The sequence below is a fragment of the Drosophila biarmipes genome, chromosome 2R (genome assembly GCF_025231255.1).
Source record: "Drosophila biarmipes strain raj3 chromosome 2R, RU_DBia_V1.1, whole genome shotgun sequence".
Classification (NCBI taxonomy): domain Eukaryota; kingdom Metazoa; phylum Arthropoda; class Insecta; order Diptera; family Drosophilidae; genus Drosophila; species Drosophila biarmipes.
The window spans coordinates 13,441,921-13,718,647 of record NC_066615.1 but is presented as its reverse complement, the minus strand read 5'-3'; the positions used below and the strand labels follow the sequence as shown (position 1 = coordinate 13,718,647).

Sequence of the window (276,727 nt, the reverse complement as noted above, 5' to 3'; positions counted from 1 at the left end):
AGAAACATTCCAACTACAGTGTAAAACCTCCGCAGCATCCATACAGGAGTTACGCGCCAAACGTTTGACAGAGGAAACTTTGAACACAAATGCCGCCAATGTGGAGAAGTTGCGACTCAGTAGTCCTGTGCTCGAACGCAACCTGTCCCCCTCGCTGCAGCCCAAGACCTAGACCACCATGACTTGTTATCAAAATTAGAAAGTTATCAATAAAAAAAAAAAGATACCGCAAAAAATCTACTTGAACGCAATGTTACATCCCTTGCGGGGATCGAACCCGCGACCTTTGGATTAGAAGTCCAACGCGCTATCCTCTGCGCCAAAGGGACAGGTGGTGGACGGCTTTCCAATGACTCATACGAGCCAAGGGGAGTTTCTGCTCTTGCAAAATGGATAAAAAATCTCTCACTCATCTTTAATTACTCAATAAGTACATAAAATAAGCCATTCGTAACAAATTTAAGAGTTTAGAACAGCTTTGTTCTCGATCTAGAACGTTTGAGGATTCAAGTGCTCGTTAGCCGAACGTCCGTCATGGCCTCGGTGGCGCAGTTGGCAGCGCGTAAGTCTCATAATCTTAAGGTCGTGAGTTCGAGCCTCACCCGGGGCATGTAAACTTTTTTTCATTTTTGACATTATTTTTTATTCTTTTTACAGCATAACGTAATTTCAGGTGGAGAGATTTATTTTCCCATGCGCTGGATGGACCACTCCTGCTGGCACAAGGGGCATCGGTTGTTCTGCTTGACCCACAAGGACATGCAGCAGTGGTGGAAGGAGTGGTTGCACTCGCCCCAAACCACCACGCAGTCCTGCCGACCCATCACATCGCGCTTATTGTCCGCTTGGCAACGAAGGCAGGAGTCTGGAAAAATAATAAGATAAAATCGATTGAACAAATAAAGTTAAATAAATTAAATATTATATTTTACCGATGTTACACGAATTTTATTTTAAACGTAGGTTTTAAGCCGAAAAAGCGTTCTGTAGTTCTCACTTAACGAGCTTTTATAGGAATATGCAACCTTTTTTATACTAGTTTTATTTTTATTTTAATTTAGGTAAAGTTATTACAAAACTTAAACACCATTTATGCAAAATATACATAAAGGGAATTTGGGATCTATAAGTTATTATCTATAAGTATGTTAGCCTAAAACCAAAAATTTACTAAAACCATAAGATAAATTTAAGACAAGTATCTTGGATACCTTAAAAAATTGCCTTTCTACTTTCTCAAAAATCTCACAATGTTTTTGGTTGTAAAATTCTTAAAGGAACAACTCTAACTCAATGTAACCAGTAAATCTATTATATTTTTTTTGGTGAATCATCAGGTAAAACCTCATACTACCCCGTTCTGCAGGAATTATGGAAATCGACTAATTGAATCAACGAGTTGGGGTGAAAAGGCCAAGTGACTTGAAAGATGCTTTAAAAACAGATCTATTCAAAAGTGCAATAAGTGATCCGCAAGTGCGCTTGACAAAACGCGTCACTAACAACTTTGAGACACAATTAGCTGCAAATGGCAACTGTTTCGAATCTCTGCGGCTGTGACGCAAAGGCATCTTTGACACCAGCCCGGTTTCCTGTGAATTGATTATGCCCAAAAGCTATTGGAAGTGTCCTCCGATTGCAGTTATTCGATATGAATGTTCTTGACCAGCGGAAATGCCTTCATTCAGAAAATATTCACACCAAAATCGGCAAAAACGTTCATTCAACAAAAGGTGAGCACATAAAAAATAAGTGCAAAGTAAATCACAATTTAGCGAGCCTGTGCTCCCCCCGCTTTTGATTTCAGTTATTTCGGTTGTTGTTCGTGGGAGAGGTCACTGTACTGGGCGGCCCGAATTGGGAACGCATCGGTTTTCACTGGCGATAAAAAATTTTCTCAGAACGACCGCCGAAATTCGACAAGTCAATGCAAAAATGGTTCAATCAGTGGCTCATTATACGTACAGAGGGAAAATAGAAGGATTGATAATAGAATTGGGATCTGGTTTGGATCTATAGGGATTAAAAACAGGGAAAGTCCCTTAAATAATCTTATCTTTTCGATAAAAGTAAGGGCTATCTCTTCTTTCTTAATGCCATTTTTGAAACATTATGTCCATAGGCATATTTTTAATCCATATATAAATTGTATTTTAAAAATTGTATGTTATTAAGATAGAACTCGATCTTAGAATATTAATTACACTGGCAAAATCATTTAATTTATCATAAGCGAAGCCCATTGTGACCCATTTTCTCGCCGTGCAGCGGGCATCACCTGAGCCGCTTGGGATACCTGGTGCAGGTGTTGGTGTTGACATTTCGAAATACGATCGCGTCGGCAGAAATTTACAATACACCTTCGAAAATGACAATCAACAGAACAAGCAGGTAGGGTAAATGCGTCGTCGCCGGACGGCTGGTGAGGCATCACGTATACGCCGCTCTGGCTGCCGTTGCATCGGAGAATTCTGCTGACCCGTAGAAAAATAATAACAACGATAAATATAGCTGCAGAAGAACCAAAAAAAAAAAAAAGAACAAGCGAATCGTACACCCCGCGTGAGTCAAGGAATTATGTTTTTTTTTTGGTGTGAAAACCGCCTCACCATTTCTCCCTTTTTAGCACTTTTGGGTAAGCGAAAAACGATCACAACAACAGGAAATTGTTAACATACTTCCAAGAATTTCATGATTTTGTGTAATTGAAGTAGAAGTCAATAGCCATTGGTCACGAACTATGGCTCTAATCGGGGGCTTAAATGCGTTCTACACCCGAAAACTGCTTCACTGTTCTCTTCCTGGGTCTTTGAACCACTGAGGGGTGAACTCTAGCCAAGAGAAACTACGCTGCTTTATTGTAAATGATTTTTTAATTGTTTTTAAATTGGAATAAATATCATCTCTTCATTTTTCGGGGTTAATCACTTTATGATTATTTTTGCTCTGATTAAAGAGCAATGTTTCATTGTCTAAAATGTTTTCAAATGTGCTTGTATGGTTGGCTTTGTTGACTCTTTTGCTGGAGGATTCTATGGTAGTTTCTATTGTGTTATTACAATATTAGCATGTTTGTATGTATATCTTGTAGGCCACGCGTCTTCTGAAGTTCACCAATGTCAAGTGCATGGATTTACCCACTTCACGAGGATTTACCAAGTACGAGTACTGTCGTTTGAAAGTGGTACGCAGGAATCACGTGGAACTTTCGCTGAAGGTCAGCCTCTTGCAGCTTCCTATACGTAACTTGACCGCCAGATTACAATGCTTTCAAAGGCGGGATGGCTATCGACCCTTCATGTACAATGTGCTCTTTGATTTCTGCAAACTAATGGCCAGTAGCAGTTACAAGTTGTCCTTTGAAAGATTTATTTTTGATGCCATCCGGAAGCAGAGCAACTTTAATCAAACTTGTCCGTGGAAAGAGGTGAGTATAATATAGTTATGATGATGAAATACATTTGATTTTCTTATAATAAATAAAAATGATCATAGATAGGTGAAGTATTATTAAGTTGATAAAAGGTTACATTTGATTTTCATTCATTCTATTAAGGTATCATAGATACATCTAGTATTTATGCCCTAGTCCTAATTTTTAAAAGAAAAATTTTAAAACATTTTATCTGGATTAATCAAGTTGATAAAAGGTTAATGTTCTGGTTTGATAAAACTCTTAAAGCATAAGTATAATACTTTTTTATTCGAGATCTGAAACTTTCTATAACGCTCTCTAGGGTTGTTGTTTTTAAAGACCTATTTATAGTTTTGAAATAAACCTATTTACCTTTTGACTTCCTGCCCCATATCAACCCATATTGTTTCAGAACCACATGACGGTTGAGAAGTTCGCCCTGGATCTCAGCAAGATCAACATGCCGGTGCCCGGCGGAACGTACCGCCTGGATTTCACCTTTTATGCGTACGGCGTCGCTCGTACATTGACACAGGTGTTTTTCGAGAAAATCGAGTGAGACTTCGGGCGTCACCGCCAGCTTGTTCTAAGTTCTGTTCAAAACGGCCTAGATTGCGCAAGTCAAGAGCTCCAAATACACTCAATGGAATGGCATCACTGGTTCTCAATTTGCATAGAGCAACGATTTGATTTCCTTGCCGTAATAAAAAGTCTGTGTGGCAAGTTGAAGTCAATCAAGTCAATAAACAATTACGGGCAGTGGAAAATTTTTTAGAGGGCTCGGCCTAGGCACAGTGGGAGAAAAAAAGTCTGCCCGTTGGGGAAATGACACTTCATTTTCCCCAGCTCATACATAATCAATCAAAGCACCGTCCGCAGGCAGTTTTCATTTAAATAAATACCAGTTTGGCGAATTGATTCATTTAGGTAGATCGATATGAAATACCCACGGTACAGTTAGTGGAAAAAATGCGCACCAAGCGAACTGCGTCATTGCAAATCTGCGAAGTTCTCGCTCTACAAGTTCGCAGTATTCCTCGGGTTCAATTGCGATCGTTTGGCAGGGCTGCCCAAAGGGTGTGTGGGGTGTGTCTGGGAATCTAGGAATCAAGTCGGCCGGATCGGTATTTGACTCCGTTCAACAGGCCCACATGCATATGCATAAGGCAAAGCGACAGTTGAGCCCGCGACCAGCTAATTGCACAATATGTATTTGCTGTCAGATCGCAGACAAACGAAACGTGACAATGACGCGCCCACCTCAGCCGATTTGAGCCCAGCTCACCTGACTTTGCGAGCCGGAAGCTGGCGTCTGGCTACTTGGAGAGTTCCCAAGTCGGGTGGTCTAAGGGCGCTCGATAATGTTTGCCCAATAACGTAACTTGTATTTTAAGATCGCCAGACTTACGTGTTTTTTTAATGGAAATGAAAATCATCGGGGTTTTAGTTCTCTTATAAGACGACCTAAAAGTATGCAATAAAAATTAGATCTTGTTTTCCATTTGATATTATAATTTTGATATTGCTGCATTCTTTTAGACATCCTTAAAGTAGTTTCCAACCAATTTCCGGCCTTTTGAAATCCCAGATTTGCTAAATAAATCACAAGTTCAATGTATTGTTATTAGTAATTTAGTGCTGTTTGCATAAGAATGTAAGAATTGTTATTGAAAGTGAAAAAATGTAGAGTTTTGGGCGCGCTATAAAAAAACCAAAAAGCTGTGTTATGCTTCTTTTTTACCTTTAAGCCCGAAACTTCGATGGAATGTAGTTAAAAATTGTAAAGGTTTTGTTCCATAAGTATATCTAGTTTTAAAAATAATAATATTAATATTAAGTAATATCTTCAGGACTTTAACTTTTTGGTGCCGAGTTAGACGGTGATTTGACTATTGAAAGTGCGACTGTATGTCAATTTTTGGGTGTTTTACAGATTTGTTATCTTTGGCCGAGTAACCCATACACCCCATTACCTACAGAGTGTGGCAGTGGATCGGCCGGCCAACCTGTCCGACAAACCCGACAAAGTCGTAACTGCTTTGACTTCAGGTCTGCCGATACAAGTCGACAGCCGACTCGGATTAAAAATCCAGTTTGCTGCACCTGACCAGACCAGACGCTCCCCGCCGTATAGATAGGTGAATCGGACCGGATCAGAATGGGCATCGGAATTGGAACTAATCGAGTGCACGGCGGCATGCAAATGCGAAGCGTCTGGGGCCGTTATGCAAGTATAAGTTCAAGGTTGGCGGTTGCACTAGCGAATCCGTCTGGGATCGGGCCTAAATATAGCCCTTTAAATTGTGGCACATAGCGTGTGAGCGAGAATTTTAGCACTTGCGACCCACGTTTTCCTCACCTCGATGGCTATTTTATCGGGGCCTCAATATCTGCGCCTTATCGGCGCAGTCGATTCACCGACAAATTGGTCACATGCTCCACATTACTATTAATATTTTATTATTTATCTGTGCTTCGTGTCGCGTGTCACGTTGCAGCTGCTTCCGTCTCCTTCGTTTCACTCGCTCTGTCTCTTTCCCTAGCGCTCAACTCGACTCGCATTTGCTGTAACGGTTTCGCTGACGTGACGTCATGCACGGGGGCTTGTCGCCCAGCAGCCAGCAAACAAAACCCCAACAACAAAAAAATACGAAAAAAAAACATATGAAAATCAACCAGCGAACGTGCCCCCAAAACCTGCTCTTCGTTCTCCGCTCTTTGGATTTTCCGCTCTTTGCTCGCAGCGAGAAAGGCTCTCTTAAGTGCATCGCCATCGACGCAGTCGCTTTATGGGATTTTCCATGCCCTATCCCAAAAAATCAGATCATTGCACTTGGAATGAGTTTGGGTAGTTCCGATTCCATTGGATAAATAACAGAAAGATGATCAACAATTTGTACAATAATTTATCAAAAAGCAATTATAAAATATATAAAAATATTTGATATATGATATATTTTTATATATATGAAAATCACAACGCTTTGTAATTTATTATTATAGATATAGGTTTTATGACATACTTTTAAATTGTCATTAAACCTGTGACTCGTTATCTGCATATTATTATATTTAAATATTAGTTCTGATGAATATAATGTTTGGTTGTTAATTTTTTCAATTCCCTAGGGAATGTAAAGATGAAGATTAAGATAAATATTTTTATTTATACTTTTAAAACGTCAAAATGGTTTATGACATAAATAAATAATGGAAATCTCCGCTTGGCTCGTGGAAACTTTAAGGTGAGGGTGATGTTTTCTGTCGTATCTTCAGCAAAATCACATTGCCATATCGTTTCGTGGAAAGTCGCACATGTGACCGAATTGAAGGTGTGAATGTTAGTAGATTAATGTTAATTTTTGCAGAGCGGTTGGGTGGTGAGTAAAATAATTCAGGCATTTAGTAGAAATTAACAGGCTAAGAGCAAAGGGATAATGCCTTGGGAGCGTACTACAAAAGTGAAGATAAATATTTTGTTATAGTTCTAAGATCAGGCAATTAGTGGGTGATCTTTGATTGGGTAAACCAATAGATACAACGATTTAGTCTCAATCACTGGCTTACAAATCATTTATTTATAAACTTAGCAAGTTACTCATGGTAGGTCACTTCCTTAAAATAGAATACTCCATGATTTTTAGAATTGGGTTTAGATCGTTGCCTTTAATATAATATATCCTTGTGTTTTCAAGTAGAGGACTTCAAAACCAACTGGCCGCAACCCCAGAGAAAAATCTCGAGAACCGTAAATGCATCGCATATAGCCTACGAATTTGCACAGATACCACATGAAAAGACACAGCGTGGCATTTTCTGGCTCGTTCCACTTACGCGTGGGCAATATCTGGCACATTCAGATACTTTATACATACAGATACCATATGTACATGACCGATCACATGTGCAGAGATCGGAGAACGAGCCGCACACGGTGCAAACTTGAAATTTATGGCGATCACCGAAGAACCGAAGAATCGATGGATGGTTAGGGGCTTCTCCGAGGGGTAAAACAAGAGAAGTGTTCCGCTGAGAGGCAGAGGCACTTTCTCACTCGCTCACACATTGAAAGATCACTTGCAATGAGTGGAAAATTTTGATTTTCGTTTTTGTTTCAGAGGAATTTTTTCGAATCTCTGCACTCCTGCATTTGGACTTGCCGATGCGAGTGAATGCCCCTGGTAATTTTCCATAAAATTTTCCGTTAGCCCTAAAATTGGTACTCGCACTCCAGCTGTTTTGTTTTTTACAGATCTGTAGATCATTGTCCCCTGGCTTGGGCATGAGTTATTATCTGTATTTGTTTTTTATAAGCCAGAAACGGGATCCTGCTGACCTTGCTTCGATTTTTTTTGGCACGCTTTACATAAGCCATGCGATTCGGGCAGGTGCAAAAAGGTGGCATATGGAAGGAACAGGGGTTTGAAACCTAATCGTACACATGTAGCTGTTCCGCGAAATTAGGAGCTGCAGTCGGGAAAATTCGAGAAATACAAAGCATTTGAACAAGATTTTTTTAGAATAATGTATATTCCAAGCGGTACTAAAAATTTAGTCCAGAAAACTTATTTATTTTACTTGGTATATTATTATTTATTATATTATTTTTTTCTCATAAAAGTTTAATGAACTTTACCGCTTCAGGAGTTAGGGCCATTCAAATAAAGACAATTCTCCGACCTATGGCAAAAATTTGGTTGAAACAGCCTTAACCCACTGACGGCCGCGTGACTTTCAGACGGCGTGGGTGTGGGTTCATGGCAAATATTGACATCTCCCACATCCCGGGTCCGTCCGGGTCTGTGGGCTCTGATCTGATCATTGCACCGCCTGTTGACGCTTTTTATTAGCTTTGTCCCGATCTCGTTGCTAGCTGGAAGAAGCTAATGTCAGCCGTAATGGCCGTGTAATTACCGAGTTTACGTTAACTGTAACTGAATTAGGGGACCGCCTTGCAATCGTAATAATCCCGGCCACACGCCAACGTAATTTTATGACAGATTTAGTTGGTACTTTCGCAATTTACGGAGGGACTCTCGGGTGCTGCACGCATTCAAAATATTTGAGTAAAATAAACTAGTATTAGATAAATAGAAAATAAATTAAGCTGCATTTAGTCGGGGAAAATATATTCTACAAACAAAAAAAGGGGGTTACAAATAAGACCAAAATGGTAATTCAGATAGGTAATTCAGAAAAGCTAAAAAATATTTATTAAAAGTCATTACCTAAACTAAAGGTAAATAAACATTTTAATTAATAAAAATTATTAAAGATAAAAAAATAAATACAAAATAAAACGTATAAAATAGTATAGTAGTAGTAAAAGGCAAAGGATCCACAAAGAATTTATTCTAACTAAGAAAAAGTTCATAAATGTTTGTCTAAATATTTATTTGACCTTAAATAAGTTGAAAATACAGATAAAAAGTTTTAAACACGAAAAAAAGGAAAAAAAAAATTACATGCCCCGGGTGAGGCTCGAACTCACGACCTTAAGATTATGAGACTTACGCGCTGCCAACTGCGCCACCGAGGCTATGTTCTTGCCTCCGGCGGAGCGCAACTTGAAACTGGCCACGTGGCGAGAATACATGGATTTGAAATTGTCTCGTCCCCAGACTTCTGCTTTTGTACTTATTTTGAAAACAAAACGATATCGAAATTATTTACAGAGCGTTGAACATTTTTGCACGTAAGTCAAGGCTATTATTTATTAGTACTTAGCACATAATGTGCCCTTATTGTGCTTCACTTTGTGCAATCAAAGGTTCCATTGACATTTTTGCGCTTTAATTATTGACTTTTATGAGCAATAGATGTGCTTTGGAATGTTTGGTGTTTAATAGATGGAAGTAGGTAAACTTCGAGAAACTTTTCAAAACCCTTTTGCATCAGCCAGTCAATTAACACGTTGAAAACAGTTTGATTAGTGCCAGTAGACTGTCGTACGATAGTCGATGTACCCTCTACCCCTTTTTAGTTCCTCGCCAAACGGAACCCACAGATATGGTTTTACCCTCGAAAGAATGTGCATATATTCATGAGATGATTTATAAATAAACGGCATCAATTAAAGCCGCCAAAACCAGACTCTGCTAAGTATTTTAATCTTTGCATACTGGCTGGGCAGACTAAAACTGTATGACTAACTAGTCAAGCCAGACGCCGACGATCGTTGTTTTTATATGTGGGTTTATTCCTATGTGTATCTCGTGGATATCGCATATGAATGTGTGCATATGTGGTGTTAGGGTTTCTATTAACGCTCTGACGCAACTTCGCAACTTTGAACTGGTCACTGGCGGCTGGTGACAGAAATTCAGATGGACGGAAGGACAGTACGACTTTGACCTTGGCTGAAGGGCACTGGTCTTGCCATTTAGCTCGCCTTAATTACCTGGATGTCTGAGAACCTCTCGCTTTCTCACTTTTTCTCAGTCAGTACACAGAGAAAATATATTTAGCTTAGCACCTGATAATGCCAAACATTGAACTTCAGTGAGACATTTGAACATTATTAAAATATGTAATAATTTTCAGATCATAAACTTGTCGTTATCATATTTTACAAAAAAAAAAACCATATAAAAAACAATTAAGGTTTCATAAATCAGTAAAATAACTTGGATTTTGAAAATAAAAATTCTGAATAATTTCTTAAAAGAACTTAAGCTTATATACTATGATCTTTTTATTGCATCTAATTTTTTTCCGTATACCACTAAAACAGGTCTCATGTGCACACGTGTTAGCTGTTGTACTAGGTAAGCACTTCCCATTGAAAATTAGCCGCGTATAAATAGAAAACAAAAGTCAAATTCTAATGATTAGCTGGCGGAATGAAGCTTTTTTTGGGAGAGCGCGAGAGCTTTTGGCTAGAGGGCAGCGATCGCCGATCGATCGGTGGCATTATATGGGTGCATCAGTGACTTGGACTAAGTTTAAAGTACGTTCGAGGGGATTATAAACATTTTTGCCGTGCGAATTGCTCGTCATAATCGGATCTAATCAGCAAATCAAATGGGGAAGTGCCAGCAGGCAAAGTCTGATTGGAGAATCTTGAAGTAGAGCAAGTCACCATGTGGAGCTTAATGTGTATGGGTGTGTGTTGGGGGCTCTCTTCGTACGAGTTGGAGGCTCGTCTGGTTTGCCAAAAGCAGCAACGTCACCACACACACACGCGCAATTGAATATTCAGCAAACATACATATACAGTTGATATATGCACAGAAAAATTAGGTCGTTATAAAAGCGGAAAACATACATAGACTATATGTTTATATCGTATAAAATTGGAAACAAAAAACAATCCACATTTTTCTAAAAAATAAAATACACAGCGCGCAGAAATATTCCTTGGTAAGAAAGAATCGGGTTTGATGCAATATTTTATTTTGAAAATTTTGAACACCCTGCTTAAATGATATAATAACATCAAGACAGTTCTTGGAACCATTAAGCAATAACTGATTTATTATTCAATGCGAATGATATATCTAAAACCACAGATTTGATCATCATATGAACCAATTTTTTCTTTGTGTGTATAAAAACCAAATTCTTTTGATTTGGGTGGGCGCGTGACGGAGAAAATAGGGCTAAAGAGCGAGGGGGCGATCATCACATGCTTAACTTAACTTATTGGTCTCTTTTTGCTTTACATATATTGCATATATATACTTTGATATCTTAGCGCTAATTTTAGCTGCCAAAAAAAGATAAGAGCAAGAAGAGATCACGTGTGTGTGAGGGCACGGGCTCTCTTTTCTTAACCACTCTCTCTTATTCGCTGAAAATGCTATGACTCGACTCCAAAACCAATTAGATAAATAAGCTTTTAATGATTTTTGCCATTTGTTTCAATTTGACTTTGTCGAAGTTCTTTAATTAGCGCCTGGAAAATTTCCGCTCACGTACAAGAATTTGAGTTATATTTATTTTTACAGTGGAGCCTCGTTTGGCGAGTCTGATGCAATAAATGCGCAATTGCATCAGCTTTTAATTCGCGCGCCTGCGCCACCTCGCAAATTTCATAGGTTGATGCACTCTTAGGGTTTCTCTTTCCTTTTTCTGCTGTTGCCAAGTACTCCATCTCTCTACCCCTCCTTTTCCTTCTATATAGTTCCCTCTCTTTCTTTTACATATAGCCCTCTCTCTCTCTAGTGAGTACGTGCAGCTGGGGGGCTCGTCTCTTTTGGCATTTTCAGCGCTTGTTTCGGCATTTCTGTTGTGGTTTTTGCTTATTTTTTAGACTGGTGGAGCTACTAAAAATATACAAAATAGGAAGTGGGTCTGTGATTTGCGGGTACAGTTCGGTAATTACGAGAAAGCTCTGTGTCAATTACGTCATGTGCTGGCAAAGAACTGATTAGCCTATCTGCCAAGAGATAAGTTAGGAGCCTTGAAAGCTAAAAAACCTTTTAGTGCGAGCACCCACCTCATTATGCCATAATGAATCATCTCAGTAAAGTGGTTTCCTCATAGGTAACACCCCCACAAAATAATTATCATTGTTACATTTCAAAAGAGTATCAATGAACAGTATAAATTGATGGTTACAACTTTATTTGAGGACCACATTTCTTTGCCTATAACATGAAGTTCATTTTTTCTACAGGGCTGTTCTAAATACAGACCTTTTGTACTTCGTACATGTGCAATTATTTCAAAGTTCATTGCACTTTCGCTTTTTCACCACTTTAAATTCCTATTTCGCCAGCGCTTTTCTCTCTTTTTTCGCTCCCTCTCGCGATTCCTGTCAATCAAGTCTTGTATTCAAACATTTTTTGCTTGCCGCCTTTTTGACCTTCCCTCAGATCGAAAAACGAAAACATTCATTAAAAGTTTAAGAGCTCAACTATTGTTCGGTGTGTGTGTGTATTACTTCTGCTCGACTTCGACTGAGCCTTGAGTCATGCCAAAAAAAAAACACCAGATACAATCCGATGCGAACCGATAGTAACTTTGCGTCGAGGGCAAATGACGGTCGCTGTGGTGGAAATGGAAACGCCGAAATATCATACGCGTGCTGCGAAGAATCGTGATTAAAAACTTTCCGTTAATTGTTCAAAATATTCGATCAGGGGCGCAGATCAGTAGGGGGTCCGACTCCCAAAAGAGGGGCTTGTTCCAAAGTTTAAAGTTAGTAAGCACCTTACATCTGATAGTAACGTTATCAATGGTCGAAACGTGAATGCTTGGTACCTGTTTTGATTTAAAATACAATCTGGTCCTTGACTAATAGTGGGGAAGGTGATAATGCTAAGCGGCTAAAATCCGAGTTATAAAATCTTTACTCTAATTTATTTATTTATTATTTTTATAAATTCTATGCTTTTCTCAGCATTGAGAATAAATGGATATTGTCTAAACATTACATTGAGACCCTTGAAACTTTTCGACAATAGTTTATATCAAATATAATTCAATCTCGAAGAACTCACAAGCTAACTTTAACTATTTTTTTTTGTATTTCATTATTGAAAAAATAATAATATAACTTAAGACGTATGTCTTAATTGGGATTACTTAGAGACCCTTGGAACTTTTCGACAAAAGATTAAAATAAATATAGAACTCACTGAAAGTGTGATTGATAATACTGTTGAAATAAAGTTCTGGGTAATTCTTTTAGTCAGGGTGACCCCATATGACCAGCCAGTTTTTCGAGCAATGCCCGGTATCCGTATCTGTTGCTGTTTAGTCGTATCTGTATCTGCAAATAAAACGAAACCGGCTGGTTGTGGGCCTAGTACTTGGAAATTGTGTCGTCTCATTGCGCGTAATGTTTGTGCCACGTTATGAAATAGAGACACGAGACGAGCCCCCTGCGTCTTCTTTTTTTTGGGGGCCCGTTTGGTACTTTAAACCGAAATCGAAATAAATAAACAGTAAATAAAACAATCACAAACCATCGAGAGTGCCGCAGAAACACGACGCACTTGTCCAGCGTTAAATTATTTGCCCAATGCTTATTTTCCCCCATATCATCGCATCATCCATCATCGTTTGTTTTGGTTGCACTTGCGTCAGGCCCCCGAAAAAACTAAAGCGGGTGAATTGGTATTGACAGCGACTGGCGGACACAAGGAGTCGCACGCAAAATGTTCCCCAAGGCTTCCAGAAATTTGCACGCGCCTCAAAGTCAATTTAATAACAATCAATTGAAAATATGTGTGTAAATAAAAATCAATTGGCGGCACTCACACAGCGCCGTCGAGGAACTCTCAGCATCCAGCCCACAGCAATTGGTATAACTATATAACTATAACCACGTAGCGGCCAAAACAAATCAATAAAACTATAAACTAAAAGGACACACCGACTGCGAACTTATCCTAAAGCTAATCCAAATTACATTTTTATTATGAATTGTGGATTTAAACAAATTAAAACAATTACTTCTTATTCGAAATTTTGTAATTTGTCATTTCAAGACAATTATAAAATCGAGCTTATTTTGTTGACTTCATTAAATGTTTTTTTTTGAATCAACATTTTAAAATGTGTTAAACAATTTTCTTATTTTTTATTGACAAATAAAAAAATTGACTAAATTTTAGTATGTTGACTAAGGCAAAAAATTATAATTAATATGCATTTAAAAAATATGCATACTGGTGCCCTTTGGTCTTTTTTGTGACAAATCGGAAATAGGCTTTCAAAATGTTGACTTTAGTAAAAACAATTTTTGAATCAACAATGTAAAATTATTGAAAAGCAATTTTTTTTATGTTTGACTTCAATGACTTTATTTATGTCAACGTAGATACAATTTCTTTGACATCTGGTTTTTGTGTGAGCAATAGGAAGTTAGAGGCTAGAATGTTGACTTTAATAAAAGATATTTTTAAGAGATGCTGTCTTTAGTTTCGCCTATTTTGAGTCGGAATATTTAAACTAAAAAATAACTAATAAATAATGCTTTTTGTGAGCAAATAAACAAAAAATATGGCTTTAACTATTATTATTTTTTTATTTCTTATTATTTTGTGAACAACAGGAAATTGTCGTTTTCTATGTTGACTTTAGTAATTGTAATTTTTAACGACATATAAAAAATGTTGAATAATATATATGTTATTACATAAACATCCATCTGTAGGTATAATTGATTGCATACCCCCTGGCGTCTGACTGTGCAGAATTCCATGGTTACATAGGTAGATGCATAGGTGGATCATCTTGTGACTCAAAATTGTGTTCGATTGATATAAAATTTTGGATGCGGATGGTGGTGCAAAAACAAAGGCATTTTGCCTGCCAAGCCGCGAAACCCCTTTTGCAGAAAGTGTATCCAAATGGGTTTTGCATGGTGCCACTGGGTCGCGAGTCGCGACTTCTCTTCAAGAACACGCGTCACGCTCTCTCGCAGCCTCCAAGTGGCAGGAGCAACAACAACTGCAGCGATGGAGACACCTACGGCTAGGAGGCGACCCACACACACAAGCGCCGCATTCATTCATGCCTTCTTTTCGACCTTCGTGCTCTCTCGCCAGAAAGCCGAAAAAACCAACTCTCTCCAATCGCAGGGCACCCATACAGGCAAGAAATGAGCGAGAGCGGGCGAAGAGAGTGCCTGTTTTACCGTTGGGGAACAACAAAAAGCTCGAGCGAATAACTCTTCTTCTTCCGCGACGAAATCGGTGTGCGCTATATAAGCGTTGCGCATTCGAATCTCGAACTTCAGTGCCACAATAGTGGATATCACATTTAGTAGTTTGTTGCAAAGGTAAAGAGACCTCAAGCATCGCCGCAAAAATTGTATCTCAAACTAAAAGCGAAACATGGACAAAAAGAGTTTAACCAAACACAGTGCTACATTCCAGTTGGTTATTTATTTATAGTTTTTAGTTTCTGAGCAGTTCCGGTCGCCACCTTATCGCGTTTCTCAAGAAATGTTAAAGAAACTACTTAAGTAAATAAAAAAAAATCAACAGTCTCTGGGCTGTCTGGGCGTATGAAAAGAAACAACAAAAAACTTGCCAATTTATGCGCATTTTTGCGTACTACGTCAAACCCAAGAAATATTTATGAGACCAAATTTTAATGAAACCGCTGCGGACTGCAAACTATTTTACGTAATGTGCGAAAAAATGTTGTAAAGCCAAAGGAAACAAACGTAAAAGAGATGACAAAAACTATTTGCCAAGGGTAAAATGCAGTTTTCGAGGAAATAAAGAAAAGTCGAGAAACTGTTGGGAGAGTGGCGACCGTGAAAATTCGTAAATTTAGACAAGAACACTTGGTTTTTATCTCTTACAAAATTATTCGCGTGTAGTGTGTAGCGTGAATTTCGGTGAGTGGCGCGCAAAAAGTGAAAACAAAGTCAAAAATAAGAGGAAAAAAATATATTTCAATTTCCAAATTCGAGTGTGGGCGTTTCGTTTTGCGCTGCGCTAATTGAAGCGAATTTACTTATAATACTCGTCTGGCGGCTGCCTTTTGTTAATTTTAGTTTCGATTACGGTTTTGTTAATCTGCTGTCAGCATGAAAAACGTTTTTTAAAAATAAAATGCCCGCAAGATCATGACGAATACGAATACAAATACGAGTACAAGATACAAAATCGCAACGTTGCACTGTTGACGTAGGCTGCGCACCTGTGTGGGTTTTGGCTGTCAAGGTGTGTGTCTGTGTGCCCTGTAAGAGCGAGGTTCACTCGGCACGTGAGTTGGTTTGTTAAGAGAGCGCGCGACAGCTGGTTAAAGAGCGGTTCTGAACTAACCCAACCAGGGCTTAAGAGAGCGCCAGAGAAACGTGCTGCGATCTCTTCGCCTCGCAGGCCCCCAAAAATATGTGTCATTTGCCCGGCCGCCCACACACACACACACACACAAGCACACACAGGCGGCGGCCTTCAAGGTCAATGGCAACTTTAGCGCCTTTAGCCAAAGAATTTGCATATAAACACTGGCGTTGCAATTGCGTTTCAGGCTGGCGAAAAGCGCAACACGTTCACTAATTAATGGCTAACTAAAAAGGGCGTCACGCGGAGAAATAACTAAATTAAATATTTAAGAGGAACACTCTGAAAATATGCCAACATTCCATAACGAATTAATCATCTTCTTTCAAGTTTGAAATATTTGTTGATAGTACTTCTTGGAAAACCCAAACATTAAAGAAAAAATATTTATTCTTAAAGTAAATATTTTATCTTAAAAGTAAAAAAATTGCTATATTGATGCTACATAATACAGGTGTCTATTTTTCTTTAACAATTTAAATTATTACAAATGCTATTACTATTTAAAAATAAATACTTCTCAAGTACGCAATTAAATTTCGGGGGGTGGCCACGCCCCCTCACTCATGAGTTAGACCTAGAGTTATGTCACGCCCGCTGATGTTTGCAGGGAATGCCAAATAAAGAAAGGAATCGCAAAAAAAAGACACCCACTTGCCCGGTAATAGAACGAAAGCGGAAAAGCAGGGGAAATGGGCGGAAAAGCGGTGGCCAAAAAAGAGCAGAGACAAATCGTCGACGTCATGGCGCCCACACAATTTCCCAGGCCGCACATCACATGACGCAAAGTGAAAAGTCTAAGCAAATACAAATGAGCAGAACGAAATTTGACAAAACCAAACAAATGAAAATATTTCCATTTTTTCCGCGATGCGGTCATTAATCAGCTAACATATGTACAAAGGAAAGTGGGTGGAAAATTTTTGAAATATACCTATATTTATAATTTTTTACCCAACTGCCGCATGCCAAATTTAAAAGATCATAAATAATTTCCAAGTTGCCGGGAAAAAAAACGGCAGAAAGTAAATAAAAACAACTATTCGTGGAGGAAAACACCTCTATAAAGTGGCTCACATGTGGAAATCAAGGACACCGCACATCAGAAAGTGGGTGTGTTGGGTGCTAAGGGGGCTCGAGCGTTATCTAAAACCCAACCCATAAATTCTTGGCGATATCAGCACCAGACATCAGACGATTCTAAGTCGACAAGCAACTACTGCTGATAAAGTGCATTTATCGCTTATCTTTTCGAGTGACCAACTATTTTTACATCAGACCATTCCAATTACTGCATTATAAGTAGGTATAGGTAGGGACAGTTCAATTTTTATCAAAAAAGTTGTATAAAACCAATCAAATTCGGCTAGACATCAGACTAATTAAGTGAACTTTGTTAAGAAGTGAAAAGCTATTATTTAAGCATATTATCATACCTACAAGACTAGTGATATATCACTTTAATTTCCCCTTTTCCTACTTTCAGCAAAGACAAAATAAATTCAATTAATCCGGAGAAGAACACATTGTTTACTTGGCCAAGTGGAAGAAAAATCTGTGACGAAAACTCTCCAAGGAAAACCCACTAGTTCAAGTTCACCTACAGAGCTATTGAGCTGATAAGATGAGTGGACGCGACAGCAGAGGAGCCGGCGGCGGAGGCGTCGGTCATCAACCGCTGAGCAGCGCCATGGGCAAGCTCAAGGAGAAACTAACCCGAGTAGGTGTAAGTATCTCAAAGACAATAATATTGGGGTAGTCAGCAAGCCTGGAAGCCAAATCCACAGCAATCGGTAGCTAAAAGATACTATGTATCTCCTCTAATCTTCGATTTTTATGGCTTTTTATAATATTTGCATTCTAGATATATACCTTAAACATAATAACATTCTATGTTTATTAGGACTTTGCATAATATTTTCATCTCGATTTAAAAATGTAAAAATTTCTTCTATTACTATTGACAAGCCTCCTTTCATTAAACTTTTAAATAGGAGCCTAAAACTTATTAATTACCTAAAGACAGTTTATTGAAAGCCCCTTAAAATTATTTTTTATGTCAGACTAATAATAAATAACACCTCATCACCCGAGTTTGCTACTTGACGATTACCATAAAACGTAAATGTCGAAATGCTTGAAATGACTTAAGGATGTGTTAAGTGTTGAGCTATTAAACTTGCCAATAAAAATATTTATATGAGAGCCAAAAACAAAACGCTAAGGAGCAGCACCAAGTGCGCACATGGCCGATAATGCTGGACCTCTTGCAACCTTTGAGATTGGTGTTCAAGAACAGATCTCGCGACTTAATCGCAATGTTTTCGGGGCGGTTCCAAGCGGTTTGATGACTGGGATGACTGGGGAGGCTTCATATTTATGCCATGCTTATGATTCGATTTAATTAATTCGCGACTGTCTGTCGATCCGAATCGATTTGCAGGACGAGCTGGGCTATCACCGCGTGGAGAGCAATCTATCCACCTCGAATACAGCCACCAGTTTGGACACAATTCTCCCCGAGGATCCGTTCCTGTTTCCCCAAGTGTCGCCGCAAAGGCATCCACAGACGACAGTGAGGACACAGCGTTTGCTGGAAGACGAGCCGCCGCTATCGTTTCGCCCGCTCTTGGAGGACGACGACATCAACGAACCACCCACACAACAGCAAAAGCAGAGGACTCCGCTGCGAGCCAGTGGCAGTTTGGAACTAACCGCTTTGCCACCACCGCCCACCTCCTTGGAGATCCGAGAGCATCGCGATCGCCAGCAGAGAAGTGCCCAGGGTGACGATCTGCAGCGCAGCAAGCAGAGTCTGAAGGGATCGCGAGTGTCCTTCGAGCGCAGGGATACGGGAAACAGCAATAGCAACAATAGCAACAGCAATACCAAAGCCGCTGAGAGCAGCGACGAGGACAGTTTCGAGGAGAAGAGATCTGGCTTCCAGCAACAGAAGGCCACGAGTGTCGATCACAAGGGCATCTTAAAGGACCTCAAGCACATTTTGGCCAACGACAATCGCCGCCAGTTTCAGGCCAAGAAGCACGTCTCCTTGGATGTGAAGGGCACACGTTTCCTCCAGGATCTTCTGAAGGAATCATCCTCCGAAGAGGAGTTCCACAAGACACGAAGGGAGTTTCAGGGACGCAAGCACCAGAGTTTGGATCCACGAGTAACCTTCAAACTCGACAAGGTTCTGCAGGGCTCGAGTACCGACAGTGACGAGGAGGGCGAGGACGCCGAGCACAAACGCCTGATCCATCGGCCCAAGGACATCACCAAGCCGGTGATCATCGATCTCAAGGATCTGGAGAGCGAGAGCGACGAGGACTTCCTCTCTTCGCGCCAGCACTTCCAGCAGCAGCGCTCCATCAGCACAGATTCCCGCAAGAGGTGAGTGTCGTCTGGATGGTAATTCAAGATAATCGTATTTAGATCAAAAATCCCAAGAATTCGCGCTCACAGTAGATCGAAAGCAGTGAGTTGGAAACCCCCCAGAAGGTCAAAGCCAGGGGTTATCTTTAACATTCTTTCGCCTTCCGCTGGTCTTTGTTTTATAGCTAAAATTAAATGAAATTAACATTAATGAAATGCGGTCTATTTGGGGCCATGGCAACGAAAGGGCTCAGGTATATGAATATAGTTCTTGATTGATATAAGCCCTGGATATAAACTTATCAGTTAACGATTTGCAGTATCACATGAGATACAGAAAGCTGTCATTAATCAAATATTTCCAGGAACTGATAGGTTCTGTGAAGTTTAGTCATTAGATTTCAAAGAAAGATCATCTAGAGCGATTTGCCGATCACTGCTTATGAAACTAATTCATTTCACTAAATATTTTTGAAAACATCAGACAAAGATGAGAACGAGACTTAAACAAAAGTAAGCCAAACTTTAACTTGACTAATAATTGCACATCTAATAAGGTCACACGTGATAACGTAGAAAGTGGGCTACTCTGAATAAAATCATAGTAAATAGTCTTTGTAATTGAATAGTTAGCTCCTTTGCATGCCCAAGATTGCTTTCAAGCTATTTGCGCACTTTCGTTGATTAATTTAATCCAAGTGGCATACAAATTGGGATCCCCTGACGCTGCTTTGACTATTTTGAGCGATCTCATAGTATCTCCGGCTCGGGCTAATCCGCCGTACACGCGCCTACGCAATGAGCCGGACAATAAATGACTGTTAGCCGTGGGCAACCTTCCAATCCAACACTGACACGCAATTTTGCAACCTTCTCCACCCGCAGCCGCCGACTGTACGAGATGGACGAGATGGGCAACAAACGTGGCGAGAACATCCGTCATGCGGTGCCCTTCGTGCGCCAGATAACCGAGGATGGAAAGCCCAAGCTGGAGGTCTACCGCCCCACCACGAATCCCATCTTCATATGGACACAGGTGGGTCACAAGCAACATGCACTCGAAAAAAGAACTCATTACTTTTCGCGTCATCTAAATTGTTAAGAAGATTTAAAAACAAATTATTTAGAGACCAGTTTTTTAATATTGAACTTTTCATCGCCATAATATTAAAATACTCAAACTAGAATTAAAAAAAACTTTTTTTTTTCAAATTTTGTATAATAATACAAGGAATATTGAAAAACAAAATATGATCATATGAGGAATATATTTTGATAAATATTTAAATCATTACAGGGTTCAAACTCTGCCCTTTCAAGAAATTTTGTTTCAAATTTTTTCAAAGTAATTTGAAAAATATTTATATCATCACAGGATACGAACTCGGTCCTTTCAATGCGTTTTTTTTTTAATCATCATAGGGTTTGAACCTGGTCCTCTTAAGAACATTAGATTCAAATTCCCCAAGTGTATCCTCCCAGTCGGTATATTGCGAAGTCCAGGGGCGGTGGAGGACGCGTATTGTCAGCTCGTTAAGCTTGTTGGCGCCTCCCGGGTCCCGAGATTATGAATGGCACTAATGCGACCATAAAGCACTCGTTGAGCAATTTAAGGGGCCTCCAGATTGAGCTACGAGCGTGTGGGCCATTTGAGCTATTTTCGCACGATGCCGCCGCCGCCGCGTTTGAGTCGCTCTTGCCTTAATTGAAATTAACGCATTTACTTATGGCCGGACTAAAAATATCGCTAGCTGTCTGATGGATGGATCGTATCGGATCCGAATAGATTGTGTGCGATGAGAGGTAAACTCTGACAGTTGAACCTGCAATGTTCTTAGCAGTTGCAGTTTGCACTCGAGCTGGCGAAGTTCGCTGAGGAAACAGCCTCAAACCGCTTTTCGTAGATCCGGCGTAGCGCCTTTGTCTTTGTCGCAGGAAAAACAAACTGATAAGCCAGGTCTTGATCAAACGCTTGGGAACAGAATCTCTCTCGCACTCCAAGCGATATCGATCAGCGCGATCAGCACTCGGTGGCTTCGTGTACATACGTGCCTGAGCCTCATAGAATCACGGCAGAAACTGTTCTCGAAAATTGAAAACTAGCGAAAATGCAACTGCCGTTGCACCCGGGCAAAATGACAAGTTTCAGTTGAGTTTTGACGAGCGTACGCGCCGAAAGCATTCCATTCCAAGGAGCAAAGTGAAAGGCAGCCAGCTAAGGCTACATCCGCCATACCAGCAACCTTGTTGCCAGCCAAAAACGGTTCCCAGTTCGTGATTCAGTTAGCTTCACAGCCGCGCGATGAAGATCCTAATGCGAGCGGACACCCATGTGTCCTTCTCCGTGCCCGTGGAGGAGCCCAAGGCGATTTGTACCTTCTCCCAGGTGCCCTACATCATCACATAAAAACCCTCATTTAATTGACGCCTACAAAACTGTAGCTTATACTAATCTCTATCGTTATCCTTGATATTTTCAGGTCCTGGCCGCCTTGAGCGTTTCGTTGGGCTCCCTAGTGGTCGGATTTTGCAGCGCCTACACTTCCCCTGCTCTAGTGTCGATGACCGATAGGAATATCACCTCGTTCGAGGTCACCAAAGATGCTGTAAGTACGATGATAATGATTGAGCTCTTTGTTTGAATTTCCTACGAAAATTCGTATTCAAAGACTCTCAACTGTTCAAAAATATTACAGTGCCTTTGTTTTTAAAAGTAACTCTTTAAATTCCTAAAGAACATATAAAAAGGATTCCAAAATCATTTTGTAAAAGTGAAGAAGAATTTAAAGGAAATGCAATAAATGAACAATGTAAAAATTGGCATTAAAAGTCTACATATAGAAAACGCACTTTCTTTAACTCTCAGAATATTTTCCTTAAAAAATTAAACACTACCACTATTCTATCTCGTTTTAAGATGATATTAATCAAATGAAAATGAGAAAATGTAACCCATCTAATCACTTGAAATCCTTATCGTTTTGCAGGCTTCCTGGGTTGGTGGCATCATGCCGCTGGCTGGACTGGCAGGTGGCATTGCCGGCGGACCCCTGATCGAATATCTGGGCAGGCGCAACACGATCCTGGCCACCGCGGTGCCGTTCATCGTCTCCTCGCTGCTCATCGCATGTGCGGTGAATGTGGCCATGGTGCTGTGTGGACGATTCCTGGCTGGTTTCTGCGTGGGCATTGCCTCCTTGTCTCTGCCTGTGTATCTGGGTGAAACTGTGCAGCCGGAGGTGCGAGGCACTTTGGGTCTGTTGCCCACGGCGTTTGGTAACATCGGAATCCTGCTCTGCTTCGTGGCGGGCACCTTTATGGACTGGTCCATGCTGGCCTTCTTGGGAGCAGCTCTCCCTGTGCCCTTCCTGATACTGATGTTCCTGATCCCGGAGACGCCACGCTGGTTTGTGAGCCGCGGTCGGGAGGAGCGCGCCCGCAAGGCCTTGACCTGGCTGCGTGGCAAGGAGGCGGATGTTGAGCCCGAGCTGAAGGGTCTAATGCGATCCCAGGCCGATGCCGATCGTCAGGCCACCCAGAACACCATGTTGGAGCTGCTGAAGCGCAACAACCTGAAGCCTCTGTCCATCTCCTTGGGTCTGATGTTCTTCCAGCAGTTGAGCGGTATCAACGCGGTCATCTTCTACACGGTGCAGATCTTCAAGGACGCTGGTTCCACCATCGATGGCAATGTGTGCACGATCATTGTTGGTGTGGTTAACTTTGTGGCCACGTTTATAGGCATCGTTCTGATTGATCGGGCGGGCAGGAAGGTGGGTTGGCTATCTCATGAAAGTATAAGGCAGTGCTAACAAATCTTTCTTTTTTTTAGATTCTCCTGTATGTGTCCAACATTGCCATGATCCTGACCCTGTTCGTCCTGGGCGGCTTCTTCTACTGCAAGGCCCATGGTCCGGATGTGACCAACTTGGGTTGGTTGCCCCTGACCTGTTTCGTCATTTACATCCTGGGCTTCTCTCTGGGTTTCGGACCCATCCCTTGGTTGATGATGGGCGAGATTCTGCCGGCCAAGATTCGCGGCTCAGCTGCCTCAGTGGCCACGGCCTTCAACTGGTCCTGCACATTTGTGGTGACCAAGACCTTCAAGGACCTCACTGGTGAGTTAGGCCTTTGGCTAACTAAAAAAAAAGAGTGGTTTAATAACTTATTTTCATTTTTTCCTGTGCAGTTATTTTGGGCGCCCATGGAGCCTTCTGGCTATTCGGGGCCATCTGCTTCGTCGGTCTCTTCTTTGTGATAATCTATGTGCCCGAGACGCAGGGCAAGACGCTGGAGGACATCGAGCGGAAGATGATGGGCCGTGTGCGCCGCATGTCCTCGGTGGCCAACATCAAGCCATTGTCCTTCAACATGTAAACGGCGTGTTGCAATGGATCTGAATATGCGATCAAACCAAATACTAGACTAGTGCCTTTAGTGCTTAAGAGACGTGTGCAAGACGCAGTGGGTGATCCTGGCCAGAAATGCTGAGCTGAATGCTACAAGGTCCCCACATCCAGGCGCTCTGATATTGTTAGTCCTAGCTAACGTGTAATGCTTAGCAAAAGAATTTCCTTTCTACACGCATAATTGTTATTATTATTTATAACTACTAAGCGCATAGTTTTATTGTGTAAATTATGATTTGTAGCACTAACTTGTTAACATTTTGATAAATGTTGCGTGAATTTATCGGTGTAAAAAAATGACATGAATCGTAGTTGTAGCTGTAGTTAAAAATAAACCTCCCGAAAACAACAAAATCTCCCTGAAAAATACACCAATTGGCTATATATCGAATATATATATTGTACTATACCTAAGTTGTAAGTGTATCTATATGTAGTCTAATTTAAAAGAAAAATACAAAACAAACCAAATTCAAGTTACGTTTACTTTCAACGAGAAATCGGTTCAAATGAGTGGGGAAAATCGCTTTGCATACGACCTTCAGAATGCGGTTTGCAGTTCGAACAATGTCAGCGCCTCAGATACGTGAGTTTCATTCCGAATATGTCCCCGCATTCGGTTCTAAATAAATAAATGTGTGGGTATATGAATGTCTAGATGACCAATCGGCTAGATGGCCATTCCAGAGACACATGAAATGCAAAAATAGAAACGCATTTGCTCGATTTTGCACCGACAATCGTAGCAAAAATCAAGCTTCTGCTGCTGCTGCTGACACTCGATCGAATCGCCTCGATAAGAAAGCGCGTTACATGGTCCTCGCAGCGGATCGGATCGATTGGAATCGGTTCAGGTTCGAGTCTTATCGGCGGGCAATTAAGCGGGTGCAATATGGAATAAACAATTGCGAAAGAAGCATCCGTGCAACGGCTGGTCGATTATGAGATAGTCATTCTAGAAATTGTTTACTTCTGGCGAATTTCTATATTATTTATGCTTCAGTCCCTTTCATTGATGGGGTTGGTTTGAACTGGTAAAGCAATAAGGTGTTTAACAAATTCGCTTACTATCTGATTAGGCAGAATTTAGAAGGGTTTAAAAATAATTGTTAGGGCGATGTCATCTGTTTAATATGTCCCTTCAAATGACGCAAATGTGACGGAATAGATTTCGAGTAGTTTGTACAATACTTAAATCGTCAGTACTGTGGTTAAAGTATATATTGTGCCCAGTTTTGCAATTAGTGGTATTAACTGCCAGCCACCTTGATAATGGTTCCTAACAAAGATTTACTACTAACGAATTTTTAAAGTTTTAGCTAAAAGGTTTTTGTTATTATTACTTTTTTAACGAATGGTGTGATTTAGGTATCTCTCATAAATCAAATAACTATCCGCAAACGATTTTAAAATTACAATTAGCAATAAATATTTTCAAGGTGTTTTTTATAAGACTCTCTACTTGGAGTACATTAATTCAAGATCACTTTTTTCAATTAAAATTTGTCTCATTTATTAAAATGCATTTCAACCATAGAATTTAATATATGATTATACTATATTATATAAATTCAGAAACAAAAATCCTTTAAAAGGGATTAATAAATTATAATATACTTGAGGTAAATAAATAGTAATAATAGTATTTGTTTAATTCAATCAATCAAACGTCCCCGCTTAGATTGTGTATTATGGTTGAAAATGTATTTCAAAAGTTCATTCAACTTTTCCAAAATAAAATACAAAATAATCCTCACATTTTGATTTATGGAATTAATCTTGAAAAAATTGTAGATAATTGACTAAAGTGAACACTTTTTAAAGATCCATAAATAAGAGTAGTAATACTATAACTATTGAAAATTAAAAAAATATATATTTTTCAATACAACACATTAAATCCTTACTTTTGACTATAGTTAATGGTGAAATATATGGAGTTGAACGACCTGAAGTAACATAAAATTGTCGTAGAACGCTTAAATCAAACATTTGGTCCCGGAATTCATAAAGTTATAATAATCTTTTGCGGAACAGTGGCAAACCTGTTGGTAAATCGGTAATACATTTTGGAAAGGGTATAAAGCGCTGATTGTTATGGTTTGCCTTTCTCTTTCCCTTTGTCTTTATGGATTTTGCAAATGCTTGAATTGCAAGAAGTTTCTGGCTGGCGGAAACTTTGACTTGCTACATATGTAGGGCTATATTCAGCATTATTAAAAGTGATTAAGGCTCAAGATATAGTAAATCCTAACTTACCCATAACTTGAACGCGGCAAATGGCACAAATATCGCACTCGACATCCCAGCTCCACATTGCAACAACGCTCCATTTCTTCAGGGTGAACATCTTCTCCGGCTTGCTGGCATCTCCCTCGTCCGTGGGCCTGTCCACCGAGTTCTCCGGATCGTCGGCCATGTCAAATAATCTCGGGAATTCGCAGATATACGAAAAAAATAAATGTAAACAATTGCGAGCCAAAAATCAATGTAGCCACACCAAAACACGGAAAAATAATGACCAGTAAGGCCACACCTTTTCACAATGAAAAACCCCAATTGAGATAGCAGGTCACACTAAGCGATGACACTGATTCGATAACTGTCTATCGATAAGGCGGCAAGTTCGTTTTTGATTTCGGGCTTCAGTTTTTTCAACTTCAATTCATGCCTAGCCTTCGGCGAGTTCGGAACGTTTGCGGCAGCGTTTCTCGGCCACGCTTCTCAAATTTCTGCAATCGGTGAAAAATAAACGGTTAGTGTTCTGTTCATAGCAAAGAGAGGTGAACAATAAAAATTATTTGTGGTTTCCGGTGATTATTAAAAAGAAAACCTTCAACTAACAAACGCTGACCGTGAATACTCAGCAACCTGATTTCGATTCCATTTCCAAGCAGAACGCGCCCCGCATAAATAATTGAGTAATTTCCATGCCGCTCAGACGGCATTTAACAGTTCTCCCTTATTATTCGCTCATCGTAAACTGGAATTGAACAAAGATAGCAACAAACGACCCATTATCACTATCAGCTTAAATTGCGCATCCGACAATCAAAGATAAACATCCGTATCAATGCGAACCATTGCCAAATATGTGATAAGCCGGTTAAAGGAGCGGCATTACTAAATATCAGTTAAAAAGTAATGGTTACGAGAGCGTTTATTTAATAAATTAAATAGAGGTTTTAAAAGTATTCTTTTGAATTTTTTTAACACATCGAAAAGAATAATCCAATTCCTAATGAAAAACATTTTTTATCATTTAGCTCATGGTAAAATATTAGAAAAATGAAAAAAAAATCAATTTTAATAAAGTGATAATGAAAATTAAAAATAATGGATTCTATAGGTTTCGATATTTGAAAGTGATACAACTTAAATAAAAAAAAACAGACACAAAAAACATTTTAAAGGTCTTTCAATAGGCCGAGAAAGCATTCAAAAGATAATGGCAATTTTGTGTTTATATTGTTATAAGTACGGGATAAATATCAATAATTGTAAAATAAAAACCCTACGGTTGAACGCCCTTTTTAACTGGAGTTAAGCCGCAACCGCTGAAGGGGAAAAAGGCCCACAGCAATTTTAATTTAATTAAATTTTGTTGTTTTGTGAGCTTGTCGGTTAATGTGTATGTATGCTGTTGCTTTTTTTGTTGATTTTGCTGGATATTCAACGTAATGCTTCCACCCACATCGACGAAAGAGACAGCACTAGCGCAATTGACTTTGCCATAAATGATTTTTGTTTTTTATTCGTTTTTTTCTCTTCGTTTTTTAAGTGTGTTTGTTTGTTTGTTTGTCGAGTGGCGAAAAACGTTGGCAATTAGCGGAACGACAAATGTTTATTGACAAAGGCGTTGGACACTTTGATTTGCTTGGTCTATTCAGTGAAAATTGTTTGCGATCTTAAGCGAAAAATAATTCCATTGCATGGGGGTGCTGTATTTCAAAGTCTGGATGGGAAATTTAAGACTTATTGGGTGTATCGTTTTAATATGATACATATATGTTTTGTAAACTGTGTGTCGAATCATTTAATGGTGCATTCTGACATTTAATACTTATTTTCACTTACTTACTTACTTAATCAGACATTTTTCTGATTATTATTTGTACATTTTTATATTTTCGCAATTAAATGTAAATTTGCAAGTAATTTAATGAGCAAGTAATTTAATTTAATAGAGGTCTAGCTCTTCTTTATTATACTAGGATTAAATATGACAAACATTCGTAAGCCATTAACAAATTATATTTTATCAAAAAATTTTAATAAAAATGTTTAAAATGTAAACCATTTTTTTTACAAAAACTTATAATAAGAAAAACCTTTCTGAAAAAATCAGGGATAATTATTATTACGAGTTTTAAAAGAAAAAAATTAAAAAAAATAATTTTTTTCGTAAAAAAAAGTATTTTTTTAATTTTTTATTATCGACAAATAAGTATAATAAAATGTACTTTTTAAAAATCAAATATTATGCCCTTCTCTCCTAAAGATATGCTTGAGAACCCATAGCAAATGGAAAACCCATTTACGATCCATGTCAGCACAAGTGTTTTCAGGATGTGAAACAAGATCACATAATACCCAATACCACAAGGTCCGCAAAAATAATGCAATTAACTGGCGAAATGCACCTGTAACACCCTGCACCCCCACCCCTTTAACCCCACAAAGCACCGAGTTTTAACGCTGTTCACGTTCGATTTGAATGACGCAAATTGTTGGCTGAAAAAGTGCAAAATCAACACTTAATGATCTGAACATTGTTTGCCACCTGTAACGTCTGAGGGTGGTGTAAATTTCCAATTGCCAACGATGTCAAACAGAGGCGTTTTTATGTCTGCTAATTTCCCATTTTCATTCTCGCTCGAGCTGAGTAAGCCGCAAAACAAAATAAATTAAAAAATTATAGAAAAACAGCCAAAACCGTAAAACCGCAAGAGTGTGGCTAAAATAAATGGCAGTATTTTCCAGCATTTTATGTGTCGTTTAAGATATAATATTACTCCGAGCTGTCAATTCTGTCCGGCGATCGAATTTGCAATTAAATGTAAAATGGCAATTTAATGAACTCTGATTTGATTAACCAATCAGCGATCGAAAGTCAAATTGCTCCAAATCGTTTCGAATGCGAGGCAAAAGGAGAAATACGAAAAATTAACGAAATTCCAATCTGAGTCTGCGTAACTGTCAAATGTTGTAAAAAATCAATAACACAAATGTTAACATGCTCACAATGCTAAAAGCGCAGCCCACAAAAACGAGTCGAACAACCAATAAAATGGGCAAAACAAAAAGCACAAAAAATGAAATGCCTAACGACGCTTTAAGGCAACGCGGTTTGGGCCAATCCAAGCCCGAGATAAAGCATTTGACACTTTTGGCTAATAAAAGTTGCTAATGAGTGCGAGCAACTCGCTGATTCCGAGATGTTGATTTACTTATTTTTTATAGAGCCCGGCCAATCGCAGAGCATTATTAAATGGGTGCTGGGAAGGGGTGGGGAGCTCCTCTAAGTGTGCATAAATCGGTCAGAGTTCGTGAAATCCAATTAAAGTTAAAAACAATTATTTAGAATTGATTGAAAAGGTTTATTAAGTTGGTAAGACCACTTCAAAATTGTAATCTTTTTAAAAATAAGAGATGTTGTTTGTTTTTCTCCAATAAAAATTGGTTTAGAGAGATAAGAGTTATTTTAACAAGGAGAAAACCCTCTTATAAAGATTTTTACACAATAATTTTTCCTTTAAAAAATCGCTAATTTTAAAGAAAAAATGTAAAATGAAAACATCATTATTAAAACAAGCTTAAAGTGAACAATAAAATGTAAGATATACCTATATTATATTAAATAGGTACACTGTACATAACAGATACCATGGTTTTCAAACACTTTGTTGATTATGACTATCTAAAAATGGAAAATATTATACGTTATAAGCAGCATAAAGGTTTAAAAACAAATTTCTAATTTGGTGGATGAATATTTAGTCTTTACTCGTACCAACATTAAAAGTAAGGAAAGTAAAGGGCCTTATACTGCTTTAGTTCCTTAAATTATCATAAAATCTTCGGATAAAATACCCATTTCTGCTTTACTTTATAATCAATTAACTATTGATTGATCGAATAGGAGAAACTTAATGTCTTGATTAGGCTGCAGCTCTCCCAGTCTTCCCTTTTGGAACCTTTTGAGTGGTCAGCCTCCTTTAATGATCGGCGAAATCATCGATTTCAGTCATGAACAACGATCCATTCATAGAACTGCGTTTTGCTTGTCCATTGAAAATTGACTAAACTGAAGTGCGCTCATAAATATTTATTAGGCATTGCTAAACCGGGCACTAAGTAGTCGATAATTTAAGCAGACATGAAAATTGTTTAGGCCATGTCCACACTGCGCTGGTCCATTCGGCCGATTTGGCTGCCGAATGAAGAGTGTAAATTGGCGCGGCAAGTGTACTTTTTCGCAAGAAACCGGGGGGAACGGGGGGATTGGGGCTTCGACTCAACTTCAACATTATTTTATAGAGTGCAGTACACGGATTGCGGCTAAGGCGAACACGAACTTAAGCGCCAGTTGGTGGGGACGACATTAATTTATGTTCGGCAAACATTTTGCCTGCCATTTAGGCGACAAAGACAAAGTAGCCTCGCCTGCTGCTGGCCAAGATTTCCCCGATTCTGTTTGTGTTCGAGCCGGAGCGTGTCGGGATTATTAATTAGCCAACATCTCAGGTGAAGCCGGCGAAACATCGGGCCACATTCCCCATCCGGAGATGGGGATGCATTTGGGGGTATCTCGACAAGCTCTTGCTGATCTCAGCTGTGGGAATGCATTTTGCGCCTGGGTTAGGATAGGTCAGCGTTAAATGCTAAAATATCACCTTGTTTTATGGAAATAGAAAGTAATTTAAAACAACTTTAAGCAGTTTCATAAGGTTTTTAAGTTTTTTCTTTTTTCTTACGTTATATTATGAACATTAATGTTTTGGTACATTTTTGATTTAAATTTGATATTTAATATATTGAAGAGTAGTCCAATGATACAATTTTTGCTGTCACTCTAAGAATTAAATACAATTAACACTTCTAATTTATTTTTCTTAGAACATTTTAGAGATATATATCCTATATATGCCAATAATGAAAGAAAATGTATCTAAGTTTTTAACAGTATCTTATTTGTTATTACTTTTTGTTCGAGGTTTTTAAAATGTTTAAAAAGGTTAAAGTTACTTCAAAGCCCGTTAAAATTAATTAGCCTTTAAATACAATATTTTCAAAAGTTTCTTTAACGGCTCCAAATATTTTTACGATGAGTCCTATAAATATACTATATGAGCTTCGTAAACAAGTAATTTTAAATGAATAACTAATAAGAAAGCGAAGCGATTTTTCCACGAAACGAGCACCCAAATACCAAAATATCCACGTATCTTTTCAAGCCCCCGAGAGTAATTAAATTGTAACTCTAGACTTTTGACCACCCATTGAGCCAAAGCGGCTGAAATCAACGGCTAATTGGCTGCGATTTTCATGCCCATTAAGCGTTAACTGTCAGCCACCAGATGGATGGATTATCATATACGAAAACCGACAACAAATTGCACCAAATAACAAAGCCAAAAATCGCCTGTGAGCGAGGTTTCATTAGCCGCGCTCGAAGCGTGAAAACGTGATAAAATTTCGGTTTCAACTATCTGGCCATAAGTAAGAAAACTAAATCGCAATTTGCGAATTGCGCGCGCAGTTTGGAAATCAGTCAGTAACTTGGTTTGCCTACTGGCTTTTTGAGGTTTTTTACATTTATTTTTGGGGCTTCTATTTTCAGGCAAGTTCAATTACAAGCGACATGAACATAAATTACATTTTATTAAGTGCTAATTTCTGTTTTAAGCCCGAAATGGGCAAACATCGGCTCGTTACTGATTCCACAGAGGCGATAAGTCAATTTCCTTGGCAGACAGATAGGCAAAAGACAGGTCCAGGCTGGCGCCTTAGATAGCATTGATAGGTTGGCGTTTCCAGAGACTCGGTTAACAGAAAAATGGATCTGAATTCAAGGAAAAGCCAGTAGAAAAATTTAAATAATAAAATCCAAAATTGTAAAAACGAATATTTTTTAACATAAACTTCCTCATTGCTTTTTATTTGGGTTTCTATATTTAATAATTAAATTTCTTCATAAACAAAAAAAAAATTTTAAAAATTTTGAAAATTTTTATTTTTTTTACACAAAAATTATTTTTTTTTGCAATTTGGGTTTCTATATTTAATAATAACATTTATTTATTAATAAGATTTATTTTCGTATGATTTTCAGAAATCTTTCATATTTTCTGCTTCAAAAAACATACATAAAAATAAAACTGGACACAATTTTCTAGTTTTGACTACCTGCCGAATTTATATAAAGCTACTATGGCTACTCCTAAAAGCATTACCACAAATCCCAAGCTACCAAAGAGGGCTAAAGACTTGGAAACCTCTTTGACGCCCAAATTGTCATTCTCCATGTCTCCTTCTTTTGGAGCCATATCCCCTTCACCGGGCATTACCACCCGGAAGGTTAGATGCGAGAGTTCCGAAACTTCCGTACTGTTTCCGTGTGAAACATTCCGTCTTCTCCGTTGGCCCACTGAAGGCAAACAATCTTGAGGTGTAACCTGGCAATCTTCGCGTTCCAAACAGCCGGTGATTCGCATAGATATAACCAAAACGTCTCCACTTCGCATTCCCGGAAACATGACCGCCTTGAAGTGGAGCCTCTGACCAAGAGGGGGTTCCACAACGGGCGCATGGGCACAGATTGCCTGCATGGCGGGATTAAGACAGCCCCGGGAGCTGACCAACTGAGCCGTGTTGAGGACTTCTCCTCCGCCTCCAATCCTCTGCAATTGGACATCACTCAGCTTGGTGTAGTTCCAGCCTAAGAAATTCAAAGAGTAAGGTTAAACATATGCTCTATAACATAAAATTATTTGACATCATACCATCTCCGGCTAGAACATGGGCTCTAAGGAGGAGCTCCTCGCCCAACTGGACAGCCTCATTGCCCTCCAAGTGTCGTGTATATCCAGTGTTTCCCTTTCTCAACAGTTCCACGTGCGTCCGAAATTGGTTTCCTCCATGGGCGTAGCTACCCCCACTGCGAGCTTGCCTAAACAACAGAAAAATCCTTTAATTATCCATAGATCTCTACAAAGGAAATCATATCCTACACATCGTTGGCCACGCCCATTTTCAAGGCATGCGTTTTGACTGCCACTCGCTCTTGGGTCTTGCAATGCAGGGTCAAGATTGAATCCCCACTGGTTCTTAACCCCCTGATGGCGGGAAAACGCAAGCGCAGACACAGATCCTGGCCACATGATCGCACGCCACATCTCTCGAAATTCTCTCCAGAAATATCCAAGAGCAGAAAACCTCGGGATAGTTTCATTTCACAGCGTTTGTCCAGCTGATCATCGTTGTCCTGATCCACAGTGGGCACGGCTCCCAAGAAGCTGTCCAACTTGAGGACAGCTCGAAAATAAGCCCCCGAAAGGCAGCGCATGTCCTTTAGACGGAGTCTCAGTTGATTTTGTTCCTGGTTTCCATCGCTGGGGGGCAGGTAAAGTGGAGCTGGTGTGGAGGGCTTAAGCGGGAGTACGGGCACAGCCACTGGAGCATGGTAATCGTAGCCAGGAGAATGGATAGTCTCAATATCCTCGCCAGGATCTTGAACAATGATGGGTCTTGCGGTAGTGGTAGTTGTGGGTGTGGAGGTGGTAATAATGCTGCCCGTTGGTTGGGGATAGTAGTAAGCTGGATAGGTCTCCTCGCTGTAAGGGTGGAATATGGAAAATATTTTATGAAGAATGATTTTTTGCCTATAAAGTAATGATTTCATTCATTTTTTTCTTTTTCTAGGAAGTAAGAAATAGTATTAAAGACCCACCTAGGCTTAGGACTTTCGTAGTTGGGCCTTTCCTCCACACCAGGCGGTAAATAATGCTGACTTAGTGGTATAAAGTTGCCATGTCCGGAGCCCTGAAACTTCACACTGCGATTCTCTATGATCTCCGGCAGGCTAAACTCAGTGGTGGCCGCTGGAGCCACTGGGGCAGGAGTCACGGGAGCTGCAGGCGGAGGTCCATATAAGTTCGAGGGCAGACCCACTTGAAAGGGCACTTGACCGTGCAGATAGTTTCCGTAGTGTTCCAATGGAGAGGCAAAAAAATGAGACACATCCGCGTGGGTTTTGTGGATAGTTAACCATCCCAGAAGCGCCACGATCCGCTTGGTTGACATTTTGACCAATAACTGACTGATTGGGCTCCAAGTGATAGTGTTTTTATAAGCTTCCTGTGGGTATGCTTGGGCGTGACTCCTATGACCTGGATTGATTCGAAACCAAATTATTCTGGGTGCTCGCACTTTCGCAGCTGTCACTTTTAATGGCCTAGTCCCCGAAAAAAGTGCCACACGACTTTGCTGTAGCAACTGACTTTCCTTGATCACGAAGTGCATTGAGTGGGTCAGGTTATGTAAAGCTAATTGCGAAGTGCGCTCCGGGGAATTGGTGGCCAGTGACCATTGATCCAAGTTCGGTTCCATCTTCGCGACTCACTTGCCGCGCCAGCTAGATTGTCCCACAAATCATTTGCCATTTGACATCTCGCTTGTGGACAACTAATGACAACAGCTGCGACACAGCAGCATTTTGGCCATATTGCGAATTTCTGACCGCTGTTAGCCAGAAGCCAATCAAACCTAACGAGCCGACAATCTGTCCGTTAATGTGACCATTTTAGGCAGCCCCGAGCAACAGTCATCGTGGAGCGTCATAATGGAAACTAAGCAGAGGAAAAGATACGTAGATCATTTTTGAGTACCTGGATAATTAAAATATATAAATATAATTTATTTTTTATGTTAACCTCTTTCAAGATAAAAAACAACCTTAAAAATGCTTATTCAAGCAAAACGGATAATGTTAATTATAATTTGATAAATACGCTATACGCATTTATAATATTTATTATTTTATAACAATTTTCTGCTGTGCACCTTCGATCTTTAAGCACTTGCACACGTGGGAAGAGTTCTCTTTGCTGGTAATCGGATTTCAGAGTTCATTTACTTGTTTTTGGGCTACATTTATGGGGTTTCAATCAGTTAAACATGACATTTATGTATTGAGCCAATTATTTTCGATGTAACTGGTTTCTGCAGCTGGTTATTATTCCCAGCGGAAGATTTGCCAAATTGAATGCAATTAATTGAATTAACAAGCCACTCTATTCCGCACTTCGTGGGGGATCGCTAGAAACCATAACTGGATGGTTGAACTAGTTTTAAGTTGATCTATGAGCTAAGTCTTTGCCACCTCTTGCCATACTTATGAGCGATTTCCCTCAGGATATCGAACGATCTCCGCGCCCGCCAAACATGCCCGGCACCTCGTATCCCACGAATAATGATAATTTCAGCAACGGATTTCCGATGGCCACCACACAAAGTGAGCGTCTCTTACAGGCCCAGAATCGAAGAAAATTTAGTTTTCCCGCCACACTCCATTCCGCCTCTCTGCTGGAAGTGGGCGGTGGACCAAAAGACACCACTCGGCGGAGGTTGAGCAATGTCAGCGATGCGGTCACCAGAAAACTCTCCTATACCATTGGTTGGAAGGCGGCCCAGATTCCTGCGCAGGATATCATCACCCAGGTTGGTGCCAGTTTTTTCAACAAACTTATAGTAAATTGTAATTTCATATATATATATTCACTCCAGGGTCGTTGCCTCTGTGGCCACTATATCAAGCGGCGTCTGAGAAGATCAGGATTGTTTAATAAAAAGCTAGGACTGCAGCGTATACGTAGCATTCTTGGTTCCACCTCCATGGGCATTGTAAGAGATGTTTTTCCAGCGGTTCAAGTGGTAATTACCCTAAAAATACATAAAGTCTTTATTTTAAAACTGATAAGAAAACAATGTACCCTTCCTTAGTTGGGTGACGAACTGGAGCGCATGCATCCGCGTGTCTACAACGGAGTGGCTCGTCAGATTTGCCGTAATCCTGGCGGTGAGTTCCATACTCCAGATGCTGTGAGCTTGCTTCTGGGAGCTGTGGGTCGCGAGCTTTTCCGGGTGGAGATTACCTGGAGCAAGGTGATCTCGCTGTTTGCCATTGCCGGCGGGCTTTCAGTGGATTGTGTGCGCCAAGGTCATCCAGAATACCTGCCCAAGCTTATGGAGAGTGTGTCCGAGGTGATTGAGGATGAGCTGGTTCCATGGATTAATGAGAATGGTGGTTGGGTAAGGTTTTTCCAATTATTTGTTGTTTACATACTTAATGATTTATTTTTCCTTTCCAGAGCGGCATCAACACTCATGTTTTACCCACCACCAATAGCCTGAATCCTTTGGAATGGACCACTTTGATTATAGGCGTAGTTTTTGGCTTAATTTTAGTTTTTATGGTTTTGCGGTTCATAATTAACATGATTATACCGAAAATATACCAACGATTTACGAGCTGAACTCAAAACTTTTCAATACTTAACAATTTTAAAGCCACAACAGCATTTTAGACTGGGTTGTTTGATCTAAAAAGCTTTATATAAAAGCTTTTTTAAAAAGTAAACATACGATTAGATTGTAATAACGAGATAACAAAAACAAAAGTAGGTGAAATTTGCAATGATTATACCGGATAAACCTACAATAATTGTACTTTGATTAAGATCTAATCTCTCAAGGTTGATAATTTCACCTCAAACAGTTGCACAATCCCTTTCAACTGATAAGACTATACAGTATTCACATAGAACAGGGCTTCGGCTCGTTTTATTACAAAATTTAAGAGGAGAATCTTCCGTGGACTTAGGTAAAAATTCAAATAAATGCAACAGTTATCAATGGTACACAATCGTATCTTTATACTACAACACGTGACAATATCGCCTTACAACTTTCCAGTTAGCTCGGGCACAGCCTTGAAAAGATCAGCCACGATGCCGATATCGGCGACCTGGAAGATGGGAGCCTCGGGGTCCTTGTTGATGGCCACAATCGTCTTGGAGTCCTTCATGCCAGCCAAGTGCTGGATGGCGCCAGAGATGCCCACAGCGATGTACAGCTCGGGAGCCACAATCTTTCCAGTCTGACCGATCTGCAGATCGTTGGGCACAAAGCCAGCATCCACGGCAGCACGAGAGGCGCCCACAGCAGCTCCAAATTTATCGGCCAGATCGTACAGCAGCTTGAAGTTATCTCCGGACTTCAGGCCCCTTCCTCCGGAAACGATAACCTTGGCTCCGGCCAGCTCTGGGCGATCGGATTTGGTCAGCTCCTGCGACACAAATTCCGACAGGCTACTGGCATAATCCCCTGCTGGGGCTTGCTCGACAGCTCCACTGCCTCCGCTGGTGGCTGCTGGCGGGAAGTTAGTGCTCCTCACAGTGATCACCTTCACGGCGTCCTTGGATTTCAGCGTGAGTACGGCATTACCGGCGTAGATGGTGCGTACAAAGGTGTCTTCCGACTTGACATCGATGATCTCCGAAATGGGAGATACATCCAGTTTGGCAGCCACGCGGGGCAGCACGTTCTTTCCAAAGGCCGAGGCTCCGGCTAGGATGTGAGTGAACTTGAATTGAGACTGGGCGGCCAGGACCAAGGGAGTCAACGATTCCGCGGTGAAACCCTTGAAGGCGGCGTTCTCGGCCACCAGAACTTTGGATACGCCTTCTACTTTGGAAAGAGCCTCGGAAGCCTGAAATATACGAGAGTTGTTAATATTAGAACATTTACTACCAAGGCATTTTGACGCATTAGGGTGGTTCAACGCTTTTTCGATTTTTATTTATTTTTCAAATATCTCAATGTTAATTAAGTCAAATAAATGTATATACGTAAACTTCTGAAACCTAAAAGGCACTAAATAAATTTAAATATTGGGGTTTATTATTAAATCAATTAATTTAAAATATGTCTTAAAGCTTCCACAGGAGAAACTTTGAAAACCTATATGTTACTTAGAGATTTTTAAGTAATGTGCCAAACATGGCCATCAAGTTATTTAAGGCTTGTTCGTAGCTCCCAATATTCCTAACAAAACAATGGCATTTATATAACTTTTTGCCGGCATATGTTTGCTGTTCGATCATTGAAAGCTTGGGATGGCTCTCAAAAAAATTTTTAGTATCGAACCAGATATTTGAGCTATAGATATCAATCTTTGACATCTTTCCGTATGGAACCACCCTAATGTGAGACTTTTTGGGACTTACGGGTCCGCATTTTGTGCCTGCCACCAGAACTGTGACGTCACCACCGATCTTCTTGGCCGCAGATATGGTGTTCAGTGTAATCGGGTTGAGAGCCTCGTTATTGTGCTCGGCCACCACCAAAGTGCTCTTGCATCGCTGCAGCTGCAAGTCGAAAAGTTTGTCAATTGTTATTTAATTTTCAGCCATCAGCGCCTGCGCCTTTTTATCTTTTCAGTAGTAATTCCAACTTACGAGGCTGCTGCGCATCAGATTCCGCGTGTTGCTGGCAAACATGTTGAGTACTGTAAAAAGCTGCCCACGGTACACACAATTGTTGTTTGAATAATTAAGGTTTATTAATGTTTTATTAAAACCTCTTACCTTGGCAACAAAATCACAGAAAAGTCCAAAGGTTTCCTGAAGATTGAAGCGTTTGTCGTTTTTTGGCACCTTTTGCCTCAAACACAACAGCTGCTAGTTAACAGACGTTCGCTGTTATCACTTGCTGATTTTAGCAGTAGAAACTGAAAAGAAAAATGTGACTTTTAAATTTAATATTTCCAAAATATCGGGATTAAAAGCTCCCGATATTTTTGAATTTCTATAATTTAATTTATTTTACAATTTCTTGTTTTAAATACTTAAATTTTAAGTTGCCTTTGGCTGGAGTATAATGGGTCAAGGCGATGCAATGCCGTATTGTCCGGCTGCTCACTGTTTATGGAGGCGCTAAGATGATAAGAATGCAAAGTTCTTAGTTCAAAGTTATAAACTTCTGATATGGTGCTTGCAGCGCGATCAAGAGGTGTATAGCAGACAGAATTCGAATTCAGTGTCCAGTTCGAAAATATAAATCAACATGAATTTACTGGTGAGTAGGTTTTCCGTGGCTTGTATTGCAAACTTAAGTCATTTATTTTTAGATCGTCCTGTTTGCCTTGGTGGCCGTAGTTACTGCCCGTTATTATTATAGGTTTGAACCTGAAAGTGATTGTTGTCCAGGATACCGATACGAAAGGGATTTATCTCAAAAGCCGTGCTCAACAAGCAATTGCAATCCCTGGGGGTAGGGGGCATAAAACGTAAAAGATATTGCTTTCAAAAAAATGTGCTAATTATAAAATAAACTCTTGTGCACAAATGATAGCATTATATAAATATTTTTGTTAATTAATTGTTAAATTTTAAGTTGGATCTGGCCAGAGAACGATGCAAATCAACAAGTGAGTGAGGGTCAAGGCAATTCACTTTATAGAGGCAATAAGATGATAAGGCGGTTGAATCTCTTCCAAGTGTTTGCTCTTTCGAGGGTGCAATTGTTGAACAAGTTTGTGAAAATCTATAATAAATATGTTGTGACCTAATTCCCTAACAGAACCTTAAAAATAACTGAGACCAGTCACGGGTTGGCTAACAGTGTCATCTCTACAGCATATGTTATTTTGCAAGATCTGGCAACTCTGAGAGCAAGCATTGTTTTATTACAACACATTTTCCAAAATTCTAAACGAAATTTCAAAATTTCCGTTTTTAATTGACGTCAAACTCTTTAAAAAACAGACTGTACAATGGCCAAGGCCATACCAGATCGGTGAGTACAGCTCGGAGATACAAAGCAAGACATATTCCGGGTCAACCACAATATTTGTTTCTGGTTTAATTATGTTGTGTTTCCCCTATTACAGATGGTTGAATTACAAACCCATTGGCAAGCGTATTCCTGGTACTCGCTTTATAGCATTCAAGGTGCCGCTGCGTCAGGTGAGTTCATGATGTCCCCCACCCATCAGTTCCGAGTTGGGAGACCCAAGAAACCGGTTGACAGGAGGGCCAGGGCCCATTGATGGATGTTGAAAGCCCAGGCCAGGACCACCGACTTTGCGAGGCCCTCTAAAAATATATAAATAACAACGGACGACGACGAAATTTGTGCATTGTAATTATGCATAAAAGTGGCAACTGGAACATGGACCCCACATGAATATTAAATTAAATTGTTTTTGCTTAATTAAATAACGCCACGGATCCGTCGGTCCTTATTAATTGCCTGCCCTCTGGGCACTTTGCATAAATTGAGCAATTTTCAGCCGCCCTTTGTAATGCTCTGTGTGTCCCTTGTGTATTTACTCTGTTCCCTCTTTTTTTTGTGCAGCATGTCAACGCCAGAGTGGAGGAGCATCTGCGCCTGGCGCCCGAATCCCTGCTGGAATCCGTCCCCGATCTGGGCCTCATCATCGATCTGACCAACACGAACCGATACTACCACCCAAGTGCCCTGACCGAGCACGATGTGCGTCACCAGAAGCTGATGATCCCCGGGAAAAAGACACCGCCACGTAAACTAGCCGAAAAGTAATTAAAGATATGACCTATTTAATTAATACAATACATCAATATATCAACCGCCACAAATTGTATAGATTTCCTAAAATATTTTTTTAGATACTTTAAATGATTAATATTTTTTTCGTATCATTGTAGATTCTGTGGCTTTGTGGCCGACTTCCTTGAGAGCAATGCGGATAATGGTGAGTGCTGACTGAATCATCCCACACCGTAGATCTCTAAGCCACGCTGCCGTGGGAAACGCTTTCCCGCCAACAATGCAGATCCAGATGCATATCTGTCCACACAATTAGAGATGCAAAATATGCTAACAAATCGTATCAAAGGGGGGAGACACACGCAATTACCACGTATCCTAAACCCAGGCTGCACTGCCTCCAGAGATTCCTATCAGCCGGCAAGCGCACAGCAAACATGGGCTCAAAGCGGTGAAATGTGCTCGCTACCAAGTGCCTGGCAAGAGAAATACTCTATTTAACCCTTTAACAGCCAACTGGCGCACAGATGTGGGCGCGCACACACTCAATCAGTCAGTTAGTCAGTCAGCCAGTCAGTTTTTTGGCCTTTGAGGAGAGCCCGAGGCCGGAGCTGTCTGACAGTCGGGAGCCGGGCAAACAAATCACTTACGGAGCACGGAGCTTAGTCATGCGCGAGTTGGGAAAAGGCATTTCCAATTATGCTCAAAGGCATGCGAAGCCATCCACAGGCCGCTTTTCATTTATATTTTCTAAAAATTGAAAGACGAAGCATGCAGACAGTTCAAAAGATTCAAGACGTCAGGTCAAGTTTGAAACAATCCAATAGAGAATTTATCATAAAATTAAATTATTTCTTTTTATTTTGGCTTAATTTTAAATTTGAAATATTTTATTACATGCCTGAAAAAACGTGATATCCATAGCTTAACATAAGGAAATTAATGTTTTTAGGGTATCCAAAATGCAATATGCAGGTTGACTTTTATGTAAAGTGGGCGTAGGTACGCCTAATGCTTCGCAGGCACTTTCATCTGCCGCTAATGTATGTGCGAACCGATTTGGATTACAATATGCAAGAATGCCAGCAAGAATGCCTTAGGCGGTTCTGATGTCTCCTTAGGGCTTAATTAAAACACCATCTGGCGCCGCTGAAAGTCGCGTAGAGCAAGCAAACAATAAATAAATACACGAAGGCCTCCAACATATTTACAACGAAACAAATCAGGAAAATAAGTCAAATCCGAGGTGGTCGCAACTTGTCAACGGCCAATGAGGCTGTAGAGGCTCGAAAACAAGGCAAAGTCGTTGGCTCAGCACAGTGGAAACATGAGAAGAATTAAAATCCGTTTTGATTTGCGTCTTGATCAAAAGACTTAAGCAACAAACTTATGTTTTATATATGTGTTCATTAATATTGCTTAAACTATTTAAAAATTGTATTTAAATTCAACATTATAAGATTTAAATATTGTTCAATATTAATCTTAAAGGCTGTCTGAATTTATTTCGGTACCACAGCTTAATTTATTCTTTAATTTTCAGCGTTATAAGTGCTTCAAAAAAAATTTATTAAACTAAACCCACTGTTCCTGGCATATTGACAAGGATTCGCGGCGCGTTCTCGTAATTTAATTTCGGTATTCGTTTTGCCTGTAAGTTGGCTTAAATGCAATCCAAACATGACGTACTGACTGACTGGCAGCTTCGCCCGCTGCCAATGACCAGGGAACCCAACAACCAGGCCAAAGCCAAGCCGAAGCCCAAAGCACCCGCATAGTGCACAAAGGCAGGCCACCGCGACCTGGTGGGTTGTCCCCATGCCCCTGCCCCTCTGGAAACCCCTCACAAATCCCTCCTGCTGACATGTTTTTGTGAAATTTATAGCCAATGTTATTATTGGCAGAGCGCGCTGTTTTCTAGATTTAGCTCAGGTCGCTTCTGCTTTTATGCCAAATTGCCAGGCCGGTTTTTCTGTTGCGGTCTCGCCGCGTGGGTGTTACCAAATGGGCGTGGAGCGGGATTTGGAGGGTTCGGAGCTGGGGAGAGAGACATTCCTGTGGCCTGTTTCGCAATGAAATTTGTAGCAATTTGCAGCAACATGCGGCATTGCAAAGAGTCTGTGGCACTGCTTCTAAACGGGAAAGAAATATCACCAAAATTGGCTAGCAGACTGCGAGACTGGAGGATTCATTAAGAACAACTTAGGAAAAATTTAAGTTATAGTTTTATAATATTTTGATTGGAAAATATGCAAGCTGAGTTTATTAAAATATAATTTAATAAAAAAGTTGTCAAAAGACAATTTTTAATTTCAAAATTCTGTTTTTTCTTACCATACAGACAAACTAATTGGAGTACACTGCACGCATGGAGTAAATCGAACTGGATACCTGATCTGCTACTTTATGATCACTGTTTTGAACAAGTCCCCCGAGGAGGCGATAAAGAGTGCGTACTCTACCGGGGTTTATCCATTTCCGACCATATACTTCAATCATTCAATCGTTACATTTGATCCGCAGACTTTGCTGCAGCCCGTGGACATGACATCGAGCGCACCAATTACTTGAGCGCTTTGAATACGCTTTCGGCTAATGATCCTCCTGTTCCCAAAGAACCAAGTATAGAGGAAGATCACAATGGGTATGGGTATACCAGCAGACACCACGCCAACACGGAATATAACGATTACCGTCAGCAAGATAGACACTACCAAAGAGGTGGAGGTTTTTATCGAAAACCTAACTACAGTACGTATTACTCATTTCGTTTAATCTAATTACAGAACGTATCTTTAATGGGGTATTAAAGTTAAGAATAACCTTATTCATTTATTCAATTTAATGTAATATTTAAGCTTAACATAATTTAAATTTAAAACCTTTAAAATGTTTTCGCAGATATTATAAGGTTTTAAATGGAGTATAATTTATTTTTAGAGAAAAAATTTAAAATGAAGATGTACGTTAATATACTTTCAGGAGACAAGGACTATGGGAGTTTTGACAACAGTAACTGGCGGAGCGGAAATTCAAGAAATTATTCCAATTATTCAAGAGACAACGAGTGGAGCAATCGGGATCAACAAAGCTATTATAAAAACAGCAGAGATTGGCAAAAGTCGAGAAAAATATATTCCAGAGCGGACGATGATCACAAAAATGGCTGGCCTTATTCCCGCAACCATCGACAGGATCGAGAGTATCGCCAAGAAACATCATATCAAAACAACAAATCAGCAGGTACCTATCATCAACACAACTGGAGAGGCTATCAGAATCATTATCAAAATTCTGAACGGGTCGATTCGAGAAGATACAGCACACGCAACTACAACGACGAGGAGTAGCTTCATAGTTCAAATTTAACAATTTAACTTTGTAGAAAATTCCTGATCTAGATTGTAATAAATTTGCAATGGCTCCTTGGGCAACTTGTAAATTATTGCTAATTACCTGCAACACCAAGTACAACAATTAAAATTCATTTGCAACACGGCCAAGTGAAGACCACACTATGGTAGTTAACAAGCAGTCGGCTCAGATCTTGTGAAGATACAATAAGAGTCGACAAAAATTTGCATATCGATAAACGAGGAGAGCTCGGGAAATTCCAGGAAATTAGTGATCATCATGGCAAGCGGTGCCGGAGGCCCTGCTCCTGTGTCAAAACAAATGTCAGGATTGCCCGGCAAAACGCTTTATATGCACAGTGGGTGTAAACAGTTTCTGAAATTAAAATGTTCCTAACAAGGTGAAAGCTCGATTGCTTTGTTATAATACGTTAGCTTTGTATAATACGCACAGTGGGTGTAATCAGTGGTCGGTATAAACAAGTGCTTAACAAGCTAAACCAGGCAATACTTATTTGTTGTATTTTTAGATAGCAATTCTTATATTACTTTGTTGACGCTTAAAAAATAGTGGTTATTCAAACAAATATTTTCATTTAAATTTGAATGCAATAGTTTGCCTACACTTAAATGAAACCAAATTTAGCTATGTATAACATTTTGCTTAGGTTGGCCCCACGGTAACGCTTTTTTTAAGTACCTGTCACGTTGACGGCTTCTGATCGTTTCATTATTTCGTCATGGTGGTCAAATGTCAACTTATTAGCATAAATGCTGCTGCTGTCGCCTCCGCCCATCGCCTCTTTTTTTTCTGAAACCCGCGGGTTCCGATATCGGCGCTTTATCTTTGTGCAATCTTATCGGGGCCGCACGATCAACGATTGTCATTATGGTCGAGGGTCTGGTCCTCGGACAGCGACAAATCGTTGGCCATTACAATGGCATGGGTGGTGGAACTGGACGAGAAGGCTCGGGATGTGGTTGAGGAACCCAGGATCGTATCGATCGCTTGGGATCTGATCAGACTGCCCGATAAACGCCTGTTGTGTGGCATGTGGCGTAAAGTTGTTTGTTGCGCTTAATTGGACAGCGTTTCATTTCGCGGCTGTTCGGTGGTTGGCTGGGTTTGCTTCCTTTATGCACTCGTTATTTTTAGCCTCTGACTGACCCAAAGACACGGCCAAATGGCATCCAGCGAAAGTGCCATCAAATGCTCCAGGGGATGTCCAAAGATCTTCATTCGATTAGTTGCAAGATGCTTTTCCTGGAAATATAATGGGTTGATTGGGGATAAAAAGAAGCAGGATGATGAAGCTTTCAAGCGGTCGAATTAAAATAATTGTCAAAGGGATTTCAGTATAACGACAACCGTTCCTTATATAGGAACACAAATCGAAAATTTATAATCTATTTAGTATTTAGATTTTATTCGAATTTTTATTTTGCAAAAGAAAATTATGTCGAAATAAGACTAAGACAAGGCCAAATTTGGCATCCACTTTTTCTTTTAGTCAAATTTTTTTAAAAACACTCAATCGTAAGTTATAAAATTAAAAAAAGAGACTAAATTATAACTTTTTTAGTCTGTAAAATGTTTGAAGTTTAAATTCAAGATTTAATAAATAATAATAATAAAATAATAATTTAATTGATAATTATCATTGAAAAAAGTGGTTTTTAAATTTTAGTGGGCATCCAGAAATTAAAGATTAACAAATTAGGTTCCTTTCCAACAAGTCCCTCTTAAAATCCCTGATTTTTATGTGGGTCTTTTGGTCATGCCGACGACATGGAGGTACCTCCGCCCCCTTTGCTGCCATAAATTGCTGAATCAACCAAAAATTGCCAATTGTCAGTTGCGTGTGCGGTTTACTTCTGTGCCTCCAACGAGCACACAAATTTTTTCATATTTTTCTCGTTCGTTTTGTTTAGTTTACGACCGCGAAAGGAAAGAAGGCTGGAAAGTGTTGCCAATTTCCACCGACTGTGCCGGACTTGGGGCCATTTATCTTAGCATAACTTGGAGTGCGATAATTGCATTCCACGGACTTGGCCAAGATCGAGGAGCGAGGCCACTTTGAAGTTCGGCACGGACAATTAGGCATGGCCCATAAATTGCCATCGCATATGTGGCGATGCGGCGAAAAAAAGGGAAGCGCGGCATTGATTTAAATAATAGTGTTTAACTTACAAGAGCAACCCCTGAGAATGGCAGGGGCTTGAAACGCCAGCGATGCCGCGACAATTACCTGGCCATTTCAATTAGCCGGCTTTCGAGAAAGAAACAATAGGCGGGGCAGAATCCATCGAGTCAATCAGATATCGATATCAAAGCCGGACCAGTCCAAGCCCTCAATTGTTGACGAGGCCTTTTGTCTGCTCGTCGCAGGTGATTTACGGAGTCGCCCTGTCTGGCTGATAAAAAAGTTGACGGAACAGGGGCAGACGCATCGCAATGGACGTTCGGAAATGTGTGGTAACAGGTGAAAGGAGGCGATACAGTGCCACTGGGGCTTAAGCCGTATATAAGATACTGGAGGGAAGTAATGCCAAAAGGTTCCCTTAAAAATTGGTACTGTCCTTAAATCTAAATTTAAATTATTTTTATTTATTATATACATGTTCTATGAATGTCAATATTTTTACATAGTTAGTATAGGAATTTGCAGAAATTGCGAAGAAGTCCTGGCTTATAAAAGTTTAAAATTTTTAAAAATCAAAGTTATTTTTTAAAATGTAATTTTTATAACTCAACTTAACTTTCACTACCTAATTTATTTAGTGTAAGCACTTTGAAATTTGTTCTTACTATTTTCTTTTTTTTAAAAAAGCTTTATAAATACAATATATAAATTTAACGACGTGAGGGAACGCAAAAAAAAAAATAAAAGTAAGTGATGGCAAAACCGTGAACTTCCCTCACTCACCCCAATCGAAAGGCGATTTCAGGGGACTCCTGCAACACTTGCCATTTATCGCCCTACGCAATCTTAATTAAAAGCCGCCCCCAGATTAAAACAAATGTTTACTTTAAAGACGATACGGATCGAGCAATCACGAAATCGATTCAGTTCGATTCGATTCGATTCGAAGCGCGTTGAAAACACACGAATTGGGCAATTAAAGCGGCTGAAGGGCGAGACTTTATCGTTGATTTTTGCGATATGGATGCGAGGCACGCACATGACCCTCCCACTCATTAAGAGGAGTCCCACAAACCGGGACACAAACTGGTTGGCAGCTCCATTGTCTGGAAACTGTGCCACACACAGCAAACAATGATGTACAAATAATATTTATACTCCCAAGTAACCTTTTTAAATGACTATCATTATGTTTTGAATTTATTTTCAATATTCTATAATGTAATTTTTGTTTTATAAATTATATTAAACAAATTACTATCTTGGACATAAGTATTTTGACATAAATAAATATACTCGTGAAATATACTCGTAACTTGAACTTGCTTCGTTTAACTTTTGGCATCAATGGAAAGGTAATTTAAATGCCCTTTGAACGATGCACTACTTTTCTTAGCCCATTCAGTACCTATTGAAAAGTCCGTATTGTAGCTTTTTTATCATATGTTTCAAGCCTTTTCTTGCAGTGCACAGATAGCCCATCATTTGGCTGAACTGAGAATGGTGTCCCAAATCAGCCGACTTATCCTCCGCTGAAACTCCCACTGAGTGCATTCCAGGCCATCCATACTTATCCTTGGCTATTGCAACTCCTTTCTATTTTTTATTTGCCCATGGCGCCGTGGCATAAACTTTATTGTCGCCACACTGCTGCTGCATACTTAATGGCGCCACAGCGACAAAACACACGAAAAATGTGCCATGTTAGTGTCAACGAACTTTAAAATGCCCTGCTCCGAGGAAAATCCACCCACTCAAGGGGCGGGATTCTCTACGTCCAGAAAATTCCATTTTCGGCAAATATTTGTGCAAGTCAGCTCCGTTTTGGGACAAGTCACCCCTTACTTCTCGGCCTGATTCTTATTTTTCTGTTATCATTCGGACTGCATACAATGGGCTGGGCAAATTGCTTAGAGACTTGGCTGGCAAATGTTTTGGAAATATCTCAAGTGCTATTTGTTTTGAAGGGTTCCACGCCAGGGTGGTTTCCACTTGGTGGTTTAATGGGGTGCCTGTGGGTGTGTTTTGGTTACTGCCCGAAGCTGCGAGGCCAATTGCTAGATAAGCATTGTCATAAAATGTTGATCTTATAGCTTACCTGTTCTTCTTTGTTAAGATGCTTTTCGGTCCTATAAATGGTCCCTGGGAGTTTATTTCTTATAAAACCCACCATATTTAGTTCATATATCGATATTGGTGTTGTTTATTTTTCATCAAGTTTGTTAACATATTTAAGCAACAAAAAGCACAACATCAAGATATTAAAACAACATACAGATTATTAAAAAGATAAGAAACAAATTGTTTTTTTTAGCATTTCATGTTCCTATTCCTTATCTTCCAGGTCAGAACTTCAATCCCAAAGCTCAACAATGCCAAAGAGTAACCGAGAGCCAACGAAATCGTTGGTATTATAAAATAATTCAGGTCCAATGGTTTCGCCTCCAAGTGCTCTGTGATGGGAAGGTTTAGGTATCCCTGAAAAACTGCTTCACGATATGTATCCTCAGCCATTTTATCTAACATGCCGCTCTCGAATCCATACATCCAGGCCCTACTGAGATGATGCTTCAGGAACCACTTTCTGCTCATGGGAAACCCGGCAAACAAAAAACAAAAGTCAATGGGTATGCGTCGAAATTTAGGATGTCTTAAGTATTGCTGGGCATAATTAAACATATCCAAGCGATCTGAAAACAACACATAGGCGTAATCCTGGTCAAAGTTATTCCGATGATTCAGTAATGTCTCTGAAGATACGGTTCTAACAACGGACCAAAGAGTTTTTGGAACATGGTACTTCATAAAGAGCTGGCGATCATAGGAATCGATTAGCAGTGGTATATTCCTTTCGGCCAGTTCCTCGAAGGTTTCAATTTGCTTTTCGAACACCTCTGATATAAGCATGCTTTTCAGCAGCCCCAAATACATGGTGGAGTAAACGAAGCCTGATATGAACAAAACTCCAAAGAGAATGTATCGCTCCCTTCCATGAATGGCCTTCAGATGAAAGCCACTGTACAAAAGTGAGCTAAAAACTTCGAGTAGAGCATGACTGAAGTCCCATCTTCCGCCTTTTATCCAGAGTATTAGACTCATAAATGCTGCGATTAGTAGAACATACAGGGCTAAAATAAACCATACTTTGGTTTTAAACGGAGCTGTTAAGTAACGATATGAACGTAAAGGCCTAGCATGGGGCACAATTACATTGGCGGTGGAAAGCCTAACCTCTTTGGTTACCGTAAAAACTTCCGAATTTTGAACCAGAGCATCTGCGCATATGTCCACGGTGTTATTCAAAATAAACTGAGTGCAGCTTTCGGGCGAATCATTGGGCGTGTAAACTGGTTGAAAAGTAGCATTTCTAGATTCCAAAAAGGCTCGTGCAAACCGCATATAGTAACCAGCATGTACTTCCTTTCCGCTGGCATCTAAATATATAAAACTCCTCGGCACACTGTTGTAAGCAGCCACTCGAACTTTGTAGCCATCCACGTTTTGAAATGTGTCTCGAACCTTTGCGTAGTCTCTAACATTAGTTTCCCTAATTCTTAATTTGGGAAATATTATTTTATCATAAGAAATTCCGTCATACATGGAGTGAATTAGGAATTTTGCATATCCAAGACGCCAAGCAAAGTTTATGAAGGGCTTCCATTTTTCTTCATTGATTTTTTTGTCGATCACTAGAAGGAAATCAGCCAGTTGAAAGCGTAATTGGAGTTTTTTAAAGAGATCGTAAGGTGGCTCATTCCCCATTATAATAAAGAGCTTATTATCACCTCCTAAATGGTTTTTGAAATTGGTTATGTTAAAAGCTTCCAAAGAGGTGTACAAAAACCTGGAGATGGGTGTTTCTAAGGGTATAAATTTGTCCACATGTTTACAGAAAATAAAATTCGTAGAGATGATAAGGCGTTCGTTGAGCTCGTTTATAATGCTGGGCAAACTATGTCCCATTACTAAAACCATTTTGACGATAACAAGAAGCATCCATCTGGCAAATTTTGCAGATAAAATCATCTGAAATAAAGAAAATATAATAATTTTTATGAATAATAAGATAAAGAAAATATTTATAAAATATAAAAAAACAGTTAAGAAAATATAAAAGTTCGTTTATATTCTCATAATATATATTCAAGCAAAATACTTTTTTTTGGGACTTCAAATTTTAAATTTTTAACATTAAAAAACACGAACTTTAATTTTAATGTAGAATATTTTAATCTATAATATATATCTAAAAATAATTATATTTTTTTTGCTAACCTCTTTAATTTTTATAACAAGCGTATTTTTCTAAAGTTCTTTATGATGTAATATATAAATAATTTTTTTGAACATGAAGTTATTTACTTGAAGGATCTTCTGTTGACCTTTTTACGATTCAAAGCAAGCGTACAAGGACAGGTAAATTAATTTTAGCAGCGGCTTCACAACATCAAGAATGTTAAGAATACGCAAAGCAGACATCACAACATCAATCCATCACTCAATCAACATCAACATAGCCGCCTTCTGGGCAACCGGTACTCGTCCCCATCTTGCATCCCAGGACTCCTCTCATGCGCCAGGCCGTCATCTCGATGACAAAACTGAAAAAGGCCAGGATGTAGCCGAGGGCCAGAGCAATTGCCGGCATGACGAAATAATCCACGTCCAGCGGCTGGGCCTCCACATGTTCCGTGATGAGAAAGTTTAGGTAGCCCACGCGGACCGCCTCGTAGTCGGCATCCAAGGCCAGTTTCCTCGTAAGACCGCTCTCGAAGGCCCAGTACCAGGCGTGGCCCAAATGGTGCTTCAGGAACCATCTCTTCCGCATCGGGATGCCGGTGTAAAGGAACGAGAAGTCAATGGGAATCCTCAAGAGCTTCGGGTGCTTCAGGAACTGCTGGGCGTAGTCGTATAAGGCCATTCGATCCGAGAACAGTATATAGGCATAATCCTGGTCAAAGCGATTTCTATGCTCCAAGAGAGTCTCAAAACTGACTGGCTCCATTAGTGGAGCAAGTATCTTGGGCATGTTGTATTTGGCGAACAGAGTCTGATCGTACGGATCCACCATCAGCGTTATATTGCTCTCAACCAATGCCTCAAAGGTATCGATTTGCTTTTCGAAAACCTCCGAGATCAACATACTCTTCAGCAATCCCAGATACTCGGTGGAGTAGACAAATCCAGCTATGAACAGCACTCCGAAGAGTATGTATCTCTCCCTTCCGTGAATCTCTTTCAAGTAGAATCCACTGAATAAAAGTGAGCTGAAGACCTCGAGGAGATGTTTGCTGAAATCCCATTTTCCACTTCTTAGCCAGTGTATCAGGCTCAGGAAGTTTACTACCACGATTACGTAGCCAGCCAAGCAGAGCCATACACTCCACTGAAATGGAGCGGTAAGATATCGATAGGAATGTAGGGGCTTGGCATGGGTCACGAAAACATTCGCCGAGGCTATCCTGAATCCATGGGTCAGACTGAAAGCCGCGGGATTCGCTGCCAGGGCATCGGCACACACATCCACCGTTTCATTGCGCAAATGCAGTGTACAATTTCCGGGCGAATCACTCGGCGTGAGAACTGGCACAAAGCTGCCATTCCTGGAGCCAATAAAAGCCCTTATAAACCTCATGTAGAACCCAGCAAATACCTTCTCACCCCAGCGATTCTCGTAGATCATAGAGCGCGGGACGTTATTGTAGGCTGCAACCCGAACCGGATAACCATATAGGTTCCTGAACGATCCGCGAACGGATATATAGTGCTTTATAGAAGCCTCCTCTATCAGCACCTCGGGAAATACCATTTTGTGATATAGTTTTTCATCGTAAGAGGTATAAAATAGCAAATTCACGTACCCTTGCTGCCACAAGTGCCTTACAAAATCCAACCACTTGGTTTCCCTCCTTAGATGTAAGGGGTTATCTATAACTAATATGTATTCAGCTTCTTGAAAATGCAGGTTCAAGGCGTGAAAGAAATCATAGGGCGGTTCTTCATTACCCAAGATCAAAAAGAGTTTGTTGTCAGCTCCCAAATTGTATTCAATTCGAGTAGCATTAAAGGATTTAGCTGAGCTAAATATCATCAGGTTTATAAGTGGCATTTGTCGGAGGTACTTGATCTCGTATTCACGTAGTACATCGGTTCGGTTGCAGTACAAAATGTTTGTGGAGATGAGCAGACGTTTGTTTAGCTCGTTTATAATACTGTTAAGGCCTCGCGTTCTTATAAAAGAGATAGCAAGAAGTAGCAGAAGTATCAGAAGCTTTGAAGATTTTTGAAGGATCATCTGAAAGATATATAGAGAGTATAGACGTTTGAAAGTTTGAGCTCAGGTTAGAGAGATGATTTGACAGACAGAGATGTGAAATGGGAAGATGTAGGTGAAGATCTGATCAACTTAAGTGACAGGTTAAGGATAGATTTAATATAAGGTAGTTATTAGAAGAAAAGATTTAGTTGGGATTTCATAACACATTCAATTTCTTTTTGGGCTTGGAAGAGTTAAGCATACCGATATAAAAACATCAAAGCATCAAGTCTCAAGTTACTTAGGGCGTTTTGTGTATCTTTCAAATAAATTTACACCTGCAAAGATACGATTACATCTGTTCATACTCCATTTTTCGGCAGTCACGATCACTTCCGCCTTTGTCCAGTTCTTTTCGCAGTCTCGAACTCAATTAGCGCCGACGATTGATATGAATATACATGCGCGGAATTTGTCTAATCGATTGCCCAACCTTATAAATATTCCATTCCACCTGATTGAGTCTGGGGCAATTAGCACTCCAACACGATCCCACCCACGCATCCTCGGCGGCAATTGGGGCACTTTAGTGGCACAAAATGATTTACTGGTATTTACGAGTGTATTTAGCTTATCCATTCTCATGCGCGTGCAAAATCGGGCTGATCGTGTCAATATTTTCGCGCAGAGACAAAGGAGCAGTCATGGGAAGCGGCTGCCATCACGAAACCGGCGAGTGAATGGAAAATCACAAACTCTGCATCGCCATTTTCTCTACGTATCTATATATAGCAGATCCATTCTGGCGCCCATCCAATCAGCGATCGGGGGGGAATCCCACTCTATATGCATGCGCTTTCTGATTTGTGGCGCCTGATTAACGGTTGTCAGACATTGTAGTGGCTAACTACTGTGTCTTTTGGGATCCGCATGACCGACGTGGTTAAGGCTTGTGAGTAGGGTTGGCCAACTGACGCGCTGAGATGCGTGCTGAATGACCATGCCCCACGGACATCTGGTGGGAATCGAATTTGAATGAGCCGGCCTTCCGCGATCTTGGGCCCGTTCAGTGGGTCAATGCTCGGGTGGTCTTCGCGAAAGTGGTAATTAGCGATGGCTAATTATAACGGAACAAGGTGAAGGATCTCTGAGAATAACAAGCTGTCAGAAGGCTTATTTTGGCGTTGATTTCTGGCGTTCTGGTTCCGCTTAAATACACGTCAAAAGAAAACACCTCAGATAAAGTAGGGCAAAGTGTTACAAAAATGAAAAAAAATATGTCTAAATATTTTTGTTTCTTTTGAAAATTTACCAAGATGGTTTGAAATATTTGGTTTTGAATTTTAATTTGTATCCATTATTAGAATTATCATCAACTAAGGATAAACCTTTGTAAAACAATCGTATTACTTATGAACTAAATAGCATTTGAATTTTTACTGTGGTAAAGTTCAGTTATTTCTCTTATTTAGACATATATTTGCAAGTATTCCATTCGTTTTTTCGATTCTGATCCCATTCAAGGTCTAAAGTTAAACCTCTCTTTATTTTCCCACTCCCCGCATCAGGCTTTCTCAGATGACTCATACGCACAGTAGTCCACCGACCCCTTCCACTGGCAATAAAGAGCAAATAATTAATTAGATAAGAAGACCACTTGCACGAGCTTAAACCCAGCCCGGGGCTGAAGGTCAAACTAATAATGATTTAGATAATCAAAGAGGGGCAGAAACCAAGGAGCTGGGCCCCGGAGCAGCAGACCAACTGCAATGCGAAGCACTTGAACCTGTTGCTACCATTGCTACCACCGAAGGACCCCAAAGGCATCTGAGATTCTGCTGATGAAAACCAAACAAAACGATCGGGGAGCGCCGTCGCGGATGCTTCACTGTGCTCCAGTGCAGACCGTAGAGACGGCGGAGTCTGTAAAGTCGGCTCATCCAGATGGGCAGACCATAAATACCAAAGGGTTACGCCTATTTTTACACGCAGCCGAGTGCATTTCCTCGTACTTGGGCCATGAGCGCACAAATATTAAAACGATGCGACGTGACAGATTACAAAACGTTTGACACCAGCGCCAAAGCCGCCAAGATGATGCCCCCAAAAAGACGAGTAAGACGGAGAAGGGGTCCAGAAGTCGGGGGCCCTGAAGAGGGAGCTGTAGAAGCTCCGCCAGATGAAGCTCGAGCGGAGGCCAAAACTGCAACTGCAGTCAAGCAGCAGCCACTTGCCACACGACGATGACGAAGACGAGCATGCTCATCCACAGTGGTTGAAGATCACACAGAAATCGGATGAAAGTTTGTATCCTGATATGGGCATACAGTAAAAACTACGATATTTATAAATTAAAGTTAATCTAGCAATTCAAAATGTTATATTAAGCAATGATATTAAGTTCCATCCACCGTTTCTTGGAAGCTTAAAAAATACACGGTGTATTTAGAGAAGATAAATAAATTTAAACTGAGTAGGCTAAATATGCAATATAACTAGTTTTCTTAATTATTTGGGATTCTTAAAAGCGAAAAATGTTACTAGCTTAAGTTCTACATTATTATTTTTTCATAGGGGAAATTACATTACATTATTAAGACCTGTTCTTCGTTAATAATATAGTATAGCATGATAGTGTGACCATCTCCTTTTTATAGCTAAGAGAGGCTGTAGTTTTATAGAAAGCAAGTGAGTATGAGTAAACGGTCTACTTGTATTTCTTTATTAAATATCACATTCAACCAAATCTTATTGACCCCAAACCACAGTGCATTGTTGCAGTCACGAGCTTGGTTACCACTGCGTGCACCACCGAGCGAAAAGAGTAAATTGCCTCCAGGCCATGGCTCCTCGACTGCAACTGGGAACCGGGAACTGGACTGGGATGGCTGAAGATGAAGATGGGTATGGGGTAAGGGTCCCTGGGTATTTTGGACAAGAAGGGAGTATCGGCGGAGCTCCGTGGAGAGCGCGCGTCACAAATTAATTCGCTGATGGCGAGCCTGTGTTGGGCTGCGCTGGTCTTGTTCGGTTCTGGCCAGATCGGCATGATTCCCACAGTAGTCCCTTTTATTTGTGGAGTGCTCTTGAGGATCTGCTCCTGCTTGTCTAGTTCACCTGCAACGGAGCAGCGGTTAAATGCGGAGGCCGTATCTGTGTTTGTTTGCATCAGTATCTGCTGCGTCTGCTGCTGCGTCTGCCACTCGTGAGTTATGTCAGTCAGTCAGACAGAACAGAACGGACTGGACCAAAACCAGACCAGAGGTCCTCTCTTCCACTTGAGCTCGCAATTTTTCTAATTCACATCCCAGGAATCCGAGAATCCAGAACCCAGCTCCGAGAGTCTCGCAGCGGGCGCATCGCGTAATTGACTTGGAAGTTATGAACCTTTAAATGTGGGATCCCAGGATCCTCAGTCGAAACCATGGTCATGTAATTTTAATTTTCTCACTTGATTGCCCCGCAAAGACGGCCAGCCGATTGCCATTCATATGGCCATTGGCTCCTGAACTTGGTTAACTTGGCTAACTGGATGGCCAGATGCTATATGCAGTTGCACTTCAAGCTGAGTTGATTAGTTGGCCAGGTGGGGGCGTTTTCCGATGCTGAAAGACCATCGTTATCATTGGGAAAGGAAAGGGAAAAAGGTACTATTCATTATTTGGGTCCAATATGGTTATTTTTTTCTTAAACTTATGCGTCAAAGTATCTTAATTATAAATGAAAAAGTAAAACTCATTTATTTTAAAGATATTCTGGACTTGTTTCATAAATAAAATACTTATTTTTAAAATTATTGTTATTTGTGTCAGTGTCATTTCATACTTTATACTCCTAATTTCAAAGCTTGACTCCGATCATTTAGAGAATGTGTAAATTGAAATAAACGAATTCTGCGAAACCGGAACTAGATCTCTATAATTGGTTGGTTTTTTATCAGATCCGGATAGATCTTAACTTTCGCAGCACTTCGCACCTAATCTCTCTTATCTCTTCCCATCCTCATAAGAAGAATGCAAAAATCTCGTTAGATTTGGTGACGATCACTAAACCGTTGCACACCTGTTCTCCATATTTGCTTTCGGTGCTAATTACTTTTACTGCCAATAAGTTAGAAGCGAACTTCCCATGTCAGTGATCAGAGTCCACTAATTATGAGGGGAATGCAGGTCTGACTGTTTTGTGCGGGGACAAGTGCAAATTTGAGTTAAATATCAGGAGGAGTCACAGCGCGAGATTCGACAGCTCGGGATTTATGCGGTTTTCGAGCTTTGGGCTTTCGGTTAGTGGGGTATTTATAAGCGCGAAGAGATTTTATAATCCGGTGTCGTTGGCTGTGGCACTTCGCACTTGTGCGAAAATTGCTAATGCAAAGCCCCGAATATTTCATTCAGCGTTTTCAGGCATTTTTGGGCATCTTGGCCGACAACAGCTGCCAGTGCTTTTGGAGCTATTGGCTCAATGAATTATGAGCCCGCTTCTTATGAGCATGCAAACAGCATCGAAGTTGTGGGTGTCATGCGTTGTCCGGATAATGAAAATGTTTGGCTCTAACTCGGCTTTTGTTATTTTCGGTCTACTCGGAGTGTGTGTATTTTCACCCGCCTCTGTTTCTATTTGTAGGTGGGAAACGCCGATTTATTGCGCATCAAATTACAAGAGGCGATCAAAATATTTGCCTGGCGCATCAGCATTGCCAGCAGCATGATCATCACGGTCTGGTGGCCTCTTTGCCTTAATGGCCTTGTAATGAAGCGACTACTAAGCTAATGGCCAGTGTTGGAGGTGTATATTACCACATATTTAGATGCAAACTAGGAAGTGTGTTTTTTTTAGACAAGCGGAGATATCGCCGAGCTATGTTTGGAAATAACTTTCTTGTGTCTTGTGGAAGGCATAAATAGATAGTAAGCATGCCAGAAATCAAAGGTCTTATGGATACCCCCATGCATTTGATAAAAAAAGGCATACAAAATGATTAATCATTTACAGAAATTTTAAATTTAATTTTGCTTAGTAAAGAGTGCAGTACTACTCTAATCAAATATTGAATCAATTCACTTTTATGTCAGACTTTACACTTTTAATTTGTACTTTTTAAATATTTGTAATTTGTTCAGTCACCACATTTGTATATTTAAGTACATAGCCTGCAAGCTGTTAATTAATAAGTTGATGACCCCTTGGCTTTATTTATAATTTTTAAATTAATACTTCACATCTTGACACAAATTATAATATTGTGGTATTACGCAATAACCAACATTTGAGTCACCCTTTGAGCTGACCTACTTCAGTTAAATATACTTTAATAGGTTTCTAATAAAATCATTTTACCTAAGCGTTTCGACGGAGGAGAATCCCTTTGTTAGTGCGAAAACCGCACGCCAATTAGCATGGCATTTAGAAACACATTAACCTCTTCGCCTTGGCCTTAACCTTTCGCCGAAAGAGCGTTAATTCGCAGCGAAAATATTAAAAACGCAAATCTCGATTTGATGATGCTGATTCACAGAAGTCGTAAAATGTCATAAATATAACGTATATAGACTGGCGCCAGTCCGACAGCTCCAAATTAAAGTGGCTATATGATTTTTACCAATTTTGGGGCACACGCGCCTCCTCTATAATAATCCCGGAATTTATTTAAATACTTTTGGGAAATGACAAAAAGAGTCCATTTATTTAATCATTATTTTATAATTCCAAGTTGTCCACTTGAAGCTATTTTTATCTTGTGATTTCTACGCATATATCCGTTATTGACACTCATAATTGTGTATATTTATGGAAATCTGTTCATGTCCCAAAACACCATTGTTTTCGCATTGGGAGTTCTCACTTTGAAGCTGGGGGAATGTTAATTATTTGCCCAAATACACGTGTTTCAGGTGCGGAACTCCGGCTCTGACAAATTCCGAAATTTGTCAGCCTGTTTGATTAGAAATTGTTGAAAAAGTGAAAGGAACCCTCCCTTGCAACTTAGGAGTTTTACATATTATAGGGGTAACTCGTTTGTTATCTCAAGGGATCAACAATTGCCCGAGGTCTTCACTGTGTACACTTCATTTGTTAACAATCGCCAAGCTGCTTTGATCGGAATTAAGGATCTAGGAACCACCACAGACCTTGGGTTGCCATTCAACCCCCCTGACAGCATCGATCAGAAGTCAGCCACGCGTTAATGTTAACAGAAGTTCCGATCACTTTCACTTTAAATAAAAACTCAATGAGGCCCAACGCATAAATTAAGGGAAAATGATCTCTGTGAGGTGAGTGAAAATTGTGGGAAAAGGGGGTTGTCTACATTTTCATTAACGAAACTCTTGTTAGTGACCAATTCCATACGACAGTTGGCCAGTTCCGAAGAAGACGAAATACGGGTGCCCCTTTTCGGTAATTAAAAACGGGTTCCCATACCAACGAAAACCGAAAACAAATGTATTGCACTTTGTGGGGTTTAATTGAATTTGCTGCACACGAAAGCAAACAAAACTGGAGACAATAAAGGAGATATTTCATACGATATGCGAAGCGGTAAATTGGGGGACTGGACTCGGGACCCTCGGGGCCTCGAAAGACAGTTCCGTCGATTGATCACGTGTTATCCTGCGGAGCTGCACTGTCCGGCAACCTTAACCCATCAGCAACACCATCGGCGTTGAAAGGTTAACTCTGCACCACTTCACGTCCAGAGACAATCGCTTACAGTTCCCTGGAACGCAGAGATTGCTACGCTTTTAATACCCTATAATTTAAGGGTATTAGACATATTGTTATTTTTATGAATAAATTGTATATGTCTTGGAAATGTTTAAATTATTGAAAAGACTATTTGAACTATACAAATATGTTTTAAATATAATATTTTAGAAATCTTTATGTATATACAAATTAATTAGTTGCTGTGATAAGATTTCAATTAATTAAATATTTAATAAAAAAAAAATTTAATAAAACTATTACATCATATTACATATTACATAAATTACATCAAAACTTATATTGGGTTCATTAAAAAACGATAGCCTTTACTCTAATATAATACTACTATACTACCCGCTCAAAAGTGGTCAATCACAAATTTGTTATTAATTTTACAACATTTTTACGGGATTAAATGTCAATATATTTTCTATAAACCTTTGGCAAAAGAGCATCCAATCATGTCATTCCTCAGCCCCACATGTTTCACATTTGCCTCCTTTTGTGCTTTACTTATTCTTTTTGCAGATCGTTTTTTACCAACGCCCACCGTTGGCTTTATTTTACCTTTGAGCCGCTCTTGTTGTTGGTTTTTTCGCGTTTATCAGTTGAGATCAGGCGGCGGTGGTTCGGCTTTGGGTTTAAGTTTATCCTGTCTGCCTGTGGTTTTGGTAGTTTCGTTTCTTCTCTTTTTTGGGGCAGTGAATTTTAATTAAAATATTTCTCAGGGTTTTATTTTCACCCAGCTTGGAGGGGCTAAACCTCCGCCTGGGCAAACAAAAAAAAAAGGGGAATTATCTCTCGGTCGTGAGTGTGACACATTTGCATCAGATATGACAAGCTCGGCTCGGAAGGACACCCACAGACTCATAAATCAGAGTAACGCGTTTTGCTTGGAAAAACAAGTTGAGTAGAAAAAAACACAAAATTGACTTGTCAGGACACCTGACATCCCCATAAATATTTGAATTCCTTTTCTTTGTTTTCCGCAGTCGTGAAGATTTCACACATTTTTCTCGTTTTGCCATTTTTTCACTGTGACGCGACGTGGCGCCACTGTCTTTCATGCCCCGCTGTGTTGGCCAAAAAAATAAACTAAGGACCGCATTGGCACTATGAGAATCCTATCTATGATTATGCAGTTATGGCTACGTGGAATTCTCGGTGCGGTTGCATTTATTTCTATTCTATAATCACAATTTGGGTGGGATGACTAAAGTACCTTGACCAGCCGCAAAGGTGACCTGCAAAAAAAGACATTTTATATAGTTAATTAGTTCCAGGGTTTTTTAGAACACTATTTCTTATCTTATAATTGGACTTCTTTTTGAGTTCCCTAACCACTTGAGACTGACGCCTGTTATTTCTCATCCAACTTATTGATTTAATTAATTTATCATTGTCGTTATCAGTTACTAATTTTCTTTTTGTGTTCTTTTTTGTGTTTCGCAAATCACCAAACTGTCTCATAAATCTTCATTAAAATTTTGCAGTTGGGTCAAGTGGGTAGTGCACTGTAGTCCATGCTTTGACAACAATTAAAAAAAATATATATATTTTTATGAATTTTTACAGAAAAAAGAAGAGGATGATTAAATATTTATTTGTAATGAAATCGAAGAAGCCAGAAAAGTAGCCTGAATTTTTTATATAAATTAAAAATTTTTTATCGCAAACATTTTAAGGTAAAAAAACCTTAAAAAGAATTGTATTAAACACTTTTTAAATTTATGAATTTTACATTGAATTTTGAAATAAACCTTTTAACAATGTTCCACAGCATGTTTGAGATCATACCAAAATGTTATTAACATCCGCTTAGACGCACACTGCTTGTCGCACTGCTTGACAGATAACAGAGCTCTCTGTTACTTAACAGCAGCTCATAAACAGAGGGGAATTCAAAATTCCCGAAGAATTCAACGACTTTATCGGATGTAAAAGCAGGGCTAACTTCCCTTATCAATTTCATCAGATTTATTGGGCGCCATAAGTCAAAAATAATACGTGATAAACAAACAGAGTGTGCCAGTCGATTACTTTGCCATTTCATCATTGGTCTCACATATCATCGGAATTCTAGAGCATTCAAATGTCGCCCCAAATGCTGCGTCATAAGGCATAATTTGAAAAACGTAAGCAAAATAGATGACACCACCGAATATTCGTGATCACATTGGCATTTTTGATAACCGGGAGCAATGCTACTGAATTTTTTGAAGAAGTCCCACTTCATTCATGGCCAGATATTTTCTCAAGAGTCGAGTGCTCTAATTGAACCTATCACAAAACTTGTGCAGCTATCTAGGTAACGAGTTAATTGGAAATTGAAACATGAGCAAAGTCCACATGGGCTGTTGTTCTCGATTTCGGGGGAAGTTCCCCTTTGATACGATCGGGGGTCTCATGGGTTATTCTGCGCCAGATCATTCGGATGCTGACGTATTTATAACTAGACATTTCTGAAAACTAATAGAATGGATTATCATAAATATTATGGTTCAGTGAATCATCTCTAAAGAACTGAAAAATATTTGAAAGAGTTATTTTCTTTAGGATCATTATGAAAAAAAATGAATTACCCAAATAAGTAAAATGAATAATAATACCTCCTTACTTAGGCCTTTTTAATTTCTACTCTCAGTGACCGAAATAAATGTTGCTTAACGTACGATTTGTGCTTTGTTTTTGGGTCGTTGGCAACATACACAATTTGATTTACAACATGATCAATAAAAGTGCCCCATACAACTGGCTGGCTAATCGATCAATATCAAAATGCAGGGGCAACTTCGCTAATGGCTCGCCAACTGGACCTTGCCCAATATCGTCTGGCCTGGCATTTTCCAGGCGCATTGGGAATTCGGTATTCGGAATTCGGAACTGGGTGGGTGACTAGTTTCATTTTTTTTTATGAAGTGGAGCAGGTGCACGCCACCTAGAGATCATTATCTGGCCGGCAAACCTAGTTCTTCTAAATGGAGCACACATTTCAAGGAATGACAAACGCAAGCATGTCGGTCTCCTTATTTATGATCACTGAAGTTAGGTGGGCTAAGCTTGTGGCCAACAAGGATTATGTACAGCAAAAAAACGACTGCTCATATGAAATAAAAATAAAAACTGTTTAAACTTAATTGCTTAATAAAAATTATTCCTTGGTTATTATTTTCAGCAAACCACAATTGTTAAAATTGTTAATAATGGTAAATGATTTATTTAGTACAATTTAAAAATTATTTATTAGGAAAATATGTTTATACAACGTGCAAACACTTGTGACCTCGAAAAACGTTAACTTTTTTAAAGTTTAAAATTTTTAATTTTTGTACCCAAAAAAAGCGCCAAATAAAAACTGTCCATTTGGGATATTTAGCGCGGAATTTAAATCCGATTCCGGCCAGCCTTTCCACCAAACCATCTATCACCCACATGGACATGTCTGCGGCTCCATTTTGAAATATTGATTATGGAAATAATTTAGACAGATTATATCTATAGACAATTTTTTTTTATTCTTATACATATATTAATATTATTAAATATTATATTACTTTTTTAAAACATTATAATATTTATTTATTATAATTTTGTAATATTATTATCAATTATGTTCGAGCCCAAAAAACGCCAGGAAAAAATGTTTAGCAACACGCTCGACGCAACATGTTCATGTTCGAACGAACCACTGCTTCGAATGTATCTGAAAGATACGTTTAGTATTTCAGTTCAGTTTCTTTTCACCTTTCGTCGGTTAAAGATCGCTGCCAGCGCAACCAACGGATAACCAAAGCCGATACCGAGCAACAAATGCCTTGGAAAATATTTTTGAAAAATTCCAAGTCACATTCCAAGCCAACAAATTCAAGCGAGCCTGATTAATTCGATTCGATTAATTAGCCAGAGGTGAAAAGTGCATTGCGCGGCTACAGATACTGATTTTGTTTTAAAAATCGCACATCGAAAACCAGTTAAAAAAATAAACACAGTTGAAATATATATTTTCGAGTGCCCCGGTGCCAGTGCAAAAAGTTTCCGCAAAGTAAATCAAATTTTGTGCAACGCGAAAACACACAAGAGATATATTCGAATAAAACACAAATAAATATCGTGTCATTGTTGCGCCGCTGCTGACAAAAGTGCAATACAAGTATATATACATCCCATAATAATATATTTATTACAACCAATTACATATTGTTAATCAAAGTAAAAAATACGCAAATCAAGGCGAAATATTGCATGCAGATAACACAAAGTGCGGTTGACAAAATACAAATTGCAAGAATAACAAATAAGAAAAAACAAAACTGAAAGTAAAGCTACACGCCCGGATTGCATTTTTTTGCGGTGTAGTTGTAAATTTGTTGACGCTGCTCCTCTGCCCGAAGTATCAGATTTATATTCGCCGTTCATATTCGAGTTTATACGAATTCTGATTTCTGTATTTCCGCTCGGACTCCAAACTCAGCAGAAAACTAAAACTCTTTCGTCAGTCAAATGATAGACTCGCGACGATACTACGCACAAACCCATGTTGGATTATAATTTATACCCTTAAATTTGGGGGCTACAATGCGGCCAGAAGTATACGATGTAAGTCTAGAATTCAACTTTAAGAGAGACTCAATTTTTTGGGTTTCTCATCCTAGTGATAATACTTTAGTTCCTAAAAAATACAATATTTCGATAATCACGTGCTAAATTCGGGGAACTCTTTTGTACGTTTTTTATGAGCATTCGCCAGAATATTTTATAGGAACGATAAATTAATAAAAATACCCGAGCTGAAAAAGAAATCGCTTCATGGAAATAAGGCCCATGGGTTTTAGATGCAAATTCAAACGGGCATGTCATTATTAACTTGCGTTTTTAAACCTTGTAAATGAGATTGCCTTGGATTTATTCCTCAGAGTATTAAAAAAAGGAAAGTGCTAAGAAATTATTTTAAAACACAATTTTAATAAAGGGTTTGTGTTTTAAGGAATTTCAGAGAAGTATTTAAAGTTTTTTAAATCCTTTATTTTTCGTCGAACTGAAAATGGCAAATCCTTAAACCACGTGCAAGGGAACACGCCATGGCCGAACCGAAAACCAAAGGCAAACCATACGCAATCACGGGAGTAATCCGCAAATACCATGACCTGTGTCCCTCCGCTCCCTTTGCTTTTCGCACAATCCTCACACAAACACAGACGCAACTATAAAAATAATTCATATAATAAATGGAGGGCTGTTTATCAGGCGCAACGCAATTTCACTTAAAAAACAATTTCCAAACACACATCAAAAGCACAATTATATGTTCGAGACAAGAAATATGTACGAAATGTGCCAAAGACCAAGGCTCGGTTGCATTTTCAGCTTCAGTTTCGATTTCGGTTTGTTTCTGTTTCAGGTTCAGGCTCGGTTTCAGGTCCATAATTGCCGTTTATAACTTGTTATGGCACCAACACATGCGAACTGTCAGGATAAATCAGCTTGTGTGTATTCGTCCTCGGCTCCCGTGTGTGTACAACCCCTTTTTCGAAAAACTTTCGAGGGTTTGTGGCGTGTTCTGATCTCAGGACATTTACCTGAGTTATAAATCAATTGCGAACGCGCCAACCCTCGGTTAAAATCGCTCGCAAAACTCGCCAGGAAAACTAAACCAAGCTAAAACCTTTAAATCCGACTAATTCAGAATAATTGTTCCCCAACTCCAATGCAGTCTACACACCTTTTTCCGAATAATAAACAAGTTCAACACTTCTTATGGGGCAAACATTGCCACGCCCCATCGAAAAATACTTTCGGAGAGACGATAAGAAACGCGTTTTCCTGTAAAAATAGACAGTATTTGATTTGATAATTCGAATTTGTTCGCTTCTTTTATTAATTAAACGGAAATACTTCGAGATAACACCCGAGAGCAGAACCTATGGGCTTGGTCTAAAATCGATTGATAAGCACGAACCGCAGCGGTATTTTCCAGGCCCAATTGAAGATCCATTGGCAGGAGATCATCGCATGGAGCCACGCGAAATGTACACACTAATCTATACCTTCGAGTGTTTTATTGAGATTTATGAATTTTCGGCGCGAGGCACGAGCTCAACAGTCCAAAACATCGTAAATACATCTGTGACTTGGCACATATTTTTGTGCAGCTTTGATTAATGCAATCGAGGAACCCAGAAACCGAATCTCGCCTCATTTGCTACCGTTAATGGAGGCCAGACAACCTTGGCCAAGTAAACTGCACTCTTTGCCAGAATGACTTTTGAGAATAAGCATACTGTAAACCCAAAATATATATTTCCTAGAACGTAGCCAAGCTGACTATGTTAATTAGTATTAAAAATATTGAGTTATCATTAAACGTGTCAGGTTCAGGGTACGTTCATGCAAAGTGTACTAAAGTCTGTGGGCATTAACAGACCAACGAAAGTTTGCTGGCGCCCAAAGCCGCTAAATGAAATGAATGTCACATCCAGGTTTATAATTAGGTTACGCGCCGATGGCAAAAAGCTGTGCCCGGAGAGCGGGCTGGCGAAAAAAGTGGCTTAAATAATTGGGTCCCCAAACATATGACGCCACGGCGAGAAATCGGAAATCAGTATTAGGAAACGACCCCGAAAGGCACGTCCCTCGGTGCCCTGCATTTCTATATGGGGAGATAACCAGCATGATGTATGGCATATAGGGTATATCTCACGATTAGTCACATTGGCAGCTGGGATCAGGGGCTTATAAATACAATCGCCGTCGGCAAAGCCGCGTCACAAAGTCGCCTCTGAATCGCTGTTTATTTATTATCACTTTACAGCGTAAAGAATTCGGTTAAGGCATTCCGGACACACTTCTACCACCTGTTCGATTCAAATTCTGTCTGGTTCGCGGCAGGTTGAACCCGAGAGGAGTGGTGCTCTCCAAGCGATAAGCAACCAGATATCTCGATTGGCTTTTTGGCGATCTTCGATTTGCAATCGCGATTTTCGGTCTAGAAAGCCGCCGAATGCCTCTATGCCTTTATGGCCGGCTCAATGCCAGTGACTAAGTTACTAAGTGGCCAAGATCTGGTCAAGTCAACCCCAATAAACCCCCGATCTGAGCCGACGGGCTAGGGCTCCCCGGTGGAAAATAAAAGAAACGAGTTCCCCAGTTATCTTATCAGCAAAGAACACGTTCAAAATATACGCCTCGGCGTACTACGCGTACTACTATATAGACTGGGGCTATATCTGCATAGTTGTAGGTATGTGTACAAAATAATAACAATACGCCAAAAAGAACCACGCGGCCGTCAAGTGTTTACTGTTTGTTTTGCTTTTTCGCATAGTACTAAAAGACCCTATCAGAAACGGCCCACCCCCAAAGCTCGGCCCCTCGAAGGGCTCTATGAAATTTTACTACGCTTTGCCCACGCTTTTACAACTCGATGAAGTTTTCCACGTTGATAGGTTCGCTTTCTACGCCAGTATATGGAGGGCAATTTGAAATATTTACCCAGTGCGACCGAAAGGGCTGATTAATTGTTCGATTTATGCCAAATATTTGCATTGGGCATTACGGCTGCACACCGATTGTCGTTGCACCTGACCCACAATGCTGGGCTTTGGTTGTTTTATTGCTGTTGTCATTGTGGGCATAGTGTTTCGTAAAGGGAAAAACAACACTGCCACTCAAACACACCCACTTTTCGGGGTCCCACGACACAATCATCAGAGATCAAACGCATCGATGGGAGATTTTGATGAATTAGAAAGTTAGTTTCTTCGAATGCCCCCCCAAAAAAGGCTAATCAGCTTAGCGATTGATTTATCTTTTCGGTTTATTGTCTAGGTGATTTATTGGCAAGTCGACTATCGACTGTTATCAGATATTTACAGTAATGTAAAACTGGCTTTTATAGAACCATAACGCTAGATAAGGGGCCCGATTTCGATATGTATAGCTGTATTCAGCGATTCACTGTGAAACCATATCAAATGTATTTGCCTAGCCATTTAAGCCGGCAATTTAGCCGGAATGGAAACCGAAACACGCGTTTTCCCCGCAGTTCAGGTGCAAGGCAATTGCTATTTACTTCCAGAAAAAGGTGTCATATTTGAGTAGCCCGCGCACAAGTCCCTAGACAAACTCAATGGATGCACTTGCCGTGTTTGCCTTAAACCCGCCATCGTCTCATCGATTTCGTCGCCATCGCCCCGTCTCTTTCCTCCGCCCTGCGCCCGTCTCTTTCGCATCGTCTGCGAGCGGTGTTGACACTTTGGGAAAGTTGCTGAATGCTTAACAAAATATATTCGCTGCCACTTAAGTAGCCCGGACTTATCAAAAGGGCTGAGAGCAGCGCCGAAAGCCGCTTATCACCTCCGTCGGTGCAGCTGTCCCGGCGGCGAAAATCGCATTAGATACAACCCCTCTGTGTATTAAGTTGTTATATAGTGGTTATGGGACCAAAAGGGGGTGGTCACACAGCGCAAAAAACATGCTGCAACAAAACACCCAATACAATACAGTTAACAGTTAAGGATCCTATCTCAAACAGAATTTGGATTGAGATCTATTTAAAAGTAGTTAAGAGTAGTTTTTGATAGATCAATCATTTTTATTATGTGTTTAAACTTTTTATTTCTGAACTCTGACATATTTTCCGCCAGTGCATCTAAAGGTGAGAAGGGCGGCTTGCTAATGAGGCGAGATTTGTGTGGCGGCACGTCGACTTTTTCAGCATTCCGGCCTTTTTGCTGCCATCTCCCCCGCAGCCTTGACATCAAATGATTCGTTCTCCTATATTGTATCTACTGAACAGTCTGAAAAACAACATTAGCTTATCGCTGGGGTACACTGAACTCTCACGGATACCCGTTCCCACTCGCAGCACTGTGGTGGTGTGGTGCTCCCTGTTCTATTTTATTTGGGGCGTTGCTTTGGCGGCTGCAAGTTCAAGGGGTTTTGGGTCCCAGGGAGGGAAAGTAAGGGAGAGACGGATGGGAAAGAGGCCTCTTGGTGCCAAAAGTATGCAAAGCTTTTCGGCTTGGTTGGACAAGACTTAGGTCTTAACTTTTAATTAAAGTAGTCTGGATTTTGGCCAAGAACGTTTGCATAACTTAACTTAAATTAAGAAATATCTGGGAAGCAGTATAAGATGACTTAGGAACTTTAAAACTTAAATGTAGTTCTTTCAAGATGTGTATTTAAGCATTTATCAGTTATAATCTTGGTTGGTTAAATACCTAAATTATTTTTTTGAGGTGACATTTTCTGCCTCTTGATCACATTTGCATATTGTTCCAAATCTCAAGTCGCATTGAAATGCATACTTCACATTCCCAATCCGAAACTGAATTTGAATCCGAGTCCCATTCCAACTCCCACTGCCTGTTGCAGTTGCAAATGCACATTGCACATATAAATATTTTCTCATAATGCCCACCAGCTCGGCGCCCTGCTGCAAAAACAATGGCAACACAAAACTGGCAACTGTCAAAGTCAGTTGAGTACTTGTGCACACACAGGGTATGTGTGTATCCATCCCTTTCGGTTGGAACTTCATTAAGTCGGGACCGAGTGAATACGTAAATACGTAAAAAGTTGCAGTTGCAGCCAGAGAATATCGGGGGGTTTCGAGGGATTTCCGGGGGTTCCGAGGGATGAGGCTTAGGGTTGCTCGGCGAAAAGCGCAAGGTGGATGATGTAAGAGTATTAAGTAACAGTCAGTTCCCTGCGAGCCACCCCTTAAAACAAAAGGAAAAAATTGCATTAAGTGCAGCCGGGCAGGCCAAAAAAAATGAAGCGGTAAAAAAATGTTTAATATGGGGTGGCCATCATCATCATCATCATCATGGTCATTACAATCACAATCAGAATTATACGCACAATTGACAGCATACAATTTCACACCCGAACACGTGGCAGTTGACAGGGAAACCGGGCAGTTACAGGACCTCAATTACATGATGGATTACCCACAACACGTGCCCGCAATCAGAGTTCAATGCTATCACCTTCCTGGCCGGCTATCTGGCTAGATCTTTCTGCCAATTCATTTTTCTGTCCAAATACTCTAAGGCCTAATCTAATCGGGCGCACATTCCCCAGATGCCGTATTTATTTTGTTTAAATACATCTATATTACCAACAAAGTACTGAGCACAATTATGCGGCTATAAAGTGTGAGTTGGAAGCAACAAGTGTTAAAGTCCAGATGCCAACACGTGCCCCGTTCTCGAGGGAGACGGAGATTTGAGGCCCAAACTAGTTTGCATTCGATTCCAATCGAATCGTATGGAAAAGACCTGGTGCTTAGCATATTATCGATCGATGCGATTGGGGCGAAACACTTGGAGTTTAATTTTAATATTAATTTCCAGATTTATATGTAGTCGGCCGCAGCACAATCGAGTGGACAAACTAATTAAAGACCTGAAAATGTCGCCAGCGATTAGATTGCACATTTCAAATGTGGTCGCTGTGACGTACGGGTGGATGATATTACGAAAGGAGGTTCCACCGAGGTTTTCTCAGACTTTGTGAATGAAAGCTTCCTCGTTCGGGTGGTCCCGGTCCCCTCCCCCCCGAAAAAAGAAATGTGAGCACGTAGCCAAAGGAATCGCTGCTCAAAACTATATACATATCCATATCTATTCAGTATTCAGGGCACACTTGAGGTGCAGGGCCCGGGCCCTACGATATTGCGTAAGCCAGACCAACGAAACTGGGGACTCGGCAGAGACCCTTCTTCTGGCTCCGTTCTGGGCTCCTGTCTGCATACCAAATAAGGTAATTATGAGTCGCAGAAGCGAACAAAAGTAAAGCACAGACGGAGGCGACTGGCCATAGAAGCGATATCGAGTTACATACATGGGAACCGCTCGTGCACGGCGAAAAAAACATATTTATAGGGAAATGTTTTCATCACAATAAAAAAAGATATTTAAAAAAAAATTTAATCGTTAATGGGCTAAAAATATTTATTAAAATGGGAAAATATTTTTCAGCACAGAAAGTATTTTTGAAAATATAAAAATCGTATTTAAAAACCTTTAAGTCGTGTTAAAACTTGGGTTGATCATTAACAATGTTTTTGAATTTGTCGTAATGATATAACAAAATTATGACAACAAAGTACTATCATTTTTCATACATTATAATACCACATACATATCAGATTTCCAACTTAGATCTAAAGACATTTTTTATAATTTCGAAATTTTTCTGTCTGTGTCGGAGGTTTGGGCCTTTTGTCTGGTCGTAGAGAACTCCTGAACTTTGGAAGTTTCGGTTTCAATTTTATTTTTTTGGTGTGGTCTGCCCCCAAAAAGGGGGTATCTTTTTGTCTAACTACCTAAGCTAACTGAAATTTCGTAAGCCAATCCATTGATCTGGCAGCAGTAGCTTCACCATTCGCTGGAAGAGCTCTACCATAATTTGCAGAGAGTGCAAGCTAAGCATAAATTGGAAAGCTTCAAGTCGATTTAATTGCATGCCAAGCTGGTAAAAATAATAAAAAAAAAATAATAATGTGTTTGCACATTTCAAATGAACTTTATTGTCTGCTGTGAAATTGAAAAATGATAAAAATCGCACGCCACCAGGCATTTGAATTGGCAGAATTTTTGTTCGTTCGCTTTTTCGGGACTGCCCACTGAGAGGGTTAGGGATTGGGATTTGAGACCGAAGGCTCTGCAAAATCGCCTCCTCCTGGGGCTGTTTTAACTTTTGACTCTCGGTCGCCGCATATTGATTTCTCGAGCTTGATTCTTTGCGTTTTCACTTTTCAAGCGCAGAACAGAGAGACCTTCGTCTCAAGAAACTACCCTTCTGGGTCTTGAGTTCTGCTCTTGTACGCTGGCTTTCTTTTATTTTTTGCTGTAGTTCAGTTCAGTTCAGTGCTAAGCTGAAATCAATGACCTTTTGGGCCCGGGGATTAGTTGGTCGTGAAACAGAATATGCAGTGCGGAAAGTACAACAAAATATGGCAAGACTTGTTCGCCTGAATCGATAAAATAAAAGAAAGGCAAAAATACACATATGAAGCACATTTTTCTCTGGCGTTTTCCGAGTGGCCACTTGTGGTCACTTGTGATGGGGTGACATTGAGCCAGAGGCACTGGAAGGGCTCTCCATGGAAATCCGATGGATACGTGTCGTATTTTTTGTTTAAGTATATTTTTAGAGATCTCACGATCGGCCGTAAAATGACTTAATTGTTGTTTAAGACGGAAGTTCGTCTCGGAAAGCAGAAAAAACAAAACGAATAAAGTTGAAAACAAATCAATAAAACCAATAATAATCATTAATAATAATCTGTAAGATTTATGCAAATGTTTCTCCATTGAATCACACTCAACTCTTTATTTATAGTGGCTAGCGTAATTTTGTTGTTAATACAATCATATTTTCGAAAACTGAATACTCATCTCGTTTACTTTTCGCCTACTTGCAGGTTACTACAGTTCACGCTGCCCAATGTCAGGACTATTTTTACACTGATGGTGAGTTCTTGTCCCACTGTAACTAAAGGGATGCTTATCTTAGGAGACAATTTACATTTTAACGACCTACGTAATTGAAAAACTTGACGCATTTATGGACTTTAGATAGTTTAGATGGGGAAATCCCATTTCCCAAGAATATATAGGCCAGAGCCTTGCTCCAGTTTTGGCTTTTGGATGGCCAAAAACATCTGGAAATCTTCAATCTCGATCGAAAGCTGCCTTGTTTTCAACACACACTCTGAATAATTATCTCGAGAAATGTCAAAATATTTTTATACGTTCGAGAGATCAAGTGTGTGTAATCGAAATTGGAGTGGGGGGCGAAGCAATTCGGAGTTTTGATATGGGGAGCGTGTGTACATTGGAGTGGCTCTCGGCTTTGTGGGGTCTCTCCACTTGAGGCGGTCCATAAAAAAATAATAATAATTATTATTATGATTATGACTGTTACACATACAGGCTGGGGAACGTCATTGAACTATGGAAAAGGTCGCACGGCATTCTCTATATTTTTTTTTGGTCTGGGAGAAGTGCAAACAGAAGGCCTTAGCCTCCGTCCATCCATCTTTCATTTTCGGAAAACTGACATTGTGTCAACGTCAAGTTGAAGTTGGAAAATATGAAGAATGTCAACAACTTGGGGAACTCGAATACATTGGTTGAGCCCCGATAAATCGATCGGCACGCGTCGATCGCCGTGCTTAGGTCAATTTGTTTTGGCTTGTGGATACCAGTCCATCGGTTACCCGTCCGAAAGCCCTGTTGAGCCCACTGCTAAAGGCCAGCGTTATTTTCGACGATTCCCCCATAAATAGCTAATAATGCTTACTGGCCGTCGTTGGTGCCGTGCGGTGAATAGGCCTCATGAACATTATTGGCCGTTATGATGTATGAGGCTGGTCGGATCTAAGCCCCGATAAACACTCGATTTGCACTCGCCACGCCTATCATATGTCATATGTCTGGGCCCTCTCGCTTGTTTTGCTGATTTGCATATTTTCTTTATCATTGAATAATTGCGATATCAATTGAGTAGTGGGTCGAAATTTGATTGTTCAAAGGTCGAAAACGTGCCTTTGATGGTGGGCATGAGACTTACACGTGTCAGGTGGTGAAATATGTTGGTGGAAGCTTATTTTCGGTCAGGTGGTCTCCAGAAAAAATGATTTTTTAGGCTCCTAGACTTATCAAGTCCGGAATCATCCTTGCAAATTCCCAAGCAATTAAATCTCGTAATAGGACATTTACGGGCAACTTGCTCTTCCAATTTAAATGCATGGGAACCTGCTTGCTAGCGCAGTTATCCCACTATCTGCAGAATGTCAAAGCTTAGGACAACATATCCCATTGAGAAACCAATTACCTGGACTACCATAACACGGCTAATGGCCAGTTGGCCAGTGGGCTCAACTTTGACCATAAAAATCCCGTGTCGCATGTGCGGGGCGGTGTAATAAAAAGCTCATCGTATTAATGGAAATTTATGGGGCAAAAAAGGGTTGCGTTTGGGGCAGGATTAGTGGCCAGATGTGGCTGTAATGCAGATGAATCGACCATTAATTCAACGTTCTCTTCCCTTTTTTTCCAGATTCTTGTGTTTGCCTGTGCGGGGCAAGCATCCGCCGCGAAAAATGTTTTAACACTCAGCAAACACAGCGAACTTGCGCTGCACATCAATTCGCACGGCAAAGTGACCGCCGAGAACATATTGCGAACATATCGTAAGTATTTCCTGTACTATATCATCTATGTACCATATATCACGAACAAAAAATAAAATATACCGAACTGGAACCCACTGAGACAGCTCTTACTCACGCAACTCGCGTTCATCAATTAGCATTTAAATTAAATTGGCATTTATATAAGTACTTCTATAGATGCGTATGTCCGCGGATAAAGCCAGGTTCCCTTAAAGTAAAAATAAATATATTTAATAATATTTTCGTTATATACTTTGTGTAATTTAAATTAAAAAAATAGTGCACTTAAAAAAATATGATATTTATATATATTATATACCCATTTAAACAAGACGCTGCTAGCCAGTTTGCCCTGTACCAATATTTTGAACTCTGTCTGGGTCTGGGTCTTCGTCTGTGGCCGTGCATATTGTGTGCTTAATTAAATTATTGGTAATTTAATATTTGATTGATGTTATGAACCGCGCCGAGCGGCGCCCATTGCGGTTTCGCCTTGTTTTGTTTGTCCGGCCGCTCTTAATTTATTCGGAATTTATTTGCTGCGGTTTCCAAGCCTCGGCTCGGGAGTTCTGAAGTTCAGGAGCAGCCCTCGTTTCATTGTGGGTTGATGGCTGAGCGAAAGTGACAAGATCAGGCGCCGCCTGGCGTCACTGATAAGTAGCAAGGGATTTTCAACGATCAACCGCCTTTATGCTTAAATTAAAGCCCAATCCAGGGGAAACGGAAATAGAATTGTCAGCTGGGCTTTTTATCTTATCGGTACTCGCAGGTGCTACTGGGGCAATTTGATCGATTTGCTGCCTCTTCGAAGGTCTTCCCCCAAGACCCAAATCCCAAAGTGTATAACCCCAGCCAAATCGATCGGAAATCATCAGGCTTGGGAGCATTTCAGGGTTAAAGCCTTTCGCTATGAATGAAAAGCAGAGAGAGTTCAACGACTCAGCGCCGGTAATTGACTGGGTTGATTTACTGATTTCATCGAATGCTCCACTGAAAGGCTCATAGTTTCAGAGGTTCTAATCAAAAGCCCCCTCAAAACTTTATCAAAAACCTTTCAATTAATTGGGTTATCTGAGTGCTCCTCAAGTGGTTCCAGTTCCAGTTCCATTAAATATTTACACAATAGCCGTCGTTTGTTTGTTTGCCAATAATTAATTAAATTTTGGATTTGCCATGTCTCTGTGTTTTTTTTTTAGAATACTTCACGATGGAAGCTGTCAACGATGTGTTCAGCCTGGATTTCAAAATCACCATCTATTCGGCGGATGTAGACTACTATCTATGCTTCCATCAAGGCAGACTGGTTGGAAAGGTGAGTTTTCTTAGATATTATAAGGGGAAATAATTATATTTCGTGGGTTTCCTTTAATTTGTAATGAGTAATACAACTTAAGTAAATTTAAATACGAAGGCTTAAAAATATTATTACAAAATATTTCTTAAGATCCCTACTAAGTTCCTTCTCCCTTTTCGTTTTTGGTTTTTATAGAGAAACGCCACAAAGGACTGCCACTTTAAAGAGGGCATTTTTATGGGCAATCATCACTTTACCAGCGCCTACAATCCAGTGCTGCGAGTGGGCTTCAAGGGAAACTTCAAGCCAATTGGCTTGAACGATTTCGCCAAGCCGAAAGTGATGAAGAAGGCCATCTTGTACTTCTTTCCTGTTAGTGAGGAGAGATTTAACTCACACTTGGCTGAAGTCTTGAGAAGCACTACCACTACCACTACCACAACAACAACAACAACTACATCAACCACAACAACCACAACCACAACACCACCCAGTACTAAGAAAATCAGCTCCACAACAACAACAACAGCAAGCCCAGTGGCGGTCACAAAACGAACGCGTTCCAAGTCGCGTCGCCCAACAAGTATTAATAGCGATAGTAGCAACATCAATATCCCCGAAAAGATCAGCAACAGTAATAGCCTTAAGAGCCACAACCAAGCCAATAGCAACAACCGTAATGAGCTAGACCTGCAGCAACAGCAGGTGATCCTGCAGAGGAATCGCAAGCAACACCGCCGCCAGAGGTTGCAACACAAGAGGCAGCAGCAGCTGCAGCATCGCCGTCGCCATCGGCAACACGGCACAGTGGGTGTGATGGCCCAGCCGCAGCCCAAAAACCTTGTGGTCCGCCATCATCACAACAATGCCACTTTAATGGAGCGACGGCGGCGACGCCGCTTGGAGCGGCAGCAACACAAGTTGCAGCGCGAGTTGTGGGAGCAGGAGCAGCGGGAGGCGGGCGAAAAGGAGCGGGAACGCGAGCGGGTGGAGCACCTGCCCAAGGCCACCTCCTCGGCCTCGTCCTCCTCCTCCTCCTCGTCGACGGCCACCTCCACGGCCTTGACCGCCACGGCCGCCTCGTTGGCACCCAGTGCCTTCAACCTGGTGGCCATTATGGCGGCCAGTCGTCGCAAGCGGGACAGGCGAAAACGCTCGACCGGTGCAACAGGTGGAGGTGCCACAGGTGGCGCGGGCGCAGCGAGGGGGGGCAACGGCAGCAGTCCACCCGACGCTGATATGCAACTGGTGGAGCTACCCTCGCAGCGACTGCAGCAGCAGCAGCAGCAGGATGACCACCAGCCACACAATGAATACTCAAAACCCTATGTTAATAGTAACTTAAACTTAAACTTAAATGTAAACCAACTAATTGATAGTAGTAGTAGCGCTAGTGTTAATCATGCAATACCTGCCTTGCCAAAAAACTACAACTACTTGTACAGTAACGAGCATTATAATTTGAATACTAAAAGTAGCACGACTGATTCTAGTAGTTTAGACGATAGCACTAAGTTCGATAGTCCAAATAGCCATAGCCATAGCCATAGCCCTAGCCATAGCGATAGCCATAGCCACAGCGCATTCAATCAGAATATTGACAATAATCTTAAGCAATTAAACGATCGAATTGACCTTGTTTCAACCGAAAATGAAGTTGAGACATCAGTGACCGCAGAAGGTGAGACAGAGACAGTTACTACCGCAACTGTAGAGGAGAATCGCAATCATATTGATGCTAATAATATAATCGACGATAGCTATCCGAACGACGAGGAGCCCGAAGAGCTGATTCTAAAGAAACTTCTTCGCGGCCTCCAGAAGCTGCAACAGCAACACGTGCAGCAGCAACACCAGCAGCAGCAACAGCACCAGCAACAACCTAATATTGATAACCCTAACGAGAATATTAATGTTGTTAACGATAATCACAATCACAATGATGATAATGGGCTGCTGACAAATAATAACCATAATAGTAATTACAATGAGCAATTTGCGAATGACGATGAAACGATACGAATTCAAAATAATAAATATGAAACACATATAGTACAATACAAACATGCGGTAGTTATTTGGAAAATAGTGGGGGGTTTTCGGGAACTTATTTTCAGCATTTATAGATACGATTTTGGCTGGAGAACCGTTTAAAAGAACGCTGGCAATACTCACTATAAAGATATTATATCTATTATTTGTGCACCAAACGCTGTTCTACACTGTTTATGTGGCGGCAGATACTGTGGCCAGTTCTGAATTCAAAAGATGGGATGCCAAATATCTTCACTACCTCCAAATACTGAAAGTCCTTAAATTATGGGTTCCATGATAAATTTTTTAAGGTACTAGAACTACAAACTAAAATGACTGTTTCCCCAAGTAAGTAATTTAAATATTTGTATTACTCAATTTATAAAATATTCAACGGCTTTTCTTTATAACCACAATCATGATTAACGACCTCTGGGCTGGGAAAATATTTACCCAAGATCATCTCGCAATCCGGAAATATCCACGGCAACATTTATACATTTTTGTGATCAGATCACCCAATTTGTGTATTCAAAATGCGCATTCCAGCAAATCGTAAAAAAAAACCGACTGAAAAATATAAAAACATAATTTGAAAATCGTGTAACAATTGATAAGAATCAACAACAATGTGACAATGTGTAAATCTCCTGACTGCCTGACCTCAATCTGTGCGGATAACAATAAATTATCTGGCGGCCAAAGTCGCCACAAAGTCGCGTGCAAAACGCGTGGGCGATTTTCGAATATTTCCATCACATCTTCTTTTGTACTGTGATCTCCAGCGATCGGTGGAAACTATTTGATAGATGTTCGGGTCCATGTTGACACCGCATAAATCATAAATAAAGATTTCATATTAATTTATGCAAAGTACCCGAGATGTATGGCGTGTCTGAAATTAATTAACCAGCGTTTTCTGTGTCGCAGCGACACATGCAAATTCGGCTAGCTTTTCATTCCCCGCACCGGATTTATCAGCCGACCTGCGCTTGAAGTGTCCACCCAGAGCCAGCCAATCTCTGTCCCGTCCGACAGCTGTGGCCAAAACAAAGATCTCTCTTGGCCAACTGGCGCCTTGTGTCTGTGATCGCGCCCCTAAGCGAAAAATTTAGTAAAAAACGAAAAAAAATGAAAAAAGCTCGCCACGAAACGCGCCACGCCAACGCCTTAGACCGATATTCACATATTTGGAGTCGGCGAATGCCGCTAATGAAATTTTATTATACTCTCGCGGCAATAATTTATAAATTTGTTTAACAAAAATAAATTTGTTAAGCAATAAATTTAAATACGCAAAGCACTTGCCACTTTTGTAAGGCGCTCTGCGACCTGTCTACGAGGCTGTCGAGATGCTCTCACGGTTTGGGTTTATGTTTGGACTTGAAGATAGAATCTTTTGTTTATTAGCGGGCGAATTTGACATTGGTTATATGGGTTTTCGAACCGAGGACAGTGATCAGAGTCCAGCATTTTCGTTTCTAGACTAACACATTTTTAAATTTCATCTGAAAAACTGATCTTCTAAAAAAAGGTGGTATATTTTTTATATTTTAAAAGATATCTTTAGGAAAGCTTAATGTTAAAACAAAATATCTTTAAGAAACACAATGTTATATACTCAAATTTATAATATTTAGATAACTTTGATTTTAAAAAATTTCAAAAATTTGTTTGTGCTTTTTATAGTCAATAGTTGGTTATCAAAAAAGGTTTCCTTCGTCATAATGTGATTTAAAAATAAAAAAGCATTTCCTTTATTTACACTTGTCCCGGAACTTTTTCGTGAGTTACTATACACGCAACACGTTTTTCCATAGTATTTTTTAGAATTCTAAAAAACTGACTAGTCCCACCCATCGCATAAGTTTAACGCTTTGTCCGGCACTTAAATGTTACACCTTCCCTGGGTGGATGAGCAGGTTTTTATTTTTTGGTTGGGGGGAAAGGAAGTGGGAAATATCAAAAACCCAAAACAAATAAAGTTCGAAATTTGCATTAGAATACGTCTCGGTTTGGCGTCAAAATAACTCAACGGCAAATAGCTCACTGGTTTTGAGTTAAATTTATTACCCAAACCCAAGTGCAAGAACAACGTGAACAAAGTCGGTTAGGAATGTCGGTGGATACATTTCGATGCATTGTACTTAATTTTATTACTTTCTTGTATAAACATTTTTTGTTGATTTTCGGCTTGGCGCCTTCGAAATTTCATTTGAATTTTGTGGTTACATTTTTTTTTTCTCTCAGCTCAACTTTTTGTTGTCGAATGTTTATTAGCCAAATTAGCGTGTCAGGTGAAATTTAAGCAGATTTTAGTTGAGCATCGCCGGCTGTTTATGGGAAAATGATTAGATCCGCTTATGGCCGGGTATCGGTGGGATGTTTTTATGCGTTTATTTTTATGACACTTATTCTAATGAAGAAACATTTTAAGCCTTGGCTTAAGTGGCGGAAATGCCTGCGCAGTCTTAGCGGCGGCCTACCCTTCCCCACTTTCAGAGACATTCATATTCATGTTGATTTTTTAACCATTTTTCAAGCGCAGCTTAAGCGGGGCTAAAGCCAACTTTGACGACAGGCGGCAATTACGCGGGATTAGTTTGCCTCTTAATTTAATTGTTGCAAATTAAATAAATTTGCATAAAGGAAAAGTTGCGTTCACGGCAGCTGATTGAGATGGGTGAAAATTATTTGCTTGTTGATTTGCTAGATGATGGGATGAGGTACAAAAATGATATGATTGCTATCTTGCTACGTTTTTTGAAGTTAACATTTTGTATAATTTTTGTACGGGCTTTTACTCATATATAAATCGTTGTGGAACGCCCTAAAATCGCCCCTTTGTTTCAGATGACAAAAGCCTATATATTTGCAAAAACGTAAACACTTCGACCATAAAATCAGTTTCGATTTATGGCCATTATAATGATATTTATAGCAAACCACTAAAGTCACAAAAACCGCGTTAATGATGACCAAAAGAAATACGCGACGCTTATTAACAATTTGGCGCCATTTAAACGGCGTCGAAATCTTAACACGATTTTTTATAATGCAATAACTAAATCCCAAAAAACGAATCTGTCTTCTATATATCGACAACAATGTCGGAGATTTTAATGGCATCGTTAAAGCGAATATCGAAAGGGAACCATGACGGCATCAGAAAACGTTTTACGACTTCGCGCCTTAGAACCAGCCCGTTCTTTTGGCTTATTCCGAGGCACCAGATACGAGATACGGTTGTAGACATTTTCTGTGCATTCTATATACGATCCGATGTGTGGGAATTCCGATGATTGCGATGGAGGGGTTCGATCCGGTTTCGGTTCGGGGGTACGGGTTAAAATTAAAATCTGACGCGCACTCAATTAAGTTTATTGCATTGCAAATCATGTTCGTAACCCATTTTTATGACAGTCTGAAGGTGTCAAGATGATTTGTCAATGTTTGGCCACGCCCTCGGCCCCCCGATCGCCCGGACTCCCCCTCATCAGCGGCACTTGACCATCGTAAAAACGCCGGTAAACAGTTAGCCCAGACACTCGGACACTTGTTGCTGTGCCACTTGCACTGACGGAATGCTAACTGTTGCTCCCACCTCGGCATTAACTTTAACTTCGACGGAGCCTTCAACTTCGACTTGGGCTTAGAATCAGTAGGGACACTGAGAAAAACGTTAGTCTGGTGAATATTCCTTAGAATTTTAAGTTTATTAAACTATTATTTATTTTTACCATATACAAATTATGGTATTTTTTAAGCATAGGAGGGGATTTAATTCCAATTCGATAAGATCCATATATTATGGTATCATATTTTGCCGATTTTTGATCGTCCCACCGACCATGTAATTAGGTTGTAAATGTAATTATCTCAAATTCCCTATATGGACAAGCCGTTGGATATCAATAGCACTGAAAAAGGTTAAAACTAGATGACTTAGCTAGATTGACTGTTATATTTCATTGAGTAAAATGTTCTTTGAAACATAATGTAAGAAAGGAACTTTTTGCACCCTGGTTGAAAAAAAAAAAAATTAACAAAGTCTAAAATAAGTGTAACCTTTTAATTTATAAATGAAAAATCGTAAAAGGGCTACGTATGTATATGTAGCCCATAGTTTTAGAGTTTTAGAATTCAATACACATATATAACTAAAACATTCGGGGTCAGCTTTAATTGTGCCTATATTGATGTATGGCTTAAAAAAACCAAATGTGGTAGAAATATATTTTATTTTCTCATTGGAAAAATACTGATTCGGGTAAATTCCAGAATCTTTAGAAATTTCAATGTCAGATCGCTGGTGTTTCGCAGTGCCATTCGTTTTCGGTTTTGAGCTCAGTTCGGTTCGGTAATTAACCGCACACTGACCTTCCTCATTGCAGTTGGTAGTTGGCAGTACTTGGGTTTTGGCACCTTTTGCCAAGCCAGTTTCCGCCGACAGTCCACTTAGTATGTGCCTTGTGCAAACAATCCTAACTGTTCAGCTCGTCAGTAGCTCATTGTGTTCTAAGATAAGTTTTCGGTTTTTTCCTTTTTCTTTTCTATTTTCTATTACTTTTCTTTTTTCTCTTTTTCGTTCAGGTATTTAACGCCCCGTTAAAAGTAGGTTAAAGTCTTTAAATATTTTAATGGCCCAGTTTTTCTCAATTTTAAATGGGTTCTACTTGAACAGATCCAGTTAAACGGGGCTTATGTAAAAGGTATAGGTAAAAACGGGGGATATTTCATACCACTTAGGAAATGTTGATAATGATGTAGAGCTTGGCTGATTCAGGAACAACAAAATCTTTATAGATGGCTATCGTAGATGAAGTTATACTCCAGTTTGCAAGCACTCAGACCTATCTTGCCATAAACAATATTTTATTTTGCCTTTGCCCATCGTATTTTATGTTTTACACAATCTTTGGATTGGCAATTTGCCTGTACTTAGCCAAAATATTTCAAATATTTGCCACCACCTGGAAAAAGGTGGCTGCAATTGCAGAAACTGCGAAACTAAGCGGCTTGTTTACGTGGCAGCCACGTCACAGACATAAAATATTCACACAATATCACAGAGTCTCGCTTTGAGTCGGGCTTTTTGCAGCCCCGGCAAGGTGGAAGCCAAATTGAAACGGAGGCTAGCCGGCTAGATAGTTAGCCCGCCTGTCAATCCCTCATGGACTAAAGACTTAACTACTTGACAAATAGCCCAGGTGGCAGCGAAAAAATCTACATAAATTCTCACCTATTGCAGCAGGCCGATCGAAGGCGATGGGAAAAGCCTTGCCCGCGCACACATATTTGTATTTAATTTTATTTTTATTTTTTGAAAGTGCCAACTACTTGACATTTGCTTTCCAACTGCCAGACTTTCAAATGTCCGAAACTCCCGTCCCCAGCGGTTTGGGCCATCTTTTGTTGGCTTTTTGTCGAAAAGCTTGGGCTTTTAATGATTCTTCGCGGGGCCTCTTTCTTTTGTCGAACCCCTTTTTTGTGTCCAACTTTTCATTTTCAATCAGGCCTGTCAAATTTGTCAAGCTCGACGAGTTTTCAAGTGGTAGGAAATGAAATGGGGGAAAAGCCGCGGAGAAAAATTACAAAAATGCATTCGAAGATGCGCATTCCCCTCGGACTCCTAATCAATGGCATCTAATTAAATGGCGTTGATTGTTGTTGCCACTTTGACAAATTGTTGTTGGTTATTTGTCGGCCCTTTGGTTTTAATGCGTTTTTGATTGGGTCGAGTCGGCTTAGGGGCCGCGGCCACAGCCCCTCCTCGGGTAGGTGTGAGGCATTTTGATTTATTCGCCCCCTAATCAGATAAAGTAAAAAGCTTTCAGTTTGAGTTATATGCTGCCTGGTGGACCGTTAGGGAGTGTTTTTTGGGGGCTTAGAGTGTTACGAACAATATTTTGTTTGGCTTGCTAAAACGGAAATCCAGTTTAATCTCCGCGGAGGCTTGAAAAACAATAAGCCAATCCATATTGTACGCAGAGAAGAGTACGACGAGATAATCTTGGGTTGGAAAATTTGGAGTAGAAAGTGCTTGAGGTCGAATTATGCTAGACATATTGTAATGAAATTATATGAAAATATATTATATGAAATGAAACTATAGCCTTATATCCAGGATTTTTATGATAACGCTGGAATTACCATATAAATATTAAATGTTTCTAGGAATGTCGTCTTAAAATTCATAAAAATTCAGAATTTGGTGACTCTTAAGTGGCTTAACTTTTACGCATAGTTATAGATTAGAAACAATCTACGTCAGCAAAATAAATTATTTCTGGAACTTATAACTCGTAAAAGAACTCATCCATTTAAACATACCAGTTTCTCTGAACTAAGCCATTTTTAATGCATTCTAATATCATGTGTGGTATAATTAAGCCGTTTTGAATATGAATTGATAATTACATCAGCAAATATACCATAAAACCGCGTCTTTCCCTGATCAGCCAGTGAACTGAGAGCATCTCGAATATGATATTCTCGTCCCCCTTCCTGCTGTCCCACCTGAGGTGTCAATACTCCGTTCTATTGACGCCCTCGAACAATAACCCGCCACAAACTTCAAAAACTTGTCCCCGGCACTCGACTGTGTGTCACGGGTTCGAGATCCAATCGATCGGGGTTTTGTTGTTCGCCGCCCCGCCTGAGAACTTGATTGGACCGATCAATTTGATGATCGTGATCATGATGCCGACCCGCCGATGCTGATGACTTCATGGCAGTCAATCAGGGGCCAGGCGCATTTGAATAAGCAAAGAATATTTTTAAATAATTTCTCGCGCCAATATTATTTAAAATTTTGATGACTTTTCCAATAAAAACGAGCTCATGTGACTCAACGGGACAGGAATCTTTGGGGAGGTGCCAGTCTGGGAAAATGTCAAAATGTTTTGTCGCCTCCTGTCAGCCTGTCGCCCAGCCTCTCCAAATTCGCCGACTATTTCCCACCCACATAAAGTATCTGAATTATGTAGCCGTAAATTATGGTTGGGAAATGCTCGAAATTAGCATAAACCTTGACTCACCCACGACCAACTGCTGAGCGGACTTTGTTTTCCCGCGATCCAGTTAGAAAGTAGTAAAAGTTCGTTAGCCAGAATTTTCTCGGCATTTTTTTGGTGGCTACACACTTGAAAATGTAAATTTCCCAAATGCATTTCTGTTGTTGTCATGGGCTTTACGTGTTGGACATGATTTTGATGATTTGTAAGCTGTGATTCGGTGATCTGCGATCTAATGAGACCTAATGGGGCTTTCTGAGAGGGGAGCGGGACTTGGAAATGATCATTTTAAATAGTAATAGTAATAGTTCCTATCTTTTTCTTCATTAAGAAGGTCAGTGATTTGAAAAATCATTTTAAATAACTCTATATTTTATCAAATATATAATGCGAAGCGTTAATATTTCAGCAGGTATTATTTGTTTTTACTCGACAAGAAGATTAAGTATCAATTATTTTCGTTACCTTAAACTAAAATTAAGAAAATATTTTTTAAAAAGAGACCATTTTTTAATGTGTTCCTCAAAGGTTTTCGCACATTTAAAGCTGCATGTGGACTGATTTGTAACCTTTTTGGTCGCATGCCACCCAAGATTCAAGCGAACCCTATCCCGAATCCCTTATCGGCGTGGCCAATTTCACGTAAAAAGGTAAAGTGCCAGATAAAACACTTCTGCCCCCAGATAGTACACACCTATCGGTGCTCAGTAGTTAGTCCGGAAAACTGTTGCAAAAAGTCGAGAAGAAAGGAGCCGGACAAAGGGAGCGACAGGGGACGACGTGGGCTGAGACGATAACGGGAACAAACCAGGTAGAAACCGGCCTGCAACTTGGCCCAAATGTCCAACGAATTGACAATTTATGTGACGGGCCGTGCATAATTGAGGCCTTTGGCATTTTGCAACTGCTGTTGGCCAGGTAAATAGCCCGCCGGGTAATAGGTATGTAATTTTTCCTGCTAAAACTTAATTTCATTGATGTCCTTGCCCAGGACCAAGATCATCGTGTGCCTTTGGCCGGCGGTGAAATATCAAAGGATGGCTGCCATATAATTGGAGTGATTTATATGACCATTGATAGACTGATTTTTATAGACTACAGCCAATTAACAGCTGCCTCCGACTTCCGTTTCGCCGTTGACGGGCCTCCTGATCTATCGGCTCTAATTGCGGATAATTGTGGCTAGCGCCAAGGTCGGGAGATTGATATGTCCGGGCCGTAAACTTCGTAAGAGAGGGATGTGCACCCATAAAGACATAATCCCTGGCAAACGGAACAGACCTCTCCACGTGAACCCAACTCGAGTGTTATTGCCGCCGGGCACTAAACCGACTTAGTGGACAATTTGGTATTGTTAAGCTCTTAGTACAGCGATAAGACGGCAATTAGCCGGAGTTACCAGTTTTAACCGGCTCTACACTATCTATACTGTTCAGTTCCCATTCCCGTTAGATCCCCACTCTATAATCAATTTTTAAAGAATTTTACACGGACGCACCTATGATCTCCCTGACTCACCTTAAGTGATAACTTTATTTTTAGTGTGCTAATTCTCGGAATCAAATAGCTATGGTCAGGGCTAAAAGGAATTTGTGATTGGGAACGAATTTAACACGCAATTGCGGAAGCCCTCTAATGGAACTTTTATATTTGAATTGGAACTTGGACTTTATCAAGTACACTCAAATATAACAACACGAGGGGCTTCCCCACTTCTCAGAGATATATTTGTACTATCTATTTTATCAATGCACCTAAATAGATTACGAGTCTTATTATAATACTTTAATGATATATTTTAAATATTAATTACTAATCAATTTCTAAAGCGGGCTAAAAAGAAACACTTTATGCATTGTTTCTTAACAAGGGGAATTCCCAATTGGAATACCTTGGCTGTGATAAGCCCTTTTGTTATCCATTTTGTTTTGGCGCCAGATACAAAAATTGGGTGAGCGATTGGGAATTTATGGGCTATCAAAAGAGCCGAGTAACGTTGACAAACGCATTTGCACTTATAGTACATATCTGGATATGCGATATCTTGGCCTTGACCTAGCACCACAAAATCCAATCTGAAGCCGAGGGGATTGACCACGGCAACAGGAGAGCCTTTCGATTTGATTGGGCTCCTCTATAAACAAACAACAGCTAACGGCAAAATTATTTACGATTCGAACGATAAACCAAAAAAAACATAGAATAAGCTGGCCAAGAGGAGGCCTGTAGGCCAATAAAGTGGACGAGTTCTGTTTGCGTAACGAGCCCCCCTTAATGGTAATAAACCAGCGTTTCCAATCGATAATTGATAGTCAGACGAAGGTATTTATTCTAGCCAAATTGCGACTTAATGACCGCCCAAGAGGTTGTAGAAAGTGATGTCACCAGCTTGCGCTGATAAAACAAATTAGCCACTCTAATGTACGCTAGCGCCATGCCATGGAAAAATTACCAGATCCTTCTGCAAATCTTGTTGCCAATAGGTAAGCTCTAAAAATTCTCCAAAATGTTTAGTGGAAAAATTACCACATACCTCTTGACCACAGCGATTGCCCAAGGTCTTTTAGGTGAGAGAATCGAGGCTAATTTGGCCCGGTACTTAAGTATAAAGAAAGTACATGACGCCATTCTGAGATTACCTCTAAGAGAGCTATAAAACATGGTATTTTCGATTTTTGTCAGCAGAAATATGATATGCTCAAAATGTCGTGTGACTTGGTCGAGTGTCATTCCATTAAAACGTGACTGATCACTGTAACAATAACCACAATTGGTCGTATAAAGATTGCACTTAAGTTCAACCAGGAACCCATAAAATGTGTTGCGTATAATTGTAAACAAACGCGAAGCAAACGTGAGCATTATGGGGTTTATTTTTATGGGAGTGGTTAGACAACTTATGTACCTTTCATTAAAGTTCAATGTAATTTGGGTAGCATATGGTTTAAAAAATATTTTGTACCAGTGCCAGTACCAGCCGCGTGATAAATAGTATTTTTGGACTTGCCCGGGAAACAAAACGAGCCGAACTTTTATCTTATTCAGGGTTTATTTCGTTTTGGAGAACGCCTAAGACCCGGCTGTAATACCCAGTTGACAACCTCGAGTCCGACGGTATGCCTTGAGATCATGCCGGCTTTCCCGATCTCACTCGATATATGATATACTCTATACTGTAGGCGAGGCAGAGCTCCCTGCACTTCGATATGTAAACCTGTGCGGAGGTTTACAGGTTGTTTACGCCCAGCAAAGGGGCTTAAATGGGACCTCCAGCGATTGTTGGCTTTTAATGCCCCTGGTAAATGCCACAAACGGACCGCTTTTGACCAATTGCACCATACGCCACCGATTGCCGGGACTTGTGTAGTAGGTCACGGTTCTCTAGTGGCTACCAACTTCTGGTTATCGCCGCCGATAATTGGTTGTGCCAAGTGCGAAATATCGGAGCGGTACTGGCATGGAGCGTACTATAAGTTCTTCTCGCGGCGATAACCAGAAACAAAGTGTAAACATCCGCCCTCGACGCGTGATCACCGATCACAGATCACTAGTACTTGATGGTGGGTAATTTCCTTTAAAATTCCACGTAATCTTCCTTGACCGAATGCGAAATACCTTCGGCGATAAGCTTTGGCCCAAAATAAGTCACAAATATGTTGCCGCAGAAAGGAAATTCCGCAGAGGTTGCAGGCCTTTTGACTGATTAGCTTTGCCTTTGTAATGTGATTTCATTACCGTACTCTCCTTTTCCGAGAACGATAAGGATCGGATGGAATTTATTGGGGAATGCTAGATAGCACCGGGAAATAGATTCGACTTATTGGAAATTCCAGATGCGTAAGAACGGATGTGACTTGACATTGATCGAAGTGTTAATTGGGGAGAGTTTTATGTTAAAATTTAGCTAAAGTTCTAAAATAAAATGTGATTCATTTTAGTTAAACACTAATACATTCGAAAAAGCGATAATTACCCTCCCTTTATCAATAAATAATACTGCATCTTTTTTTTGGGACTCACTCGGAATTTATGATATTTTTCCTTCCGAAAATTGTAAAATCTAATTTTGATTACTGGCTAATTTCCGAATAATTTTTTCGCAAGCCCCAATCTTTATGATCCCTTCCTCTGTTTTTGTGGGTTTAGGGACCTAAATAATTGGCTAAGCCTTTTTTTAAAGTATGATTCAAACCAAATCGCTTCTTAAATTGCCAATTTCCTTCCCTTTCGATTGTAGACGTTTTTGGTTCATTTCCTTTGATTTTAAGGCAACGTCGAGCCCCTAATGAGGCAGAAATCTTCATGCAAAATGTCACAAAGGGGAGGGAAAGGAAAATCGCAGAGTCATGGGGACGAATGCTGTCCCAGAATTTCGCCAGCGGCCAAAAAAGGTGAAAGGTGATGGAGAGGGGTGACTCGGTGGCAGACGTCGACAGGACATTTGTGGCCTTTCTCCCGTCCATTCTGTTGCGTCATGTTAAATAAAAGCCCGCCGACGGAGAACAGGACATTGGACATGGACTTGGCTTCCGGTTAGCGGGGACAAAGGATCGCCCTGCAGCAGTTGCGGTTTTTCAATTGAAATCAGCCAGGACGAGGACGAAACGAGGCAGGACAGGAACTCAACCCTGACCGCAACGTGCTTGGAAATGAATACACGGCCAAAGAAAATAAACCCAAACGCGGGGAGTTGCCCCGGGCCAGTTGCAATCCTCGAAACGCGGCTATATATCCCAGTATTTCCGACAATCCGGCTGTGAGGAAGTCTCGTGGCCTTCCTGTCCACCCGAGTGACACCAATATTTAGAAGAAGTCAACGACTAACTGGCCGCTGAGTATTGGACAGTGAAACCTCTTTATGAGGGAAATATTATGACTAAATTAATAAGTATTTTGAAAAAAATGCTGAAAAAAGGTATGATGAAAAATTGCATAAGCCAAATATATATTTTTAAATAATAATTAAATTTAATTGTAATGTATTTATTAAATTTACTAGTTAAAGAAATTTGAATTTTTAAAATTACCTACGGTAAATGTGTTTGTATATATAAGTATTTGTAAACAAATTTATAATATGCATTGCAAAAATATGTTTTTTGTATTTTATGTATTTGTTTTTTAATACTTAACAATGTGTTTTTAATTCTTAGTTAAATTTTTTTAAAATGTTGAAAAACCGTAGAGTTTCTTATAATACAAACATGTATTAACGTTGAAAAAGTGCTTAAGGATGTTCATGTTACAATTTATTAGAATGTTTCTTCATAGTTTGAAATTAGTATCTGGCAGATGCGCTATCGGTTAGGGGAAGTTGTCCCGTCTTTATGACGACCGCTGTTCGCATTCCGAGCGAGCAACGCACACCCATGAGGGGCCAAAGTTTGGACTGTCCTAAATTAACATCTGTGTGCTAATTGACTGCTCAAATAGTTGACTCGATTCATTAGCTCTTGGCTCTCGGTGCGACTTGGGGTTTGGGCAGAGTCGGTTCTGTCAAGGGCTCCCACATGGCATGGATCGGAGTTTAATTGCCGCACCTGCATCGCGTGTCCATAAACAAAAACAAAAGGCCACAAAAGCAAATAAGTGTCAGGCCCATTGTCAGATGTGTGTCAATGATATATGCCGTGTACATTCGTTTATGGCCAACGGACAGCCTTGAACACATTTATCCTTAAAGTCAAGTTGTCCCTGATTCAGATAGTGAACGTGCTACATGCCACGGAATCGGTTTATTTTTGAAACCGTAAATTAACCTGAGGTCCTGAAATGTCAAAAAATATTTCAGTTTTCACTAAAAAGCATCTATGTTGATCTATTAAAATTTAAAAACCCTCATAAGGGCATTATTGCTATATTATTTTATGTAACATTTATTGTATATGTTATTTACTTAGTTATTTAGCAAACATTTTGGATTTAGATTTTTAACAAAAGGGTCAGACATTTTTTTAGCCGTTACTATTATTATTATAGGCAATTATACAGTACTTGCCATAGCTATATCGATACTCAATCCTCACTTAACCTCCAGCCAATGACAATTATCAACCGATTTCATTGATCAGTCCCACCATATATCTCCCTGAACCCCTGACCCTGTGGCATCTCTCTGCTATCCACTCCGCTACTAATTTGAAACGTTTAAAAAAAATCTGCATAAATTAGTTGGGTAAATAATTTTGCAGTTGATGACGCGCCGCAACAATTTGAAATAAATTAAGTCGAGTTTGGGCAGAGGGAATGGGGATTCCGGGGGCCTATAGACCCGATCAAGTGACGCTAATGGCCACAACAAACAAACCAAACGATGCAACTTGATGGTCGCTGATGATAGTCGTAGTTGCAGGGCCAAACAGCAGCGGCAGCAACAAATTGATCAATTCATAAATAATGAAAACGTTTAGCCGAAGAAAGTGTTGACGTGGGGTGGCGGGGTCTCAGGGGGTTTCAGGGGCTGATGTGTAAGCAGCGACGCGTTCACAACTCCACTAACGTCAATTTTAATCGTCTATGATAGGCAGGCCAAGTGCACTGAAAAAACGTGGTAAAAATGTGAAAAACACTCCTGAAAATCTATATGGTGTAATGAACTTTACACAGTTTTTATTGTGAATGAGCATTTTATTTTAGTTTTATAAATGTTCATAAGAACGTTTAACAAAACATATTATTTTTAAGATATAGTTAAATAATTTATAGATTCATAATAACATTTTTGGGAATGTTGTTTATTAAAGTTTATTATACACCTCACCCTTAGATGTAAATAGTTATTGCAATCAGTTAAAGAAATTTGACAGTGCAGAGACATAGTTAGGTTTTGATTAAAGGATTTTTTCTTTAGGGTAAACCCTAAAGGAACCCATTTTTTCCCTAAAAGACGCCCCTCCCTTCATGTATGCTTTCCAAAAACTCCGACAGGTGGCGCAAAAGACATTAGGTCTTAAGTATTTCCAAATGGGTTTGGATCAGGTTAACTAGTAGTGAATAAACACATTTACTTTAAATAAGGTATTTCAAAGTTGTTTTGAAAATTCAAAAAAATCTTAAATAATATTTTCTCCTAGTGCAACAGGCGATTGGCTAACTGTAGCACGCCATATCTCGATGCAGACCCCCCCGATGTAGATCGACACATGAAGTGAAGAGTTTTGCACTTGCGTTGGCGATTGTCACGATCGATGGCGACGCCAAAGACAACGTCTCTGCCGCCAGAAATAAATATTCAAATAAGAAATCAAGTTCAGGTTCCCCCGACTGCCGGCTCTTCAAAAACCAATACCCAATACCCAATAGCCCCTACGATGGCCACTTGCATCCGCAATCGCTTGAGTTTGCTGATGTTGCTGTTGCGCCGATGATGTTGCTGTTGTGCCCCTGATGTTGCTGCTGGGACATTGTCGCCGCTGTCAGCGTTTGTCAAATGAATGCACCGCAGAAGCCAATGGACAGCGGCATCATCATGGGTGGGCACCGCAACTTGGACTTGGACTTGGACTCGAACTCTCGGCGTTGACAGTTACCGCACCCGCTCCCCTGACCAACAGACTCCCCCTCTTCGATAACGAAGAAAAGGAGGAAAAAATCGACCGGATAAGGCGTTTTCTGCATTACTTTGTTCATTGGAATTTTTCTGATGCCTCAACGGCGACGGCTGCTGGTAGAAATTAGAAAAACGCCCATGAAATGGAATTCTTTTGCGGCCACGGGCGCACACAGCATGTGGCATTTTAGCCAACGGGCTGCCTGTTGGCCTCCAATTTGAACATTTTAACCGATTTGGCGCCTAATTTGGTGCAAAATTTGATTTCCAAGGCGGCATCGTTCGGCTTTTAGAAAGTAATTGTCGCGTGGGTGGCTCTTTCACCACTGCAACCGAATGTGGCTGGAATAAATGGTCATTTGATTGCCAAACCAGTTTGGAGGCACTGGGGGAAAATAGTATGGAGAGGTATTCATTTGTAATTTTTATTATTATTATTATTATCTAATGCTATTCTATACTAGTAGTTAACTAAATGGTAGCATATAGTTATGTATTTAAGAACTTTATTAGCAGAAGGACTTCAAATAGCTTTCGGTTGTAAGTATTTTATAATCTTTAAGACTTATAAATGTAAGTAAATAGGGTCATAAAATTAATTAATCAGAACATGTAACATTTATACATCTTTTTTTTTCATTTTAATAAAAATGTTGTATTATTTGATATTAATTAAAGCAACTCTTAATTCAATTATTAAATTCGCTCCCCAGTGCAAGAGTTACCCACCTGGCACTCGAGATATATTTTTTTAATTTTCCCCAAATAGTTTAGTCCAAATTTGATCGAGTCTCGCCTTTCCTCGCAGCGACCCAAAGTGGGTCAAGATTCTGCGGCTAGTTCGACGCACTAACGATCCTTTGGGCTGGTAAATCAAGTGCGTGCCCGCCATAAATCAAAATCTGAGTAAAGGACCTGCCCGAGGGCCCTGCGCTGGCATGTCCGACTACTAATAAGTAAAATGAAAAATGCACCACGCCCCCGGGCCACTTAATTGTTGGCAAACAAAATGAATGCATAATTAGTTTGCTCCCCAAGATGGCCACGATGGCATGAGGTTAGTTATTTATGTCGGCCGGACCCGTTCGCCCCCGACCCCCTATGCATATTATGAATATTTCTGGCCGGGGCTCCGAGTTAAATGCATTTTTAATAATTTCATTAGGGCCAGGTTGGGGAATTGGTCGTCGGTCAACTGATATGCCATAATTTTAATGATCGCTTTATAGAGACATTGGCCATCATCGAACGAGCGCAGAGAGAGAACCCTAGATACTTTCCCATCCGATAAGAACGTGGAAAATTTATACGTTCGTTTGGCATTGTCAGTGCCGTTTACCGTTGGATCTATCTCACTGGGTCTTCCCCGCTTTTTGATAGCTTAATTGGAATTTATTCTATCATCGCCTTGATCAATGTCTGGTGGATTCTTCTCCGAGTTGACCGATAGAAATCTTGGGTAACCAGAACTTGAACAGCATAAATTTTCCCTCCCTAATTTATGCATCTCTGCCAAGGTGAGCTTTTTAATTTTATTTTAGAATGCCAGTTCTTGAGATATTTTCCACTTATTAATTGTGAGAGTCCGAACTATAAGTTCTTTCACTTTCCAATTATTAATAGTTGCAATTAGCACGGCCTAATAATCCTAATGACTTGGCAACTTCTTAGATCGTCTTGTCCTGCGCCAGAACATGGAATGGGCCCATCTTATACACATATCATGCCATCTATATTAAGCTGGGCCGAGGGTGGGGGCAGACCTTATCGCTGGCATCGCATCTCTTAGAGATCCCACCTTTGCGATAAGCAAACTCTGGAAATCAATTTTGCTGCGTTGTTGTACTTAATTAAAAACGAAGTGGCCCCGAAGGAGGCATGGCCGGGAATTCCTTTGCATACAGTTTGTTACCTTTGCCTTCGTGGCTGAAAACTTAATTTGCCAGATGGGCATGTGTGTGTGCTAGCCGATAAAGGAGCTCAATTAGCAGCCGAGGGCACCTGTTGGATCCTCCGAACCCATCCCCACATTTCTACCTGTGCGGTGCCGGGAATTCCTTAACTAATTTCCCTCTATTTCTCTATTCGAGTGGCCGCCGCCTCTGATACATCAAAATGCCTTTCCACGTTGTGTGCGGTCCAGCCAATCAATGAAATTCGTTTCTCTCCTTTTGTTTCACTTTTTTATTTGCTTTTTATTCTTTGGGAAGGACTCGTTTGGCCGGCTATTAATCAAATCGTTCTATATATGTATTATTTATTTCTTGACTTGTTTGGGGGCCGTATATCAAAACACTCACCTAAATCATAATTTCAATTGTTGCCATGGGCGATGGGAAAAACCAGTGGGGAAAACCGTAAAGAAATTATTGTTTTGCTTAAGCTAATGAGTCGTGCACCTACGGGTTTTCTGGGAAAACCGTGCTTGTCCTGAGTACGACAGCATTTAATAATTTATTTTAATTGTTTGTGGTACCAAGGAAAATCCATATTTGATTTATTAGGGCACTCTTTAAATGTTCTAAAGTAGAAATGTTCAGAAGTAAAAATGGTATCCCAATTATTTGGTAAGCATTAAGGATATAATTCTAATATTTTGAATTTTAAAATTTAATTGTTGACATAGAAGTTTAGTAAAAAAATGTAATTCAGGTTGAGAATATTAGTTTAATATTATGAAAATATCACAAGCGACCTCTCCCATAATTTTATAGCTCCTACAACGACCTCACCTTCACCTGAATGAAAAACGCAATTCTAATGAGACCCATTTAGCGTATTTGCAGATCCTTATTTCCAAGGTTGACGTTGGGAAATTGCCACTAAATCACAACTGTACATGCAAAGTGCCCCGTAAGTATGCAACTCTTAATGGCTGCAGCTTGGAAAATTCCAGCAAAAATGTGCAAAAAATAAAAGTGGAAAATGTGAAAGAGATTTATGGCCGGGCCCCATTAGCAAAAATATTCGCCATTCAGAGCCTAAGGCCAAGGCGAATTTAAATCAATTTTAAATAGCAACCGAAATTGGGGGCGTAGCGAAATGGATTTTCCGCCTCCATATGGTCGGCAATAATTTGGCATGAAATTTTGGCCCATAATTTATTGTCAACCGCAGTGTGTGCGTGTGTTTGCGTTCGTCCTTTGGGCCAACTCTTACCTGAAAGGCACACGCACCCTGGCACACTTTCACCTTTCCCCGGGCTTCCCTACATTTCCCTCTTCGGTCACCGCAATTTACCGCCTTAATGCAGTTTCCTCCTCCATTGTCTCTGGCTCTAATTTGTGCGGCATTGTTGCAGGAAAGCCAGCTGGTGCTGCATAGTATGTTATATTCTACGTATCCTTGGCACGGGTCCAAAATAGCACGCTTTCCCCATTGATCGGCATTTTTAAGGAGGCGTGGGCGGCGCTTTTAATTGCTGTGCAGCTGCTCTTTATTTTCCTCGTTAATTCCAGTGATTCAACGTTGGTGACTCACCCCCAATCGATGGACCAATCTCATCGAAGACCCGCATTTCCAACTAAAATCATCAATGAACTATATTTACATATCTTAAAGAACCCAGAGAGATGGAGAGGCAACGAATGAAAGGGGAAAACGTTGCTTATCTCAAGGCGCCGTTTGAAGTTCATTTTAGACGCATTACCTGGCAATCGACTGAGAAAATGTGCCCCGCTACACAGAAAATATATTCTAGATCTTAAGTAATAAAAAAATTATAAAAAAATGTAGTTTTTTATTGGTTATGTTTTACCTTTTTAAAATATTTTATTTAGATTTTAAAGCCCGATTTTCTGTTTAATAGTATGTTTGACTTTTCTTCTTCTTATATCATATTTTTCTCAGTGGGCTCAACTTTGTATTGGGCATCTTATACTTCCACATCTTGCACTAACGGACGCCAAAAACATTTAGTCAGCAACTGGTTCTGGTTTTGTTTTTGGACCCTGGATGCACGGCCTTATCGCGGGCACTGTGAACCACTTGAAGCCCATGGATAATAAGAATGGGGATGGGGAAAAACTTTGACAGATGTCTGGGTCTCAATATTCCTAGCACGGGCTACATTTTCGTAGTATTTATGGTGATTTTCATTCAGATAAATGGTTCGATATGCCATTTATACAATTGGTTGCTTAGATGTGCATTTACAAAATATTGGTAGCGTCAGTCTCATTTATTTTCCATAGAAGGTCGGAAAGGTGGATTCAAAGATCATTAAAAGAATAGTTCGAAAGGTAGCCTTAATGGTAATGGTATTATTTCAGGAAAACATTTACAAAATTATAAGCAATATATAATTTTAAAGAAATTTTAATCTTTATGAACAATTGATGCTTAATAACAGGAATACATGAGATAATAGGAAACAATTTAATTTAATCAACTACTTATGATTTCTTAAGAACAATACGATGCAATATAGATTATAATATCTTTTAAGAATTTATCTACAAATTTTCCAAACAAAACGCTGCCTTACTTGTTGACACTTTGAAACCATGCCCATTAAGCCGGAGTATTTACGGCCTAAAGCACGCCCTTGGGAGAAGTATCTCGCGTTGCTGGCCAAACGCCTATTGATTTCCCGGCCCATTCAACTAATTGGATCCTTAGCGCTGACACGTTTTGGCCATTGACAAGTGCGCGCTTCAGTTTGGCACGAAAGTAAATGACTGGCAATTAGACAATTGGCGAGTGCCGAATGCCGAACGCAATGGCACTTTCAATTTGTCTGTCAATCGCACGTGACTTTTGCCTGGCAGCATATTTCATATTTATGGAGCCGTCATGTTGCCCAAACGGAATTGGGAATTCGGAAATCACAATCACGTGCTGCAGTTGCCGGTGTTTGGTTTTCGTTTTCATTTGTCACAAAGGATATATCCTTTTTTTGTGTCGCTGTGTGGCATTGGCATTATGGTTCCAAGTGTCATAATTCATATGAAATTTATGTCAGCTTTGTTTCTTTGTTTTCTTCGTTTTTTCGTGAAAAGGTGTCCTGGCTTATTGGCTGCGCCAGGATTAAGTGACATTTGTGATTCTGACATGTGGACACAAAATAGAGGTGAAAAGGTGGAAATGAATCGATGTTCTGCCTCATGTGTCCTTACTGCTCCATCTCGTGATTTTGTTATCAGGTAAAAGTTTTCATTGTTCAACTTTCAAGCTATCAGAACTTCCTGTCCCAACTTTCACTATCTGTCAGATAACAATGAGGTGAATCGGGGGACTCGACCTCAAACTCCCTTGAAAACTTTGCTCTTACGGAAAAGGTGCCTGATAAATGATTTATCTACTTGTAAGCTACAAACTTTCACAAAGTGCCTGGTATCTATAGTCGAAGACAAACTTAAACAGCAATCTAAAATCCTCTTACCCGCTTTTAAGATAAGTCAATGAAAAGCAATGGAGATGCCAGGGAAAAGTTGAGTTTATCAAATCACACACACATGACTGTCAAGTGCAGAAAATTCCCCCATTTTAATGGCAGCCCCAGCCTCAAATTGAATCGTATGGCTTGCGCTGAGTGAAATTTATTCACCCTTGTTAAATTTTCACACACAATGATTTTCTTTTCGCGGCCATTACCGTTTTAACTTTAAGAAGGGAAAAGCTCCTGGAGCTGGAAAATGTCTCTACTGGCGGTGGCGAATGAATTGCAATTTCCCTTTCTTTTGGGCGAGAGTGAGCTCCGCTCCCGACTTTTGCCAGCTCCTCCGGGTGCGATAATTCAATGAAGTTTCAACAGCTTTTTGCACCACATGCACCTTCAGTTTTCCCCAGTTGTTGCATGCTAAAATGTTTTCCCTTCCCATTTGCAGACACTTTGGCTGCGCATCTTTGGCTTTTCCTCCGTTTTTCCTCAGGCAAATGCGTCGCCATGAAATTTTAATCAACTTTTTGCTTCCGTTTTTGACTATTTGGTCTTTTTATTTTTGCATACAAAGTAGCAGACATGTCTGCCGCGTCGCATTTCCGCTTTCTAGAGGGGAGAAGGGGATGGAAGTTGTGGGCGGTGCTGGGCTGAAATAAGGTGCAAAGAACACACATAGCTTTGTGGTTTTTCGGGAGAGTTCACTGAACTTTTTATTACATTTGAAAGGACTCAAAAACGTTAATGTTCTAGGAATGTCAGAAGAAAACTTTGTCTGAAAGATTTACCTCTTCCAGAGGTTTTCTATGCTTCAACTGATTTCAAAATTACAAAATTCTTTAATTAAAGTAGAAATCTTTAATGAGGCTTCGTACTTTGCAATACCAAAAACAGTTCCCAAGTTCATTGAACGAAAATAATATTATTTAATCAAAATTCCGCGCCCTTTTACTTTGTAATAGCAATAAAAGATTAATTGCCATTGCCTAATAAGTAAGTTTGATGTGCGCTAACAAATAAACAAACGGCAAGTATCAGTAATGTAACGTAATTCCCAACTAATCTATTGAGCAATTCCCAACAATGTTGCGCTATAACTACTCAAAGCTGCTAAACGGAAACACTCTGCAAACACTCGTGCCCACTCGTTACCTTCGGATGATATAAGGCCATTACCAAATAAATCATCGCAGCCCCCAATAAAACCAGTCATTCGCCAATCAATAGGCTGGGGCATTCCAGGCACAATGCCCAGAAATCATATAATACCCATGCCAACGTCATAAGAAAGGTCCTTCCTCTTCAGATCATTCAATTTGGGTCTCGAATCTCGACAAAAGCTGATGTTCAAACTTTTCGGCAGCAAGTTGGCTGCGGGTACCAGTAATTGAAAGCGAATCCAGGACCCAAATCACGGACTCATAAATAATACAATGCCAAAGGGATAAGCGACAAATTCGAGGCCCCGCCGATGCCAGCGGCCAGATAATTGCCGGCAATCAAAGTTTATTGAAACGTGACACAGAGAGCCCTGAGGCTCCTGTTCTATCCAGCTGCATCATCATCTGGCATGCGGGAGGAGGAGGCGCGTCCCCGGCCCAATCCTTAATGCCATCCACCCACCCGAACGACCTCAATTCCTCCGTCTGCCAGACACCAAGTCGCCTACGCAAAAACTTTTCACAATCGTGCGGGCAACAAAAAAGTTGCCGAAATTCTCTGAATGAATGTGGCAGAACAGAAATAAGTTTGTCCTGGTCCCAAGTTGTATTTTTAGTAGCCAGACTTTCGGTCGGGGGCTGGTCAGAGAAATAAATCTGTCGAGGGAAGCCAAAGTTCTGTCATGACTATACTCTTTATGAGGGGTATAGGGGTTTTTGAATAGATCTCTAAAAAATGTTGTGAGAAATAACGAATCAGGAGAATCAGAAGGCTAAAATTATATCAATTTTTTTTAATGTTCATCCACATTTTCTTACAACAAATATTTTAAAGTTTAACTTCAAGGGTCGTACATACCATTCCAATAATGGCATAAAGACATATTTTAAAGAGGGCAAATGTCAAGTCCCTGGTTTTCAAGTTTCAGATGCCTCCTTAACCTTCTTTTGTTTAACAAACTAAGGGCCTTTTCAAGTTCAGCTGGCCCACGCAATATGGTAGGCCCGATTATGGATGCCCCGCGTTTAGGCCTTGACTAAAAATAGCCTGAAAGCCATCGAGGGTGCTGCTAGGCTAAAACTAATAAAACGACGCGAGCAATATTGAATATTTTATGGAAAAATGAGGTGGAGAAGGGAGGTGGCATTGCCTCAAGTTGACCTCAAACATTTTGAGTAACGTGACGCCAGCTTTTGGCTCCGTCAGGACTTTTGAATACGACATCGCGACTATGACTATATCTATGACGTCGTTCTGGCTTGTTGGCGTCAATGAGATTGCCGCCCATTGTTGGCTCGGTTGTTTGCTGGCAAGTGCATTGCGTAAGACTTTGCCTCACGGAACCGCTGACGCCACTGAAAAACCAGGCAATCCCGAACCCACCTACCAAATGCCTGAAATTCGAATTGATGTTGCGTCCTTGCTGTGGCTTTCTTGATGGACAGGGACAGACCAATTGGCGCTGGTTGGATAGAAGCCAATTGGTGTGTTGCTGAGTGGATTGTGCCAAGTGGAGTGCTCAGTGGGTCATTGGGTTGAAGTAGGGTTAAATACTTTACGTTAATGGCCGAACATAAACAATAAGATTTTAATTAAGATGTTTATTTGCTCAAACAAATGACTCATTCAATAAGAACTTTTTTATGATGTTTTTAAGACCTGTGGTATAAATAAATGTAATGTTTTACGATCGAATTTTAGTACGAAATTAAGAAGTTTATTAAGTCAAATATAAATAGTTTAAAGTTTTTTATAAGGTGTTCTTAAAAAATACATTCTTATAAAAAGGGAAGTTTAAAACAATAGTACTTAAAGATGTGTCTTGTAGACAAAGAGCAGAGCGGTTCTATCGCATATTTAAATCTAACAAAAGAATTTCCGGTTAATTGGTTTCAACTAGGCCAGCTAGCGGCTCATTCGGGCCATAATTGAAGGTTGCCAGCGCGGGCCGGAAAACCCTTTTGATCCATGATCAGGGCCCCGTAGCCGAAACTCCCATTCATTGCCCAATCCGAACTCGAAGTGCAGCCACCTAACTACCAGTGCAATTAGAGTCTAATAAGACGCAAAACACTAACGCCATGCGATGCATAAAATACAAGTAGTAATAGCCACGAAAAGAGCCAGAGAGTCCGCAGGGAAGTCCAGTGGAGTCGAGTCGGGCCGAGAACAACTACCACAAACTGGGCAGAGATAGCCATCTAGTTAGCCAACAAATTGCATGGACAGTAAAGTGGAAATCTAACACACCCCACACCGCCTCACCCCCCAGGATCGGCCATGAAAATGGTGAGAAATTTTCACAAATTGCGCCGGGCGATTCATTTCGCATTGCTCGAGGATGGGGATGGGTTTCTGGTTGGTTCGAGGCTGGGGATAGGGATGAGGATGAGGATAAAGACGGGCCCGAATGGCCGGCTAATCCAGACGCAGGCGGCGGCCGCTTTGCTGGATATGATTAGGAATTTAAATGCTTTTGAATTATTAAATTAGTAAATATGCAACGCCCGGCGAGAGGCGAGATCCGAGATCCCAGATCCCAGATCTCGAACCAGCCCGCAGTTGTTGCAGGTGCAGCTGGATCCAAAGCCCCTGTCAGGCTTCTGACTCAGGCAGGCTCCAAAACCAGTTAAAAGTCCATTAAAACGCCAGGGAGAAAAAGAGTTTGCCCGCAGCCAAATCTGAAACAGTGGCCTCAAACGTATGGTAATAAAAGGAAAATTTAAAATAAATATTAAATTATTTAAAGAGATAATTACGATATGATTAAGATTACCATCATAAGCAAACAAATAGGTTTAGATTGGGAATAATAAGGTTGCCTAGCATAATAAATGGGAAGCCGTTAAATAAATCGATATGTAAGTATGGCATATTATTATTATAACAGCTGTACATCGAGATACAAATGCGTTCTAACTATTTACTAATTAATGTTAGTCAATTCTTGACATGGCAATTTACGTATAAAAAACATAAAATTCGATCTTAAGTGGCTGCCAATTGCATACGCTGTTGGGTCATTAAATTTAATATTATTATTTTTAATTAAAGCACTTGAGTGGTGATTTATTTTTATCGAATGTTGATTTCATTTATTGGTTACCATTTAAATATAAGAGGCGTTCTTAGCAAACACATACACTATATAAAAAATTTAAAGATAGATCCCTGATCCCATAGTTATATTGATTTAGACTGTGCTAATTATAAAAGATAGTTTTATATTTATAGGATTATTAATAACAAGTTAGACAGAAATTACTCCTAATATTTATATATTAGTATACAACTACTACTAACTGTGAGCTTTGTCTAACAACTTACAGCTAAACTTTTTTCCTAAACTTCTTTAATTTATTTTTATTGGAATCTTCTTATCTAGGTTCCACTGTGCGACGCTCGTGGTCTGCGGCTGGCGGCTGGTGGCTCAGCTCGTTTTGTTCTTGCCTGCTCTGCTCGCTGTTCGACTGTTGCTTTTGTTGTAATTACACGCCCGCCCCAGTCGCCGCTACGCTGCGTGTAATCGAATCTATCAATCTATGAGATAAATCTTATTTTCTAATCTTGTTATCGTGCGCGCGCCGCGATCGACGGATCGCTCTGGACTTGGGAAACTTGCACTGGGGGACTGGTACTAGGTCTTGCCTCACTTTCAGTCTGTTGCTGGGGGATTTCTTCTCCAGTGGTTTTCTTTTTATTTTGGCTGGTCAGTAAATTTTGCACAGCATTTCCGCCCAGGCACAATGAGCCGAACCACAAAACACTTGTGCATAAATTGACCAAAGTGGACAGCACTTCGTGGTTGGGGAACTTGGCGCTTTTGGTTATGCTCTGGCTAACTGTTAATCTTCTGTGGAACCTTAGTTTTGTACTGCCAATTTTTACTCATCTTAGTGCTCATTTTTCACCATTTTAGCCGCCCTAAATAAGCAATCACAAGTCAGTGGCTAACTACTTAAAAGACCCTCAGGCGGTGCTCTCAACAATGACAGTTTAAACTAACTGCAACTAAAAATAGTCCAACAATATTTATAACCACTGAAGGGAAGCGACTAAGGCGGCATGCAAAGCAAAACAAAATATGAAAAGCAATTAACTTCGAGATTAATTTAAGCGCGCTTGAAACATTCAACAAAAATATTGAGCAACTAAAATAAACGGTAGGAAGGGAAGCCAAACAAAACACACACGGCTTAAATGAGAAATAATGCGTGCACTGAGAGAAACAGGAAAGAGAAATAAGCATTAAATATATTTGATCTGTAAAATATTGCATTGCTGTGTGAAGCTTGAAAACACTTTATTATTATTTAACCTTGAATAAAACAAAGTCTTTAAAAGATATTTTTAAAAAGGAAGGGGAAATTAACATTTAATATGATTAAGCATTTAAAAATATAACTTTTCGGTACTCTATCAAAACTGTTGAAAAGTTTCCTGAAAGTATGCTTTAAAAAAGTCAATGAAGATAAATCGGAGCATATCATCAGACACCTTTCAAAAAGAGCTTTTATTTCAGTAAAGCTTTTAAAAGAGGGTTTTAAGACCCTGTGTGTTCGTGTAGTATTGATGAAATATTAAAGTCAAATTTTTATCCACTGTGTGGCAAAGTCCGGGAGCCGGGGTAAGCCACAACTAGCGCCCTCAAAAGGCGAAATACTCTGTTTATCGCAGGGAAGCCGGCTCCTTCGGTGGCTGAGTCCGCTGTCCAGTTCGGGCCAACTCCCTTGCCCAGATCCCGATGCAGAAGTGGCCGTGGAGTGGAGTGCACACGGGCACATTGATTGAAAAAGATGAAAAGTGCATGAAATGCTATGCACTATTGGCAGCTGGGACTCGACTCAACTCGACTCGCATCGAATCGACTCTCCTTGGACGGACACACAGACCGGTGGACGGGGCTCACCGAGTGGAGGTAGGCAATATTTAAACTAAAATGAACAAAAGATGCAAAGCGAAGCCGACACAATCTGTCGATGCTGATGACCAACAACGTTGGCGATGATGAAGATCGTAATGAGCCGCGGGAGTCGGGGGCCCAAGGAAAGGAATGGGAATGGAAATGGGTCCACCGATCGGCCAGGTTTTTAGGAACGCGTCGTAGCGTGGCATGTTTACTTAACGAAACCAACCCATTCCATTCCGAGTTCCCAGTTCTCAGTTCCCAGTCCAGTTCGCATCTCCCATCGCCCAGTCTCGGTCCCATGTAAAAAGCCACTTGAGCATTGGTCAGCCTCCGCAGTGGAAGTGACGGACCCATGGACCAATGGACCAGTGGACCCATGGACCCATGGACGCACAGACAGACAGATTCGACTGCTGAGGTCAAGTGTAGTTTTTAATTTTTGTTTCAATATGCACATTCCCCCAGCGATTGTTCGCGCTGCTGTTCTTGTCCGTTGATGAATTATGTGAGGAAGTCCCGGCCCCCACTCCCCGATTCTTCGATTCTGTTGTCTTTAGCTTGAGGGGGCGAAGCGATCGTCGAGCTTAAGTGGAGCTTAAGACCGAGATTCACTTGATTCAAGGACAACAACAAAGGATCTTTTTCAATGACTTTTCAGTATTTACATATTCTATAAAATTTATGGGGAACCAAGAGGGTAGTTTATTAAAGGACCAATAAATAAGAAATCCAATTTCTTAAAGGAACTTTTGAACTAGAAAAGTTGTTTCTTCAAAGCAGATTGTATCTACAAAGAAATAGCCAGTAAAATATTATTTTACTTTTTGTTTTCCTTTCAAAATATTCTCTAAGGTCCAAGCCGTCTATAAATTATCCATAGCTCAAAAAGGCTTCGCTTTCGCGCCACTCCTAGAACCTCTTTGCCACGAAAAGTTTCTAGCCAAAAACCAAACAAATCCACCTCTAAGACATGCACTAAAATATGGAAAACTCAGACAAAATGCGTCGGTCAAACTGTAACATAAATCAAATGTCGCCCATTTGCGAAGGGCCAGAGCGCCGTGTGCTGTCAGTCATTTTGGAGGAGTCAAGAGTCGCGGAGTCGGGGAGTCAAGGAGTCGTCGGGCGATAAAAATCGCTTCCTCATAAAAATTCCGCTAAAAATATTTGTGGGCTGGCAGGGGAGAGGACCTAAAACCGACACCTTGCAACGGCTGCGAAATGTTGTTAAACAATGAAAATGCCCCGACTGCAGTGGAGCAAAGAGTTACGAGAGTTACGTGGGGAGTGGGAAGTGGGTTCTTGAAAGGGGGCCCAGAACCCGCAGCCCCGGAGAGGGCGGACTGGCCATGCCAATAAACTGTTGTTTATTTTCACTAGCGTCGGCGTCGGCGTCGCTGCAGCAGCGCATAAGTACAAAAAAAAAAGGGGGGAAAAAAATCAAAATACATCCATCACGATGGCTCCAAGTCCAAGTGCAAGTCCCCAGTCATCGTCGTTGTCGTCGGCAATTTATCTTTGAAATCAGCGCCTGACTTCGCTTATATCTCTGTTTCCATCCTGTTTTCTTGTGGCATTTTTCCTTTGCTTGTAATTAGATACGCGCTAAAGCAACCCACACAAAGCCGAACAGGTGAGCAAAATCTACACGGAGGTGAAAATCTAGGAACAACAGTGTTGGACAGTGTTCTATGTCATGCCTAAAAGTACAAAAAGGAATTAAAAATGCAGCAACATATGCTTTTGAGTAGTATCAAATTCCTACATTTCTTATATTTACAATATATTTTTGGTAGTTGGGTTTTAAGGATAATCATAATTTCAAGAAAATAATCAAGTGGTTTTTAATAGCTTTTAATCATAATATTGTATACAAATTTTGAAAAATATTTCATAAATTTGTTTGAAGGCAATCCCACTTATTCTTAACTTAAGAAAGTAATATCTATTTGTTATAGTGTGATATTTTGGGTGATATTTTCCTCTCTGTAGGCAATCGCGTTTGTTCTGCTGTGGGCGTGGTCGAGAATTAAGCTATATGGAAAGCCCAGCGACTTGAAGTCGATTGTTGGCTCAGCCAGGCTAGGTCCCAGTCCCACTTTCCCGCTTTCCAGCAGACAAAGTCTGAGCCCGGTCCGAATCTGTGACTCTGCATATGCGCAATCAGTGCAAACAGCCACCTCGAGCCCCCAACAACATGCCTCCCCTTCTGGGTCGGACCTTGTTGAAGTGCTAAAATGCAAATGCAAATAGTTAGCCCCGCCAATGCGCCTGCATTTGCATCTCTTCATCTCCATCTGCATCTGCATCTGGCAGTCAAATCATTTGACTTGTGGTTCTCGACTGGCTGTTGCACTTGTTGTTATGACTTTGTAATGTGGTGTTACCCGGGGTTGGGTGTGTTCGGTTTGGTTTGGTTTCGGCCAGGTCTTGTGTGCTGCTCCCATTGTTCAGTAGGTCAGTCCTTGAGCTAAAGTTGCAACAAGTTATTTCGAATGATTTGAGGCATATAAACTTAACTCTTCATCTTACATCCATAAAATAAGTATCATCTATAGCTAGTAAATTAACAGTTTGTGGAATTTATTTGTGCAATAAATTATTTCGGGTTTATATATGGCATAATAATATTCAAATTGTAATTAGATTCAGCTTACCTTGGGCTTGGAAGAGACTTCTGTAATCTGGAATCTTTAGATAGGATTAGTGTTATTCCCTTTTAGCCTTATTATATTTGCTAATAAAGGTAGAGAAATATATGACATAACTTAAAAAAAGTGTTATAGCTTCCTTTTAGGCGTGAATTATGCTAATTGTAACCCTCCCATTTTTCAGAACAGATAGAATAGAGGCATCCTTCTTTGAAATATTTTCTTATGGCGTTCGGGATTATATGCTAGGTGTTAGTAGTGAAGATACATCCCAATATTTTCCAAATAATTCTTTAAACTGAGAAACAATTTGCTTACCAAATTTGCTGGCTGGTTTTAAGTGGAAAAAATGATTCTTTAAAATTTACTTTTACTTCAAAGGTTGTTTATCCGACGTGTCCCAGACACAGACGTATTACACTTACCTGCCAATCGGTGAATGGAGTAAGATTTGTTCAGTTATCGAACGGACTATGCAAATCCTATTATATATGTGAGAAAGCCAGACTGTCGATGTTTAGTTACTGTCTAGTTCCCACCAAATTAATGGAATTTTTTCGCATGGCCATGTGGAATTCTCTAACGACTCTCTTAGGGTTTTGTAACGCACTTTAGAGCATTCGATTTTTATGGATTCGCAGACGCATCGCAGACACTTTTCCTATCCTTTGGTGGCTTTAGTGGATGAGTGCAACCTCCATTGACCCCGAAGCACGGAGTTTACACATAAAAGTAAAAGCTTTGCCAGCGGCCAACGAAACCATGTTGGTTGGGTCAAGAAAACCCAATACACGGCACACTGAAATCTATGCAAATGAAGAGACCCCCGGTAGGAAAATATTTACCTAATTACCAGGCAAACGGATGGAAACATATTTGCACGCCGGGCAAAAGCGTTGACATCCAGCCGGGCCAAGCTCAGAGCTACGAAACTCCGGCACTCAGACGGTAGACATATGCGAAAATTGACAGCTAACAGCGGAAAAACAACAAAAGACAACGACGACGAGTGTTAAAAACAAAAAGTTTCCACTAAAAAGACGCAACAGTAGTGACTGCCAATTGAAGGTGTAATGGAAATGGAACTCTGGTAATTGCTTATTGGTACTGCCCGCCCAAAGCCCCTCGTAATACGCCTATCCGTTCGGTATCTGAGGACTGTCAAGTCATGCGACGCGATGTTTACGCGGCATAATGAGTTATTAGAAAACGTTTAATAATTTGCATAAATCAACAGGCACCGCGATAAACTTGTACAGAAAATATGAAAATACAGACAGCGTTAGGAAATAAGAAAAAACGTAAATTAAATACGCACGGAATTTGACAAAAACAAGCGGGCATGGAGGTGGCCAAATCGAAGCGATAATACCCTTAAACTAGGAATACACCAAAGGCTATAAAAAATTTTGATAAAATAATTGACAAAAAATATGTATAATGTAAAAATGACTGGAGTAGTCCATGGAATGCGTTGGGCAAATGAATAGCAAAGCGTTTTGTACGCTGTCCATGATAAGTATCACTGCCTTGCGCATTTTTTATTTATATTCGCATTTTAGTTTATTTTTGTGCCGGTTTTGGGTACAAAGTCTAACTTGGAACTATGAATAATAGAATTTGCTTTAATTGCTTGGCAATTTAATAGATAAGATACGCTGAAGACAGTATTACCTTGGGGTATTTCCCAGAAGTATACTAGAGATCAGGAATTTCTGCGCATTGTAAAAAAAGAAGAAAGCTGAAACGAAATTCCATTATTATCGCAGGCGGTTATCTATGGCCATATAACCAAGCCCAAATGACTTTTTAAATATGATTTATTTTATGTCAACCCCTTCTACCATAAATATTATCTATTTTTAGCATCCGCAGTAAATGAACAAAAACATTTCGGGCAGTAAAATAATTTAATTATAGAATTCTTGATGTTTGCATAATGTCTCGGTTGGGGAATCAACAAAGGTTATTATTTCAACACGTTCATTGTCACAACCTCATGGTAATAGATTTTATAGATTGAGACTTTATTTTTCAGGAAGTGGCTTATTATGCTTACTAAAAATTAAATTGTGTTTGCTAGATTTATTTCCAGAATATAAAAATAGGTTTTTCTCTCCTGTCTTAGTCTTCTGGAATACCTTCAATTTAAATCGGGCACAGTTAGTGTGTGGCTCTTGGTTATTCCTTTTATTTGGCAAAGGAATCTATGGAATTCCCCGGCTATCTCATCTCCAATGCCATCTCATCTTTCCGCTTTGCAGGATAGGTTTTTAACAAGGTGCGATAAACAACAAATTAATGCCCTGGCACGATGACAGCGCCGCACAGTGAGCGCCAGAATTAAATTCCACATGGTGCTCGACGGGCGCCGATGGAAATGCGTGGATCGAAAGGAGCTGGGGAAAGGGTTTTGGACCTGGTACGGCGAACAATTCATAATTGTCATTTATTTATTGCTCAGATATTGCGAGCTTGATTTTACGGGCGCTTATTAAAATGAATTTTTCAACACACAAGGGACTGGCGGCGAGGTCTGGGCACCGCGAAGTGCCGGCCATCTGATAGGCCATTTGATCGAAAGCTTCGATATGTGAGTGGGCTATCTTCCCTCCTCCTCCCGCCCTGCATCCCTATCTTTCGCCCCTGCGCCGGCGTGTTTTTATTACAAGCGAGCGCCACCCGCTGCGCAGGCGTGTAACTTTTTTTGGTTTTACGATGCTGTTTTCGCCGTTCGCCCTCTGCTGCGTTGTCCTTCGGATCGCTTTGTCTTTTGTCTAGAGCGGGTGGCTATCGCGCTCCCTTTCGGCAGGGCTCACCACCGTTTTCTCCCTCGCTCTGTGCACTGCGAAAAATCACTATATGTTCTGTAATAAAATTTTAGATAGATAGATAGATAGAAAGATAGGTAGATAGATAGATATTAAGATAGATAGCAAAAGAGATAGAGAGATGTTGATATTAGAATCTTCCCGCAATTTCTACAACGATGTAATATCCCTAAAAAGAATTTTGTATCAATTTAAAATAAATATTCCTATTGTTTTACCTATATTCTGTTAAAATCTTTCAATTTTCCTGCATTTTTTGCTTCCCTTTTTTAAAAAAATTAATTATTTTTTAATTTTCTATTTTGTAATTGTCTGGATCAAGGATCCTTTCCCTCAGTGTAAGTCATTTTGCAATTTGTTCACTCCTGGCGTGTTCACACCATTGAAGATGGCCCAAAGAGAAGCTGTTTTGTTCCGTGGCGTTCAAATTAATAGGTCCCAGTCCGTAAGGATCTATGATTAATGAAGCGCGACTATCGCAGCCTTAATGCTGTCAATATATCACAATATGCACAAAACACTCGGCTAACCGATTACCGACCCCGGATCACATAAGGTGTCTACAAACCCAATCGATGATATTGCGTGAGCTGGACATCGCGTGAGTAATCAGCCGCATGTGGGTAATGATGATCTCTACTCCCTCCAGAGGATCCTGGCCCAAAAAACGAATAACAAAAACGCGTTCAATGCCAACGATTGACTCACTGCCAGTTTGCAACATCATGCTCGGTTCATGCAACATTCATTGCGTTAGCAACTCAAACCTGTTGTTGTTTCTTTAATGGGGGTTTCGGTGTCTTTGTGAGTCAATTATCGCATGCGAGAGTAGGAATGTTTTTCAGTGGGCAACTGGAGGCCCAATCAACCCCTAAGAGAAGCGATTGGGGTGACCATTTTTTCCTAGTTCAAAATTAGTTTAAATATGACATTTATTTTTGATCTTGCAGGTCTGCCATTATAAAAATTAAAAAAAAATGTCTTCTAGATTTTAAAAATTAATACGGATACCAAGCTGTTTTTAATATTGAATTCACAATGTATAACCAATTAAAGGATTTGCCAATAAAACGAAAATTATATAAATGTATTTACTAAATATTTCAATACAATTTCCGTATTGACAGACATTTCTGAGAAAGCAATAAAATATTTAGAGCAGACAACTTTTAAAATAAAACAAAATCACACATAATTAACTGAAATTCCTCCAAGTCCTTAGAGCTTTTAAAAGCTTTTGTCAGCCCAGAATGTGGTCACCCAAGAACTTGAAACAAGCTGAAAATGTTTACTGGTCAGTCGAAAATCCACCCCCAAGAAACGATATCTCCCCTCATTTTTGCAACCAAAGAGTATCTGTGCGAAAGCATAAAATCGCATGCAATTTGTGGCGTAGACCGTTAGTCTTCCGCAAACTTGAAAGAGCGAAAAGTTTTCTCTTTTTTATGGCGAAACGGTGGCCGCGGCAGAGCAGTCGACGTCGCTGCCCAAAGCTCCTGTTGCAATCCACTCGCTCTCATTGCGGTTGTTGTTGTTGCTTTTCTTCCTCCTTCCCTGATTCTTCCTCTTCTTCTTATTAGCCTCAAGTGGTGAGCATACACCCCGCCCCGCCCCCTTTCCCAGGGAAGTACTAAAAAAACTGGCCGGTCTCAAAGTCTGCCGAGTATTTGTTCCAATAAGAAAAGCCAATGCTCTGCTTCGGTAGACGCAGGCGGCGACAGCGACGCTGGCCGCAGCGGCGGCAGCGACTGCAGCAGAGGCACCGCATTTTGTTGGCCAGTTTCGCATCGCATTTAGTTGGGTTCGCAACAACAAAACATAACAAACCGCAGTCGCGAATCGAATCGAATCGGTTCGAAATCGGAATTCGAATCCGAATCGAGAATAACGAACATAACTCGAGTTTAATTATTAATGAAATAACTATAAAAATTAACAAAATATTGTGCTTTAAAAACAAACTTCAAGAACAGTGATTTCCTAAGAAAAAAACCATATTTTAGTATTTGTGGGCTTATCACCTCGCTGGCCACCCTTGAAGTTGTTCATTTTGCGGTCGAAAAGTGGGAGAAAAACGTTTTGCCTGCGTTCATTTGAGCCTTTTAAGCCGTTTAGGCAGGATCTGAAGGAATAGACGAAAAACGAACCCCTTTTTGGCTTAGCTGCCAGGACTTAAAGTATGGGTTTCCGCTGGAAACTTTCGGGGGATGGTCAAGTGATTCATAAATAGGTGGAAAAGTTATGGGCACAGTGAGCACTAAGGCATGGACACCTATGAAGTAAATATTTGGCTTGGCTGCAAATATTTGTTGTCAAAAATACATTTTAAAAAACCATTTAAAAATCGTATTCTTAAAAGTATATATTTTAATTCATTTTAAAATTTATATGAAAAGTGTTAACTGATTTGATAATATTTTTAGTTTTATATGATAATGAGAGAAAATTCAATTTATAGTATTGACGTTAACTCATGCTAAAATAAAAGTAGGCTTTAAATACTATATTTCCTGGCTTTTTTATACAAGTTCTAAACCATATTTTAGTTTAACATATAGATAAAATAGAGGAACTTGAAATACTATAAAAATCTATTATTATAATTTTTTATAAATTAAATACTTATATAAAGTAATAAAAAATATTTCCTAGAAGTAGTTCATTGAAATATCAAAGAGCGGCCCTCTGATCTTGATGCTCAGCATTTTTTAACATAACTCCAAATCTCTTCCCAAACTTGGACTCTCCTCCGCAGGACACGCACGTGTTCCTCGCTTTCTCTTACGCTCTCTTTGCGCAGCGGCGCAGCTGGAGCGCTCCCTTTCACCGGCTCTCAACCTCTCGGACTCGCATTCTCTCGCCTTCTCCGTTTCTCTCAGTGTCGCTCTCCACTGTAGAACTGCTTGTTCTTCCACGCAGTTTTGACACTTGTGACATTTTTGACACACAAATCAATTGTTACGTGAATTTTCAGCGCTGCAGCAGCAGAGGCAGCAGCGCTCAGCGACATCGGGTAAACGCTCATAAAATCGGGTAAAAAATTTAACAAAAATTCCATAATTTTTTTCGTCATTTGGCCAGCGTATCGGCGTAATGTGGTCGACCGGAAAAGTGTGATTTTCGCGGTGAAATCGAGCCGGAATTGTTGCCTACTTTCGTGCGCTGCGTGTGTGTGACATAATTTGCCGTTCGCCGAGAACTTTAATTTAGGGATTCCCCCACAGAAGAGCCTCGCTATCGTGACCTCAGAGTGCATAACACACCACTGGCCCGAACCTTCCCCGTTTTGGGGCCTTCTTTCTGCTGCAAATCGATTTCTGTTTCCGGCATTTTTCACGTGGCTGCTGCTGTCCCCCTTTACTGAGCGAAATATGTAGTAGAAGTAGGAAATCCATTTTTGAAATGAATGTCTAGGATAATAATTTGTTAATATTTGGAGGGGCTAGGGAACACATTTAAGTGGTATTCCTTGTTGGAAATGTGTATTTTTAAGCACTATCAACATTTATGGATTTGAAATTCGAAGTATTAGATTGTATTTTGAAATCAAAGTATATTAAATAATTTTCCTATCCTTTTAGCTTTACAAAATTAAAGTTTATATTCCTAAAAATCCAAAAAGAACCTTTTAGAAAGCTTTTTATTTTGAATGTTAAATCTCTATTTAAGGTTGGTTGTTTATCAAGGACATTTTCTTGTTCCAAAACGTATTCCTGATTTGTTACACATTTTTCCCAGTGCCCCCATCGGCTGTTTCGTGCAGTTTTGGCATTTTGCTGCCGTTCTGGCTTTCCCGCTGTTGTTGTTGCCGCCTAACGATTTTTCCCGCAAACAACACGGCGAACTGAAACGTGTCAGGCCAGAGGAAAAGCCAGGGAAAAGCCAAAGTGAAAAGCCCACGGGGCGGCGAGAGAAACGAGAGAACATTAACGGCAAGGTGGCCGTAAATCGCGAATCGTAAACAGTTTTTGGGCTCAGCGGGGAACCAGCTGAAAGTAACAGTCAGCCTGGTTTATCGGAATCGTTTTTGATTTCCTGCCTTTGGCCTGTTTTCCGTATTCCGTATTTCGTATTCCGTAGTCCATTTTCCGTGCTCTGCTTCTTGCCACTTCCATTCGCTTTTTGGGGGTTTTCCTGCTCGTTTAGTTTCGGTTTCGGTTTCAATTTCAGTCAGTCAGCTGCTGCTTTTCACGTGGCACGTGTCGTATGAGTAATATTATCCCTTGCAGTCGCCACTCCACTCAGAACACTCAGCACACCACAATAATCAAAGACTGTTTAATTGATATATCAACTGACGCAAATTAATAAAGTGCTTCAATCAATCGCAATTGCAAAGTGTTCAAAATTCTTAGGCCTAACACAAAAAATAACCCACATAATCGCAAAGGACATTGTCGAATTGGCCCCCAAAATCGATTCACCGAAATCGCATTCTAAATGTTCGACTGGATTGAATTTACCAAAGAAGCGTAGACGAAATACGAATGCAAATTAGATGCAAAATAAATGGGTAAAATGAGGTCAAGTAAATACGATGTAAGTATGCAATTTTGTACTATAAAGTAAATTTGTCTTAAGATAGATTATGCTTTAAGAATGGGTGATATAGTATATTGTTTTTTTTTTCATAGAACTTATTTTATAATTTACTATTTTCGGCTTACCCAGAACTGATTCTAGTGACTTTCCGAAATCAACCATAAATCTTTAGCACATTTTTGTAGTTACACTTAATATATCTTGTGTCTTTTTAATGTTTAAAAAACCTGATTAAATATTATCACTTTCTGGCTTATTATTACTGATATTAAATTCCCCAGAACTGACTTTCACTAACTCCCCCAAATTGGCCATCAATCCTGGCCTGTCGCTTCGCAATTACCACCAGTCCGCCCAGAGCGAATTGAAGGTTATGCCATCGCATCCCAGACTCCATGTGTGCTGTGTGGCGAACTCAGCTGGTCAGCGAACCAAAAATTTACATAATCACTTAACTCATGGCCCACATTTTAGGTGATTACCATCGGGGGTCGGTGGAGAAACAATGCCGCGGCCAAAGATCTGCACATAAATTAAGTTCAGAAACGGAAAACGGACGAGCTGTCTGCCCTTAATCTTGAATTACAAATCGAGTGCAATTATCCGACGGGCAGGCTGCAATGAGTCTCCCCCATGGGCTCGGTTCTGGGTGCCCAGTCCCGTTCCTGTACCCATTCCCCCGGAGGCCTCTTAGCAATTTGTTTTCACACTTTACGATTTGCATGGCCGGATCAGTGTTTTCGATAAGCGTCGACAAGGTTTCTTTGGGGAGTCAGAACCTGGTTTTGGTCCGGATCCCGATTGGCAGACCCATTCTCTAGCCCGGCAGTCCCACTTCCACTTCCCCCCGAACATTTAAGTGCAGATTTGCCTCTCGGGCGCTACTGTGTGCGCCTTTAAGTTTCGCATTTAATTGATTTGTCAACACAAATGTCCGTCGCGGCTTCCTGGCTTCCTGGGCAACTAAGCCGCTTATTCGCCGGCGACTTGGCCTAAACACACGAGTTATGCCGGCATAAATTGCCGACTTTAGTCTTTGGCTTGGCTGGAAATCGAAAGTCGAGTGCTGGCCCAGGGCCAGGCGCTATGTTACTCCAGAGACATCAAAGGCGCAGCGGCGCAGCGCTAACTGCAATCATCAATCAAATAATAAGAGCGGGGAAATGTGTATCTTTGGTCACTCAATCGACTAAAAGTTGCAAACTCATTCGCTTGGCCACTCGAAGCGGAGCTTCAGGGTGCTTCTGTGTGGGCGATTCTTACGTGCTGGGACTCTTGATTCCTCATTCTCGATGGGATGCACTCGGTTAAGGAGTAAGTGGGGCTTGGCACAGTGGCGAGGGGCTCTCATAATATTTGGACGCCCTCGGAACATGATTTATGGCAACATCGAAGGGCGGCAAAAATTCCTGGCATATTTTTGAAATAAATGCTGTATTGATCAAAAGTGAGAGCTAGGCCTATGAAACAAATTTATAGTAAATATCTAATATGCTCAATATATTTCCTTATATCTAGTATCATTAATAAAAAATTATCCATATCCTTACATGTTTTTTGGGGAAAAATAATTGCTGTTTTATAAGGTATTTATCAAAGATAGCGCCGGGCATAAAAAACAAATTTAACTTGAGATATTTAGTAGAATTCGATACTTTACATTATTATTATATCTTTGATAATTGACAAAAGCTTAAGGTAGAAAAATGTAGTGTATCAGCTAGGAACGGTTGAGAACGTAATCAAGGTTGTGGGGAAAACAGAAAAATCGTGATTTCATTTTTGTCTGGACCAAGAAAATATGTTCTTATAGATGTTATCCCTTGGGACTAATTATTTGAATTTATTTCATACTTAAGCAGCCGCTGTGCCACTGTATTTGCGCCATTGTCTCCTGACACTTGGCGACATTCCTGATTTCTCTTTTATTTTTAGGTAGCGCCAGTGCGCCCTCCCTGAATCTGAATTATGTTGTCATGTCCCCCGGCTCTTTGTTTTGCTTTTGCCCCGTTTGGCTTTGTCTTTCGGCTTTGTCTGTTGGCTTTTGGTTTGCTGTTTTTCTGACTTTCTGACTTTCTGGCTTTCTGCAAAATGCGAACACGCGCCCCAGCACGTGGGCGGAAAATATCTGCCGCCGTTTGTGTCATTCATTTTTTTCGGGGGAGCCGAGCTCCATCTGTGCGGCGCTTATTAATTGTGTGCGAATGTTTGCACAATTTGTCAATATTATCGCACAAAACATGACCATTGGCAGGCGCCCCCGCAGTTCCCCAGCCCTCTGCCCCCAGCCCCCAGCCCCCGACAACATCTTGTTCGGCTACCAAAAAGAGTTTGCCTAAGTGATTTGTGATTTATGAGTTCGCTCGATTTTCGCCTGCATATCTAATGGGATGTGGCGGGAGTGGTTGTCACCTATTTTTATGCACAGAAACAAAAAAAATGGTGCAAGGGTGGTTATCTAAAATCAAAAATAATATTTGGCAAAATACTTTAACTAAAATATTACGAAAAGCTTAATTATCTTTATGGGAAAAACTGGCCAAATATAAAATATGATTGGGATTGGTATTTAAACCACCATGATTATATTTCTTTTCTGTGTACCTATCTCGCTCTCTCTATCTGCAGATACGTATATCTATCTCTATCTGTGGCTCGGTCTCTGGCCTGGGGGCCTGACTATTTGCTAATTCCCCAACCCACCCCGCACACGTCTGGCAATATGCATTACGACTTTATAATGCCCGGTTAATTGGGTCAACCAGCTCGTCGGGGACGGGGGGGCGGTGTGGCTCAGGGGGTGGAGTCAACGCATGTTTCAAATGTTTGATAAACGCGTTGTGGCATTGCCTCCTGACACCGCTCATACATATTAATGCCGAACGCCGACTTGGCCGTCTACTTGCCGCCTGGTAGCCAACTGGGTGTTGTTACAATGTAAAATGCTAAAATGAGGGAATGGGAGCTGGGATCTGCGGTCTGGAAGCCGAAGTTTTGTTTCCCACCTGAGTTGCGTGGGAGTTTCCATGCAGGATGGAGCGTGGATAGTGGCTACCGTTCTAGGCAGGCAATTGGGTAATTTAACATGAGGAAATTAAGTATCTGATAGAAAAATATTTGTAATTTTTTCTAATTTTTTATAACTATTCTTTAAGAAAATGAATTAAAAGGTTAAGAAAGAAAAACAATAAGTTGTATATATCGTTTTTAAAAGATACATATATGTCTATACTGTTGTTGCTCGCATATTATTATACCATTTGGGTTTAAACACTACCACTTCATTGGTTTTCGAGGCCTTAAACCTACTTGTAGACAGTCTGAGAAAATCCAAATAGGACTATTAAAAAATAAATCAATAGGTATCGAAAACCTCAAGCTTTTTTAAGAACGCAACAGACCATTTCCCATTACCCAACCTAATTTGACAATATCCATCATATATCGAATTCGGGTGCTTTCAAAACTAAGTGCCCCATGTAAGGGGCGTCTCCATCGGGTCGACTTAATAGAAAGCGAAAACTCGACAATTTTCCACGAGCTCCACAACTCGCTGGCTGCTAAGCCGCGAAAGTAAATAATCCAATTATCGCACACATGCGCGCCCATAGCATAAATAAAATCATTTGATAAGACAAGCCATAGACCAGGGAGACGGGAGACTAAAGACCGAAGACAGCGGTCTAGAGACCGGAGACCGAAGACCGGGCGGGGAAATTGCATAAACGTGTTTGGGAGCCGCTCACTGAGGAAGTAAGTCAGTCAGATGCGAGTCGACTTTGCATTTGAAATATGCTGCATTAATATGCCGATAAATATTTGCCAGCCATCGTGCGACTCTCTTCGGATCTCCGGCCATATATGTAGCCACAGCTATATAGCTGGCCAACAACTCAATTAGATGGCAGTCTGTGCTGGCGGTGCCGGGGGAGGGGAAGGGGTGCTGAAATTAAATGGCATAAAATATTTCCGCGAATGATCATCAGCCGATGCTGATTACGATCGTGATCATCATGGGCAGACTTGGGGCAACTTTGTCGCCTCTTGAGTGGAGTTTCCCTTGAAAGTGCTCTCTGTAAGCGGGGAGTATTGGACATGGTAATAAGATAAGATAAGGTAATAGGGCTGAGAAAATAGGTTTAAGGTACATATATATGTGTACCTTATATATAAGGTTTTCAATTTCATCCATATCTTAAAAAACTAGATAATGTGATGAACATTATACGGAACCTTTAGAAGTAGGTTAAGATTTTGATCTATGCTTTAAAAAAATGTATACTTTATGGAACGTTACACGGAACATTATAGGTTTACATTTTTATCCATGCCTTAAAAAATATATCTATTTTTTGGAACATTTTACTAAACCCTTAAAATTACATATTGTATAAAAGGAGATCTTTACGAAAAAAAGCATTTAGAGCCATAACATTTATTATATCTTTAATAAATATAATAAATTAATAATAATAATAACTAATACATTGTCTAAATTAGACCCATATTTGAAAAAACATAAACGTACAACACATTCTAAGGAACCTTAAAAAGTAAATATCTAAAAATATTCCTCAGAGGAAGATCTTTATGAACTAAATCATTAAGAACACCTATTGTTTATAAAAACCACTTTGTAGAATTCAGTAAAATATGCACAATGGGTACTCCCAGTTCGGAGCCCCGCAACCGAGGCCCCACTCCCCCAGTCCGATCCCCCCACTCCGTGTGCTTTGTGTCAATGTCAGCAGTGTCTCTCCATCTTGCCATCTGCGTCTGCGTGGCGTGTCAACAATTTGACAGACATTCATCAGCGCTCGCCACTTTGGAGCTGCCTGTGTCGCATACTCAATCAGCGAGGGGAAGTCGGAGCCACAGTCGGGACCCCAAGCTGGAGTCCTATGCCGAGTCCCAGTTGTCATTGGTGCGGCGTGGCTTTTGCCTTTGTGCCGCGTGCGCATAATTGATTTTTTCGCGGCGACTCGCTGGTTGCTCGCTGGTCAGCTGCCTGTGTTCTCCTGCTGCCGTTGTCATATTAATGTCAAAAAGATTGCACTTGATCATGAGTTGCGTGTTTGCCAATTTGTGCACTCACAGAGCTGCCAGGAATGAAGAACGTGGGCTGAAGAAGCCAAGAATCCGAGAATCCGCTGGAGAATCATGGGAAAGCCAGGCCGAGTGAAAGGAGTGAGTGAGCAGGGATGCAATTGCCATGTGTTCGTGGGCGTTATTTCCACACCATGGGAAAATATTTTCACAACTCTCGCCGCCCGACTGGCTTTCGTAAGGGCTGACAACAACGATAATGCCAAATATAAACACACAATTGGCAATATTTATCGATTAAATACCAAAATACCAGGTGGGCCTAGACATCCACTGAAAATAAAACGTGCGTCAAGTACTAAATATTTTATCGTTGGCCAGTCACATGTTTTGCCTCGCTTTGCTTTGCATTCCGCGGCGCATTATTGACCTAAGCTACCCGAATAATTAATGGGTGTGAATCAGTGACACTCGGCATGGGCAATATAGTTTTAAGGGGTTAAGCACCATAAACAGTGGGGTATAGGGTATGAAAGTTCTAGGGTTCTATTTATATAACTTGGAATATAGTTTAAATATAAGTACAATTATTGATAGGTAATGTAATATTTAGTTAAGTTAGCATTTAGTTAATTGATGTACTCTCCATAGCCTGTAATTTCCCTTCGGCTTTCAATTAAACCCCTCCGATAGCCACTTCCATCCTTTCAACAACTTCCTCCAAGCACTTGATGATATGTTCTGCCAAAGCTCAATTGCCATTTAATTACTTCATTTAACAAAACCAATAGCAACAGCACTTCCACTGAGGGCGCCTCGCATTGCAATTGCACATGTTGGATGCAATTACAGGCCGAGCATTTAGACGCCAATAATTATTAGATATTTACATGCAGTCAAGAGCCAACAACAAGTTTGCCAGACGCTAAGAGCCACAGTCGACGGCAAAGTGGGGTGTGCGAGGGGAGGTTCTCCGGAAGGAGACGCCCAGCACACTGCACTGACATTGAATTGCATCTGTTCGAATCTCTAACTGTGAAGTGCCATCAGACGTTAAGATGAGATTGTTTTCCCCACTCGGTCCCCCATCTATGGCATACTCCCCCTTATCGACCATTGTCGTCGCAACTTATGTAGCTTAAGTTGCTTTCGCTCTGCGACTCTGGGCACTCACTTCATCAATTGGCAATTTGAGAGACGATGGTTTTAATGATGCTTAGGGGTTTGTTATCCAATGAAAATTTGATTTGGCTTTCAAGGGGGTGATGAGAATGGAAATACGAGTATGTTTAAGTGTTTTACTTAATTAAGGTTTTGAATTAGAGGGAATAGTTTAGAGGATAGCTAGAGAACAAGGTGCAGACATCTTTGATTGATAATAGGTGTCTTTGAATTACTTAAGGACTCTAGCTCTATAAACTGATTGTCTATTGTTATAATTGTTTGTGCTTGGTGAGAACAACCTATGCTATCTCTTTAAATTGTTGTTCCTTCAAAATATCTTCATTACCATTGCCACTTTTCATTTTCGCCTCATTTTACTTATGATTAGGTTTCTTATAAAATATAATTTTTAAAATATTTCAAAAGGACCATCTTCTTTTTGACATAAGCATGAGGAATAAGACCAAACTGGCTTATGTAAACAGTTCTTATATTATAGGCCTATTCTTAAAATAGCAAGTACCAAAGTGCCAGCCCCACTTCCCCATATTCTCATTGCTGTAGATCAACACTTGTCAAACTGGTTCGCACCGCTCGAGCCATTAACCCGTTGATGTAATCTACCCGAGGTGCAACATATTATTCAATTGAATCGAACTGTTGCATAAATCTTGACCAGCAGTCCACCGCTAGGCCCCACACACCCAGGCGCGGGCAATTCATCAAGAACTGGCTGCGGTTGTCATTATGTCAAGTTCGTTGGGCAATACACTAAACTAGAGTTGTAATCCAAATCGGCACTAAAGCACCCCAGTAAAGTCCCCAACCCCATCCCCAATCCCAATTCCATCCATTGCCATTACCATACTGGGTTGTCGGTGGCTCATAAAAATGGCAATCACATTTGCATTGCAGGCTCGACCAATGTAAATCGGACATCATACTGCGCATTTCCAATTCGATCCGATCGTTGCCCCGTGATCGTCGGTGTTTGTTGTCGGGGGTGGGTGTGCTGAAAAGGGCTAAGCTGAGCCCAGCGGATCCGACAGATAGCACGCAGTTTCCCCGGAAATCTGTGCGCAAATGACATGGCCGACTATTTATAGGGGCCCTGAAGTTCCCGAGGTTGTGTGTTTAGATTTTTGAACTCCTTGAAACGCCAGCCAGGCCAGACGGATCAGAATTCAATTGGAACTAAACTCATTTGAAATGGCGGATTTTCCTGGGTTAGGCAAAGTGCTACGGGGTAATCTGATTTTCCCTGGATTTAATTGAACAAGGTTCAAAGAGTGCACTTTTACTTCATAAGTTAAAGAGATTATATCACAACCTGGAGCTTAACTAGCAATTAAGGTCACTTAGAACTTCTGGAAGCAGAGTAATACCTTTCTAAAATAAAAGACCTGATAATAGATAGACTAACCTAAAAATCAGTTTAAAAGCAGACACATAACTTACAACCTATTCTTCCTTTGCCCTCTATTTAGATTCTGGGCCAAACCAGTTTGCGATTATTTTTCACTGGAAAACCACACCCTGACGTGGAGCTAATTAAAAGCTTTCAGCGCTTTTGACATTCGCCGCAAATGTCGCGCCTCTTAAATGCTGCTCCCGTTGATAGTGGGGCTGGCTTTTATTTTTGCTGCCCGGTGTCCTTGTGCGTGGAGTTCTCCACAATTAATTCAGCCAGCAGCAGGCCGTTCCGACAATTAGGAAATTCCTGCCTGCGTTTGCCGGGCTGCTCAGTAATTTTTATCACATACATTTTTTATCGCAAATATCACAACTTCATCAGCAATCAATGCGGCCAGCAGCAACTGCAGCCCGAGAGGCGGCCGCGCAGACAATTAGCCATAAAATTAGCTGCAAGTTGGCTCAAGGAATGCGCCGTCGATGGCCAAGGCGCTTGGCGGTGGCAAATTGAAAACAATTTTAGCTATTTGCATATAAATGCAACCCGAGACGCTGGCAACCAGCAGCAGCAACGTCAGCACAGCAGCAACCTGCAGCTGCAACGTTGCCCACCAATGCTGCTTACAAATGGCCCACTGTGGAATAAAGCTCGAGCCCTATTACCAATAAATCGCGGAAAATAAATATTTAACACAGCAGATAAAATAAATGAAATGTTGCCAATGTCACTAGCACACAACTCATTCTTACACTCGTTAATTTAGAAGCCTACATAAACTAACAGTAACTTTACCACCATTCTTTTTACAATGAAATTTAAGATATTTCTCAAAAAATAATAATGTTAACTTAATTTTCTTTTTCAAGCATTAACGAAAACTGTTTAGGGACCAGTAAAAAAGGCTTAATACTAGTAAAGGGTTTTTATATTTTTTCACAATCAAATTTTATTTGCAATGGAATTTTTAGTATGTTATGAATTCCTTTAATCTTAAGTTATTCTTAATTTCCAAGCATTAAAAGAAATCTAGGTAGCAGTACAAAAGGCTTAATACTAACAAGGGGTTCCTACATTTGTTTACAATGGCATTTTTAGTACCTTTTTCTCTTTTATATCATTTTTCACAATGGAATTTTTACTATACCTCAAATCTTTATAATCTGAAGTTCTTCTTCATTTCTTAGCATTAAAAAAATGTTCTAGGTACAAGTGCAAAAGGCTTATTACTAGCTAGGGGTTCTTAACTTTACGAACCAATAGCAAAAGAAAAATTAGTTCACGAGTTCTTTGTTCTTGTGAGATATTAACTAATGAGTTTTTAAACGCCTTATCAGAAACCTTTTTTTCTTATTTCCTGTACCCAAAATATTCTCCGGTCTTAAGGCCGATCACAATTGCATATTAAAATAAACTAATAAGTTCTGTGATCATTTTAACTTAATAGTATTAGCAAATAAGTAGGTAGTTAAGAGCTGTGTTTGAGGACAAGTACAAAGGCTTATTACTGTTTTAGGGAACCTAAATTGGGCAAACGAATTGGTCTGCGGGTTTTGTTCTTGTAAGATACTCGCTAATGGGTTTTTGATCACCTTATCGAAGATCTTTTTTTTCCACTTCCTGTACCCAATTTTTCCCACTGTGCCAGGCCGTAAAGTTTATCAAAATTGCATTTGCCTTATAGTTCATAATGGCATGTTCTCCGACTGTGGTCAGTACTAAACAGATAAAGATTGCCGAGGGCGATCGGCAAAGGCTTTTATCAGCTCTAGAATATAAATATTGATATAGTCGGAGTGGACTTGGCAACAATTAAGGTAGCAACATATGGGAGCAGACCCTCGAAGACCGACCCACGTGCTCGAATCGGTTGGGGAAAAGATCGAACACTTGTGAATGTTGTTAAAAAATATTTCCACAAAGGTTCAAACTACATTTCACGCCTAATTTCATCTGACAACAACAGCAGCGAAAAGTTGGGGAATAGTTTTACACATTTTCATGGTGTTATTTCTTTCAGCGGCAGCTGGGGAAACGAGGGGCGCTCTGTGGTGGCTGCTGTGTTAATTTGAGACATAATTGCAAGCTCGCCAGGATGAGTGGGGTGGTGGGGTGGCCGGTGGTGCCGGGAGGTTGGCCAGGGGGTGATCAGGGGCGGCACAGTGGGGCGGAGGGGACAGCTGCGCCGACTGGTTATGACAGCAATGACAGCTGCGGCAGCGTCGGCATTTGAATAATTTGCAATTAAACGCTCCACGCGGCTCAGCAATTAAGCGAGGAGTCCAGGGGGAAGGGCAGGGGAAGAGTTTGTGCAGAGGGAAAAATGTTTTTGGATCGTTTTTCCTATCCAAGGGATTCTACAGATTTGAAATATGCCTGAAAAAAATACATGTCGTATAAAGAAGCTCGTGAAAGAAGATCGAACGATATATTAATCCTAGGACCTAGGAAAATCATATTCAAATTTCACAAAAAATAAATTATTAATAATTCTAAAATTAATTAAATTTACTCAAAGCGATGTTTTTTTAACATAAATAATTGTTAGTTTAGCAACTGGCTAAAAAAGATTGAAATAAATTATTGCTATGAACAGTCTCTAGTCTTATCGATATGATAATTTCAGTACTTTAATATAAGTATCATAGAATTTTCTTGTTAAATATTTAAGTAAGAATGCACAAAATCTCTTAGAATCTTGTTATTTACCTAATAAAGCAAATATCTTTGCAAAAAATCCTTGTTATAAATTAATTTAAGTAGGAACATAAGCAAATGTTTTACTATATTTTCTCTCTGCGTAGTCGGGGGAGTGGGAAAATGGCAAACATTTCCCCGTGGCCAAAAAAGCACCACACGGACCACACGACGTATGCGTAATATTTGCATCTGATTCGCCGAGCCTGGTCGACTTTTGAACGGGTTTATCGGGTAGTCGCTGGAGTCGCCATGAGAACGAATCCAAATGTCCACGTCCATCAGCTGTCCGCAGCTGCTGAAAGTTGATGGCCCGCGATGAAGACAGCGGACCGGTCAAAACCAACACCCAACTGTGTTTCCAATTAAACGCCGCTTAGCCAAACAACGCGGCCAAACAACCAAACAACGCGAAACAACCGAAAGAGCCGAACGTCAGCGCGACTTTCAGTTTGCTTTACGGTTAGTTCGTGAGCTGGTCGCACTGAACTTGAATCTTTATGTGGCAGACAGCTCGGGCCTGAGGCCCGTCCCCAAGATCAGATGCAGATACATTTTCAGTTCCAGATTCAGATCCAGATCAGATCGCAGAGCTCTGCGAGCCGGACAAAGTACGATACGGACTGACAGACTGACTAATTGATGGCCCGCTGATTGATTGATTGATGGACTGCCGATTGATTTATGGGCCATCGTGGGGGGCTGAGTTAGATTTTCATCTGATCTGGAGTATTGGCGCCTTAATCGGTGTTAAACGGTGTCTAATAAATGTTTGGGGTGGTTACTCAGATTGAAGTGCTTTCTATAATAAGCATAAAGATAGTATTTATTTAAAAATTAATTATGTAGCTTAGAGACGGGTATTGAAATACATTTTTTGTAAACTTAAATAATTTAAATTATTTTTAAACTAAACATTGGTAAAATATAAACATTTCTGTTTGATTATACAACATTGTTTGTTTCAATGTTTGTTAGACTAATTTTTTCTATTATAATTTTATTTATAAACGAATTAGTTGGTGAAATTCACTCATTAGTCAGTTGCTGGAGCCTTACTAACGACAGCCCAAAATTGGAATATCACATTATAAATATAATTTAAAGCAAATACAATTTAAATTAGTTATTGGAGCGACCAACAAGACACTACTTTGAAATGTTGCTATGGCTCTTGCTGATGCTATGTTTTTGTGAATCCTTCAGTGAGTAATGAAAGTTTGGATACTTCATGAGTAAAAGATACTGTTTCTACTTCATTAAAAAGCTCTGCGTAGCAAGTTTACCAACGTGAGTGCGGTGTGCAGCCATGAGTTCTGCTCGAGCATAAGGGGATGGCTGACCGCCAAAGGTGAGGTGAACCTGGACATCCACCTGAATCGCACCCTGAGGAATGGCTTGAGGACCACTCTTACCCTCCTGCAGCTGATGGATGGCCAAAGTCGGTACCAGACCCTCTTCAGCTACGACCTGGACACCTGCAAGACGCTGCGGGAACTGCTGCAAGCCAGTTTGATGAAGGTCTGGCTGAGGAACGTGTTCAAGTACGGGAATCTGGCCGACCGCTGTCCCATCAGGCCAGTGCGTACTGCATCTCAATTTGTCCGAATCTGTGGGTCAAAGTTTCTCCTCCGCAGGCCTACTACGATGTGCGCAACTTTCAGCTGGAGAACCACAGCATTCCGGGGTACTTGCCATCGGGATTCTACCGCCTACACGACACAAACTACTACGGAAAGCCCAAGGGCAGGCCACGCCGTTCGGTGGCCACTTTCGTATTGGATATAAAGTTCTATTAAATGGAAATGGAAAAGTGTGCGAATCCAAGGGGCTCAAGTGGGTCAGGGGTGGTGCCAACGGGTTTCAACTTTTCAAGGCTGAGTTTGGCCTCTTGCGTGTGGTGGCTGAGAGGAAGACCAAGTTCAAGCTGATAAAAGTCTGAGACTACGACAGGGATTGCACAGCGAAATTTATGTGAAAACCGTTCTCAAGGTTGTTTAGTACGGCAGAAAATCCCTTGGAGCCAACGGGCCTCAATTCAGCGTTGCTCCACTTTCAGCTGGGACATTTGCCATCTGACAATGCAGGTCTTTAACTAATTGCATAATAAATTCGAGTGAATTTATGGCGCTGCTCCTGCAACTGTCCTTGCTCATTTGCGTTGTCAAAAAGTCGCTCAATCTAAATGATTTATGCATTTATATGTAGCACGTATTACTGCAGGCTCACGGGCTCGCTGTGCTCTGCATAATATTGTTTTGTCATAATTGAGTGTGCTGTGGGTGTTCCGGTTTGTGGTTTCAATTATAGGTCGACGCAGCATGCGAAACTTGGGGGAAGTACATTTCGGTATAAATTTAGTTGCGAAAAGTAAAGGGATTAAAAAAGTAAGTAATACAATTGCACTACTGAATAGAACTGTAGGTTTATAAATCTTGAAATTTATCTTTCAACTGACCTAAGTAGAAAGACAAGTTCGAGTATAAGTGGTAGATAAATCTTAAAAAGATATATCTTGCTAAATTTAATGTGGGGATTTTTTGGTAATTGCAGAAAAAGGTGTTAGTACACGGATCATAAATCTGCTCAAAGTGATTCACACGCATAAAACCCTGGGACACTCTAAAGTGTTAAATATAAATATCTGTTTATATATACCACAAAGAACAAGGTTAATACACTTAGAGGTTTTCATAATATAATTTATTTGACCTAAGACCAATTCCGGATTATCCAGTATATTTAAGTACCCTCGAATTATATTTCTCTCTAAGCACAACTCTTTAATTCCAGGTTACCACAGCTTACGGTCTATGCCAAGATTATTTACCTCCTGATGGTGAGTAGAACCCCGCTTTGAATACCCCAAAGGTGATGCATTGCAGCACAGTCACCTGGAATCCTTGACTCCCCGGCCAGTTCATCCCACTCGCCCATTCAATGCAACAGTTTTGATAAACATATTTAGATATTTACACCGCAAGCGAAACTCAAATATTGTCATGAAGTGCCCTTCGGGGCGAATATTGACGCGTGTGCAAATATTCGATAATACTATCAAATGTTGTATCAAGTTATATCACCATCCTCGGCGTGCCAGAGAGCAACAAACTTGGCCAAAGCCGGGCCAAGCCCATGTGGAACTGAAAGGGGGAGACACCGACTCCGAAAGTATGCCAATTATTTTATCAAAAGGGAATTTCCCTGAAAAATCACAGCCCAATATCGACCGTCTGCCGTTATCAAGTGCGATTGGGCAAATATTTGCCAAAAAAAATATCAAAATAAAATAATAACAATACGCGACCAACTACAATGGAAATGTCGAGTGAATACTTATAAAATGCCAACAGCCGAACGCTAATTAAATTATACTGTTCTCCGTTTCTTACACGATTTCTCCCAGCCATTTTTGTTGTTTCCTTAACACTTTTAATTTATTTGGCAATCAACTTGAAGTACGGCCCGGGGGTCGTGGGATGTCCCCGTGTCTGGCTGGCTCTTAGTGTGCCGAAATAAATGCCTGGAATACCTGGCATTCCTCGGGCGTGAAGCAAACCGGGCGACGTCTTCGCCAAGTTCCGTTTGCGGCGATTTTTCATGAACCCACCGGCAGTATTTACAGCAAGTATTTGCTTATTTGTTCTAAACGAACAAATGAACAACAACATTATTTCGGCATGAGTGGGCTCGAGGCAGGGTCTTTCGAGTCAATGGAATCGTCGATCGCTTCGAGTATTTTTTATTGTACCGCTCAGGTATTCCTCAGGCCCTAGGCATCCGCCACTGTCTGAACCTCTTCGTGAGTTCGAATATGCAAATTATGACCCGGTGTGATTATTTTTGGCAATAAACAATACGCGAAAAATTCCACTGGCAATTAAGGCGGATGTGAAGATGGTTGAAAAGAGAGCCGGCTAAGATTGTGCTAATTGTTTTCACATATTTAAAATTTCATTTTCAAAGGCATTTTAGGTCTAGCAGAAGAAGGTTACTTCACTTTCCTTATTTGCACAACCTGTCTACTCACTCCGGTGCACGTATTAAGTCTAAGACTCACAAAACTTTACTAGTTTATAGACATAAATTTCTTCGTAAATCACACTTTTATGGCGCAGTATAAATTCAAGCCTTGACTTTTCCGGCCCAGTGCACTTCAAATACTCCGAAGTGCCCAGGGCTAGAGCCTTCTATATAGGTGATGGATGGCCCGAATTTAATATATCTAATGCAACGGATTGTCCAGGGGTTAATATATATTTACTGCTGAACCGCCGATGATGGCTATGAACGTGTGCCGAGCAAATAAATGAGCAATCAAGGGCCAAATTAGCGGCGCTTTTTATGGTGCCTTAGCATGGGGCTTTTGATAGCGTCGATTTTGATTGGCGCCAGGTAATCAATTGCCATTTGGATAGGTGAGTCGCCTACCATCGAGACTAGACAACGATATCTAGGTGAGAATCCAAGAAAATTCGACTATGCATGGTGAAATCAGGTTTTGAGTTAGCCATTCAACATGAAATTCAAAGCTTATATCAGTGTAGTTCAGATAAAATAATTTTATAATGGAAAAAATATATGTCTTAGTTTGGGGATATACCTAGAACATTCTACAATCTTATCTCGCTTTATTTGGTTTCTTTTCTAGACAAATAATATTTGTTTTCAAAACATTGAACTTCATCAATGAAAGGCAGATAACTTGGGGATTTCACTTTCCAGTGTTTTTGTTAAGGTGTTCATTAAGATATATTATCTGTTAAATGGCTTACAACTTCCTAATTTCCGCCATGATTATTGTCGCTTAGTAACATTTTTTTAGTAATAACCCAGAAAGAAAGTCTTACAAACAAAGAATAGGTTGATTATGTTGCCTATTGACTTTTTATGGACGTAAAGGTTGTTTTTAACACTGACTAGGATTGAACTTTATAAGGTTTGCTTTTACAATTCCCTAGCTTTGGTTGCATATGCATATAAAATAATTTCCTCAATGGTTTAATAAGAAGTCGAGAGCCACGTTTATGGATCAATTGGTGATAATTGGGGTCTTCCACCTCCATTCTTCGCCAGCTCTGGCTCTTGTTTTATTGGTAAGTTTAACCGTTCTTGGGGTATTATTGGGTGCTGTTTAATTTCTTTTTTCTTGTTGCATGGCCTCAAACAGCCACGCTTATCAGGAAATTATTTCAAAACGTTAATTGAATTGTCAATAGATGGGGAGGCAGGGCCGTTTTTGGTGTCTGGGGCCGCTGGCAACGGGTGATAGCAGAGAAGGAAAGGTGTACGAAAGATATACGCCCCAGAACATATAATTCCTGGTATTGCCTCTATAAATACCAAGAGCTAAGTGTATGTAAGTCGGTCTCTAATTGCATTTGCCAGATAAGAGTTTCATGGCGGGTCGAATTTGGAGGGCTTTCTCGATATGGAAATCCGTCCAAGGCGCAAGCCACCTCAAGGCCGCCATAATATCCAAACTTGTTATTGTTATTCTCGATATCGGCGATGATTATCTCGATCGGCATTGTTTTGGTCAACAGCGGAAAGTTTCGCCTTGCGGTTCGAAAACGTGATTTGCGATAGGAGAGTGCGAATAAAACGTGTTTCCCGCAATCACTCCGCCTGGCATTGATAAATCGGGCTTCCTCGGGAATGCCACAAACTTTTGAGGTATCGGGTTGAATGATAGTTGTCATAGGAAAGTGGGAACACTCAAAGGTCAAGGGGGTTCTTCTTAAATCGTAAATTGGCAACGAATTGATCATGTTACTTTTGTTAAGTTTAGCTTTTTCTAGTTGTTATATTTGGAGTCACATGTTTTTGACCTATTATAAAGAGATGCCAAAACAGAGATAAGACCCAAAATCCAGTTGCCAGTTGAAACGTGGCGATATTGTGCTGACCCAGACGAACGCCCAGACAACTTTGAGATACGAAAAGTGGACAAGAGCTCTGAGCTATCTGGACATAAATTGATATGATATGAACATGATATGATCCCGCCGCCAAGTCGTAAATTAAGTTTGGTTTTCTCGAAAAAGGGGGGAGTTAAGACCCCTTGACATTGTCAATGAAATTGATTTATGCTCCCTGGCAAAACATTCGATGGCGGTATCGATTTGGTTTTCAGCCTTAAAAGGCTTTTGCTGTAAAATGCTTTTCCGACTTTCACGCCTCGATTTCCGCTTTCCGAATGGAATTCTCCTTTTATTCCTCCAATCTGCCGCTGTTTACTGTGCTAATGTGAGGGTAAATATTGCAGTTTCCTTGGGATAAAACGTTGATATCGATGACGTTTGGCTTACAAGTTTACTAATTGATATCCCATAGAAGGACATCCCCTTTTTCTATTGACACAAATCTGTGTTCTTGCCTTAAGGGTGAAAAAACAATCGCTGCTGGCCTATCCTGTGCTATCATATCTTTAAAATTTTATAAATACCTCGAGTAATTTGCCAATCGCACACCTTTATGAATTGAGTTCCGTCGCTCTTGGCCAGACATGTGCTTCGGCTTCTTATCGATGTTCTGGTCTGGAATGGCTGAAAATATCATCACAAACTAAGACAAGGACAACCAAGGGACCTGATGCTTAAGCCCTTATATAAGCCCACTGTTTTGTTGCCAATTAGTCTACCGACCAATTAAAATAAATGGCAACTTAAGACAGCCTTTTTATTGCGCAGATGTTTTGCAGGGCATTCGCTTGTTATTACTCTGAATAACAAATTGGTCTGGCGAATATTTGCTTTTTTATGTAAATATTATTGTCGCACACGAAATTGATGGGGCACAGTGGGCCAAGATAGTTGGTAGCAGACCTGACCCTATTTGGTGAAACAATATAATCTAATAAATTAAATTTATACGTTAAGAAGAACAAACACATTGGATTTATCAATTGGCCCCTGTCAGTCAGGAATTATATCAAATTCACTGGCAGAATTTTTTGAAATCAGATTACATCTTGAACTAACAAGGTGCTATTATTTTTATTTGAGACAAGAATAATAATAATAAGTTGTGTAATTATTATGAAACATACATTTTTATAAAACTTATTAGGATAAAGGCGTTATTTTTTGACAATGGTTTTTATTTGTCTTAAAATATATTTTTGCACTTGGCAGTAAAAGGTAGCTAATTTTTCTTTCAGTAAAATTAAGGTGCTGTGTATGGAGGATAACCGACCACCCACCTGCTGCCCAAATCCCCCGGCCACCTGACGCCCACTCTACCCCACCTGATAGCGGCAGCAGCAGACGAAGCTCCGCAATCTTATCACACCTGCTCTTATTGATTAATATAAAGATACTGACAGCCCAATAGTCGCAGTGCTGGTGGGTATGGGCACGGGTATCTGTATCTGTATCTAAATGGGGAAGGCTAAGCACAGACCCTCCGGAGTTCGTGGAGCACCTTTCTCACCTGGCGGCCGGCGCTTCGAGCTGCCATCTAGAGCAAACAGAAAGACACAATTATTTTTTCATATTATTGTTATTTGTTATAATCGCAGATACGGAGCTCCTTCGCACTGTCCCATCTGACACGCATTTCTCTGCCTTTGGCGCCCTCACGGTGTCGATAAAGGCGGCATTGAATGACTGACAGTGCACTGGGCGAAATTCCATGGCTAGGGCCTGGGTTTGTTTGGCCCCAGCCATTTGCGCACTTAGATAAGCGCCTTTTTGGCAGCCCATCAAAAGTGATAATCGATTGGTTTTCAGGTGGTTTTTGTTTGCTGCTCCACAAGTAGCGTTTAACAAGCTTTTGTTTCATGCGGGCAGAATTATCGCGAAACGGAAATACATTGGCTTCTGTTCAATAAAGGGGGTATCGCTAATTATGCTTAATAAATGTGTTGAAATGCTTTCTTTACGGCCTTACCAGCGAAATATTCTTCGTAGGAACCGGTTTTTAAACGTTTCTCAAAGGTGTAAATTATAAATCTATTATTAATTATTACCTATTATAAGAAATTATAAATGAAGTTATCTAAAGAATATAACATACATATTGACGATAAATCCTATTCCCCATAAATATTTTGATTTGTATGATTTTTGTTATTATAGCACATTGTTGGCTTGGGGCCACCAATTACTGAGTTTTAGAACGCTAACGCCTGCTATTGCAACCTTATGAAAAGGGGCTCCCCGTGATCACTTTTACTGTTGTGCAACCAGCCCAAGCACTCCCACCTGTCTTTGCCATACGTTATGTCAACTGCAAGTGACCCACTTGTAGATCCCCTGACTCCGCCTATTTTACTGTCTTCCAACGCACAAAAGCCCCACAGGAACCAGTGCCTAATTTGTGGGTTATATGCACAGAGAACTCTCCCTTTCGTACTGCCCTCTATCGCAATCCAAACTTCCGCTCAGTGTATGTGCCCGCCCCCATTTTTATGGAGCGTTCTGAGGGCAGTTGAGCGCCAGGCGGCCTTTTTTGATTCTGATTGTGCTGACAACAGAACCAGGGAACGCAAGACAGCCGACGAGCTGTTTATGATGATGATTTCTGCCATATGCCATGTGCGGCATGCCATATCCATGCGCTACAAGTAACCATGATTTGGATGTTTTGGCTACGTCTGGGCTGGAAAACGGTTATAAACACGACTATTTGAGCTGCATAATTACTGCCGCTTGTTTATTTCCTGTAACATGCAAGGCGAAGCCCACGCAGAACCCTCCTCGTCGTCTCAAGACAAACAGAAAATAGGTCTATTCATGGGGGCTTATAAAGCGGTTCCGTTATTGCAAAACGCATTTTGTCTTATCAGTGGGGCAACCAGTCGGCTAAAGAACCCAAAAGGCTCTCGGAATATTCCACATTGCGAAGCATACGTTTGTCTATCAACAGATACAAAAGACTGGAACTCATTTATGGCAGTCTCTTGGTTTTTCCATACCAAAAGTCTGCACACCTTTCGGTTTCCAAGGGCTAGTTTTCGGCAATTTAACATTCCATTGTACAAGAACACCACTTAGCAATAGGGAATTTACATTGCTTTTCGCTGGCTTAAGTTCTACATTTGAGGACTGAAAGGGCTTAAAATAGGTAATGAGGTCTTAATTGGGGTCTAAAATGTAAATATTTATACCTAAGGAATTTCAAAAATTTCCTATGCACCCAAAAATTCCACTATGGTAAGGGATAGATATATTCTTCAATTGATTTGAACTAGAAGAGAATATATATTTTGCATTTGGTAAACACCAATTAAAATATATTAATTTATAAGGCACTTAAAATTTGGTTATACAACCCCTACATTCTATGAACCAAAATATTTGGAAAATATCAAAACATAATACTGAATTACTTAAAGAGGGTATAATGACTTCGATCATTGTTATTGCTATTGATTTCGCAACAGTCGTTTTTTGTTGGCGCAACTTACCGGCACGAGAATCAAATCAATTAGTACGCTTGTCAAATACTGTGTTGTATTTCGGATTAACAACTGAAGCAACATTTTTGGCGATATCAATAAAACGATAATATGCAACGCGTGGCGGGCTCAACTGTACTTTATAGCGCTTTAACCTTGTGTTTCTATATTTTACTCTAGATAAAAAATCTTAAATTGGGTGGGGAAAAGGAAATAGGTAATGCCCGAACTTGACCATATGGCAACTGTTGCTATTTTCGTTTACTTCCGCTGAAGGGGTGTTAAAAACCGATCGGTTTGGCTTAACCCTAATCCAGTTGACCGTCGGTCTATTTTAGTGCCTTAGTTCCAAAAAAAAAAACCGATTGGCAAAGTTAGTTATCGGCGTGACTTAGGTCAGTCACAATTGGTAACTACTGTTGGAGTACAGTCGCTCGCAATTAGCTAAACCAGTGATGTCTCGATGGGCTGAACTTTAGGCTGTGATTACAGAGCTCAATTAAAATACCTGCTCGGTAATTGGCCTGAAGTACTGGCACTCGAATCGCCCACTCGATCGCACATTTTGCAGTGCCGAATTCCCTTATCGATCCGTCCAGGCGAACGACCTTACGCCGGGGTCTTGGCTCTGCACCCACCCTAGTTATGCAAGTCCCTGCCCGACTTTGGCCAAATATTTTAGACATGACTAGGCGCGAGGGCCTGGTATGTTAGCTGCTATCTGTTATCAGCCATTTGCGTCGCTTCCGCGTCACTTGATTGATCAAAGAATGTTCAGGCAGCAAACCCTTTTTCGCCTCTTTTTGCTTTTGCGTTGTAAACCGAAACCTGGGGATCTGAGGGCCCGACACTCGAGAGCCCCGGGACTGATGTTACGTCTGATTCGGAGCTGATAAAATGCCAGGGCGTTTATTGTATTTGACTTGATTTGTTTGGCATTGTCTTTGTCTATCTAATTGCTGATTTCTCGGAACTGTCCGATGGCCAAATACTAGAGACGAGTGTGTAGGATTACGGGCTACCACTAACTGTAATTTCAGCTAGGAGAAGTGCCCAGTTCTCCACAGACAGGTGATTCAGTGACGGACGGACTATTGGAGTCGGGGTCTTATTTATTTAAGATGGAACTAATCAAAGATGTGCCTGAAACGGATAAATAAAATTAATAATATATTTTGTAAAATATTTTATAAACTTGTAAAGAAAGAAGAAAGTTGTGCCTTAGCATTATCCTTCAGTTTTTTAGTTATTTAAAACCATCATGCGTTTGCAAAAATTCCTGTGTTGCCTGCCCCTGAAATATGGCGTAATTGTGGCGGGCTTTTCGTTCGGCCTGCTGGACTTTGTGGTAGGCTGCGTCGGATGGCATATGATTGTCACAAACAATTATCCCCACTATGTCGTCGAGTTCTTTAGGACCATGGACACCCGAGTCTGTGTGGCTGGTTTTTCTACAGTTCTATGGTCATTGATGTCCATTAACATACTTCTGATCTATGCTGCGATCTACGTGAGTCAAAAGCGTCAGACGAAACTCTAAACAATGTCTGCCCTACGAATCTATCTCTATCTAGGAAAAGATTCTAATTGTTGGAACCTGGCTTTTGGTTAACTATTTGGTGTTTCTGTGCACCCTCGTCACCGTGCTGTTGGATCCCTTGGCATCCCTTAGAATATGTAATATGGGAATCGGACGTCTTTCACTCTAATACCCAAGTTCATGTTTTAGTTTATCTCGGATATTGTTTGATCGTGGTGAAATCCTTCTATACTGAACTGACCGGGGTTGAGGAACCAGAAACGGTGTCCAGTAGAGGGGCGTCGGAAAGTGAAGATGAATCAAACGCATGATACTTAACATTATAATATACAATTGTTCATCGATAATATATCGTTCTATAATACGTTTTCTTAGAACTCATTGAAAAACATAGATGTCTTGGCAGTAGTTGTGCATTAAAAGTTAAAAAGTTTTAATTTTTTATTTAAAGCAATTTAAACCAACATAATCGCTGAAGTTTTGATAGCTTTGTTGATCAAGTTTTGGCATTTATTTTACATCACCGATCTGATCTCAGTAGTCTTCACAATCCCCCAATATAACCGAAGCATACTGAGTATATATCTTCCTCCTTCCCGGAAGGCAAACAGGATTAAGCGATAATGAAACTGCACTTTCCGAAAATGCCGTCAAAAGCCCCGCTTCAGACTCATTAAAAATCCATTAAACTCGATAAAAAGCGAGGGAGATGGAGGCTGCCCCGAAAAGAAAGAGACGGAGAGCGGAATAACCATTTCTTAATAAGCTTTACACACAAATGTGGAGCACTTGGTGACAGTTCCCGGCCACTTTTTGGGTTTTTTTCTCCAAAAGGGTGAAGTCAACACACAGGCCTAAAGGGAAATAAAAAAAAATCAAAAGTCGGGGGCCGGCCACTTAAAAGCTCACTTTGTGAGTGCATTTCGGTGTTGCATATGCAAATAAATCATTCCGTTTCCAATTCGGATTTCGTGCTGCTCATGAGATATGCAAAAAATTACCGAGTAAATGAGCCCTGAAGTCGTTTTAACTACAAATGAGCCAAGTCAGAGGTGATCACGAGCGGTTTATGGTTGCGCATTCATTATAAATTAATGCGTAAATTAACAAATAAGCCGATTCACTAGATTTACTATAAAAAAATCAAAGGGAGTTTTATAAGTAATGTGGCATTTTTATAATATTAATAAATGTATTATGTCTAATTCCAACTAAGTGAACTAAAATTATATATATTTACAAAATAACGCTTTGCAACATTTTCCCACAATTAATATTTTAGAAAAGATTTTTATAAAATGAATAGATCATATTTAATAGATACTGATATTCATAAGGTGTGGCTCTTTAAATGTTTTGGGTAATTTGCTTAAACAGTCACTTCCTTTTAAAATATTTTTTTTCATTTCGAGGTGGACGTCAATAATGGTGAGTAATATTCCGAATGTTTAGCAAACAACTTCCTTCAATAGATCGTGACGTCTAGAAGAGTGATAGCTATTTGGAATAGCTCAAGCACCCATATCTTTTTTCGATATAATTTTACAGATAATTTGAAAAATGCTTTGCCTTATAGGAATTACACATTTGAAAACAAGTTTCCTTTCACAATCCATCTTTTAACATTTATTTTAAACGAAATTCAGGCTTTAGAGAACGTTACAACCTCTCTTCCATAAGCAATTGCAGTTGGGTGTAGCTTTGAAAGATCACTTATGAGTCACTTTTTAAATATTTTCTAACCATTTCCTTTTCACTTAATTATCAAACACCCACTTCCTTTCATTATGTGTTTACACATTTGATTTAAATAAAAATCACTGTCATATACATCAAATACTAATGCCACACACACTTCCTTTAATAGTGAGTCATCGCAATAGCCAATACCGCATGTTTGTACTAACATCCAGTTATAATGAGCATGGCTTTAGAGGGCCATAAAACCTATTTACCAGATACAGATACAAATACCAGATACAGTTGCGCTGGGTTGAATGACACCCTCGAGTGCAGCTCACACACTGTGTCAAACATTTATCAGGCAATCGATAAGGCAAGGCGCTCCGCCGATCCGATCCGCTCCGCTTTGCTACAAAGTTGGGGATAAAGTTATCAACTCGACGACATAACTCCCGATACAAAGCGGTTCGGTTTCACAACTTTGTTTAATGATTGGCATAAAATTCACTTTCCGACTGCCCGCCGTGCGTTTTATGCCCTGGATCTGAATCCGAAGGCCTGAAGCCCCGATTCAAGCTGCCGACTTCTACTCTAGAATTTATGCAATGCCATTAAAGAAGTGTCCATAAAACGCTGCGCTTAATTAAAATGCCACGTAACGCGTTTAACCCCAGGATGGCGTTCAAAGTTGAGTTGCAAATCGCTGGCGGGCAACCCACATTTATGGCTACAAAAATCGGCATCCTTTTTCAGCGCCTAATGAGATTTTCACAAAAGCAAAAATCATAATTTCCACGCGCAACGAAGCGCAACAAATTGCCCTTTTGCCGGGGGGCGTGGCATTTGCCACAGTTTCAGTCTCGGCTAGCCACACCCATTTCTGGAAAAGAAAAGATGCAAGTAGAGTGGTTTTTAAGCGGAATGAAAGGCATAACTTTAAGTATTAAAACTAGGCTACGCCTCTTAATATTTATAAATAAATTGTATTATTTTATTTCTGAACTCTTGCATGATTTAGACCTTGACCGCTTCTTTGAGTGTCGATTAGCTCACTATCTGACTTGAGGGATTTTCATATTCGTCTGGTACTTACTTTCAGGCAGGTGACAAGAAATTCGTTCACTCTCACTTTTAACTTCACTTCGAAACCGGGGGAGTGACAACTTTGAATCGCAGATTAAGTGGCCTTAAACAAAAAAAATTTATGGATGCTCCTCAAATGTGGAATTTAAAAGTGACGTGTTTAGCCGTAAAAATAAGTGATATTTCTTTCAAGGAATTCCCGTGTTCATCCGCTAAATATAAAGTATACACTATTTGTTTGCCAATGAAATTTGATTTATCATCATTGAATAGCAAGTATCTGATCGAATGCAGAAGGAATTTCGTTATACTATATCAGAGCTCGAAATGTCTGCAAATCAATCTTATCGTGCGGGACAAGGGAAGAAGTCACTTCCATTTTGATTTGTGTTTTTTAATAAATACTCGACCACCGAATCTGTTTTATGACGGGAAGCGAATGCAGATTAGGAAATCAATCCACTACAAATTGTCGGCTTCGTTCACAATAATTTGACCGCCACGATTATCTATTGAATTCCCATGGGCAAACTGGCAAATATTAATAATCCGCCGCGTTGTACCGCTTATGCAATGAGCCGTGGCACTTACAGATTTCTTTGCGATTGCCCGCCCATTCGGGCGTAAGTAATGGAGGGGCGCTGAAAAATTCGATACCCGAATGTATCATTAAAATCTGAAATTTTCTGCACATTAAACAAGCCACGAGATACTTTAGTTTCTGGGGCTGGCGGAGCCCTATCTGTCTGTGTCTGTGTCCGCATATCAATTTCACCCCAGGACACTCTGCGCTCTGCACCCCAGGAGCTTGATATCTCGGCGGCGGACGGAGCTTGTGTCTTGAACCCTTTCGTCGCATAAGGCAACATAATTCGCTTCCGTTTGCCAATCCAAACAAAAAAAGAGGAGAAAAAACGCATAAGGATAAGTGCACTGCGAATAAATAGTAAAATATATAACTGAGTTACTGCATTTAAAAATTTCCATATTTCGATAAAAAAATTTACAGGGAAAACAATTGAAAGAATACTTAAAATCCTATAAGCATACATGCGCTATGTTCCTTTAATTTCATGTTTTACGAAGTAAACCCTAAAAAAGGCTGTACTTAAGTATTAAAGAAATCAATCTTGAATGGTCAAACTATCCTAATAAACTTAAACATATAAATACAAGGTATCTGTGCTGTACAGTTTATTGTACAAATATTGTAAATGATTAAGAAGCTGTATTTTCTTATACCATTTTAATTTTTAAAACTTATAGATAGGAGGTATCTGTTGTGTACAGCTTAGATTTGTTGGAAATGATTAAGGGAGCCTTCTTTTCTTATATTAATTTTAGTGGTCAGTATAGTAATAAAAAGTAAAGTTTTTCTTCGGAAAATCCTTATACTTATTTGTATCTTTTTAGGTTTGAATGCTCTATTTCTTCCCTGATTTTTGTCTCAGTGCAGCAGAAGTAGCAGGGAGGATTGCCAGTCCTTCGACAGCTTCCTTTTGCGGTTCCCCCGCCGCCCTGCCCCGTGCCATGCATTTGTGTGTCAGTTGCCAGTTTCGCGTCTTTCCGCTTCCGCTTTTACGTGCCACTGACGACGGCGACTCGACCCAAAGCGACCCCATAAATCCGCTCACTGTTTGTCTTAGATCGTCCCACTCCCTTTTCCATTTCCTATTTCCCTCCTCGTAACTTTTCCTCGTCGCCAGCTATCCTACACATATTTATTTTCCTTTTAAATGTGTTTTTTGTTGATTTTATTGCATCGCTCTGGCAGTTCAATGAACGCATTTGCCGGCGCCATTTGCCAAGTCATCCCCAGCCCCACCCCCTTTTGTAAGGCTCCTGCTACAGCCAAAATAAAAAAAACCCCTCCTTGGCACGTTGTTTTTCTTAAATTTCAAATATTCCAACATATTACATTCTCATACTCGTCGGAGGCACGCAAACATTTTGGCGCACATTTCCGCAGGAAAATGGCAGCCGAAAGGCCAAAAGGCCAGCGGACCAGGTGGCAAAGGTGGGTGGGTGGTAGGCGAAAGCGGGTGCTTTCTGGGGGGTGGGGCGACCTTTTGCAGCATGTTCATGCCGCTTGACATGCAACTGGGGGCGCAGTGGGGTCGCCGGAGAGGGAGAGCTATGGCTAGACTCATTACGCAAAAGGGGGCTATTTTTTGAGGCAGCCTACAGTGGCACAAATGGTTGGCCGAAAATAGAAAATATTAAGGGAATATATCTAACAAAATTTAAAAATCCTTAAAAAGAAAATCCGTATAAAAATATAAAACGAAATACCTTTTGAAAGAAATATTTTTATAAAAATTAAAAAAAAAAATATTTTTTGTGCTTACAAAAACAAAGCCTATTCTCAAGTCATTCTATCAATAAATGTTTAAAAAATCCCTTGCACTTTTTTACCAGTCATAACCCCCAACTGACCCACTGTTCGACCTACGGACAGACCATTTTCCCCTTTCCCCGGACTCGTCCATTATGTTATTACATTTACTACAATAACCAAATTACAGGTCTGTCGAGGGGCAGGCACTTCCGTTCTATTGATTACATTTGCATTTTGATTAACAAATGATTCGACCCCTGGCCGAATCGCCATTTGGATGCTATCCCCACGTTGGGGGCGCTTTGCACCGGCATTGGAAATGCTTTGGGGCAGGTGTTTAGATTTGCTTTAATCACCTTTATTACTTGTCAAACACGATTCGCCCACAGGCCACATTTTCCGCACTGGCGGAGTGTGTGGGCTGGATATTTTGTTGGCTTTGCGGTTTTTTGTTTACATGTTTGGGAACAACAAATGCGGCTCTTGCGGTCGCTCCCGCCGAAAAGTAAACCCGATACAAGCGGACGACACGTGCCCGAAACGAAACCAAGCCGAACCCAAAACCGAAACCGAAAACAAGGAAACCGCAAGATCCTGTCCAGATACAAAGGCACGGTCGTAAACCAATCTGGAAGGGAATCAATTAAAGCTCATTAGCCTGGCCCAAAAACCGAAAATAGCCAGGAAACTCGAGCGATAAGGCAGCTGTCCGCCCGTCGAATACACGGTGAATATACGATCCGATAGCAAAGTCCGGCGTAGAAAGGCGGATGCCACTGGAGACGATCCGATAGCGCCGGTGTCATGGAATCTTTGGCGAGGAATTTCGCTGCGATTCATTTACGATTTATTTTGATTTCGCTATTCGGGGCAATCTTTATGAGGCTTCCACTGCCAAGGACCATAAATCTTGGCCGCCTTTGGCGCTATATGGCCGCAGATTCGCACGTCATCTTCATTCTGTCGGGGTGTGAACGCCTTTAAGGGTGTGTGCGAGCTGGCTGATTTGGCCCAGTACTCTGCGATTTAATGATAAGACCTGATACTCAGGAATTCTGCACGGTCATCTAAAAGTAATTGAAGGGAATCACTTAACTTGATTTACTCTTAAAGGACTTTTGGAGGTTAGAGATATAGAACAGTGTTGGAAAGTCGTTAGTTTTCACCAAAGACCAATGCAAGATGCGTTTTACGGAGTGTTCTTGTAGGCTTTTATCCATTCTTTCTTTTTTTATGTTTAATAATATTTACAAATTTTTTTTACAATCTTGGAAGCAGAGAAACTCAATTTTTCCAGTATGCCTACGTACCCTTCAAGGTGAAGTAATAATTTGTAGTAACAAGAAATAATTGTTTAGCCCCATCAATCTTGTCGAGCCTTTAGAAAACCACTTTCACCTGTGCCAACTGTCAGGGATTTCCTTATAACTTTTGGCCACACGATACCCCCGAGCGTGACTCATTTCCCAGGCATTTTCGCAGGTGAAAACCTGGCCAAATGGAGGCTCGCCAAAAAGCCAAATGGCCAACAAGCGCGTGGACACGGAGTTTAATCGTAATCAGTCATTGATATTGATTGGGCGATACCATGCCTCGCCGACCGCCACCCACCGCACAGCACCACCCACCCAAGATGATTGACAGTAAATAGCGGCGCTTAGTGTGCGAGGGAGAGGGGCGATTAGAGGGAGCTGGTCAGCAGTTGGCCACAAAGTTTAAGTGGGGCCAACGCGGAGTTACCAACTCGTTCCACAGCCAAATGGGGCTGTCAACGCGATAATCAACTGCAAATATTTATTTTGCATTGCACAGTTTTTACTAAAATTAATTGAGTTGCATCCTTAGGAAAAAATCATTTCCGACATTTTAGTTTAATCGTTTATTAAAAAAAAGCAATGGACAAAACCCCTCTTAAAAAACTTAACAAAAATTAAAATAATATTTTATTTCTTAACAATATCAATTTTTCCAAAACATATAATTATAATAAATTCAAATCTCTATCTCTTGATATAATGTAAGAGTATTTTTAGTTTTTAGTTAAATTATTTCTTATTATATTTCTTCAATTAAATATATAAGATATACCATTCTTATTTGGCAACCCTGCTACCACGGTTTTTGGGTATTAACAAAATTAATCAAATATCTCCCCAACTGAAGAAACCGAACGAAACGTAACAAAACAATTTGTTTGCCAAAATGGCAAATTAAATTGTTAAGTTTATTAAGCGGCATAGACGGTTGACACGCCGGTGTCAAAAAGGCCAAACGGTAAACGGCGAGGAAACCGAAAAAAACCGAATGCCTAAGAGCTTTTGGCCGGGCCTTGAGTTGGCTATGGGTTTTGGCCAAAACAGCAGCCTGGCTCACTCGAAGCCATTAAGCAGACAATAAGCTGCGTCTTTTAAATGCCTGTCTTTGGCAGGTTCTCGGCGACGAGCGACGGGCAACCGGCGCATGCAATTAAAGCCAGGCCGAGTAGTTGGCCAAGAGGATGAAATGACCACCCACGCCGCCGGCAGGCCAATTAGTTTGATGAGCGTTTTTGGCTGCCGTTGACGGCAAATGGGCAGAGCAAAAAATTAATTAGCTTTTTGCGGTATCCGCTTGATTGGACAAAAAACACTGCCACACACGGCCCTGCGAAAAAGTTGCCAAAATAAAGATTGATTTGAGTTTGGCTTTTGTTTTGGCATTAGCGCGACCTCGACAGGGTTATCGTTAACCTGTTTAACTGAAAATGGTTTGTTTTCCCTAATGGTGAAGGCACCATTAAGCACTTTAAAAATACCTCAATTAATCTACAAGCTGAATGTATATTATATAACTATTGAATACCAGCAATAAATGTCACGTTTTTGCCCTCCATAAGGAGATACCGCAAATAAAAAATTCCAGTCCACTATCTAGCCCCCTTCAATGGGTCTAAGGGTAATCTATACAAAAACCCCCTCCTTGAATTTTCCAAATAATTTCACAAAAAACAAACATCTCATTGTTCTCAAGAGCCCAGCGATTCAATCATCACATAACACCGATTAATTGGCTCGATGGAGTAGGTGCAAAGAACATCCCAGCAATCTCGATGACAGCCCCGTCTGGGAACTTTTATTTCGCTAATGAACAGCCCTCGGCTATCGGCTATCACTTGACAACTTAACATATTTCGAGCTGCTTGTAAGCAAATCTAATCGGTGGCAATCTGCGAGGCACATTCCTCGTGACGTCACGGCGATAGCAATCCGACAATCTGTTCTGGCCCACGACTTTGGTCAATATTTTCTCGAAACGTCAGTCGATTTTCTACTTTAGGAGCTGCTGTGTGGCTCTTGGCAGTTGGCAACAGGCCTGATAACTGGGTCGGGGTAAAAGTGAAAAGTAATTGCTTACGATTTAAACGGGAGGCCAGGGCTTTTGGCTTGGTCCCATCCAAAAACTGAGTCACGAGAATGATGAAATCGCCGGCGACAAAATATTCAGGGGAGAACCTTTGGACCGAACAGAAGATATGGCCTGGTTGAAGGGGAAGACACAACACAATAAACCACCTAATCCCACTTAAGGTTTCTGTTATTTTTGCTTCACATTTGAGAAGTGTAATTATCTTTTGAGTGCTGAACGTGACTCTTATGGGTTCTGGGTGAATTGAAATGTCATTTTACTTTTATACTAGTTAGCAGCTGCAAACCCCAGTCTGGGGAACTAATCCTTACTGACTGACCACATGCTCACTTTTTAGGGAAGTGCTACTATTTATATGAGTACGTCTATTTAAAAAGCAATTTATTAGAATCGTACTTATGAGGAAAGCATAAAATGAAACCCTCTTTCATGCGTGGATTATGCTTTAATTGAAAAATGGAAACTGCAACCGCTTATGCTGCATTTTATTTAGGTTTTGCAAGGCTGCCAATATTAATTGTTTTGTAAGTCAGAACTGCACCCAGAATTGTATGGCCCTTCTCCATTGAGCTCTTTTGAGCTATCCCAAGATAATTACTCGATATTTCACACCCCTCCAATCAATGTCCAATCTATCTTACTGTCATCTACCTAATTTCGCCAGACTTTAATGGGCTTAAAGTGCCCACCAGTAGGGCAATCCAATCCAATTCAATTCAATCCAATCCGTGTCTGTGCCAAAGTGCGTCAGCAATCAACCGGCGAGCCAAGTGGCTGTCACTGGTCGTCATCGGCAGGCGTCAAATATCAGAAATCAGCTCTTCCACATCGCACATCGATACTGACAATGGCCCATTATCATCGGCGGATTACAAGGACGACAAAAGAGCGAGGAGCGGACTGCTCACGATGCACAAATCGCCATTGTCTTGCCACACAAAGGGAGGCACAAGGAGCAGAGGCCCCTCCCCAGCCACACTTAGGTCCTCGCCCATGTCCATGTCCACGTCCGAGTCCATGAATCGATTGTCAGTGGACCGCGCCCCTGCTTGTGTTCCGCTTCCCGTCCGGGAGCCATTGTCAATCAATGTTCAATCAACTGCTGCATTTTCGGCAACTTCCGCCGGGAGAAGTGGAGTAATGCCACCCAATTGACATACTTCTCATGCACTTGGAGAAAATGCTGGGAATGTGTGACAGGATATCAAAAGATTAACCTAAATCTTAAGTGTCTTTGCATTATGGTTTACATGCAGCCAAGATGAACGTTTAATCAAGAATGCATATTATAAATAAAAGCTTGGAAAAGTGTCTTAAACAATAAATATCAAATAAATAATAAAATAGCTTATTAATCCCTTTCAAAAATGTTGTTAGGGTTTTTCCCAGTGTCCTGGCAACGGATGTCGCATGCGGGTCCTCATTCTGCTCGCTTATTGTGACCCTAATCGCTTTAAATTGTGATACACTTAGGGGTGGTTCCGCTTTATTGCGTGGGTGTTAACCGTTCTTATGGCCAGCCGGAACTATTGCCATTCCCGTGATTGTGATTGAGACGGAGATGGCGAGTGAGCCCATTAGGATAGCAGTTCGCCCAGGAAACAGATTCCGGCGAGGGCGTGTCCGCCGCCCAGAACCATGGCAGCCATCACAATGTCCTCGAGTCGCAGTGGCTCGATAGTTTCCGTTTGGGTGGGAAAGAAGTGCAGGAAGCCGGCTCTTACGGCCAACTCGTGGACATCGTCCACCAGCTTGTTCTGCAGGCCTGTCTCAAACAATCTTTGCAGATGATCATTGTAGTATCTCTCCAGCACCCAGTTTTGTTTGATGACCTGGACGGCCCAGGTGTAGCCCACGGGATTGAACAGCTTCTTCATCCTGCGCCTTCGCAGGAATTTCTGCTGATATAGGTAGAAATCCATTCTGTCTTCCGAGTCCACATAGGCGTAGCTTGTGTCTAGTGCATCCCTCTTCTCCTTGTACAGGGCATCATCTACCAGCAGGAATCTCTCCCTCAGTTCCTCTGAGCTTCCGTACACCGAATTCGGTCCTATATTGTGCCGTTGCAGCAGTATATTCACATTGGCCGCCTTCAAGTCAGCCAAGTTTTCAATGGGCCTCTGGTAAAGTTTTGTGGTCAGCATCATGGAGAGCAGAGCCACATACAAATTGGACAAAATGAAGCCAACGACAAAGAGCAGGAGCAGTGGCATCAATTTGGAGCCCCTCAAAGACTGCGGCAAAGATAGTTCCCGGTTCAGCAGGGTTTCGATGGCCAGCAGGAGGTACTGACCCACATCCCATTCGCCGAAGTGCCAGCGATGGAGCAAGGAACCCATTGCCGCTATGTAGACCACTATTAGGCCAGTTGCGATCCAAACGTGCGAGTCAAAGGGTCTGAAGAAGTAGTAGAACTTATCGATGGGGTTGCCAAAGGGCGCCATTATGGCCACACGATTTAAGCGAACGGGCTGACTGGTGGCGTACTTGTAGGTCCTTATAAAGATACTGCCGCAGGCATCGGTTTCGTTATCCCTGACCATCTGCACACATTCTGCCGTGGTATAGCGACGAAGTCCTGGGAAAAGCACCGCCTGAAAAGTCGCATTCAGTTGATCGGCGAATATTTTCAATACAGTAATTATACTTCCTTTATAGCGATTCGGGGAGTTGGGTAGCTCATCTTCATCCACAAAGCAATGAGGTGGGTCATTAGTCAATAACACTCGCAGGGGATAACCCATTAAATTTTTGTTATTTCTATTCCTCACATACTCCTTTAAATTTGTAGACTTTACCTTAAGATAAGGATAGGGTTCCATGGTCCAAAGTTGTTTCAGCAAATTAAAAATAAACACATAAGGAAAGCCGGCATCCCAGTAAGCTTTACATATTTCCATATAACTTTTCACATTTTCTGTATCTCCATCTATAAGCACTATATCGTTGTACTGCCTATCTCTGAGGTAGGATCTCAACACCTCTACTGTTTCCAGATTAAAGTCCAAATCCATCTCAAGATGTATTATAACAAGAACTGGTTCGTCGTGATGCGTTTTAAACTCTTCACTAATGTTTTTATAAATCAATAATTTAGGTTTATAGGTATCTAAACTCTGTTTTTCAAGAGTTTCCACTGTTAAACTGAAGTAAATCTGGGTTTTTATATTTAGTTCCGTGGTCAACTGTTTAATTATTGTGTCAGGATTAGGCAAGACCAGTCGCAGAAAGAAAGGAATAAAAATGATTTTAGGCAGCAACATCTTCAACGACTTGTAAGTTAATGAAAGTTCTTGGTTAAAAGGTCACCCATGTAACTATATTTTATTGATTAATTCAATGAGGGAAACTAATTAGTTGGTTAATCTTATTATAGGTAATTAATTACTTATTTTCGAATGGGTCAAAGACATGTAATTAAAATGAATTTGGGTAACTAAGCTTTTGTTGTTGTGGTCGGTAAATCAAAAAAATACAAAAGTCAAATAAAATAATTTTTAACAAAATAAAAAAACAAAAAATAATTAAAAACAAGTTTGAGAAATATAAACTTGTTTTACCCCACTTAGAAAGTTAGTCACTTTAATTTAGTTTTGATATAGAATTTAATATTTTTGAAAGCTAGTTACTAAACACCTAAATATTTCAAAATTCACAAATTCACATTTCAATATTTTAGTTTCGAAATTCAATTTCTGGGATTGAATTCTGAGAATCAAGCAGTTAACAGCGTTTTATACCGTTATCGTCTCTTAACAGCGGCCACTGCTTTAACAGCTCGAACCGCGGCCAACAGGTTCGAGCGGCAACAGCTGTTAGCTAACATAGCGTGTTGCACGCTGCTCTTAGGGCGAATATCGCATGCAATAAATCGCACAGTGCAGCAGCAATGGCCGCGCTCACACACACACCAGCAGGCACTTTCACAGGGCAACAGCAACAAATGCGCAAGTTTTCAAACTGCTTTTGATGCTCATACTGTTGCTGCTGTTGTTGTTGCTGCTGCTGTTGGTGTTGCCGATGTTGCTGCTGCGCCAACTAATGTTGCTGGTTGCGCTGGTGTTGCTGCTAATGCTGCTGCTGTTGCTGCTGCTGGCGTCGCTGCTGCTGCTGCTGCTGCTTGTGTGGAAAGGAAGAAAAACACAAAGCCAAAAAATGTCGCACGTTTCGCTTCGGTTTAGTCTCGATAATTCAATCGCCCTGCCAAGACGTCCAACGTCTCGCTGCCGCTGCCGTACCGCCCGACTTTTAAGCCAACTTCCCGTGCATTACGCGACTTACACACCCCCCGTATAGGAAGGCAGAACGGAAACGTGCCCCCATCAAGTTTTGAATAACAAATTCATTTTATTTTACTACAATTATTGCTGTTGCAAGCGCAAACGGAAGTACATCGCGTGTGTGTGAATTCGCGAGTGTGCACGTGTGTGTGTTTCCTGGCCAGCAATGAGTTTCGATTTCGTTTCGATTTGAACGCAGAATTGTATCCCAGAATATTGCTAATATTGCATATCAGCCGAGGAGAGCTATCGGTCAAGTGATTGGCGATTACACGGGGATTACAACGCCGAAACCGCCCAATGTCAGCCACATCAATTAGGCAGCACGTTATCACCCAGCGACCACGACACCTCTGAATTTTAGTTTACTGCTCTGTGCCGGCAGTAAATGGGTTAAAATTATGTACATTAATCGCCGAATGAATGTCGAATCAGTTAGAGAGACTGCTGTTTTTTATTGTGAGTATGGCCCATGATCGATGGCCCGGCCGAGTGAAGGTGAAGTAGTATTATTAGATTATGCTTGTAAGGGGTTCTGTTCCAAAACGACTTGACAGCACTTGAAAACAGGGAGAGTACCACGTTTTTCAAAACCAGATTGGTTTCGAATTTTATGAAAATTATAATAATACTGCAAGTCAAAAAATAAGGAGAGGATGCTTTCAGGCAGCTTTAAAGTAATTGGGGGATGACCTTATTAAACAGTATCTTTAGGATACTTTTAATATGGATTTTTAAATTAAAGAATCCCATTTATACATTAATTCTAATACCTATTGTGAGTTTAGTTTTATTTATAAGGTTATCAGAACTTTAGGCCTTCTTTAGAACTAACCACAACAATATCTTCAACAAACCAAATCGTCAAAACTTAATTGTGATATGGGGAAAACCCTTAACTTTACAGCACCATCGGTCCTTGGCTTGCCACTCGAATGGCAAAGCCCTCGAGATCTATAAAACAATAACTATCAAGACCTCTCGAGAAACGCCGCAGCCTCAATCTCGACTATCGGGCGACAAATTAGCCAAGTTACAAAGAACTCGCGGGCCAAACACTTCCTCAATACGAAGCCCAAGACCACCTAGCACCCCCACCAAAAACTCTGCAGTTGGTAGCTTCGAAATCTTATCAAGGCGCACGCTTTGTAATGCTATCGAGCACTTCCTCGCCTCGAATTTATGCCCCGGGTAACCTCGTTTCGATCCCCCGTAACCAATGTGCACGCTTTATTTTCCCAAGCATGGATGCAGAGAGAGAAATTGCAATAAATAGTATTTATAGTTTATTACTTTTCATTTAAATATTACATATCTAAAGATATGAAGTGTTAAGAATCAGAATTAAATTCAAGGTAAACTTATAGAAGAAAATAGTGTGAAGTAAATGAATTTTTCTTTAAGTGTAGCTGAAGATACTCGTGGTGGGTGGCAAGGGGAAGGGGGCGTAGGAGGTTGGGGGCTCGAGTAAAATGAAGTGGTAGAAAAAGCCAAGGGTTGCGGGGCTTTCGACGGGTTAGGGGCAACCAAACGCATTATTTTGTAATTATCGACAGAGTTCTAATAAATAAACCGTAGCAAGGCCCCACACAAAAGAGTTTGGTTATTTTTTCTGGGTTGATGAAATTATGAATGGAGATAAGGTGTGGCATGTGTGAGAGAAGGCACATATACTGGAGAAAAAGTTGTAACCATTATTCATTCGGATTTTACAAGCAACACTGACATTGTACTAAGCTAAAAAAAAGAAAAGAGCGGAAGATAGAAAAACTGGGGTAAACAAAACGTAACCATCTATAAAGATACAATGCCAGTCCGACTTTTACAATTTTCAATAGAGATACCTGCCCCCATAAATCTGCAAATAAATCTTATATATTGGCAATAAAAAACTACGCAAAAATGATCGAAATTACATGGTCAAAGTCCCCACAACATTACCGAAAGCCCTGAAGCACCTGACTCCCATATATCGAAGGTAAATCTGGGTTCGACTTGATTTACAACCTGACCTGGCACAATAGCCCAACAATCGGAGGGGGCAGGGTGAAAAAGGGGGTAAGCACAAGCGCCGCCCGCTTGGCGAAACAATAAATTCATTAAATCAAAGGCGCGATTATTAATGAATGTAATAAAATACCAAAGAGACAACTAATCAAACATGATAAATTACCCCACAAAGGGGGCTTTTCGGCGGAGGGGCAGGGGGATAGGTAAAGGCTACCGATATACGCACATTCAGGGGCGTAGAAAAGGGGGCGCTCAGAGATGGCAATAGAGGAACAGGCAGGCAAACAACATGAAATACTTTTGTGCCTTGTTTGCACTGTGCCGAGGGTATCAAAGTATTTGTCGTGACATCGTGTAAACATTGGTATGCAATTTAGGTTTGATATTTTGTATCTATTGTTGGTCTCTCTATGCCTTTGGTATCTGATAGATACAATTATTGATGGCCCGGTTGGCAGATAGCACGGCGATAAGGTGGCCATAAATGGGAGAGCAAAGTAAAGAACTCGTTTGGCACATATACTGGAGAATTATTACAAATAATAACAAAGGTTTTGGTCTTTAAGGGAAATATTAATATCTCATAAATATAGCTGAGGAATTCCCAGTGGCTTGGAACTTTGAAGGACATACAAACTATTACAGCACATCCTTTGTTAACTTTTCTAGGTTTTAAATACCTCTACTCTTATTTTCCAGGTGGTGATTTCAGGTGCATTATGTACAGTAGAAGATTACGTAATAATGTCACAGTGTGCACACAACAAAGCCATACACCTAGCTGCGGAAGGAACAGTCTCAGTGACGGACACTTCACAGATACGTAAGTATTCCAATAAATCTACTACTTAACCCCCTCGTGCCCCCAGCACCTCAAGTGCCCCCCACTGCAGGGTCTCCTGTTCGGATGTGTTTTTTGTTTATTGACACGTCTGCAGCAAATGCCTTCACATTGCCATCTTATTTACAATTTTCCACTCTTTCTCCGCGGCTGTGCCCTCGAAACCTTTCACAAAACCATATATATCCCGAAAACGAAACGAAAATATTTCAACAATTTCCACAGTAGTTTGTAGCTGCTGTTTGTTTGCTTTCGATTTCCATGACAATGGGTTTTGGGTGGCGGTGGGCGGGGGCATTCCACTTGACTTGTCCAAAAGTCGGTAACAACCATAACAGAAAGTGCTACAATTGTTGAATATTTTTCAGCTTGAGTTATTAATAGTGTTGCCAACTGTCATTCAAACGCGGGACGAAAGCTACTTGAGATGCTGTAACAGAGGATGGAATGTAAATGAGGGTTGGGAAGAGATAACTTTGGGGATCCATTGAGATGTTATTAAGTACTTTCTTCTTTTACTCGACAGATTTGAATATTTTAAATTTTGAACTTGGCTTCAAACATCACCGTTTTCTTAATTCTTATCTATTCGATATTCTTAGTCGTTTATATCTCTTTCTAAAATAATTTCTTATATTTATAGTAGCTACTTTAGGTTACAACTTTGCATCGAGATGTATACATTTTCCACCTTTTTCGGGGGCAGGCATAAAATGCGTAATTTATTGCAAAAACCGGCAACAAAGCCACTCACACCAGAGAGGAAAGAAGAAAAACATAAAAATTTGCTACGCTTCGGGTCAACTTTCACTCGGCGCAACACCAACCTTTTATACATATTTTTTTGGGTCTGACCATGGCCAATTAGAGCCGCTGCAGCTGCTGCCTGAGAAGGCGAAAAAAGAGAGATACAAGGACCAGCACGAGCTACACGGGCTCACCCAGCAGGATAATAGAAGGAGAATGGCAGGGACAATGGAGGTTCAGGAGAAGCGGGTAAACTGCTGGAAAATGCAGTAACAACAGGTGCAAAACTATTTTTGTTTGCTGCGAGTGCGCGTGAAAATTTCCAGCTGGCCCGGGGCAGGGTCCTAACCACTTACGGCCTAATGTGCGAAAAGTTCCTTTGTCAATTTGCACGCCTCTCAACGGACGACCCTGAAAACTTCATTCATTTGCATGGCTAAGCTCAGGTAGTCGGGGATTATCCCTAGTTCTTACCAAAACTAAGCTGCCTTCGGGTTTGTCCCACTTGTTTGGCTGGGAATTTCCCCGGCAGATTTACGGCGGTCAGCCGAATCCCCGGTTAGCGGGAAAAATGCAGCCGAAACATGGTAAGGGATGGCAGCTAATGAATCCTGACATCTCAATCAATTTTGGGGAAAGCGAAACGAAAGGGAGGTGGCACTTTCACCACCCCAAAATTAAGAACGCACAAACACACACGAAACCACAACATTTTCCCATTTTCCCAAAACAGAAGCGGGCCACACGTCAATAAATCACACGATTTAATTTCAGACCAACAGAAGGCGAAAATTGTTGAGGTGGCTGTGGATTGTCGATTCCCGACTCTCGATTGGGCCGTGTGGCCTGATGGCTTGTGGTAGCTCTTCTAGGACCGCAACTGCAACTAGGGAGGGGGCCATAAAACATTTTATGGCTCATCATGTGCGGTCATAAATTTGAGAACGCAATCAGTTCTGGCCGGATCCCCTATGGTCGTGCATCCATTGCACGGGGCTATATGTTCAGGGCGTTGCCCAATCAACACCTAACCCTAGACCTTACCCTTGCCCCCGGGATGCAAGTAACAAGTAACGAATCCGTTAATTTCTTGATCAAATAGATGCCAGTGCCTGGCGGCCCTTTCTTGGGACCCTTCTGTCCGTATTGCGTATGAGAACTTCGGCTGCTTGTTTGCCTGGCAGTTCATTAAAAGTGTTTAGCATTGTTAGGCATCGTTGAAGGCGGCAGCGCCAGTGATCAATCACATTCCTACGAGATGCTATACCTATGACTGTCCAAATGTCTTCATAATGATATGTGTCATACAGTAAAGAACATTGAGTGGTACAAAATAATACTTATTATTCTTATTTATTCTTAAAAGGCTTTTGAAAATTACCTATAACCTACCATTCTTACTACAAAATAATACCCAATTACATTAGTCAGGAATGAGTAAAGAAAAAAATGGTTAAACAATGCAAAAATATCCAAATCATTTTACTCCCTAATTATTTTGATATAATACCTATAGTATTTTAAGTAAAACCCACTATTAGTACTTTTCCACTTCTGTCTCTACTAGAAGCATTTTCATTCATCGTCTTTAGTGTTTGGCTCACTCTACCAAAACCTCTTTTAAACAAATTTGTTAATCCTTTTCCACCTATCTCTCCCCACACAAACTTGAACCCTACACAGGGCATACCTGGGCTAGTAAGCCCCTGTGACAAGATCTCGCACACAACTTGTTCCCAAAGAAAATCCCTCAATGACTTTGCCGCCTGGCCCTGAGCCCAAAAACCCAGAGCCGCGACGAGACCCAGACGAAGAGGTGCTAATAATGTGGGAAATATTTAGCACCATCATTACAAACATCATTAAAATATAAATAGATGTGTTTAACATGAACACCCAAAAGGGAAAACCAAGGAAAAAGAGCGGCCGAAAAACGTGGAACCGAAAGTTCGACTTGGTCGAAAAGGAAATCATGGCCCGAAAGAAATTCCGAGAAATAGCACATGGTGTCGTGTATGGCTATAGTACGTCTGTGTATGGCTATAGTCATTGAACCTATGGGCTATGGGCTGTAGGCTAACTCCTGCTCCGATCGCGCAGATTCATCAATTAACGCCCCTGAGAGAGAGACAGATAGCCCCTTCATTTCGGCCCAAGACGTCAGCAAATAAATGCATTTCCGTTGGCCAGCACAAACAAATTTCCAAGAGACGCCGACGAAGCCGAAGAAAATGTTGAAAAATGTCGAAAACATTCCCAAACAGATTCGACTCGATATTCTTTTACCTACCGCGCGCCCAAGAGCGTAGAAGAAGAGGGAAGATGGTGGAAAAAGGGGCTCAAACGGTTAAGAAAACATGGTCAACAACAAAGCCGAACAAGTGTACCGCTTGCCGATCGTCAGTTCGACAGTTTTTGGTCAACTGCTTCACTCGCTGGTTCGCCAGGTTTTGGAACCGAGCCCTATAGCTGGGGTCTCTGCATTGATTTCCACTTAACGCTTCAAAACTCAAGTGGCCAGTCCAGGCCATAGACCATAGACCATATACCATTCCATTTCGAGCCAAGTTTACTGTGCAAGTAAATGCGCTTTCGTTCCTGGCTCTCTCTGTTTCAATATTATTGTTTCCCACAGTTGGTCAGAAAATATTTAAGCGCCAATTTGATGTAGTTTTCCATGTCCCAGTAGTTTTTCCTCTTCAGTTCTTCTTCCATTTCTCTCGGGGCCCGGTCAAGTGTCCCCCTTGAATTTGAATAACAATGCCGTTCGGCTCGTCTTCAAAGCTGGCTTTCTTTCCCGAATTCTCCCCCTGCATTTTCCCGGCTTCGATGTTGGTAATGAGCGATTGGATCGTTTGATCTTCACTTGGCAGCAAGGAGCCGGGTTGTCAGCAATTACGCACTTGACGCTGAAAATCGGGGCTGACAATGGAGCCCGAAGGAGCTGTTCAATAGGGTTCGATAGGGGGCTAGTCAGCCGATCCCTTGGAAATCAAAAGTTCTTGGAATCTGTTATTATCGAGCGTGGGAATAGAGCTGTGACCCTAGGGGGAAAGCGTTTAAAATGGATGGGTTTCCTTACCTTATCTCTTTGCATCCCTAGATACAAAAAAGTTAGTACAAAAGGGAGTTTATTTTATTTTAAGTCCTGGTTCTATCTCAATGTATGTTCAAAACAGAACGCTCTTCTTTTATATAAACATGCAACCGAATCGTGTTCTAATCAATAAAACCCACCACAGCTGCCCGATTATCTGTGAGATAATCGAGTCCAGACCCATCTCAGACTCATAACTATAGCACACTCCATGCCGCACACCGTTAAACTGAGCATTTTACGATCCTAAAACCGAATCCAAAGCCAGAACCGAAAAGCCATTAAAGAAATGCCGCGGATAAAACAAAACGCCGCCGATTACCAATCACCGATCGCTGTTCCCTGTTCCCCGATCAGTGGGGCAATAAATTCATCAAACAAATATCGCTAGGCCTGCTGATCGACATGAATATTAGAAACCACAAAACTATAATCAGGGCATTATGATCAGCGCCGATCGTCTGTGGGTCCAGGAAACATATCAATCTCTCTGGGCCACCGTTGCGGCCCTTTTCTGTTGTGTTTTTCTTTTTGGTGCAGCCATTAAGTGCCTGCAGACGACCTAATGGACAAGATCTTTCGTCACTCCCAAAAAAAGGAAACTACCTTTTTGTGTTCGCTGCTCTGCCGCAACATCGATCGATAGATCGCCCAAGCTGATCTGCTGTCGCCGATGTGTGACTGATCCCTAAATACCCTTTAAATTGAACTTAATTCCTGCGCACCGCATTTATCATCATTTATATCGGCGGGCCCTTCCGCTTTTTTCGGAGGAGTTAACCCGGTCTCTGAGTGGTGCGATAGCCTATCTCTTGGATTGTGTAATGGAAGTGGAGGATCAGGCATCTGCTGTCAGGGAAATATATCCGAAGGTTGCTGGTGAGCCGGTCCTGAAGGGAAGATACCTTTAACCTCAGAAAATATACAACACGGGGTGCTCTCTAAACGATCTTAAGACAGAATTCGAATCAATGGAAACTTAGTTGGAAGAGGTTGTTATAGCTCGACTGGGCTAAATAATTTAAGTTTAAATAAAGAAGTTAAAAATATTTTAAATAGGTGCTCTAATTCTCTCAAATTATATGCTATGCACCAAGGAAGTTTTACAAATCGATTGATTTACCCGTAATTTAGAAACAAAATGGAGTTTGAATTAGGTGTTGCTAGCTCCAAAATGGTATTTAGTCTGAATTATTTATTTTTGGACACCCCCTTTGGGTCGGTCGCATGATTCATGTCCATCCCTCAATCGATAATCTCGAGGTCTGTTCAATTGATTCAGCCTAATTTATTTTCGGCGTTTCCCCGTCGAATCGCTTCCCAGAACAAAAAGTTCCGTGTCATTGGGCAGGAAATGTCGCAAGCTCTCGAGGCTGCGGGGCCAATAAATAAATTGTGGTCAAAGCCAAGACATCTGTCAGTTGATCATTGCGGCAGAACGGAAATGCATTCATTTGTCAGTTGGCTTGTGCCGGCCAAATAAATCAATTCACTTGGCCAACTCGAGGATGGCTTCGGCTCCTTCTTCGAAATTCTTTTGCGCCCCATTACCGTGGCCGGCACTTTCCAATTACGTAAAGTCTTTAAAGTTAAAGGGAAATTTGGTGGGGGAAGGGGCTTTGGGAATCGCGTGCAGCTATGCAAATTCAACTGGGTCCTGCAGTCGGCATCGAATCGAGTCTCACTACCGTTTAATGAGCTTGCGATGGTAATGGCAGCGGATCACTTTGCATGACTCAAGCCCGAGCTCCAAACGGCGTGTTCCTCGGCTTTTTCGGGCATGCAAATGGGTCTTTTAATCATAAAACAAAAAACCTGTGTATTTTGGGCAGTTGTTAATGGCAGGAGGAGTTGGCTTGCGTGTCTTCGGCCTGTTCCCATCGACACGCAATCTCCCAGAAAGCCCCCACCCAGGCCGTCAGCCATTTAGTTCGAGTATCTGTTAGATGACAATGCGTGCCTGCCGACACCTTGCCAACTACATTTGTAGTGCTGGTAATTGTCGATTGCGGGGGCAAATTGCCTTTCGATTGGCACATAATTTACCCACTGACGTAACCATGAACTTGGCTCTCGGGTCTAGACCACACTCAGACGTTTGAGCCGGAATGGCGGGTCTTTAATAGAGTTATCCTGGTGCCGATCAGGCGGCACATAAAAATGTTCTCTTATCTGCTTATTAAAGGGTCGCCGTGCCGCGAAACAGGATTCGACCAGCATTTTAGCCTCATAAAGCGAAATTAAGACTGAAACATAAAGGGTTTCCGGCCATTGACCCAACATTTTGGGACGAAGATTAGCGCAAATTATGAAATGAGTAGGAAGCGCCATTAAGACAGAGAGCCTCGAAAAGAATCAGCACGCTGAGGAAGATCTTAAGAGGTGGGAGGAGCCGAAATATTGAAGAAGTTGGGCAGCCAAAAGATACTTAGATACTTTGCTGAGAGGTCTTCTGTACTTCAAGTTTCTTAGTTTATAAATAATGAGAGTTACCCAAGAGCGTTAAATTGCAAATTTTATTTACACCAAAGTCTTATTAATGAAATAAGCAAAACTTACTCTTTCAATTCAATTCATATTTTTAGCATAAATAGAAACCCTTAAATTTTCTCCCAATTACTTTACATAATACATACTTTCCCAGAATTAAGCTCGATTTTTTCATTCTAATATTCATGGCTCCAAACATAAATAGAATTATGTGCGAAGGGCAAATATTTACAACATGTGGTGGAAGAGGATTCCTCAACAGACACCCAATAGTCCGATTTCTCATGCAATTTTCCCATATCTAAAATTACATGCTTTTCGCCATAAAACATGAAAACAGAGACCCAGTATCAACAGATTTGTTAGTGCCATATTACGGGATTATTTTTCCAGCGAATCGATTGGCAAATATTCCCAGGAAGGCGGGGATGAAGGAAATCACCTTTAAAGAGTTGCGATCCCACGTTTTTTACGAGCCCTTTGCACCTGAGGCCTTAATTAAGTCCTGGCCGAAAGAACTGAAAAGGTAGATGTACCATCTTGGCAAGGATCTGTGGAAAACAAACAAACAAAATGTTAAAGTCGAAATAATGACGCGCGAAAAACAATAAAACACTGAGGTACTGAGGCACCGAGGACTGAGATCTGAAAATAATGTTGGCTGGCAAAAGTGACAGACAATAAAAGTGGTCTACTAGAGCCGGGCCAAAACCCAGCTGGCCGCACTTGGCACCTTTTTGGCCCGATCCTGGGCCACACAGCGTCAAATGGCCAGCCGGGCGGACAAGGACATGACGTTTTTATTACGCCCAGCGTCTGACTTTTGCCCTAGGCCAGAAAACTGGAAGAAAAAACAAGAAAGACAGACAGGCGGCGCCCTGCCGAGGAACCCGTGACCACTCGTACATAGATCTCCTCGGTGCGGGCCCTAAACTTTTGTTTTACGGCCCACGGGCCAAGGGAGCGTAAATCACAAGGTGTTATCCTTGGCGCTGAGGGGGCTTCAGGGTGCTAGGACTGCAAAAACAATTTCTGTGCCACGGTTCCGCTGGCCCTTTCTGGCAATTTCAGCTAATTAATGGCATCATTATAGGGCTCCGTATCCCTCGGACATGTTAATAGTGCTTTCTGTTTACCTTTGCGCCGTTCGAAGGATAATTATGCTGTAAGTGGTCCAGACACGCCCGCCCATTTGGATCCTGCGCCGGGGTAAACAGTTTTGCATGATCCAGGAAAATTTGGGTGGTCTCAAGTCTCAAGTGAGGGTCTGCGTCCTCAGAAGATTGGAGAAATTAAAAATAATTTCTAGTTTTGAAACCCAGTGTTTTGAATAATATTTAGGTAGGTCCTTAGCAGATCATAAAAGTGTAACTCCATGTAGGTGGTAAAGAACTTCCCACCTTGTAAATTCCAATCCCAGTAGCCAATCCCATTCCTTTGAATGGCAAAACAGGCAGCCCAGTTTTAGCTCTATAAATTGCAGCAATCGATCGGTAATGTCTTTCCATTTTGTTCAGCAATTAGAATACCGTTTCAGGTACGCGGAGATAAAGAACTTTCAGGTTGGAGCTCTTAATTAAAAGCGCATAAATTTGCCACTCTAATTTCGAACAATAAATTCTGCACCACCCCGAAGTGAGCGGAAATTCAATTACAAATCCATTGCGAGACAAAATTGCGGGAAATTAATTCGGGATATTTATGGAGCTGTGCCGAAAATCACCCCATACATAACCATAAAGCCGGCTTTATCTGTTGTTAACCCATTAGTTGACAAATTTTTCGCGGGGCCTACGCGAGTGCGGCACCCACGCAACTTCCTGGAGAATTACGATCATTGGCCAATCGATGGATATTAACACCTGTCTGCATAAATCTCGCGACAACTATATCTCAATTTATGGTGACGTAATCAATGCTTCTGCATCTATCTCGGCCATAACTCAGATCGTTTGCGTGCGTAGATGCAATGGATCCGATGGATGCATGCAAATGTTAATGGCCCCTGGCAGGCAAAATAATTCGGCAAAATGGAAAAATAATAAAAAATGTCGGGAAAGCCGTAAAAAATGAAACAATTCAAATTGTCACAATAACTCAGCGAGTTATGATCAAAAGGAAGCCAGCCAAATTTTACTGTTTACTGGCGACTGTTGCAACTGCAAGATGCAAGCCGCAAACTGCAAACTGCAACTGCAAGAGCCGAGTGTTAACGTAAACCCATTAAATGGGATACCGAAAAGCGTAAACAAGTGACGGAGACTGCAGCCGTCGTCGAAATTTATGTGGCCCGAGTTGACAATTTTTTCGGGTGGGGAATATATTTTTCTTTTCTTTTTTTCACATTTTTTTGTGAACCTGCTGTTGGCGCATTAGCGGGGCCATTTCAAGTTGGCTAACACGCAGTTTAAACGGCTTGTAAGTGACCACGTTTGCACTTAATTAATAAAGTCCGCCAATCCATGCCACACTGTTTGTTGACTTTGTTGCCTCGCCATGTTGCAACTTCGATTCGGATTTGAGTTCGAGTTGATTCGAGTTGGGTTTTCGGGTTGCCCGCGTCCTTGCTTAGATAACACTGCAATTAGTGTTGCCGAACGCAATATATTCTTGTGTTTATTTTAATAAATTGCCATCGAGCCGGGTCGGTTTAACTTAATTAAATGCCAGTTTCAATTTATTTTCCATTTACTCTCCCCGACTGCTGGGGCTTGGGTTGCCTGCTTGCCACAATGAAAGCGAAACCGCAGAAACAACAATATCGCCGGGTAAATAAACAAAAGCGGGCTGAGGAAAAAATTACAACAAAAATTGCCTCTGCGGCCGATGGAACTATCAATGTAATTTAACATTCATTCGCCGCCAGCAGCAATTAACTGTAAATAACTTGCGGAGCGGGCTGCGTGTGTGGTCTGCAAAAAAGTAAAAAAGTAAATAAATAAAATACCACTCTCAATATGGACTACAAAAGGCGGCTTTTTATTATTGCCCTTGTCATCGACATTGTCCGCAGGCCATTCGATTGATAAATGCTTTTGCAACACTAGCACTCCCAGGTATATCGATAACAGCAGCGGGAGGCCTCTGAAATAACAGTATTTCCACGTCCATGATGAGATGAGTAACGTTGTAGTTTATGAAGTTCACTTGTGAGTCACTGCCGTGTTACAGACAGCAAATTGATTGATTTTGGATTAATAAACAGACTTAATTATTAGCTTTAAGTGACGTGTTCCCCAAGGAAATGACAAATCCATTGCAATCACGTAAACACCGCTGGCCAATTCAACGAAAAGCTATGAACTTCAGAGATTAAGTCACTTTAATTTACTCAGAAAACCATAAGTTTGCACTTTAAAGAAAAAATGTGGAGCACCATCGAATGCTTTTTAGGCTTTTACATTTTATGGCTATTTTAATCAAATTCAACAGAAATTCTTGAAATGGTTTCGCTTATAAATTTTATCTCGAATTTTTCTATAATTTTAATTGCTTTTTCTTGACTTGGTGGACCACAAAATTCAATCAGTGCAACATAAATTATAAGCAAATAAAATCCGGTGTGGAGTCTAGAAAATGTGACCCAGAAATGGGCTGTGTTGACTCCTATAAAAGAGATTTCCTCACGATAGTTCCTAGGGGAACCACCCACATAAAGAGCAAAAGGAGTGGTCTCCCACTTCTGCGCTTTTAACTACACTTAAAAAAATAAATATATATTAATAAATATTTATTTTTGTAACTCTCTATCAAAGTGAATATAACTTTACCTTTCGTTATTGTTTCCTATATTAATCTTTTGATTTAAATTGAACTATCAAATTGATTGGTTAATACCATAGGTTTTTCCTTGTGCACTGTCTGGTTTTGTGGAGGCGACAAATCGTGCGCTAATTAACTCATTGACACTGTGGCCTCTGGGGCCCTTCACCCCCGATGCACTGCAGCCGATTCCCGGGGGCACCGATTCGAGTGGCGTCAGTGAAAGAATCGTGCGTAAAACTTGAGTACGCTCCACATTAAATGGCGCTAATTTCGAGGCATTCGAGTTGGCTTTGGCTCTGGAGCTGGTCAGCGGAGATGGAACTCGAAATGGAAATGGAACTGGACCCCAAGCTTGAGCCGGGAGTTGGGGTCTGGGGTCTGGGGTCTGTGGTCCGGTCTTCAGGGCGTGCCAATGCAATTAGCATTAGTGCAACTGCCAGGGGGGAGGCGGCAAGAGTGGAGGTCGAAACTGATAAATGGCTGCAAGTTGAGGTTTGTTTTCCTTTTGCCCAGGCCGAGGGCAGTTTGTTTGCCGCTCTCCGCTTACAAAACAAACCGAAATGCCAGCCGCGGCACCAGGCGAGCAAATAAAACGGTTTCTTCCAGGAAACGTGACAAAAACGTCAATAACTGCGGGCCTCTAGACGCATACTATGCCATATGCAGTATACTATACCCTATACGACTACGGCGATTCCGATGACGATGCCAATACCCCAATACCAATACCCAATACCCAATACCGATACCAAAACCAATACCGATGATGGCCAGGGCCACTAGTTGCAGCATGTGACAAATCGCAGTTGTTTGTTGACTTTGCCGCATATGCAAAATGCAAAATGCAATTACTTAGGGCCGAGTGTAATCTAAGACGCTTCACCCGGACCCAACTCAAGACCCCAGGCTCCAGAGACCGGAGCCCCGGAGCGCAGGGAACCCAACTGCAATCGTCAGCGCTGAGGTTCCGGGAATGCAGCCATCGAAGTGAATGCCTCAGACGACATTCCAGGAACTATTGGATCTCAAAGGGGCAATGCTCTCGGGGGAAGTTACGCTCAAAAGCCAAGGATAACAGTCTGCCATGATCAAAAGGAACATGGGTTCTTCCAAAGATTTTGTAGAGTTTCTATAGAATAAATTGGTAAATGGTATAAGAAATCCCCCACTAAGTACACCTATCAGTTGCATTTCCTGCCATTTGTTTGCATTTACTTAAAGTCTCCTCTTTAAATCACAAGCCGGCATGGAATTCTTATACGCATAAATAACCCTTTTGAGAGTGAAAGTAGAATCTGAAAAGCAAAATCAAATATGCTTGGTCCCGATAAACATGCCGGGGAAATGGCTCTTGATTATCATAGAGATCGATAAGCTGCGATTTATGCTTATCAAGCCGCCGAGACGAGAGCTGGCAACGCCCACCGATCCACCGATCTTGGTCACTGTCCCCACAGATCCCATAACTCAAATCAGAGACGGAGGCGCAGATCATGCTGATGGAATGACAAAGTGAACAACCGTGTGACGGCGACTGGGCTGACCATAACCATATCCATATGTACACGGATGGATCGTAAAATCTTTTTCTGATTTTCGACGCTGTTGTTTTTCGTACATGTGCCGCAATTACGAGGCCTTTTGACGCCCCAGCTCGTCGACGAGATATCTGATTTTTGTTTTTATTTTGATTTGGGTTTTGATTTTGGATTTTGTTCATGCTGTGCAGTTTAGCATTTTATGATTTTTTAATTTTATGTTGATGAAGCTCATTGCTTGCATATTTGATTAACGTGGCTGTGTTTTTATGGTTTGTTTGCTGGCCGTGTTCTTTGTTTTCCTGATTGTTCCAGCATAATGCCTGATTCGCTGCTTTTTCGGCTTCCCTCTGAGTGTGTCATTTGTTACATTTTCGGGCTTTGACATTATGCTTCAAGAGCTGTGTTTTTACGGCCCACAAAATAAAGCTGTGCACAGCTGGTGGGCCAGCCCATATAAACTGGGCTATTTATAAAGCAGAGATGTATTAACTGAAACAATGATATATTAGGCTTGAAACCACTAATTATAAGGCCCAAAGAATTTGCAATTAACTGGTGAAGGTGTGAAATTCTTATCTCTTGCTTATGGATTTTTGCCAGTTTAGTGACGCAAGTTCTGTGACATCGCGCCCTTCAGTAAGTGACAATTAAGTTATGGCCAGCCAGCCGCTATCATTCAGTGCCATAAATGACCATAAATTAGAACAACCAGTCCGCTCGAAATTCTATATCCACCGCTTCGTTTCTGAAACAAATCACGCCCCCATATAGAGCCCTCTATCGATACCATCTCAGAACGCCCTTCGGTCGGTGTTATTTTGCCATGTTTATGCTGATGCATTTCCCAGTTCAAACGCCCTTTCGGAACCAAACGAAACGAAACGCGTCGAGACGAACATTCCACTCACCATGACTAATAACTTAATTAGAAACTCGGCATAAGACGAAGATTTGGCTGTTAAAATCTTAATAACTTGCGGCAAAAATGCGACCCGATCGAAGCTTTTTATTGAGTGAAAAACAAACCCGTAGCGAAGATCTCTAAAATATCCAAAAAGATCGAAGCTCATTAAAATTCCAAAGCCTAAAATGCATTTGATGGCTTTTTCGGGGGTGTGAGTGTGTCGGGAAAACAAAAATAAACACTTGGCTTTTCTAGTTTTGGGTTTTTATGTCTAAGGGGGACAGTCTGAAGTCAAATAGATGTTAGGAACTGTGCCACCTTCAATGTCAAAGTCATTGGGAGTTCAACGATATTAAATCTTGGGTCATCTAATAGATTAACCCAAACCACAAAGACCGCAACAACAGTACCGTTGCTCATCTGGATGGACTTGCACTTCCTGCTCGGCTGGGAAATCAAGTAGGCAAATATGGCTCTATGGAGGTGGATTGCCTCCATAGGAACAAGTACGCTATGACTTGAAGATCCAATCCACTGAAGGAAAAAGGATGAAAGGACATTATTTCTTCCACCCTGATATGTTCAAAAAGACTTAATCCATTTTATTTAGGATTAATTTACTTTCTAAAACTTATAGAACGCAACAAAAATAGAATGCTTAATATATAAAAATACTTAATTTAGAACGACTAAATGTAAAAGACAGTATTTTTCTTTCACATAAACTATCATAACACTAAATGAAACCATCTTAAACGATTTTAAAATATTTAAAAGTGTGTATTATATACATAGTCAGGATCTACAAGAGAGGTCCACAAAATTTTCAAAGAAAAAATGCATTCTTTTTTAATATTAAAAGTATAGAAACGTACTTTAAATATTCCATATATATAAAATATTATTATAATACCTATTCAAGTATCTTGATTTGAGCCCCCTTTTTTCTCCCAGTTCAGCACCAAGTGCGCACTCGCAAGTGCCGGCTGCCTGAGGGTGCTCCACTCGGGGTTTGTGTCACCAAACTAATGAAATCAATAAGCCAGCCGAGCGGCCGGGTCGTGAATCACAATAACAACAACAAAGGGTGCTCCCTGGGGCACAAGGCACAAGTGGCTGCCACCGGCGGACAAAGGTGTGAAGCACAGAGTCACTCAAGCCCTCAGCTCGCCCGGCTTATGAAATATGAGAGCTGAGAGCTGAGATCCCAGAACTCGGAACCCATACCGAGACCCAGACCAAGACCGAGAACGGCGACTCTTGCCAAGAATTTGTGTGCATAAATTTAATTACTGGCAGAACGGCAGAATGGCAGACGACTGGGACCGGGACCGGGCCCGGGCTGAACCCAGTCACCTATCAATCTAACTCGAGTGGCTTTTCTCCTCGTGTTGCCTTTTTCTTTGGATTTTCAAGTGCTTTACTTATTAGTGACTTTTGTGGCCGCATCCCTCCTCCTGGTCCACCCCTCTGAAGTTCAATAGCCTGTCGAGGCCAGATACAGATACAGTATCTGGATTGGTGAACCCAGGGGCAGATGCCCCGCCAGATACTCCAGATACATCTGCGGGCCCCACATTGTCGGTTTATAATTAGCGGAGAGAGCATGCGCACCTTGGCTACTTGACTTCGGGGCTTCGAGGTTTAATGCACGCGCCGACTATTTTGGGAAATTGTTTTGGTTCTTGATCGAAATTATAGCAAACAAATAAGGAGGAATAAGTCCCAGTCTAATTATTATTGGGGTTTCAACTAGTTCTGCCTTAAAAGTGAATAGAATACTATTAAAGAATTAAAGTAGTAATACCTTTTAAGAGAAATTGGAATAGAAAAATACGTAGATTCGGTATTTATAGAATAAGAATTCTACAGAGTCTTCAATTTGGGAAGCTCTAAAAATGTATTCCCGATATTTATTTGTATCATAAATGTTTGACAGCAACTCATCACCTTCGACATTCATCAAGTAATATCCGCTAGGACACGTGTTCCTCAGTAAGGTCAAAGTTCTAGTCTTACACACACTTTTATCTCGACGTTAATGATAAACCCCCGCCCCCAAACAGCGTTACCTTCCGTTTTGGCACGCTTAATCACTTCGACGAAAAGAGCCATGTTTGCCTTTAATTAAAAATGTTTTTGCCCGCCAAATATTTACATCGGTAACTAATGGAATTAATTTGTTGTTTTGATTCTGTGTTTTTCAGAAAATATAACGATAGTCGGCTTCCCGGATTATCTGAACAACGAATTCAAAATAGCACTGTACGCAAAAGAAACTCAAAGATATTTGTGTTTCAACGACAATTGGAGATTAGTTGGCATGGTGAGTAGTGACCTTTATACCATCATCATGAGTTTGGGAGTTCTCCGACGAGCAGAGTGATTCACTCTTCAAAGGGGGTACATCCCTAAGTAGATAATAGGCATCGCCAAGATGAAAGGGAATTTCCACACGATTTGTTTATGGCTAGATAAGGTTTATGGCATCTTGTTGGGCAAGCAAATTGTTGGCAATAGCCATAATTATATGCTCGACAATATTTGTTCTGCCGCTATATAGATGCTGATATGGCCAAGGCCCGGTGCAGCGACTTTGATTAAATTGCATTTGTACTTCACATACTCGACTAGGCGTAGAATACCATTTTTTCCGCTTCTCCTCGATTTGTTTTTATGCAAACTAACTGTACAAACACTATAATTTATGACATGTTCCACATAATGGTTTTATGCAAACGATCGCTTAGACGACAATAACAATATTGCGGCGACCCGGCCAAATTGTCAGCCACAATGGGTGAAAACCCGTTTGCGGCTGCACCAAATCTGTCAGCGGGCCGAACAAAATATTTATTACAATATTTTTGTAATTTGTAATTCGAAAATGCGAACAATTTCATATGCAATTACGGCCGAATGTGGCACAGATTCGGATTTCCAGATAGGCTTACGCGGCGTATGCGTGATTTCGCATGGAGCAATGAATGGCAACTGTTCGGGCATTCAGAGGAAGTGGAAAATCAAATTTTCGAGACATTGTAACACTTTCCACGAGCCCCTTTTAATGTCACACGCTGAAGTGCCGCCACTCGAGCACCGAGATTTGCCATCATAAAGGCCAAACAACTCGTTTATGCCAGTTAGATATGTCTAATCAATCAGACGCATGACGGGGCACTTAATAGCCGCTGTTTATGTGGTAATGGCGAAAACATTTCAATGTCCTTTTCGCCACTCGCAGCCACAGTTAGTTAGCTAAACCGCACTCGAGCTCTGGGCAAACAATAGAACCCCTAAGGTCAGGCATTTCCATTGCTTTCGAGTATGACCGCAAAATCCAAGTTGAGCTGTTGTGCAAATACTCGCCGTGATTAGCGCACTCCAGGCGATATCTCGGGTGGCTTTTCGCGGTAAGTTCGGTGTGGCAAGTGTGGGCCGAGGTCGCAACTTCTGATTACTCGATCCCTTCTAGAAATAGAACGAATGTGCTTACCCCAAGCACTCGGCGGCACTCGACCAGCGGCGAGAAGCTGCTCAAAAATAGCAATCACGAGCTATAAATATGCGAAGAGCAAACAAGTAGTTCGTCGCTAAATATGGCCCAAGACTTAATTGCTTGGGAAAGGTTTCATCTACGTCGTTTTGGCAGCAGCCGCAATCACCGCAATCGCCTCGATCTGAGCGATCAGGTCGGTCCGCTGATAGCACAAATGGCCAACACGGCAGCAACACGCGCTCAACAAGCCAAATAGGAAGGTTAAGGGTTATGGTATGGGATCTGTAAATACCCTGGAATGAAAATAAATCCTTTTTTTTTGATTAACCAGAAAATCAAGCTTTCCAATATATTATTTTATGATAAAAACTTCGCCCCTCATTAAATTTAAATGAAAGGTATCCTAGCAAATGGGATAAGAAATAGTAATCTAAAATAATTCCCCTAATTACTTCAAACATTTTTGATTAACATCTTTAGTTTTTAATCATTTTACTCGTCCCCGGCAATAGCAAACCAATACCCCCCAAATATATAGCTACCCAGGGTACTCCAACATCCAAGTCATAAGCCGCGTTTCATTTGGTTGTCGTTTTGAGATTTCAAGTGTTTTATAAATAAACAGAAGGCAGACTAAACGTTCACTCCTCGCGCGATGATGTCGCTGTCATCGTTGTAGATACGCATATCAGAATACCATCAGAATATCCACCGCATATAACACCTTACCTCAACCTTATGAACGGAAATGCCGCTCATAAATTGCATGTGAAGTGCGCGGATGCCAATCGATATATCTCCATCTATGTATCTGTATCTACATGTATATCTTTTCTGGTTGCAGAGGGAACTGCGAGATACCTGCTACTTCAACGAGACCATCGTGCACGGTTATTTCGTGTTCCGTTCCGTTGTCGATCTGCAGCGACGTGTCGGGTTCACGCACCGAGGTAAGCCTGTGGGGCCCAAGAAGAGCGTCAACGATGCCTGCTACATGTTCAACAAGATCGAGGCCGAGCAGTTTTTCCGCCATCACCATAGCAACGGCAATGGCAATGGCAACAGTGGCAGCAACAGCAACAGTGGCAACAGCAACATCACTCGGAAGCCCCCGCGCAACAACAAAAACAACCGCCACAAATCGAATAACCAAAATCAAAAGTTGCAACAGCAACAGGAGCATCATGGCCATAATAATAATAACGTTATTCTTAATAATAGTAGTACTAGTTTAAGTAGCACTAACAAAAAGCAATTAGCGATAAACCGGCAGAAGCAGCAGCAGCAACAGCAGCAGCAGCAACATCAGGTGCGACATCATCACAATGATCCATCGCTGCTGCTGCGACGACAGCAACACGAGAAGAAGCAGAAGCGGCGCAAGCAGCAGAAGCAACAGCAACACCAACAACGAGTATCAGCTAGTCCAACGAAACAAATGCCTGCACCAGCAACAGCAACACCCACACCAACGCCAATAGCAGCAGCAACCATTGCAACACAATTGACAACAACAACACTGAGCAGCAAGCGCAAGGGGCGGCGAAGAAAGGGTAAGGGCAGGCCGAAAGCACAGCAGCAACAGCAACTGCAACTACTTGCCACGGCAGCAACATTGCCGTACACCGACGACACCCTCTACAGCAGCAGCAGCAGCAGTACGGGCTTCGAGGATTTGGATACCTACAACAGCAGTAGCAACAGCGGCAGCAGCAGCAGCTTGGAGCCCTGGTCCACCTGGTCCACGATCGACAGCTTTAGCAGCAGCAGCACAACAGCAACATCTGAAGACAGTATTAGCAGCAGCAGCAGTAGCAGCAGCAACTACGACGCCTGGGCCACCTACATCACCGAAATGGAGGCCGAGGCATCCGGCGGCAACGACACCGAGTTGCTGCACTACGAGCCCGAGTTGGTGGACGATCCGGAGGCGGAGTCCACGGCGACAATTGAAACCAAAGCAACATCAGCAATAGCGGCAACGGCGGCCACAACTACCTCGACATCGGGCTCGCAGCTGGTGATAGAGCAGACGCCGCTGGCCAGAAGCAATAGAAGCAGCAGCAGCACCACCACGCGGGCAACACCAATGGTAACCAGTCAGACTGAAATCCCTGCACAGAGCACGCAACAGCCAGGCAGGCACCGCAGCAACAGCAAGGAAAATCCCCGGGACAACGTGGATAATTCCAAGACATTGCTAGCGGCCGAGAACGAAGTGAAGCCACAACAGCATCCAAGGAAGCTCCTATGGACTGTGCAGCCGCCGGTGGCAACACATGGCAGCACGCGAGCAACTTTGATGACAACACCCATGCAGCAACTCTCCAGCACGGCAGCAACTGCGGCCACGACACTACAGCAACATGCTGCCCCCTCGCTCTTCAGCGTGGACAAGAACATCAACAGCAACCTGAACAACACGCTAACTGAGGCTTCGCCAACGGCAACATCGGAAGCAGCAGCAACATCCAGCATTACGGCGGCAACAACCATGAAGAGACCTATTCGGAAGTTCACCAAGAAGCTGATGGCCACGCCCTATCACCAGCTGACCTATGTGCGCAATGCGGGCGGGGACATCGACATCGACAACCTGGACAACATCAGCGTGTATCCCGTGCTCTACAACGGCGATCTGGAGGGGAATGGCAGCGGGAACAGCTCGGATACTGGCTTCAGCGGATTCCTGCCCACCTCGACCACTTCCCATCTGACGGAACCGATTCGCATCGGCATGAACAGGATCAGGCCGAACAAGACGCTGCACTGGTTCACTCACCAGAGATTTGCGTAGTAGTTAGGGGTTGGCTGGCTTTTGCTTTAGATCTTTGAGAACAGGACTCCGCCAGTTTTTAGTTTCCCAGATATTTCAAGCGTTTTATAAGCCCTTACTGAAGTATTACAGATGAAAAGATTAAATTCAGAACGTGGAATGTAGTGGCTGAGAACAAAATAAATTCATTTTTTTTATTTTTCTTCAACTAAATTTCAAAAGTTAATCATATCTGGGATGGTGAAAACTGGGGTAGACCTGCTAAAGAAAGAGATACCTATACTCAGTACTCAGTTTTCAAAAGAATTTAGGCAAAACCAAGTGAAGAACAAAAATGTATGGATAAATATTTCAAATTTATAATGAACTGATACATATATATATAAACATATATAGAACTCGATATACAAAGGAGTTGCTTACTGTTCAGTACCTCGACTCAGACAGGACATTTGCACTTGCACCACGCCTAAAAGCACACTACAGAAGCGAAAGCGAAACCGGAAGCGGAAACGAAAGCGCAAGCAGGCGCAGAACCGATAACGATAACTCAGTCCGCACTTCATCCAGTAGCGAGTACAGTGAAGACTCCACCAAACTGCACTCGAGAGGCCGCAGGCAACGAACTCGCAGAACTGCTACATAGTTATAAATGAAAAGACAATAAGATTTTTATTTACGAGTATGTGCTATATAAACTAACAAAACGATGGAACGAACCGAAGCGATAGCGATAATCGATAACAAAATGCTAAAATTGTTGAAATGGAAGTTATAAAAGATCGACATTCAAGTGCAAGCAAAAAAACGTTTCGAATGCACTGAAAAAGCGTAGCAAACTTTTGATTTACTAAATCAATTAAATATATTAGCAATGAGAATTAATAAATACAAATGCAAACAAAAATCGATATATATATATTATATACATATATGCATATATTTTCAAAATTTTATAACGAACCAAAAACCAATTAGCAAACAAATTTAAAAAGATGAACGGGAAACGAATGAAGACGTTTTTTAAATTCATACGCAAGAAGAACTAAGAGTTGGTAACGATAACGATAACAAATTCGCACAGCAAAACACTTCCAAAAAAGAAAGGTAAAAACTAAATATTAAACAATTTTACTAGGCACAAGCGTACGAAATTGGGCTAGAAGAACAAAAAAGAAAAACTCCATTCAAAATAAACCGAATTTTTTAAGCAAATACAAAAAGTTGTTGAAATGGTCAGCATGAAATGGACGATAACCAGTTCGAGAAGGGATGGAAACAAATTTTGAATAATGGAAAATTTTAAAGAACTACTAACGATATGTACTGCTACCAAACACCAAATTCACACTGAATAAGCAACGTTATATTTATTAATTGAACGAAAACTAAGAAACTAAAACTACAAATCAAATCAAAATAACAGCAAAATGAAACCAACTGCTGCTTTTCTACATACGAAAATATATATATAGACACATATAGGCATATGTGTACGAACATGGAAAAAGATATGCAAAAATTGTTTCTCATATATTTATATTAATATTTAAAATAAATAGTTCAAACATATTAGCAAACCAAATATGCGAAATTAAAACAATTTGAAGGGAAATGCGTAAACACAGAAACAGAAAACTGAAGCGTCAAGTTTATATGTAGAGATATGTATGAATGTAAATTTAAAGTGAACAAAGAAAACCCAAACAAGAAGAAGTTAAAGCAAGATGCTTAGGTGAAAATTTAATTAGTGTGTACTTAAGACAAGAAACCATTTAACAATTGAACGATTAATTATTAACTTAACTAGGCATTGAAGCAGCACTCAACTAAATAAAAACCGATACGAAACCGAAACGAAGCCGAAAACACACAACACACACCACACACAACTCGAATTGAACTACTGTACTTATGCGTATGCGCGTTGCTGTAATATAAACAAATTCTTATGTTGAATCGACGGCGAATGGGCGAACTCCATTATTCGATGACTATATCTACCGCAGCAGAAACTATTTATTTAAACCTATATCGAGCCGAGTCGATTGGAGTGGAGCGGGGACCGATTGTCATTTGTCATTTGTAAATTCATTTGCACTTTTCTTTCTACTAATTACGTTTAATTAATTAATTAATCATACGCCTAAGTTAACACTTCTACCATTGTACATTGTAATATGTTTTATTCCTAAGCCGAGCATTAAATGTAATTATTTATGTATAAAAGCAGAATGATTCTTTCGCCCATGTATAACACCTGCGCCCATCTCACACCCCCTCTTCAAGTCTGTCTCCCCTCCCCATCCCTATTAATCTCTATCTTATATATACGAATATATAAACGACTATTTAATTGCATTTCTTTGTATTAAAACGAGTAACAACACACTAGAAATTGAATAAAAAGCCTCAACAAAATATTCAACACTTTTCATTTCTCTTATTCCTCATTTTTAACTCTTCAAATGCTCAGTTGTTTTCTTTTTGTTGGTTAACGAATGTGTGCAGAAAGATCGTATAAATAAAAATATATATAAATTCAAAAGGAATGTGGTACTTGTAATTTAACATTGATGGAAAGAAACGTAAGTATAGGAAGACTGTATAGAGATAGTTTTATAACCATTGGAATGAAATGTTTCTTGCATACATATCGTGCGCTGCGTAAGGATGCGCCACGCTCACTCTTACGCCTAGAAAACACGCACCGCCAGGATCAAGTTCTTTTTAAAGCTAGAGAGCCAAAACACGGCGTTTTTACTTAACTAGTGCCTAAAAACACACTCAACTATAGCGTTTTCTCCTGTTTTATTATGAATGTAATGTATTTATTACCTTCATTAAAGCTACTGAACAGTCACTTTTATAAGTAGTTGTTGAGTGATATTTTTCTCCGTGGAAAAGAATGAATATATCACAGTCATTTGCCAGGTCCTCCGATTTCGTAGAATATCAATTGCACATTCCTGGCCATGTCGCAGGGACTTGTAAATTGCGGCCAAGAACAAGATAGGTGGTCCCCGCCCCTGGTGACAAATGTTGCCCCAGACGACAATGCAAAGGAGTCGACCACCGACGCAGAGTGCTCCATAGGACGGGCTCCTCCTGCTCAAGATGACAAATCACATGTGCTGACATTTGACATCGGTGCTGGGGGATTAACATGTAATGTTGGCCCGGGCCCTCGACTCCTTGGGGCAGTAAAAGTGTTGGCCATCGCCCAAGACAAACACAGTTATTATGGGACCTGCTCCTCCACTTGGGCTCCTCCCTTTCATGGCCAGCAGACCGTGGACAGACCACACAAGTGGCCAAGTGGCTTCTGCTTTGCATAAATGTCCCAGCCTCCTTTGGCTGGCTCCCCATTCGGTTCTCCGGCGGCTGCCTTCTCCTCTTCGGTGGCTTGTTTAATTAAAAAATTAAGTTCCAAATCCCAGACCATTAAAAAGATTTTTATTTATACCTTTTAATTTCATCAATCGTTGCGACGGCAGGTGCCGTCCACATCCATATCCATAGCCATATCCCTGCTCCAGGCCCGTCCTTTGCCATTTAGCCACTCTGTCCGCCAAGTTTGTTTTCTTGCCTTCTTCTTTTCAGCTTTTAACAGGAAACAATTTCATTTGCGAGCAGAAATTCTTTTCAAATCTGCCGCCGTTAAGAAAAAAGAAAACATGACAAGAAATAATAATAAAAAAATTGAAAAAAAATGTTGTAAGGTGACTGAGAAAAGCCAATCGCTGCGCTTACAGAAGGTACCTTAACTTTTTTAAATGGCAACATTTGGGTAATCTCTGAGGGATGGTATGTCAGTTTTTAGAAGTATATTGAGAAGGGCAGAAAGGCAAGATTGGCCATAATTTCTGCAAAAATGAATTCAATATACACATTTTTAATTTATTGTGTTTATTATAGATTATATTATTACTATATTCATTGTTTTCGGTTTCCCTTTCGTTAGTGCATACCGTGTTCGATGTGGTAAACCCCAAAAATGTCCCCCTGTTGGCAAGCTCGGTTTCCTTTTTGGCCAGAACGTTTGTTGGCCGTTCGGCTTTCGGCCAGCCCGAAAGCCAGGCCAAAAACCCACGGACTCCGAGGCAATCGCCTCTGGCTTTCGAGGAGACTCTGTGGCTCAGTTTTGGTTTATGAATGTCGCCATGTTGCTACAGCTCGGTGGTGCAGGGTGGCTCAGCGTGGTGCAGGGTGGTGCAGGCCGGGGCCGAGGCACATTCCACACACAGAGCGACAGGATGAAACTGTTGCCTGCATACGGCATGCATATTTCGTATTTTTAGTGCAGCCATTTAACATCATCAACTTAAATATGCGTGCAAGATTTATGCACACGTCGCTGTTGCCAAAGGGGGCGGCCGCCTGGCTGGGGGGCGTGGCCTGGCCGGACCTGGAATGGAATGGCATAAAAGCCATCGAACTGCGGCCAAAACAAAATGCGGCCAGCACGGGCACGTGATACCAGTGTATTATCGCATTCGAAAGCCCAAGTCATAAAGTTCAATTTCCAAAAATCTAATTTTTCACTCAAAATTTTAACATTTTTTAAAGAAACAAAATAGGGAAAATTGAAAACAATTTATAAATATACTATAATACTTATAAAATATAATTATGAATATATTTTATGTTATTTCCCTTTTATATGGTTCATAAAACATAATTATCTTAGCATACTAAAGTTCAAAGAGATTTCCATTTTTCATATATCTGCATCTAAGGCTAAATAGTTGCATAAGCAGATGGCCAATTCTGCTTTTCTCATGTGCCCTGTCAATGACTCAGACAGCCAATCTGCATAACTGACATCTACCTATGCTCACCATTTGTATTTATGCATTTCCCAAAGTAATAACCAAGTGATTTCGCTGCGGGACTCACCCACGTGCTACGCAAAACTACAAGCTACATATCTGTTCTGTGCAATTGAATAACATCATTATGCAGCGCTGTCCGATCTTGTGGCATCTGCACCTTGCACAAGCTCACAGATACTTTATTGATTTCTGTCGGAGCCGAACTCTTTGCGCAACTACGAGTGCGGACCCAAATCCGAATTGTGGGTAACTGGGTAAACATCTTCACCTGCTGCGCCGCCTGCGGCCGCCGCTCAATATTGTGGCTAATATTTAATGAAAAGGCCGAAAAATCCAAATAAAACCGAATATTGAAAATGAAAAATAAACGACATTCAAAATGGCGAGTGGCGCCGGCGCATTTGTTTATGGCCGCCACATTTCGATGATAAATCGGCGATGCCGCGGCTAATTACGCACGGAGTACGAGTGAATCGGGTCCCAGAGCGGAGTTCGCGATCGGATCGGAGTAAATACCCCGAATCAGCAACTAAATTTGTCTTACGCTTAACGCTCGGTTTAACCCACTGATAACCGGTTGGTCTTAACGATTTCCATTTATTTGTACTTGTCAATGGCAACATGAAGACTTTGATTTCAAGATTCATTTGCACCGCATATTTCGCTCTGGCGTGTGCCTAATGAACTGCAACTGAAAGAGCTGGATTGTACTACAAAATCATTACCCATGGCTCACGGACTTGACTTTAAATGATTTCTAATTTAAAAGTTTGTTTGTCCCTTATTTATTTTGTTTCATTATTTAAATGGGTCTGTTCGGCATGTTCCATTTTTATTTTTACAGCATTTTAATATAAGCTTATGAAATCTGTAGGAAAAAGTTTTATGGTATTTTTATGAAACTTTATTGCTTACAAAACTATAGCAGACTCAAACCAGTAGCCAGGTTATAAAAATATTACATATGTTACTAAATAATTTGGCTGTGTCTATTAAGGACTATTAAATATTTACATCGACTGAAAATAATTTTTTAGGCGTTGTCAGTAATGCTAGTAGCAAATTAATAATAGCTAAAATATGATAATATTATTAAATTAAAAATCCATTTTTTTATATAGATAGATAGATAGATATACAGATAGATTTACAGATAGAAAGATTGACAGATAGATAGATTGACAGATAGATAGAAAGATAGATAGATAAATAGATAGATAGATAGATAGATAGATAGATAGATAGATAGATAGATAGATAGATAGATAGATAGATAGACAGATAGATAGATAGATAGATAGATAGATAGATAGATAGATAGATAGATAGATAGATAGATAGATAGATAGATAGATAGATAGATAGATAAAAAAATAGAAAGACAGATAGATAGATAGACAAAAATATACATATGTAGAGAGATAGATAGCAAGATGAAAGGCAGATGGTACTACTACTATATAGACAACTTAAGTTTATCATCCCCTTCCTCTGATTATTTTAGGGAGCCTAGTGCTTGGTCGATCGTAAAGCATAAGGAAGCATATGCCCATTGGCACCCCGGTCTCCCGTGACCATCCGCAGACCACCGGTGGTCACCTGGCGAATGCCAATTGATAAATAACTGTCATTAGACCCGAACTGCGGCTCATTTTCCCATGGCTCGGCTTAGTTGTCTGCGGCCCGTAGTCCAGATCATTTTGGCGGCCTGTGTTGCAGCGGCGAAAACTTAAGCTATAAATAAAAATTAATGCTTTGAATAAATTGTGGCGGGCGCAGCGAGGCGATACCCCTACTTAGCATATCGGGCGGTATCTTTAAGTTTTTCAGTTCCATTCGACGCTGCCTCGGGGTAGGCATTTAGCAAAGTGTCAGTTGCGAACAAGGTTAGGCTTTGGGTATTAGAGGCGTCCCACGTCGCCGTCGGGTGGTTTCACTTAGCTCAGCCAGCACCACCGGTGGTTGGGAGGTTTGGAGGTTCCGAGGTTCGGTGGTGGGTGGCTACACTAGCCGCTCACGGGTTTTAATTAATTTGGTGCAACATTTTGCACTGGGCCGAGCCCAAAAGCCCGACTTGGTCAATGGGCGCATATATCAAGACAATCGGCTGATTGGCAGTCGCATACATTACCCACATTCAGGTGGTTCAGGTGGCTCGGGAGTGGCGGGCAGGCTTTTTCGCTGGCCGGGACCCACCTGTCAGCGGTGCTTATGATTAACTGTCAGTTGTAACTGGTTGTGATGGATTTATTGCTGTCAATTTGACAAATCAATGCAGCAGTTGGCCGTCCATCGGAGGCGTTCATTGAGGCGATCAGTGCTCACTCGCGACGAGTTAATTGGAAAATCAACCAAGGCTGGGAGAGCAGATTAGACGGTGATGAACAGGTAACTTTTTGACACTGATCCTCCATGCTAACATACTTTTATGTTACTCAGTTTATTAGATAATTTTGCAGTAAAGAGTGTAATTGGGGAATTCAGCAGTTTCTAAAAATGAACATGAGCTGGAATATTTGAGATTCACTTTTAGCAACTAAATATGTATATCTAAATCATTATTATTCCTTTATAAAAAAATATAAAAAAATCCATCATAGCTATTTAGCTTTTAAGTATACTCAATATTGACATCATTTTTTACTGGTACTTAAAATGTTTTTTTTTTTAAATAAATTATTTATTTATGTTAAGTATTTGTAATTTTTAACATAATAAAAGTAGTAGAATAAATCCCTCAATAATTGTGGAGGCTCAAATTTATAAGATACGTAATTTAAATATTTTATGTTTATCATAAAGTCAATATAATTGTGAGTTTTTTAAATTTATTCTTCCGTTTGCTTAAAGTGTAAGCTTTCCTGCATATATCAATTCCCGAGTGACCTAACTTTAATCTGTTTATTCCTCAATCAATCGGGCAATCTTTTTCCGCCAACAAACCCAAATGCCTGATGTTAACTTCGAGACACAAATTTTCGCAGCAACTCCTTCCCAGGCTTCCCAGGCTTAAATGGATGAATTATAAATAGAGAGAGAAACTAGAGAGGCCCAGGGACCAGTTTCGTTTTTACTACCGTCTGTCACCCGATGGCAGGCAAATATTAATTTACCGATATATCTTTTGCCAGTGATTTTGTTTTGCTGCACAGTTGGCTAATGAAATCGTAAGTGCTTTTATCTCGTAAATAGTTGGCTGGCCGGGTTCGGTTTGGGTTTTTGGAGTCAATGGTTTTCCATTCCTGTTTCTCTACCGGTTTGATTTGCAAGCTGCGGCATTTAATGAGCCACCCGAATGGCCTGGATGTTTCGCTGCGAAACTCAGAAGGATCGTTTCGGACCCAAGTGTCCGGCTAATGGGTCAAGTTTCACTTTCAAAGAATCGAAACTCAAACTGACAATCGGCCCGTGAAATATTTTAACGCCATTTATCAAAATACCAACGAAAATTGCAGCCCAATTCTGAGTGCCTGACTGACTGAATGACTGACTGACTGCAGCTCGGGGGCCTTTGGAATCTGAGGTTGCGGGTTCTCCAAAGAGCCCAGACAGCCACTTTGTGTTTGTGTCAGTCAGTTGGGTCACTCAAGCACGGCACCAAATGAATTATACGCACTTCAAAGTTTCAACACATGCAACACCAACAGGCGCAGCAGCAACATGCAACAGCAACAACTGCAGCGGCAACATGCAGCGGCATAATCGCCCACACACAGCTGGCAAAATAAATTATCATCGAAGCTCACATGCCCTTAGGTGGTGGCCATCCCAATGACGGCCGCCTGATAAAGTCATGGTCGCCTCTACGACAGTTACAAATAGTTCCCAAAGTAGGCAACGTCAGCGGATTGAGTCTTAGCTGGAAATATGAAATATCACAGCTTTCTGCATGTCCCAACAGGACAGGAAGTGGTAGGATGTGGGATCCAGAAGCTGAGATAACGCCAAGCTGGAGTTCAACACCCACATCGTTACGTGATACTACGATAGATGGATGAAATAGAAACGGGGTATAACAAGATACAATAAAACGTCATACAATACAATGGTTTATGGAAAATATAAGAGGTTACCAAAATTCTTGTAATATTGGTAGGAAGAACTTCAAGCTGATACATTAAAGCAATTAATAATATTATATACAACAATTTCAACCCACAGTAGGGTTCTTATATTTATGATCTTGTGACTTTACCTTATATTAGATAATATTAAATTTTTTTTTAGCTCACTGTCATTATTGCCTTCCTCTACTCCTTATTATATAAGTATACCAAATAGACAATATAAATTAAATAGCCCAGCCTTCTTACATTATATACCAAACCCTCCTGAGAGAGTTTAACTTTCGCCTGGCTTAATTTTCTTTAACTTATTTCTTCGTGCCGACTGCCGTCAATATTTCATGCGGCGACTTGTGTGTAACTTTCGGGCATAGTTGTTTGCACTTTCGGTCGGCTGGGCCCAAGTTTGATGGCCCTGAATAATTGATGTTGCATGCCCCGCAAAGACAGCTGTCGCATTGGTTCCGGAACTGGGTCACCTAATCCTCCGGGGCGGGATGGCGATGGCAAATGTTGCGATTGTCGTCGCACTTAGTGGCTCATTTCGATTCAGGGGGCTGGCAGCAAATTACTGTAATTAACAGGCTCATATTTAAGGTGTTTATCGGATGGCAGGAGGTTCCAGTTGCCATCCCAAGCCCCCAATTACCGATGCTCGTATGCACAATGAGATGCTGATGGCGATGGCGATGGCCTCGCCCCATGATGACGGGCTTTTGGCACCGCAATTTGGTTTGGGGCCACAGATAAATTGATTTCAGTCGGTCAGTCGGCGTTTTAATTAAACGAGCGCCGTTCATTGCGACCCGAAGTGGCAAAGCAAACCGCAATTGCATTTAAGCCCGTTTGAAAGAGAGTGCTGATTGAACCATTAACTCTAGCCAATAGCCACTAACTGGCTAGTGACACCTCTTGGCATTCAAATTGCAGGCTCGGCCTGAAGAAGATATTAACTTCATAATTGATAATTGAAAGTAGTTCTTGGAGGCGAGCTCACGCCAGGCAAAAACCAAACCCAACCTGAGCCCAACCCATCCCAAACCCTCTGGTTATGTCAGCCAACAGCCAGGCCAGTAGCAATTTAAGCCGCTCCCGTTTCCATGCTTTCCATCCTGCCTTGTCCGCTCCGACATGATTATTTGCCCTCGGGGGCCAGCTCCATACTGTCGATGCATCGGATGCACTGGACGCTTTGGGGAACTGGGAACCGATACCCGGGACCTGCACTTGCAAATGAGCTGCATTTTGAGACATTAAAGGGCACTTAGCATAATGATTTACAACTTTGATTCACGCAATTAAATTGGAATTTCTGGGCAACGGTGGAGCAAGTTTAGTAATAAAGTTTAGTTAATATATTCCTTCAAATATTCTACTATAGCTGATCATAAAGTAGTGATCTTATGGTTATGATCCGGTGGGTTTATATCATAAAGATAAGTTCTTTTTGGACAAAAAGAGGCATATGCTTTAGTGGGAATTTCATCTTGTTTTAAGTTTTATTCACCAGGCACATTAGACACCCAAAATCCGAGCTCCACTGTGCCGCTTCTGCCGGTTCAATGGAGCTGAAAACGCATTCACATCATCAATGGCCGCAGCAACGACCAGAACGACGACAACAATCATGCCCGGAGGCAGTCGCACGGACAATGTTATTGACACCCCAGCGACAAGGTTTCGATTTCAGGCCCTTCGACGGACGTCCAGTGCCCCAACCCACTGTCCCTATCTACTCGACATTCACACCCGGGATTATGGGCAGGCGAGCGCATCCTTTGTCCGCTTGTCCTGCGCTTGATTGGCACTTTTGCTGAGTGCGTCTGATTGCCGCTCCGAGGGTCGGGGGCAATCAAGTGGAATGTCCAATGTGGGTGCACCTCCACCAGGTGTCATAACTCTCTCCATGGATCGACCCTATATGGACGTGGTGGGTGCCCCGGCTGGTTAAAGACAAAACGGCCACAAAATATGTTATCTAAAGTGGCATTTCATTAGCCAAGCCCTCGTCGAACTCCATAAATCAGCCGAAGATCAAGTGGCCATCACATTATCCGATCGAATCGAATCTGGGCAACCTGCGGGTCTGCCAACTTCTCACTTCGCTGGCCGATCGATCCGTTTCGTTTCGATTCGATCCGGTCTGGCTGCTCGGCGGAAATTGATCAATTACAGAGAGCACTTCGCCTTGCGTTGCCGTTTTGTGGACCAGTTTTTCCCGTCCGGCAACGGATAATTTGCATAAATACGAAGCAAAGTTCAGGCGCGAGCTCAAGTGCCCCAAAATGTGACTCCAGCTCCGTCTAAGTTTGGCCACCGCGCTCGGATGCCATATATCTATCTCTATATCCGAGGCCTTAATCTCGTCGTCGACGTTGGCCGGCATGAAAAATGGTCGAAACGCCTTTAGTGTCAATTTTATGTTATCGTTTGATTTATAATCACGCTGATAGACGTCGATATTTTAATTGATTGCGCTCGGCCCGAGTTTCCAACTTATTTTGGGGAATCTGTTGTGGTTTCTACTTTGATTGCATCAGTCCCGGCAATCACTTTCCTGGGGATCGTAGCAGAAGAAAGTAAATGTGTTTAAAAATAGTTAAGGTATTTGTTTTGCAAAGCTTAAAGCTTTTATAAAAATATGTCCTAACTTACCAATTAATTAATTGATTTTAAAGTAATTAAATGATACTCCAAGTATGTAAGATCAGAAATAGAATTTAAGTCTATGATGGCCATTTCAACTTAACCACTTTACCAAACCTTTAAAAAGACTATCTTTAAAAATTCAACATTCTAAAATTTCAATAAAGTATTTTCAAAGTAGGGAGCTTATCTTATGAAGTACCTTTGTTTTTACCCTACGGGGACTTAAATTTGAATTCAAATTTGTCACCGAAAGTATCTCAAAAATCCCAGAGCCATCTGTATCTATCCATCGCTTCACCTTAATTCCTTCTGACTCTGGAATGCCTCCTGCCCGGCGATCTCCAAATCAAAATACCAGCACCTAGACCCCATCGCTACCTTTTTCCCCATCGAGTGATTCATGGAGATGGCAAAGTAATGCGAAATAAAAACTCAACACGAGCAGGAGTTGGATCGCAGAGGCCAGGGGAGTAGAACAAATCGCCTTCTCAATTTCGAGTAGATGAAGCTCCATTAAGGTAGCACATAAATAAGTCGGGTAGTCATCCAAGTGTCGTCCTCTGTGGCCGGGGCCATTTAATTTCCGACTAATAATGACAACCATATAAAGTTATTGGTGGCAGGGGCCCGAGCAGACATTGTTTGTCGCGTGATAACTTCATTTTCATAGCCCGCCTCGCGAATACGCGGAATACTCGCCCAGCAGGGGATATCCACAGCCTTATGTGGATACAAAGCCCATCCTCCGGGACGAGGACCTATATCCTTTTCCGAGAGTGGCGGCCTACACCAGAGACCGGCTCTGTCAGCATATATCAGCATAAGCCTGATTAACTATCGGCCATACGGATGCGCATGTGTGCCAAAACACTTGGTATGGGAGTATACTCTATCCCGAAATGGAATTCCTTAGAAACCTGTAGCTCGGGGGGACTCGCGGCTCCAACTGGGGAACTGGGGACTCTCTTTTCTGGCCGAGATGCCCCGAATGCGATAGCGAAAATTTATGACTTCATTAAGGTAACAAGCCAATATGTTTTCAACTTCGAACTGGGTTGGGTTATTGGAAACGTTTAAGGAGTTTTATGAGCTCGTTGTTCCCGTTCCTCCTGTTGTTATTGCTGTTGTAGTCGTTGACCCATTTCAAATGGATTACCCAACATGCATAAATAGTTTAAACGCCTCACTTCCATTCGTGTTTGTGCCTTTGGTTCTGTGGCGAAAAGATTTATGGACTTGTCGTTCAGCTACCTCCGGCCCCAGCTCCTTCTTTATCCTGTGGGAGACAAAAAGAATTAACCGAGTCGAAAGCAAATGAGCTGGAATGGTCATACGGGCTTGAACCCCTTTTATGATTGGCTCGGCAGTTAAATGAACTTATAGCCTCATTTTCAACTGTTTGCCAGACGTCTGAATGGGGCCAAAAGGGTCGGGTTTTTTGGGTAAGAGCGAGGGTGAGACAAAACGTGTTAACTTGTTGCATCCACATCGAATTACCCAGTGCGTCTGGTTGTCTAGTCAACTGCGGAAGAGTGCACTTTAAATGCCGGGAGTGAGCACCTGTGAAATGGCTAAAGATATCGACTAATTGTAAATGAGAAAAAACAAGACAGTTCCAAATGTACTGTTATGTTATGCTATGTTCGAGCAATAAAATATATTTTACGAGCCTTAATGTTTTCTATTGCCAATAACGCTTCTTCGACTTGCAAGTACTTTGTGTTAGGGAAGTTCAACTGCACTGAAATAAAATTGGCAAATCGAAGGAACGACCCAATTCGGTCGACCAAAGCAATAAATATTTTGCTTTCAATTTCCTATTGATAATTATTTTATTTGTCAGATAACTTTAACCTTTTTTTACACCTGGGTGTGACAAGGTTTTATTTTAACTCGTGAAATTTTAAAATATACATATTTAAACTTCTTTATGCCTTGCATTACCAAAATCATTTGGTTCGGCAGAAGCCAAAAACGAACGATTTCAAGTTTCAAATAAATTCTTGCACTCAATTAAAATATAGCGCATTTTTTTGGGACCGTAAATCATGCAGAGCCTGCGGCACAACAGGAGTCTCCGACTTATTTGCCGTTTGCGCTGGTGTTGGCTCGCTAAAACCACTTAAAACTGTCAACTTAGCATTGATTAACGAGCTTATGGCATGTTTATTTTGCGATCTTTGTTGCGGACGGCCGGCAGAATGGACTCTATATATACACATATGAGTATATCTCTTTTTTGGGGCCGTTTTCTTCGCTCGCAATCTGGCCAAGTGCGCGCGGCTGACAAGTCTTTTACGATTCGGGCCTTAGCGTCTAGGCCACATGAGAGACGAGAGACCGCTGACAAAGTCCATTAAAGCCGCGTAAGTCTCCGGTGCACGTTATGTTTTTTAATAGTCCGCGCATTTAGCGACTTAATGATTTTTCGCTGTAAAATTTTAAGCTCGTTTTCTCCGCAAGAGGCTACTACGCCCAATGAAAACGCAAAACATTCGTCGAGGGTCTTGCGTTGGGTCACACAGCTGCTGGCGGCAAATCGTTTGAATTTTATGCCAAGCGCGCCAGGTGCAGCGCCCTCTAGCGTTCTCATCAAGGAACTACAGAAACTTCTGGCAGAGATATCAACGAAAAATGACTTATCTCTTTTGAAAATTCTAAAAAAAACTCATTTTAGTTAATTTATTTAAATTCTGGCTATCCTAACAACCAGATTCGGTGTGCTGATATTGTTTGAATTTTGCTTGAAGGCCGCCAAGTGGAGCTCCCTCTATCGTTTTTAGCACAGAACTACAGCCACGTCTGGCAACGCTCCCGATCAAAAATCGATAGCTTTGTTCTTATCTTTTTTGAAAACACCCGCAACGGCCACACTACCACGAGACCAAACAAAAACAAACTCATTTTAATTAATTAATTTAAATAAAACTAGTTATGGCTGTGCTACCACCAGACCCTGTATTCAGCCTGCGATCCCCCGACATGGGAGCCGTGAACTCACTTTGCTTTCAGGAAAACGATCGCCTGTTGGCGGGAACCATTAAAGGCAGTGTTTTCCTTTGGGACTTGCAGGTGATAACCTCATATTTACATTATCTGTTGATAAGGAACTAATTAATAAATTAAATTTAAATTGCTATATTTGCCATATATTTTTACGTTTTTACCTGTGGATACTTAGTTTTATGTTTATAGCCCGATGTTGATAAAACTGTCTTGTATTATTTATAGCACCAACGCGCTGCCGGTGCCAAGATTTTTCAAAGAAACTTAGTGGCACGAAATACATTATTTTCGATTATCATGCTTAAGATAGCTATAAAATATATATGTGTCAAGTTTGGTACAAAAAAAAAAATGTATTCTACAAAATAAAGACATGTACAAAGATTTGTATTCTCCCCTAGGTACTTTATTGTTGATATATTCCATTTTTTAAATAACCAATTTGCTCCCCTTGCAGACCAACCGCTCCGCCCTGCACTTCGAAGTAGGATCCGACCCCATAACCAGCCTGCACCACACCCCCGATCGCCTGGTGACCCAGGAGAAGGGCGGCACCATCACCATGTTCTCCATCGGCGGCAGTAGCTACGTAAAGGAGCGCAGCATTCCAGGCAACCACCTAGGCTACTGTCGATCTGCCCTGCACACGGGCACCAGCAACACCAATGAGCAGCTGCTCTTCTATCCCTGCGAGGAGTCCTCCATCGGGGTGCTCCATGTAACAGATGCAGCGGCCCCAACCCAGATGCTAACCCCAGAGGACCCGCAGCTGCCAAAACTGGGCAGTGTGACCTGCTTCAAGCCCTTCGAGTCCGCCTCGCAGCTCTTCCTGCTGGCTGGCTACGAGTCCGGTCACTTCCTCACCTGGGACATCAGCTCGGGCGTCATTGTGGATGTGCTAGAGCTGGCGCAGGATGCCACCTGCGTGGATTATGATCCAGTGACGAATCGCGGCATTGTGGGTAGTCCTAGTAAGTCCGATTATGAGTATAAATACATTTCCCTGTTCCTAAGCCTGGTTCTTCTTAATTACAGCCGACAAACTAATTAGTTTCAGCTACCAACGACCGTCTATGCAACTACAGCGGGGCTCGGAGCTGAGCATCAAGAATCCAGGAGTGAATTGCGTCCGAATTCGCTCCGACCAGAAGGTGTTTGCCAGTGCCGGCTGGGACGGACGCATTCGGATCTTCTCGTGGAAAAGCCTCCGACCACTGGCCGTGCTGACGCAGCACAAAAATGGCGGAGTAATGGACCTGGCCTACTCCAGCCAACAGGTGGCCATGTGGCGGGCTCCCATCATGGCGGCAGCCGGCATGGACAGCCAAATATCCCTGTGGGACCTCTACAACTGAGCTGCGATCTATTCTTAAGTGTTGTAGTGTCTGTATCAGAGACCCTTACTTGCAATGGTCAAGAAATCCTCCTGAACCAATTTTCCATGTACAAGTATTTTTGTAATGACCTTTGGATAGTGGCTCCGGTTCGGAAAATGTTACTGATTATGGTTATGTTTGAAGCCAACGGATTGTCTTGGCAACATACATATCGTAGGTGCCTGCAGCTATTAAATTAAGTAACTAAAACTAATTTTCTATTGGAAATCCTTGAAGAATTGGGAGACTTTTGAATAAAGTATATGTAATCTTATTAAAGTTTATATAAAAAGTTATTGTGGCCATCTAGGATACTTGTATTTTGAACTTAGTAGTCTAGCTAAGAAAATCCCCCAATAATTACAAACTTTTCCCTGTAATAAGTTATATTTTAGTTTATTAAGATTCAATTCTGATTACCGCATGCACTTGGTGCCTTCCGCTAGCTCTCTTTTTTCCCCCGGACTCCTTTTCCTCTTCCGCTTACACATACACACTGACACACGCTCTCACATACATAGATAAATACATTCTACTACTTTTAAAGGGTAAATCTAAGGGTACATCTACTTTTTAGCTTTAGCTTGGCCACTGCTGCTGCTGTGGTTGCTGCTCATATTGCACTCTGCATCCGGATCCGCCTCCTTGATGCTGCTGCTGCTGTTGCTCTGGGAGCCGTCTGTGGCCACTTCTGGTTCCTTGACGGCCATCTTCTGGAAATCGCAGTCGATGATCCTCTTGCGCTTGCGCAGCGGTCGACTGCACTCGGCCGCCGCCTCTTTGGTTTGGATGAGCGTCCGCTTGGTCTGCAGCCGCGTGATTTTTAGCTTGGGCAGCTTCTGGCTGTCCGCCTCAGTCTCCGGATGCGCAGCATCCCTCACGATGCAGTGCGTCTCCTGCGGCGAGGAAGACGATTCCTGCGAGACTGATGGCGAAGCCGGGGTGGTGTTCCTGTCTGGATTTGTCTTTGGTATGGATTCTTTGTCATCCTCCTCTTGATCGTTGTTCAACTCCTCGCGAGACTCCTTTGGTTTCTCCACTTCTGGTTTTTCCTCCTCTTGGTCACTTCTAGTTTTGCTGCAGTCCAACGGCTCCACTGGTTGCTCTTGCTGTCCTTGGTTTTCCTGTCGGCTCGGGCCAGCCCGCTCCTCGTCGAAACGCTTCCTCTGCTCGGGAGTTAGGTGTGCCTTGTAGAAATCCACCACAGGCAGAGGAACAGGTATGGGTATGGGCAGGGGGATGATGATGGGGTAGGGCACCATAACAGTCACCGGCGGAACAGCGCCCAGCAGGGATCCTAGCTCGGGCATTTGTGGAGGAAGTGGCGGACCAAAGGGAGGACCAAAGCCGCGGGGCATCATGCCATGTGGCGGAGGATGCATAAAGTGGTGCGGCGGCGGTGGCGGACGTCCCACGAATGGATGGCCCATGGGCACACCGTTTGAGGGCGTGGCGAAGTAGCTGGCCGGGATGGCCGTGGGTCCTCTTGGAAGAGCTGATGGCGGAGCCACCTGAGGAGGCGCCTGCTGTTGTGGTGGTGACTCCTGGACATTTGACATGGGCGATAGAGGAGGCAGTGGAACACTGGAGCCCGCAAAGTCAGCAGTTAATGTGGGAGTCGCCTGATGTTGTTGCTGCTGATGTTGTTGCTGCTGATGTTGCTGCTGCTGTTGCTGCTGCTGTTGCTGCTGCTGCTGTTTCTGCAGCAGACTGGCAACTGTTTCCGAGCCCGATGAGGAGGAGAGGCCTCGGCGCTTCCGGCGACCCAACTTGGCGCCCAAATGACGCTGGACAGGCGGCGGCGGTGGAGGCTGAGCTCCGGCGGGACCGGGACTCTTCTGGGCCAGCAACTTGGAGACGGGGGCCACTGAGATCAGGGGTTTGGTGGGATGATGACTAGGCGGCGAGTCCGGGCAGCGACTGGCAGCTGCTGGGAGGGCAGGTGGACCCGGAGACACTGATAGCGTGGAGGCGGGCGAGGCCGAGCGACTGCGGCAGTTTCGCAGCCACAGGTCCGGCGTAATCAGGCCAGCCTCGCTGCCCGCATCCAGAGCCTGATCCCTCAGGTGCGGATGCATGTCCAGGTGGGCCTGCGTCTCGTGGCAGAATATCTGCATCTTGTACTGGTTGAGGCACTTCTCCGAGCAGAACTGCAGCTGGGAGGCGCCGTCCTGGAAGTCCACGTAGCTCACTGCGTGGCGCACGTGCTTGCACCAGTCGCACGTCTTGGCCTTTTTGAAGGACGCCCGCCGGCTCTGGGCGAAGCAGGACTCGGAGCAGTACCGCGGTCCGTCGCAACTGGTCAGGTAATCCGGCGCATTCTCCGCAATCGGTCGATGGCACCAGCAGCAGTTGCTGAAGTCTGTGGAGGAGGCAAGAGATTATATGGTGAGCCAAAGTATAAACAGTTTTCTAACTTTAACAAAAGTTAAATAAAAAATTGTTGTTTATCTAAGGCTAAATAAATTTTGTTAATTTTAAAAATGATGGCTTCCATTATCAAAAAATGTTGAAACCTTCCAGCCACATCAGGATCATCAGAAAACTATGTTCACTTTTAGATCGAAGTTCTTCTGTTCAGTTATATATGGTAATGTTCTAAATAGAGTGAACAAATTGGAAAACGTTCAGTCTATTTGAGATTATGTGTCCACTAATTTGCAAAACGTGGTAAAGCTCTTAATTATAGGTCCGATTGACTTGAAACACTCCCTATACCTTTTAAACACTTTCCAACAATCTACTATACTCTTTTGTTCTACGAGTAACTTATTAACTTACTAACTGGAATAGTTTAGATATCATTCATTAAATCTCTTGTAGATTTGGTGTGTAATCTAAATAGCATTATAAATAGAAAACAACCACATAAGCACCTAAGGTTAAGCGAACACCTTAATCATAGGATGTATTTCAAAAGCCTTGCGAGCCATGAATTCATGAACGCACTTTGAAATCATAAAAGTACTATCGGAACGAAAATTAATTCCCTGCGAAATGCAAATTGGATTTTCTCCTTGGATATCCTACTCCTAATACGGCCCGGCACATCCTGCTCCCTGCTGGCCAAAAGTGTGTAAACCATATTTGGCTCTTAATGAATCTGTTATTCGATAATGCAGGCATCGGAAAACTCCGGCCGGAGTTGATGAAAAGTTAGCACAGTTTCGTCGAGCCTGTCTGTGGCTCCGAATGCACTGAAGGATTGGGGGGATTCGGGGGAGCACAAAAGTCCAAGTTATCGAATTCCGTTCGAAAAACAAAAGCCACCAGAACATGCAGATTGTGAGCGGGTTGTGGGCCAGGGAGGTTTCTAGGTCGATTACAAATTTTTGATTTTGACTACGGCTGTCAATTTTCGGTTACTCTTGGCTCGAGTTACCCGTTGCACTATGACTTTAAATTTGGCTCTTTAGTTTTACACATCCAAAAAACACATAAACTACAAATACAAAATACGTTATTTTCTTGTCTCCCTTTATTGGCGTTTTTCATGAATATTTTCCCAAATTAACCCTTTACGAGGTTATTAAAGTGTATTCGTATTGATAACATAGTGTATACTAAAAACATGGAAAACCGGTATTGTCGAGGTCCTCGACTAACAGATACCCTTTACGCAGATTATCAACTTCAATTGTAAAATTAAATTCTATGCTATATCTTTCGACGCCACCTAGTGAGCAATACCGGTACCACCTCTCATGTAAGACCTTTTTTTGCTTATTAACTTACTAATTTTTAATTTGTTTATATTATTGCGATTTATGTGATTATTGGATTGTAGTTAGAGAACATCTATTAGCTATTGACTGTTTCTGGAATGGTTAATACCAACTCTCTAGCTTTCATATTTTTCGCGATACGGCCAGATAATTAGACGGACAAGGCTAGATCGGCTGAACGTTACTACTTTAATTTCGAGATATTTTATATAATCTCTGGTACATCCTGACATCCCCTTCTATGGCATACGCACCTATTTTCTCCTCCGTCTGCGGTGCTCCCGCTGGTTTTCCGATGGAATGCGGACTCTTGGAGTCCTCCTCCCGAGAGCTGCGAGTGTCGTGGTCCGAGGGCGTGGTGGTAGTGCTGCTGCAGTTCAGCAGACCGCCCTTTCGGCCACTCCCACTGCTACTCCCACCGACCGCGCCGACTCCCCCATTGTTCTTGTTGCTGCTGGCATTGTTGTTGTTATTGTGATAGGCTGCCGCCAGGGAACTGCGACTGCTGCGCAGCAGACTGCCCCGCTTCCTCTCCAGACTGGGATGCTGCTCCACCTGGTGGTGCTGGTGGTTCTGGTGACCCTGGTGGTGCTGCTGCTGTTGGCTGGCCACCGCGGCGGCAGCGGCACTTTGCAGCAGGCGCGATGTCTTGGCGGTCAGTTCGAGACGATCCACATCCACACCCTCGAATCCATACCAGCCGAGCAGCTCGTTCATGGTGTTGTGCGCGAATTCCTGGAAGGATGCAACGCAGAAGGATAAGTTATGGGGAAGTAAATTCACATAAAGTTGAAGCACTACATTTTGTATTATGCAGATTTAGAATGTAATTATAGAATACTTTATGTTTGAGTTTATTTACCAGATGTTTGCTTTCAATAGGTCAAAATGACCAATCATTTATGTCATTTGTTTTATACTCTTCCAAATGTTACTGGTTAAAAACTCCTTAAAATGTGAAAGTGTATTTTATTGTTGCTTTAGTTACTATTTAGTAGAAAAACCACCATAAAATGGTTGTATCCTTTCAACTATTGTAGTGGTAAGTTTTATCTAAAGTTTTTTCGTGTGTACTAACTAGCAGCTGAAACTTGAAGTGATGTACAAACAGGCAGGTGTAAAGTTGCGGTCAACTACTGGTTTTGAAACGGCGGCCAATATATGAAGGCATAAACAGTAAAGAACACAATCGCCAAGGCAAACGATACTCTCACTAATTATACATAGATTCCCTTGCCCGATGACCTCTGATCTCAAGGACCAATTACACAAGCTTTTAGCTAACCATATCAAAGCGCTTTCCCCTGGGGCTGGCAAAGTTGCAGGGTAATCGATAACTCTGGGGGATAAAGCCACGCATCAAACACCTCACACAACCGATTTTCCACAAACATATCGCCGCACAAACAGGTAACAGAGCGCTTCATTACGGCCAGAGGGCCGGTCTATTTGGCTTTTTGGGGGGCCCCCAGTGGGAGGCATTTGCATACTTCCTTTACAAGGCTATGGGTATCTCCTCCTGTATCTCCGCCCCTTGTTTTGATTCTCCCCGAAGTGACATCGATATCCAATACCCCGGACCAACTCTGTCGGCTTGCGTGTGTCTTCTTCTTCTTCAGCCTCAGTCCTGAAGTCCAAGATGCAGAAGACATTTGCGGCTTTTGAAGTTGTGTTTTTCTGGCTCTTGCATTCCCATTTCCATTCCAATCCCAGGGGAGATATGTGCACATATGTATCTTTCTGTGCCTGCCCCTGCTGCACATACGAATTTCACACAAGGCTGTGAGAGCTGCACAAACTGGGGATCAGGTTACATTGAAATTCTCAAATTTAACGTGGTTTTTACTGCACAAAGTCTTTAGGCAGTGGCGGGGTCCAATGGGGTTAACAGACAATATTAATATTTGCAACAGCTAGGAAGTAAAAATATAATCCTCTTAAGGAAGTTTTATGTTTTATGTCATTTCATACTATTCTATCGTTGGTTAATTTTTTACATCTTATAAAAAACATTTTCAGATATCAATATACTATATGACACAGTATTTTCTTTCTCTGCAGCCCTTTTGGGTTGCATTTTCCCGTAGATATCTGCTTCTGCAGAATGCCAAATTGCTCATACGCCATGTGACCGCAATGGGGTGTCCAGTGCTGAGATTCCGGGGAAATTGGTCCGCGCGACCCAGCCAAAGGCGAACCCACAATTGGCCAATGCTGGCCACTGGCCAGATGATTCATCGCCTTCATTGCATCTATCACGAGCTCCAGACAAACTGGATATCCTCCGCGTCATGCGATACTCTTCAAATTAAGCGTTGCTGCCAACTTGCTGACAAATGCAAGTCGTCTAATAAGTCGCCGTCTCTATCGGACCCCCTCAGGCCCTCCCTTTCGCACCGCTGCACCCGTCTCATTCGCTCTAGAGCCCCTTACTCTTTCGCACGCTATGAAGAGCGCTCACACGCTCGCTTGGTTTCTTTCCTGCAGTTCGCGTATCGGTGACAATCGCATTCGCATTCAGGTTCTCGCTGTCTGCGGCTGCGAGAAGCGAAAAGAGTATTAACAATTCGCACGATAAAATCTCCGGAGACGGCTGCCTGAGCGTATCAATTACACGCCTCAGGTGCGACCTCGTCCAGGTGGGATGGATATATATATCTGTCTGCTGGGGGGTTACGGAAGGGGGCTTATGGCGACGCACGCTCGGCTCAAGTTCAGCATCTTGCAGTAACCGTAACCGGAGGAGCGGAGGGGCGGAGCTGGAGATACGACTCCACTGCCTCCGTCTCTCTCATTATCCCATGCGCCGTCTCTTTCGGCAGCTCGGTTTTTAGTATCATTTGTCTGTTAATTTATGTTCGGTTTTTAATTTCTGATTTGTGCGTTCGTTCAGTTTTTCAGCTCTCTGCTGCCTGACAGTGGCTCAACGGGTTCGTGGGGCAGACCAAAGAGGTCGGAACTATACTGAGAAAAATAGGGCGACTCAAGAGGACCACCCCATAGTAAAATGTCTGTATCTATATATATTTATTTGCAATTCAACTTTTAGATTTAAAATGATTTTACTGTCATATTTTTAGCTCTTTAAATGTCCGATATATCAGTGTTCATACGGACAGACTTACGGACGGACAAGCGGACATGGCTATATTGATACTGTTTAAGCATATATACAATTTAAAGGATCGACAATGATTATATCTAAGAGTAACGAATTTATTATACCGCTTTCTTTAAATTAAGTTTTGTTATGCAGAAAATATGGGATATTTTTCTCAGTGTCTACTCCGCCAGCGACATTCAAACTCGCGCCCATGCTTGAAACCCTACACCGAAATGCGAATAAAAATCAATTAATTAAAAACTGAAATCGTATGCCGTCTGTTGTTGCTGATGGAGTTGGGATCTGATTCGCTCTGCCCGCCCGGCGGTATGTATGAACGTAGTATGATTTAAGAAGAATACAAACTCACACGTCTACCTTTACACTTCCAATTGGAATTTCCCTTCCTTCCCCGCCCAGCCAAGCAATAAGATCTCTTCAGATTCATGGTTGGCTTTTCATTTTCATTTTGCTTTTCGTAATTATTGCCCAAGAATCCGGTGGATACATTTGCAATCCACGTTCTCTATCTGACTGTTCCAAGTTGGTTGTGTTTTCTTTCGTTTCGCAAAATCTCAACTTACAAAAACATATCATATTCGCCTTTTTATTATGAATCGTAATGAACCAACTTGACGGGTGAGTAGCGGGAACCGAGAACTCCAAGTCGTCAGCCAAGTTCGTTCTTTGTCTGGCACTGAATGCACCGGGAGAAACAACGTTATGACAGCAAAGATATATTGTGAACCGCTTTTCGATATAAGCCTTCTAAAAAACTGAAGTATACCTTTTAGAGAAATTGCGGGAAAGGTAATATTATTTATATATTATATTATGATGTGGCTCTGAACGATGGGTTGGTAAACTAAGGTTTGTTTTTCAAGTATATGGTGGGATGATCTTTTATTTTTAAAATTCTCATTCTGAAGACCTGTGCAAGTGCTACAGATCAGCAGTGAAAACGGATTGAAGTGGTCCAGATCAGATCAGAACAGATCTTGAACCTTATATACCGACCTCCGATAACTGATTAAAAGCATTACCAACTTTCCTCTCGATCGAAATCGATTTCGTTTTCCTGACCTACTTCCGAGCCCATCCGAAGACATCCACAGGGCCTCATCCCGCTGCAGTGGAGCCGGAGCCGGAGCCGGAGACGTCTGCTATGCGAGTGGGTCGCATTAATACGCTTCTAGGGTTACCGGCTAGGAAACCTAATAGAATAATGTAAAGTACACGACGCGGCATTGCTGGCAGTGCCAAAGCAACGAGAGCCAGACTGGGGGGCTGGAGGGCTGGAGCAGCGGTAGGAGCGGGATGGGCAACCCAATACGCTTATAATAACTCACCCTGAACCCAGTAAACTGAACTGAGACTAAGGCGAACTAAAGCCGAGCTGCAGCAGAGCTGGTGTCCGGACCGAATCCAATCCGAGGCCCCTCGAACGCCACCCCGAAAAAGTGTATATGGTCGGTATATGGTCGGTCGGGCGGTGGAAACAACACCCAATGGCAACAAATTCTAGAATTACGCTAGTTTTCTCAGACCCGTGCACAGAGTCAGTCGTCGGTTTTTAGTTTGCTGAAATCGAATATCGATAGCTCAGGATTGAATGACGCGCGTCCTTCTTTTGAATTCTTACATGACACACTTGGCCTTTGCCGTTTGCTGCTTTTGCTCTGCGAATTTCAGTTCCCACCCCCTTCCCCGGCGAAATATTCTATTTCATTTTAATGTACACCAGATATGGGTGGCTCACCGCTCAGGCGGAGATATATGTGCATGCACGAGGCCCAAGCACTCAGGAGGAGGGTTACAGAAAAACCCCAAGGGTTCGCTTTATATTCACTGTTGTCAAAGAGTGCGGTAGGTCGGCAATCCTTTTTTGGATATATTTAGCTAAATTTTAATTTAAGCACAGCAATTTGATTTTAATTTGGCCCTTGATCTTAGCTTATAATTTAAATATTTTCAAAATATAATACTATAGATGAACCTAAGTCTTACATCCTTGTTTGAACTATTTTATTAGTTAACTTATATTATATTTTAACCAGATTAAAACTTAGGGGTTCATTTATAATTAAATTGTTTTGAAAACATAATATTTAAAATATTTTCTAAGTTAAATAATAATATATTTTAACCTGATTTCCTGCCTCGTATAATCACCTAAAACTGTGGTTCTTCCTCTAAAAACACCATTATCAATATAGTTTTATTTTTCCTTGTCAGCTTAAAATGCAGCCAAATGATTCCCCTTGAAAATTAGAGAACAGGATATCCCACCATGAACTTCGATCTTTTCGTCTGCTGCATTCGGGAGCACCTGCCCCAGGTGGTGTCAAGGGCCTTGAGCCACCCATTCATCCATCCATTCCCATCCACATCCTGCCATCCACATTGCCTCTTGGCCACTCGGGCCATCAGCAGTGGCTCGAATTAATTTAACGCTATTTTAATTTGAGCTGCTGTTTCGGGGTGCCTGGCTGTGGGGTGGCAGTTGGGGCATGTTGCATGTGGCAGGGAGCACTGCAACACTATACGAGACCTCCTTTGGTAACCCGCCCCCCGGCAGCCCCGCACGTCGCACCTTTGAGCTCTGGTTCCTGGTGTTTTGTGTAGAATTTATCATATTCTATTTTGTTTGTAACCCAATCTGCGGCGCTGTTATTAAAGTTCTGCTGCTGCGGCGACATTTGAGCCCAGTTGCCACCGCTGCCCCAAAGCCCCGCTCTATGTTCGCCGAGCTCCTGAGTGGCTGCCAGTCATTGTGTCATCGCCATCGTCATTGTCAACTGGCCCCTCGCAGTCTCCCCCAGCCGATCCGAGTACAGTGTACACCCGGCTGTGCGGGTGTAACCCAATCCCCACTGTCGGAACCCTGGATTATGTGCGTAGAATGTTGCTTGGAGTCTGCCATCACTTAACTCGGTGGCGATTCGTAGGCGATGCATATTACATGACTACCCCAAGAGGCTGCGGAGTGCTCAGATGTGCATAACACTGTAGTGCACTTTGCCGACAATCATTGCAGGCGATAATTGCAGGATTAAAAAGCGCAAAAGTATCTCAGAATAAATGTGACTTTTATTTAAATCCCAGGGTAATAATCAATTATTTGTGGCCAATTCCCACAAAATACCAGACACAAACACTGGCCTTTGCTTACTATTTTTCCCACATGCCGCCCACAAAGAGTTATTGATTTGCTTCCCAGGATAATGCCTAGTGTCTGCCCCGAAGACATCCGTTCGGGCCAGCCTCAGCCCAGCCTTACATCGGTCGCAGAGCGAAAGCCTTGAAGGATATCGCCTTACCACAGTCCTATCAAGTTGCACCCATGAAGCGCGCTCGTGTTCCTCCCGGATCCCTTGTTCCTTATTCCTTATTCCATATCCCTAACCCAACCCCCAGCCGATTTATTGCTGTTGTTTAATTACGCTGTGTGTTTCTGCCATCGAGCCATTAAATATAAAAATTTGTCCTGGCTGCTGTCTTTGCAGCAAATGCAGCTCGTAATTATGGCCAGGGAGCTGGCGGGGAGGCTATGGGACCGAGGAAAGGAACCCGAAACTCCGGGTGAGGTGAGCCAAAGTGAAAGGTATGAATTACAATATTTTTAATTGATATTTTTAGCCAGCAAAGTGTTGCATACTCAAAGGCGGTGGAGCGACATTGAGAACCTGAGTGAAAGGGAATTTGCCGAACGAATAAAATGGTATTCATTTCGGGTGCAGTACAGCAATAAAGATAAGGTAATACGGCAGGTACTGGGAGTTTTAAAGAGTTTATTAGAAACTCAATAATAAATATATTAGATATGTGCTACAGGTATCGTATTATGTTATATTATAAATCTCAGTGAACAAGGTAACTATCCAGGTAAAACAATTAAATATTTAAGACGCCGTCATGCACTAAAAATATTAGTGTGTCAGGGGCCAATTCAAGTCACAATCTCGCCATTGCAGTGCAAATATCGCACGACAGACCTGAATAACTATGTAGATGTCCCCATAACTCCCACGTTTACCTAGAAAACCAGTCGCCAACCTCAGCCCCAGTGGATACTCAGTTCCCAAGCCCCCGACCGCTCATTCATTATAATAATTTTGGTTTTGCTGCCGCGGCTGCTTTTGTTTTTGTTTTCCCTCTTGATGCCCGACAATAAGTATCATTGCGCCCAACTGCAAGTCAAGGGGTATAATTTCAGTTCGCCGATCGGGTTACACGTGCGGCAAAAATGTTGCTCTGAGACGAGGACTCCGGGACTCTCTGTCCCTGTCTGTGGCATTAAATTAATTTCGCTCATTTGGCGGATAAAGCAAATGCGGATGGGGAGTGGAGGTGGAGGTGGAATCGCAATCGGAGCCGCTCGTTCACTCGTTAAAATGATTATAAGAATTTATCAATATAATATTACCGAGCGTCCGCCCGCCCGTAATCGCGTAATCACAATCGCAATCTGAATCTCCTCAGCTGCAACCGGCAACTCCTCTTACAAATTCCGGACCCGGTCCGCAACAAAGTTGCCGGGAATCCTGTGCAGCGGGGGTGTTGTGTTATCATTGCCGTTGCATAAACATTTAAAAATAACGAATACCACCCGACTGCAAGCTGAAAGCCGAAACGATTTTCGGTTCTGTGGCCCAGGCATTTCGAGTCCGACTCCTTGATTTCAGTGCTTAGTTGGAAATACTCGTTTGGCTCGTCTATCCGAACTCGCTCGGTTGTAAATGGAAACTAACTATGTGCAACGTGCAGTTCCCCAAATATTTCCCTAACCATTTTTAGGAACTAATTGGGATGTGGGATGTGAAGTTTGATGCCAAGGTATTTTATCATGGGGAGTATTACGTGGAAGTCGTTGGACCGAAAATTATTATATCTATATTGGTATTAGATTATAGTCACTCAATAAATAGTTTTTTGTATATTATAAATACCTAAAAACTGTAGAAATTTGCAAGTGAGTGTTGTTTACCCTTTCTCTTCTAAAGGCAAAAGAAAATATTAAAAAAAATAAAATTAAAAAAATCTTCTAACTGCTCCCCTAACTGGATTCGCATGGTTGTAAGTGAAAATTAATTATGTGCATGCAGCTCTCCAAATATTTCAGGATTCGATTTGATGAACTAATTGAAATGTGGTATATGATGCAAAGATATTATACTGTGTGGAAGGGGGAAGTAATCCAAATGAAGGTTGAAATACATGTGAAACTAATAGTGAGGCAACATGAATTTGAAGTATTTTCAACTGGTTTAAGGTATTCAGCTGGAAAGATAATTTTGTTGGGTACTATTCAAACTTCCCCTTTAAAGAGCGAAATCAAATGCTACCATACAAATTAGAATACCTTTAAAGTTTTGATAAATAAATGTATCTAATTAGAAATTTCCTCTCACTGGGCTATGCGATCCACTTTAAAGCTACTTCTAACGTGAAATATAGAGACGCAAATGGCGAGTGGGTGTTATTCACCTTTCCCCCATCTAAGCACAAAAACAAATAACCATAATTCAAAGTATATGCAATTCGCAGCAATACAAGATACAAATTTTGAGAGAGAACATCGTTCTTTATTTTTAAATCCAACGCACTCTTTGCCATACATTGTCAGCATCCTTGTTATTGAATACTCGGCGGCACAATGTGCAGACAGGGGCAATTAATTAGGAGGCAAGAAAGTATCTCAAAGTGTTCATTCACAAGACTCACCTTTATCTCGTCGCTGGGCAGTTCTTTCTTGATCTGAACGGGAAGCGCACTCGAGGATCCCACGTTGGCATCTCGGGAGGTGGACGATGGGGACGTCTTGGCAGACATTTCGACCGGACTTTCAATATTTCTTTTGGCTGCAACTGGAACACAAGAGAAGCCAGGGGTCACTTGGGGTTTTGGCTTGGGTTTTTGGGGGCTGCTTGTATTTATAGGGCGCCGAGTCATTGATCTTGCCACTGTAAACAAATGAACTTTGGCTACATCAATCACCGGATACTGTTCGGCCCCAAAACAATTAATTACACCGGTTCACAGTTCTCCTCAGATACTCCTCGGTTCGGATATATTCTTGGGGCCTCCGCTTTGCAGGCCGATTCGCATCCATTGGATACGCATGCTTCAGAATCAGACTGCGATATATTTATACACCTCGCTGTACATGTGTTCGTGGGTATCTGTGAGCGAGCGTGTTCGCTTGGCGCGCACTTTGGTGTCTTGTAATTCAATACCCCGTACGAAACGAAACGTTACCACCTATCGCATGACACAAGACTACAAATTCGAATTCAGATACAAAATACAAAGCACCAAAGCACAACAACACTGGGGATATATATATACTACGGCCTGTATTTTTTGTTGTTTCGGAGGAAATCAGACAGAAAAAGTCGAAAACGTTGCCACAGAGAGTAAAAAGTTAATAATGATGAAGATTTTTTAACTTGGTCACAGAATTTTAGCTTGATTTAAACAAATTTCATTCTGTATAAAAAAAAATTTAAAACGCCGAGTAGCGGTGGTATTTGAACTCAGCTCGTACCTATTGTGAATTATTACTGGCTTAATTTTGTTTAAATGACATATCAATGTTGTCATTTCCTTCAAAATATTAAAACTTAAAAACAAGAAAGAAAAAATTACTAATTAGCGATGTGTTTTGAACCTTGACACACATTTATCGAATTTATAACGGTTTAACTTTATCTAAATCACATAGAAAACGTGAATGCCCCATTTAAAAGGAAAGTAGTCGGAATCTGAAGGGAATATTTTTGTGTATCCAAAATTGAGCAATGGGTATTTCCGGAAATGTATTAAATGTTGATATACACTCTAGTTTTAGCTATAGATCCCTCCGAGATCGTTTAAGTAGCGTCATTGTACAGCTTTAATGCGTTCATTCCTTGTTCCACCCGATATATCTACCCGATCTTCATCATTTCTGATTGCCCATTAAAAACATTTCACTTTGACTCTTCTTTCGCCTTGGGCTCTCTTCGCTCTTTTTTTCTGATGTTCTTATTTTCTTGATGGCTTTGTTTTGTTTTTCAAAAGTTTTCGAAAACAAAATGCAAGAGAAATGAAAGCGTATATCTCGCATTTTTTAAGCATTATCATTTCTCGAGGTTTTTTGTGTGTTGCTTCACTTGTGGTACAAATTTTCCAATGCAGCGTGTGGGAAAAACAAATATATATTCCAAAAATAGCCAGATATTTTCAACATTATATTTTTGGCGTGTGTGCTGTTCAGCTCTCACTCACAATTGGCCTTTCTGCTTTCGCACGCTCTTTCAGTTTTCTTGAGATGGATTTTCCGAAGCGAACGTCAAGGAAACTCATGCACCGTGCTCATTTTGATTCTTCATTTCGTTTTCACTTTCACACATGCACGGCCCGAGAATTCGTTTCGAATCAACCGAATCAACCGATTAAGCCGAATAAACCGTTTCGGATTTTCAAAACTCTTTCGAAGCGGTTACCGCGCAAAACGACGTCCACACGCGTCCGCGTTTCATGAACATTTGAGGCAGCACTCCGCTGGCATGTGGATTTTACTGGCTTTTCTGCCTCTGCTGCTGCTGCCGCTCTGCTCAGTCGCTGCCTCGGTGCTGTTGCCTTCGTTTCTTCGTCATCGTTGTGGCGCAGCTGTGGGTCTGATTTTGATGACGTAGTGCCACCCCCTTTGGGTCCAAGCCGACAGCCACACGGGAAAAAACAAACCTTAAAGAAAAGCTTAAAACAAAATGAAAAAAAATAAATTAAAAAAAAAAGTAAATAAAAATGAAATATATTTTTAAAATTTAAGCATTCTCTTTTAATTGAAAGTAATAAATTACTATAGGTACATAGTGAGCTTCATAGAAATAATATAATAATAAAATAATAAATAATATAATAATTATACAAAAAAGCATTTTTTAAAGCGGAAAAAAAACAATATTTTGGAAATAACAATTTCTATAGACCTTGCATTTAAATTCAAGCTAAAGTTACAAATTTGAATAACAATCTATATTTAATTCAATGTATGTTTGACTAACGACATACAAAATTCTCAAAATTTTAAATTTTAGGTGGTTATTTGTAATGTTTTAATTTAAAGTATGTTTGACTAACAACATACAAAATTCTAAAAATTGTAAATGGTTAGTTGTAATGTTTTACTTCAAAATAAAATAAATCACAATTTTTTAAAAGTAGTTATTTCAGTTCGATATAAGTGGTTATAAGGAACCCCAGATTTAAAATAAAATTCTGAAAAATAAAAATTATTTCTTTTAATAAGGAAATCATACTGCGATTTTTAAAAAGAATGTAAGGTTTTATTTTTGACTTTTTTTGAAACTTTAAAACATACATTTTTACAGATTTTTTTCACAGTGCAATGACTCAAGAGAGCGGCGCAGGCGCTGGCATCTCTGGCGGATGAAAACGAAAACGAAATTGCACTCGGCTGCAGCGCGAGATTCTTTTGCATAATTTCCTATACGTAGGAGCGTTGGGCAGTTAAAAATAAATCGCACCGCTTCACCTGCCTTCGTTTTGTTCTGCCTCGGATATTTATGTTATGTCCAATTTTTGTTTTAATTTGCACAGAATACTTGCGCCGGCGGAGACAAACGCACTTGGGCAGAGATCAGAGGAACGGCTATGGGAAATTAATGGGGAGCAACTTAAGTAATGCGAGGAGAAAATGCATTTTGACAGCCAGAAAGGTCGTATATGAATATGGCGTACCGAGGATAAATAATATGGATATTGATCTGTTCGCTATTCTTAATCGAAATCATTGGATTTAAAGAAGACAAAATTAGATAGTTTTAACAACATTCCCAATATTATACTTTTTTGTGAGGCATTCTTTACTTAAGGAATTTGTATTGTCCTCATGGCAAAATAAGATAGATTTTTTATATTAATGATATCTTAATAAGAGGTGTTATATTTGTGTTATTTATTTATTTATATTACAAATTCTAACCTGGCTGAATCACATTTCCCCTATAGCTCCCAACTGCTGGACAGCAGAGTTATTGGTAACTGGACGTGACCATGGCTCCGACTCTGGAAAACAGTTGGCAATTCCACCAATAAGCCCGGTACTTGGGCGAGAACTTACCACTAGCCGACGCCAAGTACCAACTATCAGTAGACAGTGCCAGTCTCTTTGCGACTATTGTTCTTGTCGTTAAATAACCAGAATGACCGACGAAACAATCGAATTGCTTAATTAGAACATCATAATCAGAGAAGAAACAGAGGCGGAGCAGCTGGCGTGCCAATCAAGCAATGTATTCATGTAGATAAATGTGGCATTTAATGTCGTGAATTTAATTTAAATTGAACACGAGCCAGATAGGTTTAGTGTTGGATGTCACTTCCTTCGTTCCCACGCCGCATCAATGCGCAAAAACATAAGATTGTTAAGACATTACAACAATTTATTTTATTTCTGCGACTGACTCATTAGTGACAGTTGATGAAAATTGCAATTTGAACATTAATTGCCGTTGACTTTTGGCCGCACATTGTTTCCCCGCCCTACCCCGAGAAAAGCAGATCACTTTAAGTGCTGCTATATTTTAGTCGCAGAAGATAAGACAAATGTATTATAAATGGTGGGCAATAAAAATGTCTAGTAAGATATTACAAAAATTATGACCAGAGCATAAATGTATAGTCTTGAATTAGATGATACGAAAGGATACTCGATATCTTGATTTTTATCTCAATACGAGATACTGAGGTAGCATAACTTCGCTTGGGTATATTCAAATATGTATACTATTTTTGAAAAGTTAGAAAGAGAAAAAATGTTCAATCAACGTATTGCATTTAATTGAATTTAACCATTTGCATTATTCAACCCTTAAAACCACTGTGTAATGTACATTTAAGAATATATTTAAAAGCGGAAACAGAAATGGATAACATAATTCAAATTTTTAATTGTAACGTATTGTTATAAACGTTGAAAACTATCGTTTCCTGAGTGCGAACTTTAGAAAGTCAGCTCATCTCTAATATCTTAACAGCTGACTATCATCAGATGTTTTTATTTTGGTTCTGCCGAAGTAATAACAAATAGTTTTGGGAAATGAAAATAAATCTTAAAAACATTAAATAACCTAAGAAATTAATTACCAAAAATACCAATACATCATAAGCATTAAGGCCAAAATGAGCAAAATACCAAAAACAACACTAAGTTTAAAGCAGGTAAGTGGATTGCTAGAGGTCCTAATTTGATAAATATTTCGAAGTTTGCCATAGTTTATGCTGCGTCAAGAGGTCCTGAAGCTATACCGGGACATCTTCCGCACCATCCGCCAAGTTCCCGACAAAAACAGCCAGCTGGAGCTGCGATCCTGGGCACGACACGACTTCCAGACGAATCGCCACCAAAGTGACGAGGTGGCCATCAAGATGCTCATCCAGCACGGCAGACGCAGCCTCACAGAACTAAGGACCAGCCTCCACTTGAGCGGTGTGAGCGAGGGCAAATAGGAACAATCCTAGCGAGAAATCTTAGCTTAATTTGATTTTATTTTTGAGCTCGACAACCGTACGAAAATAAATACGAGTTAGGACTACGGACTAAGACAAAGCTACCGAATCTTTGATGTGCTACAATTCGCTGTGTTTTCGTGTGTTTCGTGGAGGTGCAATAGCAGTCTAGCGTCTTTGGAGGGAGTTGGACTCCCAGGCTCCATCTATCAGTAATCAGTATCAGTTCTAAAGCAGAGGTCGCAGGAAACTCAGCCAGGCCACCTTAAGCAGGGCCAGTGCGAAGAGCAGAGAGCCCACGCTGGTGATGATCACCGAGATGAGATCCCTCTTGGCATGCTGGTCCACGCGGCCCACCAAGAAGCTGTGTATCACGGTGCTGGTGATGTGGGCGCCATCGAAGCCAAAGCAGGGGATGGCATTGATCAGGGCCAATCCTATGCTGAAGACAACGTTGTACTTGAGTAGCAGCAGCCAGGCGTCCGGCCACGCTGCCCTTAGGAAGGAGAACCGCGGCACAAAGGCGGAGACATCCACTGTTCGGGTCACATCCCAGGGATGACCCACATAGATCACCGGCGGCAGCTTTTCTCCCCGTGAATTCTGCCGCTTAAACGTCATTATGGCAGTGATATTTCGAATCAGCGGGCGCAGGCAGAAGCCCTCGTTGCAGACTCCCGAGGAACAGTGCTCGGTTACCTCTTCCAAAGTGCGGCGCACGTTTAGGCACACATGCTGCGGCAGCTCCACGGGCACATCTCCGTTGACATCCTCCACCACCTCGAAGCAGCTCACATTGGGATTCAGTTCATCGCAGCACTGCAGCTGTCCATCGATACTGTGATGCGAAATGGCGCTGCTCTCGTCGTTTAGCTGCACAAAGTCCGCACTGACACAGTAGCCCGGTTTGAGTTTCAGGGAGTTCTGCAGGCAGGCCACCCAGCTCTCCTCGCTGTCCACCGGACAGCCGTTAATTTGGGTGATTAGATTATCCACCTGCAGGCCGCGCTCCCCTCGCAGCGGAGATTTCCTGGTTAATTCGGTGACCACCACGTGCTGGTTGTAGGCGTACAGTGGTGACATGGTGATGCCCACCGTTGAGATTAGGAGGTAGCACACGCCGGCGAACACAAAGTTGTGCCAGATGCCGGCGCACAAAACGCGTAGCTTGCGGAACCAACGCAGGCCGTTGAGGTGATCATGGGAGAGCTCCGTGTATGCCAAGGGCAGGCAGAAGATGAACTGAAAAGTTGAGATTATTTAGAATAAATCTTGCGAAAACGTAAGAAAAATGTTTCTTATCACCTTTATCCCGAATCCGGTGACGGGCACATCTTCCATCACAGCGGCCAGGGCATGCCCCATCTCGTGGACAACTAGACAGAGCACCAGGGTGGTGATGTAGTAGCCAATCTCCTGCAGCGGCAGGTTGACACCAGGCAGCAGAATTTCCAACTGCACGGGCACGCCAACCGGCGAGGATGCAGACGCAGAGCTTTCCTGATCGCCACTGCTGAAGATAGTGGCAATGAGCAGGATGAGCCCAACCGGTAGCAACGAAAAGGTGACCAGGACTCCGACGTTGAAGCTGGTGAGCATTACTCTACGAGTGCAGCTGTTTCCGGCGGATCCCCAACGCAGAAGGGTCCTATTAAAGGCACTTGTGTGCCAGTGGAGGCTCATAAAGTTGACACTCAGTCCGGTGTTCTTGAGAAAGGCATCGTACGGGTAGTGCATGCAGCTCTAGGAGATTAGCCATAAGTATTTGGACACATTTCGAGTGCTGCAATGGATCTTACTTTGAAGAAGCGGTCGAAGAAGTACAGAACGCCATATAGCGAGGCTAATACTACGAAGAACACCAAGGGATCCATGATTTGTGCTGTTTCAAGAGGTCATCGGTGTTGGGGGTTGGTGATTCAGGTGAATTGGAACCTTCTTCGGTAGAGATCTCCGGGTTGCAGGACCACCACCTGCTCGCAGTCGCCTTCCGACCGGGAATCCTTTCCGGAATCGTAGTCCTCCGGTTCCGACTCCAAGTACTGGCACTCCGGCAAGGCCCAGACCAGAAATCAGCATTAATCACGTCTGGAAATCTTGTGCGCAAATTAATCTGCGTAAAAAAATATAAATACTAAAAGCTAATCGCAAACGGTTTTAGATTTTAATCGATAGTTGCCAATCGATAACAACTGATTGAGAAATACAACAGAGCGCCAAAACTTTGAAAATCAAGGAAATGGAAAATGGTTAACTGGTTTACAAATAGGAAAAACAAGGAAGTATAAATAATAGCAAAGCTAGGAGCCATAAAATGATAACTAGTATTATATTTGTAGCAAACACATTTTACATTTGAAACACAGCATGACAGAGAAGAAACTGCTTTAGAAAACATGTAAAAAAATGAATGAAGGACAAATTTCAGATGAGCGAACACGAATTGACCTATAGAAGACTTCTGCCAACGTGCCGGGTGGTCGTCTCCGTAATGGCCTGCATATCCTTTGTGTCGGCTGTGACTGCCGGCTACCTTTTCATGACCAGCTTGGCGGGAGTTTCTCAGGCGGTCAAGATTGTGTGGACCACTGGGTCGGCGGCCTATGCGTTGGTCTCGCTTCTGCTTATTATTGGAGTTTGGAAGGTATTTCTGCTGCTGCCCACTTCATCCAGTTTATCTAACCAATCTCTTGTACTCCGCAGGTGATTAGGTGGCTGGTTTATCCGTACATGTGCATGCTCCTCATGGCCATTGCCGTCTACACGATGATCCTGCAGGTGTTATTCAAGAATCTCCCGGCTGCCGTCTTCACATCCGTGGCTATTAGCTTTCTATTCCTGGGCATTGCTTTGCACACGACCAAAACTATGGAGGAAAATCGCGGAAGTGCATCCACTTAGCACCGTATATACGAAAATTGTACGTGTGAAGTGCTTTATTTATTTATCAAATTTGTAGTATAATTAAATTTTGACTCATTCAAAATAAGCCACTGGGGTATACACATATGTAAATATTAGAAAATGTTTTGAAGATTAAAATTAATCTTCTAAAAACATAATTCCTTAATAAGATACAGAAAATATATCGATTTAATGAGAAAATAATATTACATGGATGACACAACTGACCCTGTAGTAAAAGGTTCCAAACCAAAATGGGCTCTGTTTCAAGGTCCAAAACATGTCTGTGATAAACCATGTGATTCTTTGGTTTCTAATGCAGGCGATTCATTCATCAGCTGTTGCCAGACAATATAGTAGATGGTTTCGGGAAGGGGGCCTTGTAGGCAACAAGCGGCCAAAAGTGGCTAGCAAAACAAAACGAAAGAAGGACCCTCGGAAGGAAGAGGGGTGCTCCTTCTCTGGGTTATCCTTCCACCAATCGAAAACCCACCTTCACCTAGCTCACCACAAAAATGTTGGGTTTTCCACGGACCTCCAGAGGACATGAGAACCATCAGTTCAGTCGTGAGCTTGAGCAGCAGCAGAACAGTCGCATCCGCCGAAAGGGGCAACAAACGAAGAGTCTTCGCGGAAAAAGGGTTTTGCAAAGGATTTTCCCCACTCAAAGAAAGTGCTGGTCAGCATCCGGAATACTAAGGGCGTGACTTGGATTCATTCAACTGATTTTTGCCAACCATTTCGAGCGAGAGGTTGGTGAAACTCATTAAAAAAGACTTCAGCTGGAATCTGGCCCCATATCGATTTGTTCCAAAAACTGCATATTCGCCAACGAGTTAGTGAGAGAGTGCGCTTGTGCTGAGCAAGGAAACCGGAAAGGGGCGACAAGGAAGCGGAAACGGAAACAGCTGCTGCACAAACACGAGTAAAAGCGAAACTGTCTGACCCATCAACGCATGATGACGCCAGAACAGCAGGGACATCGCCCCTAAGGAAAACCCCTACAAGTTCCTCAAGGAAGCCTCACAAAAAGGAGAGTTAAACCAAAATAGAAGGAGTCAAGAAGCCCATCAAAACGAACCCGCGCAGGATTCAGTGCCAAAGGAGCCGGGCAGGCAGACGCATCAGCAGAGTATCCAAATTGGGCCAACCGGTGAAGGCCCGCGTTCGTCAGCTCTTCAGGATTTTAGGGACCCACAGCAGAGGCAACCCAATGCATTTGGGTGCACAACAGCAACGCCCCAAGCAACAACAACAACAGCGCGAGCAACAAGAGAAACATCAAAGGCGTTTTACGTTCAGTAAAGGACGGCAATGTCGTCCCTACAGCGTGACTGGCATTTACAGGTGAGTGGTCCCCCAGATTCAGTGCATCGCATCCCTTTTGCATCCCTTTGGGAAGGTCAAGAAACGCCCCGTCCCCCTGCTCGGGGGAATCCCATCTGCGTCGGATTCTGGGGAGTGGGCCAATGGCAAACCTATTGAGGTAGCTGGAGTTTGGGTTCCTTTGGTGAGCATGCGCAGTGGCCCAGAGGCTGCCTTACGAGTAGGTAAACATTGTAGCCGATACGAGAATGGGTCAACGTCACCTGGTGCATCCATCATAATCACTATCTAAACGGGGGCAAGGAGGTAAACAATGCGTGGCCCCAACTGGAGAACGGATACGGCTTAAAAGGGCTTCTCCCAAACACACACAAAGGAATTAGAGCTAGGGGTATCGTATTATTCATATCTGTATACGACTTTATATTTAACTTTACTAATTTATTATTTAAATTTAGGAGGTTATAATTAGTTCACCTTATTATACTGTTTAGTTAAATTCAAAGGAGGTTATTAAGAAAATGTTATTTCGATTTTTAGTAGAACATACTCCCATATACCTTATTAAAGTTCTAAATATCCAATTTAAACACCTTTTATTTTAAAAATCAATTATCAAGATAATTTAAAATTTAAGAAAACTATCACAAGTAGCAGGTGACAAAGCTTTTCCGAACTTATGAGGAAATATAGGAAAAGAGCCTTCTTTATAACAAGGAATTTAAGATATGAACTGTTGTATGGTATAGATACAATCATCACTGTACTGTTGAGTATGTAAACTAATTGGCCTACTCGGTGACCTCTGTAACCCAAAACCCTCATTAGGGATGGTAGATACTGGCATATATCCCTTGCTCAACAAGTTGTCAGTGGTGCGTGGAAACCGCTCAAACCCCCAACTAGCCACCCCCTCACCTTGACCGCTTATCGTTCGAGGCTCGCACACGAGCCACTAACTTGGCCAGGGGGCGATGGTGTCTCTTCCGTTTCATTAAGCCCAGGCAAAGGCCTTGAAATGTTGGGAAATTGAAAACCAACAGCGGTTCCAGGGCTCCCCCAGCGAAAGCTTCCTGACAACTTAAGCCGGATACCAGCTGACAGCAGGAGGCGGTCCTGGCGCCCAGGACATAATACAATACCCGGGCGACTTGGGCTCTGACATTCGACAAGGTCACGGGACTGGGATGCTGTGACTCATGCTCTTGCGGGGGAGTTGCCAAATGGCAAATGCCACATGGCAAGTTGGCCAACGCTCATTAGCCCTGTCAGATGTCCCGCCTCGCGATGCATTCGCCTTTGAATATTGCATGCCTATTGCCTGCCATTCCTCATGGTTATTTTCCGCCATCAATATGGCAGCCAGTTCATTAGCGGCACGTTCACGAAATTCGACACACGCCATGACACTTGCACTGGCAAAAGTTACCATACAATTGCTATATTATAAAGTTAAAAAAGAAAATATAATTTGCTTTATCATTTCTTTTTCCAATGAATAAAAAAGTTGAAGTAATTGGAAAATGGAATATCAGTATCATTATCATTCAAAAAAAAATAAAAATATAATTACCAATTTTACATTTCAGTTCCATAATATGCAAACCATCTTAAAACCAATTATTACTTTATTTAGTTTTAATATCGTTCCTGTTTTCTAATGTTTTAATAAAAAGGGTTAACAAAATTTTTTTAGTGTACAATTTTCAAGGTAATTTCAAGGGTTTTCACGGAAGATTAGAGATAGAAATGGAGGGCTTCCAATAAAGAACGTCATCCGTTTTTATAGCAAATGAATAGAGTCATTGGGCAGCCCCAATCCCTCTTTTCAATGGTACCACGCGTCGCATACTTGATGTTTTGTTGCCTAACAGTATATCAAATTACGTATACGTCAGTGCAAATACTGAGAAGTAGGTGTGAGCCGGATAACAAAGTGCGAAATGAAAAGCTATTAGTAAATGAATTAATGTAAACTATTAAAGATTAATATACTTAATGGCTGTAGATAAATATTTGAAGGTGCAGTTGAAGCAAATCAATTAGATAAGTGTTTTAGGGTCACCCGCAGAATATCAGAAAACATTTTATAAGAACAGTAGGGATTGTGAAACCTAACTTCTAGAATTGCTTTCCCATTTGGTACGCTTCTCGAGGGCTTAGCAAAGTTTGGCGTCATTCCATTCCATTCGGCCTTATCAGCTCGGGTATTTCCTGGCATTAGCCTTGGATTCGAACGTTGCATCAGCCTTGGATTGGAGCAAACACCCACTCCCACTGGCTGCCAATCGAACCACCCTCCAATTTCCGGCAGCAAAGAAACCAAAAGCTGAAAGACAACCGCAGGCCAGACCGCCCCCACCTTGCACTTGACCCTGATTCGTCGGAACATGGCTGTTTTGTTGCAGGAAGTGGGAGAGGATCCCGCAGACAAATGGAGGGGGAAATGGAAAATTCCCAGACGTCATGCCAACCCGAAGGCACAGCATGCACCTGCAGCTCGCCATCGATTTAACAAAGTACATATAAACGAGAAAATCCGTTCGGTCCGCGGGTAATTATGGGCCTCAAAAGAGCGGGAAACGGGCAAAAACTGGATGTTAACTCAATTAAACAAAACGTATTGCATATATTAGGGCGCTGCAGCGATGTCGTCTATAAGTCGGCAGATCGCGTGCGCTCCTCGCATTTCGTTTAGCAATGCAAATTGGGCTAAGTTGTTGCTTCCTTGACCCGCCTCCAGTCGATTTGTCAACAGGCCCGGATTTATGGCAAGTTAACCCATTTTTTAATGGTACGGAACGGAGGCGGAATTTTTGATGCCTGCAAAGTTGCGACATTTATTTATTATAATAAGTGCTTGGTAAATGCTTTCGCAATTTAACTTTGTTAATTGGACAGACGTAGTTATTTTGGGACTATCAACAAAAAGCTCATAAACAATTTTACCTTTTTTTAAAACAATTTTTTGAAATTCCCCAAAAGATGTATAGCTTTTAAATACTATTACTAAACTTATAAAAAGTTAGGAGATTTGTAAAACTCTGAGAAAAGTATAGTACTTTAATTGTAAAGCTTGACGAAGGTAAATATTTTAGAAAGTTGATTAAATGTACTAAATTAATTTACAGATTTTCACTCAACAAGTCATTTTCTTCATTTCCACCTACAGGGTTCCCGGGGATCGGTTTACTGCGCGAGTGAACCGGACCCAGCTGGTGGAGTCCAGTACGAGTCGGGAGGGCGCCTTCTCCACACGAATCCGGCTGAGGGCGCCGGCGGTGGGGCGGGCGTGGCCGGGTCAGCTGACGGAGTGGGCCTCGAGTGCGGCTCCCTGTTCTCGGTGGTGTCGGCGCCACCGGCTCCACTGCCCGACATCGTGGTGCCCCCTGAGCTGGGTGCCAAGCACTTGGAGTCACTGGGCCTGCCCGCCGCCGCCTTCCGCTCCGGATGCTGCTCGCCTAACACCTCGCCAATGCGACGACCCGCCACCCTCAGCCTGGACACGCAATGCTGCCCGAGGACCCTGCACGCCAGCCTGCTGGAGCACCACATCTCCGAGCTGGAGGAGGACGACAACGAGAACCTGCTGACCGTGTCCAGCATCACGGCGCGTCCGCTGATCGCCAAATCGCACGAGCTTCGCAGCAGCCGAAAGTCCGGCTCCGGTTCCGGATCCGGCTTGAATACGGCCCGGAGCAGGTGCGTCCGCCGGGCCAAGGAGCGGGAGCGGGATAGAATGGCCATTCCCAAGCGAAGCAAACAGGTAGCCAAGGACAGGGACTCCTCGACGACCACGACGGAGAGTGGCGGTGGCAATGTGGAGCCTCCGGACGGTGGCTACGGCTGGTTCATCGTCTTTGGGGCCTTTTCCGTGCAATTCTGGGTGGCCGGACTGGTCAAGTCGTACGGCGTGCTGTACGTGGAGATCATGGAGACGTTTCCCAGCTCCACGGCCACGGTGGCCTCCTGGATTCCTGCAATCCTCTCCGCTCTGTGCTTGGTCCTGGCTCCTCTCTCGAGTGCACTGTGCCAGCGATTCTCGTGCCGGGCGGTCGTCTTCGTGGGCGGCATCTTCTGTGCCATGGGCATGATTCTCAGCTACTTTGCCACCAGTCTGCTGCACCTGCTCTTCACCTTTGGCATACTCACAGGTGAGTGAAAGCACTTGACGATTACGCCATACATACGCCATACATAAAAATCAGTAATTTCTATTTGATATTTTAAGTAAAGTGCATTAATCCTCGTATTAAAATTGTTTGCAAACATTCATCTTCTCATAAGTTTAAAAGGAAGAATAAGGTTTTAAAAATAGTTTAAAATACATATTTAAAGGTTTCTAAAAGTATTGAATTGATAATAAAAAGGCATTCATCGGAATGGTGTTTAAAATATATTGTTGTATACTTTTAGACACCAAAAGTTTAAAGTGACATTCAAATCCCTATCGACTTTTAACTATGATTGAATTTATACTGTTTTATAGTAGTTCTTTCCGTTTCTTTACGTATCGACTTAGCAATTCCAACTCTTAATATCCCTTACCTTTTAAAGGAATTGGCGGAGGTCTCTCCACGACGCCGGGCATCGTCATAGTGTCCCAGTACTTTGATAAGCACCGTGCCCTGGCCAATGGCATTTGCGTGTCGGGCACCGCCGCTGGCAGCTTTATCCTGCCCGTGCTGATAAAGCACCTGGCGGAGAACTGTGGCTTCCATGGAACCATTCTCATCCTGGGCGGCTGCATGCTGCACGTCTGCGTCTCGGCCACCCTGTATCGCCCTATCAGTGCCTACACGGATCAGGATTCGGGGCAGGGGCAGGAGGAGACGGCGAAGCCCCTCAACGAGGACATCAATCCTAGCACCACGGGAATCCTGACCACCTCCACCTACCTGGACACCTGCGAGGTGGGTGCGGGCCACGAGCTGAGCGACAAGTTCATCGAGCACCTGTTCCTGGAGGAGTCCAAGAACCACCTCAACTACTATGCCAGCAAGCAGCCAGGTGGGCCAGATATATTTATTTCAGATTTTTTAATATTAAATCCCATTTTATACCTTAGCCCAGGACAAATCGGCCCAGGAGAGCGACGACGAGGTAAAGGACATTATTGGCGAGACCACCTTCATCAAGCCCATGAAGAAGGTGCGCAGCTCGGGACTGCTGCACTCCGTGGAGGATCTCAGCACGGATTCCACTTGGGTGTACCGCAAGCACTCCGGCACGGACTCGAACCGGGGAAGTCGTCGCCGACGCAATGTCTTCTCCAACGACGAGGTGATCTCGAAGATCCAGGCGCACTTGGAGAAGCCCCTCTCGCCGCCGAGCGTAGTCAGTCGTGGACTCAGCAAGAGCATGGAGATACCCACGCCGGTGAGCAACCTCAGCGATCTCAATCAGCAGACGTCGGAGCAGGCGGAGCACGGCATCCTCGACTCCCAGCTGGTGGAGTCCATCGATGGCGACTGCCTTGGAGTGCCCGATGAGGACGACGAGGAGCAGGGACCACGCACTTGCTGTGAGCGCATCGAGATGTACCTGGACATTAGCCTGCTGCAGGACCCGAGCTTCATCCTAATGTGCCTCTCCGTCACCCTGATGTCCGTCGGCTGTCCCTACATGCTGTACTACCTACCCGCCCACGTTATATCTATAGGTATGTCTTATGCATATTTCTTAGCTTTCTATTATTATATAGAACTGAATTGAATATCGAAATTGAAATAGGAAAAAAAAGTAGTTTTACCGAAGTTTTGGGGATCTAATTCAGGGACATTCTTATCCATAGGGTCCCAAAAATATTCCAAAACTTGGAACATATAAGTAAAAAAAACATTAAATATACTTTTTTTACCAGAATTTTGGTATTTATGTTTAAAGTTTTAAGAATCTTTAGGTAAATGATATTTTTTGATAAAAACTCTTATGTAGAATGTTAAATATTTAACTAATTTTTTATTTTCAGGCTACAATAAAAGCGAGGCGGGATACCTGGTGGCCGTTAGCGCAGTTCTGGATTTAATTGGGCGTCTGGGCCTCGGCTGGCTGAGCGATCTGCAGCTCTTCGACCGCAAGAAGACCTATACCTTGTGGTGGGTACACAAAGGAGATTGTTTAAGATCCCAACTAACGTGATTTCCCTATATCGACAGCATTTTGGGCGCCGGGTGTGCCGTACTCACGATTCCCTTTGCCAAGACCCTGGTTTTGGTGGGCCTGTCGGCTGCTGTCTACGGACTGTGCCTGGGCAGCTGGTATGTCCTGATGCCCGTCCTGCTGGCCGATGTGTTCGGGACGGACAGGATCAGCTCGAGCTATGGGCTGGTGAGGATGTTCCAGAGCATCGGAGCCATCTCGGTGCCCCCGCTGGCGGGTCTGATGCGGGATCTCTCCGGGGACTACGAGATCTGCTTCTACTGCATGGGATCCTGCATGGTGCTCGGCTGCACCCCGCTGATCGTGTGGTCCGTCCTGGAGGCACGCAACCACCGGTTGTTTGTCCAGCGCGAGGAGGAGGACTGCGAGGAGGCCTAAGAGTACGCGGTTACTAATTAGTTGGTTGCCCCATAAGTTAATCGTGTTTTAGTAGCGATCAAATACTAGTTGAGTTCCTGAGTTTCAGAGTTCGAATGCCTCACCGATATTGCTGATTCTACCAGTTACTATTGATACTATCCGAACGTTCGCATCCCTATCTTATCCACTTCATGCCCACTCGCATCCAAACGCTTGTTATCCTTTGGTTGAGCAACTGCAGGAGGACGTGTGAGATGATATTCAAACGATGAAACCAAACATACAACAAACAACTGAGCACCAAAAGTTGCGCAAAAGAACTGAGTTAAAAGACATGAACTACAAATACCCGTATATAACTTTATAATATAATAGTTACGACCCATGCCCGATTAGATGTTATATAGGCCGACTATAGTTCTAGGTTCGCATGCCCATATCAGAGTGGACTCGACGTGGTGCAGGAAAGGCAGAGAGGCTACAAGGAGGTTTGACTTCAGAACATCGCATTAACCTAGACTTAAAATAGTTGTTGTGAGACATTTACCCAAACAGAGAAATACCAAATAAACATAAAGAGAAAATCAAAAGCAAAAACGACATTTATTTTTGTAGTAAGCCACAGAAATTCGTATTTAGTTTCTAAATCCGAATATAAAACTTTAAAATTAAATTCTATAAAAAGCATAAACTACAATTTTATTATAAAATTTTTAATAAGTCTTTGGATTTAATTTATTTGTTGAATTAAATTTTTATTTATATTTTGTAAAGATTTTAAGAGAACCGTTAACAGTTTTTATAAATGTTCTATAAATATGTTTTTTCAGCATTTCGATATTGAAGTCCTAAAATTCATTCGCATCATCGGCTTCTTTAAATTTGTTTTGAATTTTTTAATTTGCGGTCTAATATTTACACAGAAGAGACTTCCAAGAAGGCAGAAGTATTTTCCAAATTCAGCAGTATACAATTTTTCTTCCACATTAAACCATAATTCCTATTTATACTAAGAAGAATGCGTGTAGTTAAATAATACAATTTAATGATGACACATTTTTAATAACGTTGTCTTTATAATTTTTGGCTATTTTTTTTTTTTGTTTCAATTTCAAATAAATGTATAAAATATGCATCCGTTGCAGATGGTTTGTTTCGTGGGAACACGGTATAATAGAAAAGAGTGTTGCTAAATCTCTCGAGTTATCGATAGTCGCGAATAACCATCGAGTTAGTTCCATCCCTACTGCATCGACGGGCATTCCGTTTTTCGCGTCTCACCAGCGGCTAAATGCAAATTTCGCCATAAAACTAAGCATAGTTCGTATACTTCGCACCGCTCCACTTAAATTTCACCTCTGCTTGACAAGGATCAACTGCGAACATGGATCTCAGCGGTCCACAGACTCTGAACCAAATACTTCAGCCTGAAGAGCTGAAACTCGTGCCGGAGGACGTCCAGAAGAAATTGTCGGCGTACATAAAAAATTTTTCGGATGAGTACTGCAAGGAGCGAGCGGCCGCCAATCGGTTGGGTGAGTTTGTTAAAAAGTCTAAAGAAATATTTGTTTTGTCCGCCATATAGTATATTAAATTGATCCATGGAAGTATGTACATATGTATGTGCATTTGGGATTCCAAATTTTCCTGGCTTGCCGGCTCATTTTGGACAACTTGTCGCTGGCCAAGGGAAGCCATTACTGCTCATGGCGTTAAAACTTGCGTTGTACAACAAATATATATGTTTGGCGGTCATTTCTTGATCCCTTCCATGGCTACCGTGGGACAGTTTCTTTAATATTCCGGCTTCTTGCTCTTTAAACAATGGCTGCTGCACATATGTATCTTTTTACTGGTTTGATTTTACCTGCCGACGGTGTGGTAACACTGGCCAGCCCATTTTTTCCCACCAAAACATTCGAATCGCCACAACATTTGAAACCTCCATGAAACCTTTTTTAACACACTCTAAAAGTTTATATTTATGAGCCCTTATCTGAAATGCAACCTTTTTCAACACGGCTATGCATTATACTTACTGACTACTGCTGTCAAAAAGCAATCATTTTGCTAAGTTACACGATTTCTCTGCACGATATGGTCTAATGGTGTTAAGCTTGAAGAAAAGAAAGAACCCATTTGCTTGTTTAATTGCAGTGGAAGATATTAATAATATTTGGTCCTTTCCATAGCTGAAGCTGAGAAAAAGAGTGAGGAGCTGGAGAACAAAATGGAGGACTACCTGGCGAAATTCAACAACTTCGAGCTGAACGTCAACGAGCTGCGCGCTCAGCTGGACCAAGTAACCGCGGAACGTGTCCAGCTGATTGACACCGTCGCCAGCTGCGAGCAGAGTGTTTGCCAGTTGCGCAAGGAGAAGACCGCGGCCGTCGAGGAGCGAGACTCACTGATGAAGGTCATCGAGCGCCAGCAGGCAGAGCTGGAACGACTGAAGCAGGATCTGCACACCTACCAGCAGCAGCTAAGTGGCGCCATTGCCGCCAAATGCGAGGCCATCGCCCGCGTGGACGAGATTCAAAGCAAGGAGGTGGCCCTGGAGCTCAAGGAGAGCCGCATGGAGAGCGAACGCCATATGCTGCAGCAGGAGATCCAGCTTCTGAGCGCAGATCTGAACAGAAACCAAACTGAGCTGCAGAACATTAGGCGGGAGCACTCACTGAACGCCATGCAGCTGGAGAGTCGGCTGAAAGAGAAGTCCGATGCCCTGCAGCTGGTCCAAGGACAGTATGGACAGGCGGTAAAGACCATTGAGGATTTGCACCGTAAGTTAGAGGCCCAGAACGACGTTACTTACAAGCAAAACCAGGCCACAGAGGAGTACGTGGAAAGGCTGAAAAAGGAGCTCGATGCTAAGGAGAAGCTGTTTAATATTTTCAAGAACACAGAGGCCGACCATCTGGCCCAGCGGGAGGAACTCTTACAAGGCATCGCCGACATGAAACGCATGCTTGAGGAGAGCGAGGAGCAAGCTGTCCAGTTGGAGACGCAAATAACTACCCTTAAACAGGAGCACGCCGCTGAGCTTGAGGAGCAGAACAAGAAGATTGAGAATTTGCAGCGGGAGTTAGCCGGTGCCAACGACTTGCTTAAAGAGGCAAAGGAAAGCACCTTAGAAAGCGCTATCTGCAAGCTGGCTCCTAGTGCAGCGGTCACCAGTCGACTCATGCGCTCCGATCTCTCGCTCACCGAATTGTACTCTATGTACGCCAGGAGCAGCGAAGAACTGGAGGCGCGTAACCGTGAAATCGAACAGATGAAGCTCCAGGTGAAGTCCATCATGGCGGAGATCAGCGAGAATGCTCCACTGTTTGAAAAACAGAACTCTGACTTCCAAAAGCTAAAGGAGGTTCACAACCGGCTCTTGGAGGAGCACGACGAGTTGGCCGAGCGGAAGATCACAATGGAACACGAGCTGGAGAGGACTCAGTTCAACCTTATTCACAGCCAGAAGGAGAACAAGAAGCTGAAGCAGACGCACAACGATCTCAGCCGGCAGGTATGCATGCTGCTGGACGAATTGAACTGTCTGAGGGCCGGAGTGCCACTTATTCGTAACCAAGAACCACGCCAGTCGATTACCAGCGAAAGTGTTATCAACGATAATTTGGTAACCTTCAGTTCTATACAGGAGCTGGTCGAAAGAAATTCCCACCTGCTGAATATGTCCCGCGATCTTGCAGAAATGCTGGAGGCGAGCGAAAAGAACCAAGACAAACTCCTGCTGGAGCAGTCTGAAAAACAGATAAGCAAGCTTAATGCGCGTTTTGCCGAAATGGAAGAGATTTTGGTCCAAAAGAATAACACACTGACCACGTTGCTATCCAAGTGCGAACGCTACAAGAAGTTCTACTTTGCGGCTCAGAAGAAGCTGGGTCAGAGGACTGTGGATTTGGACGACTCAAATTTGGAGCTTAACGACACTGTGCTTGAGACTTCAACGCAGTCGGCCGCCAAGGTGGAGGAGAACAGCAAGCTGGAGAAAAGGGTGCGCCAACTGGAGCAGCAGCTGGAGGAAGAGGTCAAGAAGTATGCCGCTCTTAAGGAGAACTACGACTACTACACCAGCGAGAAACGCAAGAACGACGCCTTGGCACAAGAGCAGTTCGACTCCATGCGCAAGGAGGTGCGGGAGCTGACCAGCAGCAACTGCAAGCTAATGAACGCCACTGAGTTCCAGAAGGAACAAATCGAATTGCTGCACAAAAACATAGGCACCTACAGGCAACAGGTCACCACTCTGGAGGAGCGCACCAAGAGCTACGAGAAGACTATAATTAAGCACGAGCAAACCGTGCACATGCTCAAGGATGAAGTAATGGCCGCCCACCGTAAGCATGCTGCGGCCGATTCAGAGGCTCACAGCCTGCGACAGGAAAATCGCATACTGAAGGACACCTCTTCCCGACTGCAGATCGAGAAGGAGACCTACCTTCGGGAACAGAAGAGCCAGTCGCTGCTCTTGAACAGTCTGGAGTTCATCAAGACCAACCTGGAACGGTCCGAGATGGAGGGACGCCAGCGCTTGGAACAGCGTTTAGATGAAACGGTGCGGGAGCTGTCTGCCCAGCGAAGACATTTCCAGGAGGAGGAGGAGAAGTTCCGGGAATCCATTAACGAATTCAAGCGACAGGCGGAAACGGCAATTAAGCTGAAGGAGGAGGAGAAGCAGCTGGCTGAAAAGTGGCAGGCGGAGCTTACTGCTGTCCGCGAAGAGCTGGCTCAGAAGGTGAACCAGGTCAATGACTTGAGCAAAAAGCTGCAGAACAGCCTTACGCCTTCCATCAATGAGAATCCCATCGCGGCAGCCAATAAGCGTGCACGGGAATATGAGCTCAAGCTGGACCAGGCCACGGTGGAGATCCAGTCGCTCACCAAGGAGCTGGCTAAGGCCCGCGAGCATGGCGAGCAGTTCTACAAGATGTCCCAAAGTGCCGAAGGTGAAATCAAGCGTCTGCATGATATGCACAGCGAATTGGTGACCAAGCAAGAGGAAGAAATCAAGAAGCTCCAAAGTTCTGAAGCAGAGCTTAAGACCCGAATATCCGATTTGGAGGCGGAGGCGATGCTGTCGAATGTGACCGAGCAGAGCAAGACGGTCAACCAGTCGGGTCAGCTGAAGTCGGCCCAAGAGGAGCTGAAGAGTGTGTTGGAGAAGCTCACGGAAGCTAATCGCACCATTCGCACGCTGCGCAGCGAAAACACCGCTTTGGCTGAATCCCTTAGTGCTGTGGAGGTGAAGTATGCCAATGGCATGATACAGCACTCGGCTGACATCCAGGAGCTAACCCGTTACAAGGCGGAGTTCTTTAAAGCCAACGATGAGCTGAACCAATTGAAGTCTGGTCGCGAATCTCTGCAAGCGGCTTACGACGAACTCGTTCGGTCTAATGCCGAGGCCCAGAAGCTATTGGACAAGGAGAAGGAGGAGTCGGAGCAGCGTGTCGCCGATCTGCATGCCCTGAACGCCAGTTTACATGATCAAATCGAAGCGCTGACCAGCAAACTGGCAGCTCTGTCCAATCAAAGCCAAAACCCGAACACTTCTTTGAATGACTCGGCAATGGATGCTGATCAGAGCCTGAATGCCTCTGTACAGGCCGGTGGCGAGGAGGGAAGGAACAACGAGCAGCTTCTGAAGATTATCAAGTTTCTGCGCAGGGAGAAGGATCTTTTCGCCGCCAAGCTGGACATTCTTAAGGCTGAGAATGCGCGTTTGATGTCGGAGCACACCATTCAACAGAAGAAGGTCGATGAACTAAATGGCTATTTGAACCAAGAGCGCGCCAAGAGCCAAACGGACGTGGTGTCGGCCACCAAGCACGAGGAGGTGCTGCGCAAGATTGAAACCCTCAACGCCATCACAGACAGCAATCGCATTCTGCGGGAGGAGCGCAATGCTTTGACTCTTCGCGTCGCCGAACTTAACGAGCGTATCAGCAGTGTGGAGAAGGAACTCTTCCCGCTGCAATGCAGCAACAAGGAGCTGACCTCGAAGATCGAGGAGATAAATGTGGAGAACACCTCCCTGCGCACCGAGGCCATCAAGTGGCGGCAGCGTGCCAATGCTCTCGTGGAGAAGAGCAACCGCAATCCGGAGGAGTTCAAGCGTCTGCAATCTGAGCGCGAGCACCTGGCTAAGTTGCTTACGGCCGAGAAAGAGCAAAGCAAAAAGCAAGTGGATGAGCTGACCTTGCTGAAGCAGCGCATGGACACAGAGATCCCGTCGCTCAACAGACACCTGCAACAACTGGACGAGGCACGGAAAAAACAGGTCGACGAATTCACCAACCTTAAGCAGAACAACACTCGCCAGACGCAGGATATTATGGAACTGAAGAACCGCCTTCTGCAAAAGGAGGAAGAGCTGCTAAAGGCCAACGAAGAGTTGGAGACGAAGGACAAGACCATAGCGGACAAGGACACAAAGGAGCTGCAGCTACGCAAACTGGCCAAGCGCTACAAGGACTTCTACATGGGTCTTCAAGCCCAAGCCGGAGGAGCCGAGTCAGTCGCAGAATTGGAGAAGGTTCGCAGCGAGTTGGAGGAGGTCAATAACCAACTACGAGCATTGAAAGAAGAGCATGAAAGGGTCGTTAAAGAGTGTGAGGAGCTAAAAAAACGCACAGAGCCAGAAACGGATGCCAGTGCCGTCCGTCAGGAATACAAGGCTAAGTTGGACAAACTTGTTCTGGACCTTACCGTGGCTCGTACCGATTTGGCCAACCAGGAGACAACTTTTGCCGGCACCAAGTCATCTTACGATGAAACAATTGCTCGCCTTGAGAAGGAACTTCAGGATCACATAGCCGCCAACAAGGATGTAAACCAGCGACTCACACGTGAAAACGAATCGCTGCACATGAGAATTAACCAGCTCACCCGTCAGTTGGGATCCCAGCAGTCCACAAAGCCATCGACCAGCTCCGTGGCCGAGAAGGGCAACATCTCGGAAAGCTCTCCGCGCACTGCCAACGTTAAGCCCATGTCGGGATCAGCGACGGTGCAACAATCGGCCACCGTGACACCCTGGCGTGGAGGCGAGACTCCTCTGGCCAGCATCCGACCGATTTCGGTTCAAAATAGCCGTACGGCCGCCATTTTGCCTACCAGTCAACAGCCTCCGGCCGGATCTAGTACGTCCACCTCTTCATCATCCTCGTCGTCGTCCACTTCCACAACATCAGCCGCGGCCAGCGGAGGCAGCTCGGCGGTGGCCCAAACCGCTTTAGTGCCACCCCAGCAACAGGTGCACACCACTGGAAGCGCGGCCCTGGAATCGATGGCGTCCTCATCGCCCACATCTTCGCATACCGACTACATGCCATCCACCAGTTCTGCGTCTGTAGCTGTGGCTGCTATTCCACCTATGGGCGCCTCGTCCGCGGCCGAAAGTTCCCAGGAGGCGGAGAGCATCCAACATCCCCAGCAGAACGATTCGCAGCTGTTTGTGGGCGGTGCCCAGCAGCAAGTGGTGGCGCTTGTGTCACCACGCGTAGAAGGTTCCTCGTCTTCATCGAGTTCCACATCTGTTCCGAATGCCACAGCTCCCAGTATCCAGGATGGCGGTAGTCAAAGTCAGCAACCCAGCACTTCGGGCAGCAGCAGCAGCTCATCCACTGTGGTGAGTAGCCACAGCAGGCACACCCCGTCTAGCAGCAATGTGACGACCACCCAGGCTGGCTGCTCATCCCAGGGCATTAAGCGCCCACGGGATGTGGAGGGTGACTCCTCCACCACCAACGAGGAGGGCCTTCCCGAGAAAATGCCAAAAATGACGAAAAGACTTCGCGGTCCCACGCACAGTGGAGAACTGTCTGCCGGACACATTGGCGATTCCGGAATGGATGTCGATCAGATGCCCACCTCTTCGCAGCGCGACCAGGAGGATGACATTCAAGTGGTTGACTCGGACGACGAGGAAGACGTTCTGGCTGATGCCGACGATGGTCCCATCGATGGAGGCGAGGCCGAGCAGGAGGGCTATGAGGATTCCTACGAGCAGGACAACGAGATGGACGATAACGAGGGTGCCGACGATGACAATGACATTGCTGTGGATGCCCAGGATAACAACGAGGTGGACATCGAAGAGGTGCCGGAGCAACACATGCAAGCGCAAGAGGAGAGCCAATCGCTGGACAGCCAGGCGGTCGCAACCGCATCCGCTTCTGCTCAAGAGAACAACCAGAGCCAGGCCATAACCAGTGGAAGTGGAGAGTCGTCGAATCCGGTGACTCTGCCGCTGGCTGAGGCCTCCAACTGGAAGCAGGCGGCCGCCTCAACGTCCAGTGCAGCTGCGCGACGCAACGAAAGGTTGGTAATGGATTTGTAATCGAAGCGCATAACTAAATGAATTCATACCAACAGCTCCGTGGAGATTGTCAGCTCACCCCAAGTTTCGAACTTCAGTGAGCAGCCTGCCCGCCTGGAGACCGCCGAAGTCGATGGCACCGCCGAAGTGGCCGAGGGTGCACCACATGAAAGCGCAGGGCCCAGCGATGAGGGAGCTGCCACTGCCAGTTCTCCGCAAAAGCAGGGCGACGCAGGAGAAAGCAGTGGAAGCGACGCCAACAAAGCTGCGGACGAAGGTGATCACGCTGGAGGCGCAGAAAACGCCAGTGAGGCGGATGAGGCTTTTGCCGAGGAGACAATGGCTGCTGGCCAAGGAGAAGACTCTCAGCCACTGGGAAATGATAGTAAGTTGGAACGGAAATACTTTTAGAGAGTGAACAACTAACCAGAGCACCCATGCAGATCCAAATGTGGGCACCAGTCAGTCGGAGGTGTCGCATAACCAGGCCAATCTTGACGAGGGCAACCCCACCGAGGACAGCGAGGGCGCCGACGGCGTCTCCTCCGAGGGTGAGAAGCAGGCGGTGGGTGTTGAGGTAAGGACGCGTTCTTGTCAAGAACACTTTCTGATGGCTAGTTAGCGGTGGAAAGAAGCAGGTTGGTCCGACTGAGACCCTGCATGGAAATTAATGATTTCTTTGTTTAACTCTGAGTTTACTCGTTTTCTTAGTTTGAGTACTTATTTCTTAGCCGCTAATGAACACTTAACACCTATTTGGCTTGGGTTATTTTTTCTGTTTTGTTTCTCACATACATATTAAAAATTTATAATCTGGAGAGAAATTCTAGTAAGACATAGACCATAGTCTTCTCAACTATATACTAACTCGATCGGTTTTTTTGTATTTCAAGGAGGAGGGTCGCGAGGCGGAAGCCACCTCGCCGTCGGAGAACACGCGCTTTCGCACGCTACGCAGCGCGGTGCCCACGCGACGCGGAGGACGCGCCATAATGCGCGGAGGCAGCCCCAACAACCAAAACCGGCCGCAGCGGATCGTCTGGCAGCGCGAAACGTCGCCGGGCAACATGCAACGGGACCAGATGCCGCCGGCCAATAACCGTTTCGCCCAACGGGCCCGCAGCCGTCGTCCCATCCGTCGACCATCCCCAAACAACTTCAACAGCGGCGGTCGATTCCCCTAGGGCGAGGACATCGGCGGACCCGCAGACGAAAGTCCGCTGTAGGCTGACTATAATCATTGCGTTTACTGGGCTAGAGATAGGTCTCCTCGCATTTAACTATTATTAGTCTAAGTCGACCCACAACTAAGCTTATCACTCAACATTCTCCCGTTTTGCAAGTCTTGATATTCTGCAGCTGTCAAGACGCAAAGAGCTTCGGTTCTTGTACATTCATTTAGCTATAGACTTTTGAATAAACATATATGTAATGGTCAACACTCGATGAACCTATCCTGGGAAGATGGAATAGGGTAGCAAATAGGGATTTCGGATTTCTAATTAAAGATCAGATTCTTTAAAGATTTCCTTTTAAAATATTTATTTTAACAATATTTCACATTAGTTAGATACCAGTTCTAGCGTAAAATACAGGCCGCCGACTGATAAACTTGCGCTGCAATTTGATGGCAATGACCTTAATTGGATTGGGTCACACGTAACCCATTAATTATGCAGACCACAGTGGAACCTGTGTACGTGATCAGAATTGACGCCTCCAACATAATTACCTGCTGTTGTCAGTTGGCCAGGCGGTGAACATCTGAGACTGCTTTAGAAAATCCAACGAGCCAAAAATGATCTATTCGGACAATTGCTGCTGCTGCATAGAGCTGAAGTGCGGCTGCATCCTGATAGTCCTTGTGGAGGTGCTCATCCGGGGGTTGGATCGTTTTTTTGTGGATCGTAAGTGGTTCTCCCAATGTTAGTAAAAAATGAACATAACTTTATTTAAGGCGACACTGTTCTGGGATTTTTCTCGCTCGTGGTGAGCGGGATCTACGTAATCTGCTGCATATTCCTTCTTCTCGGAGCCGTGCTGGTGAGCCTCTGTATTGGCTGGGATACGAAAAGTATCAAATGTTACCTTTTTAGGGGCTGAGGTACTTTCTGTTGCCCTACCTCTCGGTCTCCTGCCTCCGTTTCTTCATTTTGGTTGCCGAGGGCGTGTTTGTGGCTACGGAAGGCATTTTCAATGAATATCTCGTCTTCGATGTTCTCCAGTCCCGTAAGAAGAGTCCTATTTGTATATATACTCTTTGCTTGCCCTAACTCCACTTGCAGTTCTTGGTCTCTACTTTTGGCTGGTGGTCTTCTCCTACTATGACCTGTTGAAGGACACCTGAGTTCATATATTTGTGACTATTTTATTTTGTAAAAAAAAACTTGGATCTGAATTACAAAACAAAATGTTTAACTGAAATATATAAAACCAATGTTCTGAAATTATGCCTCGCACTTGTTTATCATTCAGCCGAAAGCCCTAATGTGAAAATTGAAAGCTTAAGCTATTACATAAACTATCTAATAGCACAAAACTATTACCAAAAGTAATAATGGATTCGCAATCTATACTCCTACAACCATAGAAACAATGTTTTGTAATACAACCCTGTGTGGGATATAAAAATGTTAATATTAAACTAAATATTTTTATGTTTTGCTTACACAGTTATTTGGACCTGTACGCAAATTGAAATGTTTATTATAAGAATTACACAGCATGAAAATAGGATTCAATTGATCTCGAAATTCTGAACGTTATTTTTTTGCAAAATGGAATATTTATTGTACACATCATTATTCAGTAATTTAAAACCTATAAATATTCTCTCTGAATACAATTATACTTGAAATTACTTAATGTTTTTTTTAGACAAATACAAATTATTACTTTCCTTTCGTTTTCCTCCCAATTATCTGCACACAGTCCGTTGTCTGGGCACTGTTTATCATAAAAGTAAAACCTCATTTGTATTCAACAAGTGCTCTCTGATAAATAAAACAAACAGTGAGTGCTGAGCTCATTTCGCACAGAGCAAAGTATCCACATCACTTTGCTGAGATGCTTTGATTGACGTTCATATGTCCAGATATAAGGATCCGTAATGAACTTGGTAATAACTCATATAACGAGACCCCAAGTGAATAAGCAATCTGAAAATTCTCCAAGCACTCGAGATCCGCTTGATTTCGCATTCTCTAAACTCTCTTTAATGGCAGCGATCATAAATAATATTTACATTCATGGGCTGTGGACCTAGGCGACACTACAAACTAGAACTGCTCGACGGTGCGGGGGGCAGGTGGTGCTCCGTACTCCTCCGAGGGGGCGGCGGGCGGTGGGCCGTACTGGGTGGCCGGCTTGGCCTGCTGCTGCTTGTACTTGATGAAGTACACCTCCGGCTTGCTGGGCTCCGTGGGCTCGGGGGCGGGCAGGATGAGGGGCTGCTGCTCCTCGGGCTTCTTCACCAGCACGTAGACCAGGGTCTTGTGCTCATCCTGCACCGGGGGAGGGAGCACCTGTCGCACTGGAGTCGGTGGGTTGGGCGCTTTGATGAAGATGATCTTGTAGTGCTTCTTGGGCACAGCCGTTTGGATGGGCGACGAGGCCGGGTAGAATTCCGGCTCCTCTGGCGGCACATGGACGTACACGTTCTTGGTCACAAGAGCCTCCGAGGCGGCTGGTGGGCCGTAGAAGGCGGCCGGGGGTCCGTAAACTGGCAGCGGTTGGGCCGCCGGAGCCGGAGGACCGTATTCCTTTTGGGGAGCTGGCGGCGGAGGTGGTCCATAGCGGGATCTTGGCGGTTCCGGACGGGCCAAGCAAAGGGCCAGGCTGGCGGCCAGGAGGAGGAGGATACACTGCGACTGCATGCTGATCTTGCTGACGGTTCGACTGCGAATGAAGCTACTGCTGCAGGTCAATCGAGCATTTTATATGAATTCACCGCCCCAGACATTTGTATAACCCCCGCCTTTGCATAATATTTCCGATGGCTTCCCAATCGCGTTACGCGGAGCTCTTCAATCCCCGCCTGCCATCCGCGATGCATACAAATGAGCCGACGCACTGTGCCCATTTCGGTTTCGTTTTCGATGCCCAGTGGACTTGGATTCCGTTTCCGATTCGGATTCGAACTCGGGGATTCGGATTCGGGTGATGAAAACGAAACCAAAGAGGGCACAGGCATGCAGATCGAAGGGAGGGGCCCGTCGTCGTCACGTTCTGTTTGTGGGTCTTCCCGGCCCCTTTTCGGCCAATATTTGCCAAAAACCTACGCCTTAATGGTCGATTGCGATGTTCACTTGTAATTTATTATATAACACGATTGACACGATCGGACATTCCGCTGGTAGGCCAGGGCCGGTCATTGCGATCGACGATCTGCACTTAAAAATGTATGGGGCGCCTGCCTTATCAAAGGGTTACTAACCCATGGACAAGCAGAACCCATCTGGGAAAGACATTTAATAAGCTAGGCCGCTATTCAATACAAGTGAGATGATACACTGTTGCATCAGGTAGATCCAAAAGATCAGGATTACTAGCACATCCAGGTTTCTAAAGGCAGGCCCTTTCGAATATTGATTTCAACAATAATAAAACATTTTTGTATGAATGTTCATGATTACAATTGTTATATATATAAATGGAAAATCCGATAAAAATAGAAATATTCTTCAGTTTTTTACTGATTGTATTAGTAATAAAGCCTACGATTCTCTGCCTTTTCAATCAGTTTTTTACACGTCGATCAAAATTGTAAAATGCTACAGAGATGCTGTTGGTTCATAAAACTACGCAAGGCCTGCATCCTAATTGCCGTGATAGACTTCATCATCAACCTGGTGGTGCTCAACATGTCGGGTCGTAAGTGTCGGATTGTGATTCTTTTTTTAATCTCCCCTGGAAATGCATCCCCATTCCCCAAAATCCAGAGGAGTTTATCGCTCACATTGAACAGGCGGTGGCCATCTGCCACTGCATCGGCTGCACTTTCCTCCTGGGAGGAGCTCTAATCGTAAGTAAGTATCCCCAGTACCAGAAGCTGAACCCATAGCAAACTAACCGCCATAGAGATCGACCATCCTGCTGATGTTTTTTCTCATAACCAGCCTGACCAACTGCATCATCATGTTCGTGTACTGCATCGTCCAGCTGGTGAAACAAGAGCGATACCATGAGATAATAGTTCCTATCTCGTCTATATACATTTGTAAGTGAATATAGTTTGGATCAGCGCTTTCTCTGACAACACCACTTTTTAAGGCTGTTCAGTCTACTTCTGGATAATCGTCTACTCGTTTTATGTTCAAGTAAGAACCCCCGAACAAGTAGTAGATGTTTGAAAAGTACATTAAATTTATCAGATGGTCAGATCTAGATTGCGGTGTCCGCTTAGCCAAGGGCTCAAGATCTCAATATTATTTGAGTTCATTGGAAAACTCTCGATGGTGTATTCAGTAAGCTCAAATGATATTGTATTTATCTTGGGTGAATTTTCAATTCGACCGTTCTCTGTAAAAAAGAAATTGTTGTTTTATTACTCAGTTATCGGTTAAAACTTGTTATTAAGCTAATATAGCAGAATTCGGTGATAATACCCCTTTAAGCCCTGCAACCAATGGGCCAACCGTGCCAAATCCGCAGCTCAATCTCTCTTTTATCTCTTATAAAATAATTTAATAAAGTTCGTAGAATTCATAAAATGTTGATGACAAAAACCAGTTTTGCTCGATGACAAGTCGATTTAAGGCTGAAGATCTTGTCATGCAAGACAAATGACTAGGACATGCCCTTGTTAGTTTCAAACTTCTATCAACAACATCAAGTTTATTGGTGAAAGCCTGATGGTACCTATAATTCAAGATTGTGTATGCATATATATACAACTTTTTATTGTAAAAAATATTCTATGTAACATTTTTAATTAAATCTGAGTGTATTAACCTCTTGGGGGGAAAAATTAAAATGTATACGTACTCCATTTGTACAATTTAGTATTTACAAGTATTTATATATAATATTTATAACTTTTTGTTGTAATTTTAAAAAGAAAACTTAATAAATATTATCTTTGCGATAAGTCATTGGTTCTGACTATATATTTAATAGCGTCGGTTGTTGGAAACTAAGTTACTCGCTGTTGACCAGCTCGAACCATTGCCTCATGGCTTCGCTTAGCACCAGCGGAAGTTGGTTGAGGTCCCGAACTATCACATAGTAGGGGAATGGGAAACTGTCCAGGTAGGAACTTATGTTTACAGATCCATCGGCGTTCACCGCCACGTGCTGCACGTCCATAATGGAATTCTGAAAGTAATAAGAGGTTACAACAGTTCATGGGAATTTTTAGCGCGCACATTACCTTATTGTCCGGATTGTCGATGATAATGTAAACCAAGAAGATGCGCTGCAGTCGCGCCAGCTTGATGGCGTTCCTGACCTTCTGCGCACCCTCGCTGAATATATTCCGTCCATCGCTGAGAATGAGCAAAAGGTTCTCGAACAGACCATTGTCGCCGCCCAAGCCGCTCTCCTCCGCATTGGCAGTGCGTATAAAGTCCAATAGGCCTGCTATTTTGGTCTTGTCCTGTGAGAAATTCAGGGCGTTTACTAAGCGCGGACCGTCGAACTGCTCCGTGTGATTCAATATGATTTGTGGCGCCTCGCCGAAGGATACAATGCTCAGACGGCCGCTCTCCAGCAGCGTCAGCGCCTGCGACACCAAGGATATGGCCTCCAGGGTCAGCGTCTTGGAGTTGTTGTGGTGCATCGACTTGGAGTCGTCTATAGCAATGGTGATCTTGTAGTCCCGCTGCGCTGGCTTTGTGCGTCGCAGCCAGATCTTGTCCTTGCGGAACTGCGATGCGATGTAGGGGATAATTTTCTTCATGTTAATGCGCCTTCCTGTACGGTAGTCGCCCTTTAGCCGTGTACACTTGGTGGGCTCCAGGATTAGGCGCAACTGTTCACAGAGCTCGCGGGCATTCTGGGTCATTCGATTGGAGATGCCCTGCCAGCTCTCGTAATCCTCGTGCTGTGGCTGTGCCTGGCAAAAAAATAACTTTGAGTGTACTCATTTTTATAATCAAAGCGTGGAACTTACTCCTCGGAACGTGGTCAACTGCTGTTGATACTGTTGCCTGAGCTCAATCTGTTCCGCTGAGCTCAGCTCCTCCGCATGCGAGCTCTTGTCCAGAAGTATTTCGAGGCTGTTGAAACAAAAATTTGAATAAATAAGTCCCGGGGAAATTAAGTTAATACCCACTTGCTGTGCGCCGTAGTCTCCGAGCTGCGAGGAACCGTCATGGTGGGCACCACCTCGCCTTCAATCTCCATGCTCTCAGGGTTTTCCAAGCGCTCCTTTGACTTTTCCGTTTTGGATGGCTTGTCCGACTTCTGCTCCGTCTTTTCGGCACCTAGCTGCTCGAGCTGAGTATCGTCTTCAGGGTCGGCGGCTGGCTCTTCGATTTCCATCAACTCGTCCGCATTCTCGGTCTCAGTTTCCTCTTCCTTTGGCGGCTCGTCCTCCTGGTGCTGGATCTTCTTTGACTGCTCTTCGGTGGCATTGTCCAGTGTGGTTTTGTCGCTGTTTTTAGGTTCCTTCACATGCTGATACTCCTCAGCCTCCGCCTGCTCTGTGGGTTCCGGTTTCTCCTGATCCGCTTCATCCGATTCCTTGGACTCCTTCAGTTGGTCAAGTGTCTTAAGTTGCTTTAACTTGTTCTGCTCCGCTTCGCCTGCGATTTATATTATGATTAAGAAGGGGTTAAATGAATATGGAAATTACCTGCTTACCTAAGGAGCGTTCTTCGTTGGTTTGTCCCTGCTTGCGCTTCTCCTGTGTTTGCCTCTCGTTTTTGCGATCCTCCTGAGACACCGTTTCCTGAGTTTCCGCAATGCCCTGATGGCCGCCGTCGTTGGTCTGTTAAATTTATGTTGAATTAGGAGAGAGATGAATAAAATGCAATGGAGACTGAAACTCACATCGTTCTCGGCCTGTCCGACTCCATCCTTCTCCTCGCCCGTCTCCTGCTCATCGAGTTTCTGGTCTTGCTTAATATCCGGGTCCTGGGGTTGCTGCACCTGGTCCGCTGAACTACTCTGGTCGGTCTCCGGCATAGACTGGACATTTTCCTCCTTGCTAGCTTTGTCCTTGGACTGGGAGTGTTGCTCCGGCTTGTCCTCGCGCTTCTCCTCCTCCTTGGTGTCCTCAGGAGTATCCTCCGGCTTTTGCTCATCCTCGTCCTCGAGTTCACCGCGTGTCTGTGTTTCTGGCTCTTCTTTTTCATCCTCGGGTGTGGCATCTTCACCGTCGGCCTGGTCTTCTTGCGCCACCTTTGTTTCTGCACCCGCCTCTTCTTCTTCAGAGTCGCTGCCGTCGCTTTGGGGATCGCCCTCTTCCTCTGCAGCAGGCTCCTCATCAGCATCACCCTCGGGTTCCTCAGCCGGCTGCATATTCTCCTTCATGGCATCAATGTCGAAGGGATTCTCGTCTGTGGGTTGCTCCTCCTGGTCGTCGTGACCCTCATCAACGTTATTCATATCCCCCAAGTCCATTTCCTCGGGCTCTGGCGGCTCCTCCAGCTCGTTGTGCATTGCATTTGTCTGCTCTTCATCCATTTCGGGATCCTTCATGTCGTCAATGTCCTTTGCCTGCTCCTTGCGTTTGTCCTCGCTGCTGGGCTCATTGGTGGCATCCAAGCCGTCCTTCTCGTGCTCTTCCTTACCATCCTCCTTGGCCGCATCGTTCTTTGTGTCCAGGTCGTTGTGCGCATCTTTCTCGTCCTTGCTGCCCTTGCCCTGATCCTCCTCGTTCATCTCGGGCTCCTCTTCCTCCTCAGGCTTCTCTTCCTCATCATCGCCCCAGATCTGGTCGTCCAGCTTTTCGGCTCCCTCCTCCGTTTCGCCCATCTCCTTGTTCAAATCCTCCTCATCTTCAGACTCGCCGCTGTCATCCTCCTCGGGCTTCTCCACATCCTGCATCTTGGCATCAAAATCGTCGCTCATCTCAATGCCCTTCTCCTCCTTGCAATCTGGCTCCTGTTTATCTCCCTCGTCCTTGCGATCCTCCGGCCGCTTCGCATCGTCCAGTTGATCTTCGGACTCGATTTTGTCAGAGGCGTCGTTCTCCCCAGTGCCATCCTCTAGACCAAAGCCTTCTCCATTCTTAGAGTCCTGCTTAGACTGTCCCTCCTCGTCTTGCATTAGATCCGGCGGCACACAGAAGCCCTTGCTGCCGATCTCCACGAAAACGGTCAGCACTATGGACAACATCTTGGCAGAAACCTTGTGGGTAGCCAACTGCTGGAGCAGTAAATAGTCGGCCAGCAGTTGATACTGCTCCAAAATGGGCAGCAGGCCTGTTGCCCGTCTTACACATAGTAACTTATCCTGGTTTTCGGCATTGGAGTGCTTTAGTACCAGGAGTACATTAGAGAGCTTACCGAGCACGCGGGGCAGGCTCAGCTGTTGCCAATCAGAGGACAGTTCCCCAGTGAGGCACTTCTTCAGGTGCTGTTCTTGTAGCGCCTCCTTCGACTCCTGATCCTGCTCCTTTGCTTCGCCATTTTCTTGTCCTTCTTCAGACTTTGCGTGGTGCTTGTAAATCTTCTGCAGCGAGATTAACACACTGTGGGCTATGTTGGCCAACTCTGTGTCCGCATTGGCCAGATCTATGGTCTCAGAGGTAATCTCTGTGGTCTCTTCCTTTCTTAGGCTAGTGAGAAGATCAACTAGTGGTTGCGCCAACGGCAAATGATCATTCTGTCCTACTCGGAGAATTGCCAAGGTCTTTTCAATGTTCTGAAGGATTTGCAGGTAGCTCTTCTGGTAATAATCACACTTTTCGCTGGATAGGAACTCCAGATTAGCGGTGTTCAGCTCGCTTAACAATTTTTGGCTGCTGCTCAGGATCTGTCTACTTAGGTCCTGGAGTTCAATTTGTGGCAAGGGAATGGTTCTCACCAGTAAACTGTTTCCGGAGTTCTCTTTGAATGTGCTCGGAGCACAGCTTAGAAGCAGCTTCCACTGCTTCAGGACGTAGTGAATCTGGCAAAGATTACGTTTTATTTCCGTGGCTATATCTGCACACCTCACGAAGCTCAGCGCCGCCGGGTTATTTTCGGCCTCCGGAACAATTTCAGCTAGTTTACGCAAGCTGTCCAGAGAATTCCTCAGCTCATGCAGCTCTTTGGTGGCTCCGGAAAGCTGCTCCCGCTGCTGTTGCACCAAAAGGAACAGGTCCACAGCAAAGCCCTTGATGCGTTCAATGTTGGGAGGGCCCAGCTCCGAAAGGGGAGTCAACATAATGTTTTGCAGAAGCTTCAGCTTGAACACACTCTTCATGTAGTACAAGTCCAAGTGCTCATCCAACTGCTGGGCACTGGGATGGAGTTTGGGCAGCATCGAGCGAATGGAGTAAGGAGGCAGCTGGAAATCCTCGAACTCGTTGCGCAGCGAGAGTTCTAAAAGTCCACTCTTATAGCTGGCACCCAGTCGATGGAGCATCTTGAAGAGATCCGTGAGAGCCTTGCGCTTTTGCTGGAGGATCTGTTTGGCCTCCTGCTTCTGTTGGGGTCTCTCCTTTGACCGATCAACGTTCAGGGAACGCAGGTGCTCACATCGCTCCAGCTGGCTGGCCAGCAGGTCATCCAAGTCCGTGATGAGCTCGCCGTAGGGTACGTGCCCCAAAGTTTCCTTAACCACATGTCGCGCAGTTCGGAAGTGTTTCTCCAGGCGTTGGAGCAGTGCATTCTCCGACACAAACTCCGCCTGGAGGGCAAACTTCTCCAGCAGCTTCTCGCTGGCCACGAACTGCTGCCGCTCCGTATTAAGATACTTGATTTTGTTGTAGTTCCTCAATCCCTTGCCCTTGTCAGTGCCAAAGGTGTAGTCTTTGGCAGTGGAATCCTTGGGCTGGAATACTTCGGTGATCTTCTCCTGCAGCGCCAGTCGGTATTCCTTGAGGAACTTGTTCAGGTTGCGATGCACACTGGCCACACTGTTGCGCATGCTGAAGTAGCTCAAGTCCTTGCTATAGCTCTGGATTTTCACGAACTCCTTCAACTTCTTTTCGATGGGCAAACGTCGGGATTTCGCCGAGTCTGCAATCTCGCCAGAGAACTGCGAGAAATACAGCTGAAGATTATGAAGCGCCGCAATCAGAGGAGGCAATCCTTCAATCTTGCCGGCTCTCTCCACATTGTGTAGATACAATTCGAATGCGTGGAGGAGTTGCAGACGAATATGGAAATCCCCGTAACAAGAGGCCTCCACAAACTGTCTTAAAATGCGCACCACTTGGGGCAGCTCCAAGCGCTGGGCTTGTCCCAAATCCTGGGCGTCCAGCAATTGCTCCTGGGCAAAGCGTTGCTCCGCAAACTTTATGTCGGTATAGGACTGATCCATTTGCTTTTGATGCAGGAACTGCTGCAGGAGGTTATAGATGAAGAACCAGTAGCGATAGGCCTGTAACTCCACTTGCGCGGCTGTTTGTCCCAGGCAATTGCGCCAGTGTTGCAGCTCCAATCTTGTCCAGCGCTGAACAAACTCGGCTACCTCGATTTCCTCCGACACCAGATTGTTGTTCTTGTGGGCCACTTCATTCCAGAGGGCCAATTTCTGTCTCAGCAGCTGGAATCCCGTGTTAAATCGGACCACAGGGGCATGGGCTGGCAGACGCCGAATGCGTGAGATGACCAGCTTGATGTCAGCTAGGCCAGCGTGCTCAGGATACAGTTCCAGTTGTTCCATCACACGCTTCTCTATCCGCTCCATGACATCCAGACAACTTTGAATTTCACTAATATTTGAATCCTTGTAAAAATCGTACGGGGAACTCGCAACTGCCTCTTCCAATTCAATGTCCTTAAGCTGTTTCTGCTGCAGAGCTAAACCAAAGGCCAATCCATTGCAGGCCCGCTCATCCAGGTTCGATCCCAGAGCTGTCTTGTAGTGGCCATGTAAGTGCGCAAAGACCTGGAAGCGTGCTTGGTAGGGTTCGAGCAGATGGAGCTGCGAGTCCTTCGACGTCTTGGGCTGCTCTCTGTAGTAAACCGGAGTATGCTGGCTCATCACATCAATGAAGTTGCGCGCCAGGAAGGCATAATCCTCTTCAGCCACAATGTGAGCCTGCTTGGCCTTGGCACTGGCCTTCTTGTCCAGTTTCAGAACCTGCTCCAGAGTGGGTTGCGACACGAACTCGGCAAAGTCTTCGTCCAGGTTCGTTGGAAAGTTCTGCTCGATTTCCTGCATCTCGATAAGCTCGTCACTATCGACTCCTCCCTTGGTCTTGGTCACGTAGAGACTCTCTGCCTCCGCTTTGAGTTGACAACGACGCTGCTCCTCCTGCTGCCAGGTCTGGTTGCAGATGCTCAGCGCATCGTCGTAGGCCGCAAAGGTGGTTTCATCGATAACACTGCCCAGTGAGATATAGTTGCTCAGCTCACTCAACTTAGCCTTCAGCAAACGGAAGTACTCATACTCGCTGTGCGGCAGCTCGGCCAGTAATCCATAGAGCCTGCTGTTCCTTATAACCAATGGCTGCTGGGATGGGAACTCAACTATGTCCCCTATTACTTGCTGCAGCTGCTCCGCCTGCCAAACGCTGCCTGCCTTCTGCACTCTGGCAAAGATCACTTTGAGGGACTCCAGGCCAAATCGCATTTGGTTCACGGCGCATTTAATCGGCTCCACAAAATCCTGGTAGTATGAAGAGTACCTGGAGAGAGTGTGGTGGACGAATCTCTGGGCATTGGCTAGCCACAGCTCCAGTTTACCCAACACCTCAGTGCTGCTCTTAAGCTGCGCACTCGTCGCCGCTGACGATCCAGTGAAGCTCTCCCATTCCGAGCTTATAAGCTGGAACAGCCGGTAGAGCGATTCACAATCGCCATTCGAGTGTAGGAAGTGGGTTAGATCCTGTACGAGAGCCGCATACAGGCACTGTTTCGGACGCAAGGCCAACTTCTGCGAAAGCTGCTGCTGTCGCTGGTGAGCAGTCTTTAATCTAGCCTCCAGTTCGCTGTATATCTCCTCGCCAAAGTGCCTGTACTTCATTATGATTTTCATGAAATCATAGGCGGTAGTTAATGTGCTGAGGCAATCGATGTCCTCCGCTATGTATTGGTTCTTTAGGCGATTCTTCTCCACGGGGTCAATCAACGGGGCGTTTGTGAGCAGGCATATCTCTATGGCTCCAACCAGTGCATTAGTTAGTGAAACATCAAAAGCTGTTTTCATGTAGTCCTTCTTGATATCGTCTTTCTGCAGTTGTTCCACCATTTTTTCCAGTTCTTGTGTGCAGCTTTCGAAGCCTTGATTGGGTTTTTGCTCTTTCTGACTTAAGTGCCTCACATATTCCAGTTCTTGCAGCAGTTGACTGGCGTTTTCCTGCGCCTGCAAAAGATTATTAAGCCTTCTGCTATATCTGGAACTCAATAGCTGGGAATTCTCCCAAAGCAAATGGCGTGTTTGCTGCAGGGAGGATCGCCATTCCTGCAGCTCGCTGAGTGGTACCGACCGCAGCTGTCCATTTGGCTGGCATATCAGTGATAAGAAGACGCCGGATAAAGCAGGACCCTGATAACTAAATCGACTGGATATTTCGGTGCCGTCCTCTTCCGAAGGTCCTTGAACGCAATCTAGGCGAGTGGATAGATTATCCAACTGATAGCATTGAATGGAGTTACGATACTGCCTTTGATAAGTGCGTAATCCCTTGTAGCTGCTACCTATGTTTTCCAGCAGCGTTGCAAACTCCTTCTGGTCGTGCAGCTCATTTATTTCCTTCTTGAGTTCAATCCAAGCACTAGTGATATCGGGATGCGAAGCACTCTCGAGCGTCTTTAGGCAGTGCCAAAGATTGCTGTTCAAGGTGAGCAGCTGATCTGTGTACAGGGGATTCACTTGCTCATCGAAGTCTTCACGCACAGTTCCCGTCAACAGGCGCTCCATGAACAACTCTCTTAAGGCAGCGAGTAACAGTTGTGGGGTATTGGTGGGTATACCTTCTGGATTGACATATGCTTCACTATCTTCCGTTTCCAACAGGGCCTTAAGACTATTGATGTCCAACTCAAAATCTAATCCATTTTCTGTATTGTTATCCTGGGTTTCCTTTAGCTTCGTTTGCAGACTTCTAAGACGGGTTCGCAGTGTCTCATTTGGCAGGGTGGCATTGAATTCGAAGGGCTTCAGTTGAAAACCATAAGTGTTTTTGCGCAGGAAAGAGCGCCACTTGTTGGCCTCATCAGATTGAAGTAGCTGCCATCTTTTGAGCCAGGAAGACAAGTCTAAATTGCCATAGCTGGGAACCACAGATAGTATTTTTTCCAAATCCTCCAATTCAGTGTGGAGTTTTATCTATTTGAAAGGAGTAAGAAGGAATTGTAAACTATGTAGAATCACCTTACGAAATAAAGCGATCACTCACCTGTTGATCCAGGTAGTAGGGCTGGAACTGGGTGAACTGCTTCGAATAGATCTTGCAAGATACGTTCAGAGGGCGCCTGGTCTCCTCAATGTACCCTTTGATTTTAAGAACAGTTTCTTGAATGGTAAGCTTCCTCTCAAAGAAACTACGTTCATTGAGTTCCGATAGAGGTCGCAAAAGGTGCTTCTCGAGCCACTGGAAATGGAGCACCAGCTTATGCATCAGTGGGACATGTATCTCATTGTTGTACAGCAGCTTCTGCTGGGCCGTGACCAAGATGCGGTTGAACCAATGGAAACGTGTCACCAGTTCTACATACTGCGGGAGATACAAGTCGGCTTCATCCAAATCCTCTAACAAGCTGATATGTAAAACCTCTAGGAAACTAGCGAGATTCGCCAAGAAATCATTGGAGTACTTTTCAGTCACTTCTTGGTTGAGGAGACCCTGTGAATACTGCAGAGCATTCATTTCCTGTACTGTTGTTACTGAATCAGAGGGTATGTCATTGACCACAAGCCGTGAGAGAAGCAAAGCGCTCAGACTTAAAGGCTTTAGTATAGATAAACCAGTGGAGTAATCACGGAGTCTTGGGAAGAGTTTCCGATTCCAGGGAAGATTTACCAACGTTCCTTCCACATCATAACTTCGTTTCTGCAAGCAAGTGTAAAGACTCCGCGACAACTCTTGGATGGAAGTGTGCTCCGCCAGCCAAGGTTGCAGGTATAAATGTCTCAGTTCTAAATCGCCGAAGGACGATGACTCGTAAAGTATGTAAAGGATGTGACGAATAAGCTGCTGGAGATTTATGTGATTCAGTTTTAGGCCATCTATTTGTTGGAACAGAGCTGCCAACTGCTTTTGGGGAACATCTTCCGCTGAGGATACCTTTAGTAAGACTTTTAGAGCCGCAGCCTGAAGTTTAATCAATGTCAGGGAGTTGAGGTTTCCAGAACTGAGTACAACGTCGCTGAGTAAATCTTCTTGGACAGTGGCATCTTCCTCAAACACTTCGGTCTGTGCCAGCACCACTTCGCGCAGTTTGTTCTGGTAGTACGACAATCCATAGCCCATCAAATCAGTGTTGGCAGAGTATACATACACCTCCATGGCGGCTACGTAAATGGCACGTTTCAAATGATAGCCAATCCTCTTGTAGGCGGCGCTCAGGAAAGCAAACTGAGTAAGGTGCGATATGGAATAGTTATTGAATTCAGTCAGCTGACTTATGCTCTTATGAACTCCCAGGATGCAATCAATGGCCTCCGTTTGGTGCACACCTTGCTCATGGACAAATGCACGCATATCATCCACAGAGTAGTTATCTTTGGATAAGGAGAGCTCCACACATCGGTTGCGCATGGCTCGAGATAGTTCACCATTCTTGGGATCCACGGTTAGAAAAGCACGGAAATTCGTCGACTTGTACACCACCTCAGCGCTATCCTGTGCACTTATTCCCTTCTCAGCGATAAGTAAGCTGCCATTTGGCTCAAATACAGGATTCAGACGATCCAGAACGGCCGAGGAACACAGATTCACGTGCTCCAGCAAGATGAATTGTCCGCACTTTAGAGAGGTCACAATTTGGGAGTCAACCCATTCGAAAGATCCTCCGGTATTTAGGGAGTCTGCCGTTTTAATGTAGGCTTGGAGTAACAGCAGCTGAGACTTGGTTTCTGGCAACTTCTGGATTACCTCAACTTGGCAGTTCTTCGGTGTGGCCTCCAGTCCCTTAACGAGTTTTCCGAGAGCTCCCAAGCGCTCGCTGAACAATGCTAGTTCGTCCAATACACTGTGCTGTTGGGACTCTAAAAGAATTTATAATATAAAATATGTTTGTCCATATTTAAAGATATCCACCTACCTGCTGTCACTTTGGCAAGCTTATTATACCTGCTCCAGTTGTTCCACAGCTTCTCCACAAACTCGGACTCAATCTGCAGTACGAATGCGCGTTGAACACAGGCGAAGACTAGCGTCTCTACCTTCTTGTAAATTACTTCCAAATGACGGTTCAAATCAATCTAATACAAAAGAGCAGAGTTAGTAAGGAGTAAATTATATATTAACTTCATAATCTCACCTGCTGGAAACTACCAGTTACGGAGTCATCAATAATATCCGTGTTGCACAGACGATTGGACAGCACGCAGAGGGCATCGATCAACTTGGTCTTGCCACTATCCGTTGATCCGCACAGCAGTATGGGTTTCTCCATGTGCACAGCCTCAACGATTTGCTTGAGCAGCTGCCTCTGACTGTCCAGCAGCAAAGGAGCTTGCTCCTGTCGGGTGACCAAGTCCAGCACATCGGCTTGTTCACGCTCCAACACCACGTCGTTGAGATAAACCTTATCTGCTGTCCAATAAAGAGCCACATCGTCTGAAATCTGATTCAGCTCATCGGCATCGCATTGGAAGACTGTTGAAAAAACATTTCGAATGTACAATTTATCCTGATCGCAGCGCATTCTTTGGTAGTAGACCAACTGCATCCTCTCGTAGAGAGTTAGCAAAAAATCCTTGAAAGCGGACGCAAAAGACGATGGTGCGGATGCCAAGATGTACCCAGTTTGGGGGTTATGGAGCAGATCGCACCACCGCAGAATATCACGTAGGTTGAATTCGTAGGGACCTCCTTTGTATCCGAACTCCATGGAAGCCACTCCACGATCGAGTTGCTCGGAGAAACGCACCAGGCGAGCGGCCAAGTCGAAAGAATTCGAAGCTCCAGAAGTTCCATTTCCGGAGTATATTTCAAAGAGATTACCTCCAGTTTCGTTGCGCAACAGCTTCAAGAAATATTCACATAGCTGATCAAAGTACTCGCCGTACTTCGCGTCTACCACATGGAGCAGATCCTGGGTGGACAACTTGCGCAGATAAACTTTGGTAAAACGATTTAGGAAGGACTGGGGTAATCCCTTCCGACCACCGCCTTGCTTCAAAGGGTTTTGGCAGGCAAAAATGCGCGTCGAGCCAGCCAAATGGAAGCTTTTGTTCAATTCCGGAATGTAGACTTCTCCACGATGATCCAGCACCGCGTTGAGACCCTCCAGTACGGATTGTGGGGCTAGATTTAGCTCGTCCAGCAGAATCCAGGTGTTCTTTGCCTTCAGCGCATCCAAAAGTGGCCCATCGCGCCACACGAAACTGCCTATTTGGCGGTCAGAAGATGATGTACTTGATTCCAGCAAGTTATCCTCGGCAGGCAAATCGGTTCCAAACAGATCCGCCAAATCGGTGTGTTCGCAAAGATTAATTCGCACAATCTGGTAGCCAATGGCAGCCGCAATACTCTCCACAATAGATGTCTTGCCCACTCCAGGTGGACCCTCCAGAAGGACTGGCTTTTGGAGTGAAAGTGCGGATAGCAGACGGAATAGATTCTGCTTGGTAGTGGGCGCATCGAATAAGAAATCTTCTTTAGACGGCGTTAAGCGCTCCTGGTTTACAGCTATGAAAAATGGACGAATTCCAAAGCGATAATCATCCAGCTGGACTTCAACTCCTCGTTTCTGGCTCACTTCCTCTAGGGTAAACTTTTCATTCAGGATGAAGCCCGCCTGCTTGATGGCCTCTTTGACTATGCTGGACTTAAGCAGCTCCACCTGCTCCTGTGACTCATGCGGCAGCATTTCCAGTGCATCCAGAAAGATAGTTTCCAAGCCAAATATTGCCTGCTCTGCAAAGCTTAGCTTGCTATTGCTGACCATGTAATTGGCCCAGGCCAAGATGTCGCGCACCGAGAACTTAAACTTCTCGTTGGTATCGCGAATGTGGAGCACTATTTCCACCAGGTACTCGGCCACTTTATGGCTGTTGATCACCTGGCCTTCGTGCTCCTTTTGGCGGCTCATGCAGTTGTAGGCAATCTCAATGAGGTCCTCCTTGTTGTCAGAGGGCAAGCACCAGACCTCGGTGAAGCGATTCCTTAGGGCAGGCGATAGCTCCTTCTTACCGAAATCCCCGCCGGGATTCATGGTGGCCAGGAACTGGAAACCCGGTTTGGCCTGCACCACAAAGTCGGGATTTGCATCCAACTCTGCGATGCCGCCCTTCTCAGCCAGCAATACCGTTCGTTCCGTTTCTAGGATGCAGTTTAGACGCTCCAACACCGAGTCCTCAGCAAGGGAAATCTCATCGGCCATAAAATAGGAGCCCTCTTGCATAGCGTATATCAAGGGACCATCGGCCCACTCGAATAGTTGAGTCGATTCCTTGCCACGACAAGGCCGCAATCCTCCCAGAAAATCCGCTCCTTCGGTGTGCATGTGACAATTGAGGATACGCAGCTGGACATCCGCTATGCTGGCGAGGAGCTGGCACACGGTGGTCTTTCCACATCCTGTGGGTCCAACCAGTAACACAGGCTCATCGAACTCCAGAGCCTTGGCGGTAACCACAGCCATGCGTGTCATATTGCGAGTCCAAACGATGTCTCCTCGCAGCTTAAAGTTTCTTATGGCATCAAGGATTTTTCTACTCACCATGGAGGAGCTTTCCCTTTCGGTGTGGATATCAAACAGTAGCTGGAGATCCACTTTCTTGCGGAAGTTGGAGAACAGAGTCGTCTCTATAAGCTCATGTTCGTCCTGCGAACGCACTTTTGAGGACAACACCAGATAGCCCTCCTCAACTAGATGCTGGTTCCAGTCGTACTTTGTGTCCTCATGCAGGGACTTATCTGCATGGGTATATCGGTTGCCCCAGCGGAAAAGATCACGCAGAGTGAAGACCTGCTTGGAGGTATTCTGACGATGTTGCTGCAGTTGAGTCATGCAATGCACCATCTTGCGGGCATACGTGGGTGGTATGAAGCAACGCTTCTCCAGAATGGTCTCCAACTCTCCACGTGGTATGTCAGCAAAGTGGAGCTCTATGAAGCGATTCTTGAATGCACGGGACAGGGTCTTCCTTCCGCCATAGAGTCCTGGAGGATTCTGAGTCGCAAACAACATGAAGTTGGGATGAGCCTTCACCAGGGTCTGGGTCTCAGCAATGTAGAGCTCTCTGTTGTCATCCAAAACTCGATTGAGAGCCTCCAAAATGTCCGTAGACGCGAGATTAAGCTCGTCCAGTATAATCCAGTAACCATGACGCATGGCCTGCACCAGAACGCCCTCTTTGAAGGTTAACTTGCCATCCAAATCCGCCGCATAGGTGCCAATATACTCCTGAAGATCCGTGTGCTCATGGTTGTTGATTCGCAGACATCGATTTCCACTCCTCCTGGCCACGTAGTCAATCAAACTGGTTTTACCTGCACTGGTGGGTCCCTGAAGCAAAATCGGCAGCTTGCCAATCGAGATGATTCGAGCCAAATCCTTCAGGTTCTTCTTAACACTTTCCGTGAGGATGTAGTGAGTGCAGGGCTGCGGTTCCAAGTTGCCCGGCTGAATCCAGTAGCCCTCGAAGTCAAGGTAGTTCTCGCCCAACTGGGGCAACTGCTTGCTCAAAACGGCTTTGACATTCGACAGCAACGCATTCTGGATGAGAAGTAGCACCACATGATGCGAATCTGGATCTAACTGGGTCAGAAAACTGAGGCAGAAGCTCTCATACAGATTTCTCTCGATGGAGCCGCAAAAATTTCGCGCGCAGATGCGCAAGCTACGGCAAAGTGTACGCAGGGAATATACGGGACGATTCCCGAGGCCATCATTTAACTGCAGTTCGGACAGCTTCCGCAGGGATTTGTACAACTGAACTATGCTGTGCACCGACTTCCTTTGGATTCCAGTATTGGCCAGATAGTCGCTTACCAGCAAACTCAAATCCGCATCCGTTGTGAGTTCATCCACAAAGAACTCCGTGAAGCGGTTACGTATGCCGACCGGCAAATCCTTCTTGCCAATGTCCGTGTTGGGATTCATACAGGCGAAGATGCGGAAGTCCGGATGCCGTTTTACGGGCGTGAAATCACCGCGTTCCAAGAGCACCACAGACCCCTCTGGTTCAAGGATGGTTGATAGACATTCCAGCGTTTCCGCCGACGCCAAGTTGATCTCATCCAACAACACCCAGTCTCCATTGCTGATGCAGTTAACCAGAGAGCCGGGTATAAAGGCAAATGATATGTTAATGCTCTTGTCCAGCTGCATCTGGAGCTTCTGCAGCTTTTCCCGCAGCGTCTGCCAGCGGGGTAGCTGCTTATTCCGCTTTAGTTCCGGATTCTTGGCCACCTGTAGGCAGATATTGAGCATGGTTCGGATGATCACAGCGTGCCGGCCACTGTTGTAGTGGGTGGCGAATAGGCGCAGGAACTGAAAGTTCTTCTCCTGATTAAAAGTTTCGCTCAGTAGGTACTCAAATTCATTCCTTAGTGGAGCCAGAACGTAGTTCAGTTCGACTGGTTTGAAGCCTCCAACCAAATCCGACACATCCGACTGGTTGTTCATGTTGACCACCACCAGTTTGTGTTCCGTTCGCTCGGCGAGGTATTGCACTGAAGAAGTCTTACCCACTCCAGTTTCACCCACTAAAAGAACCGGCTCCGAGTGGCTGACACAGACGGCGATCCGCTCCAGGATGCAGCTGGCTAGTCGAGTGAACGAAAAGGTGGTTCGTTTGTTTTCGATTTTACCAATTGCCCTTCGTGTTTGCTGCGTTAACTTCTGTCGCTTGAGGTCCTGCTCCGATGTATCCTCGTTCTCACTGTTTTCCAACTCCGTTTTGGCCAAAAGGCTTGCTCTTCCGATCCTTATGTGCTCCAGGCCGAATTCCACATCGGGTTTGTATTCATTTGCGAAATGCTCACAACGAGAACGGATGATGCCCAGCTTGGCGCCGATGCTTGTGATCAGGGCGATCTTTTCTTTGCTTTGCGGCAGATATGAGCAAAACACATCCACTGCGTTTTGGAAGACAAAGTAAGCACACTCCGAGCTGGTCGACGAGAACTGTGCGTTGGAGCGATGGCAGAGTTTCACCAAGTCACGGGTGGACACCAGTCTGCCAGAATTGGGAGTTGAAGAAAGCGAAACTTGCTCGAAGGGCAGGGCCACATATTGCTCCGTGTTGTCCGCCTTGTCGCCCGATTCCTGCTGCCTCAAGTTATCCGCGGATGTGTGGTGCCCACTGGAGAAGGTGAGGAAGACATCCACAATCCGATTGGACACTGTAGCCAGCTTGGGATAATTTATGCTAACCACTTTGCAGAGTTCATTGCGGGAAAGTGGTAAAATATTGATGGTATAAAGATACTTTTCCAACAGCGAGTACAGCGACTTTTGACTAGAGTTGCTGGCTGATTTGTTGGTTCTAGGGAATTGAGAAGATACATTAAATGAAAGTGCATGTTTGATAGACTATTTTCTTACCGCACTGTGACAAACAGCTGAAAACCAGGCTCTATTTTCACGGAATCACGAAAGCCGGGAACACTTAGGCATTTACGCTCCAAAAGGCTACTCAGAATGGTATAGGTGTCTTGGGTGGCGGCATCCAAATCCTCCAGCAACAGCCAGTAGCCATGCATGACGGCCTTTAAGAAAAAATTTGAGTTGGCACAAGGAATATATGATTAATTTTGTTATCTCACCTGCGTCAGAACACCAGGCAGCCAAACGAACTCGCCCGGCACATCAGTGCAGCGATACTGGCCCAGTAACATTTTGCTATCGGTCTGATCTCCAAGCTGAATGCGTAAAAATCCATTCTTCTGACTCGTCTCGCCCAAGTCCAACAGTTCCTCCAGCGGCAACTCCTCCAGTTTTCGCTTGCTCCCCGTCGTCTTTGGCTTTCTTTTAGGTGCCAGGAGTTGCTCGTCCTCCTCGGCTGCCTTTAAAGCCTTCTCCCTACTTGCAATCTCATTTGGCTTGGGGCAAACGCGTCCAGTTTTGCGGGCCAGATACTCAATGAGCGTGGTCTTGCCACAGCCCACGGGTCCTGAAAGGCAAATGGGCTTGGCAGCTGCCACGCCTAGGGCAATGCTCCGTAGATTAACCACAGTTGAATCCACCTTCACAATGCGATCGTAGCAGCCATCGGTGCTGGCATAGAACTCCAGGTTCTCCTTGTTGAAAGTGGGCAACAGAACGCCCTCGATGTTGGTCACAGCCTGATTGATTTTCTGCAGCGGCAGGCGAAGCAGTTGATCGGCATCGTCTGGTTTGTAGCTGCCAACCGAGCTCCTGGCTGTTGTCCATGCCTTTTCCTTTTCGTGGTCGAACTCCAGACGTGTTTTTGTCGATATTTGCTCGTTCAGGGCGTTAAGCTGGGTGGCGCTCATGTTTGTGAGCATGGCCATGATGTGGTTGCAGTACAGCTGCACCTTAGGGTTGGATGACTTGTGTGTGTAGGTGGCTATAAAGCTGGACCAGTCCCAAAGCTCGCGGAAGTAGGGTGTATCACTTTTCAGCAACTGATAGCAGCATGTGATGAGCTCCAGTTCCTCCAAATGGTCGGTGTGATTGCCATTCTTTAATTTCTTACTGGGCATACTGTCGTCGCTCTGGTTTTGTTCAAAGGGAGCTGGCTTGTCGTGGAAGTAGCTCTTGGCAAATCTGAAATTGGAATGGTTGAGAAACTGTTTTGGGAGCAAAACCATGAGGGGCACCAACCTCTGAGCATCCAGGGAGAAATCCATGAGCTTGGCCAGCGCGGCGCACTCCAGCTGATACTGGTGGAAGCTTTGACCAGCGGAATCCCAGCGCAGCGACATGGAGAGGAGGAGGAGGAGCTGCTCCTCAAAACTCACGGCCACGCCCACCGTGTAGGCGGGCAGCGGCAGTTGCTCGCTGAGTGTCCGGAACAGGCGCTCCACATCTTGGGGAACGTATTTCTAGAGTGCACCAAAGAGCTGGTATGGTGATTCTTTGTTAAAAGTAATAAAACTTACCTGCTTCTTGATAAACTTCTGTAATCTTTGGGCGAACACGTTGTCTTCAGACTCATTTGCAGTTAGCTCCAGCAGCCGCTGGGCGCCCAGCCGCAGCTTGCTGGCATTCACCTCCATCTCGCCAGGAAGCACTCAACCGTGTTCTAGGCAGTAATCCAATATAATTTCAGCTTTATCCTGTTAAATTGCAGCAAAACGTCCCGGAACGAAGATCCAAACACGCGAATTCAAAACACGTGCAGCACAGACGGTCAGCGTTGCCAGCCAGTTGCCGGGGGCCATCTGTTTGGCTTGGTCTGGCAGGGCTGGTCGTTTGTTTACTTTTTTGCCGGCACGCCAAGGAAATCTGGCAGCGCCAACCGGCATATTTTGCTTGGTTTTTGTTGCTGTCTTTTGGAATTCCCAAAACCACAATGAACACCCAATAAAAAAAATGGACGTTTAGAAAATAATTGGAATACCAATCGCTCTTTTGAAATTGAACAATGCAGATGCTCAAGCTATTTATTTTTATAATTTAAGATCAAAGTGTGTAAGCGAATTAGATGGGGTTAGGCAATGGGAAATATGGTCGTCAGCTCGGACAAGTTTAAATTAATTAAAATTATTATTTTTTAAACCTGGAAATTACTGAACGAATGTTTGTTGAAACCTCTCTTGACGTTGCCACCTGTCCCAAAGCAACGGTTCTTTTCGCAAGCACAAACCAAAATTTAAGTAGTCCTGTCCATGGGAAAGCGTCGCTCGCCTAACTCGTCCGCGATGGGTTCTAACTACATCGTCTTGAACATCGACGCCCACTCCTGGACGGAGGAAGACGTGCTCCACTTTCCGACGATTAGCAAGCCCATTTCGCATGGTGGGTTCACCATGTCGCCAACCGGGCATTTTGAACGCAATGCGCAGAGGATGCGATTCATTGTGGTGCCTCCGAAACACCGATTTCCGATCTCCCTGCGCGACAGTGAGCCAGAGAAGCCGGAGAAGGTGCCCCAAATCCACCTGGACAACATGCTGCAGTTCATCGAGTCCACAAGGTTCGCCTTCCTCAAGCAAACGAACAACATGCGCGTGGAGCTGAATGCCCAAATAGTGTGCACCAGCGAGGTTCTCGAGCTGATGATGTGCGCCCCCTACGAGCACAAGACGGGCTGGTCCCTAGGAGTCTCCCGGTACCGCAACACCATGTACATCTGCCGCATGGCCAGCGAGCGGGCCGGCGCCTTCGATCAGGACTACCTCAGGAAGATGAAGGAGTCCTTTCTCAGACAGCTGCACAAACTGTGTGTATTTGGTGGGTGGTCCTCTAGAGGTATCCATTAATGCACTAAAAAACTGTCTCCACTTTTAGAGAACGTCGTAGAGCCCAGGACCGGGCAAGCGTATCAGGAACCGGGACGCTTTCATGGTGTCTTTTCCCTTGAGTTGAATGGCAATCGAGTGCTCTTCGATTCACCAGTTCTGGCTGAGCAGAATCCCAATGCATTGTAAGTCGTTGACAGAGTCCACCAAATAGCATTACCTACCCTAACAATTTTCGGCTTCCAGCAATGGTCCTGCCCATAACTGGGCAGAGCTGCAGATGCGCCTGGTGCGCATGAACCGCCAAGACTGGCAGGTGCACAATCGCACGGAGGCCCTAAAGTGGTGGGCCAAGTGCTTCCTTCTGGGCATCGAAAGCCTTTATATAGCCCAGCGCGATGACAACTCCTTTGTGCTCAGCATACAAAAGACTTCCGTTCGGGATTTGTGGAAGGATTGCGTTAGTATAACTTCATTTACATCTTTTTAAACTTTGGTATTGGTCAGATATGTGTAGTGTAACGAAGAAGATCTAATTTCTGATTTATCTTTAAAAGAAGGTAGTCTAAGTTTAGGTATGCTAACCGTAACTGTTTTTTAAAAATATTAAATTCAAGGAATGCACCAAATCGCCTATTTCGGTAAATTATTGATATTGCTTTTGAAAGTAATTGTTCCATTTCTAGAATATGTTATATAATATAATAATATATTATTTTTCCGTAAAATATCGATTCCAACTTTTACGCAATTCAAGAATATATAGGGAAGTGTAAATATATTTGTGCTTTTTCTAGCTCCCGAAGTCGAATAGGTTTTGTTTCGGTTAAAGTCCTGGCCCTGGTTATACTTTGTACTTATTAAGGATGTTCTACAGAATAGAGAATATAGAAATATTCTTTTGATTTCAAAACTCAAATGGCATTAAACCGCAATCTTCTTCCGCAGGAAAAAGATTGGTCGACCGGTGTGTGCGCCAACTTCATGGTGCGCCTGCTGGGCTGTATGTCCCAAGTCATGGCTCCGATCGACTGTCCCAGCACCGTGTACCTGTTTAAGTTCGACGCAGCACGTGGCAAAGTGGCGTACGCGGCCTACCCAGGACGCAATCAATACACATTCGTGGCCGACTGGTACCGGATGATGCTGGACGAGCACAGCGAAGACCTGGTTCTGAAAAAACGGGAAACACAAACCAAACCGATGTAGCTCACAACATCTTTCAATGACCTAACGAACTTAGATTTAAGGCGGAAAGGTTCCGCACCATGCTTGACCAACACATCAGAAACCATTTTTTCTAAGAATAGAATACACTAAGTCATGTACAAATCGGTAACTAATTAAATGAAGATTTAAGTTTATTGCGACATAATCATCAAGTTGTGTTCGTACGCGTTTCATCACTATCAAATAATTTAATACAATTTTTGCTGAAGTATTGTGGAGAATGCATTCGATTTTACAAAAATATGGAAATGCTAGTTGGCGGCCAGTTCAACCCGGCGTGCAGCTTAGAGCTCCGTCTTCTTGGGCTTGCCGCTGCGGTCGAAGCCCTTCAGTTCTGTGGTCGCCTCCTTGGCGATGTACTTCAGGAAGTCATCGACCTCGCGACCTCCGTTGTAGCTCACTGGCTTGTTCTTGGCGTCCTTGGGCAGCCAGAAGAGCGTGGGGAAGCCGCGCACGTTGAACTCCGGCGGCACATCGTTGGCGGTGGCGTCCATCTTGACGATGGCAACATCCTCGTCCTGGAGCTTCTCGGCCAGCTCCTCGTAGATGGGGGTCAGCTTTTTGCAGTGACCGCACCATGGGGCGTAGAACTCGATCAGCGTGTCCTTGCCGTTGTTGATCACAAGCTCGTCGAAGTTCTTGGCCACGGCCACCTTGACGGGAGCGTCGTTCGACTCCGGAATAGCCTCACTCTTGATGTAGGGCTCCAACTCGTTCGCCAGCAGCTTCTCGACAAAGTCCTGCAGATTCTCCACGGAGAACTCGTCCTTCAGGGCGTACTTGAGATTCTTTTCATCGCGGGCCAGGACCACGGGCTTGTCGCCAACGAAATCGTAGCCGTACTCGTTCAATTCGTGCTGGAAGTCATCCTTGGAGGCGATCGCAAAGTTGATCTGGCCAACGAACTCCTTGGCAACCTTGAGGACACGGTTGCGCCAGTAGTTGGTGCCCTTGGGGTTCTTCTGGTAGTCCACGCTGTAGTAGGCGGTGATCAAAGGGTTCTGGAAGTCCTTGACCGTATCCTGAGTGCGGTGGCCCACAAGACCATGGCTGTAGAGCAACATAAAATTTAATTTTCATTCTGGAAGGATCGAGAAGGCTCTACTTACAAGTTATCCTTGACGAAGGTGGTCAGATCGGAGTCGGAGCTGCCCTCAAACTTGATGGTGGAAGCCTCGAACTTGTTGCTCAAGTGAGGGGCGCGAATCAGCACAATCTTATCGCTGCGATGCAAAATATTGGCGTTACTTAAATTGACTACAAATTAATTTAAAACTAAGATATCATATTCTAACAAAATCAAAATAACCATTTAAGGTTTAGGAAATCAATGTTTTCGCAATTTAACACTTAAAAACAAAAGTAAATTTGTTCTCGAAATGGATACTGAACTTAAATCAAGAACCAAAGGTTGCTTCAGCAAACTCGCACTTAAAGCTATTTATTAACACTTATAAAATGTATATAAAACGAATAGGCAGCCTTGAAAGTATACAAAAATGAACTCAGTCTTGAACACATCCTTCCACTTACGTTTCGCCCTGCTTGTCGAGGACCTCCTGCTCGCTGGAGTGACCGAAGCGGTACTTCTCGCGGTTCTTGTCGGCGAACTTCAGGAAAACCTTGGCCAGCTTGGAGTCGATGTCGCTGAAGTAGCCGAACACAGTGGTGTCCTTGGTGTCCAGGAACTTGACCAGCTCGGCGACGGAGCGCACGTTCTTGGAGGCGGGTCCCACCTGGGCGCGCATGTACTTGGCGATGCCGGCGGCCTCGCGCGGTCCATTGTAGTCCTGCGACACCTCGTCTTGGCGGAAGATCTTCAGCGTAGGGTAGCCGCTGACGGAGTACTTGCTGCAGGTCTCCTTGCCAGCCTCCGTGCAGTCAACCTTGGCCAGTTTGATTGGCGGATCGTCGTCCTTCACGAGCACCGCCGCCTTGGCGTACTCGGGCTTCAATCGCTTGCAGTGGCCGCACCTTGAACAAGAAAAATAACTCTATTAGGACACGTCACAGAAACATTTTGAGAGCACCAGTGTCTAATTCATCACTTGTTATCAACGGAAAGACAAGTTCCCAAAAAACTAGCTAGTAATTAAAGTTAGGGTGCGGGACTTATCAGCCGCCTTATCACGCTCTCCAACATTAAGTACAAGTGCCCATTAAGCCCACAGGGAAAGAAACGCCTTAATGTTTATCTTAAACAGTAGTGTAAAAGAGAATCTAAAAATGTATCACTCAAAATAAAAATTTAAATTTTTGTATGTTAAAACATAAATGTAAGAATTAATGTATATAAACACAAATTTATAAAAAAAAATCCATCTCTGGAGGTTAGAGGAATGAAAAACCAAGGCAACACTTAAAAGCACATATAAAACCATAAGAAAATTCACCTAAAAAAGGTTTTGCATATTAAAAATTAAATATTAACTAAAGTTAAATTTTTTCTCCGTGTACGTATGTCTTTATACTGATAAGGTTTACGGACTGGGGATTATATTCCCATGCCAAAGTAGTTCAACAGCTCTTTGGGGATTTCAAAAGCTGGCACGCCGGCCGGCAAAAAAACAAAAAATTTACTTGGCAAGTTCATTGCTCGAGTGTGAGTTTATAGCATCCCCTGATAATTGAATAGCAAATATACATAGAGCGAGTTAATGTGCATAGCCAAGTAAATACTTAAAGTTTGAAATGTTTCTTAATAGATTTTAATAGTTTTATCCAACGTTTTATAGAGAAGTTTGGAATAATATAGCTTCTAAAGGTATAATAAAAGGTGTATTCACAATATCCAATGTGAGACGCTAGTATTGCTGGTCGAAAATGAATCACATGGAAACTTCAAGTGAGCCCACCTATGAGGTTAACTCATGATATTTTTAGGTGTGCATACTGCAGATTCCTCAGAGCGCTTTTAAAGGTTTTATATTGAATTGAAGGACATCTACCTGATATGCATACTCCCTAAAACAGTGAGTGTTTAAGATTAAGCAGCAGTGTATAGCTGGTATTATCTTATCAGTGTGTACGGGACCTAATTTGACATCTTGCCAGGGCTAAGATGGTGTCCAAAATATAGAGCAGGATATAAAGGAGTCATCTCCGCACTATCATCATCCGTTTTAAGTGAGTCACGGAGAAGTGGAGGGGTAATTGTGTGTACATTGCACCGACCTGGCACCCCGCTCTTTAAAATGGCCGACAGCACCAATACTGGCTCGTCATCTTTGTGCCCTTCCTTCTCCCGCTTGCTTCTCCCTCCGTCTTTTTGTGTGCCGGCAAACGCTGACGTGTACTTGGCGATTCCATACGAATGCCGGCGAATCGCAATCGGCATTGGAATCGGGATTCGAGCTAAGTTGCAGACGCAACAAGCTGATTAGCCACGAATCGCACACGCAACGCAAATGGTGCGGCACCCCCTTCATTTGTATGGAGCAGCGTAGCCCCCTGCCACGCCCTCCCACTCACCAGGGGGCGTAGAACATGACCAGCGTTGTCTCATGCTGCTTAAGGGTGCTGGCGAAGTCGTCGTCCCCCAGGTCCAGAACGTCCTGCTCCGAGCCGTAGGAGAGGGCCACGAAGCCCAGGAGCAGCACTCCAGCCAGTCGCCACATCATTGTTGGGTATGGTTCGAAAACTGTATCGGTAAATAATTCAAGTTCAACTGGGCCGTCGACCGCCTACTGCTACAACAAAAACTTGGGACCGGACCGGTTCAATTTTCTACGACGATTGACTCTGCTTTTCGTCTCTTTCGCCACGTCGCCTCTTATTCTGCTTCGCGGCGGTGTGACCAGGCGCCGGTGGCCCGGAAATGACAAACGGGCAAGAAAAGCTTTAAGAGCTTTTATTTTTGAAACCTTAAATTATAAAATATAGCATATTATTTCATCACTTTAAGTTATGCGTTCCTTACTAAAATGTTATTATATTTTTAGTCTGTTATACAAAAATTCAGGAAAAATGCAAATGTATAATTTCGTCATCACTGGTTATTTATAGCTTGCATGGATAAACTGATCTTATCTTAAAATTATTAAAATATTTTCGCAAAATAAGGAAAGCGCGGAAAAAGCTTTCTGGAACTTGAAATAAAAAGGCGCGCGTCGATTACTCATATTTTATTTAATGGACAAGTTATAGGTGAGTAAAGTGGAAGTGCAAATACAATAAGTATATAAGTGATTTACCCAAAATATGTGATAAATAAGAAAAATTTTAAAAAATTAGTTCGCAAAGTTGTGCTACATCTACTAAAATAATTATGATTAATTTGTCAATAGTTTTTTATTCAAAATTATGGTGGTTTGTATTTTATTATATTTCATTCTTATTAATGACAAAATCGACTACAAGTGATTAGTTTTAGTTAAGCAAAATGGTTTTACAAAGAAGGGTTACCGTGTTACTTCCACCATGAAGCCAAAGAACGCCGACGTCTACGATTAAAGTTCACGTCAATTTAGTTTTCGCGTCCTCTTCGCAACTTTATGCGCTACATATTAAAGTCCAATATTAATATTAAAAAATACACAAATAACTAATGTTCAAGTTCAAATTTTACCATTTTTAGTTCCTTATTCCTAAAAAAAATAACAAAAATCCTGTAGACCATTCGATGGGAAAAAGTTTCATATAGCTCATATGTAGGGCGCCTTATAAAAATGAATATCAGACGACGTTATATGAATTCAACTGGCAACTATATATAGTTATTATCGTTTCCGAGAACCTTAAAGGGTGTTTTTCCAGACAATATTTTCAATTGTCGCGCCCACCTCCGCACCCAGTGGAGGCACCGCGCGCAGCCAGTGGGAACGCCGCAGTGGAGACACCGCCTTCGCGATAGTATCGCCGTTTGACAGCTGCGCAGCGCGGCCACACTGGGTGTCAAACGAGGCTTCCTGCGCTGAGCCCTGCCGAACACTCGTTCACTTTGTTCGAATCCGTCGCCGCTTAGACTTCGTGATTTCTCATTCAGCTTATTCGAGAGTAAGTTCCACCAGTGAGCCTATAATTAAGTGAATTCTGCATCCGGACTGCAGCCAGCGAACAATTAATAAACAAATATGCATTTAAGACGCCGAGTTTGTGCATATTTTGTCGTGTTTCTGTGTGTGTGGTGTGCCGATTCCAGAGTTAACCTCTAACGGCGTTTTTCCCAAAGTGAAAGGTGGCCATCAATATTGGGCGAAAAGCAAACACGTGGCAGTCTGCAAAGGCGAAAACTTCTTACTCGCGTGGCTGCCTCTGCGGCCCCCGAATTTGCTTAGTCATTCTCCGGCTTTTCGAGCCGCATTTTTTCGCCCGCAATATGGTGAAATTAGTGTGCAATTCATTTGCCACGCCCACGCCGCTGACAGAGGTCATCCACCAGATGTGCCCTTTAACACGTGAAAAACGTGGTTTTCCTTTTGACTTTCATTCTTAGATTTTCCTTTTCTATCTATGCGGCATGGAATTTCAAAATGGCCGCTCACTATGAGTCAAGCATGCTAAAAGCAAAAGAGAAAAAACCTCTCCTAGCAACATGCGGAAAATGTGCTTTTTGGGTTTCCAGCCCATTAACGAGCTGGTGAAACTGCATTTTTCCAGCGATTCGCTAATTGATCTTACTCAATATGGCTGCCGTTGCACTTTAAATTCTCGATTAAATCGTTTTTCTCCCCCTCTTCCTCCCGTCCATTTCCAATTTCCATTTGTGCCACCGCGGCGAGATCGCTTGCATTTGTGTAAGTCACACGCACACTCGTGCACAGCCGCCATTTTGCTCGTCTCGCCTCTCTCTTTTCCTCTCTTTCGTTTTCCTCCGGCCGGCAACAGCGTCACGCACACACACAGACACACGGCGACACACGCGCAAGCAGATAAGCACATGTGTATTTGCGAATTAAATTTGCTGGAACTTTCCTTTGGTCACTCCGATTTAATATGATGATTATCATTCAGTTCTGCTACTGAAGAAATTTGACGAAAGCAAAAATACCAAAATCACTGACAAAATCGAGTTTCCATTGGGAGTATATATAATTTTTTTGCACGCTTTCTTTTGTTCCTCTTAGTATTTGCGCCCCTCTCCCTTACCCACACACCCATCCATGCGGGCACACTCAACCTAACCTCAAAAAACACGTTTCGTACGTCAGTCGGGGGTTTGAGGTTAGGTTGAGTTCTTGGGCATGCAAACGAAAGTCGAAAGTACGCAAGGGGAATGCGAAGATGTTGTACCCACTAATATTGTAGACGATAAATAGGTACTTGTAAACCCACCGAATGCTAACTAATTGTTTTACCCTTTGTTTATTCCAACCTCTCTTGCTCGCCAACCCACCGAACCCCGCAACCTTCCAATGCTCCAACGTTCCAACGTGTCCAACACTCCACCACTCGAACACACACTCGTACAACAGCCATCGTGTAATCATCCAACATGGGCAAGGAAAAGATTCACATCAACATTGTCGTGATCGGACACGTCGATTCCGGCAAGTCGACCACCACCGGACACTTGATCTACAAGTGCGGTGGTATCGACAAGCGTACGATCGAGAAGTTCGAGAAGGAGGCCCAGGAGATGGGCAAGGGCTCCTTCAAGTACGCCTGGGTTTTGGATAAGTTGAAGGCCGAGCGCGAGCGTGGTATCACCATCGATATCGCCCTGTGGAAGTTCGAGACTGCCAAGTACTACGTGACCATCATTGATGCCCCCGGACACAGGGATTTCATCAAGAACATGATCACTGGTACCTCGCAGGCCGATTGCGCCGTGCTGATTGTGGCCGCCGGAACCGGAGAATTCGAGGCCGGTATCTCGAAGAACGGCCAGACCCGCGAGCACGCCCTGCTCGCCTTCACCCTGGGTGTGAAGCAGCTGATTGTTGGTGTCAACAAGATGGACTCGTCCGAGCCACCATACAGCGAGGCCCGTTATGAGGAAATCAAGAAGGAGGTCTCCTCGTACATCAAGAAGATCGGCTACAACCCAGCCGCCGTTGCTTTCGTGCCCATCTCTGGATGGCACGGCGACAACATGTTGGAACCCTCCACCAACATGAACTGGTTCAAGGGATGGAAGGTGGAGCGCAAGGAGGGCAACGCCGACGGCAAGACCCTGATCGATGCCCTCGACGCTATCCTGCCCCCAGCCCGTCCCACCGACAAGGCCCTGCGTCTGCCCCTGCAGGATGTGTACAAAATTGGCGGTATTGGAACAGTACCCGTGGGCCGAGTGGAGACCGGTGTGCTGAAGCCCGGTACTGTTGTGGTCTTCGCCCCAGCCAACATCACCACTGAGGTCAAGTCCGTGGAGATGCACCACGAGGCCCTGCAGGAGGCCGTTCCCGGAGACAACGTTGGCTTCAACGTCAAGAACGTGTCCGTGAAGGAGCTGCGTCGTGGCTACGTTGCCGGTGACTCGAAGTCGAACCCCCCCAAGGGCGCCGCCGACTTCACCGCCCAGGTCATCGTGCTGAACCACCCTGGCCAGATCGCCAACGGCTACACCCCCGTGCTGGATTGCCACACCGCTCACATTGCTTGCAAGTTCGCTGAGATCAAGGAGAAGGTCGACCGTCGTTCCGGCAAGACCACCGAGGAGAACCCCAAGTTCATCAAGTCTGGCGATGCTGCCATCGTCAACCTGGTGCCCTCCAAGCCCCTGTGCGTGGAGTCCTTCCAGGAGTTCCCCCCTCTGGGTCGTTTCGCTGTGCGTGACATGAGGCAGACCGTGGCTGTCGGTGTCATCAAGGCTGTCAACTTCAAGGATGCTTCCGGTGGCAAGGTCACCAAGGCCGCCGAGAAGGCCACCAAGGGCAAGAAGTAGCTGGTTTGCACCCACTCAGAAGCAACAGTAACAAACATCATGATGCAGCCAACCACACCACTCAACAATAACAGCAACAACAGCAGCAGTGAGCACAATAGTAGTCCAACAACAACACCTGTCCTGCGCAAGATGACCGATAAGATGATGTTCCAGCAGAAGCAAAAGTTTAATTTCTTCCATCGAAAGGAGTTTCGACGGATACGAATGCTAAATGCAGTCGACGCCGCCTAAATGGGAAACGATGGATCCCAAGGATGAGTGCACCAAACTGGGAAAGAAACACATGCATTTATGCATCCACTCCTCCTCCATCTCCCCGTCGATCTTTAGTTTACTACATATGATACTATAAGGAGTTGACTTCGTTATGGTATCATATATAGATATCCTCTGTAGCATTTATATCGTTTAAATTAACCTTTTTAATTTGATATGTATCATTTATCTTACCCTATTTTTGCACACACTACTTTGTACACATGAAAAGAACCAGAATAGAAGCGATAACTTTATTTACAAAAAATAAAAAACCTATTTTTGTATTTATTTTGTTTTTACCTCCCCAGCCACTAAAACACCATCTTTTTGGTTGTTGCCTTTTGATTTTCAGCGCTATGATCACCCACAAGACCAAGTCCAACCCTTCGTCGATGCCACAAAGTACAAACAAGAGCTAGTTGAAGAGTACAACAATTAAATCCGACAACAAATACCTCAATCTTTTAAATAAAGCGAGCATTTGCAACTGAAGGAATCCGAAGATGTTTTATTGGGGCGGTCGATATGGATGAAGTTAGAACTTCAATTTATTTGGGGTGTTAAACTTAGTGAAAATTAGTTGTTTCAACTGTAGTTAAACATTTATAAACATTAAAGGGGTTTATTAAGGCTTGTATATAGATTTTTTTTTTAATTTCAGTTCCTATTTACATATATTGCATCAGATAATTAGATGTGGCGGCAGTATACATAGGTTGCATAAAATAAGTTTAGAATTGATTGATTTGCAACCATTTAAAAGTATTTGGTAAATTTTTTTTATTTTAATAAATTTAAATTTTAAATAAAATCAGTTATTCACCTCTGTAAATTTTAAAAACCATCAACTATAAAGATCCTTAAAAATACTAAAATCAGTCGAATCAGAATAAATACAAGTTAAAATAGAACTAAATATATTTACATATGCGTATTTGGAAAGTTTGGCAACAAAAAGGTGAAACAGATGTGGAAAGTGGCTAGCGCCCGCCTATCTTTATTTGTCCAGCACCAAAGGCGGATCCACGTAGTCGTGTTGGCTCCTCTGCGCTTGGGGATCCTCATCGATCTCCCTGGGATCCTCGTACCGAATGCCAGCGGCCGTGATGATGGCGCTCTTCATAAGGTATTTGCCGAACTTCTGGATCTGCATGTTGGTAATGCTGTCCAGCACCCAGAAGGGATCCAGGTAGACGCGCTCGTCCTCCGCCCGCCGCTTATCGCCGATAATGTACTTGGCCTTGAAGCGGTTCTCGGTCAGGGTGGCGCCGCCCAGCAGGAGCAGCTCCTTCATGTTGTTGAACTGCACCGGTCGGCACAGGGATGACACATAGAAGGGCTCCATGAAGCGGAACAACTCGCACTGGTAGTGGATGCCGAAAGCCTGCCTTTCAGTGCGGCAAATCTGAGGGATTGAAATCGGAATTAGGCGACTATGCAGCCAATGGTAGGAGCAAATGACTCACCTCGATGGCCCGCGAAAATCTGGTCAGTTCGAAGGGCTCTTCACCGACCCACTTGCCGGCCCGAATCGAGGCCAGGACCCACTGATAGCTGACGATCCAGACGCCGCGCATCAGGCCGCGCAGGAGATTCAGGGTTCGACGCGGCTCCAGGCTTACCAGGTGGGTGGTGCGCTGGGTCACGGTCGGATCCAGCCGCATGCCGCGTAACTTGCGCAGGGCCTGGGATTGAAGGCGGCTTGCGATTAGGATTTATGACCGCCTCGGATATTATTTATTCAACTGTACGGGGGGCATTACAAATGAGGGACTGCTCTACCAATCTATCGAGTGTTGTTTATGCTTAATCAATAATTAATATGGGCCATTAACGAGTTGCGAATATGCTAATTAACAAACTAGTACGGTTTACTAACTAATCCATTACTGGAGTTGGGGAACTTCTTTACGCGGACTACAATGGTTACAATTGGCGGGTGTTGAGGGTGGTGTACTGGTCACTCCGTCGTGCTACCAACCTTGTGGATGACCTGGATCTGCTCCTGGTGCATGTTGGTGTGCACTAGAGTGCGAATGCGTGAGCGTGGTTTGCCCTTGGGCTTGTCGCCCTCCTCCTCTGCGATCGATACGGAATCCTCTAAGTCTGGAACGGCTCTTACAGAAGCCTCTTTTTCCTGTGGTGTTATGGCTTTGGGGACAGCAGCCGGGACACACGCCTCCAGGGAGGACGACTTGGCCGGTGTGGCTAGCGAACGACGACGCTTCTGCACGGAGCTCGAGGAGCTAGAAATGCTCAGGCGACTTTTCCTACTGCTTTTGGGGGGTGATAGGACCACCTCGTCGTTTGGATTGAAAAGGCGTCGCCTTTTGGGTTCCTGCGATGGGGTTGCCTCCGACAGCGGTGGTTCTTGCTCCGAAACTATGCGACACTCGCCCAACTCGGCCTCATTGGCCAAAGCTAGAGATCTGCGATGCGATTGATTGATCCTTTCGATGCTCTCGTTGATCACCTCCATGTCCAGATTGAAGATGGTGCGCCTGCGATTCCCTGTGGACTGACCGCTCGGCAGTCGGGTGGAACTGAAAAGCGGCGTCAGTGGCTCCTCCATGATGGAGTTCGACGTCTGGGTGGTGACGTTGCTGAGCGATTGTCTACGTAGAAGCACGTTTTCATCCCTCAGCTCGGAGCTGGAGGTGGCCACGCTGCGACGTCGAGAGGTACTTATGTCCATGCATTCGGAGGTATATAGAGTGCCCCGCCTGTCCGCTTTGTAGGTAGCTTCCGTCTCCATGGCGGTTATCTCTATTGACCGCACAACGCAATCAGTTTTGTTTGTTGTCTTGTCCTCCATCATAACTACAGAATTTCTGTTCTCTTGAATGGGAGCCAGCTCCTCCGTTATGGTCTGAATACTTTGCTTCTGAGCTGTTTCCTCTGCCTGTTTGGCAGTCCCCAGCAATGAGCTTCTGCGACGAGTCATCCTGGGCTCCAAAGCTGCAGGCGCAGCTGGTTCAGCTTCCTGTATTGACGTGGACGCCAAGCCAACGTGGAGCGAGCTCCTGCGCCGAGTCATTCTGGGTTCCATTGCAGCGGGACTGCTGATTTCCGCCACGCAGCTGCGGCGCCGACTAGTGCGCACTGGAGGTGTCATCACCGACGGTGGTTCCACTGTACTTCGACGTGGTCGTGTCGTGCTCAATGGTGTCGGTTGAGGGGTATTGCCGACCGGCTGCTCACCAAATTGCAGACTCTTTTGTGCCTGTACTTTCTCGGCCACAGCATCTCCACTGCCGTTGCTTTCTTTCGGCTGGGGAGCAGCCACTGCGGGCAAGGGAGTGTAGCAGCCACTGCTTATCCTGTGTAGAAAGTTTAGATTTAGTTTGAAACCACTTTGCTTTAAATAGGTTGTTTAAGGACCCACCTGTTGAGTAGTTTAGTCGCTGGCGACTCGATTACCTCATCATCCGCAGCTTTGTTGTGATTGAGGGCCCTGAAGAAGCGGCTGATGTCATTCTGGAAAAATAAAATGTACAAATTTTAGGTCTATATGAATAATTATAATAAGTGATTACTGTTTTAGTTACTACAAAACATTTTACCTATTTTGGAACTTAAATAACTAATTGATTTTTTTTAAAAATGTTGGTAAACACTAAATTTTCCTGTAATTTATAAGAATTAATATGAACAGTACCCATATTTGTCTTTGTTAAAATGCAAATAGATTTTATCCCAACCCAACAAGATGAAATATAAATTTATAATTAATAATAAATAATAAAGTATTTATCGTCTTACCTTTGGTGTGGTGGTTGTTGGGGTTCCCGGCTGGGCGCGCTTGTTGGCCGATCCCGGCTCGTTGTCCCTGGAGGATGTGGGTGTTCCCTGTCGTTTCCGCGGTCGCTGGCTCAACTCCGAATCGGGCTGCATGAACTTAACGCGCTGAAAGTTCAAGTGTGGAGACTTGTTAAATAAAAGTTGGCTCAGGAGGTCTCCTTGTGGTGAGCAGCCCATGCCCTTTGGTGGTATATTGTTGATGCTGCGGATGCTGCCTACTTTTTGCCCGACTCTGTCAGTCATGTTGACTAGAAAACACTGTTTTATTTGTTTATAACTACGTGATAGCTGGCCCGTTGTTTAAATAAACACGTTATCTGGAGAGAGACCGAAATGGCTGCCCGTTGGGAGGGTTCGTCCACCAAACAGTAATCGATAGTAAAAGCTTATGCTAAATGTCTTCTTAGTACTTAAGTTAACTTGAGTCGTTAAATGAGCTCCCAAATACCGTGCTAACAATAATGTTTGCAGTTTAAAAAGTGCGCCTAGGGAGTGCCATCGCTAGCACTGGCCGCTCATCGATAGACGCCAGCGATAGCACTATCGATAGCCGGGGCCAGCGGCGAACAGCCCTATAAAAATTGCTTTTTGAGGGGCTGTCAGCTCAGTCAGCGGCTCATTCATCACTTTCCGACGCGCTCCAGTAGAACTAGTAGCCTAGACTTTTATCAAAACCTACAGTATTACACGCCTCTCCCCGCAAACTCCCTCACCCGAGCACACGAAAACTCTTTGGCATTCCGCGCAAACGAAAAGAACAGAAGACGATAAGCAACAAGTGCTCCGGTGATTCCCTTGAAACACCCAACACACAGAACCCGAAACTCCATTGAACGCTACACATTCGAAGCTGGTATTGTTTACCCCGCAATCAGTGCCCAAGAACGTGGCACATTTCCAACTGCGAGTAAACAATCGAGGTACGACAATTAAAACAGGGAAAAAGCTTGTTCTCCCCGCACACGCGAATAAATCTTGGGAAGCACTCAATACCAGCCGGTGACGGGCACGGAGGAGCAGCTGCAGTAGCCCTCAAGACAAGATGATTCCCGGCTATGGTCCCGTGACGCAGGCCCTGCTGGGCACCCTGCTCACCTGGGGCCTCACGGCCGCCGGCGCCGCCCTGGTGATCTTCGTCCGCGGCAACCAGCGAAGGTCCCTGGACGCCGCCCTGGGATTCGCCGCTGGCGTGATGATAGCAGCCTCCTTCTGGTCACTCCTCAAGCCGGCCATTGAAATGGCCGAGACTTCCCACTTGTACGGAGTCTATGCCTTTTTGCCCGTGTCCGGTGGCTTCCTCCTGGGCTCCATCTTTGTCTATGGCTGCGACAAGCTGATGTCCTACTTGGGCTTGAACAGCACCAATATGATGATCCAGATGACGCAGTCCAAGGACAAGGCGGACATAGCTATCGAGGACTCGAAGCGCAATGGAGGCGGTGCCTCGGATCGGTTGGCTTCTAAGAGCCTGGACAGCTTCTCGGACTGCCTGAGTGTGCAGCATAGCGGCGAGTCGAGGCGCCGCAAGAAGGGCGCCAGCATCAACGAGATGGAGCAGTGCACCTACACGACGCCCGAGGAGCAGCAGCGCGCGGAGGAGGCCCTGTCCCAGTGGAAGAGGATCATGCTCCTGGTCGTGGCCATCACGGTGCACAATATACCCGAAGGGCTGGCCGTGGGCGTGAGCTTCGGGGCCATTGGCTCGACCAACTCATCGACATTCGAGAGTGCCCGCAACCTGGCCATCGGCATCGGCATTCAGAACTTCCCCGAGGGATTGGCCGTCAGCCTGCCCCTGCATGCCGCAGGATTCAGCGTGAAGCGGGCTCTGTGGTACGGACAACTGTCCGGCATGGTGGAGCCCATCTTCGGCGTGCTGGGCGCCGTGGCCGTGACCTTCGCTAACCTGATCCTGCCCTACGCCCTCTCCTTTGCGGCCGGCGCCATGATCTACATTGTGTCGGACGACATTCTGCCCGAGGCACATGCCAGCGGCAATGGTACGATCGCCACTTGGGGCACCGTGTCTGGATTCCTGATAATGATGTGTCTGGAGGTGGCGCTGTCGTGAGCAACCGCTACGACCACGGCCACCTGCCTTCGCCCGCCTCGCAGAACTCGTAAGCTAGTGTAAAACTGAAAGATTCCATTGTACTTAACGCGAACTTCTGCTGGCTTGTAAATAGATGCGGGCCTTGTACAAATCTCAGAACCAGCCCCAACCAACGAGAATCTAATAATCTAACGTAGAGTGTAAGTTTTGTAAAAAGAAGCTTGACAACTGGCGATGCCGCGGTGGCATCCGTGCAATTGTGTATCTGTGCAATGTGCTGTACATTCCCAGCGAGTTATGTAAATGAACCGAAGCGTTCTCGGAAAGATTGTAAACAAACGTGCATGTGAACTAGGTTTTAAGTTGTCACCGGCGTCCAGTGGCTTGTGTCTTTTTAAACTGTCTAATGTTTAAGCAATAAAACGAAGCGCATTCAAATCAGCATCTCTCGACTACGCCGCCCGCTGATACAGCGGGCACAGCTAGCTGGTCTCGTCCGGACGACTTCCTGGCCGTCTCCGGGCCCTACGATAGCTGATATCAGCAAGTAAATTCAATTAGATAACACGGAGAGCCAACAGCACAACTGGTTGACTCGCTGTCAGCGAGTGATAGGTGATAAGAATCTGTCCAGTGCAAAGAGTTCCCAATATTGCGCGTATTCCGTGTTTGAGATACGTGCAATTTCAGACGGCCCGCGACCCTGCGTTCTGTGCTCGCCATTTTCTGGATTAACTAATCATTTCAGATATGTACCTATTCGCCCAAGTGCCGCGGGCCACAGTCCACCCACTGGGATCGTGGTCATCGGCAGAAGTGGTCGATAAGACCCCTTGGTGGCTATCTTTTGTAGAATTTCCATACCTGTTCCTAAAAGTGGTTTATGCTCGCCATAAAACAGTAAACACTGGGGCGCTCAATGACCCATTAGTGGGGGCCATATCTCAAGTGGAGTTAATGCTTCTGTTAATTGATAATGCCATCGATTAGTCTAATAAAAGGCTTTCCTACATTCCTTTACTTCCCTTGCGAAAAACATCAGGTAATTTCAGCCTGCCACTCAAGTGGAGTTGATGAATTCGAACCTGTACCTTGTTATCATCAATGAGCTGATGAAGCTGTTGAACACATTGTTAGCCTTAACAAATTTCAACGATAGGAATATGAAAAGTTGTAGGTGCTCTTTGATAAGTCAACTTATAGCTTTGTTATCAATTCCTTTCGGCACGTTTTAGGAGCTCTTTGATAAGTCAGATTAGGTGAAGAGCTCGAGAACATAGTCTGGAGCCAAGGAAGAACCCATTAAACCGCCTCATATTGCTATCACTTGAATACAAAAACATTCACTTCTTACCGGCATCTTTCCAAAGAGCTCTGGATACTCGTACATCCGTATGTTGCTAATGGGAAACTTGCTGGGATCGCATATTTTGCGCTGCACCTTGCAGGCCTCGATCCACAGAATCGATACGACTGGTATTTTCCACTCGGCGGCTTTCTTATAAGTTGAGAGCAGACCATCCTTGAAGACCACATGTGTGGTGGTGCTAGAGGCAGGAAGAAAGAGTTTTTGAAAGAGGGTTTCGAGTATAATTGTTGCAAACTCTCAACTTACCGTGTCAGACGATTATTGACCTGGGCTCCCATCTTGGCAATAATCGTTTTCACGCCCTCGGAGCGATTGTCGTTGCCGGTTCGCACTTCCACGTAGACAACTATGTCCTTGAGCAACTCGGGCAGGGTGAGCGGCTCCTGGGGGTGGCGTTCCTCCATCGTTATGATGCTCTGCTCGGCCTGGGGCACATCGAAGGTGTTGTACGCTGACTTGGTGGGGCTCCTGAGAGAAATGGTTGGCATTTAATTATAGTTTTATATAATAGTAATTTGCTTTTAGTGAAGGTGTTCATTCAGATCTTTTTGAATATGAAGCACTGATAGAACTAAGAATACAAACATACGACGAATTTAGGTAATAAATTAGTGGTTAAATGGTTGAAATGCAGCTTACTTTACTTTTTCAACAATTTATTATCTAAAAGCATTAAATTCATGCTTGAATACAAAAATCTCAGGATGAAGTGATAAAGATTTTTGGTGCCATTTTGTTTTTAACTATTGCAAGTGAACTAATAAGTGTGTTTAAATAGCTCTCGTCTGCTCCTTTAATATACTATTTAAATATTTAAATTGTACTCTACTCAAATTTATATTAACCAAAAGAATGCCTTAATGTCGTAATTTTGCAACAGATCAAGATTGCCGAAACCAAGTGAGATTTGTAACAGGAGTACTTTAAAACATGCATCGAATGTTAATATATTCAATCGAGACTACTTAAATCACTCAGGAGCGATGGCACTAAGACAGTTAAGATCTTGATTAAGGATCATTTGAAAGCCACTGCGAACCCAATGAAACTGCATCTTCTACACAGGTTAAGTGGTTAGTTTGAATTCCTTTTTAGCGCTTACTTTAAGGCACGAATGGCGCGCAGACGAAGTGCAGCATTGGGACTGTTTAGATCTTGTTGCAGGCGCGCCCACTGTCCCTCGTGCCTGGTGGGCGTGGCTGCTCCGTTCGCAGACGCTGCTGGAGCTGCTCCTGATCCTGCCGCCTCGTCCTTGTAGAACTCGGAGCGGTGCTGGCTGATCGCCTTGGAGACGGCTAGGGCCGGCTTAAGCATCAGCCGATCCTTGGCCACCTGGTCATCTATCAATAGAGAACGCAGCTTGTTAGCGATGTTCGGGTCATTTCTCCACATGGTGATCTGATATTTCTGTACTGTTTTCTACAACTACAAATTTAGGGGTTAGCTACGCATCCGGAATTAAAACTACTGGGTTGTTAGAACTCTAAAAATGGAATGCACAGCCAACCTGCCGGGGCCTGGGACTGAGATTTGGAAGGCAGGGTCGTCGGCTTGGACCTGGAGTCCCCCAGATTTGAATCCTGCAACGGCCGGCGGATGGGTGACGCCGCCGGTTTCTTGGCGGCCACCGAGGAACTGGCCACGATCGAGCCATGGGTCTTCGTCTTCCACGTGGGATTGCGCAGCAGGAACTTGTCCATGGTCCCGGGCTAGGTGCTCCGCACACTCCCGCTCTTTATTGCACTTATGTCGCTCGCAAAACTCTGCAAAAGACGCGCCAATATTTGCCTAATCCAAACCTGCACACAAATTAGGGATGTGAAAAACATAGGAATCGATCAATGTATCGACATTTGCCGAGGTGTGACCGTTTATTGGCTACGACAAGAAGACCATTTGCCGAAGATCGGTTATCGTTCTAAGAGAATCGATATTCTTAGATCTAATATTCGATTTTTTATATGAATTCAAATTTAGTACATTTTAGTAATTTGATTAAAATCAAATGTATTAGTCTGTGCTTATATTCTCTTTGGCCATACCATACATATAGTGATTTGATGCTTATATATCTCCATTTTCCTTTTGCTTTCTCAAGCTGAGTAACGGGTATCTAATAGTCGAGGCGCTCTTTTATAGCGATCTTCCTTGCTCTTATTTGATTTCATAGGAAATGAATCGCCTATAATATACATATGTATATATATAACATTCCCTGTTTTTATTGGATTTGATAAGAAATATATAAATATACATTTTTTGGGGTCGTTATCGCAATTGCTGAATGGTCTGAGGAATTTTAGAATAGAAGTTGAATAGATTCGTTTAGTTCGCTTCATAGTCGCTTCTAATACAGTTTGCATTCAACATAATAATGCAATTCAAGTTTTTGGTTTTTTTTGTGGCCATTTCGGGTTTAACGAAGCCATCTCTCGCGTATGGTGGGTATTTTCCGCCGATATCAACCAATCAAACTCTAGAAGAAAAATGCACGGAGTATTGTTTGGTGGTGCACAAAGCAGTCTTCGATGACGGGATAAAGCTGGTAGTGGAACTTAATAAGAAGGCCATTACTTTAAAATTAAAGGATCTGAAAATTGAGGAAACAAGTATACAGGTAAAACAGAAAGATGACCAGATAAAATCTATGGCCGAGAATATAAATAATTTACAGAGCCTTTTGGAAAAGGCTAAAGCACAGTTGAAATTATATGAAGAACTTTTGAAAATAAAAGATAAAGAAATGGACGATCTCATTAAGTCAAAAGGTCAGGCAAAGCAGCTGAAGATGAAGGATGATGAAATTATTGCCTTAAATAAACGAATCGAGGACCTGAGTGCAAAGATTTCGTCCAAAGACATGGAAATAGATGGCTTACAAAATCAGACTAAGTCCGATTTAACAAAAATAAGTAAACTAACAGACGACTTTTTCACATGTAATGGAAGAGAAAAGTGTCCCACCGGCCATCCAAATGGCATATTCAAAATAAACAAGCCCGGAATGGATGTTTTCAATGCCTTCTGCAATTCGACCGGCTGGATGGTTGTTTTAAGGCGTCAGGCCCCAGGAACAGAGGACTTCAATCGAAAATGGGTGGACTACAAGAATGGATTTGGCGACCTAAAGGGAGAATTTTTTATCGGACTTGAGAAACTTCACCAACTGACTTGGAATACACCACACGAGCTCTCCTTTAGGCTTGGGGATGTTAATGGAACCACTGTATATGCTCACTACGATGCATTTCAAATCGGGAGTGAGCAGGTCAACTATGTCCTTACATCGGTGGGAAAGTATTCGGGAACTGCCGGAGACTCCTTTACACAACATAAGGGAATGGCGTTCACCACAGTTGACCGGGACAATGACTTAGCGCAAAACAATTATAATTGTGCGAATTACTTTGTCGGCGGTTGGTGGTACCATAATTGTTTTTGGAGGTATTTATTTTCTTATTAAATAAGCTGATTAAATTTTACTTATTTACAACAATTATAATTTCAGTAAGCTCACAGGAAAGTACTACAAAGATGGAATATCACCGAGTGATGGAATTGGAATTCACTGGGCTGCTTTTCGGGGCTACAAAAACTCGCTAATTTTTGCTGAAATGATGATAAAGCCCAAGTCCAAGTAAACCAGTGCTGTAAATAAATGTGAAACCCTTAAAATATTTATTTATGTCAAGGATATTTCAATATTTATGAACTATATATTTGGGGCGCACTTAATATTTTCACAGAAACTACAACTTACACACATGACATTCGATTTTATGGAAACCATGGTTTCAAATACTGAGAATGAAACACATACATTGACTTTTCAAACTTTTTTAATGCACACTAATGTTTACATGTTTTTGAACTTATTTACACATGAAAGTATGTACAGCAAAAATAAAAAATAAAACAATAAATCGAAGTCGCCTAAAGTAGCAATTAATTTGCCTATGACATTCTCAGTCCCTCCCGAATCTCGGCCGACCTCTCCGTACCTTTCGTGGCTCTAGGACATTCTCTCAGTCTTAATCGATTTAAGAAACTATGGCAAAATTTTAATTACTCATTACAAATTGCATAATCATTAAATCTCTCCGCTTGCCTTAAAGTTAACTGCGGTTAATTAGGGTTAGTGCGTATTAAGTGGGTACGCTAAATGGCTGCACTTCGCTGCATTTATCACAAAACTGAGCGAAGGGCACTCCACGGTGAGCCAGTGTCCCAGTGATCCAGTGATCCAATGCTTTTTGGATCCTCCACTGGCCATACTAAATCGTAGGCTTTGACTAAGTAATGGTAGAACTAACACTAGACGATGAATAAATAGGGCCAGCCAGGGTGATCATTCTGAAAATGAAAGTAAGCGCTTAGACAAGGCTTCCCTCAGGGGACTTTTTGAGGTGGTGACCTACCGTGTGCGCTGATCAGACTGCGTGCGTCCCAGAGGGACATCTGCGACTGGGAGAGACGGTGCTGCGGGGGATACAGCTTGTAGGGGAAGTACGAGTGGTGGAAGGTGGCGATGGGAATGGGCTGTGCCGGCTGCAGGAACGGCTGGTGCTGGGCCGAGATCTTGCGCGAGACCTTCGGCTCCTTCTTGGGCTTGCTGGCTCCTCCGGGGCACGGCTGCTTCGAGGACTTGATGAAATTGGGGATCCGCGCGAGCAGTCCGCAGTAGTACGGGTCGTCCTGCTTCTTCCTCTGCTGCGCTCCGCTGCCCTTCTGTCGCTTCTTGTCCGCATAGATGGGCACCAGCGATCCGCCAACCTCGTAATCAGGCTGAAAGTGCATAAATAATTTATTTTATATTATTATCAAGGGTGGGTTAGTAACAAGTTCACTCAGAAATAATGCACATAATTTTGCTAATCTAAACAAAAAAAATTGTTTTGGCTATGTAAAAAACAAAATTTAATTGTTACTTTTACAAATATTTGGTCACCTTAATCAAAGGTTAATCATACTTCTATTGAAGAATTCGCGTACAACTAATATACACATATAAGTAATTACCTTTTCCCTACACACAAATAACTATTGACTTAAGTTGATCAATATAATAGGATAATAGGATAACTCCCAGCCTTCAACCGTAAGATTCAGTTGGGCAAACCCTTAGGGAATCTTTTTTAATAAATTTTCAACAATAGATTTAAGTTGATTAATTGTAGAGAAGAATTTTAAGAATTATCTATGGCGATAATAAATACATAAATAAAAGTGCCATTCTCAACCCTCTTAAATCCCTCAAGAAACCCACTACTGAGGAGCTCAATTTTCAAAAGCCCAGCTAAACAAGAAGTTACCTTGGGCACATATGGACCCTCGTTGAGGAAGGCGGCACTGAAGATGCTGCGGCGCCCCTTGCTGGAGCTGCTGGAGTTCTGGGAATTCTGCGAGTTTTGTGAATCATCCGAGGCTGCGGGCGTGGGATAGATCAATCCCACCTGGCTCTCGATGGTGGAGTAGGGATCCTCGCTGCTGTGCGTCAGGGGAACCCGCACACCCAACGCATCCAGGGACTTGGGCACGGCCTGGAGGCGACTCCTCAGCATGTCCATGGCCACCACGTTGACCACGAGAATCCATACCGGGGAGTTGATTAGATTGTTGTTCGACTTGACCAGCGACACGGCGGACAGGCACTGGCGCTCCAGCCTCCCGCGCTCCGGATAGGTGCGCGCGAACTCGCGGTTGATGTTCGTCTGGAACTTCTTCATGTCGAAGAGCCGGGCGGAGGTGCCCGCCGTGAGGGACATTTGCGGCATTTGGATTATGTCGCCGCCGATCACCGTCTCCTCGTTTCCCTGCGAGGTGCTGTTCACGTAGATGCTGCTCTTGCCGTACCGCTTGATGAATATGTTGCCGGTGTCGTCCATCTTGATCTTGAATCCGTCGCCGATGGACTTTTTGATCACCTTAGTCTCCGCATCGCGCATGGGGTTCTCGAAGCCATTCAGGCCAATGCTGGGGATTTTAAATAATATGGATAAATAAGTGGGTTTTTAAAAAATCATTTTGTTTTATATAGGCTAAGTAGGTAAAATATACGATAATAATATTCTAGAGATTTATAATACAATTCTATATATTTTTGAGGTTCATCGAGTATTGTTTTTAAATTTTATAAAAATATATAAAATAAAATTCCGTTGGCAGATTGTTATTTTCCTAATTTTCGTTTAAATTACATTGGTTATTCTAATGGCTTTAATGAAATTTTTAATTCGGCTGAATAAAATAAATGGTGTTTGGTGGTTGGAACTCAAACTCACCGCACTCCATCGAACCCGTTCTTGGACCCGTTGATGGTTATCACAGAGGAGCGGGCGTAGGCCTTGGCCACGCGCCGGTTCTTCTCGAAGACGATTATCTTGGCCCAGATCTCGTCATCGATCTGCTCCCACTTGGACAGAACCTCGTTGATGTGGTCCTGCGGAAGGCAATCAATAATAGGAAGTCAATAAACTACAAATGTACCAATGGGGCTTGATGGCGAACGCACCCTGAAGAGCTTCTCGCGATCGTGCCAGACGTCTTCCTCCTGCTCCTCCTGCCCGATGGCGTCCAAGTTGTCCAGGGAACGCGATATGATCTTGCGGCGAGAAATCATCGTGGTCCGTCTGTTCGCTTGATTCGTTTCCTCTGCAACGGCAGAACATTTTCCAAAATTATTACAAAATAATTATGAGACAATTAACTAGCGCCAGCAGCGGGTGCGAATGACTTTGATGGGATCTGGCCAGCAGTCGAAATTAAATCCCCGGCGAATGGGACACGCACTGAAGAGATTATTAGGCAATCTGACCAATCAATCTGCGGGCCAATGAACTGTGCGCACGGATGGTAGCAATGGGTGTTCCTGGGATTTGGCTATATTTGTACGTTTTTTTGTAGATGGCTCCTTGTATCGAACACCAATCACCAATGTCACCGCCTCTAATTGAGTGCCGGCGATGCCTTGACAATTGTTTGGTGTCGAACACTTTGTCGAACACTGCTCGCATTTTGCATTTAATTTTTTTTGTTATTTTTGTTGTCGTCAGGTCAACTGGCTTGGCATTTCAATTGGCCATTTGGGGTTTTTCTTCAAAGTCAGTCCGATTTGCTTATGCACCGCAGTGCCGTCAGCGCGGTGTGACAAAATCCAGTAGTGGTGGCCGCCGTCAGGTGGATTGGCGGTCAGCCACGTGATTGGCATTAATGGCGGGCCAAATGCGATTTACCAATAAATGTGTGTCACATACTCCCATTGCGACGAGTGGCAATGAAAGTGAGTCTGGCCCGGGTAACTCTAGCTTCGCCTTCCCATTCCCAATCCCATTCCTAGGCGACATATCTGAGCGTGCTCGAATTAAGGGCACTACATGCCCGGCATTTCCTAATGGCAACCCCTTCCGTGGCCTAATTTAAATGTTTTCCAAATTACCCAGAACTGCAGGCTGTTCTCTAATGGCCAGCGATCGAGTTTCCCGTCGAGCATTCACAAACACCGATCCCAATCCATTGAAGCCGCCGACTTTGGCTTTCTATTCGCCCAGCGTTGGCGTTGGTTCTTTAATTAACGGACAGAGAATGGCCATAAAACCTGATAGATGTCACGCACTTCTGTGTCTGGAAGATCCGTTTTTTGGCCAGAAAGAAATTTCAAATTATAACTGGTTTTCTCTTTGGCCAATCGTCAAGATTTATGGCGAATAATATTCTGTAAGACCATGTAGACACGCCCACGAGCCAAAGACTTTGACACTTTTCGGCTCTGAGAAATCTATGAGAGATGCGGCGAAAAGTTCTGGGGAGCGCAAGTCTGAGGTCTTGTAAGTAAGTTAGTAGAGAGTCAAGCTCAATAGCCCTTTGATACCCTTAGAATCCCTGTGAATTGGCAAACATTTGCTTAATTAGAACCCACGCGACTTTCATTCATGACTCAGGGGCCCCGCTGTTAATGACGGCCAAATATCACCGAGATATCATTGCCCAGCCACGACTTGACCTCTTCTCGCCTGGAAGTCAAAAGCCCAAGAGCAACATTCAGTTCTGTGTGTTTCATCTTCTATTTTAGAGCGATATGATTAAGTTTTGCGGCGTTCCTACGTCAATGGGCTTCGGTTTTTTCTACTCTTGACAGACGGTTTTATATTGTATAATATATACGCATAACATTTCGTTCTTTTCACCACCGCCGGCGAGGTTCGGTTCGGTTTGGTTTTTGTTTTCTTCTCCGCTTCTACTGCTGCTGCCGCCTGGCTAATAAGTATATAAAATCTTTTTGTATGCCGAACGTGATGTTGATTTTTTGGCGATGATCGCATTCGACAACAACGAGAACCACACTCACCCGTGTGTCTGTGTGCAAAGACGGGGATATGAAATTTAATTATCTAGCTGGCCTTTGGTTATGAACAGTTTAAACTGCATTGAGTAATAAAAGCTTCTTACAGGGCCAGCAGAACAGATGATTAATCTTGTTTGCTGATTTATTAACTCGCAGCTCGGCATGCTTGTTTGGTTTTTTTTGGGAACAAACAAAGCGGTGGCTTCAAAAAAGAAGAGCTGCCCTTTGGGAGCTGCAGCAAGTGCCAGGCCAGGAGTCTTCCTCTGCCCGTCAAGTTCGTGCCTTGAGTCTTTCGATTCAGCCCATTTTCCGCATGCCGAAGCCCGCTTGCAATTAATTATGTAAGCCCCGCAAGGTCGCGGCGAGTGTATTTTTAGCAGCGCGGCAACTGTTCTGTGCGTGAGTACGCAGTTTATTGGCGGTTTATAGAACCACATAGCCAGCCGTACCAGTTCCCCAAGGTCGTGGCGCAGAAGGAAGTCTTTCCGCGGCCCGGGCTCCTTTGTCCGCTCGCTAAGCAGCTTAGCACTTCGTTAATTGGCAGCAACGAGTACATAGCCATGGCTGTGAGTCAGTTGCAATTGCGCAACTCTGTGGCTTGTGCCATTCTGCACTGCCGGGCTCCGCCGCCTTTCGAATGGGAGCGCGTGTGCAGCAGTGACTTGTCATCTGGAGACCCACGCCCAGATGTAAGGCAGCTTGGCTTTCGGCTGCCGTTACGGTCTCTGCAAGTTCTTGACGCCCCGGCCAGCCTTGAAAGTGTACCGAACCGAGCTGAACCGAAACTGGAGTTCGCATTCTTGGCCCATGCGTTTACATGTCCGGCTGGAGCAGGTTTTTTTTGGCGGGGGGGCTTTTATACGCGGACATTTATCATCGAAAGCAATATTTGTGCCCTTACTTTCGCTTCTGGGGGCTGCTGGCAATAAAATGTGTGCATTTTGGATTTCAATCAACGCCTGCTATGAGCACTCAACGGCCAGCCGAAAATGAGACATTTTAATTTTACATTTATTTTCGGTTGCCACCGCCCGGGATTGTCTTTTAATGGCATAATGATTTAAATGCTGAGCAAAACAAGAAATCGAATAAAATTGTTTGCACAATGTCGCGGGCGGCTGTGCACTTGTTGCTCTTTCGAAGCAACGCAACAAAAGTCAGTCGACAAACAACAGCATTAACAGCAAAAACAACGCGGGCATCTGTGGCTTACATTATTACGAGTTGGCACTTATTTTTCGTCTCCATGTGAGCAGGGCGACAAAACAAAACAAGCCCCGCCAGCGGCAAGAAAATGAAAATTGAATCGCATATTGTTACTGGGGAAGAAGATGATGATGATGAAAAAACTGTACACATGTATGTATGTAGGGGCACGCAACATGCAAGTACATCCAAGCGAGGAACTCATGGATGAAGAGTCTGTCTTGGACGCCCAAATCGCTGGGCACGTGTGAGTGTCATAATCATGGGGGGGTCTTCAGATCCACGATCACAGTCTGTAGCTACAGTAGAGTATTTGGTAGGGTAACTGTTGGGCATGCGCAATTTTACAATTTATTCCTTTTCTCTATAGACTCTAGAGTCTATAATAATTAAATAGAATAAATATTTGTGTTAATTTAACCATTCCCTGATATACATATTTTTAAGAAGTTCCCTAGATGCTTGAATTTATAGATTTTTATTCAAGATTTATCCATTTGTCCCATTTTAATACTTGCATCTTGCGTACCTACTGTTCTTACGATTATATTTTTGTAGTTCTTTTTTGGGGCACTGCAGATTTAATATCTTTCTACTTAAATTCTATATATATATTTTTAAAGCCCCATAAATTTTCTTTGCTTAAAATATTTACTTGACCTTCGACCAAATTTATTGAGCAGATCTCAGGATGTGATATTTTTAACCCTTCACAGATTGATAAATTCAAGATTTCTGCTCTCATCTGACTGCTAATTAGAAGCTGACTGTAAATGTGCCATTTCTCTTGGCAATCATTGTATCTCCAGCCATCTGTCAAAGGCTTCTTTTGAAGCCCATCTTGATCGCGCAACTTGGTTTAGTTAAATGCTAATATCTTGGCACCCATCTTCGCATCTGAGCCCGTTCGCTGGATTTATGGTTGGAAAGTTAGGGCATTGGGGCTGCGCCATTGTGTGGGCCTGCTCACTTGCTCCAATTCTGATTCGGATTCGGATTCAGATTCAGACTCCGAGTCGGAGATGGCGATGGAGATGCTCTGCTTGCGGGCCAGCGACTCCCCACTCGGCTTTCATCTTTGCGGGGCTCTGCACAATGCGGCGTATGCGCAATGTCTGCTCTGTCACTCGATGTGCATGTCAAGCCGATGATTGCATCACCATTGCAGCAAATGCTGCCACAGCAGCAGCAGCAGCAGCAGCAAAAGTGGCAGTGGCAGCTGCTCGGGGCACCGTTTTTGCGGTTGGAAAATCGGCACACGAAAATTATAAATTCCGATTTTCACTTGCCGTCTCGGCGCCTTTCATAATATTTTCACTTATTTCTCTCCCATTGCAGTGCTGAGAATTTGCAATTCTCACCAAACTATTTCGTGCCAGGAAGGCGTCCAAAAAATAATAAAAGAAACAGAAAAACCAAAAAAAAAAACAAAAGTGTTGCACAGCACTTTCGTGTGGCTTTGACTTCCGCTTTTGTTGCTGTTGCCATTGAGAGATTATTATTACCCGACATTGTTTTTAATGTTCAAATTACTTGCAAAAATTCGGCTTTTATTTGGCCAGGCACGTTTCGGGCCTTGGCACCGGTCTATTCTTAGGCCTCGACAAGTGGCGCACAGAACTCTTGGGTGTCAAGATAATACTGCCAGGTTGAAGATGACTTGACTTGTCTTGGCTGCTTTCGGCTAATTAAAATCTGACTGGTGGTGTTCTCTGACATTCGATCGCCGTGGTTAGTCATCGATTCGATTTGCCTATGCTAATGGCATTTCGCAGCCAGCGCTGCAATTGATAATTGGCAGTTGCCCGTGATTCATGACAAACACTCGGCGCCGAATTACATCATGGAAATGAAAACTCTTCAAAGCGATTTATGCCAATCAATAGCGGCAAGTACAATGCAGCCGAAGCACAATCAAAGAGCAGGAAAAGACTCGACTCGTAAGCACTTGAACAAAGGCCGCTCGAATTTCGTATACTTCGTATTTCCCATACCCATATACTCGTATATAGTATTTTTCACCCCGCTTAATTAGAGTTCATTAATTTCGGCTTCGGTTTGAAATTGAGCCGTCGTCGCCGGGCCACAATCAAATGCGTAATTAACAATTGCGTGGATAATTGGGTGTAAAATTCTAGCCAAAGTGGACATAATTCAGGGGCGAGCGACTCGAGTGCCTGGCCAAAATGGCCCTCGAATGTGGGCCAGGCCAAGACCCTCTGCGGCTGTCCTAATTAGGGGCTTTCGTTTGGCATGCAAATAAGTCTGTTTCGGTTTCTGTTTACATAGATCTCCAGATGAGGGAATGGCGAATCCATAACAAAGGCCGGGACAAAAACAAGCGGCGAATAGGCCAAAGACCCCCGGAAGATGGGGCCGATACTATACTGTATACCATATACTATATAGTTTGGCTGAATCACAAGATCGCGGCAGCCTTCTTCACTTTTCGGGAATTTCGCATTCGTATGCATTGAATGCTTCAGACGAAGTGGAGATTACATCGCTCATAAATTCTGGCCAAGGCAAGCGGCCGAGAGCCGCACTGGCCCGACATTTTTTGGCTAATAAAAATATGAAATTATATCAACGTTAATGCTAATCTTCGTGTAAATTAAGCACACGCATTTCGAATGCGTTGGCGATTGCGAACGGGTTTTCCCAGGGCCAGGGAAGGTTGTTGAACAGTTTTCCACCGCACTGCCAACTGGGTTTGACTCGGTTTCCATTCCATGTCCGCGCCAAAGAACCTTTTGTGCAGGCGCAAACAAAAGACTCAGGCAACGAACTTGATTTTGTAATTTACATGCTAACACACTTTTGGCCCACTATACAGCCATATGTACTGCCATGTAGCGCGGCTGTAGCTTTTCAGCCTGGCTTTGCCTTTATTTCACACTCATGGACAGCGCGTTTCAGTGGCCTTTGGCGTTTAGCACATCCACCATAAAACCATGTTTATTTATAAGACACCACAGAATGCTAATTAAAACCTGTGGCTGTCCGCTCATCGCTCTAAAATCTCGACTTGGACAATTTTGCAGCCAGATGCTTGTACAACAGCGCTTTAAGTGCCAATCAAACGATCCTCTCCGCTTGAGCGTGCATTCATTTCAATTAGCGGCGAACGACAAAATCAATTTCCACAAATGTCAAGGTCGCGATGGGGGATGGCACACGATGACTTACCCTGCTTCGAAGTGCACTGCGTTGCTTGGGTATCCGTAAGTCCCTCGATCGGTGCTGGATTTATTCCCGAGTGCGAATCAGACTGGTACTCGTGACACCCACAATCGATCAAGCAGCCAGGTTCCTCCTCAGCTACGTACTGTTTTTTGCTTGATTTTGTAAATACTTCGCTATTATTTCTTGTATTGTTTTGCTTTTGTTTCAGATTTGTCTTTCGGTCTCTAGGGGCACAACACTCTCAGAACTCTGCGCTCGCGACGATTACGATGGCGACTGCGACTTCTACTGAGCCTCTGCTGTGGGTTAGTAGCTTCTCGCTGTTAGGGCGTTAAATGGTTAGGCGGTTGGGAAGCGCGCGCAAGAACCGCTCGCCTCAAGCTGCGTGTTTCGACTGCTCGGCTAACGGTGAGCCCCACAGCAAGACAGCCCGACTTGTTGGCCAAAACTGGCCCGAAGCGCCCCGGCCGAAGCCCCAAACGCGGCTCGGTCTTCCAGCGAACGCGAATGCAAACACGGTTGCCAAGAGGGCTCTCTGAAAGCCAGCTTCTCTCCACGCTCGCAGACGCCTGCCGACTGTCGAAGAAGGCAGACTTCGGAGATACTTGAAGAATCCCTAAGAAGCTTCTTCAAGAACAATGATTCTGATTCTGAAAGATTCTGTGAAAGCTTCTTCGCAAAACAAGATCTGATTTTTTAATGCTTGTTCATTTTAAGCAACTCGTTTTTAACTCTTTGTTCTCAAATATTGATATTCAAATCAGTTTTAAATGCCAAGTTGGTAATTTGAAGGTGAAAGTAAAATATTGGCTCTTTGTGATAGTATCACTAAATAAATGAGAAGACGTTTTGAACAATTATAAATTTTTAAAATTTATTTATATAATATATATTATAATAGATATTACTTTTTTTAAATAAATCAAAATATGTTACAAGTATGTAGTTAAAAAAATATATATTATTTCTTAATTAATTAATAAAAAAAACACTTATTTTATTATATTATTTTAAAATACAACCTGAGGAAAGATGTTTTAATTATGTGCAATGATATGTTTTTGTTATTAAAAAAGGTCAAATAATAGTGACTAAAAAAATAATCAACTGTATTAATTTAGTTTAAAGCGCCAAGAATTATTTTTTTGGCATATCTTTTATCTTTTTCTAATTTCAAAGTGAGTAAACTTATGTTGCTGTACAAGACAGAGTTTGGAATACAGAAAGAAACAACAACTTGAGTGCCTGAAAATTCAAATTGATGTATTCTTTTATTTCTTTTCGCATGTTGAGCGTGTGAATTACTTTTGATTTGTTTTGCTCGCCGCTCCCGTTGCGGATGTGTCAGTGGTTCGATTCCCCTGGGTTATTCCCCCGTCCAGCAGGCTTCTCTATTTGGCTCTGGTTTCCTTCGTTTTTGTTTTTTGATTAACCCAACCAGCGACATAATGCCGTCTGAGATTCGTTCGTTTATGGCAGTTGGCTTTTTTGGCTGGCCAGCATTAAATGCAATTTATGTGCTTTAAGCCCCGAGTTGGCCAAAGAAGTGAATCATGGGGGAGGGTGTGGCGGTCACTTAGCATAGAATGGCTCTGCGGCGATGGTTCCATCCCCGAGCTGCGATGGATTTCCCTTTCACAAGTCAATTACCGGGGGCTGCCGAATCGCCGCTGAGCTCACAGAGATGGAATGCCCAGCGATCTGGGTGCTTTAAATAGAACTCCTCGAGTGTCCGGCTGTCATAGTCGCAATGTTCATGGCTATTCAATCACCGGCTGAATACGTATCGAAAGGCAGCGTTGTGCGGCAATAATTGCCCAAGAATTTCGAGTACAATGTTCAGTGTACAGTATATTCGCAGCTCGGCTGACCATGTTGTAATCCAAATATAATTTTTAGCCACTGCCTTGTTACTCTTTTTTTTGCTATTTCAATTAAAAGCCAACGCCAAACGGCAAATGGCAACAGGTACAGTAAACAATGGCTGTTATGGGTCGGGTGAAGGGGAAGGCTTTGGCCGTTTGGAGCATGCCAAGCAGGTCGTTGTTTTAATAATCATTACAAATTGCTTTCGGCGTAGCGGACCAACGAACGACCTTGCTACATTAAAAAACGAATGAAATAAAACAAAAAAAAGAGCAACAAAAACGTTGGTTTGGGAGAGAAAATGGCTAGGCGAATACGTACATACAAATTGAGAAATTCGCAGCCACTCCATATTTGCTAATTGAAATCAAGGTT

General features: G+C 42.8%; 33 protein-coding genes, 2 long non-coding RNA genes and 4 other non-coding genes across 59 annotated transcripts in view; 24 read left to right on the top strand and 15 right to left on the bottom strand.

Moving 5' to 3' along the window:
• Window positions 1-240, top strand: part of LOC108029995 (small integral membrane protein 12-A) — a 496-nt gene extending 256 nt beyond the window's left edge. The window contains exon 2 of the mRNA XM_017102509.3: window positions 36-240. Within this exon, the coding sequence (XP_016957998.1) occupies window positions 36-172 (137 nt within the window). The 3' untranslated portion in view covers window positions 173-240. The remainder of the gene's footprint in view (window positions 1-35) is intronic.
• Window positions 241-256: 16 nt separating this feature from the next.
• Window positions 257-329, bottom strand: Trnar-ucu (transfer RNA arginine (anticodon UCU)). The gene has a single exon. It is a non-coding gene; the product is annotated as a tRNA-Arg (tRNA).
• Window positions 330-537: 208 nt separating this feature from the next.
• Window positions 538-610, top strand: Trnam-cau (transfer RNA methionine (anticodon CAU)). The gene has a single exon. It is a non-coding gene; the product is annotated as a tRNA-Met (tRNA).
• On the bottom strand, window positions 586-26,470 carry LOC108030087 (RING-box protein 2). 2 transcript variants are annotated; one of them, XM_017102725.3, is made up of 2 exons: window positions 26,211-26,467; window positions 586-865 (listed from the first exon to the last, which is right to left on the bottom strand). In XM_017102725.3, the coding sequence occupies exons 1-2, from the start codon at window positions 26,368-26,370 to the stop codon at window positions 684-686; spliced, it is 342 nt and encodes a 113-aa protein (XP_016958214.1). In that variant the 5' UTR covers window positions 26,371-26,467; the 3' UTR covers window positions 586-683. The 2 variants fall into 2 exon arrangements, with proteins under 2 accessions (XP_016958214.1, XP_043948291.1); XM_044092356.2 differs by lacking the exon at window positions 586-865 and adding an exon at window positions 25,806-26,152 and having other exon boundaries at window positions 26,211-26,470.
• LOC108030086 (uncharacterized) lies at window positions 2,425-4,246 on the top strand. Of its 4 annotated transcripts, none has more exons than XM_050888171.1 (3): window positions 2,425-2,562; window positions 3,092-3,427; window positions 3,828-4,246. In XM_050888171.1, the coding sequence occupies exons 2-3, from the start codon at window positions 3,128-3,130 to the stop codon at window positions 3,972-3,974; spliced, it is 447 nt and encodes a 148-aa protein (XP_050744128.1). In that variant the 5' UTR covers window positions 2,425-2,562; window positions 3,092-3,127; the 3' UTR covers window positions 3,975-4,246. The 4 variants fall into 4 exon arrangements, 3 of the variants coding, with proteins under 3 accessions (XP_050744128.1, XP_050744127.1, XP_050744129.1); XM_050888170.1 differs by having other exon boundaries at window positions 2,425-2,635; XM_050888172.1 differs by lacking the exon at window positions 2,425-2,562 and adding an exon at window positions 2,978-3,037.
• Trnam-cau (transfer RNA methionine (anticodon CAU)) lies at window positions 8,882-8,954 on the bottom strand. The gene has a single exon. It is a non-coding gene; the product is annotated as a tRNA-Met (tRNA).
• LOC108030082 (facilitated trehalose transporter Tret1) lies at window positions 15,077-24,427 on the top strand. Of its 2 annotated transcripts, XM_017102719.3 has the most exons (8): window positions 15,077-15,149; window positions 17,654-17,893; window positions 18,611-19,560; window positions 20,428-20,578; window positions 22,023-22,148; window positions 22,530-23,315; window positions 23,375-23,660; window positions 23,732-24,427. In XM_017102719.3, exons 2-8 carry the CDS (start codon window positions 17,792-17,794, stop codon window positions 23,917-23,919), a joined length of 2,589 nt encoding a protein of 862 aa, XP_016958208.1. In that variant the 5' UTR covers window positions 15,077-15,149; window positions 17,654-17,791; the 3' UTR covers window positions 23,920-24,427. The 2 variants fall into 2 exon arrangements, with proteins under 2 accessions (XP_016958208.1, XP_016958209.1); XM_017102720.3 differs by lacking the exons at window positions 15,077-15,149; window positions 17,654-17,893; window positions 18,611-19,560; window positions 20,428-20,578 and adding an exon at window positions 21,644-21,928.
• A 94-nt stretch (window positions 26,471-26,564) lies between the features above and the next one.
• On the top strand, window positions 26,565-36,495 carry LOC108030085 (bcl-2-related ovarian killer protein homolog B). Of its 2 annotated transcripts, none has more exons than XM_044092354.2 (5): window positions 26,565-26,706; window positions 35,438-35,672; window positions 35,739-35,885; window positions 35,955-36,263; window positions 36,323-36,495. In XM_044092354.2, exons 2-5 carry the CDS (start codon window positions 35,451-35,453, stop codon window positions 36,485-36,487), a joined length of 843 nt encoding a protein of 280 aa, XP_043948289.1. In that variant the 5' UTR covers window positions 26,565-26,706; window positions 35,438-35,450; the 3' UTR covers window positions 36,488-36,495. The 2 variants fall into 2 exon arrangements, with proteins under 2 accessions (XP_043948289.1, XP_016958212.1); XM_017102723.3 differs by having other exon boundaries at window positions 26,576-26,706; window positions 35,367-35,672.
• Window positions 31,568-34,327, bottom strand: LOC108030083 (uncharacterized). The gene is made up of 4 exons (XM_017102721.3): window positions 33,904-34,327; window positions 33,185-33,787; window positions 32,957-33,123; window positions 31,568-32,892 (listed from the first exon to the last, which is right to left on the bottom strand). The coding sequence occupies exons 1-4, from the start codon at window positions 34,254-34,256 to the stop codon at window positions 32,357-32,359; spliced, it is 1,659 nt and encodes a 552-aa protein (XP_016958210.2). The 5' UTR covers window positions 34,257-34,327; the 3' UTR covers window positions 31,568-32,356.
• A 271-nt stretch (window positions 36,496-36,766) lies between the features above and the next one.
• LOC108030084 (electron transfer flavoprotein subunit alpha, mitochondrial) lies at window positions 36,767-38,747 on the bottom strand. The gene is made up of 4 exons (XM_017102722.3): window positions 38,600-38,747; window positions 38,471-38,530; window positions 38,240-38,380; window positions 36,767-37,722 (listed from the first exon to the last, which is right to left on the bottom strand). The coding sequence occupies exons 2-4, from the start codon at window positions 38,510-38,512 to the stop codon at window positions 36,913-36,915; spliced, it is 993 nt and encodes a 330-aa protein (XP_016958211.1). The 5' UTR covers window positions 38,513-38,530; window positions 38,600-38,747; the 3' UTR covers window positions 36,767-36,912.
• A 1-nt stretch (window position 38,748) lies between these two features.
• Window positions 38,749-39,582, top strand: LOC122818202 (uncharacterized). Its single transcript, XR_006367701.2, has 2 exons — window positions 38,749-39,089; window positions 39,142-39,582. It is a non-coding gene; the product is annotated as an uncharacterized LOC122818202 (long non-coding RNA).
• An 84-nt stretch (window positions 39,583-39,666) lies between these two features.
• Window positions 39,667-43,983, top strand: LOC108030458 (RNA/RNP complex-1-interacting phosphatase). The gene is made up of 7 exons (XM_017103351.3): window positions 39,667-39,809; window positions 39,904-39,979; window positions 40,371-40,570; window positions 40,700-40,746; window positions 42,883-42,990; window positions 43,065-43,292; window positions 43,524-43,983. Exons 1-7 carry the CDS (start codon window positions 39,787-39,789, stop codon window positions 43,889-43,891), a joined length of 1,050 nt encoding a protein of 349 aa, XP_016958840.1. The 5' UTR covers window positions 39,667-39,786; the 3' UTR covers window positions 43,892-43,983.
• Window positions 43,984-48,348: 4,365 nt separating this feature from the next.
• LOC108029854 (uncharacterized) lies at window positions 48,349-60,239 on the bottom strand. Its single transcript, XM_050887370.1, has 2 exons — window positions 60,222-60,239; window positions 48,349-50,064 (listed from the first exon to the last, which is right to left on the bottom strand). The coding sequence occupies exon 2, from the start codon at window positions 50,062-50,064 to the stop codon at window positions 48,349-48,351; it is 1,716 nt and encodes a 571-aa protein (XP_050743327.1). The 5' UTR covers window positions 60,222-60,239.
• LOC108030012 (uncharacterized) lies at window positions 50,537-52,333 on the bottom strand. The gene has a single exon (XM_017102526.1). The coding sequence runs from the start codon at window positions 52,331-52,333 to the stop codon at window positions 50,537-50,539; it is 1,797 nt and encodes a 598-aa protein (XP_016958015.1).
• A 2,498-nt stretch (window positions 60,240-62,737) lies between the features above and the next one.
• LOC108029855 (homeobox protein 5) lies at window positions 62,738-76,632 on the top strand. The gene is made up of 5 exons (XM_044091627.2): window positions 62,738-63,595; window positions 71,430-71,478; window positions 73,070-73,202; window positions 74,381-74,496; window positions 74,674-76,632. Coding segments are annotated over exons 1-5 (2,259 nt in total). The 5' UTR covers window positions 62,738-63,593.
• Window positions 76,633-109,831: 33,199 nt separating this feature from the next.
• LOC108030222 (ras guanine nucleotide exchange factor glfB) lies at window positions 109,832-170,823 on the top strand. 6 transcript variants are annotated; one of them, XM_050887475.1, is made up of 6 exons: window positions 109,832-110,288; window positions 112,239-112,548; window positions 125,663-125,708; window positions 149,311-149,434; window positions 164,204-164,322; window positions 166,340-170,823. In XM_050887475.1, coding segments are annotated over exons 2-6 (2,244 nt in total). In that variant the 5' UTR covers window positions 109,832-110,288; window positions 112,239-112,546; the 3' UTR covers window positions 168,293-170,823. The 6 variants fall into 6 exon arrangements, with proteins under 6 accessions (XP_050743432.1, XP_050743431.1, XP_016958492.1 ...); XM_050887474.1 differs by having other exon boundaries at window positions 112,180-112,548; XM_017103003.3 differs by lacking the exon at window positions 109,832-110,288 and adding an exon at window positions 110,801-111,042.
• Window positions 124,029-124,668, top strand: LOC108029844 (uncharacterized). Its single transcript, XM_017102332.1, has 3 exons — window positions 124,029-124,074; window positions 124,137-124,450; window positions 124,507-124,668. Exons 1-3 carry the CDS (start codon window positions 124,029-124,031, stop codon window positions 124,666-124,668), a joined length of 522 nt encoding a protein of 173 aa, XP_016957821.1.
• LOC108030223 (uncharacterized) lies at window positions 133,485-134,176 on the top strand. Of its 2 annotated transcripts, XM_050887476.1 has the most exons (4): window positions 133,510-133,620; window positions 133,689-133,782; window positions 133,847-133,949; window positions 134,002-134,176. In XM_050887476.1, the coding sequence occupies exons 2-4, from the start codon at window positions 133,693-133,695 to the stop codon at window positions 134,121-134,123; spliced, it is 315 nt and encodes a 104-aa protein (XP_050743433.1). In that variant the 5' UTR covers window positions 133,510-133,620; window positions 133,689-133,692; the 3' UTR covers window positions 134,124-134,176. The 2 variants fall into 2 exon arrangements, with proteins under 2 accessions (XP_016958495.1, XP_050743433.1); XM_017103006.3 differs by having other exon boundaries at window positions 133,485-133,782.
• Window positions 143,899-145,584, bottom strand: LOC108029846 (uncharacterized). Its single transcript, XM_017102334.1, has one exon. It carries the CDS (start codon window positions 145,582-145,584, stop codon window positions 143,899-143,901), a length of 1,686 nt encoding a protein of 561 aa, XP_016957823.1.
• An 11,853-nt stretch (window positions 170,824-182,676) lies between the features above and the next one.
• Window positions 182,677-184,415, top strand: LOC108030271 (guanine nucleotide-binding protein subunit beta-like protein 1). Its single transcript, XM_017103096.3, has 3 exons — window positions 182,677-182,891; window positions 183,283-183,796; window positions 183,861-184,415. The coding sequence occupies exons 1-3, from the start codon at window positions 182,754-182,756 to the stop codon at window positions 184,178-184,180; spliced, it is 972 nt and encodes a 323-aa protein (XP_016958585.1). The 5' UTR covers window positions 182,677-182,753; the 3' UTR covers window positions 184,181-184,415.
• A 165-nt stretch (window positions 184,416-184,580) lies between these two features.
• Window positions 184,581-200,187, bottom strand: LOC108030272 (sine oculis-binding protein homolog). Its single transcript, XM_017103097.3, is given in 7 exon segments — window positions 184,581-186,563; window positions 188,181-188,661; window positions 196,754-196,896; window positions 198,299-198,328; window positions 198,331-198,769; window positions 200,019-200,101; window positions 200,157-200,187. Coding segments are annotated over 5 exon segments (2,496 nt in total). The 5' UTR covers window positions 198,377-198,769; window positions 200,019-200,101; window positions 200,157-200,187; the 3' UTR covers window positions 184,581-184,767.
• Window positions 190,421-191,247, top strand: LOC127011007 (uncharacterized). Its single transcript, XR_007764002.1, has 3 exons — window positions 190,421-190,549; window positions 190,820-190,935; window positions 191,007-191,247. It is a non-coding gene; the product is annotated as an uncharacterized LOC127011007 (long non-coding RNA).
• Window positions 200,188-201,082: 895 nt separating the features above from the next.
• On the top strand, window positions 201,083-201,644 carry LOC108030400 (LYR motif-containing protein 2). The gene is made up of 2 exons (XM_017103284.3): window positions 201,083-201,256; window positions 201,311-201,644. The coding sequence occupies exons 1-2, from the start codon at window positions 201,218-201,220 to the stop codon at window positions 201,542-201,544; spliced, it is 273 nt and encodes a 90-aa protein (XP_016958773.1). The 5' UTR covers window positions 201,083-201,217; the 3' UTR covers window positions 201,545-201,644.
• On the bottom strand, window positions 201,566-203,688 carry LOC108030399 (membrane-bound transcription factor site-2 protease). The gene is made up of 3 exons (XM_017103283.3): window positions 203,344-203,688; window positions 202,850-203,287; window positions 201,566-202,786 (listed from the first exon to the last, which is right to left on the bottom strand). The coding sequence occupies exons 1-3, from the start codon at window positions 203,416-203,418 to the stop codon at window positions 201,773-201,775; spliced, it is 1,527 nt and encodes a 508-aa protein (XP_016958772.1). The 5' UTR covers window positions 203,419-203,688; the 3' UTR covers window positions 201,566-201,772.
• A 188-nt stretch (window positions 203,689-203,876) lies between these two features.
• Window positions 203,877-204,533, top strand: LOC108029996 (uncharacterized). The gene is made up of 2 exons (XM_017102510.3): window positions 203,877-204,188; window positions 204,248-204,533. The coding sequence occupies exons 1-2, from the start codon at window positions 203,955-203,957 to the stop codon at window positions 204,443-204,445; spliced, it is 432 nt and encodes a 143-aa protein (XP_016957999.1). The 5' UTR covers window positions 203,877-203,954; the 3' UTR covers window positions 204,446-204,533.
• A 492-nt stretch (window positions 204,534-205,025) lies between these two features.
• LOC108030406 (uncharacterized) lies at window positions 205,026-212,878 on the top strand. Its single transcript, XM_017103291.3, has 6 exons — window positions 205,026-205,795; window positions 208,947-209,928; window positions 210,332-210,784; window positions 210,843-211,436; window positions 211,746-211,872; window positions 211,933-212,878. Exons 1-6 carry the CDS (start codon window positions 205,763-205,765, stop codon window positions 212,312-212,314), a joined length of 2,571 nt encoding a protein of 856 aa, XP_016958780.1. The 5' UTR covers window positions 205,026-205,762; the 3' UTR covers window positions 212,315-212,878.
• Window positions 212,879-213,533: 655 nt separating this feature from the next.
• Window positions 213,534-222,067, top strand: LOC108030132 (nucleoprotein TPR). The gene is made up of 5 exons (XM_017102846.3): window positions 213,534-213,831; window positions 214,489-220,630; window positions 220,685-221,013; window positions 221,072-221,205; window positions 221,522-222,067. The coding sequence occupies exons 1-5, from the start codon at window positions 213,681-213,683 to the stop codon at window positions 221,810-221,812; spliced, it is 7,047 nt and encodes a 2,348-aa protein (XP_016958335.1). The 5' UTR covers window positions 213,534-213,680; the 3' UTR covers window positions 221,813-222,067.
• Window positions 222,068-222,272: 205 nt separating this feature from the next.
• On the top strand, window positions 222,273-223,075 carry LOC108029998 (uncharacterized). Its single transcript, XM_017102513.3, has 4 exons — window positions 222,273-222,535; window positions 222,586-222,671; window positions 222,725-222,857; window positions 222,914-223,075. The coding sequence occupies exons 1-4, from the start codon at window positions 222,427-222,429 to the stop codon at window positions 222,973-222,975; spliced, it is 390 nt and encodes a 129-aa protein (XP_016958002.1). The 5' UTR covers window positions 222,273-222,426; the 3' UTR covers window positions 222,976-223,075.
• Window positions 223,076-223,820: 745 nt separating this feature from the next.
• Window positions 223,821-224,533, bottom strand: LOC108029964 (uncharacterized). Its single transcript, XM_017102467.2, has one exon. It carries the CDS (start codon window positions 224,501-224,503, stop codon window positions 223,907-223,909), a length of 597 nt encoding a protein of 198 aa, XP_016957956.1. The 5' UTR covers window positions 224,504-224,533; the 3' UTR covers window positions 223,821-223,906.
• Window positions 224,534-225,323: 790 nt separating this feature from the next.
• Window positions 225,324-226,207, top strand: LOC108029990 (uncharacterized). 9 transcript variants are annotated; one of them, XM_050888289.1, is made up of 5 exons: window positions 225,324-225,500; window positions 225,569-225,651; window positions 225,708-225,846; window positions 225,909-225,946; window positions 226,001-226,207. In XM_050888289.1, the coding sequence occupies exons 1-5, from the start codon at window positions 225,398-225,400 to the stop codon at window positions 226,190-226,192; spliced, it is 555 nt and encodes a 184-aa protein (XP_050744246.1). In that variant the 5' UTR covers window positions 225,324-225,397; the 3' UTR covers window positions 226,193-226,207. The 9 variants fall into 9 exon arrangements, 6 of the variants coding, with proteins under 6 accessions (XP_050744246.1, XP_050744245.1, XP_016957992.1 ...); XM_050888288.1 differs by having other exon boundaries at window positions 225,325-225,500; window positions 225,900-225,946; XR_007764136.1 differs by having other exon boundaries at window positions 225,326-225,500; window positions 225,569-225,655; window positions 225,900-225,946; window positions 226,001-226,184.
• Window positions 226,208-226,346: 139 nt separating this feature from the next.
• Window positions 226,347-244,169, bottom strand: LOC108030089 (midasin). The gene is made up of 13 exons (XM_017102726.3): window positions 243,913-244,169; window positions 243,635-243,855; window positions 242,614-243,577; window positions 242,393-242,556; window positions 237,155-242,333; window positions 236,936-237,095; window positions 235,069-236,879; window positions 228,621-234,998; window positions 228,432-228,558; window positions 227,902-228,373; window positions 227,740-227,845; window positions 226,999-227,682; window positions 226,347-226,943 (listed from the first exon to the last, which is right to left on the bottom strand). The coding sequence occupies exons 1-13, from the start codon at window positions 244,027-244,029 to the stop codon at window positions 226,767-226,769; spliced, it is 16,560 nt and encodes a 5,519-aa protein (XP_016958215.1). The 5' UTR covers window positions 244,030-244,169; the 3' UTR covers window positions 226,347-226,766.
• A 398-nt stretch (window positions 244,170-244,567) lies between these two features.
• Window positions 244,568-246,589, top strand: LOC108030285 (protein cutoff). Its single transcript, XM_017103115.2, has 4 exons — window positions 244,568-245,206; window positions 245,264-245,399; window positions 245,461-245,674; window positions 246,163-246,589. The coding sequence occupies exons 1-4, from the start codon at window positions 244,642-244,644 to the stop codon at window positions 246,421-246,423; spliced, it is 1,176 nt and encodes a 391-aa protein (XP_016958604.1). The 5' UTR covers window positions 244,568-244,641; the 3' UTR covers window positions 246,424-246,589.
• Window positions 246,558-250,219, bottom strand: LOC108030284 (protein disulfide-isomerase A3). Its single transcript, XM_017103114.3, has 4 exons — window positions 249,916-250,219; window positions 247,978-248,418; window positions 247,554-247,667; window positions 246,558-247,494 (listed from the first exon to the last, which is right to left on the bottom strand). Exons 1-4 carry the CDS (start codon window positions 250,062-250,064, stop codon window positions 246,729-246,731), a joined length of 1,470 nt encoding a protein of 489 aa, XP_016958603.1. The 5' UTR covers window positions 250,065-250,219; the 3' UTR covers window positions 246,558-246,728.
• Window positions 250,220-251,309: 1,090 nt separating this feature from the next.
• LOC108030047 (elongation factor 1-alpha 1) lies at window positions 251,310-254,814 on the top strand. The gene is made up of 2 exons (XM_017102622.3): window positions 251,310-251,439; window positions 252,858-254,814. Exon 2 carries the CDS (start codon window positions 252,878-252,880, stop codon window positions 254,267-254,269), a length of 1,392 nt encoding a protein of 463 aa, XP_016958111.1. The 5' UTR covers window positions 251,310-251,439; window positions 252,858-252,877; the 3' UTR covers window positions 254,270-254,814.
• LOC122818421 (small nucleolar RNA snR61/Z1/Z11) lies at window positions 252,374-252,448 on the top strand. The gene has a single exon (XR_006367904.1). It is a non-coding gene; the product is annotated as a small nucleolar RNA snR61/Z1/Z11 (small nucleolar RNA).
• A 610-nt stretch (window positions 254,815-255,424) lies between the features above and the next one.
• Window positions 255,425-263,546, bottom strand: LOC108030048 (uncharacterized). Its single transcript, XM_017102623.3, has 9 exons — window positions 263,261-263,546; window positions 262,856-263,093; window positions 262,000-262,221; window positions 261,739-261,931; window positions 258,293-258,436; window positions 257,916-258,007; window positions 256,512-257,850; window positions 255,997-256,215; window positions 255,425-255,935 (listed from the first exon to the last, which is right to left on the bottom strand). Exons 1-9 carry the CDS (start codon window positions 263,451-263,453, stop codon window positions 255,528-255,530), a joined length of 3,048 nt encoding a protein of 1,015 aa, XP_016958112.1. The 5' UTR covers window positions 263,454-263,546; the 3' UTR covers window positions 255,425-255,527.
• LOC108030049 (zinc transporter ZIP11) lies at window positions 258,904-260,826 on the top strand. Its single transcript, XM_017102624.3, has one exon. The coding sequence runs from the start codon at window positions 259,374-259,376 to the stop codon at window positions 260,400-260,402; it is 1,029 nt and encodes a 342-aa protein (XP_016958113.1). The 5' UTR covers window positions 258,904-259,373; the 3' UTR covers window positions 260,403-260,826.
• Window positions 263,547-264,156: 610 nt separating the features above from the next.
• LOC108029963 (fibrinogen C domain-containing protein 1-like) lies at window positions 264,157-265,434 on the top strand. Its single transcript, XM_017102465.3, has 2 exons — window positions 264,157-265,197; window positions 265,262-265,434. Exons 1-2 carry the CDS (start codon window positions 264,401-264,403, stop codon window positions 265,392-265,394), a joined length of 930 nt encoding a protein of 309 aa, XP_016957954.3. The 5' UTR covers window positions 264,157-264,400; the 3' UTR covers window positions 265,395-265,434.
• Window positions 265,435-265,574: 140 nt separating this feature from the next.
• Window positions 265,575-274,866, bottom strand: LOC108030452 (uncharacterized). The gene is made up of 6 exons (XM_017103345.3): window positions 274,490-274,866; window positions 268,265-268,404; window positions 268,035-268,192; window positions 267,066-267,726; window positions 266,172-266,538; window positions 265,575-266,106 (listed from the first exon to the last, which is right to left on the bottom strand). The coding sequence occupies exons 2-6, from the start codon at window positions 268,370-268,372 to the stop codon at window positions 266,102-266,104; spliced, it is 1,299 nt and encodes a 432-aa protein (XP_016958834.1). The 5' UTR covers window positions 268,373-268,404; window positions 274,490-274,866; the 3' UTR covers window positions 265,575-266,101.
• Window positions 274,867-276,727: the final 1,861 nt, after the last annotated feature.

What these genes read in the sequence shown, in the direction of transcription:
- LOC108030086 (XM_050888172.1), top strand. Translation starts at nt 2,978, where the DNA reads ATGTTTTCAAATGTGCTTGTATGGTTGGCTTTGTTGACTCTTTTGCTG. An exon ending in TTTTGCTGGAGGATTCTATG is followed by an intron (nt 3,038 to 3,091) that starts GTAGTTTCTATT and finishes TATATCTTGTAG; the next exon opens with GCCACGCGTCTTCTGAAGTT. An exon ending in AAACTTGTCCGTGGAAAGAG is followed by an intron (nt 3,428 to 3,827) that starts GTGAGTATAATA and finishes ATATTGTTTCAG; the next exon opens with AACCACATGACGGTTGAGAA.
- LOC108030082 (XM_017102719.3), top strand. Translation starts at nt 17,792, where the DNA reads ATGAGTGGACGCGACAGCAGAGGAGCCGGCGGCGGAGGCGTCGGTCAT. An exon ending in TCGAGGTCACCAAAGATGCT is followed by an intron (nt 22,149 to 22,529) that starts GTAAGTACGATG and finishes ATCGTTTTGCAG; the next exon opens with GCTTCCTGGGTTGGTGGCAT. An exon ending in TTGATCGGGCGGGCAGGAAG is followed by an intron (nt 23,316 to 23,374) that starts GTGGGTTGGCTA and finishes TCTTTTTTTTAG; the next exon opens with ATTCTCCTGTATGTGTCCAA.
- LOC108030087 (XM_017102725.3), bottom strand. Translation starts at nt 26,370, where the DNA reads ATGGCCGACGATCCGGAGAACTCGGTGGACAGGCCCACGGACGAGGGA. An exon ending in TTGCCGCGTTCAAGTTATGG is followed by an intron (nt 866 to 26,210) that starts GTAAGTTAGGAT and finishes TTATTTTTCCAG; the next exon opens with ACTCCTGCCTTCGTTGCCAA.
- LOC108030083 (XM_017102721.3), bottom strand. Translation starts at nt 34,256, where the DNA reads ATGTCAACCAAGCGGATCGTGGCGCTTCTGGGATGGTTAACTATCCAC. An exon ending in TACGAAAGTCCTAAGCCTAG is followed by an intron (nt 33,788 to 33,903) that starts GTGGGTCTTTAA and finishes CCACCCTTACAG; the next exon opens with CGAGGAGACCTATCCAGCTT. An exon ending in CCATGTTCTAGCCGGAGATG is followed by an intron (nt 32,893 to 32,956) that starts GTATGATGTCAA and finishes TGAATTTCTTAG; the next exon opens with GCTGGAACTACACCAAGCTG.
- LOC108030085 (XM_017102723.3), top strand. Translation starts at nt 35,397, where the DNA reads ATGCCCGGCACCTCGTATCCCACGAATAATGATAATTTCAGCAACGGA. An exon ending in TTTTTCCAGCGGTTCAAGTG is followed by an intron (nt 35,886 to 35,954) that starts GTAATTACCCTA and finishes ACCCTTCCTTAG; the next exon opens with TTGGGTGACGAACTGGAGCG. An exon ending in TTAATGAGAATGGTGGTTGG is followed by an intron (nt 36,264 to 36,322) that starts GTAAGGTTTTTC and finishes TTTCCTTTCCAG; the next exon opens with AGCGGCATCAACACTCATGT.
- LOC108030084 (XM_017102722.3), bottom strand. Translation starts at nt 38,512, where the DNA reads ATGTTTGCCAGCAACACGCGGAATCTGATGCGCAGCAGCCTC. An exon ending in ATCTGATGCGCAGCAGCCTC is followed by an intron (nt 38,381 to 38,470) that starts GTAAGTTGGAAT and finishes TTCGACTTGCAG; the next exon opens with CTGCAGCGATGCAAGAGCAC. An exon ending in CAGGCACAAAATGCGGACCC is followed by an intron (nt 37,723 to 38,239) that starts GTAAGTCCCAAA and finishes CGTATATTTCAG; the next exon opens with GCTTCCGAGGCTCTTTCCAA.
- LOC108030458 (XM_017103351.3), top strand. Translation starts at nt 39,787, where the DNA reads ATGGCCAAGGCCATACCAGATCG. An exon ending in TCAAGGTGCCGCTGCGTCAG is followed by an intron (nt 39,980 to 40,370) that starts GTGAGTTCATGA and finishes TTTTTTGTGCAG; the next exon opens with CATGTCAACGCCAGAGTGGA. An exon ending in CCACGTAAACTAGCCGAAAA is followed by an intron (nt 40,571 to 40,699) that starts GTAATTAAAGAT and finishes GTATCATTGTAG; the next exon opens with ATTCTGTGGCTTTGTGGCCG.
- LOC108029854 (XM_050887370.1), bottom strand. Translation starts at nt 50,064, where the DNA reads ATGATTTTATCTGCAAAATTTGCCAGATGGATGCTTCTTGTTATCGTC.
- LOC108030012 (XM_017102526.1), bottom strand. Translation starts at nt 52,333, where the DNA reads ATGATCCTTCAAAAATCTTCAAAGCTTCTGATACTTCTGCTACTTCTT.
- LOC108029855 (XM_044091627.2), top strand. An exon ending in GAACATATTGCGAACATATC is followed by an intron (nt 73,203 to 74,380) that starts GTAAGTATTTCC and finishes TTTTTTTTTTAG; the next exon opens with AATACTTCACGATGGAAGCT. An exon ending in AAGGCAGACTGGTTGGAAAG is followed by an intron (nt 74,497 to 74,673) that starts GTGAGTTTTCTT and finishes TGGTTTTTATAG; the next exon opens with AGAAACGCCACAAAGGACTG.
- LOC108030222 (XM_050887475.1), top strand. An exon ending in GACGGACACTTCACAGATAC is followed by an intron (nt 149,435 to 164,203) that starts GTAAGTATTCCA and finishes TGTGTTTTTCAG; the next exon opens with AAAATATAACGATAGTCGGC. An exon ending in ATTGGAGATTAGTTGGCATG is followed by an intron (nt 164,323 to 166,339) that starts GTGAGTAGTGAC and finishes TTCTGGTTGCAG; the next exon opens with AGGGAACTGCGAGATACCTG.
- LOC108029844 (XM_017102332.1), top strand. Translation starts at nt 124,029, where the DNA reads ATGTTGCTATGGCTCTTGCTGATGCTATGTTTTTGTGAATCCTTCA. An exon ending in ATGTTTTTGTGAATCCTTCA is followed by an intron (nt 124,075 to 124,136) that starts GTGAGTAATGAA and finishes TTCATTAAAAAG; the next exon opens with CTCTGCGTAGCAAGTTTACC. An exon ending in ACCGCTGTCCCATCAGGCCA is followed by an intron (nt 124,451 to 124,506) that starts GTGCGTACTGCA and finishes TCTCCTCCGCAG; the next exon opens with GCCTACTACGATGTGCGCAA.
- LOC108030223 (XM_017103006.3), top strand. Translation starts at nt 133,534, where the DNA reads ATGCGTTTGCAAAAATTCCTGTGTTGCCTGCCCCTGAAATATGGCGTA. An exon ending in TGATCTATGCTGCGATCTAC is followed by an intron (nt 133,783 to 133,846) that starts GTGAGTCAAAAG and finishes ATCTCTATCTAG; the next exon opens with GAAAAGATTCTAATTGTTGG. An exon ending in CTTGGCATCCCTTAGAATAT is followed by an intron (nt 133,950 to 134,001) that starts GTAATATGGGAA and finishes TTCATGTTTTAG; the next exon opens with TTTATCTCGGATATTGTTTG.
- LOC108029846 (XM_017102334.1), bottom strand. Translation starts at nt 145,584, where the DNA reads ATGTTGCTGCCTAAAATCATTTTTATTCCTTTCTTTCTGCGACTGGTC.
- LOC108030271 (XM_017103096.3), top strand. Translation starts at nt 182,754, where the DNA reads ATGGCTGTGCTACCACCAGACCCTGTATTCAGCCTGCGATCCCCCGAC. An exon ending in TTTTCCTTTGGGACTTGCAG is followed by an intron (nt 182,892 to 183,282) that starts GTGATAACCTCA and finishes CTCCCCTTGCAG; the next exon opens with ACCAACCGCTCCGCCCTGCA. An exon ending in CGGCATTGTGGGTAGTCCTA is followed by an intron (nt 183,797 to 183,860) that starts GTAAGTCCGATT and finishes TCTTAATTACAG; the next exon opens with CCGACAAACTAATTAGTTTC.
- LOC108030400 (XM_017103284.3), top strand. Translation starts at nt 201,218, where the DNA reads ATGAGCAAAATACCAAAAACAACACTAAGTTTAAAGCAG. An exon ending in CAACACTAAGTTTAAAGCAG is followed by an intron (nt 201,257 to 201,310) that starts GTAAGTGGATTG and finishes AGTTTGCCATAG; the next exon opens with TTTATGCTGCGTCAAGAGGT.
- LOC108030399 (XM_017103283.3), bottom strand. Translation starts at nt 203,418, where the DNA reads ATGGATCCCTTGGTGTTCTTCGTAGTATTAGCCTCGCTATATGGCGTT. An exon ending in TCTTCGACCGCTTCTTCAAA is followed by an intron (nt 203,288 to 203,343) that starts GTAAGATCCATT and finishes CTAATCTCCTAG; the next exon opens with AGCTGCATGCACTACCCGTA. An exon ending in TCACCGGATTCGGGATAAAG is followed by an intron (nt 202,787 to 202,849) that starts GTGATAAGAAAC and finishes TCAACTTTTCAG; the next exon opens with TTCATCTTCTGCCTGCCCTT.
- LOC108029996 (XM_017102510.3), top strand. Translation starts at nt 203,955, where the DNA reads ATGAAGGACAAATTTCAGATGAGCGAACACGAATTGACCTATAGAAGA. An exon ending in TTATTATTGGAGTTTGGAAG is followed by an intron (nt 204,189 to 204,247) that starts GTATTTCTGCTG and finishes TGTACTCCGCAG; the next exon opens with GTGATTAGGTGGCTGGTTTA.
- LOC108030406 (XM_017103291.3), top strand. Translation starts at nt 205,763, where the DNA reads ATGTCGTCCCTACAGCGTGACTGGCATTTACAG. An exon ending in CACCTTTGGCATACTCACAG is followed by an intron (nt 209,929 to 210,331) that starts GTGAGTGAAAGC and finishes TACCTTTTAAAG; the next exon opens with GAATTGGCGGAGGTCTCTCC. An exon ending in CTATGCCAGCAAGCAGCCAG is followed by an intron (nt 210,785 to 210,842) that starts GTGGGCCAGATA and finishes TTTATACCTTAG; the next exon opens with CCCAGGACAAATCGGCCCAG.
- LOC108030132 (XM_017102846.3), top strand. Translation starts at nt 213,681, where the DNA reads ATGGATCTCAGCGGTCCACAGACTCTGAACCAAATACTTCAGCCTGAA. An exon ending in AGCGGCCGCCAATCGGTTGG is followed by an intron (nt 213,832 to 214,488) that starts GTGAGTTTGTTA and finishes TCCTTTCCATAG; the next exon opens with CTGAAGCTGAGAAAAAGAGT. An exon ending in TCAGCCACTGGGAAATGATA is followed by an intron (nt 221,014 to 221,071) that starts GTAAGTTGGAAC and finishes GCACCCATGCAG; the next exon opens with ATCCAAATGTGGGCACCAGT.
- LOC108029998 (XM_017102513.3), top strand. Translation starts at nt 222,427, where the DNA reads ATGATCTATTCGGACAATTGCTGCTGCTGCATAGAGCTGAAGTGCGGC. An exon ending in GGATCGTTTTTTTGTGGATC is followed by an intron (nt 222,536 to 222,585) that starts GTAAGTGGTTCT and finishes ACTTTATTTAAG; the next exon opens with GCGACACTGTTCTGGGATTT. An exon ending in TTCTTCTCGGAGCCGTGCTG is followed by an intron (nt 222,672 to 222,724) that starts GTGAGCCTCTGT and finishes TTACCTTTTTAG; the next exon opens with GGGCTGAGGTACTTTCTGTT.
- LOC108029964 (XM_017102467.2), bottom strand. Translation starts at nt 224,503, where the DNA reads ATGCAGTCGCAGTGTATCCTCCTCCTCCTGGCCGCCAGCCTGGCCCTT.
- LOC108029990 (XM_050888288.1), top strand. Translation starts at nt 225,398, where the DNA reads ATGCTACAGAGATGCTGTTGGTTCATAAAACTACGCAAGGCCTGCATC. An exon ending in GGTGCTCAACATGTCGGGTC is followed by an intron (nt 225,501 to 225,568) that starts GTAAGTGTCGGA and finishes CCCAAAATCCAG; the next exon opens with AGGAGTTTATCGCTCACATT. An exon ending in TCCTGGGAGGAGCTCTAATC is followed by an intron (nt 225,652 to 225,707) that starts GTAAGTAAGTAT and finishes TAACCGCCATAG; the next exon opens with AGATCGACCATCCTGCTGAT.
- LOC108030089 (XM_017102726.3), bottom strand. Translation starts at nt 244,029, where the DNA reads ATGGAGGTGAATGCCAGCAAGCTGCGGCTGGGCGCCCAGCGGCTGCTG. An exon ending in TCGGACAGGCCGAGAACGAT is followed by an intron (nt 228,559 to 228,620) that starts GTGAGTTTCAGT and finishes TAAATTTAACAG; the next exon opens with ACCAACGACGGCGGCCATCA. An exon ending in AGTTGACCACGTTCCGAGGA is followed by an intron (nt 227,683 to 227,739) that starts GTAAGTTCCACG and finishes TTTTTTTGCCAG; the next exon opens with GCACAGCCACAGCACGAGGA.
- LOC108030285 (XM_017103115.2), top strand. Translation starts at nt 244,642, where the DNA reads ATGGGAAAGCGTCGCTCGCCTAACTCGTCCGCGATGGGTTCTAACTAC. An exon ending in GCACAAACTGTGTGTATTTG is followed by an intron (nt 245,207 to 245,263) that starts GTGGGTGGTCCT and finishes CTCCACTTTTAG; the next exon opens with AGAACGTCGTAGAGCCCAGG. An exon ending in GAGCAGAATCCCAATGCATT is followed by an intron (nt 245,400 to 245,460) that starts GTAAGTCGTTGA and finishes TTCGGCTTCCAG; the next exon opens with CAATGGTCCTGCCCATAACT.
- LOC108030284 (XM_017103114.3), bottom strand. Translation starts at nt 250,064, where the DNA reads ATGATGTGGCGACTGGCTGGAGTGCTGCTCCTGGGCTTCGTGGCCCTC. An exon ending in GTCATGTTCTACGCCCCCTG is followed by an intron (nt 248,419 to 249,915) that starts GTGAGTGGGAGG and finishes TTCTTGTTCAAG; the next exon opens with GTGCGGCCACTGCAAGCGAT. An exon ending in ACCTTCGTCAAGGATAACTT is followed by an intron (nt 247,495 to 247,553) that starts GTAAGTAGAGCC and finishes GTTGCTCTACAG; the next exon opens with CCATGGTCTTGTGGGCCACC.
- LOC108030047 (XM_017102622.3), top strand. Translation starts at nt 252,878, where the DNA reads ATGGGCAAGGAAAAGATTCACATCAACATTGTCGTGATCGGACACGTC.
- LOC108030049 (XM_017102624.3), top strand. Translation starts at nt 259,374, where the DNA reads ATGATTCCCGGCTATGGTCCCGTGACGCAGGCCCTGCTGGGCACCCTG.
- LOC108030048 (XM_017102623.3), bottom strand. Translation starts at nt 263,453, where the DNA reads ATGGACAAGTTCCTGCTGCGCAATCCCACGTGGAAGACGAAGACCCAT. An exon ending in GTCAATAATCGTCTGACACG is followed by an intron (nt 261,932 to 261,999) that starts GTAAGTTGAGAG and finishes TCCTGCCTCTAG; the next exon opens with CACCACCACACATGTGGTCT. An exon ending in AGATCCAGGTCATCCACAAG is followed by an intron (nt 256,216 to 256,511) that starts GTTGGTAGCACG and finishes CTTCAATCCCAG; the next exon opens with GCCCTGCGCAAGTTACGCGG.
- LOC108029963 (XM_017102465.3), top strand. Translation starts at nt 264,401, where the DNA reads ATGGCCGAGAATATAAATAATTTACAGAGCCTTTTGGAAAAGGCTAAA. An exon ending in TACCATAATTGTTTTTGGAG is followed by an intron (nt 265,198 to 265,261) that starts GTATTTATTTTC and finishes TTATAATTTCAG; the next exon opens with TAAGCTCACAGGAAAGTACT.
- LOC108030452 (XM_017103345.3), bottom strand. Translation starts at nt 268,372, where the DNA reads ATGATTTCTCGCCGCAAGATCATATCGCGTTCCCTGGACAACTTGGAC. An exon ending in ATCGCGAGAAGCTCTTCAGG is followed by an intron (nt 268,193 to 268,264) that starts GTGCGTTCGCCA and finishes TGCCTTCCGCAG; the next exon opens with GACCACATCAACGAGGTTCT. An exon ending in AGGGTCCATATGTGCCCAAG is followed by an intron (nt 266,539 to 267,065) that starts GTAACTTCTTGT and finishes ATGCACTTTCAG; the next exon opens with CCTGATTACGAGGTTGGCGG.